Here is a 239,239-nt window from a genome sequence, read left to right as displayed (position 1 = left end):
TAATTAATATTGTTAAATCATTTTGAGTAAGTAAAAGAAAAAGTGTATTCCTGAATTATATAAGCCTTTTATACATTACGTATATATGATCTCTACGTACATGAAAAAATTCATAATTCAGATATTTTTATTGAATATAAGTCTGACAGACAGAGAGACCATCACACTCCTCTCTCTCTTCCTTACATTCCCACAAGCTTCCAAACAAAGAGAATTAATGGAAAGTAAGATTTGCAAAGGAATAATTCTCTTCCTCGTCCTCTCTCACTCACAACCCTACACGCATATAGTATAATTAAAAAGTACATATATATGTATAAAATATCTGTAAAAGGAGAAAATGAATAAATATAAATAAACAAAACCCTTATCTTCTTCATGAGAATCATTTCCTCTCCACAAAACCATGCCTTCTCTAAGCTCTCTTCTCACTTTTCCAACAATCCCTCCATATATGGGCTCATGCTGAGATCATATGGCCAATATGGTTCCTCTTGATTCCTCACCCCTTATAGGCGTTTTCAGCTACGGCGGTTGCAGCGGTGGCCGAGGCGGTTTCACGGAGGCAGAGATGATCAGAGAAGCAACAATAAACAATCAAGATTCTAGTGGAGAAACATGCTCCGTCTCCGATCCAATAGCATACATCTCCTCCCCTCAGGGCAACAAAGACAATGGATCCGCATCAAAGAACGACGTTGTTTCTTGTATTAACATAGAAGATAACAAAGATAAATCTTGGCTCCGCTTAGGTATAGGCCCTGAGGAGAACACCAACAACACGGCGTCGTATAAGCTCCAACGTTGTTGTAGCAAAAACGCACGTGGGAGAGAAAACTCGTTAGAGCTCAGTTTGTTCTCCTCAACCTCAACCGCGGCAGGAGCGTTTAGTAGTAGTGTAGAAGACCACCCGCAGTCGCAGCAACCGCAGCAGCCTCCATATTGTCATGATCAATTGCTAACGATGCCCGGAGCGTCGTTGGTTTACAATCATCAATTAACTCGGCCACAAACGTTGATCAACGCCGCGTTTTCGTTTCCATCTTCAACGCCATGGATACCTCAATATACGGCGCCATGTAGACCATCATCATTAGGAATGATGAGTGAGCGTAACGTTATTAACAATAACAATGTTACAAGGAGTTGTTGTATGGAAGAGGGAGGAGCTGGACCAAGCTCGGAGTTTAGGGTTCTTGATCCTCCAAGAAGACCACATTCTGGTCTTTGGTTTCTTCTTCAAGCTTCACACTTTCAGTAATTAAGACATCTCTTACCTTTTCTTCATATGTTTATATTAGTCTGTAACAGATGTGCATATGTTTTGATAAAACTGGATTTGTGAACGCAGGGAAAAGGAACCGTTTTTGCCTCAAGTTAATAAACGCTACTTGAGAATCAAGTAAGTCTATTTTTGTCTCATACATTATTTAAATTTGATTTATATATGGAAGTTACTAACGATTACTTACTATTATGTTTTGAATTTGCATGGATAAGAGACGGGAAAATCACAGTTAGATTGCTAATTAAGTACCTTATGATGAAGCTTCAACTGGATAGTGAATCTGAGGTAAATATCTAAACTCCCAATTCTTTTATATATGCTTTTTAATCTTCTAAGTTTTGTCGATATGAAATGAAAATGACAGTAGAACTAAATCCCCAACTTATTAGGTCGCACGTCTGATGTCATGGTGTCGTAATTGCCTTTTCTGTGCACCGACGTAATTTTCATAACTTTGTTCAATAAATGTGAGCTAGAAATATTCAAATTATAGTAACGTAGGTGAGTGAAACCAGTTTCTGAATATTGAGAGCTACAAAACATCCTTAATTTAGTGTTAAAACCTAATATATACTCACGAATAACCTAGGGTTCGGATTTTAACCTCGATTCCTTTGTTGAATCAATCAATTTCAATCTACATATTCATAACTCTGGCTTAATGATTCCTAACAAGTTTTTTCCCCTCAAAAACACTCTCTAGTAATAATTTTGATCACCCAAAAATTAGTATTTATCTTCTTTATAAATAAAATACTCTCGCCGTTTTATAAAGTTACGTACATATTTTTGAGAGAAAAAATTATTTCAAAAAAATCTTTTTTTTTGTATTTTCATGTTTTATTAACTAATTGCAAACTTTAAAAAAATTGGATTTATTAGATTTTTATTGGCTTAAAATTATTGAAAAAATAAAATCACAAAAAATTATGCAAATTTAATGTGTTTTATTAAAATGTGTAAAAAATCTAAAATATGTAATATTTTGAAACATAAGTAATAGTTGTTAGTTAGGTTTTTGATTGAACGTTTATCAAAATACCCACCACCTTAACAATAATAATTAACTTTATAATTGTTATAATATGTACACGTAGGGGAATGGAAAACGAGAGGGGAACTATAACTGGCCCTTTCAGTTTTAGACTATAATATAGTTATATTAATAATAATTTATGATGATATTATTTTTGGAATAAAACAACTCTGAGTCATCAGGCATGCCTCTGCCTTGAGAATAGTAGAAACCACAAAAGAACGGATATCTTAATCCAACCTCAAAAGCTTAATGCGTATTTGCGTGCGTAGATGCTCTGGTTAATCAGAATGTACAATAATCAAGTATATTGCATGTTCCTATGTTGTCTAGATATAGGCTCACAAATATATGTTCATGTGATAAGAAGTCTTTTGCCATACAAGAATCAACTGCATGCGTAGATGTCTGTGTACATTAGTACATACACGGTGTATTCAATCTATCAGGTTTAGAAAAGCGACCTTTTAGACATTGATTAGGTGGTGATCAAACTTGTCGATTTTGTTAATTATCCCGCATAATTAATAGATTAGCGTTTGCTTATTATTATATATAAAAAATTTTGTTCTATATAGCAAAAAGAATGTATAATAAACGGCTAACATTTTCTAGAACACTTGACGTATAAACTAACGTCGAAACATCCGTTTAATGCTTATGTTCTCGTTTTTTTTTATTTGTTTTCTTTCGAGCTTGCATGTCGTCGCAAGAATATATTGATATTTGGTCCAATTACTAAAACTTAGCGAAACCATCACAAGGTGACATATAAAATTCTTACTCAAATAACCATTTGATCATGAAAAACGTGATTTGAAAGCATTGATGCATGCATGGCTAACTTTGTCTTTTCCATCGAGCCAAAAGAATTGTCTTTCCCACTCACAAGCATTACAAATCTTCACTAATTTTAATCTTTATAATTGAATTTTTTTCCTATTCAGTTAATTAGTTGATACTCCATTTAAATGTTAAATCAAAGTCGATTTCAAGCATTTTAAATTGTGATTTATTCTAATCAAAGTGATGATAATAATTTGTATTAATTAAGAAATAGTAACATCTCTCTTCTGCCTTTTCAACACATTCTCTTTGATTACCGCAGAATCTATATGGCAATTGTAGGGTAAATAGACGATTACTTTCAGTTTCGTAAAAATAGTTAAAAAAGTATTACTTCCCACTACTTAATTATATATACACACACATTTAAATTCCCATGCTTCAAAGAAGCGATCAAAAACATAATTTTCTTTTTAACTTTTAAACTAGTTTTGCAATATGAAGATGACCCAATAGAAATATTGCTATTAAAAGTTATAGACAAGATCATCAGGCGAATTTCTACATATTATTTGAGAAGTTACAAATATTTGTAAGAAATTACTGAAGAAAAATTGCTTACGTTTGTTAAAAAATCAATTTCTGCTCACATCACACATCATGATATCAATAATTTAACTCGTATATAAAGTCAAAATCAAGAAATCCATCACAATTATGATTTTAAAGTTTAAAAAATATTAAATTTTAAATATACTACGCGTTTAAAGTTAATGTTTTTTTTTTAAAGTTGTTAATGTTCATCAAATTAGAGAATATTCGTTAAGCCGATTGATAAATCTCCCTCTAGTAGAGTAGTAGTGATACTGTTCAGTGTTCATGACATTTAAATTAGAACTAGATTTTGACCCGCGCTTAAAAGCGCGGGTTATTTTTCAGTTGATAAAAATATATGATATGAATTAGTATTTTAGTTTTGTTATACATTATTATGTTACAAAATTATTATTATGTCAAAAAAATTATTATTATGTAATTATATTTTTAATCGTTTGATTACTTTTTTCAAAAAAAATTATATGGATTGATTAGACTCAGTGCGTCTGTTATTTTATAATAAATTAGTTTCAATTAGATGAGAACAATACTTTTATATAATATTTATATTAAGTTTGGACCCGTCGTCGAACCAGTAAACACGATGACTTGTACATAAGCTGGTTTAGATTTAATGAAAACTCGTTAATTTAAAGCATGCAAACTTCGAAAAAACATGCAATCAAGTGTGACCCGGCATTTGGTTTATATGGTAGGAAAAAATCTAATCTTCAATAATATTTTAAGAGATGAATGAAACTTCTAATATATTAATGTAATAAAAAATAATTTAACGTAAATATATATAATTTTGTTTTACCAAATGATTTGCTAAAGTGTTTTTTTTTATTAAATTTGATTTTGTAAATATTTAGAATTATATAATGTTAGATGACATGATATAATATGTTGTATGATATATGCTTTCATTTTAATAATTGATATCTAAATATTATATATCCATCTTTGAGCATAATATATGATGTATATAACGTTATTGAATAACAACAATAACATTGGATGATAATAAGAAAAATAATTAGAGAAGTGTATCATACAAAATGAGAAATAATAATAGGATTTATTTAAATTATTTATAGTTATTGTAGTTAATGGTAGGATAAAAAATAAAGAGTTTTATATAGATGTTATAAATTTTTTTATAAATTTTTTTAAAAATATTTTCTTTTAATAATATAAATTTTCAATCGCATCTATAATATATTCTTATCAAAAATCATTATAACAATATATTTAGAATATATATATTTAGAATATGTTATTAAACTAAATTAGAGAAATATAAGGTAATTGATTATTGCATAGTTAGAGAAATATAAGGTAATTGACTATTGCATGGTTAGAGAAATATAAGGTGAGACCAAAAAAATAGTTAAGTTTAATGAAAGGGTCCAACAACTTTTCATTGGTAGATTTTTTAAAACTCATTCCCTTTTAATAGTATAGATCAATACCCTTTATACTATAGTAACATATTCACACATATATAAACCAATTTCACGACTGTAGGTTAACAACCGAAAATTTAGATGGCAGTCATGTATTTATTGAGCAAATGACATAGATATCATTACCTACCTTTTCTATTCTTCGAGAGATACCTTCTTCACCAGGAAGGCTATATATTTAGGAATCAATAATCTTTGGTTGATCAGTTTTTTAAAAGTGGAATTGTAGTAAACAAACCCTGTCGTCACGCTTATGCTTTGCTAAGGTCAGCTATTCTCGTCTAATAGCAGATATCTATGTTTTATTTCGTAATAGAATTTTAAAGTGGGCTTAAAGTTACGTGCAAAATGTCGCATCATAATCACAAGTGGTGCACTTGCATACGTTTTGAAATAACTTGATTGTCTCCTCACCAACCAATCACGTTCCTAAAATAGAACATAAAACAACGTATTTCAATAACTAGAAGACTAGATTTGAACGCTTGACATTTCAACAGCAAAATAGAACAAAACTTTATCTGATTACGTAAAGGAACACTTGCATCTTTTTGGATGAATTAAACGTGCATGAAAACGTGATTTTGAGGTGAGAGTATAACGCTAAAATTCATTTCTTGTTGAATTATTATTCTTCCAAAAGTAAACATAATATCCTCGAGTGTAAGATGAATCTAGTGTTGATTTTTTTTTTTTTACGTTCACATTATGGGAAAAGTCATGCTAGGCCCCCGTTATGATTAAAAGTGGCGGGCAGGTTTTACACCGTAGTGTCAGCCTCGGTTAGCCTTCCGGAACTGACCAGATTTTGGTTTGTCTTTCCCCTTTCTTTCTAATCTATAGCGACAATTTTCTGAACTCGAATGAATTTTCTTTTTATAGTGCATTTTTTAATATTCATTACCCGTTGTAGTGTCAGCTGACCAAAATTTAGTTGTTCTTGATGCTTTTGTATGTTTCACTTCGTTTCTTTGGCGTCAAGTCGATGAAAAATGTGATTTTAGGGTAAGGAATACATTACATTAACTACGACAACAAACACCGCCCAAGTTTCTTTAATGTTGTTGACAAAAAAACACATAAAATTCGAAGTTAAGTGGTTATAGTCATAGAGGGGGTAATGTTTTCAACAGCCAGCAGGTTATCAAATCGGTTATAAAATTTTGCAGATCATGTTAATTTGTGATTTTGACTCATTTTGGTTTGTTTTATGTATGCGAATGGAAACAGATAGAGATAAGATGCAGAGGACAACAATTATCGCCGTTGTTGACGATGCAGCATGTAAGAGATACAATATGGAGTCCAAAATCATCATCCTCTCCGTCATTCACCTCGCTTCGGGATTCATCAACTAGTGATCATGTCATGGTTTTGCATTATGGTAGGACTCCTTAATGTTTAATTTATTTAATAGTTTTGCTCTCCATGTAACATTTTTCGATCATACACAATTGTGTACCTATCGAGTTTTCAATATCCATTTTTTTCTTTGGGTTTTCGATCAAATTTTATAATTCACTTTTTCTTTATTCTCAGAGTCAGAGCTTTCTATTAAAGAAAATTTTGAAAAGTAAATGATACTATTTTTTCAAGAATGAGTAGGATTTTCAAATAAACCATTTTTATAAATTGGTTTATAATTTTGAACATTCTTATGCTATAAATATAATATAATACTCATAAGTTATAAACATGTTAGTAAGTTTAATAAAACTTTGAAACATTTTATTATGTTATCTTACGAAGATCTATAATAATATTGGATTTTATATGGTTTGTAAAGGTTTATAAATTTGTATTTTTATAAACAGTCTTATATAAACAAATATGAATCTATATAAGGATGTTTTTAATATAGATAGAAAATAATGGTATTTTTATAGTGGTATTTTGAAATTTTCCTTTTTTAGTTCACAAAGTTTTGTTAGTTTATTTTGTGATTTTTTATTTTTGAATTCAATAAGTTATAAACTGAATCTCATAATCTCATTGGACCACTGACAATAGCTGATTGATAAATCCCTCCTTGCTGCTGATTGTACGGTTCATATAATCCCATCATATAAAAGTGGAGTCAAACGGTCAAAATGTACGAGCCAACCAATTCTCACCCCTGACCAATAAATGTAGACTCGTTGTTACTCCATCTGTTTCAATATAGATGTTCAATATCTACATATATAAAGTAGAGTTACCTCACTCCTGAGGCCTCCACATCAGATTCCAGCTAGGAAAGTCGAGTTCCCTCGCGCTGACACGTGTCCACCCTATTAAACGCACAGTTTCATTTATTTTTTCATCGGATTCCGTTGGGCTTGGCTTCATATTCTGTATGTGCACTTTGCTTTATTAAGCCCATATCGATATAAAGAGAGATGAAGATTTTTTTGTTTTATCGTTTCACGCTCTCTCTTCTCCCCTGTAGGAAATTCTAAGGTTTCTATCGATTCACTGATCCAACAATCAATCTGCGCAGTAGCGAATCTAGAGTTTGGGAGCAATTTATTCATCTTCTTCCTACTGATCCAATCTAGAAATCAATCTGTGGAGGTTCAACTATAATAAGGTTAGCATCCCTACAATCTGAAGCATCCTATCAATCTATTAAAAAAAATCCGATTATATTTGTAACGACTTCGTCGTGTGAATCCACTTACCAACTTTTTTTTGTCCTTGATTATGTTATTGAACTTTTGCGTTGTGTTGAATCATTTAACCAAGTTTTCCAGATTATTTATTTGTTTGTTGATTGTTCTATCTAATTCACATATGTAACCAAGTAGCTAGGATGGGAAACTACAAGAATATCAGTTGAACAGTTACAGGCCATAACTGTGAAAGTTTAAGATTGTAGCGTTAGTACGTGGCAATGTTTTCCTAATAAAAATTTCTTCAGTCTGGCATAGGCTGAAGAAGCTACACACGAGTAAAGGATGAGGAATGCTAGGCAGATGAGTGGAAGTTGGTGGGTCAATTAACTTATCTGCAGTTCTGTGTTGTTTAGGCCTCTTGCTTTAGTAATACTGAACTTGGCTAACTGTGAGTCTGTGACATCTTTTTGTAGAAAGAAGAAGAAAAAGCTCAACAAGCCTAAAAAGAAGATACAGCTGCCTTAGAGTTTGAATAACCAAACACTTTTCCACCCTTCTCATTCTAACCGTCATTCTACCAACAGAAACAAACTTCACGGTGACGGATAGATACAGTACAAGTATTATGGACATCAACAGCAGTTTGCAGAGGTACGGTGTCTTAGTACATCTTCATCATAAAGAGTGAGCAAATTCTTATTACTATTTTTAAAAACTGCAACAAGTTCTACCTAATAAAAAAATGTCTGATTTTGATTTTGTCTGGTTCTGTAAAATAATAATTTGCTGGGCTCTCTTTATTTTAGTTACTACAAACTAACGTGTTGTCAGTATGTTTTCTGAATACAGAGGTATGCAGTTTCAGATGGGAGAGATCGGGAGAGGTCATTTTGGTTGCACTTGCTCTGCTAGCCTAAGTTCAAGAATGAGAGCTCAAGGGTCAGGAGGTTGCTGTTAAAGTCACCCCAAAACCAAAGGTCTGTCTACTTTACAGTTCTCCCAAGTTTTAATCTTAAGGTTTATGCTTCAGTTGGCTTTAGGTTTGCATACTCTTTGATGATTGGTGGGAGAGAAATGCTTCATTGTATTGTCATAAAACTACAACTTTGTGGGGTTGTTGTCTGATTTTAGGTTGTTAGATGTTAGTGTTTCACAATACTGATAGCTTATGGTTGCGGATTTCAGAGAATTAAAAAAAGATATCATTCCTAGATTCTCTTGATGTCCCTCCATAGAATTAAGCATATTGTGATAATTCGGAGTTTATGGTTTTGTTACCATATATTTTTTTTTTAAGAACCAAGAAAGATGATTTTTAGTTTCATTTCTCATGCTTTTAGTAAACAATGCCTTCTGTTTATCCAGGTTTGTTTTGCTGGCGAGTGATGGTTGTATAACATGATAATAGCTATTTCTGAGTCCAAGGAAGAAGAAGCCAGAAGATAAATAGCGGTGCTACCGAAGCAGCCGCAGAAAGCAACTCAAAGGCTGATGAAGAAAAATTATTCACTGTCACAGGGAAGAAAAATCATTCACTGGAGAGCTTCGAAAGTCTCAAGAAGAAGCAGAGCAAGCAAAGGCTGGGACAAGTACAATGGAGACCATTTTATTTGCAACTTGGGAATAAACTAAGGCTGCTAAGGGTTCAGAGAGGTTGAGATTAGCCGCCGTCTGCTTAGCTAGCGTGCTCATGATGCTGAAGAAGAAGCCAATACAATGGTTGCAACCGTTGTTCTAAGACCGAGGAAGCTAGAGAAATAGACAAGGTAACTTGGAGAGGAAGAAGCAAAAAACACTTGCAGAAGAAATTGAGAAGGCTAAAGAAGAAGAGTTAGGCGTAGAACAAGAGTTGAGAAAATGGAAAGAAGAATTTATGGAAGAAGAATAGAAGAGTCAAAGGCGAAGAAATTGAGTCTAATGGAACTGAACAAACCCAATCTCACAAGGAAATCCTAGAAAATGGTCACATAAGTGAGTCTGATGTGAAGAAGTTGATTATGTATGATCTGTTTTATAAATGTATAAGTCTACGTTATAATAGAAGAGTTAAGTCATCTCGGTTTCTGAATTTTAGTTACCACCTGTAACTTACTTTATTAATAACATTTTATTTCAACGGCTGATGTATTAGAACCGAGATTATTAAGGCAACAGTTACCAAAAGAGTAATCTTGAAGTTCGATCTAAAATTAAAATATTGTTTTACAAAAATAACAGTAATAGGTGATGGTATAATAAACTATAATTTTAGGTTGGTAAAAATATTGTATTTCATACATGGAAATAGTTTTATACCAATTTTAGATCAATTTGTTTTTCATAGTATTTGCATGATTTAATAGTCCAAACATTTAAAATTTCCAAAGAAAATATATTATTATTTAGTTTATGTATTTTAGTTGATTCAGAAATCCAAATAATATATACAAATCAAAGTAAATTATACATATGCTAAAATTTAATATACGAATTTAAATTAGTATTTAAAAATCTGATGGTTTTCTTTCGGTTACCTTTAGATTTGAAAATTTATATTTTAACCAAAAAAATATAGAAATCTATTCAAATCCATTATGAAATCAAATTTATTAATAAATATGTATGATTGAATAACACATGTTTTGAATTATAATTTTTAAATCATGCCACCGGTAAAACATGATTTCAATATATATTTTACAATTATATAACTAATAATAATATATTTAATTTGGATTTCCAAAACTATTAAAATACACTAACCAATAACATTAGAAACAAAATTATATATTCAAATTATCTTATGAAACTGAGAAAATAACATTACAAAATATTTGGACACTTAATGATCTCATATATTAAAATGACGTGGTCACATGTATCGCGACACAATATTTTAGTCAAAATGTTTCTTATTTTCAGATAATAATCATTCGCATATTCTGTTGGAAAGCACTATATATTAATAAAAATTCAAATAGTATATTCTTTTTACTAATCCATAATTGTTATTAAAAATACAATGCAACTATTAAAATCTAAATTTAAATAAAATTGTTTTATATGGTATATGTTATTAAAAATACAATACAAATATATCTTTCGTATGTTTTTGTAATCATTTGTATTTTATTATAAATATTTAAACTTCAATCACAAAATTTCAATGGGAATTTAGCAGTTTAAAATTTATAAACACTTTTAAAGTTAATAACATAACAAAAATGGAAAAAACTAAAACAAGTTAAAAACCCCTAAGATTTTAAATAAATAATATAAATAATCAATATTAATAGCTTCTCACTTACACAATATTAATAACTTCTCAATCACAACTTTACTCTTACATCTCAATCACAACTTACACAATATTAATAACTTCTCACTTATATATATATATATATACAAATAATCAACTATAATAAATATAAAATGCACCACATAAGTTATTATATGTAATGTCACCCCCAAAAAAAAGAAATATAACTAATTATCAACATAGCATGGTTTATTTAGTCTTCAAAAAAAACATGTACAAAATTTAACTAATATTTCTATTTTTAATTAATAAAAATTTTCATTAAATACTTATTCTAACAATTTAAATTATTTTCAAATATTCATCCCGCCCGTAGGGCGGGCCAGCCCTAGTAGATGATATTTTAGGTGATTATTTTCGTTTTACAATAGATGATGTTTTTACATATCTAGGTAACTTTAACTTTATCAAAAACTATGTAGCTAATTTTATTTTTATAATTTTTGTTTATAATTAAATAAATTAATTTTAAATTATATTTTAATGTTGTTTTGTTTAGAAAAAAATAAATTTTTAATATGTGTGCAAAGAACCAAAACTTTATCTATTATGAAACTTTATCTAAAAATAAATAAATTTTTAATATGTTGTTTAGATTCACCAACCAATAGAAAATTTTCATTTTAAATCTAGTATCTTTTAATTAAGGAAACTAAATAACTTGGCAAATTATATTATATTTTCAAAATAAAATTTAAAAATAAATAAAAATAATATATAAAAAACGAATTCAAAAAATTAATAATGTTGTCAACAAAACACTAAACCCTAAACTCTAATATTAAACCCTAAACTCTAATACTAAATCCTAAACTCAAATCCTAAACCCTAAACCCTTGGGTAAACCCTAAATCATTGGGTAAACCCTAAACCCTTAGAAAAACACTAAACATGTTGTCAACAAAACACTAAACCCTAAACTCTAATCCTAAACCCTAAACCCTAAACCCCTTGGGAAAACCCTAAACCCTTGGGTAAACCATAAACCCTTAGGTAAACCTTAAACCCTTGGAAAAACACTAAACATTTGGATAAATTCTAAATTATAAATCTTAAACACTAAACTCTAAATCTTAAAAATAAATATTTTTTTTTAAATAATCTTTTTTAGAACTATTGTTATTTTTATTTATTTAATCTTTTATTTTTATTTTAAAAGCATAATATAATTTGGCAAGTTATTTTGTTTCCTTAATTAAAAGATACTAGATCTAAAATGACAACTTTCTATTGGTTGGTAAACCTAAAGGTTCACTCTAGGGGGTGAACCCAAGAAAAAGTCTTATGAAACAGAGGGAGTATTACTTCAGGTTTCTATTTGGTCTACATATCATGATGAATAATATATTTTTTAAGTTACCAAAAAATAAAATATATAATATCATAAAAATCTTGTATTTTAAGGGCATTAGAAAATAGTCAATTTTAAAAAAATAGAAAATAATTATTATATACATCACTAATGGATAGCAAATATCAAATTCTAGAAGAACCAAACCATAACATAAAGATAAAAAAAAATCAGAATTTATCAACATAATAGCAAAAATCCAAAATATTAGATCCGGATTTGAACGCATATTATTATTATGTTATCGGAAATTGCACTCTATAACCATAAATTTTTTTTGCTAAGTAACCAAAATATTTTTTTTTCTCTCTCTTTCCTTTTTTCCTCTTTGTATTTCTCTCTATCTTTGCTCTAAGTAACTAATTTTCTCTTTTCTTTTGGTTATCTATCTTATTAAAACTCAAGTACAAAATGAGATTGTTTGGTAATGTGGATAGTAGTTAAAAAAATTGTACTGTTTGAAAACATGGATAATAGTAAGTTAGAAAAAAAATAATGGGCTTATGCTACTAAAAAAATTGAAAGTCTATTACATTATATTAAAAACTAATAGGTATATGTTACTTGATATATATATTCAAATCAAAATAATAACTTAAAATTGATTTATATCAAAAATTCATTCAAAAATATACATATATTCAAATTTTGATTTTTACTAACATATTTTCCAATAACTATTATAAAAATGTTTTCAATATATTTAATAAAAATACAATACAAAGCCTAATTTCAAACACCAACTTAAATTATGGTTTTTATATTTCACATTTAATTTTAAAATATAATATATATGATTATTTATATGATTATACATATAAAATATTATTAATTATAAGAAAACTTATTTGATGGTACATATAAAATATGATTAATTATATGATAACACATATTTTGTAACCTATGATAACATATATATATATATATATATATATATATATATATATTAGTGATTATGGGTGGGCGTGTTCGGGTTCGTTTTCGGGTCTTTTTGGGATTTCGTGTTCAGTTCAGATCTTTGAGGATTTGGTTCTGATTTAGATAACCAATTTAAATAGGTTTGGTTTAAATATTTGGATAGAGAATTAATAATTATTTAAGTATTTTTGGAGTTTTGAATATTTTTTAACTATTTAAGATATTTACGTTTAATTAGTTGTATATATTTTCAAGCATTTATGTGAACTTAAAAGTATCATATATATTCTAGACGTTTTTATATATATTAAAAATAATTCGGTTCAGATCGGATTAGGTTTCAATTCTTCAAATACCAAAATTTTGAATAATTCGGATATTTAATCAATTCTGGTTCGGATTTAGTACTACTTATTTGGATTGGGATCAGATCGGTTTGATTCTTCGAATTTGAGTTTTTTGCCCAACCCTAAATAATGACATAAAAAGCAAATAGCATCATACATCATTTTTTTTTAAATACACCCGCACGGGTGTGCGGATTAAAATCTAGTTACCTATTACACAAATAAGCCTTTATATTATTCATGATGGGTTTCATTTGTTTGACCAGAAAAGAATTGAGGAAAGAATCTAATATTAATTCATTTTTTTTCTCTCTCTTTCCTTTTTTCCTCTTTGTATTTCTCTCTATCTTTGCTCTAAATAACTAATTTTCTCTTTTCTTTTGGTTATTACCTATTACACAAATAAGCCTTTATATTATTCATGATGGGTTTCATTTGTTTGACCAGAAAAGAAGTGGGAGATGGAATTTTAAGGAGTTAAAGAATTTAAAGATTCTATTGTTATTGGTAACATGATTCTTAGATTCCTAAAAAGTCTTGTGTTATTGCTTTGGTGATTTTATAATTCCATATAAATCTTTTGTTATTCAAAAAGTTGAGTATTTTCTGATTTGTTAATTCTATTAAATTATGGTGTTATTGGAACAAAGATTCATTACATTTTAACTCATTACTCATAACTTTCAAAATACTATAGTTAACTCATGTATTCTTAAAGTTGAGATGACAAAATCAATATCTCTTTTATCATACGTGATTGTTTATATGTGAGGCACCACCACGTTTTGTTTTTCCTATTGAATAACAATCATGTTTCTCAATGACCAAAACGTGGCATGAATAAACAATCATACCAACAAACCTCAACCACGTTTTATTTATAACTCAATCATATCATTTTAATGTGACTTGTTTCTCTAAAATGATAAATCCAGAAAATAACACCATCACAAATGAAAAAATAAGTTATAAATCATTGAGAAACGTAGAAGTAACCATTAACGCTGACTTCCAGCTTCTACAGCGTCATTCCACATACTTAAAGCTATTGAGTCTCTCCAGTTGTTAGCATATTCTCTTTGTTGAGATTCGAGAGCACCCACATGTATAACTTCTTCAAAGTTTGCTTGGTCATTGTTTGGAGTGATCACTTCCTCTGGAAAAGCATCAGACCGACAATGCTTCCGTAGAAAGTTATGTAATCCAGCACAAGCTAAAACCAATTCTGCTTGTGTTGTAAAAGGAAAAGGAGGCGCCGACTTAAAAATCAAAAAACGAGATTTGAAAATACCGAAGATTCGCTCAATCACGTTTCTCAAAGATGCATGCCGCAAATTGAACAACTCGTTTTGGTTTTTAGGATCACGGCCTTCACCTTTAAATTCTTGTAAATGATAGCGAGTACGTCTGAATGGAGCTAAAAACTTTTGACGATTTGCAAATCCACAGTCTACCAGATAAAATTTTCCTGATATTCAATTTGTAAATAAATTAAAATTCTGTACATATATAAATTGTGTACTACAACTTAAGTACATACCTTCTGGAACGATTAATCTGCTACCATGTCTTGTCAAAGCATTACTTAAAATTTTTGAATCATGAGCTGATCCTTCCCATCCACTAAGAACATACATGAACTCCAAATCAAAGTTGCAAGCAGCAAGGACATTTTGTGATATAAATCCTTTGCGATTACGATAGCTTGGAACATCAGAAGTTGGTATCATTGCAAAAATATGTGTACCATCAATAGCTCCAATACAGTCCTATAAAGATGAAAATAGTGATTTTCAAAGAAATAATTGAACAAAAAAACTGAGCGTAACTTAGTTAAATTTTATATTTACAAAACTACTAATAAAATAAGCAAGACACTAACAATAAAGTTACTTAGGGGGATGTGGGTTACCGACACAACAATAAAATAAGCTACGTGCTATAACAACAGCATGACATTTTGTATTGCTAAAAGCAACAAAAAATATTTAAAAACCCATCATATATATTAAACGAAAACCAGTTTAGTATCTATAAATAATAAAAAAGCAGTCTAGAATGATTGTAAAGAAATAACAAAACAGTCTAAAACAGAGATAATAAAACAGAGATCAATCGTAGTTGACATTGCTTTGGATCCAACCATAGCGTTCTTCTATGGACATATCAGTGAAGACATCTTTCATTCCTAAGGAGTAGATAAGGGTCACCGCTTTAAATTTGATACGATCATCCAAATTAGGAACCTCTTTCATAGCATCCCAAACACTATTTTTCTTCTTTTCAGCTTCTCTTTTCTCAACTTCTTTTTGTTGTCTTTCTTCTCTCTGCTGTATGAAAGTGAGGATCTTACTGGTCATCATTACCATAGCATCACTTTGATCAGTGTTTATCTCAACTGAACTGCTAGATGCGTCGGTTCGAGATCGTTTTCTCGAGACAAGTTTTTCCACACGCCTTTTAACAACATTTTCTGGGGATGGTTGCTGAACATAAACATCATCACTGATGTCCTCAAAATTCAAGTTTTCTTGTGCTTGACTGTCACCAACCGTGAAGACGCGAGCATCCGTGGTATCACCCAAGCCAATTGAAGAACTACCATTAGCAGTTGCACAATCAAATATGATTTTCAAATCATCAAACTGTTCACTAGAGTCATAGCGTAAGAACTTGTGATTAGGATGACCCTACAAAAAAAAATTATACTTAAAATACAATAAAAATAATTTTTAAAAATACAGTACTTTAAGAACTTACGTAAACCTATAGCAGTAAGTGATCCTTGTTCACGTAAACTATATCATGTGCATATATATTATTTAACTCATAAACTGAATTTTATCTAACAAAAACTTTGCAATTCAGGAACATATCTAATAAAAATGATGCAAAATAAAGACATACCTTTAAATAGTCATTCCATACTTCGTTAGAAGCCACAAATCTTTTCATGATAGGATCCCATCCAAAGCCTGAACTGTTGTTTAAAAGATCAACATAACATTGATATTGACCCTTCAAGAACTTGATTCTGCTTTGGTAATGCTTGTGGGTTTTTTGGCATCCAAGTCTTTCATTCAAGACTGGTAGTATTTTATGTTCCACCGTTGCTTTGTTCATTATACCGTTACTGTCCCGCCATCCACGTTGAATCCCCTCCACAAGTAATTCTATCAAAACCTTGGTTTCCTCTGAATTCCATAGGCTATACTGATTTTTTTCTTTATCACCCATTGCAATCTTATGTGGAGTTAATCATTTTTTTTTTTTTTTTCACAGAATATAATTTTATTAATGATCAAAGTAATCGTTTGACATAGGATCCCTTATAGATTCGGGAACATAGCTGTAATAATGATAGGATAATCGGTATGGTATAACTTGTTTTGCAAGTATGTCTGCACAAAGATTAGAATTTCTGTTTGTCCAACAGAACTTGATCTCCTCAAACTTTGCTGGCCATCTCCAGATATCGCGAATCCAGTTCGTCACATCTATGTTTGTAGACTCTCCATTGGCCAGTTTCATAACATTAATGTTATCTCCTTCAAATATAACATGTTTGTATCCTTTGCTCCAGCAATTCATCATTGCAAGTAGTAAGGCTTGTAGTTCTCCTTCCAAGGCTGTTGTTGGTTGTTGATTTGAGGCATGAGCCGCTCCTTTGAATCTTCCCATATCATCCCTAATTATCCATCCCGCTTTTGTCTCTCTTTGAATGTTGTTAAAGGCTCCATCGTAGTTGCATTTCACAAACCCGGTTGGCGGTTTAGTCCATTTGTTCCGTTGGTGTTCCATATCTCTTCTCAGCCCTTGTCTATCCTCATCCTTATCTACAGATTGGTAGGCTTCCAACCATTCTTTTGTATCAAAATAGGCTGATTGCAAGGTTGTACGCCAGTGTATTGATGTTTGTTGGAAGATCATCTTGTTTCTGCATTTCCATATTCTCCAAAGAATCCACCAAGGAAGATGTCGGAGATGGTCCGGGAGATTTGGGATTTTTTGTAGAAGTGCCATGAGCTTATCTTCTAATGTAGATTGTGCCTGATAGAAGATGTTGTGTGGCAAACCTGATGCCCTCCAGATGCGTTGTGCATAGAAACATTCAAAAAACAAATGTTCAGTTGTTTCTTCTTGTTGACAATGGGGACATTTGACTGAGGTAGTCACGTGTCGACGTTGTAAGTTACTCCCCAATGGTAAGGAGCTTGTAACCATTTTCCATAGGAAATGTTGAAGTTTTGGGGCCGTTGGCAGCTTCCATATCATATTTTTAAGAATGATACTTCCCGGAGGTGGTTCTATTGGTAGATCTTGAGGATCATGTGTAGCCAACCAGTAACCCGACTTGACTGAGTATTCCCCCGACTTATTATAATGCCAGACTAGAGGGTCTGTATCCGCATAGGCGCATAGTTTCATCGATAAGATTTCTTCTGCATCAGCTTCAACTATTGTATGTCTTATGAGCTCCTCATTCCATCCCGTTTGGTTTTGCTTCATGAGCTCTGAGACCTTAGTCATTGGGTTACTCTGATCTTTAGGTATAGGGGATCGTGGTGGCGAAGTAGGAAGCCATGGATCTGCCCATAGAGATACAGATTCACCATTGCCAATGATAAAACGCAAACCTCTTTTGAGTAAGGCTTGACCGTGCAATAAAGAATTCCATATATAGGAACTTTGCTTCTTTGTGCCTGCTTTGAGGATGTTGGAATTAGGGAAGTACTTCCCTTTGAGAACTCGTGCCATCAAGCTATTAGGTTTGATAAGTATTCTCCAGACTTGTTTCGCAAGTAATGCATCATTGAATTTTTCGAAATCACGGAATCCCATTCCTCCTTCTTTTTTTGGTAGACTCATTCTTTGCCAGGCAAACCAGTGCATTCCTTTTGAACCATCACTTTTACCCCACCAGAACTGAGCCAGAGTGTTATTAATATCATCACAAACCTTCTTTGGCATTTTGAAGACATTCATCGGATATACTGGCGTTGCTGAAGCTATAGATTTTGTGAGGACGTCTTTGCCTCCTGAGGATAAGAAACGATGATGCCAACCATTAGTCTTTGCTTTAACAGTCGCTACTACATACTCTAGGTTCTCTGTCTTCTTTCTTCCAAACTGTTCAGGAATGCCCAGATATTTACCGCCTCCTCCCTCATTGTGTATTCCGAGTATATTTCTCATTTGTGTCTTAACCTGATCCTTGACTCGACTTCCAAAAGTAATAGAAGACTTGCTTAGATTAACAGCTTGTCCAGATATTCTTTCATACTGACTCAGTATCCTTTTGATGGCACGTCCATTTTTCGGATTGGCTAGGGTGAAGAATAAGGAGTCATCAGCAAATAGTAGATGGTTGACTGCGGTGCTTTGAGTGCTTATCTTCATACCTTGTATTTTCCTATCAGCTGCCGCTTTAGTCATCAAGTGAGAGAGAACATTTGCACATAGGATGAATAGGTATGGCGATAGAGGGTCTCCCTGCCGAATCCCTCTACCTGGTTGAATGTAGCCTCTTGGTGACCCATTGATCAAAACTGAAAAGGAGACAGTCTTCACACAGATCATGATGAGGTTTATCCATTTTTCACAGAACCCCATTCGCCTCATGGTTTCCTCCAAAAAATTCCATTCTAAGCGGTCATATGCCTTTGTGATATCAGTCTTTAAGGCCATATAAGATTTTGATTGTCTCTTACTGACCTTAAGCGCATGGTAAGCCTCGTGTGCTATGATGACGTTGTCTGAGATGATACGTCCTGGCGTGAATGCAGTTTGGTTCTCAGAAATAATCCCAGGGAGGTGGGCTTTGAGACGCTTAACCAAAATCTTTGAGATGATTTTATAACTCACATTGCATAGAGCAATAGGTCTGAACTCAGTCATCTTGGTAGCTGGTCTCACTTTTGGGATGAGGCAAATATTGGTGTGGTTGTGGTTTTGATCAAGGAACTCGCCTTCAAAGAATTGCATAACGTCTTCTACAATGCTCGGTCCAATATCTTCCCAAAAGGTATGATAAAAAGCGCCAGTAAAACCATCAGGCCCAGGAGCCTTATGAGCACCAATGGCATAGGTAGCTTCCTTGATCTCTTCTATAGTAACTGGTCTTGTGAGATCTGCATTAATCTCTGGAGTAACACTAGCAGTAAAGCCATGGAAAGCGTCCTCAAAATCCATGGGTGTCATCTGTTGGGAACTGAATTGAGCTTTAAAAAATTCTTCAGCAGTGTGGGCAATCTCTCTGTCACCGTGGATAGTGTTTCCGTTTGTATCCGTAAGAACACTTATTCTGTTTCTGATTCTCCTTGATTTTGTGACAGAATGAAAGAACTTCGTATTGCGGTCTCCTGCTCGAAGCCATGGGTTTCTACTTTTTCTTTTCCAGTAGTTTTCTTCATCATAGTAGGCTTGTTGTAGCTCTGTATGGAGTTGTTTTTTCACAGGAACAGGATGTCCATCCGTGCAAGCTATGTCTAATTGATGACGTAGAGTAGATATCCTCTCTTTAGCATTAAAGCAATGCATGCGCTTCCATCTGGATATATGAGATCTACTCTTCTGAAGTTTATGGGCAAGGCTGATGTTCCCATTTCTATCATATTGTTTCCACTGAGTTGTAACTGATTGTTTGAAACCTTCTTGTTGGCGAAGTCTGTCATCATACATAAATTTGTGCCTCCGGTCTTCGCTATGACCATCAAAAAAAGAAATCAATGGTCTATGATCTGATTCACCCAGTTCGAGAAAATGTGTTTCTGCAGAAGGAAATTGTTGGTGCCAGTCCATATTTCCCATAGCTCGATCCAGACAGCAGGACACGTTGTGAATTCCTCTCTTCCCCGTCCAAGAAAATCTGTTGCCTACTGGTTTAAGGTCAGTGAAGTTACAAACCCGAATCATTTGTCTGAATTCGTTGAAACTGATGTCTGATCGCGCATTGCCTCCTACCTTCTCATTGTGATTTAGAATTTCGTTGAAATCACCCGTTATAAACCAACGTCCTTGTCTGTTTACTGCTATGCGTTCCAGTCTTTCCCATAACAGGTGTCTGTGTTGACGTTCAGGGTATCCATAGACAAAAGACAAGTAGAAACTGATTCCATTAAAGATAACTTTACAATCAATAAGATGAGCAGACTGATACAACACTGTTACATCTACTTCTTGCTTCCAAAAGATGGATAGACCACCACTTAAGCCTATAGGAGGAACAGATACATAGTTAGGGAATTCGAGATCGCAGCTTAAGTCTCTGATGTAGTTGTCTTGTTGCTTTGTTTCTGACAGGCAGATGATGTCCAAGAGATACTTGTGATGTATCTCTTTTAGGCGTCGAACCGTCGAGTCTTTACCTATCCCTCGACAGTTCCAAGCGGCTACTCTCATGGAGGCAATTGTGGTTCCAGGCCCACCGCGCCTCTCCACATGTTGGATGGACCTTCACTCGTTCCAGCCCCTTTCATCTCCTCTGGTACAATCTTCTTCTTTCTCTTATCGCCATCCTGATTGCTCTGTTCCCCTCTTATCTCTTCAGAAAACTTCATTTTGTTGTCTGTAGTTTCACTCATCCAGATTTTGCGTTTGAGAGCTTGACTACCATCATGCCTTGGAACAAATGGTTTGCTTGCATACATCTCTTCCATGTTCAAATCACCAGAGTACATAGTACCCATAGATTCACCAGACCAGAATTCATCTTCCTTCTCAACCGTTTCTTCTACTTGCTGTTCAGGCATCTCTGCTTCCTGCATCACTGGCTCTTCTGGATTGTCATCCTGAGCGCCCATGTTTGCACCTTCATCATTGATCTCCTCAATGTAAACTCCCATATCATGGTGGGGTTGATCATCTTGTTCTTGGTTGTTGTCATCATCATTATCTTCATCAGGATCCTCTTCTGGGCCTCCGTTTTGGATCAAGCACCGGCCAGAGTCGTGAGTCATCATACCACATGTCTCACAGAAACCACGAAGTCTTTTGTAGTGTAGTTTGAGTAAGGTGTTGATTCCAGGAGTGAATTGGAAGTTACGCTGGAAGTGCAGAGGGCTGTTGATGTTCCAGTTCAACCGGATGCGCACAAACTCCATTCTTCCCCCCACTTCTTCATTATAGTCAATTTGGATGTATTCACCAAGGGCCCTTGCAATGTGAATGATGACTTCACGGTTCATAAATTGGAAGGGTATGCCCCTGACTTGAATCCAGAAAGGGATCTTGTTCAAGAGATTCATATCCATCAGGGGAGACCACTGCTGAAGAGTGATCATTCTGTCAGCATAGGCCCAAGGTCCGCGTCTAATGACTGTCTCCATTGCTTCCTCCGATGGGAATACAAATTGGAAACATCTTCCCTCCATTGTTCGCCCACGAACAAGTTCTTCTAGTCCCCAACTTCTTGGCATTGCTGCGATGATGGCACGAATGTTTTGACGTCTCGGCATGGTAGGGCGTCCCACAAGAATGAAACGGTTTTCTTCCGCTGCTTGTTGAACCACCGCATGAGGAAGAACAAATGGCGCCACTTCACTACCAAGATCAATATCTTGCATAGCACGCCTAATATTGTCTGTCATTTTGTTTAGAGTATCGTAGATTCTTAAGGGGAATAACAAGATTTTTGCAATGAAAGATATGAGGAAGTATATCCAAACTCTTGTTTGAAAACTTCTTTTATAGTATCTTGTTTGCGTAGAGGTTAAGCCATCACATCGGACTCCAACCGATATGGAGAAACAGGGGAACGTGGCCGAAAAGACAGGATCAATTCCCACATTACCATCAAATTAAAATTCATCATCCACGAAGATCGTGGTGAGAAAACACCAAATCTGCAACCGTTTTTTGATCGCTCGTAAATCGCCAATAACCGTTTTTTCTCTCAACATTTTTTTTCTCTATGTGGAGTTAATCATTATTAGTAAAAACATACACATAAAAATATTTATCACAAACAAACAGTAAACATCAAATCTTATGCTTCTAGTCTAAACAAATAAAATACTGAAACCAAACGTAACTTGAAAGCAATACAAATAACAAGCAAACCATTTTATACAACTTATATATATGAAAAACAGAGAAATGGATCTTAAAAAGAGAGATAGAAAAAGGGAGAACCAAAAACTTGTATTACCTTGACAGCTCTCTACGATAGACAAGAAGCAAAGAACAATTATGAACGTTCTTTTTCATTATATAGAATTCAACATACCATATTTGCATATATTATATGGAAATTAGATAAATATTAGTAGAAAAAGTTAACATAAATCCCAATAAATCATCACCAATCAAGCCAAAAGAATATATGGATTCTACAAATATGAGAAGACATATTCTTAGAATCAATAAAAATCTTTACAGAATTAAAATTCTATTGATTTTTGAAATCAGTGTGAATAAGCTTCCCACTAACCCCCTAAATCTGATTTAGATAGATAATTTTGCATTTTCTAATGTTTGAATCTTTATCCCGGTGTAAAAACATCAATAAACCATTAGTTAAATCGCTAAACTAAAAAATATTTTACAGATTTATTCATATAATTCTAGCCTTGACTTAGAGTAAAATGATTCAACATCCACTTGATTTTTAAAACTCCGTTCTAAAAATATCATTAATCCAAGTGCCTAGAGCATGATTATCGGCATCTTTTAAGCGTCTCTTAGTTGCTGACTAGGATAAAAGATAAATGAAAAATGGAAATTACCTTAGAGCATCTCCAATGTAAAACTCCATTTTTTCCTTCAAAATGGAGTAAAAGTGAAAATGAAGTAAAATTGCTCCAACCCTATTCCATTTTCCACTCCATAATGGAGTGATGAACAAACAAAAAAGAGATTACTCTATTTATAGAGTAAATTTTATTATGGGATGAGATATGGAGTTGGGTTGGAGCATTCTTTACTTCATATTCACTTTTACCCCATTTTAGAGGAAAAAATGGAATAGGGATGGAGATGCGCTTAAGGGACGTCGCTTAATCAAGCACAAGAACATACGTATCTTGTGGACACGCGTCAAGTTGATATCGTTTTGGGAGGAGAATACGAAGGGAGAAAAAATTCATTTTTCTTTGACGACAAAAACTCGAGATTTTTTCTCGACGGAGTGGAGACAATCGTAGGTGATCTCCTCGACTACGAAGCAGAGCGGCGGTGGCCTCCTCTCCGACGACAAAATCATAAGGTGCTGCTTAGTCGAATCTAATCGGCGGTTCCTGTCCTCGACGAAGCAATAAAATAAGCGAAAGGTAAAGCTCTGAATTTTTTTGGTTTTTGTTTGAATCCTCAATTGGCTGAGCCCAATCGAAAGGTTTATGATTGTGCTCTTCTTAATTGGTTTAGTAGCTTCTCGTTAGGTGATTTGGTGATTGTTTAGAGTGAAGAAATGGAGAAGGATCAAGAGACTGGTTTGGTGAACCCTCCGTCTAAACATGTAGACTTGTCTTTCTCTTTGCGATAAACATATGATCCGAGTGAATATCCCAAAAGGGGGATTGACACAACAGCTCAGCTTTCGTTTTTGGTCCAATCGTTGTTACAACTTTTCTTACACCTCTCTCTTTCTCACTCACTCCTCCTATAAGACTCCGTCATCACAAAGGTAATCAGAAAACTCTGTTCTTCGATACCAATGATAATAATAACAGAGGTGATTGATTCTCCTCTGTTCCTTTTCGCCTTTTGGAGCTGTGGATTTCCTTGATTCTTTAACCAGTGTTTGATATGCTTAATTTTGATCCATTTACTCTGTTTAATCATTTTGTGTGGATGTTTCTGTTACTTTGAAATTGCAGAGATGGGTTCTGCGAGCAAAGAGTATGAGTTTTTGATGTAGCGGAAGCCTTATAAGATAGAACTATAGGTCCGTTGATTCTTAGAATACCCGGAAAACTAGGATAATCACAAAGATTTTATTTAGTCTAAGAATGCCTAAGATCAATGTCTTCTTAAATTCGTTGAGATCACCTATGATCTAGCCGAAAACAAGGAATAAAGAGAAATCTCTTAACTTTTTATTAATCAAATCATAAACTGAATACAAACTTAAGCCTAGACGGCTATATATAAGAAATCATAAAACCCTAAAATATTAAAGATAATTATCCAAATAATAAATAAAACACTAAATAATTAAGATATTTATTTTAAATATCTATCTACATCATTCTCTCCGGGTTGGAAAAGATTCGTCCTCGAATCTTGATCGTAGTCTTCGAATTCAAAACGTTTTCCAAGAAAAACTCTTCCTCGAATCTTCAATAGCATGTTTTGCACGATTTTTGCACTGATCTGTTTGTAACTTGAATCTTCACAAATCCGTTTTCGCACAAAATTTGCACCTGACAGATAATTAAGAATCTGCAGAAAATCTTCACCAATACGATTTTGTCCTAACTTTGCACGCGAAATTTCAATGGAACCCTCTTTGAAAATAAAGTCAATATGAAGGACATCGTCTTCATATATATCATAGATTGGATCACCATAGATCTCTCGATAGATCTCATGGTTCTCTTCTCTCACAACAAAAGGACTTTCGTCCAGGATAGAATAGATGCTTATACTCACCATGACATCCAGAATCGTTCTTCGATTGAAAAACCAAAGAGACGCAGCTCTGATACCAACTGATGTAGCGGAAGCCTTATAAGATAGAACTATAGGTCCGTTGATTCTTAGAATACCCGGAAAACTAGGATAATCACAAAGATCTTATTTAGTCTAAGAATGCCTAAGATCAATGTCTTCTTAAATTCGTTGAGATCACCTATGATCTAGCCGAAAACAAGGAATAAAGAGAAATCTCTTAACTTTTTATTAATCAAATCATAAACTGAATACAAACTTAAGCCTAGACGGCTATATATAAGAAATCATAAAACCCTAAAATATTAAAGATAATTATCCAAATAATAAATAAAACACTAAATAATTAAGATATTTATTCTAAATATCTATCTACATCAGTTTTTGAGTGAGATTGGGTTAAGCTCTCACAACCTTGGAAACTACGTTGGTGGCAAATGGCTAGGCAATGGTCCTGTTGTTTCTACTCTGAACCCTGCTAACAATCAGGTTCTTGTTTGATGCTAATACTTTCTAAAGTTGATTCCTTTAATCTTGTTTTTGATGATGTTGTGCATCTTAGATTAGGGGAAGAATCACTCTTTCTTTTTCTTGTCGCCATTTTTCCTCTTTTCCGTTGTTTTTGTTATTCGATACAGTACTTTTAGTGGAAAAAGGTCTTGAGATTTGTTTGGATCATGAAGTTTTCATGTTTTGCCATTCCTCCCTCTTTAATCAATTTTACCCCTCGATGGTACCTTTCTCAACTACGATGCCGTTGAATACAAGTTTCGACTGATACAATGATACAAGTTTTATTGTTGTATTTGACTTCTTAAGAACTTTTAAATAAGAAACTTGCAATAAACCACACAAATATACCTATCTTTTAACTAAGTCTCTTAAACTCACTTTTTCAACTAAAAATATTAAAAAAAGATTAAGAACCCTTGAATGAGTATTTGGGATAAAGATGCTCTCAGGGAATGGATAACAAAAAATAATATAATAGTGGGTGGGTCTCGTAGTGGGATTTGCACAAGGCATCGATTTGACATGTCAAATTTTTGGATATCCAAGATGGTGCATCAACAAGTAAGTTTGGATTTGATTTGATTTTTTTTTCTTTTCGGTTTTATGCTTTCCCATGTTTTTTCTCCTCAAAACAAAACAAAATTGGTAGTATATACTAATCCGAAAATAACAAAAGTAGGATAAATCTAAAACCTCTAAGAATGAAGAACATTGAAAAAGATTATTAATGAACTCTACTAAACCAACACATTCAGGACAGTCTCTGTTGTTGCCAATAACGCAAATCCATGTCTATAAATGAGTCTCTGTGCTTAATGTGATGAATTACCTAATCCTTTTTCTTAATGGAGAAGATAACGGAGTCAACCAACTGATTCAACGTTTTGATGGGCTTTAAAGGCCCATTAATTTAATTTTGAGCCCATATCTTCTCTCCCAAAGGAATCTCATTCAGATCCAATTGCCTCTGACTGAGATTGATTCCCATCTTCCTTCTTCTTCTTCTTCTCCGACTCGCAAATGTCTTGAATAAGCTTTTACAACCAATGGCGTATGGTTCATTCGCTATCTCATCGAAAGCTCTAGTCTTTTGCCGTCCTTGCTATGGCTCCATCAGAGATCTCCCTTTCTCCCTCCGCACGCCTACAGTTTCGTCTCCTTCTCTTCTCTTCCCTTCTTTGATTCTCATTGGCTAAACCTCTAGTGGGAACTTTTACAGATTGGGCGTTGCGGATGCGTAGGAGCAATCGCGGCACCTAGGAACCTGGTGAAGCCACGCAAGGAAGAGAGCAGCGGTAAGGATATTAAGGGAGGAAGGAAGAGTAAGGATAAAACGACGCCGTGGAAGAAGTTAGATGCTAATGAGTTTGGTATTCAGAGGTCCATGATCCCTGAGTCTACACGCATGGTTCTCAACAAGCTCAGGAAGAAAGGTAACTTTTTACTTCTTCTCAGCCTTTGAGTTAGGCTTCTTATCAGCTTTAGCTTGAAAGAGAACCAAGTTAATCATGTTTTCTGTTGAGTTGTGTCTGAAAGCTTGTGTCTTTGTAGCTGTTAGTCTAATGTGAACCCTCTCAAGCTCTTGAGATTGCTTTATACAGTTTTAAGTTAATGTATGTGGAACATTGGCTCTAGTGTTGTTTCTTCATAGAACTCGCCAAAATCGTTACTTTTTTTTGTTTGTCTGAATTGATGTTCCAGGGTTTCAAGTATACCTAGTGGGAGGTTGTGTTCGGGATCTTATACTAGATAGAATCCCCAAGGATTTTGATGTCATCACTTCTGCCGAACTCAAGGAGGTTTAATTGGAACTACACACATTAGCTTTGTTATCCTTTTTGTATCTTTTCGACTAAGATCTTGTGAATCATCCTTGTGTGTGTACAGGTACGGCAAGTATTCCCCCGATGCCAAATCGTTGGAAGACGGTTTCCCATCTGTCATGTGTATGTCGACGATATCATCATAGAGGTTTGTTCAATGTTTTCACTCCTTCACATGAATCTATGTCCTAACTACTTATCATTTGAGGGTTTAAAATATGAAGAACACTTTCTTTTAATCTGTGAACTTAGTAGGGTTGTTCAATGTAATAGGTGTCGAGTTTTAGTACTTCAGCAAGGACTGGCAAAGCGCCAAACAAGAACTTTAGAAAGCCTGTGGGCTGCAATGAGCGTGACTATATCCGTTGGAAGAATTGCTTACAGCGTGATTTTACTGTCAATGGGTAAAGCACTACTACCACTATCTGTATTTCGCATTTATCTGTGGATTAAAATGCATTAACGTTCATATGTTGGATCTTTCAGGTTGATGTTTGATCCACTGGAGAATGTAGTGTATGACTATATAGGAGGAGTTGAAGATATAAAGAATTCTAAAGTAGGCAAGCTAATCATTCCTTATAGAAACCAATTGACACGGCCCTAACCAGTCTAGTTATTCTGTAGGTGAGGACAGTATCTGCAGCAAAGCTTTCATTTATCGAGGATAAAGGTCAGTTTTTAGATGCAATGGTGGTAGTATGACGTATGTTTGTTTGCAAAAGGCTTCAAAAAATGGTAACGGTGTTCACTTTACAGCTCGCATTTTACGTGCAATTAGGATTGCAGCGAGGTTGGGATTCAGCTTGACTAAAGACGTTGCTGTTTCTGTGAAAGAGCTTTCTTCTTCATTGCTGAGACTTGACCCTGTATATCTCTCTTTCTTTTCTCTTGTTCGCCCTTCTTCTTGTGAGGTTTGGACTGAACATCTTCTCTCGTCTTCTGCAGTCAAGGGTTCAGATGGAAATCAATTATATGCTGGCCTATGGGTCTGCAGAAGCTTCTTTAAGGTTGTTATGGAGATTTGGTCTCATGGAGATTCTTCTACCTATCCAGGTAGGCCTGTGGGTTCCGTTAGTTTGGGTTATTTGGTTTGGGTAGTTCAGTTTTCGGTTCAGTTCAACATAAATCTTATCAAATTAAACTTGAAATAAAGTCGGTTCGGTACTCGTTTAGTTTGGTTTTTGAAAATTCTACCAAAGTTTTGATTTTGGTTTAATTTTGTTGAAATTTCGTTTAAATTGGGTTACTTAGGTTAGTTTAGTTAGAAATTTGGTTAGTTCGGTTCGAGTTTTTGGTATGGTTTGGGTATCATTTTTTTTTAATTTAGTAACTGATCGCCGAACTGAACCAAAAACCGAACTTTATTAAGAAACTTACCGAGTCGAACATAACCAAACTAACCAAAATTTTGGTTCGGTTTGGCGAGAGTTCGGTTCGGTTCAATATTCGAGGCCTATATCCAGGTTTGGTGAAGAATCTTCTCTAGTAGCAGTGTGGTGTTGTGCATATCTATACTATTAAAAGAGAAACATTCTGAAAAAATCTACTTATAAAAGGTTGTTGGACCCTTTCATTAGATTAACATTTTTTTGGTATTCCCTTATTTATCTCTAACAATAAGTAACTCAATATTCAATAACATTATATACCATATCATTCACCTATTTTTACTCCTTCTATGGGTTAATCATATAATTTACAATATTTTTAAACGAGAATATGCTTGCGAATTCACACTATCATTAAAATTATTGAAGATTTTGTCATTCATAATTGGTAAGCCCTATTCTCATCTACACAAATCTTACGTGTAGATGACAAATCAAATAGTTTTTTAAGTTTTGCGTATTATTATAAAATACATGAGTTAATGGCATGATTTTCGGTTTTTTAAAAAAATATTATCAAAATTTTCTAAGTTTTTATCGGGTCAACCTGTGTCGGTTCACGGGTTAATGGCATGATTTTCGGTTTTATCAGATTTTTAATTAATAGGTTTTCCTTAAATCTGGATTTTGTGGAAACATATCAGTTGGTATAATCATGATAGAATTTGCATGAAGAATATAAGCCGGTCCATATTATATACGGCCACCAGTTTACTGGTCCAATTGCAGGTCCGAATCAAATATGAAAACAATGCTTATATCTTAATTCGTCAATAAACTACATATGTATTTCACTAAAAGGAGTTAAATCATTTTCAAAAATAAAATGTTTTTCGTACCATTTCAATGTTTCACGATTGGTTTCAGTTTTTTGGTTCTAAAGATATAGGATTTGCTCGATTATTTATGAAAGTCAGTTTAATGTAGGTTTCGTTTTTTTTCTTCAGTTTGCTACAGTTTAGTTCGCGGTTTCGGATAAATGTTCACAAATCTATACACTATATATATTATGTAGAAATTTATTTAAATATATATTTAATTTTGAAAACAAACCCAGCGCGGGTTAAAATCTAGTTGAGTATTGATTCTAAATCGGTTAAACTATTCGCAGGCATCTTATTTTGTTTCCCAAGGATTCAAAAGACGTGATGGAAGGTCCAACATGCTTCTGGTACTTAGCTCTTCTTTCTAGTATTAGTTAACACTAGAGACTGGAATAAAAGACTCCATAGGGCTAACAGATTTAAAGCCTCTTACTTGCAGTCTATGTTTCGAAATCTTGACCGACTTGTAGCACCTGATCGACCATGCGCCGAGCTACTCTGGTTAGAAACCTCTCCTTTGGTACATCTCTTTTAGTAAATGGATTTACCAAGTTAACAATAATGGGAAATAATAATAACCTCAGGATTGGGATCTTAGCGTTTCACAAAGCATTGGTCGACCAGCCTCGGGATCCCACGGTAGTAGCTTCCTACTGTCTTGCCATCTACAGCGACATATCTTTATCCGAAGCCATGGAGATTGCAAAGAGCAACACAAAACAGCACAACTCAAACTTCCAAGAACTGTCCGCTCAAGACAAAGACATTGCTGGCAGCAAACTATCGCAGCAGGTCATGAGCTTAGCAGAGTCTGTAAAATCAGCTGCGAAAAAGATGCATGATCGAGACTACTTAGCTAACGCGATGAGCAAATACCCGCAAGCACCAAGCTCTGATATGGTAACACACATTGTGATCACACTGCTGCTGCTGCTGCATCTACTAGAAATGTTCTGATTGGGGTTGTTTTTTCAGGTGTTCATGTCGAGACCATTGTTGGAGAGAGTGCAGAGAATGTTTGGAAGTGTGAGAAGGAAGGGAGATGGAGAGAGAGGTGTGCCAAGTTTAGACCGCAGGATAAACTACAAGTCTCTTGCTATTGGGGACTTTCACGAGACGCGTCGTGTTTTCGCTAGGATTGTCTTTGATACCGTTTACCCTCCAAAGATTTGAGCCGAGATTTTTTCTTCATTTCACATTCAATTTTCAGATTAGTATCAACTATTTTTTTGGGAAAAAATAGATGAGGTTCTAAATTTTTTTATTTATTGTTAACTAAATCCAAAGTTTCAAAAATTAATTGAATATCTGTGGTATGTAAAACCCAAAGAAAATTACAAAAACTGCAAATATTTTTTAGTTGATGCCATGGAGACAAAATTTCATATTGTTTATGAAAATACAAGCTTTGCTAGGTCGTGTTATTATTATATTTTTCAGAATTATAAACTAGCTTATTTTTTGGCAGGTTTCTTAGTGACATTTATTTGTAAAAATCATTCTCTTTGTTAGTTCTTTAATTTCTGAAATCATTAATTTTATAAACTTAGTCAAATCTTTTGACCCTTTAGTCTTTTACACAAATATTAAAAAAACAATTAATTTTATACCTTTCCAAAACAAAAATAACATTTACTATCTATCTAATTATAGTTCAACGAATTTAAAAACAAACTGTAGAATATATATAGCTCATCTATTAAGAAAACTAAAAAGCTGAGAGAATAGTAATCTTTCTTCCGTTCGATTTTCTAATTATTTACTTCATGATTATTTGCCTACATGGAGACTCGTAAGATATAACAACTCTCTGATGTTTAAGCTTAACTTTAATTTCGAGGCGATTATGAGTTATATGATTTTTTCTTCCTTGTTTTACTTGTGAGCACTAGTTCATGGAATTTCTTGTAAAGTAATATTTGAATACTTATCTGAATATTTATTGTTAAAGATTATGCATGATGTGTTTATTTTATATAACCCATTCAAAAGTGGGTTAGCTTCCATATAATTTGTGAAGAATTTATACAATACGAAAATATTTAGTGACAAAAACTTAAATGGCAAATCTGTTTATGTTCTGACGTAGACAGTACAAATATCGTAGTCCATCGTAAGCAAATCTATACAGCGTCACAAGTCGAACCTAGCCGTTTTGCAAAATTCCAAACCATATAATGTCACTACTAGTTTCATCTCATCGATCAGATCTAAATATTGATATTCTCGAAATGTACTTTGTGATATGGTTGTTGCAAATCCAAAATTTGGTAGCGTGGCCTTCCTGTCTTCTGAATCTTTGATTACTTAAAAGTCGAGTATTTTATTTTTCATTCTTTATTTTATTTTGTCCGTATATTAAAGTAATATTATGCCGAAAAGGTTAGATGTACATGAAATATGTAGATCTTACTGAATCTCTATGAATGGCAGATTGTGAGATATTTCTAAAGTGATTGCTTTAGAATATTCACAGATAGAAGATCGAAAAATATAAGAGTTTCACTAACTTTGTTAATAAACAAATGAAAAAGCCGCACCAGCGTATGCAAACGCACCACTTCTCTTCCTTTCGTTCATTTTAACATATCTACAGTCTACTGAAGTCTGAAACTGTGAAAAGCTTACATTATCATGTTATTTTTTTTTAATTTCTGAGGATGCTTATGTGCTGTAAATGATTCTCCTCATCTCATGCATCATGGAATGATAGCAAGAAAAATAGCTAAGGCTAAGTAGAATAATAATATTATTGGTAAGTAAGAATATTAAAATAAAATAAACCTAACTATTTTTTTTAAATGATCTTGTAGACAGACACTCTAGAAGATATTTGTGTTATATTTAAAATCATTCTCCAAATCTAGAAATAGTTTTGTCGATATTTAAATCATTTTCTATATATAACAGATGGAATCCAAATATGTTAATCATTTAAATGCAAATCTAAAGATCTATCATATTTTATTTTATTTTATCATCTGGAAATGTTGAGCCATATAGAGGTAGAAAAGCTGAAGCAACCATGAATGTGTTAGCCATCTGCAATTTCAGCATGCGATTCATATACGCTTATGTTGGAGTTCCCGGGAGAGCACATGACACGAAGGTGCTGACATATTGTGCTACTGAAGAAGCTTCTTTTCCTCACCCACCAGCTGGAAAGTACTACTTGGTCGACTCAGGTTATCCAACAAGAGATGGTTACTTAGGTCCTCATCGCAGAACCAGATACCATTTGGATCAGTTTAATAGAGGAGGTCCACCATCAAACACTAGGGAACTGTTTAACCGCAAGCATTCTGGTTTGAGATCAATCATTGAGAGGACTTTTGGTGTGTGGAAAGCTAAATGGAGGATTATGGACAGAAAACATCCCAAGTATGAGCTGAAGAAATGGATAAAGATTGTGACAGCCACAATGGCCCTCCACAACTTCATTCGGGATTCACAGCATGAAGATATCGACTTTTTGCATTGGGAAGGAGTGGAATCATATGAACAACATGGTGATGAACAACATGATGAGCATGTTCAATACATACCAGCAGGTGATAGAGTGATGGAGAGTGTACGTGACTCTATTACTCTAGAGATGGCAAGAGGAACTAGACTTCCACATTAGCATTAAACAGGTTTGCGTCTATCCAATCCTTTTAATGGCAATAGGTAGAAGTAGACCTCACCCTTGGCGAGCTTAGTGGGTTCACTTATGATTAATGCGTTTGTATCCTTGCTTAGAATGTTTAGGAATGACTTAATAGGACCTTGTAATGATATAGAGCGATCATTGATGAGATATTGGCATCAATCTTATTATAATGTTTAGTAGGTTCTTCTTGTTTAGTGGTTTAGTGGGTTCTTCTTGTTTAGTGGTTTTGTAGTGTTGTTGTTGCTGGAATAGTATTGAGCTTTCTTATAAGCTGAAAATGCATTTTTTTTGAATTTTTGTGTCCCATTGTTGATTGACCAAAACCTCTTTATATGGCAGGTTTGATACCTGATCGTATTGCTTGGAGTGTGGGAGTTCTTGCTTGGAATAAACGTATTGCTTGGAGTGTGGGAGTTACTTGGATCGCAAGCCATCTTTTAAATTTCAATTTTATAAAATTTGAGTTTGTACTTTGTGTTTCTACTTTGAATTGTTTAGAAGTTTATTCAAATTCGAGTTTTATTAGAAGCTATAAATTTTAATGCAATTTTAAATAAATGAATGAATATATGAATTTTAAATAAATGGAATGAAATTTATAAATTTATATGAAATAAAATTTTATAAATGTCAAAATGATAATATTAAAGTAATTTTAGTGTAAATATATTTTAGATTAAATAATATTAATTAATACAGTTAAAATTAATATCAAACATATGATTAAATCTAAACAAGGGTATATTTGTAATTTGTTTATCAAACTCATTTGAATGGAAATAAAAAAAAAGAAACAAACAACAAATCCATTCAAATGGTTCATTTAAATGACTCATCTAGATGAAAAAACAAACAACCCTTAAAATGTGGATGAATCATTTGGATGGATCACTTGGATGGATCAGCTGAATGGAGATTACAAATGGAGAAACAAACAGCACCTTATATGATTTTTTCTTCCTTGTTTTACTTGTGAGCACTAGTTCATGGAATTTCTTGTAAAGTAATATTTGAATACTTATCTGAATATTTATTGTTAAAGATTATGCATGATGTGTTTATTTTATATAACCCATTCAAAAGTGGGTTAGCTTCCATATAATTTGTGAAGAATTTATACAATACGAAAATATTTAGTGACAAAAACTTAAATGGCAAATCTGTTTATGTTCTGACGTAGACAGTACAAATATCGTAGTCCATCGTAAGCAAATCTATACAGCGTCACAAGTCGAACCTAGCCGTTTTGCAAAATTCCAAACCATATAATGTCACTACTAGTTTCATCTCATCGATCAGATCTAAATATTGATATTCTCGAAATGTACTTTGTGATATGGTTGTTGCAAATCCAAAATTTGGTAGCGTGGCCTTCCTGTCTTCTGAATCTTTGATTACTTAAAAGTCGAGTATTTTATTTTTCATTCTTTATTTTATTTTGTCCGTATATTAAAGTAATATTATGCCGAAAAGGTTAGATGTACATGAAATATGTAGATCTTACTGAATCTCTATGAATGGCAGATTGTGAGATATTTCTAAAGTGATTGCTTTAGAATATTCACAGATAGAAGATCGAAAAATATAAGAGTTTCACTAACTTTGTTAATAAACAAATGAAAAAGCCGCACCAGCGTATGCAAACGCACCACTTCTCTTCCTTTCGTTCATTTTAACATATCTACAGTCTAGTGAAGTCTGAAACTGTGAAAAGCTTACATTATCATGTTATTTTTTTTTAATTTCTGAGGATGCTTATGTGCTGTAAATGATTCTCCTCATCTCATGCATCATGGAATGATAGCAAGAAAAATAGCTAAGGCTAAGTAGAATAATAATATTATTGGTAAGTAAGAATATTAAAATAAAATAAACCTAACTATTTTTTTTAAATGATCTTGTAGACAGACACTCTAGAAGATATTTGTGTTATATTTAAAATCATTCTCCAAATCTAGAAATAGTTTTGTCGATATTTAAATCATTTTCTATATATAACAGATGGAATCCAAATATGTTAATCATTTAAATGCAAATCTAAAGATCTATCATATTTTATTTTGCAAATAAGACTAAATTTCCTATCAGATGATTATTTTCAACCCATTAACTAGTCTAAAAAATCTTATTTGGCTTTCAGTTAAGCATATATATATTTTTAATGTAAGTTATCCTTCTTTCTATATTTAAACCTAATTGCATTTTAGCAAATTAGCTTTTCCAATAACTTTATTTTGCCAAGTAACCTAATTTCTAGTCAATCTTTAGCAGATTGAAAAGTTTAAACCTAACTATTCCTACTTTAATTAAAAGAACAAAATAAATAAACAATCATTAATGATAGGGAATGATAAGCAAATGAGAGAAGGTGGAAGATGACGTTAACTTGGGATTGGCGCGAAATAAGAAAAAGCTTGAAAAAGAGAGACAAAGTCTTTATGATTGGACGAAGAAACCAAAGCCTATCTTCTTCTATCACCAACGAACCTTCACCCTCTCTGTCGGTTCCTCTTCTTTTTCATTTATTACTACTTTAATAATCTGCACAATAGAAACTCCCCACTCTTTGTTTTCTTGAAAGTTCTTATCTTTCTCAAAGAACCCTGCTCAAACCGCTTGAAGATTTTATTCTTCAGGAGGGTTTTAACGACGTTCATTATCCACTGTATGTTTTCTTTTTCTATTTTGGAGTAGCATTTGTCATGTAGTAGTTCTTGGATTAATCTACTTGTGTTGCTACTCACATTTCATGGTTTATCCATGATGATCGCTTAAGAATTGTCTTTAGAAACCCACTTGCAGTTGCTGAATCTGGTCGGGAAAAGGAACTTTTAAGACAAAACTGCCTGAACACATAGACCATACTCCATAGTGACTGGTTTGATTTAATATCGAAAGTTGAGACATTGAGTATGCTTTCTCATAATCAATATAGTGCTTCCTTTTCTTTCCTTTCTGGGATTTACTTTCTTGCTAAGGAATATATACCCAAAGTAGATGTTTTACAGTTTTAAAAGCAGACAACTTGGATATGGTTGAGTTATCTGGCCATGTGTTTGAGATTCTCTTTATCTTTCTTCTCAATGGTTATGTATAATTTTATACTTTTCATGTGGTGCAGCCAATAGATGCTTTCATGTCATTTTTGGATATTTACACTCAGCTATCTTCATAACTTGTCTCCTAAGTCATGTTTTTCCCTGTGTGGATTAGATAGCATCCCTCTCCATGGATGTTTTAGAGAGAAGGATTTCATCCTGCTATGCCAAACCTCCATGGATATTCAAAGGAAGGCAAGAATTTTGTTTTCTTTTTTCTTTTGTAGCTTTTCAAGAACGTCTCAAGCTGTTCTTCTCCTTCTTGTATATGCTTTGCTGAATTTTCTGCTTGCTTTGGTTTCAGTGCCTTATACCAGATTCATCTTGTGAAGGCTGCGACTGCTCGAGCATTCATCCCTAAGGAGCTTCGATTAGTTGAAGCTTTTGGGTATAGACAAGCTTCTTATTACAGGCTTGTTTCTATTTTAAATTTTGTCTTCCTCAAAACAATTATTGTTCTTTTGGAATTTTCAGATACACTCTTGGTGGGTTTTTCCTCGCTAGCTACGATGATAGCCCAGCTGGTGTCTTCGATGAGGTCTCTTCTTGCTCCTAATTTACTAAAAATTATCGCTCCACAACATTCTTTGATCGTTCCTCTTACTTTTGTCTGTCGCTTTTTTCACAGCTTGTGGTGATTGCAGGAACTGTATGGAACCCTCCTACATCATGCGCGTATATTCATTCCCCCTTGCTTACGCTAATATAAATTATATATCATTCTTTAGTAAAGGAAAGTTTGACTCTCAAGTGACCAATTTGGAGAATATTATGTTAATTAGATGTACATACTTATCAAATGTAGTGATGATTACATCTTTCTTATATCCGTTTAGATGGGCCGCGAGGGTGCTTGTAAACAGTGATGAGGCGTGTCATCACGGACGCAAGGTAGATGGGTCTACTTTGTCTCTAATGTTGAGAGATTGAATGATAATGATGCATTATTATTATATAACATGGTGGTGTTGCAGGAAGTAGGACTACCAAGCCAAGTTGCAAGATTTTCAAAAGTTAGTGCCTCATCTTTGGTCTCATCAGTGATTTTTAGATTTTGAGAATTATTGATTATGCTCTCATTAAGTTTCTTCTTTTAAACTATCAAATGAGGAAAAAACAAAATTAATCTTGTATGCATAAAGTGGAGACAACTAGAAAAAACATTCTTCCCAAACTCTTGGAGAAGTAACTTTTGTGGTTGTGAATAGAAAATAACAGCAGTTCCAAAGGGGAAAAGGGAGAGAACTTTTGGTTTCTTGGACACATTTAGGCTAGGAACTTCTCTGTCTCACCCTGAAGATATGGTGGAGGTTAAGGTTAGTGAAGTTGATAGTGCTGCTTCTGCTGATATCTGCAGTATCAAATTTAGATCAGATGGTGAGTTCTTTGCTTCTTGGTCTGACTTAAGCCTATGTGTATTATAATCTGAGAAAAATTGTGTCATTTTTTTTGATATCTGACTATGGTCTTGAACTGGCAACCTCAGAAATGGAGAAAAAACTCGGAAACTGGATGGGACCAGCAATTAAAATGTCACTACCGAGTTTTAGGTAAGAATTTGGTTCTTGGGATTGCTTTCGTTGGAGACTTGGCTAATAAACTCATCAAGAATGTCATATAATGACAGTGGAAATACAAAGTACTTTCCGAACCTGCTCAAATACTCTTGCCATCTCCAGTGCAGGTGATGTTTCTGCTTTGACCTAAAGCCAATCCCTTGATAGAATACACATTTATTGAAAAGAGTATATTTACAGGGTGAGGCCGGTGAGACCTGCGGTAGTATCACATCCTTTGGACAATGAGACAGATTCAGAAGAGAATCACACATCACAAGAGTTGCATGAAAATGAAAGGCGGTTAAGTGTAGCTGTAATGCTATCAAAACCAATCATAGCCCTTGAATTTAAAGACTTAACAATGCAAGTAGAAGCTCCTGTCGTAGTTTAACACAACACTCAACTTCCAAGAACATACACTTCCTTCCTACCACAAGGTTCACATCTTTTACAACAACAAAAATAAAACAAATCTTTCCGCTTTTTTTTTCTTGGCTTTTTTTCGCCGATTAAATAAACCATATTCTTAGGTTAAACCATTTGCCAAAATCTTTACAAAAGCGATCACGGTTAGTATCAGAACTCTTCAGGAAGAGGATGACCGTCCAAGAACGCTTTGAAAAGCACTAGTGATCTATGAGGCTGTGAGAATGGGACCTCATGTGAAGCTCCTCGCACAGTTGCAAATGACAAGACATTTCCATAGACTTGAGTCCAGCCACCAACCTGAAACAACAAACCAAATGTGTTAATTTTTTTTTGTTAATAAATCTCTTCTTTACCATTAGGGAGTGATGTTTGTGTACCTGTTGTCCTGCAAACCAGACTCGATAAGGCACACTTGTTCTCAGTCCCAATCGTTTGGCCAATCTGTTCACTAAGGTTCTACTTCCTGTCAACGGGATCACTGAATCTTGATCTCCACTGTACACAAGAACAGGAACTCCAGCTTGAACAAGGCTCCCTACGATGTTAATGGTCGGTATTTCCACATCAAGCAATTGGTAATCAAGAACACTGTATTCATCATGAGGAAACAAAAACATAAGTTGTTTGATTAAAACTATTAACATCAATAAGCAATCATCTGAAAATTATTAAGAGAAGAAAGTGAATACTACTAACTTGCTGCAAACTGTCCATTCGCGTACTCCTACGAGTCTAGCATGAAGAGCTTCCTGCACATCTCTTCGGTTTAGATACTTCACCGTCTCATCTTCCACACATACATCCACAGATTCTCCCACTTGCTGTTCAATAACAAATCAACAAAGTTCATAAACACATGTTTTATATTTATGTTTGTGGGGTTGTGACTTGTGACTCACGTTAGGGCTTACGACTTTGGATTGAGATAGCACAGAGGGAATGCAGACGTCGAGAGTGACATCATACTTGTCGACAAAACGGCTAGTCTCAGTGCTAACTTGACTCATCACTTTAGAGCAGATACTAGACATTGACCCTCTATAGTACTCACTCACATAGCGTGAGTAATTACAGTAAGAAGTGAACATTTTGTAAGTTGAGTCCGAGATCAAGCCGTGAGACCAGAAGTACTCAGCCCGGGAATTGAAGTCAGTTGAAAACTCCAGAACCGGATTGCCAATCTACAAAACAAACAGGAAAAAAAAACACATTGTAATAGATATGATAAGTGGAGGATGAAATGGTGTCTTAAAGCTTACAGCAATTCCTCTGAGATTGAACAGATGGTGCTTCTGGTTGTACTGAATCATAAGCTCAGCTAGTTGGGGAACATAATGGCCTACATTTTCATGGAAACTGAAACTTTTAAAGAAAAGAAGTATGTACAGTGAAGAGATTGAAATGGCTGAAATTAAACAAGTTGTTACCCGCATAACTTTCGCCAGTGATGAAGAGACTTCGATTGAGATAGTGAGGGAACTTGAGGAACCATCTTTGCAAGAACACAAGGTTGTCTCTTGCTGAAGTGGATAAAAAGAGAAAAGAGAGAAAGAACTTTTGAGATGTGAAGACAAACAGAAAGAAACAAGAAGAAGAAGAGAACAAATAATATTCAGATATGAAATGCAAATAAGGTTGAATTCTTTTGTTCTTTTTGTCAGTCTTGAGACAGAGCAAGAACACAAAAGCTGAAATTTTATTCTTTGAGAAAAAAACATAACTATATTGTTAGTTTTCATTTCATGTAAAAAGGAGAACAAAACGGGGAAATGGCATTCACAGGTCACTGCATCGTCATCATTATCACAAGATTTGTAATCTTTAAATTAAAAACAAAAATAATTTAAATCCTTTTATCTATTATAAAAACTGTCTTGTTGATGGTGGTTAGAACTTTTTGTTTTTTTTTTGGTTCAGAAAAAGGAAAAAGACACAAAAGTATGGTGTACCTTTCTTTATGCAAAGTCTAAATCAAATAGATTCAGCACAGTTTCTCTAAAGAATTTTGGCTTGCAGTGTAAGAATAATCATTTCTTTTCAGGACAAGAACTAGGAATTTGACAAATAATTAAGAAAGCAAAGAAAGAGATTAACCAGTGATTTTATCATTCACACTCTCATACTGAGTTGAATATGAGAATCCAACTCCAACAGGTGTCTCTAGATACAACATATTTGCCTCTGCAACCACCAATAAAAATCAAGAAAATCAAGAAGTGTTCAAAAGTTGAAATGTGGAATTAAAAGGCTTTAGTTACCTTGGTTCCAGCTATGTTGATTCTTGACCAAAACAGGTCCTTTTGGTCTAAATGGTCCGTTCTCTGAGAATGCACCAACACCCAAAGATGAACATCCAGGTCCTGCCATTCAAACCCACATTTGTTCTCTGCTTTTAAAATAAAATAAATAAAAAACATATGCAAGGGTCAAAAATGAAAACGAACCTCCATTGAGCCAGAGAACCAGAGGCTTATTAATGGGATCGGTTTCAGCTTCGGCCAAGTAGTAAAACAGAGCCCTCTGTTTCTTTTCGTCGACGGTGACATAACCAGAGTACTGCTGGAATCCGACCCGGGGTTGACCGGGTAGACGCGTGATCCGGTCGGAGTGAGACAGAACACTGGAGAAGCTCAGAAACAGGACTATGGATATTGTAAAGCATTGGAGAGGGGGAGACATGATGTGTCTTGATGTCACTTCTTCTTCTTTGGTGTGTTGTGGTTGTTGCCGAGAAGAAAGGAAGAGGAGACAAGTGATGACTTTGGAGTCTTTGTTTTCTCACTTGCTTCTTGGCATTTATATCAAGTGCTGCAGTCCACATGTATTTTTGCTTTTTATTTTGATCCCTGGAGATCCCGAACTTTCTAGACCAAAATACTAATTTCACGAAATCTTATATTCGGATACATTCATAGACGATTAAATTCATTTAAAATACGACTAGATGGCCAATACTACTCGAACCAAGAGCAGAAACTTCAGCTGCAGCCTCTTTATCGGATGTATTTATACATATAACTTTTTATTAATTGACAAAGCCTGATTTTTTTTTCAAAACTATAAAGATCAATTATATCTATTTATAAAATAAAAATTGGATAAGAACTTGTTTTAGTCGAAATTATTTAATAATTATGACCATCATTTTAATTGTTCCACATCTATTATGGTCTCCATTCCATTATAATTTTCTTTATTTCGGTATAATATGCATACTTTGCACTAACTACAATTATTTGTTTTTATTAGTTCATATTTGTTGATTTCAAAATTCAAATTTGAATAATAACAAAAAGATAACATACCGAAAATCCACATACTTGTTTCAATTATCGCAGAACCAATCCCTTATAAATATCACTGTGGACCACGGCACTTGAGATGGTTACAGCTACACTATAAAAGATTGAGAAGAACATGAGTCTGGTCCAGGCGTCCAGCTATAATTTAAATTTTAGCTAGGCATGGTAGAGAAGGAAATAATAAGGTAAAAAATTCGAAGAATTACAACGACAAGTAGGGGTGGGCGTTCGGGTACCCGTTCGGGTTCGGGTCGGGTATTTCGGATTTTCGGGTATTTCGGTATAGAGGTCTAGAACCCGTTCGGGTATTTCTGTACTTCGGGTCGGGTTCGGGTATTTTTAGTTCGGATTCGGTTATTTCGGATCGGGTTCGGATATTTAGATTTTGAAAAAAAATATTAAAATTTTCATTTCTCAAGTTTATTGTATTTAAAAATATAACTTTTAGTTAACTAATTTTTTATTTTTAATAGATTGAATGGTTAATAGATTTGGACATAACATTTTAAAACTAAAAAGGCACTAATTTAGTTATTTTTTTTTTTAATTTTGGATATAACTTTTTGTTAATTTTTGAAATAAAAAACTTGACATGCATTTTAAGTGAGTAGCAAATCATTTTTTTCGAAATTGTATGTATATCATATGAACTTAAATTATGTGTAGTATCAATATAAATATTTTATATAAAATGAGAGATATAAAGTAGAAACATAAGGTTAATTATACATATGTTCGGTTATCTTCGGATATCCATTCGGGTTCAGGTATTATCCGTTCGGGTTCGGATATCCAATCTCTCCTTATTCAATACCCGTTCGGGTATTTTGCTACTTTGGTTCGGATTTCGGTTCGGTTTTTTTGGATCGGGTTCGGGTGCCACTTCGGATATCGGGTAAAGTGCCCACCCCTAACGACAAGAGTGGTTTGGTATGTAATATGTATGCGTGTAAATGAACTTTTAACAATGGCATGGCACTCGCATAGACCATTGCATGCAATTATGCGTTTCAGCAATTTTATAACTTTTTAGGGTTACTTTTTCAGCATATAGAATTTTTAAACTATACTGTATTATTTTTGTATCTTTCGTTTTTATTTTGGCCCCTATAAAGTACATTACTCTGAAATTTGAGTGTGTAGATGATGTTCTTCGCAACAGTTGCATAGTAATCGACTTTTAGAAAATGAAACCTATGTCATATTTCACTAAGTTGTCTTAAAATCATGTATATTTGTTGAAACAAAAATAGGTGAATCAAGCGGATCTACTCATTGTTAATCTGAATGCGTGGTCAGTAGCACTCATATTGGCATGGCTCGTAAGAGAGATTGGTAATTTTCTAGACAAAGTTTGTATTTCTTTAGTCATTGTATATTTCTTGTATAAATTACATGTGTTCAATTGGTTATATAATTACTGCCAAAGCTAGATTAAAAAGTATGTTATTATATAATCAAGTCTATCGATATCAGACTGGATAAACAGATGCGAACAAAAGGGCTTTGATTAGAGCCAATTTGATGCTTCACGCCAATCTTTCTCCATCTTCCCAAGACCAAATCATTTCTCCTTTTTATTTTATTTTATTAAATTATTTTCTCGTCATTCCACCACGCACCAGTGTCCAATCTTTTCCATATTCCGACCTTTTTTATTCGAAAAAGACTTATCCTTTTTTTGTCAAGAAAAAGACTTATCCTTTCTTCCGACGTGTTTTTAAAATATCACCTTAAAAGTAGTAAGTTCTATTAATTCTATTTTTGTTTTTTTTTCGGGAATGTGTATAGAATGATGTATTATGCTTTTAGGAGCTTTAAGTTTAAGCCAAGTCCTTTTAACCTTTTTTCTTATTCTTCGTAGAAACTTTTTGATGTATTTTTTACCCAGTTATATATATTCGAGGAAAAGCTAAATACCTTTCTGATAAAAATAAAAAATATTAATAAACATACAATATATATAATATATAATATACCTTTGTGGGCATTCAACAAAACTTCCAAAAATATATAAGACGATATAGTTCAAATTACAAACAAATCTTTTTAATGACAAAACAGACCAAATCAACAAAACGAACCAGATATATATATATATATATATATTTTTTTTTTTTCGAACCAGATATATTATTAACTTGTTAAGAAAGATACGATTTAACAAGGATCTTGTATTTGAATAGATACCATGTCAAATATTCTTTTGAAGAATGTTCAATATGCTCTATAGGATGATAGTCAAAGGAGATATAATTGCTGATTGACACACGTAACTACGTAAGACTTATTTATATGAACGCAGCGATCGCGGAGAGGGATAGAGAGAGGCAGAGAGCTTACTTTGTTGATAATGCATGAGATGATAATGGGGCCAAGGTAACAGTGTCCCCCCCACCCCCTCACTTGAAAATGTCGCCGTAAATTACTCCTACCATTCCTCATATCTACTCCCCATATCATTTGCAAAATTGATAACGAATCTTAATAATTATGAAACCTAACATAACTTCCTAATCACGTCCATTCGTTGTTTGCGTTGCAAATTTTATTGCTAAAGCAGCATTTTTACAAACTATTAATTTGTTGCGATAATTCATATGTATTCGATTAGAGTTTTTTTTGTTCCACGCTGATATGAATATAAACTACGAGGTCATTCGCATGTGGTAACGTGGAGGACTGAAACTATTGTCTCATGACGTAAATAGTAAAGACTCCAGATTTTATCACAGCTTTCTCAATTGTGATGGGTTGGTAAAGCGAAATGACTCGTTCGTCTATATAATTAATCAGGTTATCGAATGTTAAAAAGATCGGTATCATATTCTGGTGGAATCTGAGTCTCAACTGTTGCATGTGTCTCTGGTCTTTAACGTATAATCATTTTTGACGGACTAAAAGCTTATGCTTCTTTCTGAGAAAATATGCATTTGTTTTAAATAAATTCTGTGTTACTATTTTCTAAAGTCATTTATTGAAACCATATGAAAATATGTCACCTTAATAACTAACATGATCATCTATTTAACTAACTTAAGAAGAAAAGGAAATTTGATCGCGATGATCAAACTTTGGATTGTGCGAATATTTTATCAGTAAATAAATAAGGTCATTTTGTTGGGAACTGAAAATATAAAAAGAAAAGAAATAAAACGAAGGAGACAGACTCCATTTGGTCTGAACCTGAAAAACAACTTTTGTCTTTATGGGTTGGCTAAAGGAGTGGGAATGGCCCATCCCCACCCTCTCACGTCTTGTCTCTTATTTCCTTGTTTTCTCATTACCTTCTTAATTTATTGGTTTTCCATCATAATTACATAGGGAAACACCAACTAAACCCCAAGGCTTTCTTTGTATCTTTTTCTCTCTCTGTCTTTTTGCCTTGATTCACTTTAGGTCCAAATTCTGAGTCTTCATCGTAATTTGTATTTGAAACATATGCTCCAAACCAAGCAATAGCATGAGTTATGATCCATATTTAATATGATTACTAAAGAAAAGCAGTCCAAACAATTTTTTTTGTTGTGTATATGCACCAGATGGTTTTACACTAGGAGTGAATATAAAGGATATTCATATACTAATTCTTTTGTGTGGTATTTATACTTTGGGCAACACCTTTCAAATATATATGTATATAGTCCTTCAGTAGTTGGATATCCACTGTTTCAATGTTATGTATGCTCCTTTAAATTTTTGAAAGAAATTATAAACAATTTTTAAATAACTAAAATTTAATAAAAGTGAACATTAACATTAATATTTAAATTTATATCAACCATAATGGATCAATGGTAACGATTTTATTGATTAAAAATTATATATAATATAAATTTAAAGTGGATAGATGAAGTACAACCTGAGAAATTGGATATTTTGGCCGGAGAAAAATCTTTGATGGAAGAAGATATGGAGTATCCTTATGATGTTCTTATGGAAAAAAGTCCTTCTGATGTTAAGAACTTGTTTTCAAGTGTTGTTCTAGAACTTGATTCTTAAAACATAGTAAAAAAGCAACATGATTCACAACACTTGAACAACCAATTGGGATATTCAGGAGCATAGACTTAAACTCCCTTCATATATTTATACATAAGAAATCGAGTTCGATTTGGATCCAAAAAACATGTAATTTGGAAAACAATATCAAACTATATTGTATATAGTGTTGATTTTAAAGCAAATATAACTCATCTATTTACATATTTTATTTAAATTTCTAATTTTAAATTTTAAGTTACTAAAATTTACATAATTTTACTTTTGGTTATTTAATATCAAAACCTCCAACTAAGTTTGTTAGTGTAAATATCTCTAAACTAAAGATTTATTGGTACAATTGGTTTTCTTTTACCGGTACTGTAGATAGAGCGTTTTATTCGATAAGAGCTTCTCCAAAAAGAATATCTGTTTTGAAGTTTGCAAAACTGTATATTTGAAGTTTTAAGGTATTCTTCTACAAAATCAAAACTTCAAAATTACTTGTATTGTGCACTATAGTTATTATATTTGTCATAATTAATGTAAATCCATATAAGAATTATAAATGAAAAGCACATATATAAAAATATTACAACAATATTAATTAATAAAATCTTACACTAAAATATTTATAAAATATTACAGAAATATTAATTCATAAAATATTACACTAAAATATGTATAAATATTATTTTTAAAATTTCATATGTAAACCTTGAATCTACAAAAACAAATTTAAAATATTTATGAGATATAAAAATTTAAGGATTAAAACGATAAGTGAGAAAATACTAAATAGTTATATATGTGATGTGTAATAAATTGTAAGGACCAAAGTACAAATAAAAGATGAAACTTCAAATTTGAAATTTTAATTAGTAAAACTTCAAAAATGAAGTTTCACTCCTCAAAACTCTAAATTTGAAGTTTTGAAGTTTTTTTTTTGAGAACAAAAAACTCTATATTTAAAGTTATAGAGTGTCTTTTGGAGATACTCTCTATTTTATAGTTTGCAAAACTCTAAATTTGAAGTTTTAAGGTATTCTTCTCCAAAAACAAAACTCAAACCTAACTTCAAAATTATTTTTATTTTACACTATGGTCCTTATATTTGTTATAATTATTATAAATCCATATTTTTTTATAAATAACTAGCACATATATATAAACATTAAGGTAATATTAATTAAGAAAATATTACACTAAATATATAAAATTATAAATAAAAATACATAATTAAAAATATTAAATTACAAGTAAAATACCACATTATCCCATAAATTATTTCTGTAATGCTGCATCTTCGGTTGCACAAAATTTTTTTGAATATTATAGAGATTTGGAGGTTCCGGAGAAAATTTACCAGACAATTAGTGATGTAGTAATATTTAAATTTGTGTTATAAATATTTCTTCACTATCTTTTAAAATATAATTTTTAATTAAGTTTCTTTTGTGATACTCTTGTTTTCAGTAAAATATTACAGTAATATTAATTCATAAAATCTTACACTAAAATATTTATAAATCTTATTTTAAAAAACAGATTTAAAATATATGAGATATAAAAATTTTAATGATTAAAACGATAAGCGAAAAAATGCTTAATAATTATATATGTGATTTATAATTAATTATAATGACCAAAATGCAAATAAAAAGATGAAACTTCAAATATGCTCTTCAGAACTCTAAATTTGAAGTTTTGAAGTTTTTTTTGGGAAAACAAAAAACTCTATATCTAAAGTTAGCTTGGAAGGGGGTTTTACGTTAATTACAGTTCGTTTAGAGTTTTTAATGTTACATACTTTGGAGGTTTTTATCCGTTAAAAATCCCTTATATTAAAGAAACTGCTGGTTTATTTTTTACCTTTACGTATTGGTGAAAGTGCATATGTATATGTATGTATAATAGAAAAGCTAGATAGAGCCTGAAGTAAGAGGAAAAGAAAGGTAAAGGGTTAGGTCAAAAGGAAAGGCTGTGAGTTTTAAATGTAATATTATCAACGGTAACAAATGTGCGTGTGTGTATGTGTTTGTCTTCTTCTTTCTTTGTAAGGTTTTGGCATTGAACGCAAAACTAAATTATTTGTGGTGGTAGGAATGGTTAATCGAAAGTGAGAACATGCCTATACCTAGCTCTCCCTCTTTTCCTCTCATCTAAATTTTCACCTTTTGTCTCCACCTTAGTAACTATTATTCTTATCTATAATCTTCTACAAAATAAACCATCTTTTCTAGTTGTTTCACTAAAATATATCTTGACCTTTTTGCATACTACAAATTATAAAATTTGTTCCTGAGCTTAAAAATGCATCACAAAAAGAAAAACTTATCTGTAAACCCTTTGGTCAAAAAAGAGAGAAAAATATAGAGGTTCGATTTAAATTTACACATTAGTTCAATCTTCCTGTACATTTAATCCGAAAAGTAGAATGTCTATGACCTAACCTAAGTGAAGATTTTTGGTGGTGGGAGTGGGAAACACACTTCATTGAACCTTTTGTAACACTATTTAAATTTGTGGTCTGTTAGAAGAATAATGGACTTCAGTTTTAATCTTAGTTTCATTTAGGATGTATATATGGATTCTCTTTGTTTTTGGGTCAAGCTTCCAAAGAAGAAAGTGACAAACAACAGAGGACGTATAACTAGACACTGTATATACTGAATCTCAACAGTATAGACTTTGGAGGGTTGTGGACAAAAAGGAAATAGTACTCATGGATAGAACAGAGCATAATTTTACTAGTGACAAGGGAGTGACACTAACGCTTCTTTTTGGACTCTTCTGCAACATTTTGGGAGAGGGGAGGGGGGGGAGAGATTAGTATCTACTATATATCAACAAAACCAGTAATGGTCCAAATGGCTTGTCTTTTCTTTATGATGAATATATTTTATTCAATTTAGAGACATTAATCAAGCCATTCAAACAAACTTAGACCTCTGTACTGGAAACATGGCAAACTCTTGCACAGTACAAAAGGAGATTGTCATTGACATTGTCAAACAAAAAAGTTTATTCCATGTATGTTGCAAAAGGGTTTTGATCATTATCAAGTATAAAAAAATGATGTAATTGTATGGTTTCATCCACATGAATCCATATTACCATTTTTTTGTAAACATCTCTTAAATGGGTTTTATGATATGTCAAATGATCATTTTTCCACATTGTCCAATACCTGTAACAACACAATCATTAACTTAACCAGTTAAATCTAAAGCAAGAGAGGTTATATGGAGATTAAGTGTTTATATTAACTTAACCAGTTTGAGATGTCAAAAAAAGGCCAACCGAAACAACATGTTCAATTACTTCTAGTCAACCAAATTATAGTTCTTTTACATGCACCCTAATTGTAGACGACTATTTTATCTGCCTGTTAGGCTCTAACGACAATTTAATTTTATGATTTTAATAAAAAGAGAAAATCGTATCAATTTACTTCCTCTGTTCCCGAAAGTAAGATTTTCTAGAGTATGCACGCTTATTAAGAATTTAATAAATGTTTATAATTTAATTTATTTTTACTTTATTATATACTTTCTAATAATTTTCCACCAATGAAATTTAATCAATTCAAATATTCTCAATTAATGTTATTCAAAAGTATAAAAAAATACTTTAACAATATAGAAAATCTATTTTTGTGGAACAAGAAAAAAAAATCTAAAATTTACTTTCGGAAACGGAGGGAGTACTATTTTCCTATATTTCCATGATGTAGCGCATTGGCAAACGACTGAAAAGAAAACTTATGCCACATTTCTTTTTAACTCGGGAGGTTGTTTTATCATCTTTATTATGGCTATCATGCCCAAGAACAAAAGAGGAGAATTACAAAGACGAGCCTAACAAGCCCAACCAAACATTAAAAACAAAGCAAATTACAAGGGTAGTCCAACAGGAAGGCTCAGCCGGAGGAAATCGTAGAGAAGAACCAGCTAATGATCCAGGTCGGCACCACGTGTTCGGACGAAAACGTAGAGGAAATACGAGATGAGAGAGCAAATCATCGCCTCCCAACACCGACTGGAAAGGTGTCGTCAAGTCTACGCGGCAGCCACTGGGAACACACCGGGACATGATGTACTGTGTAAACCCAAATAGCAACGAGGCAAGCAGAAAATTGGGGCAAGAAACGCCATTGCTTCATGTATGAAAGAGATTCAGCCGCATGCAATCGATCAAAATCATCATATATTCCTAATCAACAGCGGATCATCTTAAATGATACTCCCTCCATTTTATTTTGAGTGTCGTTTTAGATTTATGCACACAGATTAAAAACACATTTAATTTTATACATTTTCAGTATAAAAACATCATTACCAATATACCTAACCATATTTCAATCAATTGAAGAATAAACTAGAAATTAAAGTTCATAAATTTTGTCTTGAAATTCTGAAACACACTTATTTTGTAATAATTTTTTTTCTCTACAATGACAACTGATTTGAAACGGAGAGAGTATATAGCTAAGACCAAAGATGAACCAATCCTAATAATAGAAAGGAAAAGACAAATCTGATTCGAAGATCAAAACTCGACTAAATCTAGAACATAAATATAGAGGCGAAGATCGAAAAAACATAGGAGAAGAAACATAAAACAAAACTAGGGTAACTCGGAGAGCAGTAGGCCGTCAACACCGGAAGAAAAGGTGTGACGCCAGCGCTAAGAGCAAACCGACATCGCCGGCGAGAAAAGTGAGTCGCTAGAGCCAAGTACCAGCCATCGGTGCTCAAGAGCCATCGCAAAGTCAAATAATAGACTTGAATTTCAGACTTTGGTTATCACCAGAAACGAGATCGACGAGAAAAGCGAATCTCTCTCTCTAAAAAGTTTTAAGAGAGAAGAGAGAGAAAACCCTGCTCCTTTTAATATTTATTCTGGCGTTCTAACCGATTTATTAGTAATACATGTATCAAATCTAAAGTGTGCATCAAATGAAATTAGTCTTATTTTTCTTAACAAAATTCAATCATTTATCTTTATGGGGATTGCACTTTAAGATATAGCTTCAGTTTCTAGATGGTTCAGAAAATTACGCATGTTGTACTAATTTATATTGAAAAAAGCAGTTTGAAACTCAATATTTGTATTCACACGTTATGCTAAAACTACAGCCTTAAGATTGGAATGATATGGAACTAATTATCTGTATATCTGCATGTCTGGAATGATGTATAACTATTGACTGTAACTATCTCTTAGCGTGGATTTGTATATTTTAGAACAAAAAAAAACAAAATTTGCGTGGCGTTATGAATAATCATTTTTAAATTTCAAATGAAAATGCACAGTGACCTCGACAGTGTTATTTTGATATATCGAATCATCTGTGGTTTGTGTTTGTTCGACATTGGCTGCGTAGTTACGCATGGCTCGTCTTTTCAACATACACTCTTGAGCTAATCACTATGATTATAAAATGAGTTGAATAATATAACACTGGGCTATACCCTTTTCGCGGTCCTATTTCCTCTCCTCATTTCACGACTACATGTGCCCTCATAGAGACACTTGCTTTTGCATTTTACTTTATGTTAATCTGAGCGATAAAAGGCCTCTAAAGACCAAATCCAAGCAAATCCCTGAACAAATGACCAAACAACAATTTAGTTAATAGTATCTAGTTTCTGTTCACTCCCTCTATGAGTTTACCAAAAAACAAACATTTCTTTACACAAAACTAGTCTTATTCACTTTGGGATTGGTGATGTGCTTATTACTATGTCGAGCTATTCCTTATACTATAAATTAAATAAACATAATCTCTTCAATTACAAGCAATGTATACTACTTTGTTAATGTGCTACGTACACCATTAATTCAAGTTGCCTACTCAAAACTGTAGAACTTTCTCTTGAATTTATTAAGGGAAAATTAGAAATATAGGACATTTTGAACTTTGATTTGTCACAATAAGATTTTGTCTAAGTTTTTTGTCTTATTAAGATTTTAATTAATGTTAATACGATTATGCCCTTAGATTATTGAAATTTTAATTTAATTAAAATATAGAATGTTTATTAATTAGATTTATTTATAATTGTTTTTACATTAGAGATGGAAAGAAAAATCAAAAGCATTATCAGTTACGTAATTGTGTCTGTTTCATTTTTTCTTCTTCCACAATTCAAGGCACGACATTTTTTTACAAATACCTTTATGAGGTTTCTGTTCTCATCTTCTTCTTTATCTTCTCAGATTATTGTCTCCATCTTTACTTGATATCCTTCTTAGCCTCTTTGATTTCACATTGTGTCATGTGAAGATGGTTTATAGCATCTTCGATTTTATTTCGTATTTGATTTGTTGGGTGATTTTCTTTTGTTCTTGATTAGATCCTTTGTTAAAGGCGGCCATTAAATCGGAGTCACCAAAATTATTCACGTTTTTAAGTTTTGAAAGCTTGAAACTGGAAGATACATGCTAAATCTACAAATTTAAACCATACCCAACCAAAAAAATACAAAAATAATGGACGAAATCAATCAAAAAAAGCATGGCGGCTCTGTAAAAATATCTCTGTAACCCTAAAAACTGTCGAGGAAGATGATGACTTATTTACAGTTATGCCATTAATGAAAATAAACACTAAAAAGAGCAAAATGCGATTCTTGGGGATCAAACCTGACAACCGGACAACATAAACCTACCCAATTCCCACTAGGCCGCTTCAATAAATGATGTTCTCTATACAAATCACTATGTAGTATAAACAATTTTCTGAAAATTGAAAAACAGTGTTTAAAATTAATCCCCGATTAATCGGTATTTAGTAAAGATATTTAAAAAAGTATGGTACTTCCATATTTTTGGTTTAGACTAAATTTATTAAAGATATTAATAAAATATTCTTTGAAGATTTATGATATATTTAGTTTAGATTCAGGAAACATCTTCAACTGAATATGGAAGTTTCCATATTTTCTGGATTTACCTAGAATATGTATACTACCTACGCAGAACAAAATATAGTAGGCGAGAAACATATTCTTCTTTAAGGCATCATATAAGGTAAAAGGCAGAACAAGTTATGTCACGTAATATAACCGACCTATATCATTGAGTTGTGGCTATATATCGTTATCAAACTGTAAGTAGACCGAACACATCTTTCTTGATTATAACGTAATCAATTATATTTGTGCTAGATTATACAAGAAATGTTAGTTTACAGTATATACCCTAGATATATCTATGTTTAAAACTTAGAATCGGACATATAAACTAGGTAGATTACAAAAATGAGTTTTCTAACTGTACCTAGAAGAGAAAATAAAATATGATTCCAATTTTTTTTAAAAAAAGTTTAAACATATATATTGTCATACTTATGTGTCCAACACTTTTTATTTTTTTTTACATTTTTAAAATTCAATTTACTATTTTTCTCATTAAAGAAGGGTAAAACATGTCCAAAATTGCCAAAAGTATGAGAAGTCTTATTGTGACAAACAAAAGTTTAAAGTGTCTCATTTTTCCAATTTTCCCATTTATTAAACAACCAACTAATGCCTGAGCTTTTATAGATACACGACATACATCTTTTCCAAAAATAATTGGACATCATTTATTAGAGAAGTACAAAAAAAAACTTACCTATTTTTAAGTGTTATATTATATTTTTTACTTTTTTCACTTTTTAAACTATTTCATTAACTATATACTAGACTTTGATCCGCGCGCCCGCACGGATGTATTTTTTCAAAGTTTCTATTTATTTTTCATATCAATAATATAAGGGCTGGACAAAATACCCGTATCTGAAGTATCGAACCAATCCCGATCCAAAAAAGTAGTACCAAATCCGAACCAAAATTGATTAAATATCCGAATTATTCAAATTTTGGTTTTTGGAGAACCGAAACCGAATCCGATCCAAACCAAAGTATTTCGGGTACCCGAATGTATCCGAAATAGATTTATATACTGATATATATTAATTATTTTTAGATTTAATGTAGATAAAAACATCTAGAATATATATGATACTTTTAAGCTGATTTAAATACTTGAAAATATATACAAATAATCAATAATAAATATCTAAAATAGTAAAAGTATACCTAAAACACCAAAAATACTTAAAATAATTATTGATTCGCTATCCAAATATTTGAACTAAACTAATTTATATGTTAAGTTTAGGTATTTTGACATATGTTATTCGAATTTATATTTAATATATTATTTTGCTTATAGTTTTTATGAAATTTAAAGTATATAATGAATTTTAAAATTTTAAAAGTAATTTAAATGGGTTATCTTAACTCGAACCGAATCCGCAAGAATCTGAAGCGAACCCGAACTGAAATTTAGAAATATTTGAATGGGGCTGAAATCTTTGACTCCGGAAACCCGAAACTCAAACAGACCTGAACCGAACCCGATTAGGTACCAGATAGATAGTTTCTCACAATATATTGGGCGCCCAATTTTTCTTAAAAATATAAGTCAATTATTATTTTTCTTAATATAATGTTATCCATGTTTTCAAACAAACTTTTTTTTTAAACTGCAATCCATGTTTCCAAACAATTTTTTTATAAAAATTGCTATCTATGTTTCCAAACAAATCTAATTTATATTTCCCGAGATATTATTGGGATTGTAATATCTTTTTTTTGTTATATTGTTTTCGCTATTTTAGTGTTTGTCTGTGTGGGTAGACGTGAGAAGCAAGCATCGTTAAGGTTAGTAAAACCAGATGGTTTAGAAGATAAATGGGCCACGGAATTTTTTAAATTTGGTTAAAGGCTTATGTTCGAGAACTACTTATTAAAAGGACTTTAATTATACATGTTTCCAAACATTTTTCACTAAACATACTATCCATATTGCCAAACAATCTCAATGTGTACTTCAACTTTAATAACATAGATACCATAATAATTCTTCATCATTTATTTTACTTGTTTAGAATTTAACATGTATGAGTGAAATTGTTCCATTATCGACAAAAATTCAAACCAGTTAACACATAATTTGTTTTGTTTACATAATCAATTAAGCATGGACATTCAAGTACACGTTTGGATACATATCAGTTTTTCGGATATCGGCTTTTTGGATTTTAAAATTAAATCTCTGTTCGGGCATTATATAAGTTTCCAGACGGAACTCGAGTCGGAATTTTCTAAGTCCGGATAGGTTTGTACAGAGCCGGTCCTGGCATAATAGAGACTAAAAGCAAAATATAAAAATGTGGCCGATATCAAGAAAATTCGAACACGGATTGTCCGCAAGAAATTCATTACCTCCTAAATGATCCACTAGACTATAAAGACATTTTATAATTTTGTGTTCGATATTTGACTTATTTAAACACGGCAGAAAGTATGGGTTTCATTCGCTTGGCCCACGGACCGGCTCTCGGTTTGTAGAAATCTAAAAATATCTAAATAACATATATCTATGTGTTTAAAGATTCATTAAATAATTTATAAAAAGTAAAACTAACCCTGCATGTCCTTTCATTAAATAATTTATAAAATGTAAAAACCAATTTTGCGTAGACGCAGGTAGGCCTGGGCGTATTATACTGAACCCGAAGCCCACACCCTAGTCCGAACCGAACTCGTGGGTCCGGATCGGTAACGGATCCGTTAAAAATACCGAATGGGTTTTAAGGCCCAACATTTTGGACTACGGATCGGGACCGGTTGTAAACCGATATCCATAGTAGGTAACCGTTTAAACCGAGCATTTATAACATGTCGCGTATATACATACATTCATAATACACTTACACATATATTGAGAATCTCTTCGGTTCCTGGACTTGTTTACGGCGAGTGCGACGAACCCTAGTTACGAAAAAGCAACCTCGATTCTTGATTTTCATCATTAAGCCGCTCAAACTGGCTACTATAAATCACCTCTCCTCTCCATCTCATGCTTCATCAGACCATTCGAGGATCAAATCAGAGGTATTGTCTCTCCCTTTCTTCGACTCTTGTTCTTCTTTGTTACGAGTAGGCTAGTTACGAGCTTATGTGATTGAACTTAGTGGAGTTAAATTAGTTTAGGATACGGTTTGGTTTGTGGAACTGATTCTGTTTGAACAAAGTTTAGTGTGATTGATTTTGTTGTAACAAAGTTTAGAACTCAGACTGATTTTTTGTCTGTTTCATTAATTTTATTTTGCAGATGGACTCAACATCAACTCTTGGCCGAGAAAGCAGTAACAAAGATGATGAAGGAGAAACTCAAACACCGACTAGTGGGGGCAAGAGGAAAGAAACTCCGCCAACTAGTGGAGCATCATCTCAACCGATCAAAGTGAAGCGTCTCCTCCCGACAAGATCAGATGTTTGGGAACATTACACAAGAACTCCAGAAGATCGAGATAGGTGTATATGCAATCACTGCCAGAACTCATTCTCGTGTCTCACCTCCTCAGGAACATCAAATCTGAAGAAACATCTTGAAGTATGCAAGAACCATCATGCTTGGTTAGCTGGACAGAAAAATAAGCAGCCCGTTATTGATGATGAGGGGAAACTTAAGAAGGCAAAGGTGACTGAAGCTCAGTTTAGAGAAGCTACCAATCAAATGCTGGTGATAGGGCAATTGCCTTTATCATTTGTTGAGAGTGCAGCATGGAAACATTTCGTAGAGAAGGTAAATTCCCTGCTTCTCTAATCTGTATGTTTTTTTTTCTGTTATCATTTGTTGTAACTAATATAATATGTTTCATGTTTGTAGACAACCTTGTTCACTCCTCTTTCAAGAAGAACCGCACGTAAAGACATTGTGAAGATGTATGTGGCAAGGAAAGAAGCACTCAAGAAATGGTTCATATCTAGCCAGCAACGAGTATCTCTGACTACAGATATTTGGGTTTCCCAAACAACAGGTTAGCTATGATCTTTTAATCACTACGACATGTTATTTGTTATCTGAAACTGACATATTATTTTTTGTAAATTTTATTTAGGTGCGAGTTATATGGTTGTGACAGTGCACTTCATTGATTCTTCTTGGCGTTTGAAGAAGCTGATCATAGGATTCAAACATATCATGGATCACAAAGGTCAGACTATATCAACTGTTCTTCTCGACTGTTTGTCTGAATGGGGAATAGATAAGGTTTTCTGCGTAACAGTAGATAACGCTACTGCCAATAGTTCTGCTTTGAGGAAGTTTCAGACTACTTATGCTATGGGTTCAGATGAGGCTTTTGTTTTAGATGGAGAGTTTTTACACATGCGTTGTAGTGCTCATATCATTAACTTGATAGTTAGAGATGGAATGGCTGAAATAGATCAGAATGTAGTGGCTATCCGTAATGCGATCTCCTACGTTAGATCACACACTAACAGATTGAGGTCTTTTGAGCTGAAAGTTGATTCCGGTAAGATTACAAGAGGAAGCTTGCCATTGGATGTGAAGACAAGGTGGAATTCAACCTATCTAATGTTGACAACAGCTCAGAAGTTCAAGGTGGCTTTCGATAGGATGGAGACAGAAGACAAGCTCTACAATGATCACTTCTATGAGCTTGATAATGGAGTCAAAAGGACAGGACCTCCTCAGCCAAGGGATTGGAATGCGGTTGATAAGCTGTGTCGGTTTCTCATGATTTTCTACAACTCGACGTTGGTGGTTTCAGCTTCAACTTCACTCAACTCGCATAAGTGCTATGGTGAGATAGTGACTATCGCGACCAATCTCAGAAGTCTCTCTACCAGCCATGATCCTGATTTGAAGTCAAAGGCAACAGAGATGCTGAAGAAGTTTGAAAAATACTGGGATGGTGTGAAGAACATTAACAAGATGTTAATTGTGGCTACTGTGTTCGATCCAAGCAATAAGTTGGAGCTTGCAAAGATGTGTTTTGAGGAGTTATATGGGCTGAATAGCGTTGAGTATAATGACATGTTGGAGTCGTTGATCACTCTGTTGAGAAGTTTGTACAAGGAGTACAGTGCAAGACATGGAGGCGGTTTACATCCAAATGATCAGGCATCTCAGTCATCCGAGCAAGTTCAGACTCAGAGTAGGAACCAGAGTATTGAGAGGATGGAGCTTGTTGATGATTATGTGGGTTACAAGAGGATGGATGTTAGGTACAAGCAGAAATTAAGCGAAATGGGAGTTAGAGAAAAGAAGGATGAGTTGGAAACTTACCTCAGAGAATCTGTGGAAACCCCTGATCTGATGCTTGGAGTGGAGTACGATGTACTCTCATGGTGGAGAAAGAACACGTCTAAGTTCCCTATCTTGTCTGAGATTGCCCGAGATGTGTTAGCCTTACAGGTTTCTTCAGTTGCTTCGGAGAGTGCATTTAGCACTAGTGGAAGGCTTCTTGAACCACATAGGAGTTGTCTTACACATTACATGGTTGAGGTTCTAATGTGTACTGAGCAGTGGCTGAAGCAAGACATCAAGATGGAGTCAAAAGTACTTTCAAATGCGCAGATACTTGCTGATCTTGAAGACATGGACAAGCTTGAAAGAGGTAATATCAAGAATTTCTATCTTTAATTCTTGTACTACTTTGACTGTGTAATAATGGTTTTTACTCTCTTTTCAGAGTTTGGGGACAACACAATTCCAGAAGATGACTATGCCATGGCGTGAACGTGAAGCATGAGAAGAGAAGTTCATGAAGCATGAGAGGAGAAGTTCATGGCTTTCATCCGTTGAAGAATCTTGTTTTAGTTTGCTATATGTTTCTTGTTTTAAGTTTGCTTTCTGTTTCTTATTGAACTTATGCTATCTATTTTCAGTTTGGTGTGTTTCAAGTTGAACTTATGTTATGCTATGATAGCTTTGCTATCCATTTTGCTTTCAATGAAAAAATTTCGGATATGTATGGGTTTTATCGGTTATCTTTGGTTATATATAGTTTATTTCGGTTCTTTGGTTATTTTTTTTAGGTTATCTTTGGTTAAAATCCGAAACCGAACCGATTTTAATACGGTTTCGGGTTTAAGCGGATTTTGAATTATAAAACGGTACCGATCCGAACCCGGTTAGTTCCGAACCGGTCCCGTACAAAAATTCTACAATAACCGAATGGGACTTATATGCTAAGATCCGAAAAACCGAAAAACCGATTAGACCGAACCGAACCCGAATGGGGGACTGAATATGGAAGTTTCCATATTTTCTGGATTTACCTAGAATATGTATACTACCTACGCAGAACAAAATATAGTAGGCGAGAAACATATTCTTCTTTAAGGCATCATATAAGGTAAAAGGCAGAACAAGTTATGTCACGTAATATAACCGACCTATATCATTGAGTTGTGGCTATATATCGTTATCAAACTGTAAGTAGACCGAACACATCTTTCTTGATTATAACGTAATCAATTATATTTGTGCTAGATTATACAAGAAATGTTAGTTTACAGTATATACCCTAGATATATCTATGTTTAAAACTTAGAATCGGACATATAAACTAGGTAGATTACAAAAATGAGTTTTCTAACTGTACCTAGAAGAGAAAATAAAATATGATTCCAATTTTTTTTTTAAAAAGTTTAAACATATATATTGTCATACTTATGTGTCCAACACTTTTTATATTTTTTTACATTTTTAAAATTCAATTTACTATTTTTCTCATTAAAGAAGGGTAAAACATGTCCAAAATTGCCAAAAGTATGAGAAGTCTTATTGTGACAAACAAAAGTTCAAAGTGTCTCATTTTTTCAATTTTCCCATTTATTAAACAACCAACTAATGCCTGAGCTTTTATAGATACACGACATACATCTTTTCCAAAAATAATTGGACATCATTTATTAGAGAAGTACAAAAAAAAACTTACCTATTTTTAAGTGTTATATTATATTTTTTACTTTTTTCACTTTTTAAACTATTTCATTAACTATATACTAGACTTTGATCCGCGCGCCCGCACGGATGTATTTTTTCAAAGTTTCTATTTATTTTTCATATCAATAATATAAGGGCTGGACAAAATACCCGTATCTGAAGTATCGAACCAATCCCGATCCAAAAAAGTAGTACCAAATCCGAACCAAAATTGATTAAATATCCGAATTATTCAAATTTTGGTTTTTGGAGAACCGAAACCGAATCCGATCCAAACCAAAGTATTTCGGGTACCCGAATGTATCCGAAATAGATTTATATACTGATATATATTAATTATTTTTAGATTTAATGTAGATAAAAACATCTAGAATATATATGATACTTTTAAGCTGATTTAAATACTTGAAAATATATACAAATAATCAATAATAAATATCTAAAATAGTAAAAGTATACCTAAAACACCAAAAATACTTAAAATAATTATTGATTCGCTATCCAAATATTTGAACTAAACTAATTTATATGTTAAGTTTAGGTATTCTGACATATGTTATTCGAATTTATATTTAATATATTATTTTGTTTATAGTTTTTACGAAATTTAAAGTATATAATAAATTTTAAAAATTTAAAAGTAATTTAAATGGGTTATCTTAACTCGAACCGAATCCGCAAGAATCTGAAGCGAACCCGAACTGAAATTTAGAAATATTTGAATGGGGCTGAAATCTTTGACTCCGGAAACCCGAAACTCAAACAGACCTGAACCGAACCCGATTAGGTACCAGATAGATAGTTTCTCACAATATATTGGGCGCCCAATTTTTCTTAAAAATATAAGTCAATTATTATTTTTCTTAATATAATGTTATCCATGTTTTCAAACAAACTTTTTTTTTTAAACTGCAATCCATGTTTCCAAACAATTTTTTTATAAAAATTGCTATCTATGTTTCCAAACAAATCTAATTTATATTTCCCGAGATATTATTGGGATTGTAATATCTTTTTTTTGTTATATTGTTTTCGCTATTTTAGTGTTTGTCTGTGTGGGTAGACGTGAGAAGCAAGCATCGTTAAGGTTAGTAAAACCAGATGGTTTAGAAGATAAATGGGCCACGAAATTTTTTAAATTTGGTTAAAGGCTTATGTTCGAGAACTACTTATTAAAAGGACTTTAATTATACATGTTTCCAAACATTTTTCACTAAACATACTATCCATATTGCCAAACAATCTCAATGTGTACTTCAACTTTAATAACATAGATACCATAATAATTCTTCATCATTTATTTTACTTGTTTAAAATTTAACATGTATGAGTGAAATTGTTCCATTATCGACAAAAATTCAAACCAGTTAACACATAATTTGTTTTGTTTACATAATCAATTAAGCATGGACATTCAAGTACACGTTTGGATACATATCAGTTTTTCGGATATCGGCTTTTTGGATTTTAAAATTAAATCTCTGTTCGGGCATTATATAAGTTTCCAGACGGAACTCGAGTCGGAATTTTCTAAGTCCGGATAGGTTTGTACAGAGCCGGTCCTGGCATAATAGAGACTAAAAGCAAAATATAAAAATGTGGCCGATATCAAGAAAATTCGAACACGGATTGTCCGCAAGAAATTCATTACCTCCTAAATGATCCACTAGACTATAAAGACATTTTATAATTTTGTGTTCGATATTTGACTTATTTAAACACGGCCGGAAGTATGGGTTTCATTCGCTTGGCCCACGGATCGGCTCTCGGTTTGTAGGAATCTAAAAATATCTAAATAACATATATCTATGTGTTTAAAGATTCATTAAATAATTTATAAAAAGTAAAACTAACCCTGCATGTCCTTTCATTAAATAATTTATAAAATGTAAAAACCAATTTTGCGTAGACGCAGGGATCAATCTCTAAATATCAATTTAAAATAATAAGTTGGACCTCAAGATCCAAGGTATTTCTTTCCATAAGTACATACTTAGAAATTAGGATAATTAAACCTATATAAGTACAAACAAACTACAGAAAATTATTCTGTTCAAGCTGCCAATTTTATTTAAAGTTTCGTTGAGTATATATAACAAAAACTTGTGTTGAGTCAATTATATAAGGACTGATAATATTTTAAGAATTCCAGGGACGTATTCAATTTAACAAGTCATTAGCATTGCCAAACATAGTTTCGTTTTTTTAATTGCCAAATATAGTTGAACACTATATATGAAGCCTGCGAACGTCTTTGTCTTGTTAGTTAAATTCGCATTTTGTTTCATCACGGATCCTAAGAAATTACTTATTTAGATTTTATTTGAGCACCAGAAAACAAATAATTTAAACATCTAATAAATTAGTATGACTTAAGAATAGTTTTTAATTCACACATAATTATGAGTGTTGTTCCCTGATTCTTCCTACATTAAAAGATATGAAAATTTCTACTATTACCCTTATGCATATATAATAAGTTTATTTCCTTAAATAATATGTTAAACAATAGGATTAATTTTTAAACTCTTCAGAAATTTATATTGTAAATACAATACTCATTTGTATGGAACAAAATGTAAATGTTAAATTTCAATATTTATTATGAAACAGAAGTAGTATGTACTATTCTCCAAGTTTAAAATAAATGTCGGTTTGTTTTAAATCATATATTGTTTGTGTTTTGAAAAAAGAACATGATTTAAGAAAACCATGCAAAATTTAGGTCTTTAATCCATAATTTCTCCATCTGAAATAAAAATAGAATAATTCTCTAGGATAGACCTAAAAAAGTTTTTGTCACAAATATAGACCTTAAAAATAAAAATGAACAAAATAGATTTAAATGTTTTATCAAAAGAAGCAAATATACACTTATATCCCTAGGGTTAATTAATTTAGACATTAGGGTTTAGAGTTAAGGGGTGGGGTTTAGGGTTTAAGGTTTAGGGTTTAGGGTTTAGAGTTTAGGGTTTGGAGTTGAGGAGTGGGGGTTTTGAGGATAGTATTTCAAATTTAAAAAATTAAAAATTAAATTTTTCAAAATAAAAATGCTATTTTGATCATTGTAGTTTTTGAAGTCTATTTTTGTGACAAAAACTTACAAAAATATATTTGAGAGAATTGCCCATAAAAATATATAGTCTCTTGCATTACCAGGCCACTACTTTTGGTTTGTTTTATGTTTTAAATTGGTCTTTTAAGTAATATTTTCTTTTCATCTTTATGATTTTAGTCTATAAACTAACTAAACAAAATTCCATAGCATATTAAAAATAAATATAATTATACTATATATTTTTATTTTACCTATAAAAATTAAACGGATGAAATAACAATCTTCAGAATAGCAAAACAAAGTATAATTCTTTGTGTTTATATTTGATTTGATGGTAACCATCTCAAACTGAAATCACAAAAAAGTAGATATGGTTCTAAAATTTCATGTGACCACTAGCATCTAGAAATCAATACTATAATATAGCAACATTTAGCTATTATTAGTCCTTTTTATCATTTCCTCCTTTTGGGGTATTGCACGTCCATTTGTTGATTAATGTTGAAGGAAAGTGGGAGGGTACTTTTTGGATGATAAGGATGCAACATATAATTCTCTTTTGTTTTTGTGAATTTCTAAATATATATTTGTTTCTTGAAGGGAAACAAAGTATAATTTAAAGATGCAGAAAATCTATTTTTTTTTCAAAATTTCTATTGTGAAGATTTAGTTTAAAGATTTAGTCAAAAAAAAAGTTATATTGTAATATTTTATATACAGAGCTCTCGTCATTTCATAAACTCACCAACTCTTGTAATTCGTATACAAATTCCCAAGTAAATACAATGTCTAATCTTTAGTACGTCTTGGTAACATCTGTTAGTATTGTTACAGGCTAATACATATGGTTTGTGTTCATAAGTCTTAGAAAGAATACACATTACCTTGCGAAAGATGTTGGTGATATACTTCAGGTGTTCAGAAGTCTTAGAAAGAATACACATTAGCTTGCGAAAGATGTTGGTGATATACTTCAGCTGTGGTTCGCCATTCTCTTTTTTTTTTTTTGGACGACCGCCATTCTCTTCTTTAACTGTTGAAACCACCTTTTAAAAAAAACAACTCTAGGGCTTTTGGTCTCTTTAAATCAATGTTAGCGGTTATATCTTGACTAAACTCAAGTGAAGACTATTCATGAATTGGGTAATATGAAATCAAGAGTTCACTTTGATTTCAAGTTTGTTAATGGGACTGAAGTGGTCCTTTCTGCAAGTGATAATTTAGAGTCAAACCCACATTATTTAAAGATTATCATGCAAATGAAACATAGACGTAGGTTTTTCTTTTTAACAATACATAGGCGTAGACTTAAACTAGTGTCATCAGAAGATTGTCGATGGTGTTAAGTTTAGTAATCAACAAGGCAATTAATTTAAAACGTGTAAACAATTAGTTATAGACTTTGTACATGTTTCAAGATCACTGTGATTGATTCTCATATAATGTCAATTTTCCTATTTGCTTGGTTATACATGTTTATGGATTTCAGAGACGAATTGGGACACATAATCCTTTGCTCCTATAATATTATTTTCCTACTTTTTGTTTTTTTTTTCTTTTCATTTACATAACTTACATAAGATGGAAATTGAAAAACTATTTTGGGACAAAAATATGTAATTTTGTTTAACTTAATTTAATTTTTATCTAGGCATAACTCAAGATTTGAAGAAAACCACTCTAAACATAGCTAAGAGCAGGATATTTAGATGGTGTTTTACTTGACTTAAAAAAAAAAATTCAATTTATATGTCTTCAATTTCTCCTTGAATAAATTCTAACGAGTAGATTTTGTTTAGACCCAAGACTATTTTTGAACTCGGGGTAACTCATAATCAATAATCACAAGTCAAAACAAATTCGATGATATTCTTGTAACTGGATTTCATACTTAAATTTGATTCATTAAACTTCGACTGCTAAGTATATTTGTAAAAGCATATATCAATCTAATTTTCATTTTTGTTATTGCCCATTAGTCTGGAAATTTATTTAACTCATTTTTCTCTTCAGGTTTTGTCGCGTACCCGGAGTAATTAATTCACGTCGTCATGCCCGATTTGATATCAATTTAATTACGTTATCCCCAATTCCCCAGCCATGAGAAGTAGTTGTGTTGTGCGAATTGGTTTGAACTTTGAAGTAGTCTACCCAAAGAGCAATAACTGCAATGCTCGTAACTTTGACTTTTTTTGTCCTATTGCGGTTTTGATTGTTTTTTTGCCATGTTTAAATACATTATTATTATTATTGAGAAAAAAAATCATTATTGCTCTCTCACTTTCCAGCATATAAACTAAAGCTATACAAGTTTTTGACAGAAAGATATATTTCCTCTGTTTCAAAATATGTATATTTAAAATTTTCGCACTTATTAAAAAACATATAAGATTTTAGTACCAATACATTAATTTTTGTAACTAATTATTTCTTACAATTTTTAACCAATAGAACTTTAATAAACACATTATACTTTTTGAAGTTTACAATTAATTTATACATTGAAAATATAAAAATTTATGTTATTGAAACGAACTTTTTTTTTAAACATGGATCTTTTTGAAACGGAACGAGTATAAAATGTATAACAAGTATATTTAAAGCAAATATTATTTTTTGGTTTTAAAGAATTTTCTATTAGTGTCTTGAGTTTATTTTTACTTTCTAATCTAAGTATATATATCCTAATTTTTTTGTCTTAAATAAAATATTAACCTTTTGCTTACAAAATCATTGATTAATTTGCATTTGATAGATCTAACCTGCAGTGTACAAGATCATTGGATAAAATATAATCTACAACATCCAGGACCTTGTTATTCTTGGAATTTACAATTATTCTCCGAAAATTGATCAAAAACCAGCAACTACAACATTTCTTCACACTCTAGTTTTTTTTTGTAAATACATTCTCTAGTTTTTTTGGTCAACCAGTCTGGAGAATATAAACGTTAACTTCAGTTTGCAAGGAGGTTTGTCTTTTGTCATAACCGTACGTACTAAGTAAAATATTTCCACCAATAGTACTATATGTTAGAACTACGTATTGAAACCCAAGTCTTATTTTAACTACAGCTATTTAGCTCAGCTTTCGAACTGATGATATACCCTTTTTTTTTGGTATGACTGATGATATACTTTGTGCGTGTGTATAGATGACTTTCGCTACAGCCAACGTTTGATCCTTGAACTTCTACCGTTTCCAATGGAAGTGCTTAGAATCCCGTTGACGTATATCCGAATAAATACCTTTCCTGTTAACAAATTCGTTTTACCGGAACAACGAATCCGGTAAAGGTTTATGTATGAAAGTCTTTTATAAAAAGAAAAAATATCTGTTTCAAAAGTAGTTTATGGTGGTTTCACGAATTGGACGACGACATAATATTCAAAAGGACAAGTTCAAAAAAAAAAAAATTCAAAAGGTTTGCGAAACTACCACTTTTCATATAAACTAAAAAGAACAAAAAAACTACTAATTTCAAAGTAGCGATTCATATCCTATGAGTTCCCCTAAATTGACATGATAAAAGAAAAAGGTGTTACGTTTCAGGAATATTATTAGAAAAACAAAGAATAAATAAATATTTAACAAAAAAAAGAGAGTTTTAATCAACAAAAACATCAAGAGTTTTCTCATTTTGCCAACAATTTCAAGAGTTTTATTACTTCAGGAAAATAAAATAGTAAGGTTAACAAATATTTAATAGCTGATGGTTCGCTCTAATATCTTGGTCATTTTCTGCATCTCTCCAAAACTTTGTGGACGATCTATATATTTGTGGAAAGAAATATTCCAACTTTAACTAGTGTCGCTCTTTCATATGTGTACACCTCTATAGATCAAAGTATTTTAAGTGAAATTTACAAAAAAAAAACTGTAATGTGATGAACACAACCAACATGATTATTTATAAATTCCATGAATTTCTAACTTAAAATAATTGAAAATGAATAAATTACCTCATCTATATACATATATTTCTCAACATTCATCAAATTTTCAATTTAGCAATTTCTTAACTCCCCCCTCGAATAAATGTGTAAGTCATATATCGTAAAGACCATGCTGTGAATTAAAGATCCACGATGTATTCTTTTGAGAGAACAATAAAAAAATTATCATAATGAAACTTTTGAAAACATATAACTTAATATGTTAGCAAAAAACATATAAGTATATAAGTTAATAAATAATTGATCTACACTAGCACAAAATGGCTGTTAATGGTTGATACTTGATACACATTATAAAAAGTAAAACCCGTTGCCAGTAGATAACATCAATTCATAAAATTAAATGAGAAGTGGTAGAGTATATGCTATACATTGTAGATTTAATAAAGAAAGCAATATAAAAGAAAGCCTAAATCAAAGGAATTGACGGAACATGCCTAAATGTATGACATAGCGTATTTGAATGAAATTTGTTCAAGAGAAATTTATCATCTTCTCCAACATTTCCCAAGCATATTCTTTCTGTTCACATCTGTTTCCTCGTCACCATAACACGTATTCATTAACTTAATCCATGGCTTCCATGTTATTTATATTTGTCTTAATTGAATTAGGTTGATGCATGTTATTTTATGCTGTAATTTTCATCATAAATTGTTAAGTAGTCAATTGATCAATTTATAATTTATGTCTATAAACGTAACGATCTCTCATATGCACTTGGATCTGCATCACCAAGATGATAAATTTATCATATAGTATATCCAAGAGATTTAACATCCTTCTCTCTCTTAATCTTGATTGCAATAAGTCAAACTTGAGATTAGTTTAATTACAATGTGGAGTCCAATTATCGCACATAAAGAGGTCTCCTAATTAATTTATGAGCATATATATGCATATGAAATTTAAAGAAAGAGTTGTGTAATTCATAGCAATGCATGTTATTGCATGCTCCTACGTGTTAAAAATAACTTGTAAGTGAATTGTTAAACAAAATTCATAGCCATACTTAAGAATAATCTGTTTACTGAAGCTTATATATATGCATGTGAGTTTATAAAGGGATCAACAAGTTCCTAAATAAAATCTAAGAGCCAATAATAGCATTAGTTGAGTTTAGTAAAGACTAAGTGAGTATATCTTTTGGCAGACATATGCAAATCTTGTGAATATCGTTGGATTAATAATATTCAACGGATCATAAAGAAAGAGCTTGATTGGTGGACTAAACAACATATAAACAAATGTGATAATAGTAAAAAACATACAAAATAATAGGAAAGCCTGCACAGGTAATATTGACCAACAGCTTCATTCTAACTAGACAAGCCCATGTGTGTTGTAGGACCGCCAAATATATTTTCCAATAAAACTTTCATCATGTCCTAATTTATTATATAACCATTTCCTCTTCCTTCTCCTCATATCACTAAACCAACCTTCAAGAACAGAGAAGAAGCGATTTCCATCAATAACAAAAAATAAATATATAAAAACTCTTTCTTCATTTTTTTTCTTTGAACTCTCATTGCAACACAAACATAAGATTTGTTTGTGTCTGCTTTCAGAAAAAAAAAAAGAAAGAAAGAATGATACCAAGTTACGACCCAAATGATACCGAAGCTGGTCTCAAGCTTCTAGAGGATCTAACCACAAATGCAGAAGTAATTCAAGAACAAGTTCTCCACCAAATACTCTCTCAAAACTGTGAAACTCAATATCTCCAAGCATTTCTTGATGGAGAATCCGACAAGAATCAACAAAGTTTCAAGAACAAAGTGCCTGTTGTAAATTACGATGACATAAAGCCTTTCATTCAACGAATCGCAGATGGAGAATCCTCTGACATCGTCTCCTCTCAACCCATCACAGAGCTCCTCACTAGGTGGATATTATTAATATGTATATATATATTCAAATTCGACCATATATTACAAATAAATATTTTCGTTACATTTTGTATATTTTTTTTGGCTATATATTGGATGCAGCTCGGGGACTTCTGCGGGAAAGCCGAAGTTGATGCCTTCCACAGCTGAGGAACTTGAACGGAAGACAATTTTCTACAGCATGCTTGTGCCTGTCATGAACAAGTAATAAATGAAGTTACTATTATTTTATCTTTTTGGCGTCAAAAGGAAAGACTGAGTATTTATATGTCAATTTACATAATTTGTTTTTTTAGAAAATACATCATACGAAAGTAAAAACTTTTATGATATCGTATATTTTTTTTTCAAAACATCATTTTAATCTGGCTTAACTATAGTAAATAATCCACCTTTTCACTAACCCGAGGAAAAATAATCATTTTTATCTTCTTTAGTCACGCTAATGAAACAGTAACGGTAAACACTTTGTTAATGTATTTTGTTACATATATAATTGCAGATATGTGAATGGGCTAGATGAAGGTAAAGGAATGTATCTTCTATTCATAAAACCAGAGATCAAGACTCCTTCAGGTCTAATGGCTCGTCCTGTGTTGACTAGTTACTACAAAAGTCAACATTTCAGAAACAGACCATTCAACAAGTACAACGTCTACACTAGCCCTGACCAGACGATTCTTTGTCAAGACAGCAAACAGAGCATGTACTGTCAGCTTCTCTGCGGCTTGGTCCAACGATCTCATGTCCTAAGAGTTGGAGCTGTCTTTGCCTCTGCCTTTCTTCGAGCGGTCAAGTTCTTGGAAGATCATTACAAGGAGCTTTGCGCCGACATTAGAACCGGTACAGTAACTAGCTGGATCACTGAACCAGCATGCAGAGACTCGGTTTTGTCGGTCCTTCAAGGACCTAATCAAGAACTGGCTGATGAAATTGAGTCAGAGTGTGCTGAGAAGTCGTGGGAGGGAATCTTGAGGAGGCTATGGCCTAAGGCTAAGTATGTTGAGGTGATTGTGACGGGTTCAATGGCTCAATACATTCCAACACTCGAGTTTTATAGCGGTGGTTTACCGTTGGTTTCAACCATGTATGCTTCCTCTGAGTGTTACTTTGGTATCAACCTTAACCCGTTGTGTGATCCTTCGGATGTTTCGTATACGCTTCTTCCTAACATGGCCTATTTCGAGTTCTTGCCCGTCGATGACAAATCTCACGAAGAGATTCACTTTGCATCGCATTCTAACACCGATGATGATGATGATGCTCTCAAGGAAGATCTTATTGTCGATCTTGTTAATGTTGAAGTTGGCCGATACTACGAGATTGTCATTACTACATTCACAGGTTAGTTTCTCTACACGACATAATCTCAGTACATTATTCTCCTAATATTTTGAAAAAATTTAGGGTATAAATATTTTAGGTTAATCTTTTTTTTTTTTTTGATAATTAGAGAGCCATACTATTATGTAAGATATTTTTAAAAAATTAAGGGACAAGCGGATGTTTTATCTAACAGTGGTCCTGAAATTTTTGGTCTAATATTAGAAAGCTTGTTACACAAGTAACCTAATGGGTCTGTTTTCTTGATAGGTTTATACAGATACAGAGTAGGAGATATTCTTAAAGTGACCGGTTTCCATAACAAAGCGCCTCAGTTCCGTTTTGTGCAGAGAAGAAACGTTGTATTAAGCATCGATACCGACAAAACTAGCGAGGGAGATCTACTAAACGCGGTGACACAAGCTAAACTCAACCATCTTCAAAAACCTTCATGCCCCTTGCTCACGGAGTACACTAGCTATGCGGATACGTCCTCGATCCCAGGGCATTACGTTCTCTTCTGGGAGCTAAAGCCACGTCATAACAACGAGCCACCAGAGCTAGAGAACAAGACAATGGAGTTATGTTGCTCTGAGGTTGAGGATTATTTGGATTACGTATACAGGAGATGCAGGAACAAAGATAAATCGATAGGGCCATTGGAGATAAGGGTTGTGAGTTTGGGGACTTTTGATTTGTTGATGGATTTTTGTGTCTCGCAAGGATCTTCAGTGAATCAGTACAAGACTCCAAGATGTGTTAAACCTGGAGGAGCTCTTGAGATTCTTGATTCCAGAGTTATTGGGAGGTTCTTCAGTCAAAGAGTTCCTCAATGGCAACCACTTGGTTTAGATTCGTAGCTTTTTTTTCAATTTTACTTACTTTTTCATATACAACTAAAGTCTTGATTTAAAGATTTTAAGTAAGATCCTCATTTATTAAGTTGCTAATTGATGTTTGTTTATTAAATGTTGTTGCTCTTTTGTCTCTTTTGTAACAAACTTTTAGTAAAGTCCTCTCATTTTGTGAATGGTGTATACTTGTTGTTTCTCTTTTCTATTATTTTATTATCCCTCCCTCTCTCTTTTTGTTTAATGAAGTTTTTAAAATAAAATTTTGTTTAATGAAGTTTTTAAAATAAAAATATGTGTATTGATTTATAAGAATATACTACAGTACTTTTTTTCGTACCAAACCCTTTACATAAAGTCTCATCTTTGGGGAGAAAGGATTCTCATTTTTTTTTTCTTCATCAATCTTTCATAAATTTATGATTACAAGTCGACAACATAGTCATTAGACCTAGAAAAACTATATGTGATTGTGCTATAAAATGTTTGATGTTACAAGACAGTTTGTTTAGATTACAAAGATAATAAATAAAAATGAAAAATCTGGACAATGTAAAATAAATTAACAATAGTCGTCACAGAAATTCACATTCCACTGAACGTAAATGAACAACATATAAAAATGAAATAGTATTTTAAATTAAAGATAAAACTTTCGTAATTCTCTTTAGCAATATTTTTACTTGGGTATATATAAAGATGAAATCATAATCCGGAGAGACTGGATAGAGAGGTGTAGAGTGACGTATGGATGCACATGAAGATGGTGATGGTTTAATTTGCCAGCCAACACACAGCTACATCATTGAGATCCACATTTCTTTCTTACATATATTTTTTGTTCACAATCTCAACTCTCTCTCGTCAACGGTTTTACCTTCTTTTGCCCTTTCTAAATCTTGAAAATAAGTTATATAAAGCATCATTGGTACTTGTACAGATAATACGTTTTGAAGTTGAATAAAACAGCAAAAAAAAAGAATTTTGTTAAAATAAACAACTGACCCACGTTGATTTGTTCGGAATAGTGGTTATACTAGTTTTATATGTAAGAAGACTTCATGACTAAAATTCTTTCATGTTGACATTTAACAATATTCGGGTACGTTTTTAGCACACAGTAGGCTAAACGTTATTAGTAAACCATGTGCTTCAATGTAAACTGCAGAAGAATATTCTAACAACAATAAAAGATGTATCGTCTTATAAAATCAGTATCACATAAAGTATATAATATGAAAGACAAATTCTTTATTCGAACAATTCACAATCATTAGTCTATTATTTTCAAATTATAATATTTCAGTGAAATAATTAAATATGCAAACTATATGACTACTTGGTAGGACTACTAGTTTAATATATTAAATTCCAAATTCCAATGGCTGATTGAATGTTGCTGCCGAATATATTATGTATTGCCGGAGAACTTAAGAGCTTTAATTTTTTTTTCATTTTAGATGAAACACAACATTTCAAATTTACAGATGAAACATAAAATTTGCGTAAAAAAGATTTGCCAAAAAAGCTGAGTTTAAAATACAACAATCGGTCTTGTTCATGATAGATTATGTATAATAAGTATGATTAGGGCAATGAGTGAGAGGAGATCCAAGGAATAAGAGTCGTGTCAACTGTCAAGTCACACAAGGAGTAGAAATAGTCTTCTTTTTTCTTTTGATCAAACGGAGTAAAAATAGTCTACACGTCGCCGTATAGGTACAAAAGGTTGTTTGTAAACCAGTATTCTTCTTTTCAAGATGCGCTGGAATACTTGGCCACGGCCGAGGACACGTTTATCACATGTGATATTAAAGAGGATTGTTTCACCCTCGTTCCACTACAACATTTTGAGTTTAACAATTTTACTATAAGTTTTGACCAAAAAAAAAAAAAAATTTTACTATAAGAAAAAAACATTAACAATTTTACTAATAACCTTGTACCTATTCGGTGAGATGTAGAATTTTGTAAAATTATGTGGCCTGAGACAGCTCCCACAATCAAATCCCACTAGTTGATATTGGCGTATTCATCACAATCGGCGTTTAACAGATTGCTTATTCAACGCCGATTTCATATGTATGTCAAATAATATACAAGTTTGGTTTTTCTTTATCGAATATGTATGTCAAACAGAACTTAAAGCTCTTCTGCATGTAGCCATTTCGTCGTTGAGATAGCCAATATAACACCAAAACTAACACATAAACACCACATCACTAGTTATTCATCTAATATATACTTTATACAAAATAATAGTAAAAGCTCTTAACAATGTCTTTAGTAAAAGCTCTTAACAATGGTCTAAAAGAGAAATAACATACAAATTTAATCTAATTATAATATATAAATTTGAACTGGATCAGTTACTTTAACTAAAAACTAAACATGTGATCTGTATCCAATTTTTGTTTGTACTATCCGTATACATATACAGGTTTTTGAAACCGATAATATGGCTTAGAGAACAACCTATCATTCCAAGATTCATCATAAGAATCGAAATGATGAATGTATTAAAAGAATGGTTAATATCGGATGTGAGTAACCTACATGGCTTGTATCTAACGGATGTGTTCTGGTGAGCAAATGGGTAAAAGAGACAGATGAACGACCCAAAGTTTTAAAGCAAAAGAAAAAAGGGAACACACTTTACTGTTCACTTAAGAGAACACGATGAGTTTCCTCGCAACTGTCCTGTCATGTTGCTTTCCGTATCGTATCGCCTTCCAGCAAAAAACACTGTCGTTTTCCTCTAGCTACCAACACAGACCCTTCCAACCCCCATCTAATCGTGCTTGTTAACTACTGTATGTTTTCCATGTAAGTCTGAAAATATAGGGAAATTTGAGCCAATAACCAAAAAAAAAACTATATTTCACAAATTAACCATATCAATCCTTCTCTCCTATTTTCTCTTCCTATCTCTCTCTACCCTCTTACTACAAATCTAATATTTTTCCCAATATATTCATTCATCAAATTAACCCAAATATATATACATGTATTGTCAACTTAATGGGCTGATTCAAAATAATGCATGCATATATAAATCTATCCACAATAGTTTCGATTAGACACAAAGAAAGTAAAACTAGTTTGTGAGATAGCAACCTTATACAGCTTGTACTCCTAGTCTCCTAACGAGACCTAGACGTTGTGCATCTACAGTTGTCTATTCCAAAATTAGTTCATCAATGTTTACATCCACATTCGTAAGTCGTTTATAGAAAGAAAAAAACAAACATCTATAGAAACGAACATTATGGAACACTTATTTTTAGTAGACAATAAATTAGGTATATGTCACACCACATACCAAGGTTTACTAGGTTTGGGTATAGCTCTATTAGATTTCATTTCATACAAAATTTAGTTAGAGAAGCTAATGTATATGAGGTTGTCTGGTTGTTAATAGTGGTTGTTATATGAATGTATATGCAAAAGAAAATAAAATGTTAACAATTATGCTATCTCTGCTCTATCACAAAGATTAAAATATTGGAAATTTGTTTCAGAATGATATAATTTTTTTTCTGTGAAGCTTTGTATATTTGATAATAATAAATTTTAAATTTAAAAAAAAATGAATTTATTGAATTATTAATAATAAAAAATTATAAACCTCAGTGTTATCTTATCGTTTGAAGAAGCAAAGAAAGAAAAAAGTTTTTTTTTTTTGAACAGAGTGTGTGGTCAATGTAAATAAAGAGGTTAGAAGAAGGCCACGAGTACAAGAGGGAACAAAGGTAAATAAGGAATTAAAACGTTAGGGGGAGACTTCAGAAAAGAAGAGACAAAAACAAAGAGAGACCCACAAAAAGAAAGACACGATTAGAGAGGTGCAGCATTTGACACAACTCCTTCTTTTCTCGTCCGCACGCAATTTGGGTCTCGTCCTCATATTTTTGTGGTGGGCTCTCTCTTTTAAACACTTGCTCCCTCCCACAGTTTTGGTCTGATTCGCTTCATCTATCTCTCTCCTTTTTTAAAGAAAACAAATCCAAAATCGATAAGACTTTATATAATATAGAGTCATTACTGGTCTTCGTTTATTTCACTCTGGTTAATTTGTTTGTGAAAGTAGAAAAGGTCGTAGTATCGTATGCGTTGTACATAGCTGTATAATAGTCACATTTTGTCAGACTTAGGAATGTACACACTTTGGTCCAACTTAGACATGATGCATTTTGGGATAATTTCTAGTCATTATTCCGAATAAATGCAAAAACGCTTAGAAGATTACGACAGAAAGTAACAAGACTGTGTGAGAGAGAGTGTGTGTGACCACATTATAGTAGTCTTGAGTGTGGACCATACTAGTTTAACACCCCACTCGTGTGTCCTGTCTTTCAATTGCTTGTCTCGATTCAGTTTCAACGACAAAACCTTTGTTTCCTTCCCTAATTTCACGCTATATGTATAGGCTATAGCTAAACTTAACATCTCTTTCTTTCGCATTTTCTTTTCTCTAATCAGGAAAACCGCAAAAACAGGGCAATCATTGTAGGCCATCATCAAAGTGCATTAATACATGTCTGATCTATCAAAGTAAGAGACCTAGTTTTACCCAAAAAATGTAAGAGACCTATATTCATTTTATTGCAGAATCTTGCGGCTTAATTAAGATAACTCTCGGCCTTGGTCCTCTTCCTCCAAAGCATGGCCATCTAACTAAAGCAGTGAAAATGCAACTCACAAGTAAGGATATGTCGGCTGAAAGCCCATGAATGGAGAATCTGATGCAGTTCTAGACTGATGGCCAGGTTGGACCATGTTATGGTTTGTAAAATCAGGATAGGACTCTGTTTCTATGATTTTTTAATTGAAAAGATAGCTAGATCAGTTGGATGATACATGTGAAATGTGTTTCTTATAAATTATTGAGAATTTCTCAAATGATACTCTCTCCATTTTTTTGTTTAGTTAATTGGTGAGAGACTTTATGACAAATTTAGCAAAAAAAAAAAAGAGAGACTTTATGAGAAAATACATTTCGTTCTTTGTAATTTTAGAGAAAGCCACAGGCCGATGAGTGTCCGGGCGACAGGAACCATACTACATCCTCAAAATCAAGGCTAAAGAAGGACCGGACTAATCAGGGCCGGATCAAAAATTAGTGGGTCAGGTTGGCCGGCCCATTACAATAGAACCATGGGCAGATTAACAATATCTCAACAACGAAAGAACCAAGGGCTTATCTTAGTTGCTGAATCAAGGCCGAATAAAGAGTTCGATTGTGTTAGAAACATCACTACAACAACTTCATTATTTCAAATGTAAAGCTTTGTACATTCTAAAAACAAATCTAAAATTTAAATTTGAAAATTTTTGAACAATAAAACCTCAAATATAAAGTTTTCACTGTTCAAAATTTTATGTATGAGATTTTTACTTTTTTTTTCAAGTCCTTACACTTATATTTTACAAATAATTTTAAAATTTCATGTTATTTCAATCTTTACAATTTTTTATCTCATAAAATAATAAATAAATTTTATAATTTTACTATCATATATAAAGTTAAAATATTAAAATAATACTAACATTTATGTAAATTTGATTTATTTTTTTCAAAATCTCTAAACATAATTCTTATAAATTTGGTTTAACAGAAGAAATTCACTGATGTTAGTAAATTCTTTATATGATTTTTTCGTGTTCAAATTGAATAATTTAATAGAGAAGATTATAAATGATATTTTAGTATAGATTTATATTTTTATAAAATAGTATGCTTTTAACTAATTTTATTCAATAGTAAATACTAAAGTGTTAAAGTATAAATTTTTTAAGGTTGTTTACCAAAAAAAAATGAATTTTTTACAGGAATAGTATAAAACTTTGTTTCGGAAAAAAAACGCCATCAAACCTTAAATCTGAAGTTGAACCGTAAAATAAATTATTTTTGGAGATGGTCTTAGGATTATCAGATTTTCAAAGCATTTTTTTACTGTCAATATTCATGTTCGATAAAGATGCACAAATTGTTTTCATTTTTTTTTCTTTTTTGTAAAAGGGCTTATACTGTTTTCATGTTCATGTTAAAAATCTGGTTTCATGTTCATGGCTCTTCCGGAAGATGAGAAGAAGGCTGTAGTTACAAAACTCGAGCAAGAAAGTTCTGGTTAAGATTGAACGATTACAGACTGTTTTAAGTACGTGAAGAACATGTAAGTATCAATGATGTACCCGTAGGTTATATATATAAACCAATGAGGAGAGACGCTGGCATAAACAGTTTATACATCTTTTTTTTTCTATCTCTCATCTTCTGGAAGAGCCCGAGCCATGAACATGGAAACAGATTTATCCCCAATATCATCCTTCACAAGCCAACAAACCAGACCACATGATTAGTGATGTAACATTATGATACTTGAAGGAGATTAGCAAAGACCTCTTTTTAAAGCTTGTATTTTTTTTTTAACACATCTTTTTAAAGCTTGTATATTAGAATTTTTAGTGAATAACAGTTGTACCTTTATAGGCTGAGTGAATTGTCTTCCAGAAAATACTACAAAGAATGCCATCCATGTTCCTAGAAACACCAGTTTCGCCTCATCATTCATCAGACCAATCTGCAAATTCATCACTCATTACTTAGCCTCATTATCAAGATTCAAGGATGTGATACTAATGTACAGGAAGATATTGTACCAAATGCCTGAGAAGTATTGAGGGTATGATGAACGTAAGAAGGCCAGCTTCTAGCTTACCATAACAGAGCCCTGCAGACAAAAAAAAATGAAGAAAATTAGTATGGCTACAAATATGAAACCTGATTATTTCACTTAACCATGAATTCTCTGGTAAAAAGGCTGCAGAAGAAGCAGCTACAAAGGAAGCAGCAGCAGTTACTAGTCCTGATCTGTTCAAAATAACCTAACGAGAATGAGACTTAACTTCAAATTCTATCTTTTCACCAAGAACAACATAAATCTAATCAAAACTCTATCTTACCTGAGTTACATGAACAGATTTGTCTTAAAGGATTCAAATTGCATGTTATAATCATCCAATATCTTAACTTTTGAGAAATCCAAGAAATGAAATTTTAAGTATAAGGAGCTGTTCGTTTCATCATCTATCATCTCCATCCAAATGATTCATTTACATGCTACCCAAATGATGCATCCAGATAATATTGGCATTGTTCATTTTTTCTTCCAGTTGGATCATCTAGATGAATCATCTAAATAGACTTATGTTAGTTTCTTTATCTCTATTTCCATTTAGATGAGTTTAGAAAATAAATTACTAATATATCTTTGTTTTGATTTAATCATATTTTATTTTTTGTTTCACTATATTAGTTTTTATTAATTATTTAAAATATAATTATTTAAAAATATATTTTTGGTGGGAAATATAATTTTACGGTTTTAGCAAAAAATACGTATTCACAACTTAATTCCAGAAATAAGAATTAGCGATTTTAGAAGAAAAAAAAGTTATTTTGTGGTGTTGTTGGAAAAATGAATTTTGTAGTTTTGGCAAGAAAATGTGGTTTTGTGGTTTTAGCGTGAAAACATGCTTTGTAGTTTTTTACACGACAACATGTTTTGTGGTTTTAATGGGATAAATACATTTTTGCGATTTTGACGGGAAAGTGCGGTTTTAGCGAGAAAATGTGTCTTTGTAGTTTTAACGAAAAAAAAACAGTTTCGCGATTTTGGCGGGAAAATGCGTTTTTATGGTTTTAGGTGGAAAATGTTGTTTTGTGATTTTGGCCGGAAAATGCATTTTTGGTTCTGACGAAAAATGCATTATGTGATAGGAAAATGTGTTTTTGTGGTTTTGTCATTTTTCGTGAGCGTCAAAAAAATAATATTAAATTTAGATTTGTAATTTGTAAATTATATCATAAGTATAATAGACATTATACCATAAGTATAATAGACATTATACCATTTTGACTGAATTATCTCCTTCCAAATGGTTCAATTTGGTTTAGTTGGCTGATTTTAAAAATTAAGTCTAAATTTATGATGCTCATTCAGATAAGCAATTCAGATGACTTGTAACTTGAAGTTTAAACAAACAACAATCCTATTTTCATCTAGATAAATCGTATGGATTGTGAAACGAACATTGACCTTGAGTAGAACTCGTATGAAAGAGACGTACCTCTTTCGGATCGGACTGCTCACGCAAACACCTTTCTAAACTGTTCCGTCGACAGAACCTCCTTGAGAGCTGTCGCTTACTGCCCTGATACAAAGCCAACGATGATTTGTTGAGGTTAGCCGGCGGTGAGATGAGTGTCATCAATAACATAACTCACGTCTGTCGCAATCAGAGGTCTCAAACAATGCGGCATTCAATCATTACTAGCTGGAATGCTTCAGATCTGTCTTTGTTTGTCTATCATCACAAGACATCTAAAAATGCCCAATATGAAAAATTTAATTATTTTCTACCCTTGATTAATATACGTTAATTGTATGTTAGAATTTAACCTGATATATAACATTGATTTTATCATAAATATTTAAAATATATAATTTACATTTAGCGTTATATATTGTGTAATTATATAATCTTATTGTTTATGACAAAAACAATAATCTTATTGTTTAAGTTTTTTATTCGACATTGTTAATATATAGTGATTAGTTTTATACAATTATTTTATTATTAAGAATAGATGTTAAAGGTTAGGTATATATTATTATACTTTGTATATAATCATTTTAGATAATCATAGTAGACTAAAAGTTTGACATAGGTTAATAATTTTATTTTGTTAAAAATTCACATAGTTTACTAATTTTAGCTAAAGTTAACACTGAATGCTAAGTATTATTTAAATAAAAATGTTTTTCAAAATAAAATAGGTTAATTTATTAATTCAGTAAAATTTTGTCATATTTAACTGGTATAGTATTTGTATTTTAATATAATATAGAATATAACTAAAAGTTAGAAAAACATCATGTCACTGTTTTTATAAGAAATATTTAATTAATAATACTTTATAAAATATTATATTACGAATTAGCAAATTAATTAATGCTTTGTTTTGTAAAAATATATTTAAAACTTATAGTAAGCTTTTGTTAGATTTTTTCTTAACAAATTTTATTATAACTGAATTAAATTTTATTTTTATATTTAAATCAATTTATTATTAATATCCTTATTGATCATTAAGTTTTTTTAGAAATGTTATATATTTGATTAGTTAGTTAAAATAATATAACATGTCATAATAATTAATTAATTAAATGATCTTAGTATGATATGTCAATAGCATAACCAAGGGAGGACGGCACAGTGGTCTTGAGGGAGCTTTGGCCCCAATACGGGTCCGGATTCGAATTTCGCTGGCCATCGTCGATTAAAATAGGGTGAAAAAGACGGCTCTCCAGGATGCCTTCTGTGGAAGTGTACTTAGGCGCTAGTCGGGTTCTCTCCGGGGTCATCGGATTATCTGGATTACAAAAAAAAATGTCAATAGCAGATAAAATAGCTAGTCTATTTTAATAGAATAGATATTTTTTTTATCAAATTCAAAAATGTTAAAATGATTCAAAAATAGAGAAAAACTTTTAAAATAATTTAATTTCTGTATAAATAATAAATAAATTAGTCATATTAAGTTTACTCTATAACTTTTTTGAATCTAACATATAAAACACAAAAAAATAAATATCCAAATTTTATATATCTACCTTTAAAAAAGTGAAAGATGAGAATAATGAAATGAAAAACCTGCAAAAAGAAGATAAAATAGTAGAAAAAACATGAGAAAAAATGTGAAATTAATAGAAAGTTTGATATCATCAAGTTAAAGAGATTAGAGAGAGGTTTTAGAGTTTTAGAGTGAGAAACATTACATTTTTGTTGCAGCCACTTGAATGATTAATTTGTTTTTGTTTCGGCAGACTTTTCTAACATAAAATGCACTAGAATACTTCCAAAAAAACTTCTAAACCTTATATTTACTATTCATCCTAAAAGAAGTCTTTTAATACATCATATGTTTTTTTAAAACAATACATCATATTAAGTCTTTTTATAAGGTTTTCTTAACCCGAAAATCAAATAACTAACTAAATAGCAATAATTATTTCACTAAACATAAGATCAACTTATAAAGTGTTTAATATATACAAAATTAAACATATATATGTCAAATTTAATTTTCTTAAAAAAATAAGATTCTAAAGTCTAACCCTAAAATACAAACAATACAACAACATATGCTATCCAACCCTAAACAAAAGACAATTATGAGTTACAACATATTTTCACCTTGCTATATTGAAAACAATTTAATTTTATTATATATAAATTACATTATTTAGAAATGTTTATAATTATAAGATTTTGATTTATTTTCCATAAAAATATTTTTATAAATTTTAAAATTATTTTAAGATTAAATACCTAAGAAGAATTATCTTCTCATAGAAGATTTCACTAACCCGAGAAGACTTCGTAGGTTATAATTGTAAAAGTGATTAAATGTTTTTGTTTGGTCATAAAGAGATGTTTGTAATTTTACTCTCTTTTTGGGTAATAGTTTATTGAACTTAGGGTACATTTTTGCATTTTAAGTTAAATTTTTGGTCATTTTTGGCAACTCCTCCAGTTAAATATCACTTTTCAAAATCTTTTTCAATTAATAACACTACAACATTTGAATTTAGTTTATAGTGATTATTGTTTAGGGTTTAATTTTATGGGCAAGGTTGCATTTATAAAAATCTATAAATGATTCTTAAACTTTATAAATGATTTATGAGGATTACTTTAGTTTTTTTATCGCAAATTTAAAATATTTATGAAAATGTCTATCCTTTAAAGATAAATTTGAAAAGTGTTATCAAACTTGTGATAAAATTAGAATTTTTTTTTATTAAATATCAATATATATAGATATTGCTAACTTTCAAAAAAATCTTTCAAAAAATTAAAAAAAACTCACAATCAAAAATCAAATATTTTTTAATAAAAATGTTTCTTTAATTTTAGTAACAAGAATTTAAAATTCATCTAATATTTTAGATGAAAAATAGTTGCATAATTTTTTCAAAGTCAAAATGAAAATATTCAAAATTTTACAAAAGATAAAATAATAGATGATAAAAAAAATTTGAAATTCAACACGAAAAAAAAAAATTGTGTTGAAAAAAATTTAAAGCGATGTAATATTTTAAAATATTAAGGGAAAATCAAAAGCAATGTAATATTTTAAAATATTAAGGGAGAATTCTTATTTTACCATAAATTTTATAGCACTTTTCAAATTTAAATGAAAATTAATTCTCCTAAATCATTTATAAATATTTAATAATTATTATCAAAGTTTATAAAACTAACTTAAATACTAAACTCTAAACAATAATAACTAAACTAAAATGTTAGGAAATTTCTAATTGAAAGCATTTTTAAAAGTGGTAATCAATTTGTGGTATTTCAAACAATTTCTATAAATGAATTATTTATTTAGCATAAGTTTGATATCGCTTTTCAAATTTTCTTTTAAATAAATTTACATAAATATCCTTATATTATGATAGAAAGACTAAATTAGTCATTCTAAATAGAAGTTTTTAATTTCTCCTAACTAATAAATCAAATCTGAAATATGTTGCGTCCTAAACTCGTCAAAATCCCAGACAGATGGTCATATATTTTCTTCTTTCTAAAGAAATTACTAGTTTGAATAAAGTGGATTCAACCTTTTGATAACCATATTTGAGTGCTTTAATTAATGAATAAATTTTATATAACTCGCTATATGTAACTTCACAAAACTTTTACGGTAAACTGTTTAAAATATATTTTTTGCTAAAGGGTTTTTATAGACTGTTTAAACTATTGTACGTGTATAACGTTCATGATTTAAAATATATTAGAAATAATTTTCGTTGAGATTGATTACTTCCCAATAAATACAAGCATGTGTACAGTGGTTGTTACTCACATGTACTCACATGCTTTTTTTTTTGGTGAGAATATGGGAGGATCACTCCCAATTTTTATTAAAAAAGAAAAATTAAACTTCAGTCAACAATTCGAATTTGTCGTGGCCGTGGAGGTCCAACAACATCTTCATGCAATAAAGCAACAAGATCAAGCGGGGCAAATTCAAAACTATGAAAACCAAAAGGAAGAGAGAAAGCAAGGTTAGCTAGACCATCAGCTACACGATTTGCTTCTCGAAACACATGCACGATCCGGACCAGCCAGTCCCTTGTCAAGAAGCCATGGCACAGACGTACCAGGAAGGACAGCGGATGGGTGTCCCCAATCCCTGTCGTGAGAAACTCCACCACCATCTTCGAATCTACTTCTACCTCCAGCCTCCGAACCCCTCTATCCCAAGCAACCACTAAGCCATAGTACACACCCCAAAGTTCCGCCACCGGTGCCGTGCATCTTCCTATGTTTAGTGCGAAACCTCCATACCACTCCCCTTCACCATTCCGTATTACTCCACCTGCAGCAGCCGGTCCTGGATTCCCTTGGGAGGCTCCATCTGTATTCAGCTTCATCCACCCAATCCTCGGCAGCGTCCATCCTACCAATACTTCACCCATATTCCTCTCACTCGAATGTGTGTTCTCTACTTCATACGCCAATATTACCTCTTTGGCTAGCTCCCGGAGAAATTTTACTCTATCTCTCCACAACCTTGTGTCACCAAACACATTCCCACACCTCCACTTCCACCCCCACCACACAGTCAACGCAAAGATCGTAGCCCACGGGATGCCCCCATCTACACTCTTATCATCCAAGTTTTTATATAACCATTCGAACAACTGCATTGAGAAAAACGCATCCCTTCTCCTCATCGGCACAAATCTCTCCCATATGCCTTTCACCGCAGGGCAATCCCGGAGCACGTGCATTATAGTTTCTATCCCTCCTCTGCAGACTTGACACATATCAGTTCCACTTAAGTGTCGTCTATGTCGCTCAGTATTCGTCATAATTGCTTGGTTTCCTACTAGCCAGAGAAACATACGAACTCTCTCAGATGCTACCACTCTCCACATGCATCGAAAGAAAGATCCCATATACTGCCTTGGTGTCTCATCGCTTGTTAACATTGCATATGCAGACTTTACAGTGAACTTTCCGTTTGGTGTGTGGCCCCATGACAGACGATCCTTTGCTCTAGTGACCGTATCCACCACAACTGCCATAAGCTCCAGTCTCTTCTCCTCTGTAACAAAAGGGACAACTCTGCTAAAATCCCAACCTCCACCTTCCCACCACATATCTCGGACAGTTATATTCTCATAACCCTCTGGCAGTTCAGCGATCACTTCCATCATAAGTGGCTTATCGGATATCCATCTATCCGTCCAGAACCTTATGTTCCTCCCATCACCAACAATCCATCGATTGCCTACAGTTACCACCTCTCTTATGCCCATTGCAACGCTATTCCACGTCGAAGATCCAGACTTTCTCCCTCGCATCCAAGACCTGTCATGTATATCACCTACAGCATATTTGCTGCGTAACACACGAGCCCATAGGCTCTCATTATCCTGCATCAATCGCCATCCCACCTTCGCTATGAGAGCCTTATTCATATCTCTCGAAACTCTGATTCCCAAACCGCCATCAACCTTCGGTCTGCAAATCTTTTCCCAGGAGATTAGATGTTGTCCACCTCCCCACACAAAACTTCTCGCTAAGGCATCCAGCTTCTCCAGAGTGCACACTGGCAAACTTATTGTACTCATCGAGTGAACTGGGATTGAGGATAATACCGACTTTGTCAACGTTACTCTTCCTGCGAGACTCAAAGTTTGTTTCTTCCATCCTGATAGCCTCGATGCCACTTTCTCCAGTACCTCCCCAAAGGTCTCCTTATTGATTCTCTTCTGTAAAATTGGCATCCCCAAGTATTTACCCAGATCTCTTGTCGCTGCAATGCCACTCTCCCTGCTTATCCTCTCTCCCCGTTGCCTGGAAACATTCTTAGAGAAGAAGATTTTCGATTTCTGGAGACTTACTTTCTGACCTGACGCCTTGCAGAATTTTTCCAACACTTTCCTTATCACTCTAATCTGTGTCACTGATGCCTCCGCAAACAAGATTAAGTCATCAGCAAAACAAATATGAGATAACTGTGGACCTCCTCTCGACAATCTTATCGGTTTCCAACGTTTATCTTCCACAGCTTTCTCAATCAACTGGCATAACCTCTCCATACACAGCACAAACAAGTACGGAGACAAAGGATCTCCTTGTCGCAGACCTCTCGATGGTTTAAAGGGCTCTGTTTTCTCTCCATTCCACAATATACACATTGACGGACCAGCAACACATTCCATGATCCTCACAACCCAACTATCAGACAGGCCTGCCGCTCTTAATGTATCTTCAAGAAAGTCCCATCTCAATCGATCATAAGCTTTCTCCAAGTCAAGTTTCAACAGCATCCAACCCTTACGTCCCTGTTTTTTCTTCATCGAGTGAACAGCTTCCTGTACTACCACAATGTTATCTGCGCTTAATCTCCCCGGAATGAAGCTCGACTGCGCAGGACCAATTAGCTTGCTCATAATTCCCTTCAATCTCCCTACCATGGCTTTGGTGATAACTTTGAATAATACATTACAAAGACTTATCGGACGAAACTGAGTAATCAACTCCGGTTTCATTACTTTCGGAATTAAGACCACTAGGGCATCATTCGTATTCTCCGGTAGCGTCCCTGTTTCAAAGAAGCGAAGAACAAATTTCGTCACAGAGGAACCTACTATCTCCCAGCTCCTTTGGTAAAAAACGGGTTGGAACCCATCTGGACCAGGCGCTTTGAAACTTCCCATGTCTCTTACTGCTTTCTCTACTTCTTCCGCTGAAAACGGTTTATTAAGAATGTTGTAATCATGTCCTGTGAGCCTGACAAACATCCTCTCCTCTAGCAATGGTGTGTCTATGTCCACATCCTCTAACGAGTATAGTTTCTTGAAATAGTCAACTGCTAGCTTCTCCAGCTCTTGTGCATTTGATACCCATATAATATCATCCTTTTTCAGCATCTCAACTCTATTCCTCGTCCTTCTAATAATTGTGGACGTGTGAAAGAACTTGGTATTTCTATCACCATGCACCCACCACTTTTCCCGTGATTTTTGGAACCACAACACTTCTTCTTGCTCAAGAACTGTCTCCAATTCCTTTAGTAATACTCCCTCCTGAGCTAGTATGTCCTCCGAGTGTTCATGTTCTAGTCTGTCCTGTATCTCCTTAATCTCCCTCACTAGCGTTTCCTTTTTTCTTTGGATGTTACCAAAGACTTCTTTATTCCACTTCCTGAGTTTTACTTCCAGTCTCTTCAAAGCTTCTCTCGTATCGATATCTCTGTCCCATGACGCTGACAAAAGATCACGAAACTCGTCATGCTGTAACCATGCAGCTTCAAACCGAAAAGGACGGCGACACGGGTTCCCCTTTATCTCCGGCGTGAGCTGAAGGTACAATGGAGCATGATCCGATGCTAAAAAAGGTAAGTGCATCACCCTTGCCTCCTGCCATCGAAGCCGAGCTTGCGCACAGCATAACACTCTATCAAGCCTCTTTGCTACAAATGTACTCTCCGTCTTTCCTCTCCTCCACGTGAACTGGTTTCCATGAAAACCCATATCAATAAGTAACCTATCATTTATCCAGTCCCCAAACCTTAAAGAATCCTCGGACAATCTCCCATTTCCACCACTCCTCTCGTCTAGCCTTACAATTGTGTTGAAGTCTCCTCCAATAAAGACAGGACCCACCAAATTTTGTAAAACTTCTTCCAATGCAGCCCACAGACCACTTCGACGACTCGGTGTAGGAGCTGCATACACCACGATTAGATTAATCACCTCTTCCCCATTCCTTATTCTAGCGTGAATGAACTGATCCGACGACTTAATCACCTCGACGTCTCCTATCCCTTCCCTCCAAAGCAACCACAAACCTCCACTCTGACCACAAGCATCTACCCGAAATGAGTTCCCGAATCCCAATCCTCGACAAATACGGCTCGCCGCTTCTCCACCAGCATGGGTTTCGAAAACAGCAAGCATATCTGTCTTGAATTTTTTCACCAAATAACGGACTGACCTTCGAAATTGGGGTTTATTTGCCCCCCGGCAATTCCAGAGAATGCACTTCATCAGATCTTTATAATCTATACGTAGAATCACCGGGGCGACATGTTATGCCACCGCTACTACCGGACCGTCTCCCCTCTGGTCCACAATAGTCTTCTCGCCCTCCACCTTCGAGGTGTCTGTCTCTTCCAATTGCTCATGATATTGCCTCTGCTCACACATATCATTAGAATTTTCCTCATTACTATCGGACTTCCCGTCTCCGACGAAGGCACCACCAAGACGCCCAATATTCTTTTCCTCTACTCGCAGTCTCTTCCCTCTCACAGACAGACCACTTTCACCGCTAATTGGACCAAAGACCAAACCCCGCATAGGTCCAACATTCTTCTGTTTAGTCTTTAGTACATTTGGGCCTCTCGTGTTCCTTATCTTCTTCTCCATATGGCCCAAACGGGCTGATTGGTTATTCTCTTTGTTTCCGTTGTTACCAAAAGAAAACTCCTTCTCCATTGTTTTCTTCAACTCTCCGGCCCTTACGTTAGTATTATTCTCATTCTCTTTATTCTCTTCCCTCCTCTCACTTTCCTCCACTTGATCCTCCACTTCTCCCTCCACATGCAAACCTCCAAATCTATTTGATACTCTTATCTCCTCCGGTACACTTTGTTTCTGCACTCCTCGTGTCTGACTACCCGAGGAATTCTTGCTTCCCACCACCTCACTACCTTCATTACTCCTAAGTAGAGCTTTTTGCCCTTGTCGTATCTGTCTTACTGGGGTAAACTCTGCCTCCATTCCCACAACTTCATTCGTCTTTTGTGGCATGGTCACTTGGGGGATCACGTTGGTGGGGGCTTCCACCAATACTTTGCGTGGACATGTGTAGGCCAAGTGTCCGTACATGCCACATGACGAGCAGATGGTAGAGATTCCTTCATACGATACACAGTATCTCTCCCCATTTATCATCACTGTGCCTTTCAGTGGCTTGTTAAGATTTACCTCCACACATATTCTTGCGAACTTAGCCCTTTCAACTTTTAATGTGGTCAAGTCTACCTTGATTGGTCTCCCTAGTCCCTTTGCAATCCCCATCAAGATCGTCTTGTGGTAGAAATTCACTGGAAGATGTGCCAACCGAACCCAAACTGGTGTAGTTACAATCTCATCTCTCAAAGGATCAAAGTCTGGGGACCATGCTTGTACCATAAGGTAGCTTCCATATGCCCTCCATGGACCTCCGGATAGCGCATTCATGTACTCTTCCTCCAACTCAAAACGTACCATGAAAAAGTTTCTCGGGAGATCCATCACGTGCATTGATCCCGCCGGTTTCCACATCTCTCTCAATCTTTTTGATATGTTCAGTAGTGGAACACTCCGTCCCAAAACCTTCACAATCATACATCTTTTCCACAGGCTATTCATAGCAGTCAAGACATCCTTTCCAATTGTTATTACCGGCTCACCATCTTCACCATCTGGAAATTCCAGTGTTAGGTTCGATTCTACAAAAGACTCATCCACGATTTCCTCCGGTACAGGCATCCCCCCTCCGTTACTTCCCACAACTTTCCTCACCCACGATCCTGGAGCATCCGGCGGATCTCCAGGGGGCCTCCCCTGTTCTCCAATGTCCTCCATGTTCGCATCCTGAGTTGCATCGCCCAAAACCCTAAAATCGCCATGAGCCCTAGCCGCCATCATCTTTTTGCACCACATGTACTCACATGCTGGAATCAAGTGATACAATGTTAAATAATTGCATTAAGTCATTTCTTTCACATTTTGTTGATACTAATAGTTTATTACTCCAAATTATTTGAATGCAAAGCAACCTTAAATACTGCATGTATTAAGGAAACATATGAATTATGTTACATGGAATTAGGATCGAAATCTGATACGTGGAAACAGAAATATTAGAAAAACGCAACAATGAGAACTTAAAAATATTTAGAAATTAGAAACGTATATATATATATAATAAACACCAAAATTAATATATAAAATACTGTAAACATTAATATCATGTACATAATTCTATAGTGTAACTCACAAAATTTGTATAATTACATAGAACAATATAATAATATATGTAAATCATGTATTTATTTATATTGCTTTGAAACTGACAAATAAAGCACAAAAATTACTCAATTAATGTACAACAATTGAATAATACAAACGACATGAAACAAAACGAATAAGTGAAAAAACATAATACATTTACATCATTATTTAGAGACGAGCAATGCACCTCCAACAGCCATTCCATGTAAAATAGCTTATGAAATGGTCTCTTCTATTATTTAGCCAAAATATCTTAATGACTACAATCATGTATTAATTAAAGAAAAAAACATATACATGTGTTGTCGACACTTAATATTAGCTATTCAGTTTTCTGTTTTGTTTCTGTTTGTTCTTTGGTTCTAGAGGTTTAATATCTGTTCGAATATTTAGAAAATTTAGTTTGAGTAACAAGTTGGAAATCAAATAATATTCTACGTAATTTTGGATCCCATTTGGTTCGGTTTCAATTTTTAGGTTAACTCCAATTAAAAAATAAGAAAACTCAGGATTTTTAAATTACATATCAGATTTTTTCGGATTTTTCGATTAAAATTTAGATTATTCAAATAATTTAAATTTTGGATAAAATGTATTCTGGTAATTCAGTTTTAGGGTATTTTCTTTTATAAATATTATTTTAAATGATTTGCTTATTTTAAAATTAAATATAGTTTAAATTTATAAGCATATAAACTATATTATAAAATTTGGATATTCGGTTCTCAGTTCAGTTTTGGTTTTTCGGTTCTAGAGATGTAAAATCCTTCGTGCAACTAATTTGATCAAAACCTGAACCGGATTTTTTGGCTCGGTTCGTTGGTTCCAGATAAATGTGAGCAGACCTAATTAAAATAATTGAAACTTTATTTTACATCACAAACTAATTAACATGCTTCATAAACATCCATGCATAACTTGATACTTACTTAACATACAACTCAATGAATAGTTGACTGAATCATTATACCCTTTCATTACGCTAATTAAATCGGTGTGTGAAAGAGAAAATTAATTGGTAAGACCGTGACAAGTGTTTTTTAATTAGTGATTAACATTTGTATCTCATCCAATTAAAATTAACTATAGTAAACAATTTTATGTTTATATATCAATTCATTATTTTTACTTTATAAATAGAAGTTTGATTCATTTCATTTAACTACAAAAACATCATTTAACTATAATTATTTTTAGTTATTCTCTAAAACTTTTATTTATATCTTTAAAAATCTTTCTTTTTTGTGAAATGGATCCTAACAATTATCTTTTCAGTATCCAAAAAATACAGCTAATTACCTTTTCCCCTATTCAAATCTCAACAGTTACATATTTCAAAATTAATATTTCAATCAACTCCAAAGTAAAATTTACCAAATTTCTGTATACCATCATTCCTTGGAAACTACCGTCCAGTATTGTATTTAAAATAGTCAAGAATATATAATAAAACAACTAAATCTTATTTAAAATATGTAATTTTAATTAATTAAATTTCAGTTGAAAATTACTAATAACATGTAGTTATTAAATAAAAATATAAAATAAAAATTGTGGAATAAAGTGTTAAATTTTATCTAATAAAACTATTTTTCAAAACTAAAATTTAAATGAGTATTGAATTGTTAAGTGAAAAAAAAGGATATTAATTATTAAATAAATTAACCAATGTAGATCGTTTAAAGAGATTAGCTGATGATTGGAGTGCTTCGTAACTTTAGCAACCTCCACTCGAGGCTTTCTTGATCCAAGATATTGGTTATAAAAGGACCAACCTTAACATGAAATTGAGCGACACTTCTAATATTGCGAGGGAGAAGAAGAGAGCAAAAATGAGCTTTAATAGGAATTTGTTAAATATCACAATAATCCTTTGTGTATGTTTCAGTTGGGATTGTAGCGAGGGAGCTCGAGCGAAACAGAGGAAAGAGATTGATTCTCATACTATCCAACTTAACTCTCTCTTCCCTTCACCATCATCACCCTATGTTCTTTCTGCAAGAGGTAATATTCCCTTAGCCAATTCAATTCACGGTGATTCATTGTGTTTTAGTGTTATACATAAGATAGATGCACATTGCATACTACAAACACACATATATATATATATATATATATACACAGTATTAATTTGCCCTTTTATATACTTATATTATTGATTTCATTATGTAATGATGATATGGATGCATACTTTAGTTGTTTACTATCAATTAAGTTACAATTAATTCCAGATTTCTGCAAATATGTCATTAATATTACTATAACGTGATTAGGAATGAAGCGATAGTTTAGATGTGTAGGAATGAAAAACATGTATAACAAAAAAACATATATGACTGTAATTAATATTTTGTTATTACAAAAAGTATTTATTTTTTTGGAGAATCGGTATGCATTTTTTGTTGTTTCTAACGTGAGCTTATCTTCCCACTCAGCGTCTAACACAAAGTCCTCACTGCACGTGACACATAGGCACGGCACGTGCTCGCGTTTAACAAGAGGCAAATCCACGAGTCCAGACCATGCGGAGATCCTGAGACTCGACCAAGCGCGCGTAAACTCAATTCACTCGAAACTGTCGAAGAAGCTCCTCACAGATGGAGTGAGGCAAAGCCAGACAACGAATCTACCGGCTAAACACGGAAGCATCTATGGATCTGGAAACTAAAATATACTATATTTCATTTAGAATAGTATGGCAATGATAGTTACTATAATTGATGAATGGGAAAAGGAGGAAAATGGAGAGGTGAGGAACAGGAGGGGAGGAGGAGGAAGGAGGAAAGATAGAAGTATGGAGGAAAGGAAGGAGGAATGGAGAGAGAGACCGGGGAAGAGAGGGGAGGTGGGAAAGAGTAGGAGGGAGTGTAAGAGTAAAAGCGACAGAAAAAAACTATACTATTTTGATGAATAGATTAGTATACTATAATGTAATGTTTATTCAAATACTGTATGAAAGCTATATAAATTGTCAATACAAACATGTATGTGAATCTCCATTAACTTAGAGCATTCATTCAACACAATAGCATAAGAGGCGAAGGAGATACAATTTGTCAAAGAGAAAAAGGAGAATTATAACATAATATACTGTGATTATAAAATAAAATAAAATAAAATATATTACACAAAATTTATTTTCAATCCATCATCTGATTCTTGATCAAGCAAAAAAATAAATAAACGGTGGTTCCAATGTAAGTGAAGCATACTATACTGTACTTGAAAATTAGTATGGAATACATGATATAAGATACTGTTCTTCTTCCCCAGTTCAATCCATCGCATTGTTCTTCATATTCTTAAAGATATTGATTCACATATTTGTTTCACGGTAACCGAAATTGTTGCTTGATCCCCTGATTCTATTCAATCATAACAAATTTACCGAGATTCAGCTGGTTCCTCGGTAGTCATGCCGTCAAGTGATTCTCTTATTTCTACGAACACTCTGTAATTGTCGCTCTCTGATGTACCTCTTTTCTGTTCTCCAGCTGTTGCTCAAAATCTTTTTTTCTATTAGTTTCATGAAGCAAAACACAAAGATACATTTTTTTTTCACGCGCAGTTAAGGCCATTATTGTCCAATTTCATAATAATATGTATTATACAGTAGCCTAAACGTTGTTATGTGTATATTCTTAATTTTTGATATGTTATGGACATGACCCCTAATTCCCCTTAAAAATATAACTCGTACATCCTCACATTTTCTTTTATAAATCAAAAAATGATGATAAGTATAAAAAAAATATTTTATGTACTAAATTTATCATGTTAGATTTTTGTTTGTACAAACATTTATCATATTGAATTTATGTTTTATGATTGTTTAATTTGACAAAAATATAATAAATAATAAAAGTTAGGATTAGACAGTTTTTAGTTGCACTAAAATATAACTAAGTACTTTTATCTACATTAGCGGCTTAAAAAGAAATCAGTTTTTAGAGATCTGGTTCCGTGAAATCAATCCCACCAATTCTGACCGTCGCAACAAAAGAGATATTAGCAAAGCAATACCACTGAAACGCCTAATTCCAATAAACGACAAAGACCTCACTCTCAAGGAAACAAAAATAAATGATAATACCGTCACTCCAAACGTAACCGAAAACTACTAAAGGCTACAACATAAAGGACGCGAGAGAGCAGTCCCAAACCAAGGAGTTAAAAGCACCAGCCTAAACTTGACTGGAGAAAGGATAAGATGATCTCTTGCTTAGCCTTCGTCCCAAGGTAATCAAAGACCTAACGAAGCTACAAGTTCAATGCATTCATCCTACACCAACTGCTAGAAATAGGAACCCTTAAAACCCAAGCATCGAAGGGAGACACTTCAAAGAAACCGCCTAACCAAAATCACAAGAGAACCAGAACCATGACAGTAACGAACCACGCCATACACAAACAAGAAAAAAACAGTGGGAAGAAACACAACCAGGGTAACAGAAGAGACAACTCCCTTCCAAAAGTTTCATAATGAAACACACCCAATAAGGATTCTGAGCAAACCAAGAAAAGAAATGCAGTTCTAAAGTATTGCCATACCAAGCACTTAAGACCCAACACAACAGGCAAACACCGATGAGAAGCCTGAAACATAACCGACAAAAATCAGCACAACCTGTAGATCCAAACCTTATCGGAAAAACCATAACAGAGACCAACAAAAATCGAAGTCCCATCAGATCTGCTGCCTCCCACAACCACCGGCGTCAATAGAGAGGCACCATCAGCCTGCAAAAGCTATGACATCGAGTAAGAATGAGCTCACGAGATGAAGAAGAAGCACCAAGGAGATTCCTAAGAGCAAAACAGAGAGCAAGGGAGCCCACCCCAGCACCGGCTAAAAGCCATAGCCACTGGAGAGGCGTTGATCTACAGTCGCGCAGAGAGAGTTGGGAGAAAACTAGGTTTTGTGATTTCTATTGTCATTTATCAATGCAAGATAAAGATACACAAAATGTTTATGGTAGCGTCTCTCCCCACTAGTATACATCACCTACGGGTACATGATATTTACATGTTCTTGAAGATACTTAAAACATTTTGTATAATCATTCAGAGTCTTAACCAGAATTATCTTGCTCGAGTTTTGCAACTACAGCCTTCTTCTCATCTTCCGGAAGAGCCATGAACATGAAAACAGATTTATCCCCAATATCATCCTTCAACAACCAACAAACCAGACCACATATGATTAGTGATAAAGCATTCTGATACTTGAAGGAGATTAGCAAGAACTCTTTTTGAAGCTTCCATATTTGAATTTGTAGTGAACAACAGTGGTACCTTTATAGGCTGAGTGAATTTTCTTCCAGCAAATACTACAAAGAGTGCCATCCATGTTCCTAGCAACACCAGTTTCGCCTCATCATTCATCAGGCCACTCTGCAAATTCATCACCCATTACTTAGTCTCAGAACATGGTCTAACCAAGATTCAAGGATGTGATACTAAGGTAGCTGAAACAGGAAGATACTTTACCAAATGACCGAGAAGTACTGAGGGTATGATGAACGTAAGAAGACCAGCTTCTAGCTTACCGTAGCAGAGCCCTGCAAAAAAAAAAAAAATCAAGAACATTAGTATGAGTACAAATATGAAACCTGATACATCCACCATTATCATCGAACTACCTTCTTTGAAAACGAGCCCAGTGAGGGAAGCGAAAAGAGGACCAACAAACCAAACAGCAGTTGGATGATCAACGACATACTGAACCAAGCTATCGCTATCTGGTCTAGCAAGGGCAGCATAAGCGGCTAAAGAACCAACAACACCAAGTGCCCATAAAGCCTGAAGGGTCCTCTTGATCTCCGTTACATATATATGAATCAGAAACAGAGATAGCCCTAAACCACCAGCACCAACAAGGTAGAACAAGTCCTGGTTTTGCTTGATTATTTCACTTAACCATGAGTTCTCCGGTAAAAAGGCGGCAGAAGAAGCGGCTACAAAGGAAGCAGCAGCAGTTACCAGTCCTGATCTGTACAAAATAACCTGAAGAGAAAGAGATACTTGATAGGCTTAACTTCAAAGTTCAAGAAGCAAAAATTTTCAACATAAAGCTAATAAAAACTCTATCTTTCTAAGTTACATGAACAAATTAGACTTACAACTGTGATACTTGCATGTTCCAATATATTAACTTTTAAGGAACCCAATTGAAGTATAACTCGTATGGAAGAGACGCACCTCTTTGACATCAGACTGCTCAACGGTCCAGGGACCATAAACGCCTTTGTACACGGTTCCATCTACGGAACCTCCTTGAGAGCTGCCGCTTACTGCCCTGATACTAAGCCTTCCCTTTCTCAACCTCACTCTCCCCGTTAGACCCGACGACGATTTGTTGACATTTGCCGGCGGTGTGATGAGTGTCGTCGATAATAAACGCGAGGCCATAGTCGTGAATTGATTAAAGAAGAGACGGAACAGAACTCACGTCTGTCTTGGCAAGTGGGCAGATTCATCAGATGCCTCAAAACGATGCCGTTTTGTCAGTGACGTGGCTCAGTTGTTCTGCACCGCGAAGTGTCTCTGTGGTTAATAATTGTTTCATCGAGACTTAGAACCGAACCAAACCGAATTTTTGGTTTTTGAAATTTTAAAAAATAATTCCAAAATTTACCAAATTATATGTTGCTTCGGTTATCGGTTAATTTCGGCTTTTACTTTTATTTCTGAAAATAACCATTTTTTTTTGCTTTAAAATCGGATATTTTAGATAATTTTGATAATTTTGGTTAATTAAGTTAATTTAGTTTGGTTATTATATATATACTAGTATTATCTCCCGTGCTTAGCACGGACGTTATTTTATGTGAATATATTTTAAATATATATATATATAATGTATTTATAAAATTTATAATGAAAAAGAGGTTAATATTACTTTCTTTCTTTGAATTATCACACCAAGTAATAAACAATTTTCAGCAGATTGAAATTGATTTAGTTCAAAAAAGAAATTGATTTCTTTTCAAAAAAAAAAGAAATTGATTTAGTCCATAGTGAGTATGTTATTGACATATATTTTTTAAAGTTTATTACAGTTTTCTTTTTTGACCATATGAGTTTTCCAATTTCTAAAGATGACTTTATATGTAGACCATAGTGAGTAAACGTAATTTGGGAAGAGAAAATTATCTTTACACATCCGTAACCTTACTGGGCTGTGCTCGGCCCTGCATACTAATCATCCTGTGCGTCTGTGTAGTCTTGCTTATCTGCATGAAGCAATTGAGCCAAAAGTAGTTCACATAGACAGCAAGTCAAGCAACATACTGATCAGCGACGAATTCAATGCCATGTTTAAATGTTTAAGTAGAAGCAGAAAAGTAGCATAAAGATGACTTTATATGTAGAATACTACAGCCTATATAAGGTATTATACAGAAAGAATTCAGTGCCATGTTTATGCAGAAACTTAAATTATGTTTATTAGAAGAGAAAATTATTTTAAAAAGGAAATTTAACATCATGAATTATAATTTGAGCATTGAAGAATTTGGCTCTTTTTAGTTTCACTAACCTTAAAAAAATAGTTTTTTTCATCAACAAAAAATAGTTTAACTAACCTTGATTTCTAACTTTCATTTGCCAAAAATTTCCACCAAATCATAAATTTGTATTCTTCGGTCTCTTTTCTCAATACACTATATGGATCAAATAACTTTAGTTTTAATATTTAGTTATTTCCACTTTTGTTTTAAAATAATATTTTGTTATCTTCGTTAATGACAAAGCTTTGATTTTCTATTCTTTTATTGAAGAAATAAGTTATGAAAAACTCAAAAGGCTATTTCTTATCTAGAATATACAAAAACAAAAATTTAATAGATTATTGATTGAGAATAGAAGGAAATTGAATCTAAATTAAGAGTAATCATAAACCTGTATGGATTTTATTTTGCAGGAGTCAAAAATCTCATTCCAAAAAAACGAAGAATACGAAGCGATAAATATAAAATTATCTTGCTATCTTGTCTAAGTTGTCTTTTACCTTGGCTGGTTTTTCATCTCAAGCATCCCTCTTTCTGTGTCTGTATATGTGTTTTCTTCGTCCTTTTTAGTCTGTAATTTTGACTTTTGCCTTTAAAAAATGAAGCTATGGAGAAGAAGAATGAGAAAACGTAAGAGAGAAGAGATCAAACAAAAAGTAAAATTAATTGATGAAATATGGAAGATACAACAGTTTTGAATCATGATCATTACTCTTGAACGTGGTGTTGATGGTTTTTCTGAACGTGGTGTAACTGGTGTTGATAATCTGATTTTTTTAAGGGATTTAGTTATCGGATGTTGAGAAAAATTGGAATCGCAAATTAATTTTGAATTGACATTATTATTTTTTTCAAAACATATTCCATGTGTCAGAATTTAATTGGTGAAATGACTTGTGCTTTAGTATATAGAGGATATATATTTTTAAAACCCCAACCAAACTTAAAACCAAACAAATTTTCAAAATTCTACTGAACTAAACTGAACTCAAGACCATAACCGAACCGAAAGCCGAAAGTTTCGGTTTAGTTCGGTTGGCCTTGATCAGTTCGGACAAAAACCGCAGGGCTAGTTTCATCTACGAAACTATACTGTGATAGATTGACAACGTGTAAACTGTAAACAAAAAGTGTTTATTTTAGTTTTTACGGTTACATACATACAAAAAGCAAACTGCTACATTTCTCCTTGGAGATGGTACAACAGTAACCACAATCACAACTTCTGTATGAAGTGAGATAACGGTAAAGAGTAAAGGTTCAAGACCTCATTCAATCTCTATCTGTTGAGGAGATTCTACTTCATTGGAGGCCATTCCATCTGCATCAACTACTTCCTCTTCTGTAATACCTGAGGCTTCAACTGTTCGCGTCACCCATTCTTTAAGCGGTTCTTCGTTCAGATCAAGTCTTAGTAATCCAGCAAACATCCCACCCACAAATGCAATTGGCTCCTAAACACATCAATAAACAAACCACATTGCTAGATGCATCAATATCATGCCAAGGATTAGGCCATGAAAGTAAGCCTCCATTATTCATCTAGAACACACACACAATCAAGATTTGGTATACAATTTGCTTATTGCTATTTGGAATAACCCATCACGTAGTTGGTGTATACTAACCTGCAGCTCAAATCGAATGAAAGTCACTAGCTTTAAGTGGGATAAGAGTACCTTGAGAGCCTCCGAGAGAATTGGTTCTTGAGGGAGATTGAAACAGCATGGTTTTGCAGCAAGGGTTCTACTTCTACAAACCGGAGAAAATTGAGGACGAACCGAAATTTCAGTGCTTTTGATTCGAGCAGTGAACTAAATCAATACGAAAAAAAAACAATTGTGACCAACAACAAGAGAGCGTTGTTTATAGATTGGAAAGAAAAATCGGATTATAAGCTTCGGAAGAAGAAGAGCGAAGACGGACCTGGTGAAGCTGAGAAGCGAGCACGAGCGAGGACGGGGAAAAAGAAGAAATTAAGACAAAACCCATTGCTTTGTTTTTCTTCCTCGCGTTAGAAAATATCAAATCTGAAGCAAAAGAATAGCTTAGATTACCAGCCTCTGCATATTATCTACAAAATGCAGAAGCAAAATTGCAAAGGGCAATTCTCCTAAATATATCATTTTCAAATTTTGGTCACAAAAATAGGTCATAAAAAAAATGACTAAAATGTTACAGTTAATAGTTAAAAGGATCATAATATCCTAGATATATATAAAAAATTATTTTATAGTTTTAGATTATATGTTTTCAAATTCGAACTTTTTTTATAAATTTTTCTTGTTTTTCTTATTTCTATTTTTTTATTTTTTTTTTTGTAATTCGAAAATACTTTTTGAAAATATTTTTAAAATTTTTATTTTCAAATTTTTAATATATTTTTTTTTTATAAAATTTTAAACTTCAACCTCAAATCCCTACCCTTAACTCTAAACCTTAAAGTTTGGATTCGTTAACCTTAGGGGTATAAATATATATTTACCACTTTTATAAAATATTTTGGTCATTTTGATCCTTAGAATCTATATTTGTGACAATAAAAATTTTAGTGCTATCCTAGGATATTTCTCAAATGCAAATCCCACAATTTTTATTTTTTCAGAAGGATTCTAACTTTTAAAAATGACTAAACCATGTTATGTATATTTTTATTCCTTTTCTTTTATTAATAAAATTGTATTTTATCAAAATAAATTTATTTATTTATACAGAGATAAAAATTAAAAATTTATATCGCCAGAAAATATATTTATATACCCTTTTAGTTAGGATATATTATTTAATTATTTGTAGATTTATATAAAATTTTGTAAATTTGTCTTTAGTCGATTAAATACTAATATTTATATATATGTACACATATATATTTGAGAAATTGCAACAAATACCACATTTATAGTACCACTTTCATGTTTATACTAACTAATTTTACCTTCATTTTTAATATATGCCTAAGGTTAACTAATCTAGATTTAGAGTTTAGAGTTAAAGGATGTGAAATGGTTTTTGGAATGTGAAAATTCATGCCACACCAACAGAAATAACATATATTTAAATAATATGGCTACATAAACACACCAAAGAACATAATTCAGATCCAAAAATGATCACATTTATTTAATAAAACTAAATATGTGCACAAATATTTTGCCATAACTTAAACTATCATATATTTATATGACTAAAACATGTATTTATATGACCACCATCGTACAACGTAGTGGGACTTTATTGCAATAAAATAGAAGTGATAATAATCACGCGATAATAATCACGCGATAATAGAATCAGGAAGGCTGGAGGAAGCTGAAATCATGCTTGATGAAGATAACTAAATCAAATCACCAATCTAAAGAGACACACTAAATGCCCATAAAAAGTAAATAGCTGAATTAATACAAGATCTATAGTCTTATGAATCAGTTATTTAAATCAGTTATTTTATTACTTTAGTTAAAGATCTATTGTCTTATGAATTAATACAAAAAATATAAAATTATACACTATTTTAAATATATATTTTTTAGAAATCCATTACATTTTTTGAAATTTCAAAATTTAGAAAAAAACTGTTTGATCAAATTATTAACATAGTTCATTTGGTTTTCCAAAATATTGACTGACATATATAGATTAAAACAAACATGTATATATAAAGAATAATAGTTATTGTTAGGTTTTAATGCTGCTTACCTAACTTAAAGTAATTTTTTAAATGATAGATTAGCTATCTTTCCATCGTTTCAATTTATAATTTGAGAAGAAAAAAAGATTGTGCTATTAAATAAAAATATATATGTTTACGGTGTTAAACATAATCAACTACTGTTTTAAATAAATAATTCAATATATAACTATTAAAATTAAAGTAGACAAATATTTAAAAGTAAAATAATTACATTTTTCATGATTTTTTAACGGTGAAATAAATATATGATTTTTAAAAAGAAAAATAAAATAAATAATAAAAATGTAATGTTTTATTATTTTTAATTGAAAATAAAAGAAATAAAGATATAAGATTCATGTTTCTCCACTATATTCAAAAAACACATAAAAACAAATAAGATGGTATCAGATACTTTAGTCAACACTTATAGCTCAGACAAAAACATTGACAGCTATGACGGAAACTCTTTAGATACAAACCTTTATGTAACCTTAGCCTACTATATTTTGCAGCGGACCCACTTAGGATAAATCAATGTTTGGATAATGATAATCTAGAGGCTCATTACATTGAGGGGTTAAATCAGTACTTCTTCCAACACAAATCTATCAAAGGACTCAACCATCTTCGTCTTCGCCAATCCGCATATAGTAACAATGATAATAGTACATTTCTTTATGGTAAATTAACATTTGTGCAGATGCATTTTTGAAGAGGAAAAATAATTTTTGGATAACCACGTGTTAGTGGTTCAGTGGTTAAACTCAACATGGAAGTTATGGGTTCGAGTGTCGCTGGGAGGTGATTATCTTGAGGGACCTTCGAGCCCAATACAGAGAAGCCTGCTAATGTGTGGCCACTGGTGGAATTTACATGGGATGATCATCAGCCCTCCTGAATGCCTCTGCGGGCTTCCCCGACTAAGTTCCGGTGGACGGTCATTGGCGCTAGTCGATTCCTCTCGAGGCTCCGGATACCAGGATCATAAAAAAAAAATTGGATAAGCTATCATGGGAAAATAATCAATCCAAGTCCGATCAATGCTAGAGCATGATTAAGAATTCATTTACTAGATTCATTAAATGAAGCCTCTAACAAATTGCCATATCATTGACATATATAAAGTATGCAAATATTGTTAATAGTTTAAGAGGAGAAAACAATTTATTATCTTCCTTCAAACAAGATAATCACAAAACAAACACAAGTATTTACATGTTTCATTTTCAGACATCAACTTTACTGTATGTTTAAATTTCAACTGAATTTACTTTGTTACGACTATCAGCTTTTTACACTACTTTTATTGAATCAATCAGTCACAACCACTTATGCTATTCCACACTGACATAAGCAATTACAAAATAAAATAATACATTACTGTCGCTAACCATTATCAAATGGATCAGAAAAAAATATCATTCTCTTTCTACATATATTCATCTTCAAAAATTTTAAACATTTTATTTACTAAAACTAAATAAATTGTAAATTCATTTAATAATAAAACAGACGAACCCGGCGCGTAGCGTCGAAAAACTACTAGTAGAGATATAAATTTAAACTTTGGGAAAAATGAACAGTTTACATTGCGTTGTATTCACTGACGGAGTCGGCACAATTTGTTACAGGGGTCAGTTGTTAAAATAATTATATGATACTACGAAGGAAAATATTAAAAAGGGTCAATGAGTCGAATTTGTGACATGGGGGTCAAAGTAAAAGATTTTAACTAATTGCTCCTGAAAGAAACAGTGAATAAAAGCTAAATTCATTTTTTTTTGTTAAAGTCATAAGTAAAGGTGGACACTTTATCCGATACCCGAAACCGCACCCGAACCCGACCTTGAACTAAAATCTGAACTGAAGTAGCAAAACATCCGAAGCTATAATCCCCTATATATTAAAGACAAGCATTAAAGCATTTTAACTATAACAAATGTCATCACTAAAATATTTTTTAAAGTCTCGAGAGAAATATGTTATTTTACTAAACATGTAATCCCTCGTATCGTAATACATGAAGTTTTGGCTTAATGCACAATTTTTTTTAAAAAAAATTATTTTCTTTAAAAACTAAATTTAAAAATCATTCAACCAGTTGAAGAATTGACTGCAAAACTCTTATTGGTTACACAATTTTCAATAAAGTTAAAAATAATATAAAATATCAAAACATCATTATTATGAAACGGAAGGGGTATTATATACTTAAACTAACCATAAAATTAATTAACAATATACATTTATTATTTTTTCTTCTTTCCTTAAATAAAAAGGTACAGAATTACCAAAATTGAATAAAATGTATATTTGACAATTAAAGATTTTAATAATAAATATTTGAAAACAATTTACATATCTTCCATTATTTTTAATGTTATATTATTAAAATAAATTAAACAATCATATTAACCATATAAAATGACTATAAATAATGAAAATTGTTAAAAGTCTCACTGAAAATTTTATGATCTATATTTTTAAAAATTTGTTATAATAAAATACAAATGATCATCAAACCATATGATTAAAAATCACATTTAATAGATATTCAGATTAACATATATTGGGCTTATAAATGATATAATTATGGTTGAATGATATAATAGATATAAATTTCATTCCGCGCATGCGCACGGATAATCAACTAATCACCTAATATAAACATAATATAACACCTTTTCGTTCTCATTTTCCTTTTATTCTTCTTCTCTTTATTCTTCTACTCTTCTTTTCCATTCTCAGTCTTTTCCTTTTCTTTTCTTCTTTTTTTCGTTTTTTTTTTTTCTTCATTTCTCTCATTTATTTTCGTTTACCTCTTCCTCCTTTTTTCTCTTTTAACCTTCTCCAATTATTTTTCTTTCATTCATCTTTTTGTTTACATTTTGATCTTTATAATTAGTTACACATCACATTTATGATTCTTAAGTATTTTCTCATTTATCGTTATAATCGTTAAAAAATTTAAATATCATAAATATTTCAAAATTATTTTTATAGATTCATATTTTACACATAAAATTAATAAAAAATTTAAAATAAGATTTATAATATTATAATACTATATTTATTATATTTTAAGACTAGAGTTACAAAAGAAACTTAATGAAAGAAACTTAATAAAAGAAACTTTCAAATAAGATACATGAAGACATAATTATTACACAAATTTAAATATTACAACAACACTAATAGTCTGGTAAATTAGCTCCGAAACCTCCAAATTTCTAAAATATTGTCCAAACAAATTTTGTGTAACCGAAGATGGAGCATTACGAAAATAATTTTATGATATATTGTGGTATCTTGCTTGTAGTTTTATATTTAATTATGTATTTCAATTTATAGTTTTATATGTTTAATGTAAGATTTTATTAATATATATTCACATAATTTTTTTTATATATGTGCTAGTTATTTATAACAGTTTCTGTAGATTTATATCGGAGGGATTATTAATTATAACAATATAAGGACCATAGTGTAAAATACAAATAATTTTAAAGTTAACTTTGAAGTAGAGTTTGCAAACTTTAAAATAGAGAGTCTTTTTAGAGATGCTCTAGTATATCTTACACTTTTTTAAAAAAATTTATATGTTGGATCACAATATAAATCAACCTTTAATCATTTAAATAAAGTCCTACTTAGCAAAGATTTAGATTTAATGTATTACTAAAAATGTACCCTTACAATAACTAATGTTTCTTTGCTTTATAACATTATTAGTTACTTTGCCGATTAATGGATTTTTTATGACTTATGTCTGGTCAAATTGTTCAGTATCCGGTTCACTTGTCCAAGTTGTTAAGCTATGAATATTCCTAAAATCATACGTCAATACTAATCTCGTTTATACTATAATCTCGAATCAATTAACCAATCTATAACCTTTTTATTGAAATTGATCCAAGTAAAAAATTGATTTTAATTATTTTTACCTTCAAACTATATTTTTTTACATCAACGATCAGGGGACTCCAAAAACCAATCTACTATATAATATTCCTTCCATTTCATTTAGTTATCATTTTATAATTTACTACAAAATACGTGTTGTTCTAGAATTTCATTGAAACTTTTATTAACTTAATATGATATATGATTCTTTATATTCTTCTATTTATTTTTCTGTTGGTTGAAATATGATTAGATGTATCATTAAAAATATTTTTGTTTAGAAAATATACAAAATTAGATGTTTTCTTAATTTATGTTTACAAATCTAAAATAACAATTAAAATGAAACAGGTTGTCAAGAAAAAAAATTAAAATGAAACAAAGAGAATATAATACAATGATTTTAAGTAGCTAGTACCAATGAGATTATTCATAATTAGTCTAATGGAAAACTGGTTATAAATGTAGGCTAAGAAAGCATGAGAAATCGACACATCAGCAAATGATAGGTTGTAAAAAAATATAAAAGCTAGGATAGTTTTAAAATTTGATTATCCTTTAATAAGTAAGAGAGGCTATATAGTATGCTGTAAATATAAATGAATATGAATATATGTCTATATAGTAGTGTGCTATTTAGTATGCTGTAAACCCTTGTCCAAAGAATATTAAGAAACTATAAATTAGAACAGAAAATTTTATTCAGCTGTATCAATGAATTAATGAATATGCTTGTATAGCCAACTCTATGATAAATTAGAACAGTTCATAAATTATATTACTAACACATATTTTGTGTTATTTCTAAAGACCAAGTTACACATTTGAACATTTAACAATTTTTTACGTTTGTATTTGACTGGTTTATGGCAGAAGTGAGGGTTTTCTTGTGTGTTCTTTATGATTCTTCATAGTGGTTGAAATGATTATATGGTCCGTAAATGAATTATTCAATAGCAGAGATATAAATATTCTAGTAATTTAAAGACATTAACTTAATGAGGCTGAGAGTGTCTGTAAGAGCCACACATCAGCTGGTTTGGTTGTAATTAACATACAAAAGCAAGATTTTTTTTTTACAATGTTCCTTAATTAATAAAAAAGGATTTTTTAATAGTAAGACAATCCCTTATATATTATTGTTATTTCATTAACAAACGTGATTAATATACGCGGGATTGATACAAAACTTTATTGTTAGTTCTAATAACATACATACATTAATATATAAGGGGTTAATAAATTTTCCTAGAGATTAAAATGTTGGTTTAATATTTTTGTAGACTCATTGTAAACCTGCCACATAAGCAGTGTAAAGTCTTAAGGTGATGACAACTCAACAAGATTAAAATGAAATTAATAAAAAATAGAAACTTATCATTTTAATGTGTTCATAAATAATATATAGGGAATTAGAATATATTTTTTCTATTTAATTGATTACAATATTTTTTCATGGTGAGATCTCGGAAAGTACACATAGTCATCAATGTAGTCAGCTTTGCATTTGTTAACTTTCATTCACTTTCCTCTGACAATCTTCACATATTTATGTCATAATGCTTATTTTAGATTTTTAAATCATAGTCATCAATGTTTCAATATAGTGCATATTTTAGATTTTTAACTTATTAATAAAATATCACATAAATGTATATTTTTTGTGATTATCTTTTTCCCATAATTCTAAACCAATAAGAATCCAATAAGTGCAATTAAGGTTTTTAAAACTTTTAATTAATTATTGTTATTTGATAAAAATAAGCATTGAAAATATAAAAAAAATGAATCTTTTTGAAATAAATATTTTTTCTAAAATATGTAACTTTATGAAATAGAAGGAGTATATAAATATAGACTTTAAAACATTCAAAACACAATCACTAAAAATCAAAGAATTCTCTTACAGCTTCTAATTCACAAATTATTAGTAGTCTGTTTTGTTGTGGTACTGATTATGGCAAAACTATCATGTTCTTATTTCCTCATACTCATGTTTGTGTTCTCAGGTAATTTTTTCTTTCAACTTTCAAACAATAATATATAATTGAATCATTTCGATTACATAAAATATATAACTGTGTGTATGTATGGGCTTTTCATATCATAATATGATTTTTTCACCTTCTTAATGTCTTTAGTGGTTCTAGTAGCTGAAGGAGAAGATGATGAAAACTGTATTGTATTTATGGATCCAAAAAATCCATGTAATATTGTTGATTGTCGTCAAAACTGCTATGAGGGATACAATGGAGTTGGAAAATGTGTTAAAGATGTTAAAGCTGGTGGAGATACTTGTCTTTGTACTTATAATTGGAATTGTTGAAGGTAAAATTTAATTAATATTGTTGTATAATTTTTTAAAAAATCTTAATATATATTAACAAAATGCTGGGAAGTTCTTCAACCATTTTTCTGATTGAATAGTTAAATTTGGACTATATCACAAGGTATCAAGAAATATTTCCTTTAGGTACCTGATTTTCTCATAGCTGTATGTATATATATATATTTAAGTTGTGATTGATTAAAAAGAAGTCACTTATGTAACTTTTTATGATGTGTCGCTCATACAAGAATTTTCATTAAAATTGTCTTAGTTTGATTGGCTAATGCTTTTTTTATTTTTTTTATCTATTTGATAAAAAGTAACTAGATGGTTTTCAGCGAATTTGCAGATACAAAAATTTTAAAAATTTAATATAATGTAATAGTATTTATGTTTTTGGCATGCTATAATATTTGCTATAATATTTTTTTTGTTATTAAAAATTGAATGTTTGGCATATATTTTTAAAATATTTTTAAAATATTTAATTTATTTTGACTATTTGATTGTTTCTTACAAGTATAGGAATGATATTTTGTAATGTTTAATTAGAGTTTTCTATCAACAAACATATATAGGCGGTTAAGATTTTTTTCATTAAAAACGAGAATTTCATTATAACATTCGCGTCGATAACATATATAGTTTAATAGGTTTGTAAATCAAATTTTTTGTATAATTGTTTTTATAAAAACATGAATTCATGTGACGAATAAATCCACGATTACAACTAAAATAAAACCACAAAAATTATTAAGAAGGAACATAACTATATATATTTTTGAGCTCCGGTGGTAGGGTGGTAATGAAAAGGACTTGGAACGCCAATGCGTTTTAGGTTCGATCGACATGTTGCGTGAAACTAAATCACATTACTCTTGAACATCCACATGGATATCAGCCCTTACTTTCCGCCCATTTGAATACCAGGAGAAAGATTTATCCATGGGTTACAGCTTCCGTTAGAGATTAGTGTAGACCCTTCCATAGGTTCGGAATACCCTCAAGGTAATAAAAATGTATAGTTTAGCTTTGTGATGATAATTTTATTTTAAGAAAAGTGTATGAGTTTGTTTTTATTTTATTTATAATGTAAACTGATATAAGAATTTTTAACTATAGAAATTTAAATGTATTTTTTAACAATAATCTTAGTCATTTCTTAAAGAATTATTTAAGATAAAATTTTATTCGATTAGAATTTCCATAATAAGAAACCTTCATATATATATATATATTGAATTTTACTTTGTATTTAAAATGTTATAATATGGCTCTAAATTTTGAATATTCAAAAAATGAAAAAATATTGAAGGCTTCCTTTTTAATTGAATGTTTCAAATTAATGTTTTTATTATTGAATGTGTTTGACAAAAAAAATTGTCATAAATTTAAAGATATATTTTTATTCATAATATTGTTTCGGTTTTTCGGAAACTGATATAAGTTTGTTTATAGTTATTTTCCCATTGATTCTGATTTTATAACATCGTTATATTTTTTGTAACGTAAACTGATAAGAAGTTCCAGTTATATAAAATTTGAATGTAATTGTTCGCAAGAATATTAGTCATTTCTTAAAAAAAATGATTTAAGATAAATTAGTGTCCGATTTTATTTTCTATAATCAGAAATATTCAAGTATATTACACTTTTGAATGTTCAAAAAAATGGAAAATATTTGAAAGCTTCTTTTTAAATTGGTAACAAATATATCATAAATTTAAAAACATATTTTTATTTATAATATTTTTGTTTGTTTGACAACTGATTTAAATTGGTTTATAATTATTTTCCTTCTAAATAAAATTAGAGAAATCTTTTTCATCTTTGATGTATTGAAAACAGTTTTTCAAATGATGATATTGTGAAGAAAATAATATTTTACGATTGATTCTGATTTTATAACCTCTTATAAATTAATTTATACATTTATGAAATAACTTACAAAAGGTTTATAAATTTTAACTCTTATAAATAATTTCACATAAATTTAAAATTATTATAAATAGTTTCATAAATCCTACTAAATGGTTTTATAAATTAAGAAAAGAAGTTAATAGCTCTTATAAATAATTTATAAACTTTCGCAATGATTAAAGACTTCGTGGAATAGTTTTATTATAACTTAATGCTGGTTTAAATTTTAAAACATTTACAAACATGTTAATTTTCATAAATAGTTTCATAAGCTTCTCTGAATGATATATTATTCCTTATAAATGGTTTTATAAATCTTTACAATTATTTTGTAAACTCTTATTAATTATAAAATACACACTATTGATGATTTAAAAAAATGGGTTTTTTGCAAAATTGACTCAAAACTCAAAGTCAACCACAAAACTAACTTATGTTTTTTTTACATTTATTTTGTCCTATTCACCCCAGAAGTTCAGATTATTCACGAAAATACTATTAAATTATTATTTTTTTCGAAAATGACTTTTTTACTCTCTCAAGCTCATCATCTTCAAGTATTTACAAGATTGTCATTGTCATGAATATACCAACCACCATGAACAATCAATTTGAAGTTTTTAATGCACCTCAAATTGATTTACACTTCTTCTTTCTCAAATTGATTTACACTTCTTTTTTCTCAATTCTTATGAACTAAAAACAACATTTCTTTCACTTTCTCTTCATATTCATCCAAAATAACTCAAGATTTTGATTATAAAATTTTTATGGTTCATAGAGCCATTGAAGCTTACGATTCTTGGTGGGTCACTTTTGTTTGAGATTTTGGATGCTTGGAGAAGACTTATGTGTGCTAAACAAGTTATCTCACTAGTTGAAACTATGAAATCAGTTTTTTTTTTCAGATATGTTCGCCCAGTCGAATTCTGGGTAAGTCTTCTGGCTGTAGACGACTTACAAGGAAGTCTTCTCGTCAATGCAGAGGTTAGTTTTGCAATTAACTTTTAAATGTGTTCTTAGAGACGACTTACATTGAAGTCGTCCATATTTGTTTGTAAAAAAAAATTGAGACGACTTCCATGTAAGTCGTCTAGGGTAAACATATTAGTTTTGCATTTGACCGGATTGTGTCAGAAATTTGATTTTTCCTGGACGACTTACCCATAAGTCGTCCCGTAGAAAATTAAAAAAATCAATATTTTGTTATATCTAAACGACTTTCATTGAAAAATAAAACATAAAAATTTATTTTTGTCTGCTAGACGACTTACACGAAAGTCGTCCATGATTTTATTCCGAAATTCTGGTCAAACCTTGTTTATCTTGGAATGAATCCGCTAAAAATGGTAATGGTCTCAGGCAAAATCCCGTACACAAAACTACAAAGCGCATGAACAACGTATCCGGTCACGCGCTTGTGCGGGGGCTATGCCCCTAGTAATGATAAGTCCATGATTGAATCTTTGTCCATGATTATACACTCGTTTAGTTCAAAAAAATATCAGGGTTTATATTTTTATCATGCGAGGACTTAGCCAAATTTAAAACAGAACGTTCTCATCATTTTAAAAATCAATTTTTTAAACAGAACAGTGACGACAATGATTAACTACATTAGATTTTACGATCAACTGAACCTTAAACGTAACTAAATTTAACGATTGTGTTTCGTTTAGTTTTGGCACGTTTGTAAATTGTAATAACCCAAAACCAAACTTGATTTTATGCACAAATCTATGCATATATTTATGTAAGTCGTTTATATGTACTAAGGTTATATATTATTGTTGACGTTCAGCAACACTCAACAACTCTTCTATGTTGTAAAATCGATCGTACGTATAAACGAAATAATAATAAACAATAATATCATACCGTACGATGCATCTGTAGTTTACTTTCTTTCGTAGACAAAGAGCATGTTCAAGTTCATGCTACTTATCATAAAAGCATTGGGAATAGTCATATGTAAACACAACAAAATAAAATCAAGAAAACAAGAACAAATAGTTTTCTATAGCAAAGTTTCTATAATATTTGTACAGATTGCTTCCTTTTTAGTCCTCGTGGAATCATGTAAATAATTAAAATATAGAATAGATCATGATGAAAATATATGAAAATAATCATTTGAATCCGAGAGATTGCAATCATGAGTATTGTAAAGCATGTGATTAGCCCATCATTAGATCAAGTGGCACATACATTCATAAGGCAACTCGATCTATTACTTGAAAAGCAAATGAACCAAAAAAAAGTTAAGTTCACATATAGTTAATTTACAACAACAAAAAAGTTCACGTATAGTTCTGTTATTAAAAAGAAGAAGAAAGTGAAAGTTAGCATATGTTCAAAAAATAAGTGAAGATCGCATATATTCAATTTGGTAAATGGCAAAGTAGTCCAATTATAGCAATTGAAAGGAAAAATTAATATTTTACTTTCGATTAATAACTTGCGTTATTATTATTTTACCAAAAAAAAAACTTGCGTTATTATTTCATGTGGATGTTTGATTTATAAAATTAATAACTATCTATTAGAAGTTAGAACTAAGCTCTAACTTCTATTTTAATCAGTTAGATGATACGATATATGTTAAGCACGTTTCACTCAATTAATAAGCAGGTAAAAATATATAACTCAAAAAACTCAGCCAGAAAACAACTAAAAAAAATCAGTTTTGTTGTTTTTTTTTTTGCTTAACATCAGTTTACGTTGTTGACCATCGCTTGTATGCATGGTGGAATTGAGTTTAGTTCAGTTTAATGGTTATATGATTTTACGTGTGTAGATGTACCACATGTATGATAAGAAAACAGTCATAGTGCAAGTGGCAATGACCTGCATGTCGAACTGAGATCCCATAGTTACACCGAAACAACAGTGGAGAAAGATAAATCGATTTCGATGGCGAACCAAACAGGATGAAAGAACAAAAACGACTTAGGATGATAAGTAAACGAACTTTCTGACCATGAGTTGATTGGGGAAAAGTACTATTATCAAAGTCCATAATTGAAAACCAAAAATATGGTACAACTGCAAGTGATCATAAGTAGCCACAAAGAATCTCACGTTCCCAAAAATAATAGCATGCGTAAAGGTAAAAGAAAAGAAAGAGTATTAAAAAGATTAGTTCTAAAAAAAAAGAAGATTAGAAAACATAGAGAAAAAGAAATCTCCATTGCAGATTGTCTCGTAATCTTACATGATTTACATGGGCCAATCCTAAAAGGCACAAACTCATTCCACTTTCAATCATATTATTAGATGGTGATGATCATCTCATTTTGCACATTTTCATGCATGTGACCCACTTTTTGTATCTTAAAAATTTCCCCAAAGAGACCTTTAGAATAAACGAGAAAGTCCACATAGTGAAGGTTACCTCATCTATTTAAACATACACATTTCCATTGTTCTACATAACAAAATTCATCACTACAAATCATCTCATAGTCTCCCTTCATTTCACATTCTGAGTGTAAGCAGAAGTATACTAATAAAAAATGGATTTCAATGGTGATGCAGCGGACAACTAGGTTGAACGGTCGATCTAAGAATTTAGGGTTCTTCGAGACCTGTTCTTGGATCAATCAAGAGTTTCTTTCGATAGCTTCTTGAGACCAACTTCCTGAATAAGATGAATTTAATCGAATCTTGTTCAAGGCAACTCAAAATAGATGAACTGAATCAAATCTCTTTTAAGGTAATAAGCAAAAGCTCTATTATTAATTATCAAAGTCTCCCTACAACTTTAGGCTTCAATGCCTATTTATAATAAATCCTTAATCTAAAAAACCCTAATCTTAATTAAAATAGGAAAACCATTAAAATATAGAAAATATAAATAAAAGGTAATTATCTAAATTAATATAACTAATAAAATATATAACAAGATATTTGGAAATATTCCAAATACTTATCTGCATCATTCTCTCCGGGTTGGAAAAGATTCGTCCTCGAATCTTGAATAGGTTTTTCGTGGCTGAAATCTTCCAATATTTATCTTCAAATCCGAAATTTTCATAAAACCGAATCTTCTGACTTTCCCCAAAATTTGCACGTAACTCGTCCTGTACGGGATTTGCACGGATCTTGTCTCGCCCGAATTTTGCACGAATCTCGTCTTGCCCGATTTTTGCACAGACGAAATTTGCAAAAAAATCTTCACTGAAAACGAAATCGACAACGCGGACATCATCTTCATAGACATCGTAGATCGGATCACCATAGATCTCTCGATAGATCTCATAGTTTTCTTCTCTCTCAACAAAGGGACTTTCGTCCTGGATAGGATAGATGTTCGCACTCACCATGACATCCAGAATCGTTCTTCGATTAAGAAACCAAAGAGACGCAGCTCTGATACCACCTGATGCAGCGGACAACTAGGTTGAACGGTCGATCTAAGAATTTAGGGTTCTTCGAGACCTGTTCTTGGATCAATCAAGAGTTTCTTTCGATAGCTTCTTGAGACCAACTTCCTGAATAAGATGAATTTAATCGAATCTTGTTCAAGGCAACTCAAAATAGATGAACTGAATCAAATCTCTTTTAAGGTAATAAGCAAAAGCTCTATTATTAATTATCAAAGTCTCCCTACAACTTTAGGCTTCAATGCCTATTTATAATAAATCCTTAATCTAAAAAATCCTAATCTTAATTAAAATAGGAAAACCATTAAAATATAGAAAATATAAATAAAAGGTAATTATCTAAATTAATATAACTAATAAAATAAATAACAAGATATTTGGAAATATTCCAAATACTTATCTGCATCAAATGGTAATTCAAATGTCTGTTCTTCCTCTAGATCAAAAAAGACTAATAGGCAAAAGCAGCAACAATCACAGCCGCAACCACAACAACATAATGAAGAAATCAAGTATGTAGGAGTGAGGCGGAGGCCGTGGGGAAGATATGCAGCTGAAATAAGAAACCCTACTACAAAAGAGAGGTATTGGCTAGGTACTTTTGATACGGCCGAGGAGGCTGCATTGGCCTATGATAGAGCTGCACGGTCCATAAGAGGCTTGACTGCTAAGACCAACTTTGTCTATTCCGATATGCCTCGTGGCTCCTCAGTAACTTCCTTCATCTCTCCTGATGAATCCCAACGTTTCATTTCCGAGTTATTCAACCATTCTTTTCAACCAGAAGCTCCTAACAATATCACCACCAACAATCTCTATTCATCGACCAACACCGAAAACCAAAACTCTAATGAGTTCTCATACAATGGGTGGCCACATGAGTCCGAATGTGATTATCAATCTATAAACACTAATGATGAGCATTGTGATCATGAGCTTCCACCTCTTCCTCCAAGTACTTGTTTTGGAGCTGAACTTACTTATCCAGAGACCGATAGCTATTGGAATGTGGCGAATACTAGTATGGATTATTTCTTTGAACTTGATGCCTTTGTGGATCAAAACAGTCTTGTTGAGAGTGGAACTGAAGGGTTTGACTCTTCATCCACCACATTCTTCTACCAATAATAGCGAGATGTCCAAGTTTGCGACTTTCGTCGTTGGTATTTAATATCCTTTTGTTTTTTACAATCATTTTGCTTCTATTATGGACTGGACTGAAATATATCAAGTCTCTCTCTCTCTCTCAAAATTCGACTGTTTTTTTTTGTTATTGTGGCTTATCAAATGCAAGATTCTCTTCATCGCTTGTTAGTTATTGTAAGTTTGTGACTGCGAGGAAAATTGCATTATTGCTTCAAAGTATCTTTCTGTTTCGGTCTATAACTTTATTTAACTGGTGGCAGTGATAATAAAGAGTAAAGAGCGTAGTTCCAATCTGTATATTTTCTTTTTAGTTCCAATCTATATATTATACACATTTCGAACTTGCAATCTTTGAGAAATATTTTGTGGAGAACATGCACTTACTAACCTTAACTTTCAACTTTAATGATTACATCACACCTTTATGACTTGATGGTTTTGCGATTTAGAACTACGCTTCATGGAATCAGTAGTTTACTTTCATCAGTTATCGATATCACCTAACTTTATCTGAAAACACATTTCTATTTATATTTGGCCGTTTGGTATGCGATTGCAGAGCCGTGCGAAGGTTTATTGATGCCATAATAAGCCAATTTTTTTTTTGGTCAAGCGAAATATGTTTACAGTTTTTTTTTTTACAATATTGTTTTGCACTTAAATAATAATAGATAAAGAGAAACTACTTCTAATAATTTTTTAATAGGGATTTTGATTGATGGACAATATGTTTTCTATCAAATATAAAAAATTAGCATTAAGACAGAAAAAAGTTTGAGGTGCAATATAATTAATTAACTAGATTTTGACCCGCACATTCGTGCGGATATTTTTCATCTTATGAATGTATACTTTTGATTTATTATAAACATTTTAAGTATATAATTTTAATTTTAGTGTTATATATTGTGAATATAAACCTATTACTGTAGTAAATTGTATACATGGTAGCATCCATCATATTATTTTAGTAAATTTTATTGATATAGAATATTTTTTGGATGTTATGATATTAATTTTTTTTGTTATTAAATTAAGACTTCAAAATATTAGATTACTTTAATTTTTATAACATAGTTTGTTTTTCCGTGTAACATTTCAAGAAGTTATTCTTTATTATCTATGATTATACCTTTTGAAAAATTTAAAACATTATCATTTTAAGTTTGCATACTTATTTTTTTAAATTTTATATTTTGTCAAAATTGTTTAGAAAATTATACAACTATATTTGAGGTGGGAGATTATATGATTTTTGAAATTGTTTTGTTATTAAATAAATACATTATTTTATATAAATAATTTTAATTTCGGTAAGATTTTTATACATCTCTCAGAATATGTTTATAATTAATATAAATATTAAATTTATAATTAAAATTTGATTTGTCATTAAAATTTTGAATGAATAATTAAAATTCTATAGTTTTCTAATAACATATTTTTAAATAGTATATGAACTAAAGGTTAGTTATAAACTATTATATTTTTGTATATTATTATTTTTTAAACAATATATTGTTGAGAGTTTCAAAATAAAAAAATAAGTTGTTGTAGATATAATAGTTTAACCTATGTTAATGAATTTATGTTTATAAATTTATTTTTCTAAAAAATATAATATAGTTTACGAATTTAAATACATTTTGATGATGAGTGATAATTTATTTAAATGAAAATATTTTAAAAATAAAATAGATAAATTTACCCATATTTAATTCATAAAGTACTTCTATTTTAATATAATATATAATATAACTAAAAATATATAAAATAGTATAGAATTTTATTTTCTTGTTTTATAATAAATTTTTAATTAACATTGAATTATAAAGTTATATTAGTATTTACGAAATTAATTAAGTGTTATTTTATAAAAATATTTAGAAAGTTGGTAAGATTTTGTTAGATTCTTTTTCAACATAATTTGTTATATTTAAAAATAAATTTATATTTATATTTGTTTTATTATTAATGTAAATAATGAAATATGTTATTTTTTTAGAGGATCCTAGTATGACTTGTTAAAAGTAGATAGAAAATAGAACTTTGTTTTAATAGATTAGATATCCAAGGAACCAAACACATTTCTATGTCCAAACACGTGCTATTCTAAAGGAAGTCCAAAAATAAATGAGAACTTGTAAATGGTAGATAAAAAATAGGACTCTATTTTAATAGATTAGATTTTAGAATTTAAGCTGTGAATATAGCAAAAGGTTTCTAATAATATCAATAATAGTCTATGTTAAAGTGATTATAGTTCAAGAAAGTGTTTTTACTAATATGTCAAACTAAATAACATTTTTGTTATATGTCCTATATAAAAGTTCAACAAAAATTTGTCCTAAGTCAATGTTTCATTTTTTTTGTTAGTAGTCACGGCTCTGTGCCATTGCTATTTCACTAGGACTACTACTAATAGTTCCTAAAACCTATAGGTTCTCCGGCCACTAATAAGTTGCCAGCTCATATCCAATTTTTTTGGGAAAAAAAGAAGGTAAAATATAATTAGAAATAATATCAAGTGAAAAAGAAAAGAAAACTAAAAAAAGGAAACAAAAAAAAAACAGAACACACAGCTTGTAAACCTATTTTGTGACCAAGGAGAGAGCCACGTAGAAGAAGAAGAGGACCAAAGAAAAGTAGCAGAGAAGAAGCTACAAAGTCGTTAACATAATTGATCATATAGTTGTTAGATTTTCTTTAATCACGTCAAATTCTCAAAAACTAATGAATTTGGCAAAGATGTTTTTGATTTCATCTCTACTGGATACGTCTTTGGATCCGTAGGCTACGTTTCTGTGGTTTGTATATTCTTCCTTGCCTCTTCTCTAGTATTTATCCTTGTTTGGTTATAGAATTTTATATTATTTTGATGTTAGAGTCACATAGAAGAAGAAGAGGAGCAAAGAAGAGTAGCAAAGAAGAAGGAAGGTTGAAGCGCAAGAAACGAACAAACAAGAAGAAGTGACCAATGAGAGAGTCACGTAGAAGAAGATAGTCAATGTGAGAGAAGATGCCACTTGACATTGATTACAAACCAAAGAGAAGTTGAGGACACCTATGTTGTAGTTGTTAGGTGCATGTGTAGTACTTAGTGAGAAACTACTATAAGTATGTATATGTGGTGTTGTAAGAAAGATAAATCCAATTCTCATAATAATAAGAGTTGGAGTAAGTAAAAATGTAGACATACAAAGTTATCTCTCTTCTCTCTCTACAAGAACAAACCAAACGTGAGAGAGTAAAGAGAGTGTGTGCTAGCTTGTGTCATGATTGAAACACAAGCAAAACTGAGACAAAAAGAGAACAAAAACAGAGTAAGAGCAAGAGTGAGCTGGCTGTGAGGTGAGGCCAAGCCAGAAGTTCAACAATTTCAACATGACGGCCCAGAGCCTACATGGTACCTACCACCTTCTTGTATGTTATTGTTTTATCAAAGAAGTCTTCTAATCTAATCAATAAAATTGTCATTATAGGACTGTTAAACATGTTGGAGGTGCGATGAGAGGTGCATGAGCTGATGCTGATCAAGTCTCTGTTATGGTTAGAACTATGATTGAAATTAAAGTCAGCAAGAACGCTTTCCGTATGTTCTATGCGCTTGGGTACAAACTAGACCACGAGCTTCTCAAAGTTGGATTTGCATTTCATTTCCAAAGGACCGCACACATAAGTGACCACATGTACACATTACGAATTCAACTCCTTTAATGATGCATTTTCTTATTATATAATTTGGAATATGCAGAGTTTGAAACCTTAACCAAATTTTGATTTATCAAACTTGAATCACCTTAGACTTGTAAAATAGATCGATCCCGACCACCAAGAATAGTTTTTTTGACCACTTAATTGATTATTCTCCATTCCTTCTCAAACTTTCTGTCAAACCAATGGCAAGAACATTCTTATATATAAATTGTTAGGGTTAGTTGACCAAAAAAAAGAAATAGATTGTTAGGGTTACAAGTACATTGGACGGAGGTTTATTCAAAATTGGGTTTGAAAGCAAGGATTAGGAGACTCGAAAATCACTAACACAGCTTCGTCTCTTCTATGTAATCTATCTTCTCTGTAACCGATTAACCCTAAGAATGATCTACCACGGCGTTAAACAACTTTGATGTTTGCCACCTCAATTATGTTAGAAAATCTAACAACTATATGGTTAATTATGTTAACGACTTTGTAGCTTCTTCTTCTTCTTAGTCACAAAACAAGGTTTACAAGCCGTAGTGTTCTGTTTTTTTTTGTTTTCTTATTGTTTTTCAGTTGATAATATTATTTCTAATTATTTTTTACCTTTCTATTTTTTTCAAATACTGAATATGAATTGGCAACTTATTAATACTTATTAATGGCCGGTGACCTATAGGTGAACCTATACCCAAGAATTAGTCTTTCACAAGATGACGCACCTTTTTTCAGGTACTGCGCTAGTTAATGAAATGGTACGTATACAGAGCCGGCTCTCGGCCCAAGCAGGTGAAGCATGTGCTTCCGGCCACCAACATAATAAATATTTTAGCGTCCACTTTTTCCTGAAAACTTTCTGTGGTGTAGTGGTCAAATGTGCTCTTCTTCTCTAAGGTAAGGCTGGGTTCGAGGCCCCTTGTGTTAATTTTTTTTCCAGCCATTTTTATTTATTTTGGGCTTGTGGCCCAAAAATGTCTAGGACCGGTTCTGCATGTATAGGTGCATGTTTCTAAATAACTAAACTAAATATCGATACTGTTCTCATTTATACAGAGATTTAGTTTATACTTATGATGAATTACCAAAGAAAGGCCTTCATTTTTCATAAAAAATGGCCATACTATAAGGGAAAAATTGTTTTTCTAGACCAAAAAATAGGTACATTGTCCCATTAAACAAATCTCAAATTTTTACAATTTTGGTCTATAATGCCATTTCCTATTTATAAAAATAAACTAAATAAATAGTTTTATAAACAAAAAAAATGAAAAATAGGAACTTCATTGTAAATACCTATACCAATGTAGAAGTTTTTTTTTGGGTTCTAAAAATGTTTATATGAATTTGTTTTTTCTAATTTGTTTTATCTTTAACATTTTCTTAATATATAATCGTTAGTTTTAATTATATTTTAAAAATTAAACTAAGGGTATAGTAGGATTTTCATGAAATATTAGATTAATGGGACAAGATTAGATTGGTATTAACCCATAAGGACAAATGTATGTGTTTTTTTGTCTAAAAACAATTTTTTCTACTATAAGTCTTAATTTTCATATGTAAGCATTTTTACTCTATATACATTGGTTAGCTAGCTATTGATGGAAAGCTTGTTCGACTTATTAATAACAAAATGTGTTTGCCGGCCAACAAAAAAAATCTAAACTACAAAAAAACAAATCTAAAAATTACAACTTTTTTTTAATATTAGCTTAAAATTACAACATTTTGATCACTAGAGTTAGATCGCGCAGGTTTTTCTCCATTAATTTCATGTGCATTGTTTTTTCCCTCTTATATATATACTGTATATATATAAGGAATTGAGAAACATAAATATAAAAATATAAATATAAAACTATTGGACGTATATTGTACTGATTAAACTATTATACTTTTTTTTTACTAAATAACAATATTTTTCATATATTTCTAACTCGTTTCATTACATTTTAGTGTTTTATAATTAAATTTGAATGATATATTTTTCTTGGTTTTCACTAGTCAAAATTTATCAACTCTTTTTATAAACAAAAAATAATGTATACCATTTTATTAATCCGTAAAATACTATAACACGTAGAATATTGTACATGTTTGACCAAGCGTGGCATCACAATCTCCCATCCTTGTGATAATATCAATCTTTATTTCCCAAGAGTCAATACACTGCCTATCTACATGAGATGTCACCTTGAAAAGCGTCTTCAATCTGTAGCGAAAGCTCTCGTGTATGAACCAAAACTAGATGATTCGTAATTTCTTCTTGGCGGCGTTTTAGAGCCAAAATTTCACGGTGAGATTTGATGAGGAAGACAAATTTCTTCGGGACGACAGAATCGAATTCCGTCGTCAATTCTACAAAAAAAGGTCATTTTATACTCAAAATGTTCAATTCATATCTGACTTATATGACCGTGCAAAAACATACATGTACTTTCGAAAATTTCAAATAATATACGTATTATTTATTTTTTTGGCGAAATCATACATTAGACACCACATCAGCTGTCACATCATCTAATTTTTGTTAACTTGATTGCTACATCAACTAATTTTACTAATGAGGATACCACGTGTACAAATTTTTTATTAAAATAAAATAAATCAAAATAATTGTTTTAGAAATATCTCTTTTTAGAAAGTGTAAATGTTTATAAATTTTTATTGTTTAAAAAAAAACTTAACTAAATAATATAATTTTAATCTTATATAAGAGATATTTCATTATAATATTTTGATCCTATCAATTACTCTTATGTTAATCTTGGTTTTGGTATTTTCATGCATTTTGTTGGTTTAAAGTAGTAAAATGGTTAAAAGAGATGGAGATTTTTCTTTTTGAAAATAAAAGGGAAATTACCAAAAATACAAGATTTCTAATACCACTTTTCATGTTTACATTAACTAATCTAGACTTATTGTTGAGAGTTGGGGAGAGGGTGGAATATGGTTTTTGGAATGTAAAGTTTATGATTCAAATAAATATATAAATAAATAGTTTAAAAAAATTGAATTTTAACAAGAAAATTCGAAACAAAAATCAAAAAGAAAATATTTATAAAAAAAATCAAATTTGAAAAAGTATAAATAAAAAATACAAAAAGAAATTATTTATTTAAATAATTATTTATTATATATAGAGAACAAAGGTGTAAGAATTTTTTGCCTCTTCATGAAGAAGATGTTTTTGAAAATGTCTATTTTTTTTTTTGAAAATGTTTTTTTAGTAAAAATTAACATGTATAATGGTACAAACAATGTGGTAAACATGAAATTTCCAAAAAAAAAAAAAGATGGTGATTGACCTGCGTGCCTTACTTCATTACGTTGAATGTTTAATATGTAGTTATATCTTCATAGTATTATAAATTCTTCTCATGTTTTCTCAAAAAATGAGACGAAAAAAAAAGAAAAAGAAAAAATGATTAAGGCCATAAAATAACATATTGTGATGTTTTAAATTTATAATTTATGTATTAATAAATATCAGTAAAATAATCATTTTCGTATGTGCTAACAACTAACATAATCAAGCTAGAAAATGAGAAAATTATAAATCATGTGCATTTTATACTGATATTTTGCAACCTGCACGATTTTAGTTTTGTCCCGTCAATTTGCTGTAAGCACCTACGTAGATAGAGAAATTGACATGTTGGTTTTCATAGTTTATGTCCATGGTCAATAATTGTCTTTGCTTTTATATATATATCAAAGAATAATAGGCAAATGAAAGTTCGAAGACAGTTTTTTTTTAATATCATAAGAGTATCTCCAAAAGTAACTTTGTTTTTTTCGTAGATGATTTTTTTTTTAAATTGAAATTTTAATCTTTTTTTCCCAAAAGATGAATTTAAAATGTAATTTTAATAGGTTTGCAGTTTTAGAGTCCTTATTATTATAAAATATAATCCCTGTTATTATAAAATTTAATAAAAACTAAAAAGTGTAAAAATAGACCATAAAATAGAAATATTATAAATAATATTTATTAATAAAATATTTCATTATAATATAAAATAAAATAAAATACATATATATATATATACATATATATATATATATTTATTACGATATTTCCATACTGTTTCCATAAAAGATCAACTAATTCATTGCAAAGTGATAAATTTCAAATAAAATAAAGAATTATTTATTGTAAAATGTTGTTTTGTATAATAATTTTCTTCAGTATTATAAATATATTTTGTATAAGATACACGATTATAAGGACTATATGGATAACTATAAAAGTTAAAAATATTATTTTACAATATAAATAATTGAAATATAACTTCAAAAATGAAGGTTGAACTATAGAACTTTAAATATGAAATTTTATTTTATAATTGTTTTTAATTATATAAAAATTCATATTTGAAATTATGGAATTACTTTTGAAATGCCCTAATTTGTTGTTAGGTTCCTAATTTTCAATAGAGTTTGAAATTTTTTAAAGGAATGTGATCTAAAATATAACCTTTCGTACCAGCTAATTTGAATATTGGAAAACCAACTATTTGCATTATTATTAGCCTAGTAACACTGTAATTTATAAAATAGTTAACAAACAAACTGTAAAATGGTCAAACTCTGAGAAAGGTTACTTGGAATAAAGAAAGTATCTAGCTAGAGAAAAGTTCCTCAGTAACGTTTCAGTATCACTTTACAACAAACTTTATGATTTGCAATGAATAAAGAAGATTACCCAACGAAATATTACGTATGTATGGGTGTTATATTAATGAGCTTTTTTAGAAAATAATGGAGATCATAATTTTAGAAAAGAAAAAGAAGAAAAGTCTCCATGAAGATAGGCAGGATCATGGAGTTAGAGCTGGGTTGCGGGTCAAACCCGCCCCGCTGATCCGCCAACCCGCGGGTAAACTGATTTTTTTTATTCAAAAAATTTGATCCGCTTGACCCGCAAGAAGAAAATATGAAATCCGCACCCGCCCCGCTAAAATCCGCGGGTGATCCGCTAGACCCGCGGATAATATTAATAATATTAAAAATTATTAATTTAAATATTTTTTATTAAAATAACAATAAAATTTAATATTTTAAATATTTTTTTATTAAAAATAACAATAAAATTTAATATTTTAAATATTTTTTATCAAAAATAATAAATATTAATCTATTTATAATTAAAATTAAATTATTTTTTAAAAATTTTCTATTTAAAAATAATATTTAAAAAAAAAAATCTTTTTTTTTTAGTTTTTGCGGGTTGGCGGATACCCGCGCTGAATTTTGGCTGACCCGCACCCGCTCCGCATAAAAATCACTTAATCCGCACCCGCACCCGCGAACCAAAATTTTCAAATCACTCGACCCGCACCCGCCCCGCAACGGATCAAATAGGACGGGGCCCGCGGATAATGATTCATATTCCCAGCACTACATGGAGTCAATGCATCTCAATCCTCCCCCATCTCTTCTTCTTCACACATTCTAGAATATAATCGGTCGTATTATCTTATTCATTTCTTGATATATTGTTTTAATCAGTAAACCTAATGAATAATACTATTTGAATATGTTAGAGATGGAGTTGCTCAAAGAGATGTTATCGTTGCAAACTTGAAGGCTACATAACATTTCACTATTATATTATTATTAGTTAAGAGAAAAGAGAGTCTTTGGGTGACTTTCTTTGACTCCTCTTTTGTCTCTTTTTCACACTTTTTCTTCATGAAATCAGAAAACGAGACTGACACAAAACTCATCGTGCTTCTCTATGCATCTCATCCTTTTCCCCATATATTTCTCATTCAAAGGTTGATCACAATAGTAACTATGACCACGCTTTTTTCCTGTTTCCTTAAGTTTCTCCATTTCTCTTCGTATTGTATAGATTTGATCTTATGGATTACGTAAGATATAACTATTTCAGATTTCCATTATTGGGAGTAGCCTCCATGACATTCTGTATATTCCAAGGTCTAATTCGGTCTCAAATCTTTCTAAAAATTTGTTTCTATGTAAACTGAGAAGAAAAATATTTTACACATAATTTTTGTTAACATAATCAAATTATGTGTGCCAAAAGCCACCAAGTTCCAAATAAAAATAGTGATTCTTCTGTTTCTAAGGAATTTTTTTCCAAAAAACCGTATAAAAACGATTGTTTTACAAAACAGAATGTAAACTTATTAAAAAATTATACCTTCTGTTAATATTTGCAAAACAGCAAAAATTCAATAAACCAAGTTGCCAAAATAGAAAGAAAAAGAAAACTCCTTCTTTTACTGTCTGACAAAACAGAATTCAGAAAGTTTATCCATTGGACATTCAAACTTGATTATTTGAATGGCTCTTCAACATTTGTGAAAAAAAAACAAAAAAAAATCTTATAAATATTTTGGCATAAATCTAATACAAAAAACAAAAAACTATAAAAGACTTCTTAAAATATTTGGCCTTCAATGGCAATTAGTAGTTACAAACAGATTGTTTAGAATCCTATTTTTTGGCAACATGGTTTAGATATTGTTAGTTGATTCAATTATCACAAGAAAACTGCACAATTCAACAAATTTGGAAACAATTTATATGTTGGTTAATAATTTTTCTCAGATTCTTTACATAATTTCAAACAATTTTTTTCTATGTATCAACACACAATCTGCTAATTCCTCTAATTAAAAAAAAAACTAAGCTAATTTTCTAAGAATAGCTTTCTTGGTTTTGGACTTGAATTTGTATTGAAGCTTACGCTTCGCACATGAATTATCAGTTTGAGAAGAATCTTTGCATGATCTCTTCTTCATAACAGGAAACTTCCTTCTCTTCTTCTTCTTCATCTCCACCGTCCCTTTCATCGCCTTCGCCTCTGTTATCGTCTCTAGCTTTGGCTTCCATTTCCTCAGACTAACCAACTGAACATAATCTTTCTTCAGTTTCACCGTCGTACAAACTCTCCCTTCTCCTTCCTCTTCCGCTTCCTTTTCTTGTTCTCTGTTTTTTCTACCTTCCATCATCAACTCCGACATGAACTCTTCAGACACACGAATCCTCAGCTTCTCCCCTGTTCCTCCCTTTTGTATAAGAAACGGCTGCTGCTGCTGCTGCTGCTGAGTCCCGGCCGATTTTCTGACCGACCCGACTCCGTTTTGAGAAGATTTCAAGGCGGCGATGGTGAGGAACGAGAGGGTGTTCATGAAGAAATCAGACGGGAGGAGAAAGTAGTTGAGCCCGAGCTTGAGCGTGTCGGTTTCAGACAGGACAGGTGTCCTCTGTCCGATGTAGAGCGAGTCTGATCTGCAGATTTTGTGCTTTGGAAAGTCTCTTGTGAGCTCCGAGACCACCACTGGACGGTCGTAGACTTCTAAAGAGCCGTCGGATCTTACGAGCTTGATCTTTCGTTGGTTCTTTTCTCCTTCGCCGCGGTCGCTGATGGATCGGCTCGGTCGGGGGTGGAGACAGAGCCAACCCGATGGAGCTCTGTGTAGCTTTACGAGTAGACTCGCCAGCTTCGCGATATTATCATGGCCCATTTAGTAATGAACTGGTGTTTAGTTTTTTTTTTGTGAACAAGAAAACGAGAACTCTTCCCTTCTCTGTTGCGAGGAAAAGGTCGTGAAGAGCGTTGGTGCGGAGGAGAGAGAGAGAGAGAGAGAAAGAATCTTTGTAGTTTCAGTGTGAACAAATGAGACGAAGTTTTGCTTTGTATATTTATACACTCTTTTACATTGTGAGACTTACGCTTATACAGATAATATTTGCATACAAAAAGATTAAAATATATAATATAGATACTATACAAGCTTCTTTCAAATTATTTAGTTTATAAAACATGTTATTCTTATATATTTCATTTTCAACTTTCCCTATTTAATATATTTTCATCTCAATGTTATTTTTATTTTTTAGGTATTTTCAATTCACTTTAAACACTTACTAAAAACGTTTCTTATTTCAAAAATCTTCATAGAGGGAAAAAAAATTATAATAAGGATTTAATATATAGCCAGCTTGGTATACAAATATGTTAGATAATTGGACATGTGCTTACGTACGTACCATTATGTTTCCTTCTTTGTTAAAAAAAAAAAATCCAAGTTGTAATAATTAGATATAAGTTATGTTTGGTCCAAGTTGTAGTGTTAAATGTGATTAAGAAGCGATTAGTTTAATGATTTAATCTGAGTCTATGACCATGTTGAACATGAGTGACGGCATCATGTAAAACTCTATGATACAATACAATTATATAAAATGAATTGGGTGAGAAAGAAGACTTAGACCGGTGGAAGAGCAAGTAACGACTGTTCTTTTTAGACATTTCAATCTTGGTTTTAAGGTGTACTTCAACTTTAATGGATTATGGATTATATGAAATTATGATATTCTTCTTAAGTATCTTATAGTCACACATTTCAGAAAACTATACAATAGTCATTTAATCAACTTCTTAACTTATGGTACCGGTTCTCGACCCTAATCCCTACTTTGCTACTTAGTTGAGAAATGAATATCGATGGATTTATAAGATACTAATTCTTATTTTTGCCTGTTCAAATAGTGTTTGAGATATTATTATAAGAAAAATTGTATACTGATGTCATATTTAGAGAAGATCATTTATATCCGCAAAACTGATTATTAATGATATTGACTAACTGGTATCATTCTTAAAAAGGCATATGAAACTATTCAAGAAACAAAGGTATATGATAGATCATCGTGCTACATATCCAAATACTCTGCGAATAAGTATATCATAATTTTCTTCAGAAAATATAAAGTTACACAACATGCTATCTCTTTCTTGACCATATTTCAAAATTCGTATAACGTCTAAGTTGCAACTCGCAAGTGAAGTAGCTACCTCTCGTTTGGGTCTAACTTTGACCCACCAATCGGTGCACGTAACCACGTTGCCTTACTTTGACTCGCTTCTTCCTTCCTTTATTTAGTTTTGAATTGTCACTCCCGCCTTCCTTTTCTATCCTTTTCGCCCTCTTTTTGTTTTGCATGCTTTCCTCATTTTGCCTTTTATTTCGAAATTCATGATAAACTTTTGTAAGAGTAATAGTAATATAACTATACACTTTGGTTAGCGTTAGTCAAATATATATATATATCGGATATCAGTTCTTTTATAGAAATTTTACATATTTGGGCACTTTCAATTTATAGTGATCCCGCAAAAAGTAGACCACTTTCACTTTTTCCTTAGTCATATTATAGTTTCTCAATAAACTATCAACTAATAAAAAGTAGATTGCTCAAGTTTGTACATGTACTAAACATCCATCTAGTCCAAATGGTAAATATGTCATGCAAATTTTAGACAACAATTTTTCCAAAAAAAATTTAGACAACAAATAGTGTTTTGAAAAACTATTTCGATTAAAAATAATGTATTTGAAGAATTCAATATCAGTTGTTAAACATATTTTGTCAATAAGTTGTAATAATCATGTTATATTGAATGTTTATTATAGATATAATCTAATATTTTGGAACTGATATTAAAATATTTTCGCATCAAACTAATACTTACAAATTTGAGTATTTACCTTTTACACATGACACAGAAATAGTATGATACATTCAATGATTTATGACAATGGTATTTGAAATCCGATATCTTAAATATTTCATACTTTGTCCATTCTAAAAAATGTATGTTTTAGAATTTTTTACGTATATTAAAAAATATAAAGTTAATATATGCATTAATTATTTTTGTATTTATTTTTCATAATTTTTAATCAATCAAAATTTAGTAAACACAATTATATCTTCAAAATTTACAATTTACCATTTTTACATATATTGAATATGTTTTTTTTATTTAAGACATGGATCATTGTAAAACAGATGAATTATCAACACTTCAATCGAGAATTAGACAGAGATGGAGATAACAAAAGTCGGACACACATGGAAGAAATGTGTGTCAACTGACACATGTTACATTATAAAAGAAATTTAGACTGGAAGTTTGAACCAATAATTTACTCAATTTCATTAGGTAAAAGTTATCATGTCCGATTGTTTTATCCCCATTTCAAGTACCAGTAAATGCTGTTCTCTAATGTTTTTTTTACTCTTTCTTTTATAAGTGACTAATTCAAAAAAATTATAAAACTCCTCAAAAAAAATCCTGAGTCTGCCACTGGATATAACCCATCAAATATCTAGATATTGCAAAACTGACTATGTTCATTCAATTAATAGAACAGTCCAAATGCTAAGCCTTAAAGGTTGGTAGGGATTAGTCTTAGATTATATATATGCTAAACAACTTTAATAAGAAATCAAGACAACGTACGTAGTTTGTTGGTGAGCGAAGAATAAGACGACAAGTAGCTATGGCTTTAAGTTTAAATCTTGATTACCATTTGCTAACTTTTCAAAAGTTGGTCGCTTCTTAAGAATGTACTACAATTTAAAATAGGATCTTTTATATATATTGGATACACCTAACACAAGTTAACAAACCTTGCACAACCCCACCATTTAGGTTTGATTTCATGTAGTCAATATCACTAAACTCCAAATCTCGTACCGAACGACATGTTGATTATAACTCTCAATACACTAAACCTCTATGATGAGAGTTTTCAATGAAACTCTTAAATGATTCATCAAAATTGTAGAAACAGTCAAGTGAGGTTTATATATCTTGACGAATCTTGAAGCACATATACTCTTGACTTGAGCGAAGATTCTCCACCGTTCAAGCGAACAACAAGCTTGCGACGATTATCATAACAAGACGAAGCCCAAAGTTTGGCCCAATAACAAAGATCGACCAGACCCAGCTAAGAACAATGTCCATCTGTTTTGCTCATCAACATGAGGTTATCTTGCTATTTGGCATTTTAGTGAACGGTGACATAACCGTATGATCTTCCTTAGTTCAATTGTAAACTTGTGTAAATATATTGTGTTGTAACATCGTATGCTTAACATCTTGTAGACACTAAAAAGTTGGTGTGCAACATACTTGTGAATCATATTGTGGTAGTAGTTGTATTGTGTTATATGTTATGAATCATATTTTCATTTATATACAATACACCACATAGGAATACATAATTCACACAAAAGCATCGCAATACAACGTCAATGTTTAAGCAATCACTACAATGATATACGTTTTACAAAATATTGTTATTGGAAGTATTTCCCTTGCCTTTCATTAACGTATTTACAATGTTTAAATACACAAAGTGGTTTCGTTAGTTACACTTTACAAGGGATATCTATCTAATAAGTTAGGCTTCTCCAAGAATATAGGTTGAACCGTTGGCATATTCTTTCACCCTCCCTTAGTCTAATCGTCGGGTGCACGAATGGATAGACTGGACTTGAATTCCTCAAACAGAGAAGATGGCAAGCCTTTCGTAAAAATGTCTGCATACTGAGCTGATGAGGGGACATGAAGAACTCTTATTTGGCCCATTGCAACTTTTTCACGTACGAAGTGAATGTCTATTTCGACGTGTTTTGTTCGTTGATGTTTGACTGGATTGTTGGACAAGTAAGTGGCGCTGACGTTGTCACAATACACCAATGTAGCTGAGGTTATAGGTATCTTGAGTTCGAGCATTAGATTCCGTATCCAACAGGTTTCAGCAACAACATTGGCAACTCCTTTGTACTCAGCTTCTGAACTGGATCGAGAGACTGTTGGTTGTCGTTTTGAGGACCAGGAGATGAGATTGTCACCCATGAATACGCAGTAGCCTGATGTCGATCTGCGAGTGTCCGGGCAGCCAGCCCAGTCGGCATCTGTGTACGCCGTTAACGCTGTTGAGGATGATTTGTGTAGGCGGAGGCCGTGGCTAAGGGTTCCTTGGAGGTAATGCAGTACACGTTTCATAGCGATCAGATGAGGCTGCCTGGGGTCGTGCATGTAAAGGCAGAGCTGATGCACGGCGTATTGGATGTTCGGACGCATAAGCGTTAAGTACTGAAGAGCACCAGCTATGCTTCTGTACTGAGTGGGGTCGTCGACCTTAGCACCATCCTCAGCGGAGAGCTTGGATTTGAGGTCAACCGGTGTGGAGATAGGCTTGCAGTCCTTCATGTTTGCGCGAAGTAGAAGGTCCTTGGCGTAAGAGGACTGGCTCAAAAATAACCCTTTGGAGTCGTATGTGGCTTGGATTCCAAGGAAGTAGGAAAGTTTGCCATCATCCGACATCTCAAACTCCTGTTTAAGCAGGTTGCTCAAGGTTTGTCGCAGTTGTGGAGTGGAAGCTGTCAGTAATATGTCATCGACATATAGGAGGAGATAAGCGCGATCATTGCCTTTGTTGTAGACGTAAAGAGAGGTGTCGCTGAAGCTCTTGACAAAACCCTGTTTCTCAACGAAAGTAGAGAACCGTGCATTCCACGCACGAGGTGCTTGTTTGAGTCCGTAAAGAGCTTTATCTAGCTTCTAGACGTGATGAGGGTTTGAAGGATCTGCCATTCCAGGAGGTTGATGCATAAAGACCCTCTCCTCGAGCTTTCCATGGAGGAAGGCGTTCTTGACATCGAGGTGGTGGACCTCCCAGTTGTTAGCCAAAGCCAGGTGCAGAACCGCTCGGATTGTGACTGGTTTCACCACGGGACTGAATGTTTCATCATAATCCAGACCCTGTTGCTGTGACTTCCCATTAGCAACCAACCGAGCTTTGTGGCGTCGTGGCATCCCGTCCGGACCTGTCTTATGCTTGTAAAGCCACATTGAACGAATAATGTTAGTATCAGGGGGTCTAGGTACAAGCGTAAACGTCTTATTCTTAACCATAGCACCGTACTCATCACCCATTGCTGGGTTCCAGTTAGGATCAGACAAAGCTTGTAAATGACTTTTGGGAAGAGGTGAGACAGTTGAAACATTGAGGGAAAGAGGAGCTTTTTGTTTGCGAGTACCATCTCTGCTTCTCGTTGTCATAGGATGACGCGAAGAATTGATATTAGCAGGAGGTTGAGCAACGGTGGGGAGTGGTAAAGGCGGTGAAGAAGCCGTGCTTGGTGGAGATAGCATCGGCGTGAGAGGAGATTGTAAGATATCCTTGAACATAGGTGAAGGTTCTGTTTCAAGGAATTGATAAAAACCTGCCGAGTTTGACTGTGTGTCTCAGCAGCGGGAAAGATCGTTTCGTCAAAGACCACATGACGAGAGATGATGATTTTTCTGGTCTTTAAGTCAAGGCATCGATAACCTCTTTGATTGGTGGGATAGCCAAGAAAAAGAGAAGGTTTGGATCGGGGCGCAAGTTTGTGAAGGTTGGAGTGGTTTATATTTGGATAGCAAAGGCAGCCAAAAGTACGAAGGTGGTCATATGTGGGCTTTTTGTTGAATAGTTTTTGAAATGGGATTTGGTTATCGATGGAAGTTGAGGGTAAGATATTTAGAAGGTGGATAGTGGTGTGAAGAGCTTCCACACAGTAGATAGGTGAAAGGCGAGCTTGAAATAAAAGGGTACGAATGGTGTTGTTGATGGTTCGGATCATGTGTTCTGATCGTCCGTTTTGTTGAGACGTATGTGGACATGAGAACCTTACATCAACACCATTTGAGGAGAAGTAGTTGAGGAACTGATTGTTGTTGTACTCCCCACCATTGTCGCATTGAAAAGAACGAATTGTGCTTTTGAACTGTGTTTTCACAAAAGAAGTGAAGTGAGTGAATTTTGAGAAAACCTCAGATTTGCGTCGTAATAGATATACCCAAACAAAATGAGAGAAGTGGTCTAAGAAAAGGACATAATATTTGATACCACTTATGCTGGGTACTGGAGAGGTCCAGACATCTGAGTGGATTAGTTCAAAAGCAGAAGAAACAATTCGTTTACTCTCATAAAAAGGAAGTTTTAAGTGTTTACCCAATTGGCAAGCTTCACAACAAGATGGAAGCTGCCCTTTATTACAAGAGAAAGCATTAGAAGAAATTAAAGAGCTAAGAGAGGCATTATGAACGTGCCCCAATCTTTTATGCCATAGAGTGGGAGAAGCAACAACAAAAGCAGAAGGACAGGTCGCCGGTTTATTGTGATGAGAAGCGATGGAGTAAAGTTCCCCCGTGCTGTTACTGCGGTGCAGTGTCATCTTGGTGTTGAGATCCTTAATAGAAAATCCAAAAGGGTCGAATTCGACCGAACACCAATTTTCATTAGTAAACCGACGAACAGAGATAAGATTTTTAATAATGTTAGGAGCAACAAGAACGTTTGATAAAGAGAAAGCATGAGAAGGAGTTAAAATAGATGTAGAACCAGTTTTAGTGATAGGTATGGAAGAACCGTTACCAACAATGACTGAATTTCCGGTGCTATGTTTAAGAACAGAGTTTAGTATACCTGACGAGGAAGCCAAATGAGCTGTGGCCCCCGAGTCCATGTACCAATTTGCCGCACCGGGATCCGCGATTGTCATCGTCGAATGCGTGAGCAAAGTCTGTTGTGGGCTGTAGCATATTCTCAACAACATTGGCTTGTGCAGGACGTTGTGGTGCTGCGCCAAGGATTCCACGAGGATTAGGTTGCTGCCAAGGTGGTGAGTATTGAGGCCATTGCATCATCGGTCCTGGAACGTATGGTTGCTGCCATGCTGAATTCCAGTTGGGAGCCCAGTTGTTGTACCAAGGACGTTGGTTGTTGAAACCACCTCGACCTCTACCTCGATAGCCTTGCTTGCGGTTGTTGTTGTTCTTACGTGGCTGCGGTTTGTCTGTGTTGATCGTGAGGACTGTGGAAGATGATGATGTGTCGTTGGTGACTGGCGTTTTGTTGTTGCGCTTGAGTCTGGTCTCCTCGTTCAGAAGCATCGACCTCGCAGATTCAAACGATGGGAATGGATCTTTGTGCTTGATGACATTTATAATATTGTCATACTTCTCGTTCAAGCCGTTGAGGAGATACATGACGAGTGTTCGGTCTGGTACTGCAGCGTCGAGGTTGGCTAGGAGATCCGAGAGTGACTTGAGTTTTTGAGAGTACTCATGAACGGAGAGGTCTCCAATTTCCGTTGTTCTCAGATCGTGATCAAGCTGTAGCGCACAGGCCTCCTTGTTGTCTCTGAATTGGTTTTCGATGCGGAGCCAGATGTCCCGCGCAGTGCCGCCAGGTTTGAATGTGCTGCGAAACAGAGGCTCAGCGAGTGTGCCGTACATCCAGAGCTTGACAAGTCCATCGCGCTTCTTCCAGGGAGAGTCATCGTCGTTCGCCGGTTCACTGGTTCCGTCAACGTGACCCAAGACGTCAAATGCGAGACAGTGTGTGAGAAATAATTCTCTCCACGCGTCATAGTTATGATCCTCATAGTCCAAGATCAAAGGAATGTGAGTTTTAATGTTGTTGATACCGAAAGCCCTCTCAACGACATTGTTTGCAGCCATTGAAGGAGAGAGAAGAGACAGAGTGAAGACAGAGAGAGAGAGAGAAACGTAGAAGCGGAGGAGAGGTGAAGAAAAGTTTATGAAGAGAAGGTTATATCAGATCTCAGGAACTTTGAGGCTTCTGATACCATGTTATTGGAAGTATTTCCCTTGCCTTTCATTAACGTACTTACAATGTTTAAATACACAAAGTGGTTTCGTTAGTTACACTTTACAAAGGATATCTATCTAATAAGTTAGGCTTCTCCAAGAATATAGGTTGAACCGTTGGCATATTCTTTCAAATATTAGCGGTCTATGATTGATCTATCGCATTAAACAATTTTTAGAACATTGTCATGACTTTAATGAGCTCACATTCTATATCTCGAGAGAGACGTCACAGATCTGTCTCAGGAGACAAAATGCCATCGCAAGAAGAAAACAAATAAACAACTAAATGAGCATTCCCTCAGAATCGAAGAACTTATCAACATTGATTATTTCAGACAAGGCTGAAACTTGATATAGAGATTTTCTCGAATCATCATTGGGTACCCTCGAAACAAAAACAAAACGGGAGAGATCAAAACCAACGAAAAGCAAAAAAAAAAAAAAAGACGAATCTGGTTCCCTCAGAAAAATGATTTGTTCTTCTACATTGATGTATTCAGACAAGGCTGAAACTATATATAAAGGTTATTCGATCATCTGGGAATTTTATCGCCCTAAATTGCAAAACCGGAAAAAAAAATAAAAACGAAAATATGAGTATGGATCAAATCTGGATACCCCAAATCTGAAAAACGTAACTTATAGTTAACGAAGGATCTGCTTTTGAAGCGACGAATTTATAGAAGCCCTAGTCTCGGTTCTGGAAATTATACATAAATAACACAAAAGTCCTGGTACTTAAATTCTTCAAACATTTAACCTGAATACTTATCATATTTACAATAAGGGTCCTATTACAAAGAGTTTATAACACAAATAGGCATTTTGTATGTTTTTATTACACATGAGAGCAGTTTATGCTACTAGCACATTTTTTGGTGGTTGATTACTCCTTTGTCCTCTCAAAAGCGAAACCAAAAATGGATGTTTTGGTAATAGACCAAATTGTTCTGGTTAGTTTAGTTTATGGGCTTGAATTTCAAAAATACTAGACTCTGATTGGTGGACACAAGAAGAAGTGTGGTTTGGTTAATAAAATTAATTGGTACCTGTAAAAAAGGTAAAATTGTAACATTTTCACTTTTCCAACCCTAGACCTAATTTACCAATAACTTTTATTATCCTGACGACGAACAACGGCGAGAAGAGGACGGAGTACGTGGCTGAGGACGGAAGATAAAACAGTGGTTATAAGAGATATCGACGACGACGGCAAGGGGAAGTGGGTGGGAAAGCGATAGCCGATTGTTAGTTTTTCTTCTCCCAAAATTGTCGCTTTATTTGGATTAAAAGAAATCGTGACTTGAAATTGATAATTGTGTATGCTGAAGGCTTGTTTTGCACCAATTTGAGGCATGAATCCAAATTTCTGGTGGGATACCCAATAGCCCTTCAGTTTTGGGCGTTTGAAACCATCCTAGCTTTGCTTGAGCGTTTAGGTGGGGATGATGAGTAGAAGGTTTTAAGTTATGTTGGTGAGAAGCTCCCACAACATACTGGGTTGGTTCTGTATAGATGTATATGTGGACTTGTAAACGAATGTGCGTTTGGTTGTACATGTGGACATGTGAATGAATGTGCGTTTGGCTGTACATATAGACACGTATTCCGTGGTGTCTAGCAATTTTCTTTGATTATGTGTACTCAGAAAATTGGTTGTGTAAACTATCTGAGTTGTACATGTGTACACGTATGAAGCTATACATATTCTCAAGCTTCAAATCGTTGTGGACGGTTTTATTCTTATGGTAGGGTTTTTGGAATATGAAATTTAGGATTCTAATAAATATATAAATAAATACTTAAAAGTATTTAAAAAAAATTCAAAAATCGTTTCAAATATAATTTTTGATTTTCAAAAATAAATTTTGAAAAAAAAAAGAAAAAAGTTTCGAAAAGAAAAAAATCAAAAAAAAATTATAAAAAGTTCGAATTTGAAAAAGTATAATTCGAAAACATAAAAAAAAAATCTATTTTTTATTTTTTATTTATTTAAATAACTATTTATTATATATAGATAAAAAAGGTATAAGAGTCTTTTGCCATTTAATAAAGAATGTTTTTTTGAAAATGTCTTTTTAGTAGTGGTAAAGATGAAAAGTGGTATCATAAAAGTGGTAAACATAAAATTTTCCCAATAATCTTCTAAGGTCATCTTCAACAAGACAACAAAACACCAAATTTAGTGTAATTTCATGGGAAATTGCCACAAATACCACATTCATAGTATTATTTTTATGTTTACACTAACCACTTTTAATAAAGGGTTAAAGACATTTATACTTCTACGGTTAACTAATTTAGACTTAAGGTTTATAGTTGAGGGCTGGGATATGATTTTTGGAATGTGAAATTTAGGATTCTAATAAATATATAAATAAATACTTAAAAAGTTTAATTTTTTTTTAAGAAAATAGTTTTAATTTTTAGATTTTATTTTTTTGCTGACAATATTTAATTTTAAATTTTAATTCAATTATATGTAAAAATAAGGATAAAATAAATATTTTTATTTAAATTTATAGTTAATAATATATATGTATGTATTTAAAATTATAATCTTGGAAATATTTTAATCTATTTGTTTTTGTTAAAATAAATTAAAACAAATTCTATAAAGTTAAGAAAATTTTTTTGTTAGGTATATAACTATAAAAATGCAAAACAAGTAATATTTGGGAAATTGCCAAAAAAACACATTCATAGTACCAATTTTTTATGTTTACACTAACCACTTTTATCCTCACTTTTAATGAAGGATAAAAGATATTTATAACCCTAGGGTTAACTAATCTAGACTTCAGGTTTAGAGTTGAGAGGTGGGGTAAGATTTTTAGAATGTGAAATTTAAGATTCTAATAAATATATAAATAAATACTTTAAAAAATATAAAATTTTTTTTAAATATAGTTTCAAATAATTTCCGATTTAAAAAAAAAAATTGAAAAAAAAAACGGAATAATATACTTCAATTACTATCAAACTTGTAATTAAACTTAAATATACTATATAATTTATATTTTAAATTTATTTTCAAATAATTAAAGTATTAAATATTAAATTTTTATTTAAAAATAAATTATTAAATGACCATTATTATTTATCACTGACAAATAATAAAAATATAAATAATAATCTAAATGTGATAAAATAATTATTTATCAATCATAAACGATAAAGATATAAAAAATTTAAAACTGAAATATCAAATAATATATATTATTACTTTTATTGTAAAATTTTGGTGTCATTGTTAGAGCTGACAGAAAATATTTGACACCAAAACACCAAATTTGGTGTAGTTTTCACATCAAATTTGGTGTCATTATTGGAGATGCTATAAGATTATAGAATACTAAGACTTTTGATTTCCAAATTATTTAAAATAAAAAGATTATTTTTAATAGTTATGATTATTCTTAAAAATTATAAAATTATAAAAATAATATATAATTTTCATATAATGGTTATACTCGCAACCACCTAGTATTTTGTAAAAGATGGAGGAATCCTGTGATTTTCAAGGGTATTACTGATGATGGTGAGCTTGTTTCTGCACCATCTATATTGTCAGGATCGTATTGTATTATATATTTCAATCCTGAGGAGAAATAGTATTAGAGAAGCCTTGTTTGAAGGAGTCAAGGGTGAGACGCCGTTGTGGACTTGCTCCGTCAAGGAGTCTTCTTCCTTTGTAGAACCACCACCTTTGTAGCCCATTGCTCTCCAGTTTTACTTTGTTCTTTGTTTCTCCTTTCAATGACAGTTAGTTTTTTCAATTAAATTATTACTCTTTTCTTGTGTTCCATTAACTGTGCACCTCAGTGTTACTTTTTTTTGTGATTCATTCAGTTCTTGCCTGTGCAGTTACTTAGATTTACTCTCAAGCCACAAGAATCACTTATAACTGAAACAGATCTTTATTTCTTAACATGATCAAGAGTCAGACAGTGATCAGAAAAGCTGTAAAATCAACTACGTACATTGCTTATTTTTTTGTCTTCTTGTGTTGTCTTTTTTCTTAACGATTAGTTTAGCTAAAATTGGATGTATATATCTCCCTACAGAGATCGCTGCAAGTCGATCGTTCTACATTTATTGTTGTAAGCCTCAATGTTTCTTATTTGTTTATTTATTTATTTGTTTCTTTAGGTTTTAGTTTTTTTTCTTCATAGGGAAACCGTTTTGCTAAATTGATTGTCGCCCGTAGAGTAATCGTTCTTAACATTTTTTCCCTTTAATTTCTTTTGTTAAGTAAAGAGGAAAAAAGGGTTCAATTTCTTTTGTATCATAATTATTTTAGGCCCTTAAATAAATTAGAGAGTTTTTAAGGGGTTCAATTTCTTTTGTATCATAATTATTTTAGGTCTGTTTTCGGTTTTTCCAAGTCGGTCTATTACATCGTACGGCCTACAAACTTTTATCTATACTGAAACCCTAAGTAGAAACGATTCAAGTCAAAAGGAAAATATAATTTGCAAGAAAGAATGATTAACAAGATAAGACTACGAGAGCGACCCAGAGAGGACAGATCACAACCAAGCAATATTCCTAATGATCTAACCATGGAGATACTCTCAAGACTTCCTGTGAATTCAATCGTGAGATTTGGATGTGTCTCGAAGCGATGGTCCTCTTTAACCAGACTTCCCAATTTTAACAACTTGTTCATGTCTTCAAGGAAGCCGCGTCTCCTCCTGGTCACCTTCTCAACAGGGTTGAAGCAATATGGTATATTGTTTCCTCAACACCAGAATCCTGACGGTTCTTATCCTCCGTTCTACAGTTTTCAAATTAAGAACATTAATCATCCGACCTATGCTCGATCCGAGAGTGTTCAGGGATTGATTTTACTACCCGGTTTCCAAATTTGGAACCCGACCGTGAGGCAATTTTCATCCTTACCACCACCCAATGAACACAACCCGAATCAAAATTGTAAGTGTTATTTAGGATACGATCCGTTGGAGGGTAAACACAAAGTTCTCTGCATTGTACATTCCGAGGAGGTATGGGTTCTTACATTGGGAGCTCAAGAATCATGGAGGATACCAACCAAAGGTATCCCTAAGCATTATCCGGAAGCATATGGGCCATGCATCAATGGAGTTTTGTATTACAAAGCTCATCTTTTTGATTATGATTGGCAAGAAATAATAATGAGCTTTGATGTTAAATCTGAAAGTTTCAGTCCGATAAAGTATCCCAAGGCTCTTTCTCGTTTGGAGTTTGATATGTTACCTTATGAGGGAAGGGTAGCCTTGGTTAATTATAAAAATAACTTGAGTAAAGTTGATCTCTACATTTTGAAGGATGCAGATGGACAAGAATGGACACATCAAAGCTTTAATAACATGATTTGTGAAAGCACATTGAGATCTCCTGTGGTTTTCAAGGGTATTACTGATGATGGTGAGCTTGTTTTTGCACCATATTTGTTGTCAGAATCGTACTGTATTCTGTATTTCGATCCTAGTAGAAATAGTACTAGGGAAGCCTTGTTTGAAGGAGTTAAGGGTGAGATTAGACGCTGTTGTGGAATTGCCACCCGCAATATTTACATTATGGATGTTTTCCCAAATCACATCCAGAGTGTCGTGTATTTGTAAAGCAGGGCACTCTCTTGCTCAATGCTATTCATATATTTTCTTGTGTTCCTTTTCATTGACAATTATTTTTTATGAAAATTATATTATTGGCTTGTGTGTTTTCTTGTGATTTTTGTTTTGATTATTCCTTCATTCCCACTAAACTACCCTACTAAAAGGAGCCAAACTCTTAGTTTTGAGAAGAAAAAAAAGACCTCACTAGGGATGACAAAAAAAAAGACCTCACTAGGAAACACATGGAAATAAATCATATATGAACGACAGAACCATGTGGAATTCTGTTTTTAAGCATCACAAGTTTATTTGTAAATCCTACAATATTGGGAGCTGAAGAATCATGAAGAGTAATAATCAAAGATAGTCTTAGGCATTGCTAGTGTTCATTATGAGCTTTGATGCCCGACTGAAGGCTAGCCTTAGTTGTTACTTGTTACTAGGTGTCTCTTTGATGATGTTGATCTCTATATTTTGAAAGATGCAGATGGAAACGAATGGAATTCATGTACCTTGTAAGTTGTAAGTTGTAAGTTGGTTTCTCTAAAGAGAATCTTGCGTTACTCTGAATCCACTGCCTCACCAATTTCTTTTGTGAAATATATTTTATTTTTAAAAATCTATATATTTTAAAACTTATAGATATATACTTTTTTTTATTTAAGTTGTTTCATAAAATATGAAAAAATAAAAATAATGTTTTTATATATAATTATATATTAAAGGAAAAAGGACATAAAGTTAAAAACTTAATTAGAAATTTATCAAGCAGAAAGGAAATAGAAATAATCTTAGTAATGTCAATTATGTGTAATTTACAATTCTTTAAGGTTATGTTTGTAATTATGTTCGATTTAGTTTACAATTCTTTAAGGTTATGGTATCTTTATCGGTTTTCCCAAGTCGGATATCGTATATCGTGCGGGCCTATAAGGAATAACACTAAAACATATACATTGAACCCTAAGTAGAAACGATTCAAGTCATTGAAAAGAATGAGGGTTTTCAGGAAAAAAGTATCGTTGAGATGGATTAACAAGAGAAGACGAGAGAGATCATCCAGACATGACAAATCGCAAACAAAACATATCCCTCTTGATCTAACCATGGAGATACTCTCAAGACTTCCTGTGAAATCAATCGTGAGATTTGGTTGTGTCTCGAAGCTATGGTCTACTTTAACCAGACATCAGAGTTTTATCAACTTGTTCGCATCTCGGTCATCTTCAGGGCAACCACGTCTTCTGGTCACCTTCTCAACATGTTATAAGAAATATGGTATATCGTTTCCTCAACACCAAAATCCTGACGGCTCTTATCCTCCCTTCTACAGTTTCCAAATTAAAAACACTAGTTATATGAGATATGTTCGATCCAAGAGCGTTGAGGGATTGATTTTACTACCCGGATTCAAAATTTGGAACCCAACCTTGAGGCAGTTTTTAGCCTTACCACATCCCAGTGAACATCCGAGTCAAGATTGTGAGTGTTATTTAGGATACGATCCTTTGGAGGGTAAACACAAAGTTCTCTGCATAGTAGATAAAGAATATTCCGAGGAGTTGCAAGTTCTTACATTGGGAGCTCAAGAATCATGGAGAGTAATAACCAAAGGTATCCCTATGCATTTCCCAACTGGAGGACTTGGGCGATGTTTCAATGGAATTCTGTATTATGAAGCTCGTCTTCTTGGTGATGGTAAAAATATAATAATGAGCTTTGATGTCAAATCTGAAAGTTTTAGTCCGATAAAATATCCGGAGGGTCCTTCTCATTTGATGCTTGATATAATACAGGGAAGGCTAGCCATGGTTGCATTTTGTTCTTTCTCAAATATTGTTGATCTCTACATTTTGAAGGATGAAGATGGACACGAATGGACGCATCAACGCTTTCTTAACATATTTGGTAAAAGCAAACTATGGCTGGAACCTGTATATTTCAAGGGTATTACTGATGATGGTGAACTTGTTTTTGCACCAAATACATTTCCAGAGCCGTATTATATTATATATTTCGATCCGAAGAAAAATAGTACTAGAGAAGCTTTATTTCAAGGAGTTAAAGGTGAGATTAGACGCCGTCTTGGACCTTATATCTACTATTACAATAGGGTTGATTTCCCAAATCACATCGAGAGTCTCTCGTCTTTGTAAAAGCAGCACTCTCACTCGCTCAATGCTCTTCCTATATTTCCTTTGGTTCCCTTTCATTGACAATTATTTTTTAATGAAAACTATATGATTAGCTTATGTATTTATGATATTTGTTTGATCATTCTTTCATTCTCACTAATGTGCTCTGCTAAAAATAACCAAACTCTTAGTTTTGAAAATTAGAAAAAGACCTCACTAGGAAACACATGGAAAATATAATCACATGAGAAAGACATAACCATGTGGAATTCTGTTTTTTCAACATCACAAGTTTATTTGTAGATCTTACATTGGGAGATCAAGAATCATGGAGAGTAATAACCAAAGATATCCTTGGGCATTGCCAGACTGAAGCAATGGGCAATGCTTCAGGGGAATTCTGTATAGCTCGTGTTCTTTGTGATGATCATTGTATCATCGTGAGGTTTGATGTCAAATCTGAAAACTTCAATGCTCCGATAAAGTTTCCAGATAATTTAACTAATTTTGTTTCTCATACGATAATCGTCTTATGAGGGAAGGCTGCTAGGTGTCCTTTTGATGATATTGATCTCTATATTTGAAAGATGTTGATATGCGCTTTCTTCATATACCTTGTAAGAGGGGATGGGGGACTGGTGCTGGTGAGCCAATAGACGCGCCATAAAGTGTGTTCTGAATTGTTTTAGGTTCTATATTTCGATCAAGGGTACTAGAGAGGCTCTTGCCTTTCTACAGCCACCATCTTCGTAGCCCAATGCTCTTCAGTGTTACTTTGTTCTTTGTTTCCCCTTTCAATTACAGTTAGTTTATCTTCTGTTAAATAATGTGATTATCTAATGTTTTTTAACTTTTTATTGTGTTCCATTGTGTACCTCAGTGTTACTTTGTTCTTTGTGTATCACTCAGTTCATGTCCGTGCACTTACTTAGATTTTCTCTCAAACTATTTATCACTCTTCTTTTGCGTTAGGGTACTGACTCTTACGGCAAAATTTAAGGAAGATCACTAGGGTGACAAACCACATTAACCTCGTTAAGCAAGCATCAATGATGGTTCCTACTAAACTGAATATTTGGTTGAGAACCATATGACTTCATAGACTCCGCTGATTCCTAAATAAACAGAATAACACATTCTAGCACATTTTTTAGACAACAAACAAGAATCACGTATGTTATGTGCCCGTCTCAACTAAAAAATGGGCCATGTACTATAGAAGAATTTGAGACTTATTTTCTCATACAAAAATAGCTTCTAAAATATTGATTCCTAATCTAAGCTAAAAAAGCCCAAAAATTGCAACGGGTCCTGTGCAAATGTGCCTCCAGCATATGCTTAGGATCGGGCCTACTTATATATGAGTAAAACTGAAAAGGATATTTGTTTCCACGCAAGATTCAAAAGTCATACAGCTATCAGAACATTAATTCAACTACAATAAAAACTCAAAAAATTAATACTCGAAAAATTAATAAATACTATCAATTAATAAATTTTTCTAGTTTCAAGTTGGACAGATTCAAAATATGATACAAATTATATTATAATAAGATAATATTTATTTAGTAAAATATATGGTCACATTAAAATTATAAATTAAAAAAAAAATATATATATATATAAATAAAAAGGGGAAATTTTTATGTTTACCACTTTCATGAAAGGAAAAATTTCATGTTTACCACTTTCATGGTACCACTTTCATATTTGCCACCACTAAAGGGATATTTTCAAAGTACATTCTTCATTAAGTGGCAAAAGACACTTATACCCTTGTTATATATATAATAAATTATTATTTAAATAAATAAATAAATAAATAATATTTTTTATGTTTTCTAATTATACTTTTTCAAATTCGAACTTTTTATAATTCTTTTTTGAATTTTTTTTTGATTTTTTTTAAATTTTCTTTCTGAAAATTGAAAATTATGTTTGAAACTATTTTTTAAAATTTTTAAGTATTTATTTATATATTTATTAAAATCATAAATTTCATATTTCAAAAAACATATCACACCTCTTAACTCTAAACCTAAGTCTAGATTAGTTAATCCTATGGGTATAAGTATCTTCTACCCTTCATTAAAACTGGAGGTAAAAGTAATTAGTGTAGACATAAAAATGGTATTATGAATGTGGTATTTGTGGTAATTTTCCATGAATGAAGAACATTAATAATTAATTTATGGTTAGTTTGATAAAAAAAACTTATTATATATTTAGATGGACCAATCTATTTCCTTAGAAATTTTTAAAAATCATTGTGGTGATGACACATGGAAACCTCAAATGTTGTAATGTTCCTCTTTTAATATACAAAAGATATATAAAAATAATAATACGCGTAGACTTCACCATATACGATAGACCATGAACCAAAATAGTTCTAGTACTTTATAACAAATGGAAATTATGTTCCATTAAAAATAAAAAATTAAGTTCTATATTTTTAAAACTAGGAGTTTTGTCGCGGACATAATAATTTTACAAATAATTATAGAGGAAATTTTATGTTTACCATTTTCATGAAACAATCACTTTTCATCTTTACCACCACAAATAATTATTGTTTTTTTTAAATGGTAAACATAAATTTATAGTTGAACGACTACTTTTCATATTTACCACCAGAATCCTGATAAGGGGTCTTATCCTCCGTTCAACAGTTTTCGTATCACAGAACCTTACTTTTTGAGGAGCTGTGTATGTAAGAGCGTTGAGGGATTGATTTTAATATTAGGCCCTGACGGATTAGTAATTTGGAATCCTACGTCTCAACGGTTTTCAACCATACCACATCCCAGTGAAAAATACGCTGGGACGATCAACCAAAATTGTTATGTGTTATTTAGGATACGATCCGTTGGAGGGTACGTAAACACAAAGTTCTCTGCAAAGAATTTAACGAATATTCCGAGGAGGTGCGAGTTCTTACATTGGGAGAATAATAACCACTGGTATCCCTATGGCAATGCATTCATCAATTGCAGGACGTGGGCGATGCTTCAGTGGAGTTCTGTATTATGAAGCTCGTTTTCTTGGTGATCATCATGAAATCATAATGAGTTTTGATATCAACTCTGAAAGTTTCAAACCGATAAAATATCCGGAGGCTCTTTCTCGTTTGGTGTTTGATATGACACCTTGTGAGGGAAGGCTAGTCTTTGTTACTCACAGGGCCGGGCTTAAATAGAAACCCATCAAGCATGTACTTGGACCCGACGAAAATATATAAGGTTTAGGGCCATTATTAAACATAAAGAGCATGTAGTTCTAATGGTAACATGGTTCTAAGTGTACAATTGGAACTGAGTTCGATTCCCCTAGGGCCGATATTTTTTTTTGCTTGTGTACCAATATTTTTCAGGCCCGGCCCTGGTTACTCATAGCGTTGGCTTAAGTAATGTTGATCTCTACATTTTGAAGGATGCAGATGGGCACGAATGGACGCATCAACGCTTTCTTCACATACGTTGTAAACGCAAATGGAGAAACTTTTTGAGTTTCCAGGGTACTACTGATGATGTGGGCGAGATTAGAAAATGTTTTGGAATTGCTAAGTCTTTGTACGTTAAAGATTTTTTCCCAAATCACATAGAGAGTTTCGTGTCTTTTTAAAGCAGTAGTGCATTCACTAGCTCAATGTTCTTCCTATTTTCTTTTGTTATGTTCCCTTTCATTGACAATTATTTATTATGAAACAATACGATTCTTGTGGTGAGTGCCCATAGAATTTTCAAATATCTGCTCTTCTGCCTTTACTAATATTGGAAGGGAAGTCATAGCGCGCAAAAATTCTTGTAAAGGTACTTAAGAGTATAGATACTTTGAATCTGGATCGAGTTCTAATTCTTCATGATTCATTATGTTTGTGCTTTTGTTCAAAATTGTAAAACAAAAAACTCCTAAAAGTGAATAGTCTTTAGTGATGATATATTGCTTGCCAGTCCCATGAACCGGCGCTTATCAGTTTTTGTAAGCATTCTCAATACAGCAGCTCAAACAATCAACAAAAACAGCATTGATGGTCAAAAGAGTGAACTTGTGGTTAACCATGAAATATGAGAAGATAGCTACGAAAGCTAACTGTGATACGAAACTAGGAGATAAGCTATATGCATGCATGTAGTTATCAAAGCCAGATAGAATTCCTATCTGAATAACCACCATAATTAAAACACAGGTGTTGGAGATTGTACTCAATCGTCTAGAAACGCACCTTCACAAAAACGATCATCCACACTTAGAGATCTTCACCATAAATCATCACCGTAGATCGCCTTAGACAACATCTTCTCTTCAGAAGAGATCCCTTCTAGATGACCTCAAATCCTGATAAAGAGACCACGTTTAGATCTCCAAACCATTTAGACACTAAATACGCTATTTCTTGTCTAATGCGAAATGTTAGGAATTTTCGATCGTTTGATTGCTTAACTAAATAACACATAGAATTTGATCACCGAAGTCTCGAACCGGTACATCTCGGGTGAGAACCGTCTCCTACAACTTCCACTATCAATCAAAGGGGTTTACACAAACGCTCTAAGCGCTCTCCTCGTATAAAACATGACACCAACAAAGAAATTTTATCCCTTAGAGACATGACTCGAACGATGTTTCTTTTCCTTGGTTTCTTCTGCTCTTGATCTCTCTCTCTTAATTTCTCTTCTGTTCTTGTGTTTAGGGTTTCTTTCGGATGATCTCTTGAAACAGGTTGGCGTCTTCTTATATAGTCACACGTAACAGACCTTATGCAGAATTTTCTTTTCACGTAATACATAAGTGAATGCGACCAGTATTGGGCCAGCTAGGAATTACCATTCTGTCTGAATAGGCTATTCTATTTGTACAGATATGGAATAGGGGCGCATTCAATTCGTCTTTGTTTATTAGAGTTTAGTCCAAGTTTTTTTGTTTCATCGCGGGGTAGAGCAGTTTGGTAGCTCGCAAGGCTCATAACCTTGAGGTCAGGTCACGGATTTAAATCATGTCTCCGCAACATTTTTTTTTTCAAGGTGTATTCTCGCTTCCATTGTTACTTATGTGCCGGACCTGCCGGTTAAGGTAAAGAGAAGAAGAGAGGAAAAGAGATAATTGGAAAGTAGAGAACCAAATCATGTTGCCACCATGGTTGAAGTAAACGCATTATGATAGGACCCCTACAGTTTCATATGGCAGTTTATGATCACAAGAGCCCTAGCCATTCTTGTCTTCTTGATTCTTCGAAACAATGGTTCTGGTTTCTGTGAGTAATGAAGCTTTATGTATGTAACATGTTACACATGATGTACAAAAGCATTTTTTAAAAATAAATTCAACATTTTTTTCAAAAAACGAAAAGAAGCTTTATGTAATTGATTTATTTTACATATCAAATATTTTTTACATTTACACTTACTTGTACAACTATTGGTTTAATCATACACAATAAAAACGTAAACGACCTTCAAGCAACAGCGGAGACACTAACTGGAAGTGGAGGCAGTTCTGTCTCCTGCAACTGAGTCTTATTGATAATTCTCTTACCGGATTTAAACTCGCCGTAGAAGTAAGAAACGAAGCCCCACAAAGAGAGAAGGAGAGCAACACCTTTCTCTACCTGAAACTTCTCTCGGAAACACACGACGGCCAAAACTTCCGTCACCGGAAGAAGAGCACTTATGAGAACACCAGAAGCTAGAGAAGACGCACAGAACACAACCCCTATGGCTCCTAAGAACAACCCTTGATATACTATCCCTGTCATCAAAATCAACATGTAGTAAAACGCAGATCCTCCTCCTACCTTGAACTCTCTTGCTTCTATTGGTATAACCTACCGAACATATATATCAAAAAAGTGTTGCACAATGATTAATTTGCAGGACCGGATTTGAGATTTAGGGACCATAACATTTGTAGGTTAATCTTAATTAAATAATTAGATAATTTGAGGACACTGCAACTATGTATATTTATTATTAAAAATTTGGGGTCAAGACAGAATGTTTCATTCGGATATTTATACTATAAAGATCAGATTCTTTGTTTACCTTGAAGTCGCCTTCTACAAGCATCCCAACGATACAGAAGCAAGAAGCAGCGATGCACATGACCAACTGCATCTCTAACACAAGTGTGAAAGTGATTTGTTGTCGAACTTTCTTGTAAGTAAGCTCAACGAACGGTAATATAAAAGCGTAAAGAACAGCTGCAGTGAGAGTCACCAAGAACCCAACCACATACTCCTTGTGGCTCACGTCAGCCGACCTCTCTCCGTCGCCGCCACGTAAGGCCAGGATTCCCGTGCCGGCCGTTAACAAAACGACGGCGTTTATAGAAAAAGGAGTGAACGTTTGCTTGACCATGAAGAAAGAGAAGATAGCATTGAACCCTAACTGTGTCCCGACGATGAGTGATGTTGTGGAAACTGGCAGATAAGCTAATCCATATGCGAAACAGTAGTTGTCAAGTCCTATGAGCAACCCTATGACGATAGAGGCCATGAACATTGGAGTTTCCATGAGGACAATCTCTGTTTTTTCTATATTTTCAGAGTTATTGCGGTTTCTGCGGCGGAGGAAGGAGAGAACGAGAGGGATGAAGATGACTGGGCATCCTGCGGTTGAGATAAAGCTCATGAACCATATTCGTTCTCCGCCGTTGTTGTAGTAGAGACGAGTTAGCAAAGGACCTCCACATGTTCCTATAGCCAAGATCATGCAGATTAAGACAAGCAGACTGTTCTTCATCTTCTTGCTAGCTTTTCTTGTCTCAAAAGCAAACGGTCAAAGAGACAGCAATTACATGCGTCTTTTATGTGTTTTGTTTGTTGTTAGGTTAGAATTGGGTGAAGCATTGTTACGTAGCAGCTTCAAAACGCTGTATGCATGGTCCTTACATCGTGATAAAAACGAGACGTGTTCAACACGTTTTGATGTACACACATTAAGTATGACAAAACAAAGATTTTGACAACACTGAAAACTAAATTAGGATATGGTCTCTCAGACAATTTTTAACTTTCTTCGAAAAAAATTGAAACTATGATTTATTATCAAAGTACAAAATGTCCGTGTATATATTATATACATTAAAAATTGATTTTTGAATCCTTATAATCAATAGAGAAACAACAAAATGAAGGAATATTACTGTGGTAAAATTTGAATGTGTAGTTGGTGATGAGAGTGCTTTGTTTTCTTTCTTTCAGTCTTTAGGTGAATCTGGTCATAGTACAGGCAGATTAGCTTTCCTGTTACCTCTTGGACTAGACCGTCTGCCTCTTCCACGCCTTCTAGGCGATCTCGTGCCGCCCGCTCTCCCACTTGGGACTTTTCTAGGCAAGTCGCTGCTGATTAAAACAGGTGTAGCAGGCAGTGGAGCCGGCGGTGGTGGCGGAGGAGAAAGATTAGGCACTGGAGGTTTTCGCCTTGCGATTCTCTCTTGTTCTGCTCGATGATATCTCTGCATTTTGATTGTTTGATAAAGTCAGGATTATCTTTATTACTTTAGCTTAAGTGCTAAGTCAGCCTGAAAAAAGAAGAGATCAATAACCTGAACTACAAAGTTGCGTCTCTCGCAGTCAAGGAACATGCTTACTGTCCAGTTTGCTTTTGCTGCAATCTTGTCTCTTACAGTTGAGAAACTGATTTGATCTCTGGAAGTGAATCGGTCTACTTCGTTGAACCAAAGACAAGTGAAGAGGTTGCTGATGGGGACATGCTCTCTTAAAATGACACACCCCTCAGGCACATCTGTATAGCCCCGACCACAAAATTGTGTATAGATTAAACTTTTTGATGCTTTTAAGCAGATTCTTAGAGGAAAAAATGAGCCACAGAGACGTACCGCTTGTGATTGGGAGCTTTGCAACCGAGTAAGGGGTTAACCCTTCATTCTTGTAGAACTCCACCTGAAAGTCGATAGAGGCGTTGTCATATTTACCAGCAGCTTTATTTGCTTCAGCCTCCACGAAGACATCAAACCGTCTATAATGTCTAGAAATTGCAAAAGTAGCATTTTTTCTCCACAAGAACCTGATGGAAAAGAGAGGTCAGTCTCAGATTGCTGGGGTCTAGATATGGAATCACTAAAGCTACGGTCTTCTAAACTAAAAGAGTGAACTTATTTGAAACAACTGCAACTGAACATGTAAAAGTTAATGAAACTGGACTATTAAGCACAGCTAGCATTTGTATAAACTAGCAAATTTCTACCGTAAGTAGTCAATTATATGAACAGAGGAGCATTTGTTATTCGTAACAGCAGGAAGCTGAATAGCCAGCCACAAACACAATATACAGCATATCACTAGAGATATTCTGGGATTGGTCTCAAAAGATAAAAATATGATAGGGCTTACCTTTCAAGAATTTGATGTGGATCAACGACAAGCTCAAGTTTTCCATCAATCCATAAAGAATAGCGAGCATTTGGAAACAGCCTATGGACAAGAAGCTTCGGCACCTACAAAGAGACCAAGGTATCAGCTTGTAAGTCGCTTTTATGATCTCTCTCTCTCTTATCTTTCGTCCATCAAAGGATAAGAGATGTGTATAATTTACCTTTCCATTGCGCCTTCCATCTAAATAAGGGAGATTATGCACAACAACAACTCTCCATATCCCTACTTTCTTGTTGCCGTTAAGGCCTCGTTCTCTCTTCAAAATTGATTCAGTTCCTTCATCAACAAACATGTAGAAGCAAACTGTTTCCTCCGAATATTTACTGATATTTTTGGGGGCCTTTACATCATCAAACGCATCTGGAAAGGAGAAAGATCCTTCATCAGAAACACACAAAAATTGGCAACACGAAATAAGATAAGTATCGTGAGAAGACAGTTTACCAAATACAGCAGAAGCAACAACAATCCCACGGCACTGCTGCATTTCAAGAAGATCAGCCTCATCAATGTCAAAACCTGTATTTCGACCAGGTTGAGGTCCTTTGACAAACCTGATTAGACAGATCATCCATGAAGATGAGACATAACAAAAACAGAAAACCGGAATAAAAAAAAAAAGAGCAGGAAGATAACTTACCCACAATGTACGGTCATTGTTTCTTTGATGTCAAAAGAATGATTCCTATGTTTCAAAGTAGGATAACCACCAAAATCTGAGCCTCCAAACTCTGTCTCTCTGTTAAGTGGGTCTTCATGTATATACGTTAAGTTCTTAAGAAGAGGGGAAAATGAGGGAGCATTCGGCATCAAGGCAACTGCCTCTTCTACTGGAAGGTAACATACCGGGCATGCTGAAAACAAAACCAAAGAGAACAAATCAAAACAGTCTCTAGCATCGTAAAATCACAGAAAAGAAGACTTACGGCGAGGTCCAGTTCTTTTTCTGTCGGCAGGTGGGGGAGGTAAGGTGAAAGTGTGACAAGGATGTCCTTGAGGAAGCGTATAGCCAAGAAAATGTATAGGAGGAGGAGGGGAGAGTATGACATGTGTGCCTAGAGTAGATATATTCCGAATGTTGACGTTTTGATCTTCGTTTGTTGGTAACAAGATAGAATGATTTACAACGGAAGTGCCATTGAAATGAAGACTAGGAGGAACTTGAACTTCCTGACCATCTTCACCTGATTACAATAACCATAAATCAAAATCCACCAGAGCTCTAAGAAGCATTACAATTCTAAACCAAAACACCACACATTGGGTACAAAGCATACTCCTATTGTCTAAGACCAATTTAGAAACTAAATGGACAAAACTCAAAAAGGAGTTACCTTTGCCGGCGTAAAGGACGCGGAGGAAGACGACGGCGGAGATTAAGAAGAGGAGCAGCATGCCCACCTTCTTACGACCAGCGAATTTGCAGATCCAATGTACAAAGCCTTCCCTCTCCTTGTGCATCTTAGATGGTTTGGTACGATTCGTCGTGGTCGTGTGGATAGGCAAAACGACGGCGTAGAGACCCGTCTTGTCCAAGGAACCGTAGCTACTGGATCGAACCCCCAATCCAGTCATCTCTTCCTTACCTCATTCTCTCAAATCTTCCCAAACACGAAACCACTCAATAACTCAATAAAAAGCTCAGCTTTAACTCTGAAATTGCAATCTGATCTACACCAAAAAGTCCAGCTCAGACAGATTCGAATCCAACTGTGCGACGATGCGAAGGCGACACGGATCAATGAGAGTTTCGGAGGAATATATCAAAAATTGGTAAGGGTTTGTGATTGGTGGATGGGGGTTTTGATTCCTTTTATGTTTTTCAAAATCAGGATGGGAATCTCCGAGCAAAAACACACACACAAACAAAACAAAAATATGGAATTTGATTAAAAATTAAGTATTTTATTTTATCAAAATGCATGTTTTAATAAACGTCAAAAATATATATTTTTATATTTTATATTATTTTATTAACTAATAATGACTAATTGTAATTTCTTATAAAAAATTGGTTTAGATTTTTCACACATTTTAATAAAACACGTGCATAATTTTTTGTGATTATTTTTTTCCATAATTTTAATCCAATAAAAATTCAATAAGTACAATTAAATTTTTTAAAATTTGTAATTAGTTAATAAAACATGCATTGAAAATGAAAAAAAAATAGATTTTTGAAACAAAATTTTTCTTTAAAATATGTAATTTTATAAAACGGATGGAGTATATAACTACAAAATTTGTATTTAATATTAAAAATTTAATTTAATATGTTTGATTAATATGTAAAAAATCTAAAACATTTATTATTTGAAATAGAAAGAATATAAAGTATTTAAAATTTTGGGTATTGTTATGATTGTCCAAACACTCATGTAAGCGTTATTACAGAGTTGTGACAACTAAGTTTTTAAATAAAGTTTGAAATATTTATTTAAACACTCACTACTCAGCAGCAGCCATCCATGAATCCTGTCATTATTAGTGTCATCTGTCGAACTAAATTATTAGTTGAATTTGTTGTTGCTTTTTTTGTTTCCAGTACATAGTTTTGCTCTCAAATTTATTACACATGATACCATCGGCCAAAAGCTATAGTCTTGTATATATATTCTTTGTAATATCAGCCAGAAAATGATATGTTTTCTCTGTTTTATAACAAGTGTTGTTTGAATCTTTTATATACCAATTAAAAACAAATCTCATTTTATCTTGTTTTGTATAAAAACAGAATTAGCCACAAATACTTCAACCAATTAAAACATGTACTGCATTGCATAATACAAACGGTTACAAACAGTAAATAACATTAAAATTTTGAAATAAATTTTGAAATATTACTTAATTTAAAGGAAAAAAAATTCTTAAAATCACTTTAAGTGAAACGAGGAGTACCTTTTTAGGTTTTCTTTCTTTTTAAATGTTTACAATAGGTATGTTGGTTGGAGAACCACCGCTTCCGATGCATATCCCATGTTTAGTATCCTTGGAATGATTTATAGTGGGATATAAGGAGATTGTCTGAGTGTTGGTCTGCGGATGAAACCAGATTTTTTAATCCCAATTATTTTTAGATTGAGAATTCGGCCAAAAAAAACCTCAACTTTACACGAATTGCCAAAACAAACATGAACTTTGGGGCTCGCCAAAAAAACACCAAACTTTCATTGACTTTAAAATTAATTAACAATGTTTTCGCTGACTTGCCAATTTAGCACGCCGTCAACAAATTTAACAGAAATATTTGACGTCGTTTATTGTTGACGTTAAGTGAAACGACGTCGTTTTCAAATGAGATGAAACGACGTCGTTTTACACGATTTGAAATTAAAAATATGTAAACCCCTGGATTCGAACCCAGGTTGGTTGGCCAAATGAGAAGGTATTTTACCACTGGGCTACTGGCACTTTCAATGTACTTACTAACATGTTTACTTTTATTTGGTACATATTAAATATAAAAAATTCTCTATAAACTTAATAAGATCTTTAAAATTCCAAAAAAATTAAAAAAATAAAGAAGATTTTTATAAAATTAATTTTGAAATTAAAATTGAAAATAAATTTTATTTTTCTTTTTAAAAAATAAAAATTCTTCCAAAATTTTCTAAAAAATTAAAACGAACTTTAAATTCCAAAAAATTGAAAAAAATAAAGAAATTTTTTATAACATAAATTTTGAAATTAAAATTAAAATTAAATTTTATTTTTCTTTAAAAAAAATAAAAAAAATACTTTTCTTTAAAAAAAATAAAAAAATCTTCCAAAAATTTCATAAAATTAATTTTGAATTAAAATTAAATATTTTTTTTTCTTTAAAAAATCAAAAAAATTCCAAAATTTTCATTTTTAAAAAAAAAATCCAAATTTTTAAAAATTATAATAAAATGCAAAAAATTAAAGTTAGAATTATCAACTTTTTATGTGTGTATAATTAATTTCAACTTTTAGCAAATGTATTAAAAAAATTGAAAATTTTGGAAGGTTTGTTATTTTTGAAAAGAAAAAATAAAATTTTATTTTTAATTTTAATTTCAAAATTTATGTTATAAAAAATTTCTTTATTTTTTTCAATTTTTTGGAATTTAAAGTTCGTTTTAATTTTTTAGAAAATTTTGGAAGAATTTTTATTTTTTAAAAAGAAAAATAAAATTTATTTTCAATTTTAATTTCAAAATTAATTTTATAAAAATCTTCTTTATTTTTTTAATTTTTTTGGAATTTTAAAGATCTTATTAAGTTTATAGAGAATTTTTTATATTTAATATGTACCAAATAAAAGTAAACATGTTAGTAAGTACATTGAAAGTGCCAGTAGCCCAGTGGTAAAATACCTTCCCATTTGACCAACCAACCTGGGTTCGACTCCAGGGGTTTACATATTTTTAATTTCAAATCGTGTAAAACGACGTCGTTTCATCTCATTTGAAAACGACGTCGTTTCACTTAACGTCAACAATAAACGACGTCAAATATTTCTGTTAAATTTGTTGACGGCGTGCTAAATTGGCAAGTCAGCGAAAACATTGTTAATTAATTCTAAAGTCAATGAAAGTTTGGTGTTTTTTTGGCCAGCCCCAAAGTTCATGTTTGTTTTGGCAATTCGTGTAAAATTGAGGTTTTTTTTGGCCGAATTCCCTTTTTAGATTTATAGATTGATCGACCTCATGCCGGTTGGATTAGTGAATAGTGATGTAATCAATCAAAAGTCAACTAAACCAATAATATTTGTGGAAACATCCTCTGGCTTATTAGTTAAGATTTAAATGTTTACATTAGGTTTAAGGTTTTGATTTCTAAAAGATGCAATTTTTGAACCCTTTAACAAAAAATGGTGTAATTTCTTGAAGATATAAAATGTAAGGTTATCGAAATTTTCAAAATGCTATGGACAGATTTATTCACTGTGGTCATTTGCGGAGAAAAAATATCCATCTAAAATATCTTAAATTGTCTGTCGATCCGGATATTACGAAAAGAGCTATTGTAATATTATGCGTAAAGTTCTTACATATAGTTTATAATAATAATAATAGTAATAACAATAATAATAATAATAATAATAATAATAATAATAATAATAATAATAATAATAAGTATATGATGATATACCTTTATGAAAAATTTCATAGGATAGTTATTTTAAATTATTTTTACAAAATAGTCTTTAAAGAGAAAAATGACTAAAATAAATTTTATTAAAAGGTAAAAATACATTTATACTTTATGGTTAACTAATCTAAACTTATAGTTTAGAGTTAAGGGATGGAGTTTCCAGTATATTGTTTTAAATTAAAAAAAATAAAATTAAAAATTAAAAAATAAAATTTTAAAATTAAAAAGGATTTTTTTGGTCTTTTTTTTGAAGACTACTTTTGTAATAAAAACTTAAAAATTGTTATTTGAGAACCCTATACTTTTTTTTTTGAAGATTACCCATCGTTGTTGGATTTCATGAACCGTGCAAGCGAACGCACCCAAAAACATAGCTACAGTGGAAAAACTTTTGGATGTTAAGATCATGAGCCATGAGGGGGACATTTCACCCTAATAGTTGGGAAAAATTAATTCAAATATGATTTTCTTTAGAAAATATATAAACAGAGTCAAATAAAAAAAACTCAACCATAATTATAGGAAATATTTGAAATAACAAAATATTTTGATTTTTTTAAAACGTTGGATATATTATGATATTACAAACTCTAAGAAATATTACAAACGATTCTACAGTCGATTATTCTACATGCAGATTTACGCCTGACTGCATCATCTGAACCACTTTGTCGGATCTATGCATTTTGCTGCAATATCTCTTGTAAGCTGTTTCTCTATTAATTCGCATAATTTTGCATTTTGTAAGAACTGAAACTCGGACTTCAAGGTGTATAAGTATTATAGAACTCTTGGTTAAAACCAACGGACCTTCCACCATAATAATTATAGGAAATAATTTAAATAACAAAATGTTGACAATTTTTTTTTTTGAAATAACAGAATATTTTGATTTTTAAAAAAACTTAAATCATAGCAAAAGTTTAAAAAAAAAAGAAAGATTAAAGTCAACAACACATAAACCAAAATCATACCGGAAGGAACCATTTCGGTTAAACATGATCGGGTTCTAACTTCCTTCTAATTCTCTCGTCTCTTTCCTTGGAAATAAACCAGAGATGGAGAAGAAGCAGAGATCAGAGATATCGTCAACGGAAGCTGTTCTTCTCGGAGCTCTAGCTCCAGGCGTCAATGTCAGTACTTCCTTCTTACCACCCCCTTTTGTGTAGATGCTCTGTTTCTTTTTGGTTTGGTTTCTAAAACCCTAGTTGGGATCGGATCTGTTATACAGGCTCCAACATGGAACGCTCTGAGATTCGCGTTTCTTCTGCTTGGTCTCTGTCTCACTTTCATGCTCTCCATAGCTTTCACCAGTGGCCAATCCATGTTGCTTTTTCACGTCGGCTTCCTCATTGTAATCGCATCTTCTCTCTTTGTCCTCCTCAATTGGTATGTTACTTCCCCCTTTCTCTGAATTGGTGTTATCAAGTTGATGATCTGTGTGTGGATAGCTTAAGGTGTTCTGTTTCATGGGGTCTAAATGAGTACTTATGCATCTTGGTCTTTGTGGAATTGAGTTTGGGGGGTCATATAAGGGTTCTCAGTTCTCTAGTTTTGTATGTGCTTTGAAAAGATATCATCTTTTGTGTTGTTTTGTTGTTCTCTGAGGGTTTATGAGATTCTAGAGGTGGATGTTGTGGAAAAGGTGGGAGTCTTTCACCATCTTGAAGACCTGATAAAAAACCTTCTGCAGGTTTCTTGCTCAGACAGGGTTAGTACCAGTTGAGACACAGATGCAGGAGTTGAACTTGACACCTACTACTGATAAAAGCAATTGATCATCCACGCGCTGTGCTTTTAGTTACTCAGACGCAGACACAAAGTAACTGAACATTCTATAGCAAAGCAAATACGAGGATTATATTTTGGTATTCTTTGTTTTATTTTCTTTTCTTTTCTTTGGCTTGATTGAGGATGCAGAAGCACAAACAGCTAGGGAACTACACCAGAACTTCATCTTGATCAGGGTTTGATTTATCAATTGTCCAACATTAGCTCCTTTCTTATTTGTAATTCCCGGAACTAAGTTTATTAAGATGATTGTTATTGACGGTGATTCCTCTCATATTTATCCTTGTTTATATTGGATTCAGGGGCAATCTAACTCAAATTCGTCCCTCATGTTGAAACAAAAAAACTTACAAAACTTTTGAAGTTTACTTTGTTTGTTTATCTACAACCAAACTTTTTCTTGATATGTTTGTTACAACTCGAGAAAACATTCTCTTGCAAAATTGAGCAACAAATACAAGGAAACAAGACGATAACTATAGGTAGTTTACAACTTGCCAAACTGGGACAGTTTCCTTTACTCACTTGTGCATCTCTAGTTGTTCATGTATGCAGGAGAAGGTTCTCTTAACCTCTGACCGTTCTCCTTGAGCTCTTTCTCTCTCAAGTACCGAAGAAACGGTCCAGGGTCATCACTGAAGCCGTAAGCCTCCTTTGTGCTTTGTTGACCGTTGCACAACTTTTGTCCTCTAGGTTCATGGGCTTCTTCCATGTGGAGCTGAGGATAAAACATTGAGTTTTCTGAAGACACCATTGATTGATCATTTGGTGTCCCGTACCTAGCTAAGAGACTGAACTTGGGTGATCCATGAGCCAGGAAGTTTCTCAAATTGTTTGTCCCCTGAGCCTCGTAAGAATAGGCTGGTCTAAGATTCTGACTTTCTCTGTATCTACGTAACCATTCAGAAGAAGAAATACCAACACGGGGCGGGTTTGTGTATGACTTCATGAAACCAGGGGGTTCCATATATCTTGTCTGGTCTGCTTTGTTCACATTAACACCATTGTGAAACCAAGAAGCGTCTTCAGGCAGTAATGGAGCAGACGGAGTAGGAGGTGAATAAGAAGAAGCAGGATGCTCTGTAGTGCTACTAACTGAGAGACTATCAAAGGATGTCACAGGACCTGTTTCATCAATAGGGCTCAAACCATTCGGTTTGCTTTTCTCTTTACTCTTGTCAACTACCCAAGCGCTCAGTGATGGAGGTCTTTCTGAGACTATCTCTTCTTCTAGATGCTGATCTGTATTCTTAAGACCTTGCGTGAAGCTGAAGCTTCCAGAGTTAGTATCCTGTGGGCTATGGCTCGCAATGAGTGATGAGGTACGTCTTAGGCTTTCATCAGATGAAGTTATTGTTTGGTTTTCTGAAGTTGTGTTATCAGAGCTGAGTGGCTTCGTTGCAATGCTAGAAGAAGAGATTGGAGCAGATTGACACCTTACGAGCGGCTTGAGAAGAATGACTTCTTCCTCTTCTGCAGGCACAGCTCTTTCATTCCCACAACCACAAGGGATGATCTCAACCTTTCCTATAGTAACACGTTTTCTGTAAAAGAGCTCTTCTTTGCGTTGTCTTTCACCTGAAGCTGTGTAGAAACGAGCCCCTTGCTTGTCAAAGAATAACCACTTCTGCTTACTTGTGATCTCAATAGCGGAATTGATAATCCGTTGAAGACGAAGTTCTTTGCCTCTCTCAAAACTCTCTCTTAGTTCCATATGACTTGTGAAATCTAGAAGTAAATGCACAGGAGCCAGAGGAGCCAAGGACCTTAGTTCATGATCCTCCCAAAAAGCTACCATCACCTTAGCAGAACAGTTTTGTCCTTTCACCTTTAAGCGGTTCAAGAAATCAACAAGTTTGCTAAAGAAGTAAGATATCGCAATCTCGCTCTTCTCATCAAGCCTGCATTCTTCTTCCTTGTGAAGTAGAAACGGTAAGTAGTCAAGAAATACAAGTAGAGCAGGTAGGAGAGGGCAAGAATCCAAGGGACTAGTCTTCAAACACCTCTCAACAACTCGCCCCATGACGATGAACACCATTGTTAATGCTAAGTTTGTAAGCTTTGCTTCCTCTTTCACGTTGTCTGGTGCATTAAACTCGGCTAAGTTGTGGAAGATGAAGACGAAAACCGCAACAAGTTGGATGATTCTATAAGGTCCCTTTCTCGCGGGGTCCATAACTTGATAAGACTCCAACATGGCTTCTAGGTTTCTATCATCCACTGCAAATGCTGCATCCAATTCTCTTATAGTTGATGCAAATGTGCAACCAAACTCATCCAAACTGAAACAAACCATACAGAACTAAGAGAAGAACAGCTTGGGTCATCAAGATCTTGAGTTGAAAGAAAAGAACAGACCTGGATTTAAGGAAGAAGAAGCTAATTGTTCTAACAACCAGTGTCCATAAATCACTTCCAGTCTTTAATCCTCCTTTTGCTTTCACAGTGACATTTCTCTCTGATGGGTTTAAGAAGTTAAACTCTGCATCAGTAGATAGAGACTGCAAATGAGAAGACCTGTTCTGCAGTAGTTAAAACAAGCATTTTGAGCAACACAAGGCATACACAGTCTAACTGCAACTAGTAGGGAGAGAGAGTATGAGTGAATCAATCACCTTCTCAAACAACAAAAGAAGATTGTTAGAAGCACCAGGAAAAGGTTCTTTCACAGCTAAGCTTCTCACACAGTGGTACAGAGCCAAGAACTCATCACCAACATAAGTGGCCAATACAGCTAGCTACACAATATCAAGAAAAATCACTTACAAAATGGCTAATAAACAAAAGAAAAAGAGTTAAGTTACCTGGTTATGAGGATTGCCACTATCAGGCCAAGACTTTGCAGCTTCAAGATAGTAAGTAGCTGAAGTTGACCAATCACAATGTCCATGTGTTTTCAGATACTGTTCTCTATACCTTTCTAGATCTCCAAGACAGATATAGAAACGATGGCATAAGAATCTGCTTTTGCCTCCAGATTCCTCAGAGAGCCCCTTGTAGTAATATCCTCTGACTTTAGAAATCAGATTCCTGTAAAACTCTGCAGCTCTCAACAGAAACAGCTTGAATGCTTTCATATGAGTGTTTGACTTGGAAGGATCATCTGCTTTGAGGCCTTTGCGAAACTCGTCGATGTGTTTATAGTGAAGCTTCCAGAGACAGAACTCTACTTCTTGAAGCTCTTCTTGCTGGAGATTGGTTTTGAAGATTTGCTCGTAGGTCGAACCTGCTTTTGTGTATAGCTCTGAAACATCTGGATGCAGTATACCCTTTGTGTGGATTAATGTCCATAGCTGCTTCTCAATGTTGTTCACCTGAGAAAGAGATCATTAGTAAGATTCTTTCAAGCTAAAAAAAAAAGCATCAAGATGGTTTTTTACTTTACCTCTACAAGAAAATTACTTTTGGATGCTTCCATCTTCTTTGGAATTAGACAAAGATCTTATAGGTGTGTTTGACAAGTGACAAGAGAGCACAAAAGCATCCTGAGAAAGAATGAAAACTAACAAAGATTAAGAATCAGACACTGTGTTTGGTCTGCAAGAAAACAATTTTAAATCAACAACGTCAACTGGGTAAGCTCAAAGTCACAAGCTTTGAGAGAGTTTAATGAAACCCAGAAGATGAAATCTTTAAAAGAGTTACAAGTGACAAAAGCATCAAAGAGAAAAGAACACACATCAGATGGAGCTTAAAGAGACATCAACATCACAAAAGCAGAGTAGAAAAGAGAGGGGAAGAAGAAAATCGGAGGAGAGAATGAATCTTTTAGATGGAAAACGATGACACTAAGAAGAAGAGGTTACCAGAAGAAACTTGGACGTACGGACGTTTAGACAGGAACAGCTAAAGGCAGAAGGAGCCAAGCTTAGTGTATATCACATGGAAGAGAGAGAGAGAAGATAAGTCAGTTGTGAAACGGACAAAGTAGAAAGGTAGCTGATGATGATAATGATGATGCTGCTGAATTGATGATGATGATGATGATGATGATGAGGATGATGGAGATGCAAAGGTGGATACATATCTAATCCATTAGTCCACTTCTTCTTCTAAGTGCCCCCAACATTTTGATTTTGTTTTCTTTGAATGATTTTCTTAACCATGCTAATTAATTTTCAATTGATTAGGTTAACAGGAGTTACGGAGCAAATCAAATTCACACACTTTTGTAGATTCCTTGACGTTAAAGCCAAACTTTCTTTATATTTTTAATACTATGGTATCATTCATGACTTTAGCTAAGATGAGTCATGAGACTCGATCTAGAGGATAAGCGATTAAGGTTAAAAAAATGGGACCACCAAATATTTTAGACCATCAATTTTTATTTTGTTATGATAATATTAATAATTATTATACATTTTCTTAAGACCACCAAAAATTATTTATCACAATATTATTGTTTTTTTTTTATTAACTTGAAGTATCCCAGACTCATGGAGAGGTCCAGACGTTTCGTCATATTTTATAAGACGTTTTAGTTAAAAGTACAAAAAGGAAGTATATTAATTATATATTAACAGTGGAAACATTTTCCAACTTCTATGCATAACGTTTTATAAATTAAGACAAAAATCTTAAACATCTTATATTATACGATAAAGTATAATTAGTTATTTATAAGCATTACTAAAAGTATTATTTAATATTTTGAATTAATAAATATGAAAATCATATACATTTTTAGTCGAAAGCTTCTGCTAATCACTATATTCTTCTTCTTTTTTTAGTATCTTACAAGCTTACTATGGACGACGTATAGTGAGGTTCGACAATGAAACACCTGCGGACCTTGGCATGGGCATTAACCCAAATGTGGTTAACAACTGTTTTTGTTTTGTGAGACTGCAGTCTTGATATCATTACGAATGGGTGAAATTATTTTCCGCCCAGCCTAAATAATTGTTAATAAATGATAATAAATCATTTTATTTATCAGATATATTTCTAAAAATAAGATAAGAACAAAACAAAATATTTTGACAGATCCCATGTAACAGAGACGTCCAACATATAAATCAATAAATTGTCTTATTATGATTTAATAACCAAAGTAATTAAATGATTTTTATTGTACAAAACAGTTGTCTTATTCCTATTTTGAAAAATACTATAATTTTTTTATCCTTGCACCTTTCAAAATACATAATTAAGACTCCGAATTCCTTTCTCTTTTATCTTTTGTGAAATTGTATCTTCTTTTTTTTTTCCATCTGATTATTATTATAAAAGGGAACAAAGTCCAAATGGGCAAAGCCCAACATAAAGAACGAAAGGCCTAAACAAACGGGCCAGCTTTACAAAACTTTATGGGTCAACAGCCCAATAGAGGCAAAAACTGTCGAGAAGGAAAACGCCACGAGCCACCACGTGTCTGATCGACACACGATTCGAGAACACGCGTCAAGACCGGAGCCATCTCCTTCCCCGGAGAGGTTACGTCGGAGATCCGCCATCAGCAGAGACAATTCGGTGAAGAACCACCCATGCAGAGAAGCATCACATAAACAAAACGCAACCGAATCATCGATTCAGAAAAGATATCACCGTCTTCAATCGATCCATCTGATTCCGATGAAGAGGTAGATCGAGAGTCGGTGGGAGAGAGAAGAACTTGAATCGACAATCAAACTGAGCCGGCGAAAACAGCGCTAACGGAGCCACCGAATCCCGAAGACAGAAGCCGGCGAAGCGTGTGCTAAGGAAGCCACCGCTTCCCAGAAGCAAAAGACGGACGATCATCGAAGGATGTAACGCCGGAGGCAAAGCCGGTCGGAAAAACCGAAACTGGAAACCCAAAAACAAAAACTATCAGACTCTCTCATCCTCTTAACAAACCTAGAAACTTCCTGAAAGATTTTTTTTTTTTTTTGGTAAGAAGATTAGAGGAGAGAGAGCCTCCTGGTCCTTAACCTAAATCCCATACAATAATATTTTTGTTGATAGACAAAAACTTGTCTCATCGTAGATAATTTGCTTCACCATTCTTTTTGGATTTTAAGCCGATTCACTTTTATCTTTTTCTAGTTCGGTTTCAAATTATGTTGAAACTCTGGACTTTCATTGTGTGTACTCGTGATTTCAAATTCTTATTGTGGATACTATAGCTTTCTTGATATTTACACAAGGAATCGTGGAAATAAAATAAGATGACATTGATATAGATGTTCTTATAAATTACTATACAATATTATGCAATAATAAACTGAAAAATTCTTCACTGAATATACTCTCGATCAATCTCATATACTACTTTGTATATAGTATGTCTCATATTATAGATTAATGGATTGTGTAAATTGCATGTATTTTTCTGGTCAGATATTCACGACTAGTTGTATATTTTTGTTTATTGTTATACTGATGTATGATAAGCTAAACTATTAAAGATTAAGGATAAAAGTCCACGAAATCTTCACCTAAATCTCATATTAGAAAATTTAATAAACCAGAGGATAGATTACAATATTTTTCACTAGATATAATCTCAAAAATGACGCGTCTCGTTTGTTATAGTATGGACCCCTTCGTATTAAAAACAAAGACAAACTGTGCACGCAATTGAATGGAAATGTACCAGCACAACTTCTCTTCGTGATTTTGATTAAATAAATAAAGAGAGGAAATATCTTTGATGATTGATGTCGATCTATGAAGATAGATACATTTCCTTTATTTTTTATTAAGTTTTGTGAAAAGGTTATTTGTTGGGTTTTATATTCAGAAGCACCCCATGAAGGTGTCTACGTACATCCTACAAAGTAAGTAAGCCTTCGTAAACTGTAAGAGACATTTTCAATGTTCCCTTTTTTATTATTAATCTGGGGTATCCCAAATTTATAGAAGGACATATACTAATTTTCAAAAGAAGGTGAAATCCACAAGATAAATGATTTATCTGGATATTCAAATAAAATCTAAAATATGGCTTATTTCTGTATCTTCATAACTCTGTTAGATTAGTCATTTAGCTTTTCATTCAATTTCATATATTGTTTGCCGAAAAACATGCGGATACGTCCACCTTACACAGATGTCTTAATCTCATCTGGCTCGTAGACTAGAAATCCAGAACTGTGGCCAAGTGGCAAGAGATTGTACGTTGCAGGAGTTGAAAACTCGATTTGCCTTGTAATACTTTTTTTTTGAACTTACCTTGTCATACTTTGTAGCAGATTTTTTTGGTTCAAAATTAATTCAAAATTAGTATACAAATAAACAAAATTAAAAATTAATATACAAATAAACAAAATTGACTTTTATATAAATTGACCAATTTTTCGTTGATAAAAAATAACAGAGTTTGAGCTGTCAATTAAACTTCGTTTGCATGTTTATTAATTTTTTTTAGCTTTTTACGTTTAAAATAATAAATACTAATTGATAAAAAAATCAAATTTGGTTGAGGAGGGAATCAAACACAGGTTAGAGCATTTACTAATCTGAATCTCAACCACTATGCCAAGCATCGTGACTCGTTGTTTTTATTCTCCATGGTGTTCTATTTATTGTAATTATGTGTTTTAGAAAAAAACCTAATGAATATTTCATTCTCATTATATTTATTAATATTTACAAGTTATATGTCCAACATAATAAAATAAAATTACAAAATATTCAGATTAATAATTTTTTCAAAATTTTCATATAATTCATAATATATAATACATACATAATGTATAAATATTTATGTTTTTTTAGAAAAAAACTAATGTATAAATATTTCTGTGTTTTAGAGAAAAAAACTAATGTATAAATATTTTTTCACAAAACCGAAAACTCAGAAATGTGGAAGGAAATCAGATTCAACGTGAAACATGTAAATGAGGGAAGAAGAAGCGTATTTGAGTGTTCAACAGTGTGTTTATAAGATGTCGGGTGGGATCTTTGCATTGGTGACGTAATTTGATCTGACCCGTATGTCCATATATATGAATATCATTGATAAAGATAACCAAATAATTAATATTATCATCACAATTTTTTTCTGAAAATGAATAAATATTTTTTCACAAATTTCATATAATTTATAATATATAATACATAATGTTGCGGAGATTTCTCGTGTTTAGAGATGCTAATTTTAATAAATACACTGCAACTAGATTAAGACATGCGCCTTGCGCGGAATAAACATTATATATAAAAATTATTTTATGTATTATATATTTTTACATATTATGAAATAATAAATATATATTGAATAATTAAAATTAAGTAACTATTACATATATAATTAAATTGGTACGAACGTATAAATCAATTTTACTAATCCAAACAATTTTTTAAAAAAAATTTGATAGGATATGTAATTAAATTTAAATGATATTAACATATATATTATATTTTTAATATTAATGTCTATTAAATGATGATTTCTACTCATATGTTTTTTTGATTATGCGTATCTTTAATAGCTAAAAATTTAAATTACTGATAACAAAATTTTCATTGTGGGATTAATAATTTTAGTAATTTATAATTTAAAAAAATTTATCAATGTTAGTTCAAAACTTTTATCAAAAAAAATTATTCAAAGTAAATTTTGAAACTAAAATATTTATTTATTCAATATGGTTTATAGTTTAATTTAGAATGATATATATACATATATATTTTAAATCTTAATGATTAATTAAATTAGACTTTTACTTATATGATTTTGTAATCATTTGTATTTTTTCATAACAAAATTTTGAAACCATGGATCCCAAAATTTGAATGTGAGACTTTTAACAGTCTTAGTAATTTATATTCATTTTTTAAAATTCAAAATATAATATATACAGAAAAATCTAAAATTTTATAATATGGTTATTGTGATTTTTTAATTATTTTAGTAGTTTAAAATTAAACAAATTTGATAGAAGATACAATATTTTTTTATCAGATCTTTATTATTAAAAATCATTGTTATATATACTTTAGCCACATTAGGTAATTCTGTAATTTTTATTTAAGAAAATAAAAAATGACATTAATAATGAATTTATGGTTAGTTTAATAAAAAACTTATTATATAATTAGATGAACCAACCTATTTCTCTAATAATTTTAAGAATCATCCTAGTGATGACATGTGGCTACAAAAAGAAGTTGTAATGTTTCACAAATAATATATAGGGGATATATAATATGAATATTTTGTAATTTTATTTTATTATTGTTTGACACATATCTTGTAATTTATTAATAAATATAATGAAAATGAAATATTCATTAGTTTTTTTTTCTAAACGCACAAGAACATTCATAAGTATAAATAGAACATCATAGAGAACATAAAAATGAGTCGGGCTACAAGAAAAGTTGTGAATAGCCGCAAACTAGCTACGGAAATTTTGTGGCCATAGATTTAAAGCTGCAAAAGCCACAAAATTGCCACACTCCAAAATTTGTGGCTATTTCGTAGCAAAATAACAACAAAAAAAAACACGTTGTAGCTTTTTGTAGAAAATTAGACGTAATTAGCCACATAATATTGTGGAAAAATAAAAGCTGCGATTAGCCACAAAATGATCGTGGAAAAATACAACCACAATGTAATTTGTGGCTGTTTGAAGAAATTATAAACCCTAAACATACCTTAGACTATAAACTTTTAATTTTTAATCAAAAATTCTAAAATTAAAACCAAAAGCTCTTAAATATAAACATCAAAAAATATATATATAATCCCCAAATTTTAAAGTTTTTAACTATAATCGTTATTATAATATACTCAAAAACATAAATCTAACACTTTAAAAAATTATAGTTTACCAAATATAATTGTTTCTAACCATGACCTCAAACCTTAAACATGAACCAAATAAAACCTTATACATCAAATTCCAAACTATATCATAAACTATAACCCCTAAACCTAACTCCAATAATCCCTATACCTCAAATTTCAAACCAAAATCATACACTAAACTCTTTACCCTATACACGAACTTCAAAACTTATATCTAAACTCACTTCTATGTCTCAAACCTGAAAACCTAAATCATAGATTCCAAACCTTAAACCCAATCCTTATATACCTCAAATTCTAGATCCTAAATAATAAGCACAAAAAGTTAAATATATAATTTCGTAAACTCTAAAGCTTAACACATAGATTCAAAACTCCAATACAAAATCTAAAACTTTAAACTTATAATACTTGATAAAAAGTTTCACTTGTATGAGAAATATTCAATTATTTCCATCTGAATACTATACATTCAATTATGTAAAATATATAAATATAGTTATGTGTAGGAACCTTATTTTACTACCATAGGACAACTGATATTTGTAAAGAATAATAAGAACAAAAAATAAAATTACAATACTAAAATACAAAAATAAAGAAGAATTGCAGAGTCGAGATAGTTAATTGAAGAATTACGCCCCGTAGTGTGACGGTTTCATGGCGCTCAGATTCCGAGGATACAACTGCAGCATTGTTTCTGTTTACCATCACCGAAAAACAGAATCTATCGACCCTGTTTCTGTGATGTACTCTCAGACTCAAAATAAAAAAAATACTAACATAACTATTCTGAATGAGAGAATCTTTTTGATGTTGATCAACGTATTGTCTTTCTACATTGCCATGAGGCTTTATATAGAAAAGTTGAGTACCACAAAACATTAAGTTTAGATTTTTCTTTACAAAACCAAAAAACGTATATGCATGGTTATGGAGTATTAAGTGTCATCAATAATCATAATGAAGAATGATTCTTCTCACTATTGACCGTAACTTGCAAAGATAATATTAGTGTCTTTGACCAAATCAATGCTAATATTTATTTTGCTATGGGTAAACATTTTTATATTTAACCAAATATAAAAGATAACCATGAAAATGATTTAAACCATAAGTTATTAGACATAAGTCTATCTTAACATATTTAAATCCAAATTCAAACCCAATATCCAATGTGTACATTTAAGTCACACATTTTAGAACTCCATTTCTCATTCAAATTAAACTTCATTTTTAACATATAAATACATTATTCATAATGTTCAAAAAATAATTCCAACAATGATAGGTAATAGCAGTCATATTAATCATATAAGTGGGAAAACTTTAGTGTTTGGCAGTTTATCATTTGGTATAGCTTAACATCCCAAACCTGGTTGTCTAATCAGTCAAGTTGTGGTTTCCTCACGTGACATCAAAGAAGTTGGGCTTAATTGACAGGAGGTGTACTTGGTTCTGTTTTAGTTGTTAGAACAAATATACTTTGGCGCTAATCTTACATCATGCTTTCATTTGATTTTCTAACACATGCTTGCATTTTTCAGCTGGTGATGAAAACAAAGACTGTCCATTTAGGATTCAGTTGGTTGCTTCTCACTGCTCAGAATCTTGACAAGGTTAGGCAATTTTATATCTTGAACAATGACTTGCATGATTGAGCTTATTGCCACTTGCCAGAATGTTGATAGCAACAGCCCGAAACCATTTAGTTGAAAGAAACGCAATGCTTAAGAAAACACATATACGCAACTGTTGTTCACAAATCTTGTCATTGTAACTTTTTATGGCTTTGAGGATTTGTCTTTACTCAAACTATCACTTGTTTTGCTGACCCACTTTTGTGGTCTAATATGTATTTGCGAATAGCATGACTCGTGATCTATCTAATCGTTTTAGTTTCTGGATGTGCAATGCAAAACTCGTGTATAACTCTCCTAGATAGAAGAACAGTTTCTGAGAGCAATTTTTATGGAAGGAACAGCTTGTACAAAGTATCCCCGTCTCTGTTTTTCTTCTGTAACTACTTGTCTTCCTGTCAAAGGTAATCTTTTCATTTCTTATTTCTCATGGAATGCAAACATATATACATATGCAAAGAATAACTTAACTATAGCCACTTTTAAAGGATACTATGAATGAGAGGCAGAGAACGTCGTGTGACTCGAAGCAGTGAGACAGTGGTTGCGTCACGTATCTCTTCAACTTGATCTTCCCTCTTCTCAGCCGTGATAGCCCTTCTCGAAGCAGTAAGAAATTGCTTGAGAAGAATCAAAAGTCTTTTCTCGAGAAGCAGCCGCCTCCATTTAGAGCTAACCCCCACGCCTTCTGCCTTGTTGAGCCAGAGCAAATCAGTAGGTTTAGTTTCTTTTTTTTTTAATTAGGGATAGATTAGTGAACTGGTTTAAATTTGTAAACATATTTTTTTGTAAACCATATTTTAATTTGTGAATCATGTCTAATTTGTAAATGAATCTCATTTTGTAAATCAATATTTATTTTGAAATATTTTTTTCTATATTAATTTTTATTTTTAATAATTAAATTAAAATTAATTGTATTATATTATAAAATAATTAATTTATATTTAAACATATTTGTGGACGAACCTATGATTTAGTTTGTGGCTAAGATAGCTACAAATACATTTTATGACTATTTGTGGATATTAGCCACAAAATATCATTGTAGCTAAATCGTGGCATAGCAACCATAAAATCATAGTTAACAAATTTTTGTGTGGCTGGTTGTAGCTATCCGTTAAATAGCCACAAATTTTAGTAATAGTCACAACTAATTTTCTAGCTATAATGAACTTTTCTTGTAGTACCGTTGGACTTTGTCGATGTAGGAATTCGATGTAGGAATATGATGGTTTCCCCCATTCCTCAAAACATTTCATGATTACATATGTAAATCTACGTTAAACACCTTGCATCGTCTTACACTGTCGTTCAAGTGTGGTGTATTTTGTATTTAATGTCACTCAAATTTATAGTTATACTACTTTATGGCATCATCTTGTATTCTTGTAAGTCTCCAGACATATATATCCATATTAAGTTAAAAAAAAAACGGCTTAGATTAAGTTTCAATACATTGTTTTGAAATATCATTGACGAAAAAATGTTTTAATCTATGAAAGCCAATGAACAAAATTGACAAACATAAAATCAATTATCCATTATATTCAATGTAATAACAAAGGAATCTAAAAATTAAAATGGACGAATTAGATTCATACAAATAAATGAAGTTGTTAGAGATGAATTCATGAAGATTTGATTACAATTTTACATGCATGAGAAGCTTGAAAAATGACCAGGAGTATTGCATCGGACAGAAAAAAAAATCCTATTATCAGTACACCTTCTGGAACCAAGATTCAATAGATATACGCGTTATGCATCTCGGTCTTAAGCCTTTCGAAATTGGTTACAAAACTGATGATAAACGTTTACAAGCTAATTTGAGCATATGATCAATATAACATAATAGAATAAGTTAGCCGATCAAAGAGGAGAGCCAAATATAAACATAACAAATATAGATCTAACCACCGAGCGGAAATAATGGGCAAAATTAGACCTGAAAAAGAGGTTAAAACCCTAATTTCAAAGTAACATAATTAATGACCACAAAAATAATTAAAAACACTACTCTATCTGTCTAACCCTTTTTTATCCTCAACAGAACCAATCGTTCATTTGTTCTTCTGCACAATCTCTCACATTTCTATTTCTCCCTCTCTTTTCACAAGGGAAGGGTGTAGAAGAAACCAAAAAAAAAAAACTTAAGCAAAAGAGTAATAATATAACTCAAAAAAACCAAACAAAAAAATAATACATAATGGGTGGTGTCAAGTTGTTATTCATCTTTGGTCTATTGATCTTAGCTATGGTAGCTAAATCCGTCAAAGCAACCTACCCATTAACTAAATCTTGCATCAATGGGCAAGGTTGCATCGGAGATGATGATGAACTTGAATCTCTAATGGATTCAGAGACAAACCGTCGTCAACTCGCTAGAGGACGTCGTTACATTGGCTATGACGCTCTCAAAAAGAACAATGTGCCTTGCAATAGACGTGGCCGATCTTACTACGATTGCAAGAAGAGGAGAAGGAACAATCCTTACAGGCGTGGATGCAGTGCAATCACGCATTGCTATAGGTACGCTAAGTGAGAACGAAATGATAGAGAGAGAGAATGCTATTATTCAACAACGTTCAACCTTTATCCTTCATTCTTGATCGATAATGATTTTTCTTTCTTTACGTACCCCATGTTATACGTATGATTCTTTTTATGTTTTTGAATTTAATCATCATCATGATGCATATAAGCTTTTGATTCGTTGATATATCGCCTATTTCCTTTGTTGTTGTCCTTTCATTTTGTTTCGTTCATATATTAAGTTCCGTTTGTCTATTATATACATCATGATATTTTGGTATTTATACAATTAAGCATTTGTTTTTAAACTAGGCCTTAATTGGACCTCTGTTCTTCTTTTATTTATCCATTTGTAATTTAAATGATACAAGCCACAAGAGTTGTCAAGCTTGAATGGGTCGATTGTCGCCACAAAGGGTTGCGGAAATATCCCTTTGATAAGACCAGAAGCCTGCGCCTATGTGAATCCACACAAAGACAGAGACCTACACTTGTATCCTAGAATGAATCCACAAACTAAGGAGACAAGCAAACGGACAAGAAATCTAAAGGAATCCACCTAAAGACTAATTGAACAAAACAAAGATAAACTTTGTAAACTGAATAATACTTTATTAATTTCGTGCAAGGGTGCTTTACAAATGAGACTTAGCTCAGTTTAAATAGAAAAGAACACAAATGCCTAAAAGAATAACTTGGAAAGAAATAATAAGTGAAAACTAGCCGTTGGACTAAGTTGGTGCAGAATCTTCCCCCAACGGCTCTCCAACGGCTCTCTAACGTCTATAATATTTCCTCGGAATTCATCGGTTTTTTCCGAGGAATACTAGTTTCCTCGGTATTCCGTCGGAATATTCCGACGAGATGAATTTTCCTCGGAATTCCGTCGGAATATTCCGAGGAAATTCCGAGGAAGCCAAATTTTGTGTTTCCTCGGAATTGCCTCGGAAATTCCTCGGTATATTCCGAGGAATTCATTTTCCGTCGGAACGTCCGTCAGAATACCGCTGTTTTCTTGTAGTGTTGTATCTTGTGAGTTTGGGCAGAAAGAAATGCATCCTTGGGATCTCCTTTGATGTCTGGATAGTCTCTAACTCGTGCCTGAACAGAAGGGGAAAGAGCAGTTGGTTTTCAATAACTCCAAGTGTGAATGCATCCATGTAAGGTAAGTTGACAAATAAGGGATTCATCTTGATCCCGTGGCTGCTGGTGCATGGTAGAAACTATCCAACTGCTCTTAGATATAATGAATAATCTCCTGGTTTCCAGACGTGAGTTTGAGTTGCACACTCCTTAAGCAAAGAATTACTTTCCTTAATTAGAACCAGTTCGGATGCAGTGTAGATAGTCTGACTTGTAACGGGAATATCTCCTAAACCATAACTCCTTTTGGTATGAAACCAATTCGCTGCGTGCTCTGCTTGAGTTGAGAATCTATAGCAACTGGTTTCACGGTTAAATTCCTCATGGTTGCAAAGATATCCTTCTTTGAGTGAACCTATGTTGCTGCTAGCTCCAATGTAGCTTGTATGGTTGATCTCATGAGTTGGTGGTCCAGCTACTGACTTGAGGTCCTCATCATTATCTCCATACAAAAGCGCCAAAGCTTATTTTAGGGATCAAATTCTATCGGTCTAGTATATGGAAAACTAATTTCTTATTATCAACAAAATGTGGTAGATAACTTTTGGTTTATGAGAAACCATATGAGGGCTTCATGCTTAAGTTTCTGAATGGAGAGCATGTATTTTGGGTTCAATTCTGAGGATCTCAATATCAAGGTTGTTTTGGATAGACAAAAAACCAAAACTAAACGGCACCTTTCATTTTGTGAGAAAGATTATCGGCTTCAGTTTAATATCTTAAACTGAACCTCCTCAAATTTACTATTGATTTTGTTAGTAGATTGTTTAGGAGTATTTTTTTTTCTTTCATAAAAATAACACATACTCAATTAAGACTATGTGAACCAAACTGGTAGCTCTAAATCCATGTTGACGATAACGAACAGTTGTTTCCGAGCACTGCGTGCAAAACTATCCGTTTTAGTATTTTGCGTTTGTGGAACATATATGACTTCGTTGTAAACGAAACTCTCCTTCAGGATTTTAATATCTTCCAAAGATGTTGCAGATCATCTTCTGGTTCTGAAACCATTTCTGGTTCTGAAACCATCTTCTGGTTCTGAAACCATCTTCACCAACTAAGAACAATCTGTCGCAAACGTCACATGAAACTGTCGTAGATTTCTCATGTTTCCATTGTCCAAATGAGCGCTTTTATTTCCAAATGTAGGAGTGACATGCAGGCTCTCGTATTCCTTGCCCATATTAGGCCTTCAAATTCCGATAGGGCACTATACCATCCTTGTCCCGAATAAATGTCATGTTCTTTTCATGATCCATCGGAAAACACCCATCCCAGTTTAGGAGTATAAAATATATAAATATTTAGTTATATGCATCCTACTATATAAAAGAAGCTAAATCCTAGCCTCCTAAGCCTTGCCACATGAACAAAATAATCAGAACCAACCATTATGCCATGTCATTCTGGACTGGACTTAAAAAAAAAAAACCAACCATTAAAATATGCGAAGAGTCACGGTTTAACCCGGTTCAACTCCAGTTACATCATAATAAAACAATGCATGCATTGATTGTTGATTATTAGTCTTCTAGTATTTATAGATCTCTCAAAGCGTATAACGTTAGAAGTGATAAAAGTAAGAAAGAGAAAGACAAAAGTGAGAAAAATGTGTAAATCAATTATGTGAAAGGTACTCTAAAAGTATAGGTAAGGGAATTATGGCTCAAAAAATCCGATCAAATCATGAAAATGAATTACGTTCTGACTGTAAAGCATTTTTACTTTTTAGAGTAAAAAATTAAAGTGGAAAACTTTTTACTCCGGGTTACTTTACAAATTTATTTGTTTCCTCTAGTTACTATATAGATGGAGTAAAAAGTATAGAAACATTACTCTCTTTTCATTTTTATTTTTCTTTTTTTTCACCTATTTATTTTGTTCTCATTTACTCTAAAATAATTAAATAACCAATCACACTCAAAAATCAAAGGAGAAGAAATTATTAATCAAAAATTCCTTACTACTTAATCTAATAGTGTCTCTTTTATAGGCGGCTAAATCCCACTATTCCTCTTCCAGTTTACTCTTTCAATTGTATTCTCCATTTTTCTAAAGAGAAATAAAAACCATCTTTTCACTTCTTTTCTATGGTTACCATTTCCTCATCAAAATTCAAATTCTTGGTAAAAGAAAGTTAGACGAACTTTGTTTATCTATAAGGCCAATCTCTTTATCACTTGTTTACTAAACAAAATGAAAATACACATATAATTGCTTGAAGGAAGAAGTATTTGATTGGACGAAGGTTGTCGGGTATGTGGTTCCAAGTTTGGATCCAGTGGTTACTTGTCGGGTCGGAGTTGTGGGTGGTTTGTTGCTCTCAGTGGTGCAGCTCATACTGTTCTTGTGGCATCTCGGAAATGGAATTAGATTCGTTGAAGCATCTCTCTATCTTGGTGAATCCTCCGCTGAGATGATAGAGAGAGAAAAGGAGAGAGTGTGTTTGCTAATAAGCTTCTGTTTTGGTTCAGCAAGAAAAAATGTTTGGTCGACTGTGGGCACTATTGACTCATTGAGTCTCTTTTCATTGTATTTAAAATATTACCCTTAGTTTGACTAATCAATTAGTTTTAAGTTTAGGGACAAATGTTCCATATCGAAAGTTGGAAGCGATCCTAAATAATATATAAGATGGATATGTCAATCCACTTATAACCAATTGGTTTTAGATTGGAAGTTCATCTAGGTTAACATGGTATCAGAGCCCAATCCAAACAATCCAACCCGATTCATTATTGATCCGGCCCGAAGTCGGCCATCGATCCCTACTCAAACATACAGAAATTAATGCTCAGAGAGCCATCATCTCGAAGGAGCATATTAGAGACAAAAGACTCACATCGAAAGTTGGAATGGATCATAAGTAATATATAAGATAGATAGACCAATGTAGTTATCATCAATTAGTTTTAAGTTGCAAACTTATCTAGCTTAACATTAAGTAATTTAAAATATCACCAATACATTAAAATTTGGATATCTGTTTAGCCGCTCTCTTTAAAAAAAATTGTATTACATTACTGAGTTATAAAATTGGTGGACTTGTGTCGTAGCTTTTTCATGTTATGTTTTGTAGAGCAATTTTTCTACACTTGTTTGGGACTCATCATTTTGCTATGGTTTTAATCTAGTAACTAGATTCTGAAGGGTGGGTATATTTTTGTTTTCATTTGTTTGAGAAATTTAATTTTTATATTTGTATTACTTTTTTAATCATAGTTTTGTTTAATATTAATTTAATTTAATTTAATTTTTGGTAACTATATTAAAAATGTCAAGTTGCATAATTATACACTTAGGTCATATGTATTTCAGAAATTATTTTAAAAATTTATTATTAAAGTTTGGCAACATATTATATGTTCTTATTAGTTAGCTAACATAATTAGTCAAGAATAATCGTATCCAAAAAACCCGACTCGGAATCGACTCAAAAATCAAAGTCTCATAATCAATTAGGTTTGGCCTATATACTCGAATGGTTCTTAAAGTGTTATATCCGAAAACAAATATCAAATCCAACCCACACTGAAAGCCAAACAAATTTTTTGAAAAATGTTTGAAAAAATATTTTTTGATATATTTTGTTATATATATATATATATATATATATATGTAAATGGGTTGATAATGTCTTCACTAACTCTAAGTAAAATTATATTTAATAAATATTTTTAATCGAATAACCTATTTAAACCATGTTAAAATAAAACCCGTAGAATATATTTTTATAAGTAATACTTCCATAATAATATCATGTTCCTAATTTAATAGAATAGGTAGGTTAAATAATTAAATTTTCCTATAAACAACTGTTTTTATTTATTATTTATCTTAATTGATTCATGAATTTTTATTGTTGGACAAACCTATATCAACAGGTCATTTTCCTAATTTAATAGAATAGGTAGGTTAAATAATTTAATTTTCCTATAAGCAGCTATTTATATTTATTATTTATCTTAATTGACATAAATTTTTATTGTTGGACAAACCTATATCAACATGTCATGTTCCTAATTTAATAGATTAGATAGATATTTATATAAAAAATTAATATTTAGAGTAGATGAATATTTATATAAACAGATGAATATTTTGAATAAAGATTACAATTTTTTAAAGTTTGAAAATGTATTTGAAATTTTAATTTCATTTTCAAATAAGTTTAATTTATTTTTAAGTAAATTTGGGAAAATAGCTTTTAGAAAAGGTGAAAAACAAAATTATTGAAAAATATATGAAAAAAGTATTTTTAATATATTCAGTTATTATATTTATAATTGGAAGTACAATGAGTAATTAACATATCATTTTAGAAAGATGTATCAATAATGTAACTGCATACATAAATTAATTATATAGAGTACATGTTATATTAATCAAATAAAAGGGGGGAAATTACATGTTTACCACTTTTATTGTACAACTTTTCGTTTTTACCACCACTAAAGAGATATTTTTAAAAATACCTTCTTCATTAAGTGACAAAAAACTTTTGTGTCCTTGTTATTTATATATATAATAAATCATTATTTTAATAAAAAATTATAAAATAAAATAAAAAAATAAAAAAAAGAATAAAAAAATTAAAAAATAAAATTAAAAAAGCTAAATTTTTCTTTATGTTTTCGAATTATACTTTTTCAAATTCGAACTTTTTTATAAATCTGTTTTTGAAATTGTTTTTCCCAAATTTTTTTTATTTTTTGTCAAATTTCTTTTTAAAAAAAAAAATTATGTTTGAAACTATTTTTAAAAATGTTTTATATATATTTTTAAGTATTTATTTATATATTTATTAGAATCCTAAATTTCACATTCCAAAAACCCTACTCCACCCCTCAACTTTAAACCCTAAATCTATATTAGTTAACTTTAAGGGTATAATTGTCTTTTACCCTTCATTAAAAGTGAGGGTAAAAGTGGTTAGTGTAAACATGAAAAGTGGTACTATAAATGTGCTATTTGTGGCAATTTCCCAATAAAGGGTTCTAATTTCCGGAGAAAGCGATTTATTAAACAATTATGCAGGCTACAGAGGAAAGGCTTATAAGAGATCTTCAACATGGTGCAAGTGATCTTCGTAGGACGGCTCAGGTGATGCAGTTAGGCGTAAATCCTTATAAGGCAGATAGTATTGTCGGTTGTCGGATCGTCTATGTACTTTTTCTCATAATTAATAAATCAGCGTTAAAAAAAGATTGAAATTCTCAGAAAAAGGTTTAGATTGTTAAATACATACATAAATAATTTGGGTGGAATACTTACACAGAAAACGTTACCGAATAACATGTAACAGTTTTCAATCACAATTTTGGTATAATAGAGTAATATTATAGTTAACAATCTACATTTGTTTAAAAAAAAAAGAATAATTGTTGTGTATATATCCCCTATATATTATTTGAGAAGCATTGCAACATTTTTTGTAGCTATGTGTCATCACTAGAATGATTCTAAGAATCTTTAGAGAAATAGGTTGGTCCATCTAAATATATAATAAGCTTTTTATTAAACCACAATAAATACATTATAAATGTGCTTTATTATTTCCTTAAATAAGATTACGGAATTGTCCAATGTGGCTAAAATATATATGACAATTAATGATTTTGAATAATAAAGATTTGATAAAAATAAGTGTGTATTATAATTATATTTGTTTAATTTTAAGCTATTAAAATAAATTAAACAATCATAGTAACCATATAATAAAAATTAAAAAAAATTATTTATATATTATATTTTGAATTTTTAAAAACGAGTATAAAAAACTAAAACTGTTAAAAGTTTCACATTCAAATTTTGTGATCTATGATTTAAAACTTTTGTTATAACATGATACAAATAATTAAAAAATAATATAAGTTAAAAGTCTCGTTTAATAAATATCAAAAATAAAAGATATATAAATATATGTATCATTTTAAATTAAACTATATGCCATATAAAAATACATAAATATCTTAATTTTGAAATTTACTTTGAACATTTTTTTGATAAAGATTTTGAAAAAATATTGACAACTTAATTTCTTAAAATATTATAAATTACTTAAACCATTAATTCCACAGTGAAAATTTTGTTATCACTAATTTAGAATTTTTGTTATAACAGATATAAATGATAAAAAACAAATATGAGCAAAAAGCATCATCTAATAAATATTAATATTAAAATATATCATATATATGTTACTATCATTTAAATTTAATTATATATCATATCAAATAGAAAAAATATTTTTTTGATTTATAAAATTTATTTATTTGTTCGCACCAATTTAATTATATAAGTAGTAGATAATGACTTTTTAATTATTCAATATATATTTATTATTTCATAATATGTTATAAACATATAATATATAAAATAATTTATATATATAATGTTCATCCCGCGCAAGGCGCGGATCTTAACCTAGTATATCCGTATTATGTATACGCAAAGCAGCCATATGGGAAAGAAGTGGTGAGAGCCGAGAATTGTGGACAGAAGGTTACAAATATATATTGATACATAAAAATTATTTACTGTTATTTAATTTGATACAATTATATAAAAAGAATAATAAAAGGCCCCTTAAATAAAGGAAATAAATTGTTGGAAATAACCTTTATCAATAGGTTATGTTGATGTTTTGATGGAAGAGATAGATGATACATGTAGCAACTAAATCCTAACAACGATATAATTTTTCCAAAGAACATTCAATTTTTTTCGTAGAAAAATGTTAAACTAACCAATTATATTTTACATGACAGGTACTGCGTGTGTAGCCTGAGTGTGTGACCTTTTGGTCAATATCCTTTTTTTATTATTTGAGGAGCATTGATTAAAAATAATTTTGGCTTCATGTGTTTATTACATGAGTATCATTTCCTAGTTGTCATCACCACATACATTTTCACCTTTTTAAAAAAAAAAACTTTTTATCAACTAGAATAATTACAAACAAATGCCACTGGTCAAACATTATACTATAAGATTTTCGGATTTCAAAAAAAAAAATCAGATTATGTCTGTGGTCAGTCTGTTACGCTTGATTACATTCAGATTTCCAAAAAAACGGGGATTTAACTAAGGCAGCATATTAACTCCTTCCAAAGAAAGACTTTATGATTTGTTCGAAAATTTGGAAGTGGTTCTTTTAAATAAGGTAACAAAATATACGAATGTAAACTGGAATGATTTGAATGAAAATTTGGAAATGGTTCTTTTAAATAAGGGAACTTTATGATTTGCTTGAATTGGTTATTTTAACCTGTACGAATGTTCATATCATAATCTTTACGAATGTTTATATATTTTTCTTACTATGACTTTAACTGACATTATTCTACATATTAAAAGTTATAATACTTAAAAAATCTCTTGGCTCCGTGCTGGGCGCGGATTATCACCTAGTAATAAGTATTCCCCGAAGTGATCGTAAGGTAAACTAAGTGTCCGACTAGAAAGCACTTCCAACGAAATTTTTTTAGCGATAATATTTTTACTTTCTGTTCAACTGATATGTTTGCCAATCAGGTAAAATTAATTTCCATTTCGCTTACGCTCACCACTGTTTAACTTGGGTGGTATATAGTATACTTTATTATCTCGCTGTTTCTGAAGTGGAAAGTAAGTTGCACCTGATTTTTTTTTTCTTTTTATTTTATTTTGTTATTTTTCGTCCTAGTTACTCCACTTTTTTTTCTAGTTACTCTAAAATCTATCAGTCGCACCCTAAATTAATCTAATATCTACGTGTCGAGATATATATCGACAACGAAATCTTATCATAGAAATAATCTAATCATTGGACTGACTAAGAAAAATGCATCTATGAAAAACAGTCCAAAGTCTCTGCTATTTTATGGAGAAATCATTGGGTTCAAATCATTGGGCTTTATAAAATTAATATTAAACTCCATTATTTAATTTATTATGATTTCTTGTGTAAGTTAAGAAATCCAGGCCGTTAGTGCGGACTGATTTGGGCCATGTATTGATTTAAAAACAAGGACACAAAACATGGATTACCTTGAACCTGAATCTAACGGTCTAACCAAGTAACCAGAGCAATTACAACCCAGCTAACTTCTTTAAAAGAGCCACATGTCGACCACGCGAGAAGCTCAAGCTATGAGCTATTGAAACCCTTTGAAAACCTTAGTTAGAAGCTTTTGGTTTCCAACAATCTGAGTCAACTTTGGTTCAGCTTAGTTGTGCTGAATATTATCAGTTGGATTATAAATTATTAAATCTATTATGGCTTTGAAAACAAGAACACAAAACATGGATTACCTTGAACCTGAATCTACTCGACAATAGTAATATAAGTAAATTTTAACATGCTATCAAATGTTTTAAAATCGTTATTATCACATATGCATTATTTAAAATCTTACAATCGATTTATAAGCCATTAAACTAAACAATAAATTCTTGTACAATATTTTTTTCAATTTTACAACTGATTTATAAAGTTTTATAAATATTTTAATACATTTACAAATGATTTATAAGGCTTAACAATGATTTTACAAACTCTTATAATTTATGATACTTCTTGAGATGAAATAATACATTGTTATTTGTGATATTACGAAAATATGAAGTAAATAAATAAAGCTTTATAAAGGAGGAAACACATAAAATTTACTTATATTACTATTGCCAAATATCAAATAAATTAAAAAATTTAAGTTATATTAAATTGTAAGTAGTGTTGAAGATAATCAATTAGTTTAGAAATTCGACATTCCTGCTTAAAGTATGGCGTCGACCTTTTTTTTTTCTTTACCTGATATCTGGACTTCAAATCATACTTTTTTCTGCTTACGAAAAAAAATGCAGGAGTCATATCTTTCATCTAAAATATCATGACGGATAGTGATAAACGTTAACAAAATTGAAGTTGAGGATTTTCTTTTATCAAATTTTTAGTTGAAGATTTGTCTACGATCCATATTTTTTCCTTACCCCAAAAGGAATAACCACTTAGAATGAAAAAATATATTAGATTTGTAGATTGTATGGATACGATACTTATCGTGTATCTTGATGAATTAAGCTGAAGGGTTCAGTTACTTTTTGTTGTCACAAAGAGGTTCAGTTGCTAAAAACTGTGATAATAACAAAAAGGGTTCTGTTGGCAGAGATTCATAGAGCAACCGCATCGGTGCTTCTATCTATAGAAGAGTCTCTTGACTAGAAAAAAATATTAAACAATTAAACAGTAGGAAAGAGGAACATTGAAAAAAAGAATTCTCTAACTGAAAGTGTTTTCTATTGTTTCAAAGGAATTATGAAGCCACATGTCTTCTTCTAATTCACATGTTTTTATTTTACACTAAATTTAATTATTCAACCAAATGATTAATATAGTAATATGAAAGACTCAATGTTGAAAAAGTGACCTCTAATGATGCTCTTAGTGATGTCGGTATTGATCAAACAAGGAACATCCTAGATTCCTAATAAAACTGAAAATGTGAAATAAAAGTTTGACCAATTTTTTTTTTGAACAAACGAGTCGATCAACTAAAACTATTTCTTAGCATTTTCAATTTAAACATTGTCCTTTTTAAACTTTCAGATGTGATGAGAAATTATGTCAGACACGTGGCCGACAATTCCACAGCAGATTTTTCTCCGAATCCAAGAAACCGACTGGAAAGCAGAAACTAGAAACCCTATTCGATGATTCCCTTTCTTTATCGACATTATCACTTTCTTTGTAATCATAATTTTTGTCTGCAGCGTAATTATATTTTATCATTTTAATTTGATCAAATAATAGGAAATAGATACAAGTTGAAAATCTTATATTCCCTATTTCAAAATACATGAAATTTTAAAATCTTAAAAAGATCATTAAAATATAAATTAAAAGTTGTTCAACAAATCACAAAATAGATTACAAAATATCATTGGTTACACAGTTTTTGATAAACTGAAAAAGTACATTAATATATGAAAACATTATCTATTTTGAAACATCAAAAACTCATTAAAACATCATCTATTTTGAAACGGAAAGAGTAAAAATTAACTTGCATGTAGATTTATTGTACAATAAATTATGCCTTCGTCTATGTATAGTATAGGTTTCGAAATACACATGGATTCACTTTGTTTTGTTCAATTTCAATTATCATTAAATGATATATATCATCCCATTTCAGTGATCTTGAACATTTTATTTTGTTTCACTGAATGTCTCATTAAATGATATCATCCCATTTCAGCGATCTCTCAGCCTTCGATAAAACCGATGATCTTCTTAAAGCTGACGATTTTTATTCAAACGAAACCCAAACGACGTCTCTTAAGGACACATTCATAAAAACACAAGCATTTAGCTTAAAACTATAGCTAACATTACAATTCGAACGCATAAAGACATAACTCTCTGTCTCCCTCGAACTCTTTTGAGCATGATATAATCAAGAAAGTAACAAAGCATCATCATCATCTTTATTTGGGGCAGACCGGGTCGAACGCAAACGGTCCAACGTTAAAGATACCGTAGATGAGCTGATTAATGACCACCGCAGATTTCCCCTTCCTTTTCTCCGGCTTGAGTACGGCACCGACATCTCCACCGAATAGCTTTGACACTTTATTGCATTTGTAGTCCTTTGATTTCACAAGATACACACGACATCCTCTGAAACCGTAGTTTGTCACCGTCTTCGGGCCCAACAACAAGAAGTATCCGTTCTTGTCCGTCTTGGTCTCCGCGACTATGTTCTTCTTGCTCTTACACAGTAGTCTCACAAGAGCACCTAAAGAAATAATTAAAAGATAATATCGTTAGATGCGTTTTTGGACTAATGGAACTAGTTAGGTGCTTTTTAACTACTTTCTTTGGTCTTCACGAAATTTCTGGGACAGACAATAAAAACAGTGACTGATGAGTGCAGAAGTAAATACTTTGGAAACCATATTATAGTTTTCGTACCGGTGGTCCCACTTATGATGTGTTGAAATTTGAATTATTTTTAGAAGTTTGCGTCATGATTTGATATCAAGTACGTATTGTCTTACAAATATACGTGTACAGTATTAAATAAATGCGCATGCAGACCAGCACGTTGAGACGTTGAGTTGTTTCAGATACGATGAATTTAGTGTGTGTTTATTTGTGTATGTGTAAAATAAAGAACCTATGTGAAAAATACTACTCCCTCTGTTTTATTTTAATTATCGTTCTAGATTTAAGACTAATGATTTTGTATATTTCCGAAACAAAAAAACACAATTAACTATAAACCTAACCATATTTAAACTAATAAAATATAAAATGGAAAATCTAATAAATTTTACATTGGAACTTTAGAACGACACTTATTTTAAAACGAAAATTTTTCTCTGCAACAACAATTAAATCGAAACTGAAGGAGTAGCAATAATTAACTACTCCATTTGTTTCTAATTGTAAGTAGTTTTACTTAAAAGTACAAATATTTAAAAATTGTTGTTTAAAAAAAACATTTAATCAATTAATCAATTAATTCAACCAATTATGAAAAAATTAACATTATTTTATTGGTAGCATAATATCCAATAAATAAAAAAATGCATTCAAATATGTAAACTAGTTATATTGTCAAACAAATTTTTTTTGCTAAAACTACTTTCAATCGAAAACAGATGGAGTAAGAATTTCTAACCTAGTTTACAAAAAAAAAAAAAAAAAAGAATTTCTAACCTTCAACGGGTTTGGCGCCAATGAGTGAATCGAAAGAAGCGTACTGGCAGCTTTTGCAGAAGACCGTACCCTGAACCGCGATTAGGCTTCTGTTGAATTTTGGCGGGTAAACCGGTGGCTTCACCGGTGGCTTAGCTGGAGGGGATACTGGTGGTTTGGCTGGAGGAGAGACCGGAGGCTTAGCCGGGGCTTTGGTCGGGGGCTTAACAGGGGCTTTGGTCGGAGGGTAAACCGGGGGCTTAACCGGAGGTTTGGCCGGTGGTGAAACTGGTGGCTTTATTGGAGGTTTGGCCGGTGGTGAAACTGGTGGCTTAACCGGAGGTTTGACTGGGGGCTTAACTGGAGCTTTGGTCGGAGGGTAAACCGGAGGTTTAACAGGAGGTTTTGCTGGTGGGGAAACTGGTGGCTTAACCGGAGGTTTAGTTGGGGGCTTAACCGGGGATTTGGTTGGGGGGTAAACTGGAGGCTTAACCGGAGGTTTAGAAGGTGGAGAAACCGGCGGCTTGACAGGGGCTTTTGCCGGTGGGTGAGGGTGAGGGTGGTGGTGATGGGGAGGATGTGGGTGGTGGTGGCCGTGGTGGTAAGGAGATGGAGCAGGAGCAGAGGAAGGCGTTTGGTTCACATGGTTCACTTCTTCAGTGAAAGCACAGGAAGTGAAGAACCATATTGCAAGGAGACTCGACAATATACTCTTACCCAAGAACCCCATGTTTCTTTCGTATTTAGCTTTGTGATACAAGTTAAGAGGAGGAAATGTTGTATTTATAGGACAAGTCTCAGTGTCGTGAAATAATTCAGTTTTCTAATTAATAAATGAAATTCTATCGAAATCAATTATACTACTGCAATTTTAGTTATATCATACTCATTAAGAGAATATCTTTTAGATTTTTGACACAAAATCATCTTGCAGTTTTAATTATAATTTTTTTTTATGATTAACTATTTTCTACAACTTTTAGCCAATCACAATTTAATAAATATAATTATTTTTAAAGAGCTTACAAATTGTCATTATTATTTAATAAAAATTGAATTAAAATGTAAAATATATTTTTTTGAAGCAAATTTTGTTTTAAAACATGGATCCTTTTTTAACCAAAAGAGTATTTGTTCATTTTTTGTTAGTTTGCCACTATATTTGTTACTAATTTATTACCATCTAGAGAAATCAAAGCTCTTTGATGTTATAAAGAAGTTGACACTGACTAATTCTTAATTCATACGTTTTTCTATAGAACAGTTTATAATTAATTCTAATTTTTTTCCATTAGATGCAATATATACACACAAAAATTCAGTCTAAAGCTACCCTCTTAAGCTACACTCTTTTTCGTTTCCCCTAAACATCCTACACAGCTCATCTACAATTAACTACTGATGCTCATAACACATTTGAGAACTATGTAATACAAAAGTCCTTCATTCCCCAGCAAGCTATACTATATTCAAATTTGAATCTATCATAATTGATGATAACAGTTTTTCTCTAAACAGCTAAACAAATTACGCTGGACTCTTTTTTTTGCCGGTTGTCTGTATTGTTTTTGTTTTTTTTTTCTATGTCCAATATAATTTAGTTTCAAACGTCTAATCGATTCACGAATAGAATAGGTAAATTAAATTGTTACCGTTGAGGAAAACAAAATTTTGTCACGTTACATGTTCGTGTTACCTGCAAAAGTATGGGAAACATGATAGACTCGAATGATATTGGTGGAACCCCTATCAATAATTGTTATTTTCAAGTTAAACCTATCTTTGGATACTTTGGTCTAACGTCTCCGACTCTCGTTATAGATACAACATAATTATAGCCATAATTGTTAAAGATGTTTAAATTGGATAACTTGAATATGTATCATCACATTTACAAAGTCGACTAATCATAATTGTTGTTGGCATGATTCTCTTTGCTTTTTATAGATAATGTAGAAATATGCCTGAAAAATAAATATGATCGTGAACTCATCACGTTTTCCTCCAAGATTTATGGCTACTTTGGTGTTCGGCTGTTCGGTCTTTGGGCTTATATTTTGTTTTTATGTACGTAACAGTATACTCCATTTGTGATGAAGATATACTAATAAAAGGTTATACCGGCTCTACATTATTTTTCCATCTGAATTTGATTTATAAAACTGAGAAACATACAAGGGCGGAATCCAAACCTCTACATAAAATTATGTTTTTTTTAATATACGAATTATCTATTTTTGTATGTGCTAACTATTTGGAATTTTTTCCATTGCTTTTCAATGCTCAGTTTAAAAGATTAAGAAAATAATATCAAATACTATAATGATTAGAAAAACATTATTACCCATACACCTAACTACATTTCAACCAAATAGAAAAATAAATTAAAAAATATTATTAGTTTTTCATTGAAACTCTAAAACAAATTGAAAATCCCCACTTGTTCTTCTGTTTTTCTAATCCTTATTATTCCCTTATCTTTTAAACTGAGCATCGAAGAGCTATGAAACATATGAAATAATATTTAACTTTAGTCAACTGGATTTTATTACTAGAAGTTTCAAGGCTATATTAATTTGATCCAGATCTATACTTTTAAGAGAAAGTATTTTGGAACTGAGTCCCTACCGATTGATGAAACAAGCTCACGTGAAATTCTGCAATCAATCCGTCGGAGCAAAGCCAGGAGCGTATCCTGGAGAGCATTATCGATTGTATTAAATATTTTGTTTTTTGTTTTATTTTAAACCAAAATAATGTTTGCATATTTTTTATAGAAGTTGGTTAGATATCATAGAATTTCAATATATTAAGATCCAAATTCAGGATTATCAGTTCAGTATAACTATTATTCGAATTCCCTAATGTCCTTTTAAATCCAGTTAAGTTTCAACAGTAAAAGAATTTGACAAATTATTAATTTGTTAAATTGATTTTTAAATAAAATATTAATGAATCACAATAAAATATACCCCATCCGCTTTAAAAGGATCTATTTTTTAGAAAAAAAATGTTTTGAAAGATAAGTTTAATGAAACATAATAATAATTTTTTGAGAAAGGGCTTGCTGAAACGCAATATTAAATACGTTTGTGGACTGAATTCGTATGAAGTTCCATGTTTGTGAAGTTAAATTACGTGGACTGAATATGTGTTTCAGTCGGGCTAAGGGTAAAATCATAGGTTACGTTTTTCTCATGTATTGAAAAAACGAAGGAGACCCCAACCACGCACAACATAGAATACATAGCATTGCCTTGACTGAAGGGAGAGGAAGCAAAGTTGCCTAATGCTTCTTGTGATCTTTGTAAAATCTGTCTAAAATGAAAATGGTAATAAACTTAACATTTTTACCAAAAAAAAAAAAAAAACTTCCTTCCTAATGATACAATGCAAAATCGACGGTCGATTATTATGGATGTTTTTCGTCTATGTGAAAGGAATTTTATTGTGGACGGGTGGAATCTTCTATATATATGACGTACGGTTTCTTCATTTCTAGTGTGCTGCCACCTAGGATTTCAGATCAGAAAATCTATGCACCAGAGGGCGACACGTGTCTAGTTTCTTATACTATGCGTTTCATTTAACCTTTAAATAATGGGCTTCGGTCATTTGTAAAGGTATTTCTTTTCCGTTCAGTTCTTTGATGGATCATTATTGGACTTTTGGTAATCTTATTCAAATTGGCTTTAGTAAATAAGGCTTTGTGTATTGATTAAATGAAAGTATGAAACCCACATGTACGTCTCTCTTCTCCAAAACTCCGTTGCCGCCGCATAACATCTCATGTTCTTCCACGCATCCGACTGTATCATGGAGAACCACTAAGGACCCGTTTGTTTCTTCGTCTGGATGAATTATTTGGGTGAAAATGAAAGTTTTGTTTGTTTAGACACTAAAAGTGCAACTCATTCAAATGGATCATTCGAATGACATTTAGAAATTTAAGATTAATTTTAAAGTTTTGAACCAATTTGGATCATTTGAATGGAAATAGTTCATTCAAAATGATATAATATCTATTATGTCCATAACATAATTCACAAATTACAAACCTAAACATAATATCATTTTTGTCTCATACGAAAATTAACAAAACTACAAAAACATGTTTTTCCACGAAAACCTAAAACTATTTTTTTACGCCAAAACCCCAAAAACGCATTTTCCTGTCAAAATTGCAAAAATGTGTTTTTTCGCAAAAACAGAAAACGTGTTTTCATGCCAAAAATCACAAAAAACATGTTTTCACGTCAACACCCCAAAACACATTTTTCCGCTAAAACACAAAAACACGTTTTCCCGCCAAAATTGCAAAAACGTATTTTCCCGCCAAACCAAAAAAACGTGTTTCCCGGCTAAAATCAAAAATCTCGTTTTCCCGCCAAAACCGAAAAATCTCGTTTTCCCGACAAAGCCGAAAAATCTTGTTTTCCCGCGAAAACCGCAAAAAAAAACACAAAAACGCGTTTCCCGCCAAAAACGTGTTTCTCCGCCAAAACCGCAAAAACACGTTTTCCCGCCAAAAACGTGTTTTCGTGCCAAAACTGTAAAAGAGTGTTTTCCCACCAAAATTACAAAACGCATTTCCCGCCAAAACTGCAAAAACGTGTTTTTTTCCGTCAAAACCGCAAAAATGCGTTTTTCCGCCAAAACTGTAAAAATGCGGTTTTCCGCCAAAACCGCAAAAACATGTTTTCCCGCCAAAGCCGCAAAAACGCGTTTTCCCGCCAATAACGAAAGATCTCGTTTTCTCGCCAAAACCGAAAAAATTTGTTTTTCCGTGAAAATCGCAAAAACGTGTTTCCTCCAAAACCGCAAAAAGTGCGTTATCCACCAAAACCGTAATAATGCGTTGTTCCGCCAAAACCGAAAAAACGTGTTTTCCCGCCAAAGCCGCAAAAACGCGTTTTCCCGCCAATAACGAAAGATCTCGTTTTCTCGCCAAAACCAAAAAAATTCATTTTTCCGTGAAAATCGCAAAAACGTGTTTCCTCCAAAACCGCAAAAAGCGCGTTTTCCCGCCAAAAACGTCTCTTTCCGCCAAAACCGCAAAAACATGTTTTCTCGCCAAAACCAAAAATTTGTATTTTCCCGCCAAAACCAAGTTTCTCGTTTTCCCGCCAGAACCAAAAATCTTGTTTTCCCGCCAAAACCGAAAAATGTGTTTTCTCGCTAAAACCAAAAAAACTTTTTTTTTTCGTCCAAACCGCAAAAAAAAAACTCGTTAATTTTGAAATAATTTTAATGTAAATATATTAAACTAAATAATTAAATGTAATATAGTTAAAATTAATATCAAACATATGATTAAAACAATACAAGGGTATTTTGGTAATTTGTTTACTAAACTCATTTGAATGGAAATGAAAACAAAGAAACAAACATAAGATTCATTTAGATGATTCATCTAGATGAATTATCTGGATGGATTAACAAACAATCAGAAAAATCTGAATGGATCATACAAATGAATCATTTGGATGGAGATGACAAATGGTGAAACAAACAGCCCCTAACTCAGGCCAGACTCAGTTGGAGGACGCCGTGTGTGACTAATCGGTTTGAACTCTTTTAACCGGTAAACAAAATCATGTGGCTAATCGATTGGAGTCGTTTCACTGGCAACGAAATCCAGCACCGTTACATAAGTCGACCACATTCAAGCATCACCATTAAGGCTCAGATTAACACCAATCCTCCACTCTTCCCACGATGTCTGATTAAATGCATGCCCTCATCAATGCATCGTGTGAATCCAACCTATAAATATGTGAGTTTCCTTCCGTAAAATTCACCAGTTTTTCCTCTTAGGTTTCTGAGAGATTTAACTTATTTCAGTTTATGCACATGGTCATTGTTTCTGGAAGAGTTGTTTTAAGCTTTTAGTTTTAAGTTTTATTTTTTTCTTTTCTTACACTAAAACCAAAATTTGTTATGATAGCTTTTGTTATCGATTCATGTTTCTGCTTTGATATCCGTTTAATCTATAACGGGATTTAGTGTTATTTCTAATTATTCATCTTGCTTTCAGTTACTGTTATACCTTCGCATGTTTAGTGTTTCAGTGTGATAAGTGTAGATCTTGGGAATTGATTTATGGTGGATGATGAGTACGTTTATATAGATCTCTTTGGCCAGGCTTGGAAGTGATTTTATCATTGAGTAATGTTTTGGGCTCTTGGTTTTTCAAAATCGTATAATGCAGTGGTCAAGTTTGTGCGGTGGTGAACGAGAAAGAAAAAGTTGTAGAAAAAACGATGCATCATCTCACCCTGGAGATCATTGGGGGTTGGGAAGAAGACACTTTATGAAGCCAAAGTATGGGTGAAGCCAGGGTTGAACCTCAAGACGCAGGAGTTCAAGTCCGCCAATGAAGATTCTCCTACCATTACTCCCTCCTATCTTGGCTGAAAATAATGTATGACTACAAACGTTATATATATATGTTTGCAAGACATTGATTAATCTTAAGAAGACTTTTTTTTTGTTCAACCATCTTAAGAAAACTTCAAACCTGAAAATTTGGTTTTTGTGGACAGATGAACATGAATATAGATGGAGATAAGTTCCATGAAATGATCATTTCTATATGGAAAACTTGCTTTGTTTCTCACATTGGCGTTGTTGGTTTTCTCAGGGCTTTGTTTGATCCAATGGAAGGATTAGAATCCGTTTACGCGCAAGATATCTATGGAGTGACCCGAGAGAGCAAAATCATGGAGCATCAAGGATCAGATTTGATATGGGGATGAAATAAGCTTATGGCTAAGAACTCTGCTCTTCTTCTCACCAACTCATTTGTGCACGAATTTGAGTCATTGGTGAAATTCAACATGTTGGTGACAAAGCTACTTCGATCGATCTTTCATCGCTCAATTGTTTGTTATCAGCAACGACAAACAGCAACAACAATATCGACAGAAGACTGAAAACAGAGAGATCATGACAGAGCAATAACAAAACCCAAGTCTTTGAAGAGAAACAGAGACAATACAGGAAGTCACGTCCTTATTGTTCACCATCCTCAGTATGATTCTGAGAATGGAAGTCTCAAGCTCATATACTATGAGAATCAATGGAAGACTAAGAAACCAAGAACAGAGAAAGAAAGAGTTGATTCTTCAAACATCAGTTTCCAACATTCAACTTCTTTGATTGCACAGATGAAAGAGATAATATACACTCCATCGATGGAGATAATGGGCCAGATGCACTTTATGTAGACCATTATAACTTTTTACGTTTCATTTTGGGATCCAATAATTTATTTGGAACTGTTAGTGTTTGCTTTTTCTAAGGGTGTAACCGGTAAACATATATGGAATTTGTGGAATTTAAAATAAATGGAATGGTAGGAATGGAATACAGCAAAAAATGGAATTGAATTCATTCCATTTTTTCATGATCAAATTTGTTATGGAATGATTCTCTTTGTATTTTCTCTATTTATTTTTGGAATTGATGGAATGAGTATTACATTCCATTCATGTCAAATGGTAAATTTTTTTATAAAATTAATGGAATAGACCATTCCACATCATTTCATTCCAAATATTTACAATCCAGTTGCATTATAAGTCTATTAACTTTGGTTTGAACCGTCTTTTTAATTAACTCAAGTCATTCTCAACGATTTACACATTTTAACATCGGCATCCAAGCTAATGTACTGATATTCAAATGTTAGAGCATCGTTACAATGATAATTTGGGTGTTGTCAATAATTTCAAAAACATATGATTTAACATGCTTTTTAATGTTTCATCTCAGGAAAAAAATAGCATCTTCAGATGCAAGCCGAGCATCTCTAAACCCAGCAAGGTCAAAAAATTTAGTGAGGCACTAAAAATTTATTCTACACATAAAATTAGATGTGCGTTTTGTCAACATGCAACCACAAATACTCTCAGAGTACCTACTAGAAACTATACTATAATTGGTCACATTATCAAAATACAATTGCGTAAAGGTCACCGTTACATCATCACTCTCTTCACTACAATCCATAACATTACAAATTAAACCGTGCGCACTAATAATTTAAATTTTTGTACAATTAGACCGTCGGCATGCCAGAACAGTTAGAACAAACAATTTAAAATACAGGTGCCCACTAACTACAACACAGCTAACACACACCTCCAGACCAGGCATATCAATACCCAGGACCTCCCTTTCCTTGAAGCAACCCGTAGTTAGAACAATCCGAAGATTCCATCTTACCATAATAATTAATTAACAATATCACACACCTCCCACTCACAGGAATTACAAACACGACTAACCTGCAGAAGTAAACACAGATCAACACTGATGTCAAAGGGATACATACACTCAACATAAAATTATAATAATAATTTTCCTATATTTATATGGATTTGTTTATCATTAATTAACTATTAATAATACAAATTTGAAATCTTGAAACTTAATCCTCCATTCAGATATTAAGCCTTTTTTCTTCCTAAATCTTTTCGTGTGTGTTTATGTCTTCTTTGTTTAAGTTTAAGTTATGCATACGTTTTATCAAAAAAAAAAAAAGGTTATGCATACGTTGCTTTACCTTATGTAGTTAGTTCTATTTTTATTTTAATCAGTCCTCAAAATCAACCAAATCTACTACGAACATTGCGTCATCTCTTCTCCATGCATCTAATCTGTATAATATTTGAAAAAATGTTATGTTTTCATTTTTAGAATAAGATTTGTAATTCATAAAAATTTCAAAAGACAAAAACCACATCTAAGAAATATAAAATAACCAATTATCTAAGAAAAATTTCCTAGAATAGCGCTTTTTAAGTTTTTGTCACAAAAATACTGCTCAATGAAGAAAATAAATGACCAAAATAAGTTTTATTAAATGATAAAAATATATTTTTACCCTATGATTAACTAATCTAGACTTAGGGTTTAGAGTTACGGGGTAAGGTTTTGGAGATATTGTTTCAAATTTTTAAAAATTAAAAATAAATATTACAAATTAAAAATAAATATTACAAATTTTAAAATAAAATGGGGTTATTTTGGTCATTTTTTTAAGTATACTTTTGTGACAAAAACTTAAAAATGTCTAGTTGAGAGAATTTTCCATTATCTAACCCACAAAAATGTGAGCTTAGCAATACTTGACATCACCAAATAAATAAACAAATAAAAAATGCAAAAATAAATATTACTCATTAGCCAACAATTCAATGTAACCAACATCTTGAAAAATAAACTGATCAGTAACCTATTCCCTCATATTATTATTGCACCCTAAAACTAAGCAAAAAAGCGCCACAAAAACATAAATAGGAAAAAACGACAACAATTGTTACGAAATCTATAACTGACATTGAAGAAAATTTACTATATTACTCCTTCCGTTCTTTAATGATAGATTTTTTAGAAAAAAATTTGTTTCAGAAAGATGTATTTTTTGTGTTTTCTATAAAAAAATTGTAAACTTCAAGAAAATTAATTGACTTTATTGAATTATTATTGATTAAAAATTATTAAAAATTACAGAAAACAATATATTTATTATAGTAATTTAGTGTGTTTTCTTAATATGTGTGAAAATACTAAAAAATATATTTTTATGGAAGGGAGGGAGTATTATACGTTCACCATAAACTTCCTACATGTTCACACCATATTTACCTCAAAATCAGGAAAAATTCACAACAAAAATTACATTCTTCGATATATTCAATAACCCACGAAATAATATAAAATACATGCATTGACAAATTCCATTTTGTACAATCAACTTTACAATATGTTTTTAGTTCAACTTCATTTACTCTGTTACAACTATCAGTTATTAGTTCTATTTATACTCATTCGGTCAGCCAAAACCACTTTTACTATCCAAACAAATATAAAAATAATACAAGTCAACAACCTAACATCCAAAGAACACATAATCTCATGTATGGCAACAATTGGCAGCGCAATAAAAATGTACAATATATAATAATATATAGACCACGCGACAATCATATCATGCGCGTAGCGCAGGCCGATCCTAATATATTATATTAAGTGTTGTGTTTTCGAGCTCGGAGGGATTACGACCTTGATACCTCATAGCAATAAAAAAATGCTTTTAAACTATTGCTATGGCTACTTATCTGGGCTCTGTTTTAGGTTCTTAGACTCATACTCCAGAGTTAAAAGTCTGTTAAGTAGTACAGTCTATTTATAGGACCAAAAGGGCTGGGCTTAGATACTGTATATCGGTTAGGGTTTGGATCAAAGTTTTAGACGTGCTTATCTAATTAATCAGAAAATCACTTTTTAATTATATATACACGGTTTTGACAAATTTATTATTTACAAAATAATTTTTTTCGATCCGAACTTTCACGTAAAAGTTAGAGCGGTTAACTTTAATGAACAACTAAATTATTTATTTGTTAGATAATTGATTATAAATTAATACAGTTAAAATTGTTGAAATATAGAAACATATTTTTTAAAATAAAAAATAATTCTTACATATACTTTGTTACTATCCAATTTTTTCATAAATAAAAATATAAATTAAGATATAAATAGATGCATAATTAAATGTTTAATTGAATGTAGTGTATACAAATATTTTTCAATATATTATAATACATGAGAATTTCTAAAAAGATTTAAAGCAATTGCGAAAAAATCAAAATATTTATAATACATGAGAGTTTCTAAGAATTTAATACAGTAACGAACTTTTCAAAATATGTATAATACATGATTGCAAAATTTTTAAAACAATAATAAGAATATATATTTTGATAAACAACTTATTCATATATAAATAATGTGATGTTTTTTTTAAACTATCTGAGAGCATAAACAATAACTTATAATGATGGTCTATAAATTAATAATGATATTAATAAATAATTTTATAATGATTATGCATGCATGCGCGGACGAATCACCTAGTAACTAAATACATAGTTACATTGTTATAAATGTTGCAAATGGAAATATTTATCTATTACTTAGTCGATCAGCTATTGCTGATTTCTTTTTGAACAATACTTAGGCTCACTCCCATGGTGAATAGTAGGCCTGGGCATTTTACCCGGACCCGAAAATGTGGACCGGAACCGACCCGAAAAACCCGGTTCGGGTGACACCATATTACCCTATTGGGTCTTGAGACTACGGACCCGCGGGTAGAGTACCCTACCCGAACCGTACCCTATATCCGATAGGGTTAATTTTAGACCCGAATCAATTCCCTAAACCAAACCTAAACCAAACCTAAACCAGCCTACATCTATCTAAACCAGCCTACATCTATCTCTTCTCTTCCCGGCTTCCCCGATGCAGCAACACCTCCTCCTACATCGTTCCACTCCCCTAAAAAAAATTGAATCGAAGAGTCGCTACTTTATTGATCTATCAACATATAAATCCGAAATCAACAAACATTATCAAACTGGAATCTCATCATAATCAAGTTCTCCTTCGAAACCCCCTAACCCTACCCACTTCTTCATCAGCGACAGCATTGTCTACAAATCAAAGCAGGGTAAGTCTCGATTTTGTTTATGGCTTTTGTTTTAATCCGAGTTTGGTTCTTGTTTATGGTATCGATTCTTGTTGATTAAACCCAAGCTTGATTCTTGTTTATAGTTTTTTAAACTGTATTTATCTCTTCTGTTTCTGTTCCTCTGATCTTGATCTTCAATGTTTGATTAAACCTCAATGTTTGATTAAACTCAATGTTTATTTCTCTTGACTCTTGTAGTCTTGTGTTCTGTAACTTCTGTTTATTATTAGAACATGTCGTTGTTGTTGTTACATAATCCGAGTTTGATTTTTGTTTTGTCTATAATGCAGATGGCATCTTGTGGTGATGATCCACCAGTAGATATATCAGAAGATGAAATTGAGACTCCACTCTCTCGTAACAAAGGAAAACGAAAGAAAACCGAAAACTGCAGTGGCTCAAGGTCAGAAAAGAAGAGGACGTCAAAGGTTTGGGAACACTTTACTAGAAAGAGAGAAGACAATGATAGAGCCATCTGCAACTATTGTGGGAAAGAGATGGCATGTGCAACAAGATCAGGAACAACAAGCTTGAAGAAACATGTGAATCTTGCGTGCAAGGCTTACCAAGCATGGTTAGCTGTGAACAAAGATAATACTCAAGATGCTTTAGATGTCGAAGAAGATGGTAACGTCAGAGTGTGCAGAGTATCTGAATCTGTCTTCAGACACGAGACAAATGAGATGATGGTTGTGGGAGAGTTGCCTTTATCTTGGGTGGAGAGCGTAGCTTGGAGGAACTTCTGCAACAAGACTAAGTTGTACGTGCCTCATTCTAGAAGAACAGCAACCCGAGATATTGTTGAGACCTTTGTGCAAAAGAAAGAGGCAATGAAGAAGATTCTGAAGGAGAACAATCAACGGCTGTCACTGACGACTGATATTTGGAATGCTCCTCATACCGGTGCCAGCTACATGGTCATTACGGCACATTTTGTAGACAGCTCGTGGCATTTGAGGAAACTCATCATTGGATTCAAGAATGTGTATGATCACAAAGGATCAACAATATCTAAGGTACTTCTTGGATATAATTTTTTTTAGCTGAATCTATCTCTTGCTCATTGGATTTAATTGTTTTAGCTGAATTTATCTCTTGCTCAATGGATTTAACTGAGTTTTTTAACTGAATTTATCTCTTGCTCATTGGATTTAACTGAATTTTTTAAACTGAATTTATCGCTTGTTTCTGTTTTTTATTAAGTTGATAACGTCCATGTTGTTGTTATGTAACCCGATTTTGATTCTTGTTTTTTTTTTCTGGATTATAAGGTACTTCTTGATTGCTTAGAGGAATGGGATATCAAAAGGGTGTATGGCATAACTGTAGATAATGCCACAGCTAATACTTCTGCATTGAGAAAGTTTTCTGAAGCTTTTATTGAGAAAAATGGCGCTGATGCATTGGTTCTAGATGGAAAGTTTCTGCATTTTAGGTGTGCTACTCACATTCTCAATCTGATTGTTAAAGAGGGTTTGCTGGAGATAGAGAGCAGTGTCAATGCCATTCGTAATGCCATTTATTTTGTGAGGTCTTCAACTCAGAGGCAGATTTCTTTTGAGCGACATGTAGAGTCAGGAAGACTTCAGAGAGGAAGCTTACCTTTGGATGTGAAAACTAGGTGGAATGCGACCAATTTGATGCTAGAGCAAGCATTAAAGTTCAAGGTGGCTTTTGAGAAGATGGAAGCTGAGGACAAGCCCTACAACGACTACTTCAATGAGATTGTGGATGGACAAAAGCAAGTTGGACCACCAAGTAAAGAGGATTGGGAAGCTGTTGATAGGTTAGTCCAGTTCTTAATTATTTTCTACCAGGCTACTTTGACTCTGTCTGCAACAATTCATGTTACTGCGCATAAGTTGTATCATGCGATCGTCACAGTAACAAGGAACATTAGTGCTTTAAGCACTGCTCCTGGTCCTGATGAGATTTTAAGGTCTAAGGCAGCAAACATGTTAGTGAAGCTTGGCAAGTATTGGAATCCATTTGGAACAAATCCTGAGAAGATGAATAAGCTTGTCATTGTTGCAGAGTATGATGTACTCTCTTTCTGGAGGGTTAATAGTGGAAAGTATCCGGTTCTGTCAACGTTAGCTAAGGATGTACTTGCAATGCAAGTGAGTTCAGTTGCATCTGAATCTGCCTTCAGCACCAGTGGACGAATTTTAGACCCAAGCAGAAGCTGTTTGACGCATTTTATGATTGAAGTACTAATGTGCACGGAGCAGTGGCTCAAATGCGAGATTAGACTCAAAGAAAAAGGAATCAAAGGAAAGGAACAAATGCTTAAGCTGATAGAGGAGCAAGATGATCTTATGAGAGGTATAATTCTGGTTTTTAAACTCTTTAATTCGTATGGCATTATGTTTTGTATTTTGGTATTGACTTGTTGCATTGATCTTTTTGTTACAGAATTTGAACCTGTGTTTCAAGGTTGAATGTTGCTGGTAGAAGAGTCAAAAGTTCGAGACTGAGACTATTGAATGTTGTTGGTTTGTTGTTGTTGTTTTTGTTTTTGAATTTGCACTCATCATGTTTAAAACTTCTTATGGTAAAACTTTATATTGTCATTCTGCTACTAAGTTGTGGTATTGTTATGAATTTGTTGTTTTTAATGAAGTATGAAGTTTGAAAATTGTCATAGAAAGATTAGAATCATTAATCTTATTGCTCGTTTTAAACTTTTTTACATAACAATTCATTTCAGGTTTTTACAGAAATATAGGGTAAAGCTCAGGTATATAGGGTATTATGGACCCGAATATTACAAACCCAAACCGAGAATGAAGAAAACCGACCCGTAAACCATTAAAAATACCCGAAAATCCTTAAAAGACCCGAAAACCCGAGAACCGACCCGAAAAGTTGTATGACCCGAAAATACTTGGGTATTACCGGTTCCTATATCCTTTACCCGAACCGATCCGAAACCGAAATTTTCAAATTATCCTATCGGGTCCTAAACTCTAAGACCTGAAGGACCCGGACCCGAGACGACCCGACCCGAACCCGACCCGAGGACCCGAATGCCCAGGCCTAGTGAATAGTTAAATTCACCTAACCAACCAAATTGTCATGCACGATTAATTAAAAAAAAAAGTGGCTGAGAAAAATAACACCAACGTTAAAGCCGTCTGCAAAACCCGAAACTTTAAAAATCAAAAATCTAAACCCTAAACCTAAAACCTAAACTTTAAACCCCAAATCCTAAACCCAAAACTCTAAATCCTAAACTCTAAATCCAAAACTCTTAACCCTAAACTCTAAACCCAAAATCTTAAACCCTAAACCCAAAAACCTAACCCTAAATCCTAAATCCTAAACCCTAAACCCAAAAAACACAACTCTAAATTAAACCCTAAATCCATCACTTGATCAGGGTTCGAATTTATAGTTTAGAGTTTTGGGTTTAGGGTTTAGGATTTATGGTTTAGAGTTTAAGGTTTAGGATTGATGGTTTAGGATTTATGGTTTAGAGCTTTGGGTTTAGAGTTCAAGATTTTGGGTTTAGAGTTTAGTATTTAGTATTTAGGGTTTATGGTTTAAAGTTTTTTTAGGTTTAGGAATTAGAGTTTAAGATTTAAGGTTTAAGGTTTAGATTTTAGATTTCGGGTTTTGTAGACGGTGTTAATGTCAGTGCTGATTTTTTCAGCCATTTTTTTTTAAAAAATTATTGTCTTTTTAATTAATTTTACATGGCACTTTGGTTGATTATAAAAAGTGAGGTAAATTTAACCATTCATCTTAGGGATGAACCCAAATATTGTTTTTTTTTTAATTCCTGAATTATATTTTCGTCTATTATCTCTTATGCTTTATAAAACCCAAATGAAACTTATATATGTAACTAATATTATTTTTCATAAATAATAGATTGACAAAAATACTTTATCAATAGATAGATATGAATATGATGAGCGATAATCTTTTCTTTTTAAATTTTTTATACCACTTCTATATAGCTATATCAACTTCAATCGCATCACCATACGAAGTCGTTAAAGCTCATGAGATCATTGGAGGAACCACCATACTGAGGATTGGTCATGTAATCCGCAGGTGGCAATGAGGTGGCTTGATGATGCTGATGAAGATCGATTGGGAGGTCCATACGATTGTTTGGGTTGGGATAGTGATCATTTAGATTTCCGATGAGCATTGCAATAGAATCTTCGTCTTCATCTTTTGGTATGAAATCAAACGCAATATCTTCGTAGAAGTTCATGTCGTTGGCTTCCATCGACTCATCTTCTCTTCCTTCATTTGGTTTGTCTGCGTGCTTTCTTATGGAGAAGTACTGCAGTAAGACCAAACAAACAAAACATGCATATATAAGACCATGATTAACTCCAGTCTTTTAACTGGGGTTCTTAATTTTGGATAAGAGACGATTCTTAACTTTTTTTAGATTTTAACTAAGAATAGCTAAGAACCGTCTCTTAAATAAGAGATAAAAAAACTGTTTCTTAATCAAAAAATATATAAAAAAATGTCAAATCATGAGTTAAGAATCCCGGCTAAAAAACCGAGGTTAATCATGCTTTAAGGTGTCTTAGCAATTGGCTGAATTTATAAATGATTAACAACTGAAAAAGTTAGGAGATTTAAATATTATAAATATTAGATTATTTAATATCCAAAGGAAAATTAAATAACCTATGAAAAACTGTAGAGTAGTAAATAAGTTCCATGTTTTTGAACCAAAACACTACTCCTACTCAGTTAAATGCCAATATGTCATTTACAGGTTTCTAATTACAAAACAATTTGTCTTAGTTATAAAATTCAAGTACGTATGAACTAAATTTTGCACATTATATTATTATGCTAATAAAAAGTATTTTGTGAGGATAACTAGAAAATAGTATACTAAATATTTTTATTAAATTTGAACTTTGTCGAAAATAATGGAGAAATAAATTATCTTCAAAATTGAAAAAATTTAGATAAATAAAAATAATATTTTTCTAAAAGAAATTATTTCTGATATGAAATCAAATCCTAAAAACAGTTTGTTAATTTGGAAGAGTTTATGTAGGCTTTTTTTTTGTCAACAAAGAGTTTATGTAGTCAAACCAAACAAATTGGCTGATAAAAAGAACAACTTTTCTAGAGAAAAACATATTACATCACTCCCTACTTAGCAAAATAGTAGAATAAAAATATGAGTAAATAGAAGAAGCATTTTATTAAACATAAAATTTAAATTAATACTAGTCACCCTCATATATTTCACATCTTTTTTTGAAAGAATATATCATGTCTTTAATTTTCAGTTTAGCAAAAAAAAGAAAAGAATAAAGAATCGATTTTCAGTAGTATATTAAAACTAAGGTTTGAAATTCTTATAGTACCTTCCTTATACGGACAGCTATCATCGACAGAAAAGGTCAAAAAGGCAATAAGTTTTTGTCTAGATGCTTAACAAACACAATTTAATGGCTCACTTTTTAAATTTCCAATTTCGGACTGCTAATCAATCATTATTAGTTTATTTTAGAGTTTTGTCTTTTTTAAAATAAAACAAGAAAAGAGAGTTAATAAGAGAGCTCACGAGATTCTTGCTTTCGTCCTCGTAGATTGTTAAAAAATCTCCAATCTCAACTCTTTTTTCAGTCACAAATTGTCCTTTAATTTTTAAGACAAAAGGAAAAACGTATTATAATAAAATAGTTTAAATAAGTAGTATACTTTAAAAAGAATATAGTAGCTCCTTAATTACCTGTGTTTTCAAGGACATACATTCTGCTCTTGTTATTGGACCAGAACCTATGTTCACAGTGATACAAGCTTTTTTAAGTATGACATTAAATTGACATTGATAAAAATTCTAACTTGAAATCATCAAAAAGTGAGCTTAAAAGATTGTTATAACCCATTGGTAAAATAAAACGATTAATAAATTGCTTTTGTGAATATAATTGAGTTCATATAAGAGATGAAAACGAGACTTAACTTGTATTTGAAAGACCAATTCTGCATAGAGTCCGCATCTCTCATGTCTACTATCATTCCTTCTTTAGTAGATAGCTCCGGAAGATTCCCTTCAGCTTCTCTCTGCGTTCCAAAGCCATGACTTATTTAAGGGATTATTTAATGACTTTTCTTATCGAAAAATGACTTTCTTACTGTTTTAATTAAGACAGATAACAGACAATTATAATTTGTTTCAGTCAGTATCAAGTAAATATCGTTGAACCTCTTTTCCAAATTGTTTTTTTTTGTTTCTTGATACTTTCCCATAATGATTTCGAGGTATACCATTTAAGAGTCAATTAATTAGGAAAGGCAAATAGACGACTTTATTTTTCTTCAGCATCATTTTGGAATAAATTCATATAAACAGTTTCACTTTATCTAGTAGTAGAATAAAATTGATTATTTCTCATGTTCTATCACTCATGTCTTTTCCTTATTGGTTACAAAAAGGAAACTATATTGAATCTATTTAGATTTTTTCACTCCAAAACTTGAAGAATTTGTTAATCCTTCAAACTCCAGATATCTTTAAATAAATCAGCTTAGTTAGAATTTACAAACAATCCATATTCTTCCTAAACTAAAAATCTATAAAAATGTCATAAAAATTCGTACTTGAACAAACACAAATACTATAAACAACTTTACTACATTCTACATTTTGTTGTCATGTTTCACATTCCCCTTGTTTTCCGTGTTGTTTTTAGAGACTGAACTTGTAATTGGTTAAACCACGAAATCGCTAAATATACTACTACTATATTTTAAAAATGGAATGAAATGTTAGAAAAAATCTCAGTGAAATTTCTTAATGAGAGTTTGTGGCCGCAATGACTTATGTACTTTTGTTCCACAAACCTTCTTTGAAAAAGGGGCCAGCCAAATCCTGAAACCATATTACTTTTCTAAAACTTTTCCATGGAATTGAGGTTTCAAATTTCGTAGTTACGTGATTGATAACTATTTCATATTAAAGTTAACTATTTCATATTAATGTTTTACCTATAAAATTTATTTTATCTTTACACCTTAACGAAAACGATGGATAAAAGAATTGTAAGAATTTACACACCTTTGGTAGAACGATCCTCCCAAGTGATCCAACATCGCTGTTCTTCAAGTGTTTCACCAACAAAACCCTAAGCTTCTACAGTCAACCACAAAATCCAAAACGTTTGATCAAGTTTTATATATATATAAAATCGAAAATATCTAATATTTGGAACAAACCTTGTTATCGAATGAGGGATATCGATAGAGATCTTTCCTTGCTGCTATCTCGGCATTATTTTTCATGGTAAGAACCACTTGTCTCCTTGAACCAACCAGCTCATTCGAACTAGAGTTAGGGCTAGAATTGTTTCTTGATCTTATCATCGCTTTCTTTCTGTTGATCCTGGCCATCTTAGCCGTGTGTGGATCAAGAAATCCACCTCTTGCTTGTCCGAAACCGGGATTACAAACCAGAGAACCGAACTCACTTCCGGTTTGTGTAACCGGGATCTGAGGATTCATAGCCGCCGTCTGATCCACAGGACATGCAACATATGAGTAGGGTTGCAACGAGTGAGGCTGCGCCTGATGATGATGATCATAAGTAGGGAACGTTGATAAGCGTGAGCGATTGTTGTTAAGATCCATTGAGAGTTCTTGGACAAAGTTTGCGTTAGAAGAGGAAAAGGGCAAGAAGTTATCCATTTTGCCCGGAGAGAGAAAGAGTTATGAATGGAAGAGAGGGTCGTTGGGGAGAGTGAAGAAGAGACACTTGCTGGAAAACACACAAAAAGAAAACGAGTAAAAATGTTGCAGATGGTTCGATGCTGCACCTTATAGGGATAACCATCTCACCACTCATACAAGGAGAGAGAGGAAGAGAGTATGTGTGTGTGGCGCCAGATTGGTGTTTGAATGTATATAATGATTTTTATGGCACAGAAGACCACGAGAAGGTCATTGGCTGTGTTTTTATGAGAGAGAGAGAGAGAGTACTGAATGCTCTTTACTACTCCCTCCCGATTTGAATATATGATGTTTTAGTTTTTTCCCTTGTATACAAATGTATAGGGGATGATTGGTAAGTGCTGTAGCTTTATATTTTTTGCTGTAGAATTTAATCTGTAGATTTATTTGCTGTAGCTTTCCTTGCTGTAGATTTCTAAAGCACTATTTTTTTGCTCTGGAAATAAAGCTCTCTACAGCCATATTTTGATTTTGCAGAGATTATTTTGCTGTGAGCTTTTTAAGGAAAGCAAAGCTCGATTGGTTGAGATATATAGCTGTAGACTAAATTTTGGCTGTCCAGAGCATCTACAGCCCCAACCAATCATCCCCATAATGTTCTACTTTTCATTAATGCATTTTGTTTTTAAAATAAAATATAAATCAAAATGTAAAAAATATAAGTGGTTGAATTTTATTGGGATTCAAATAAATCTTTAAACTAACTAAAAGCAAAACCCAAAAGTATTTGATAAAAGTAAGTATTTAATTTCTCTTAATATGTGTGCACAACCTTAAACATCATATATTCAAATCTGGAGGGAGTATTTTTTTGGAGTTACTTCACTATCGTCCTTACATATACTGTAATATCCTATTGAGTATTGACCACAACTAAATTAATACTAGGGAAAATTTGGATAAATGCACTTCAATAAAATATAATTTGAAAAATGCACTTTTGTTTAACCTTTCTGAAAAATACACTTATCTATATATAAATTTACCAAATTGCCCAATCTTAATATTTATCAATTCCTATTAAACAATTTTTTATAAAATTATTTTAAAAGAAAATCGTTAGAGAATAGGGAATATCTTTTTAATATACTACACAATATATTTCCCATATATTTTTAATATATCTTAAGTTTATTTTTTTATTTTGAAAAAAAATTAAAGAACGCAAGACTAGTCTCGTCTTCTCGTCTTCTTCTCATATCCATTCAATTTCTGAATTTTTTTTCCTTTCTCTCTAGTTTTACAGATTCTTCCTCTCAGCTCAAGAGATTTGTTGATTCATCAATCAGATTTCAATTTCTAATTCTGCTTACACGGTGATTTTTCAACCATCGAGAAAGTGCTGTGATGCTCAAATCTTCTCTCACGCCTAAAGTTGAAAAGAAGCTCAATAGAAGGTGTGATTTGGCGTCTACTTTTGATGTTCAGTCAATAAATCAACATGAGTTTCAGGTTACTGATGGGTCAAGAAATTACTTGGTTGATCTTCAACAAATGACTTGCACATGTAATGTGTTTAATGTTGACAAGATCCCTTGTAAGCATGCTGCTAAGGCTGCAACAAGTCGAGGCTTTAACCCTGGGTTATTGATGCATCAATACTACTCAAAGGCAAACATGTGTGCTGCATATTCAGAGAGTATAAGACCCATAGATGAGTTGCTGTAAGCAAGCGAAATACCTCCACATGTTGTGGCTTATAAATGCTTTCCTCCAGATGTTAAAAGAGGTGCTGAAAGACCTGTGAAAAGAAGATATGAATGCTTTGGAGAACAAGCAACAGCTCAAAAAAAAAGCACGAAAACAAGCTTGCTCAAGATGTCATCGTTCAGGACACAATCGTGTCAGTTGCGACTTTGGAATTTGAAGTTTGTTCTGTTCTAGACGTTTGTTCTAGATTTTTTTTTTGCAATGTTTGGTTTTGGTTACTCTAGGTTTTGGTAATTGTTTTGGTTTTATTTTGTAATAAGGTTGATTATTTTCACAACATTTGTTATGTTTTCCATTTGTTCTACACCTTTTGAAGAACTCTGCTTCTGTTCAAGTTCGACGCAAGTGTCGTTTATGCGGTAGATGGACTCTGAAATTGCAGACCACAAAATTTGTAAATGCTCGTTCTAGTTCCATACTATTATCTGATTGATCCCATGAGAGAACTCTTTAGCTCCTACTTTTTGTTTTGTATTTCTTTAGCTCCTACTTTGTCCAAGACCGTTTGTCTCTGCAACACTTGTTACCCTTTAAAGAAGTTAAAAACATAGATTTGGTAGAAACTAGACAGTAGTAGTCAAAAAGACAGCATGGTGGTGTAGTTAAACTATAACCTAAGAGATTGTTACACTTATAACTGAAACTCCCCGCCATAGAGAAGATAAACGCATAACCCCTGGCTCATTAACGAGAGTGGTGTGGAGTCTTTTGTTAAAGACGACTACACGGGAGAGGCCGCATGTTGGAAGAAACAGAGCAAGGCTACTCGGCACAAGAAGGATATGCTTACCTATGAGTGAAAGGAGGCATTATCCGGTTGTAGAGACAACCGAAGAAGACGTGGAGAAGATTCACGCACAAAAACACAAGACTTCAAGGAGGTGTGAAAACAATCATGTGAATATTGGAGTTTATAAATGTTGTAACAATCAGGGACTACAATGTCATGTTGACACAGGATAAGTCCTGCAATATTTAGTATTGTTACTATTGTGACTAGTACTAGTCTCTCAACTGCAAAAACCTCATAAACGTGGAACTTGTGTGTTAGGTGACTAGGAAGTAACTGAGGAGCAATGGCGGAATGATAAGATAAAAGAACTTGAATTTTGAATGATGAGACTGCTCATTTGTTAATGTATTTTTCCTACTTAACCTGTTCCATCAGAAGATATCATCAATTGCTACTTTCGACAAAGGCAGCTCGCCCTCCTTTTCCATCTCCATTCCCGGTTCAAACTCTGTCAATTTAACACCCGCAAGTTTCATCCTCCCATCATGATACTATGTCAAACCAACGAACACAAAATTTCAATATAACTAAATAAAAGATAGTAGGAGACAAATGTGATTTGCTTTTTCTTTTAACAACGTGACTTGTTTATATAAGTTGAAGAAAAAAAATAAAAGGAAATTTGTATAAATTTCATGATAAAGTCAAAACAAATCATAATTCACATATTTATCTTTGTTTTTATAAATAATAAAATAACATGTTTATCTTAAACAAAATTATTTTGATATTATTTTATTAATTTCGAATTTATATATTAATTTCGAATTAATATCTTAATTATTGAAATATCTTGGGTAAAAAAGTCAATTCATAATTAAAGAAGTGTAGTTTTCAAAAAATTAAATTAGAAAATGCAATTTTTAAATTTCAAATCCTATATAGGGTATTTTGCAAATTATCCCTACATACTACCTTATTAAACATAGAAGTAATATGAATTCAAACATTGAAAAGCAAATATTTTTAGTTTTAGAAATCGTATATCAAAATTTGGGGGAGACTGAATTCAGTGGCATTCGTATTTTAATTTTTAATTAGTTAGTCATTACAATTTTTCTCCTTTTATTTATATTTTTGAATTGTATTTATTCGTTTACATAATATACTAAATTATTTGAATTAAAAATTTGAAAAGAAAAAATCAATAGAGTTTTAGAAAGGATAAATATTTGACCCAGTATTAATTTTTGAATATTTTTAACTAACCGTAATTCATATTTTGCAGAAACTCAATTAATGCCATTAATGTTTATATTTTGTCGCTTTTTCCATATCATTAAAATAACGCTTTGTTAGAGCCAAAATAATCAACAACTATATTTTAAAACAATAGTTTTATTTAGCATTTAAATTTTGCATAATAACAAAATTATTATAAGTATATCAAATTAAACATTTTTTTGTGAGAGGTTGTTGCGAATGGCGATAACATTTCTGTGGAGGTGATCCCGCTCGTCAAAAACTTGAAGTAGTATGCAAGCTTCTACTATCTCTGGTAGTTATTGATTATTTTCCTTTAAATTCTTTTTTTTTTCAAACAAACATATTTTTTTTACATAGAGATTTTTTTTTTAATCTAGGCACGCACATTTGATTCTGATATGTGTTCAGTTCGATTAGTTCAGATTTCATATTATTCAGTTTTTCACTTCTAGTAGTCAAATAGGAACCACAAAGAAATTGATTCTGATCAGTTCAGATTAGTAGGGGTGTGGCTTTTAAGAAAACCCCAATATTATCAATTCTGACTCGATTTGGTTCCTTTGTATTCAAAGTTTAAAAAAAAAATAAAACTGATTCGGTTTTAGAAATGGTATATCAAAATTTGGGGAGACTGAATTCAGTGGCATTCGTATTTTAATTTTTAATTAGTTAGTCATTACAATTTTTCTCCTTTTATTTATATTTTTGAATTGTATTTATTCGTTTACATAATATACTAAATTATTTGAATTAAAAATTTGAAAAGAAAAAATCAATAGAGTTTTAGAAAGGATAAATATTTGACCCAGTATTAATTTTTGAATATTTTTAACTAACCGTAATTCATATTTTGCAGAAACTCAATTAATGCCATTAATGTTTATATTTTGTCGCTTTTTCCATATAATTAAAATAACGCTTTGTTAGAGCCAAAATAATCAACAACTATATTTTAAAACAATAGTTTTATTTAGCATTTAAATTTTGCATAATAACAAAATTATTATAAGTATATCAAATTAAACATTTTTTTGTGAGAGGTTGTTGCGAATGGCGATAACATTTCTGTGGAGGTGATCCCGCTCGTCAAAAACTTGAAGTAGTATGCAAGCTTCTACTATCTCTGGTAGTTATTGATTATTTTCCTTTAAATTCTTTTTTTTTTCAAACAAACATATTTTTTTTACATAGAGATTTTTTTTTTAATCTAGGCACGCACATTTGATTCTGATATGTGTTCAGTTCGATTAGTTCAGATTTCATATTATTCAGTTTTTCACTTCTAGTAGTCAAATAGGAACCACAAAGAAATTGATTCTGATCAGTTCAGATTAGTAGGGGTGTGGCTTTTAAGAAAACCCCAATATTATCAATTCTGACTCGATTTGGTTCCTTTGTATTCAAAGTTTAAAAAAAAAATAAAACTGATTCGGTTTTAGAAATGGTATATCAAAATTTGGGGAGACTGAATTCAGTGGCATTCGTATTTTAATTTTTAATTAGTTAGTCATTACAATTTTTCTCCTTTTATTTATATTTTTGAATTGTATTTATTCGTTTACATAATATACTAAATTATTTGAATTAAAAATTTGAAAAGAAAAAATCAATAGAGTTTTAGAAAGGATAAATATTTGACCCAGTATTAATTTTTGAATATTTTTAACTAACCGTAATTCATATTTTGCAGAAACTCAATTAATGCCATTAATGTTTATATTTTGTCGCTTTTTCCATATCATTAAAATAACGCTTTGTTAGAGCCAAAATAATCAACAACTATATTTTAAAACAATAGTTTTATTTAGCATTTAAATTTTGCATAATAACAAAATTATTATAAGTATATCAAATTAAACATTTTTTTTGTGAGAGGTTGTTGCGAATGGCGATAACATTTCTGTGGAGGTGATCCCGCTCGTCAAAAACTTGAAGTAGTATGCAATCTTCTACTATCTCTGGTAGTTATTGATTATTTTCCTTTAAATTCTTTTTTTTTTCAAACAAACATATTTTTTTTACATAGAGATTTTTTTTTTAATCTAGGCACGCACATTTGATTCTGATATGTGTTCAGTTCGATTAGTTCAGATTTCAGATTATTCAGTTTTTCACTTCTAGTAGTCAAATAGGAACCACAAAGAAATTGATTCTGATCAGTTCAGATTAGTAGGGGTGTGGCTTTTAAGAAAACCCCAATATTATCAATTCTGACTCGATTTGGTTCCTTTGTATTCAAAGTTTAAAAAAAAAAAACTGATTCGGTATTTTTTGGGTATGTATATCCAAATTACAAAAAGTACGCATAAAACCTAAAAAGTACTTTTTTTATCCGAACAAAATTTAAAATCATACATGACCAAATAAATATACGAAATACAAAAATCTTTAATTCAATAACCTTTCATGGTTCAAAAACAAAACATTCAACAATAAGCAAATATAACAAGTTCAAAAAAGTATTGATAAGACATAATCAACTGATTACTGAACATACACTCCCAAACCAGTTTTAGAAATTCTATTGTCTCTCAAATTCTAAATAATAAGTAAAATCAAGATAGTTAATCATATATATGAAAGTGTAAATAGTTAAAATTAATTTCCAAATCAGTAAAATCTACAATTTAACATGATCTAACAATATCATTAAAAATGGAGATGATTTTGGGAGAGAGGGAGACAATTTTGATAGAGAATGGCAACAAAGGAGAGTTTCGTGCTTTTAGAGAGAGAGAGAAGAGAGAGAGAGAGAGAGAGAGAGAGAGAGAGAGAGAGAGAGAGAGAGAGAGAGAGAGAGAGAGAGAGAGTAGAATGGGGAACACGAATGGGGAAGACAAAGTGTTTGGAATCAGGTATTAAAATTTTTCGTCAGAAAAATCTGTCTGGAATCCGTCTTGGCTTTTCAATGAAGTATCATGATTCGATTTGAAACCACAAACTGTTGGGAATCCATAAAAAATTCCTGATGTATTGTGGTCTTTGTGTCATAAAAGATAACATCTATAATATTATTATAAGTCAATTTTATGTGTCGCTTTCGTATTAATTTTTAGAATAGTTAATTACAATTATCCTTAATGAATTAAAAATATTCTGGACAATACCATTACTAAGATTTTTATTTTATTTTTTTGTTTCCTTTTGCACTTATAATATTTGAAATAATAAGAAATAATAACTTCCCTTATTATTTGTTTCTTTAATAACATAAATTTATATTTTTTAAAAATATTTCCTAAGAAAAATATGTCAATATATAATTATATTCAAATAAAATAGTTAACATTTTTTTACTATATCTATTATATCAAATAATTAGAAATGATGCAAAGTTATGATAAATAATAGAAGTAGATCATATATTGATCTTTGATCACTGATCCAATCATATATTTTTTATGTTATAGCTAACTTTAAACTAAATAACAAATTGAACGATTAAAATTAAACTTGGGGATAATTATTAGTTAATCCAAACTAAACTTGGGTAAAAACTGATAACACTTTAGTTTATTTTTCATACTGTTCTCAAACACTATATAAGAAAATATAAAACAATTAAGAAAACATATTTTACAAAACTAAAAAATAATCTGGACACAATTCATTTTAACAAAATTAATCTGATTTTATCTATTTACAACTCAAACCAGTTCTAATTTAACTCTGAAGAATAGCTGCAACTTGATGTACACCAAAAATAAATAAGTGAACCGTTCATATTTTTATATAAAATTGCACGAATAAATAAAACACCATATTATTATTTTTAATATTTTTATTTATTTTTCGTATACATAAAATTATAAAATGAGATAAATTTTATAAGCAATAAAGAAAATTCAATTAATTATTACCATTTGGTTAATTCATAAGTATTTATATCTTTGCATTAGTATGGGATGCAGTACTTGTATGAAATCTTGAACTCGTCATTCTTTTTGTGTGTACTTTGTATTTAAGGTTTTTAATTTTAAAATCATTTCCAGAACAATCAGAAAATAAGCATTTTTCTCATGCCAAAATGTATTTTTTTCGTTTCCATATTCATTGCTTATGTCATCTAAAATGTGGTGATATACGGAAAATGTGGAAGCTAGTCCTGAAAATGTAAAAACTACACGTAATAAAAAATTGGAAGCTAGTTTACCCCGTTTAATATAATCTTCAGATGACAAAAAAAAAGTGGAAGCTAGTAAGTACTGTTTTTTCCCTCAAAAGTGAAATTCAATAAAGCTCACGCAAGCTGAAGTCAAAGTCTAGATACTCCAAAAACATAGCATAAACAAAACTCGAAAAACAGCATAAGAACTTTACTTAAAACAGAGCACATGTTCAGTCTAAATCATACAATAACAGAATCACGTTTTTTTGTTTGATATACATATCGACTGATCCGGTCAGTTCCGGAAAAAATACAGTTAGTGTTAAAGAGTAAACTGATTACTATACTGTCTGGTCCGAGTTTGGAATGATTTCCGACTAATGCCAAGTGATGGACCGATCATCTGTTTTTTATACATGATTGTATTGTTAAGCTTTCTAGGCAAATAGTTCTAAACAATGAGAACTAACAAAACAAATGTAGAAAAAGGATACACAAGTAGGGATTCAAAATAAACTAACATATCTATTTTTTGTATGGATAACTAAATTTTTCTCATATAAAAGCTCCTTAAAGCATCCGTAACGGTGATTTTTCACCAATCCTTAGCACATAAACCTAGATTAATCAGAATAAAATAGTATTAAGTAAGGTAAGTTTCGTAAGGACTGGAACGTAGATAAGGGGTTTAAGGACTTAGTCCTTAGAGACGTGGCCGCGTCTGATTGGTGCCGTCTTGTATCTATTCCGGATTGAAAAAAAAAATCATTTGCGACACGAAAGAGGAAAAAAAGCTCTCGGGTGGATATGTCTTATAGTACCGACATGCCTTCAAATCTCAGTAATATGCTTGGCATTTGGAATCATGTTCGCGATAGGCGTATACATGAACAATTGAAAAATGATTTAATTGAAAACATTTGGAACAAATTTGGTGATGAAGACTAATAATTATTGTATCTTTATATTTAATCATGTAATAAATAAAATTTTAGATTTAACATGTTTTAAAATTTAATATTTTTTATTCTTAAGGACTCCAAATTGGAGAACACCATTGGACATACAATTTTGATTAGAGTCCTTAATTATTCTAAAAAAAAGTAGTTTAATAATGATAAGGACTCTAATGGTGGTAACACCATTGGAGATGCTTTTAATTGCATTTGGAATAGTTGAATTTTAAGGAAGATAATCTTCATATTAATCCATAAGCACCACTCTCATTTTAATACTCCAGTAGGAGTCACCGAGACAAGACAACTCTTTATATTGTTCTATTGATAATAACAGATTCGAAGAGATTACTACTGTTCAATAGAATGTCTTGTTGCCTTTCAAAGTAACCATAGTTTGCAGCAAGCACCCATCACCGGTAAGACCCATCGGCCATCCGCAGTAGATTTGTCAATTAACTTTTCTAAACGGTTCAATTGAACCAAATTTTTTTGTCTTACCAAATCCATTGGAATAAACATACAAAGGAACAATAAAAACTTTGTCAGATTTAAATTAATTGACAATAAAAAAACAAATTACATGAAGTAAAGCAAAACAAAGAAACAAAAAAGCAAAACGAATCAAACGAGCCGATGTCGGAGCTATAGAAGCCTCCAGTCATTGGCTTGAAACTATTAAAAATCTCTCTCTCTCTCTCTCTCTCTCTCTCTCTCTCTCTCTCTCTCTCTCTCTCTCTCTCTCTCTCTCTCTCTCTCTCTTGACAGCTAGGGTTTTAGAACCGATCATCTGTTACGATCCACCATGTTAACTACCTGGACCAAAGCCCAAGTCCACATTAGCTAAATAATGATAACTTAGTTTCCAGAAAGAATCAATTCAGGATCAACGTGGATACACGTTGAGCCCCAAGAGATTACCACTATAATACTACCAGGTGGATACACGCTGAGCCCCAAGAGATTACCACTAGAATACCACCACTTGGTTCGTTGAACTGAGTTTTGTGAACTGAATTGAGTTAGGGTGAATGCAACTATGGTGACTGAACTTTCCTTCTCAAGGAATTCATTCATCCAACAGGGCATTCTTATGCCATATACGAATTTATAAGATTATATCCTAAACTACACTTTGGGTTCCTGAAAAGAAATATCTTACCCAACTTGGGCTTCTATGAGAGTAAATCACACCCGCAGTATGTCCCATGAAAACTTGCTAGTCTAAGTGCTTGTGCAACGCTTTGATAATTTCCAAAAATATTATTGAGTTTCAAGCTTCTCATACTATCCAAGAAGCCTTCCCAACTTTTGATTTTCCAATCGAAACAAGACATTATCTGAGAAAAGGATAGATGGCTATGGCAGAGTACCAAGCTTCTATTGTCGCCAACAACCCATGATGCACACTATATATCTTTGTACAATCGTGTGCAATCCTCAACACCTGATCCATAATTACAAAGATGGAGATGCAACAACCATTAACCGGGGCAGACACATTCCAAATAGCCCATACTTCTCAACATAGGACTTTCAGATGAGATCGATCGTAAAATCATGATATTTTGTGCAATCGCGTGATAATTGAATTTTGATCCGTAGATTATCTGCAAAAAAATTGATAAAAAGTCCATGTGTCCAAACAGTACAATGTTTTAGAATAATAGTCTCCAACTCTTGTACGAAAATCATTTCTGAGAACATGACATGAAGAAACTGGTAACGAACTCGTGCCCACTTTACAAAGACACCTCACTAAACTCCAGGCCTGGACCAAATCTGTGCTCATATATATATGTCTCGGTTGTAATATACACGGAACCATGAGTTGTAAGGCTTGTAGCCAAAATGCTAGAGAACAAAATTATCAATATGACATAAGAATATGAGCAGTATTTTATATGAATAAAATATCTACAATATTTGTCCGCTTTGTCGGTCTAAGTATACTAATTGTATCCACTGACGACGTTTGTGCGAGTTTATTTCATATTCATGAATCTCCCAGTTGACATTAGCCAAAGGACATTTTCCGTTAGGACAATCCAAGTAATGCACATGTATATTCGTCCCATATCTATCGTGATAACAACATATTTATAATATTATACATAGACATGCATCCAAAAGAACCGTAATAACATAACTCATACGTGAATAACCAAAGTTATAGCAACACAAAACACCATTCCTCCCGCTGCTTGTATACCCAATGAAAGCCATACCAACGAAGAAAAGTGAAACAAAAAAAATCTAAAACTTGAAAACTATTGAGTTCTCCGGCCCCATGAGAAACTCAAATTAACCCAAATATACCCTCCTAATCCCAGTGAAAAGAAACACCAACCCATGTGGTGGACCTCAGAATTACATAGATGAAAAGAAAAGATGATAGAAGTCAGGACCATATTATGTACATACAAGTATAATTTACCTTGGGTGAACTTAACAGTCAACCATAGTAAACCTTGAACCAATCTTGAGCCCCTTTTGTTTTTCTTGAACAACGCGAATGAAAATGATGGAGATGGTGAGATGAAGAGGATCCGAGGGAGATTTATAGTGGCCAAGAACAACATTGCCCTTGATTTTATCTCTCTGATCCAAGCTTCTTCTCTCATCTCAAAACAGAAAAGAAAAAGTGATGAAGATGAAACCCTAGCTAGTTATAACCAATAAGTTTTGGTTTATATCAAGGAGGTAAGGGAGGATCCAACGATATTATTTGTTGGATCAAGCCATGCTCCACTGGAAACACTTGCATTATTCCAGATGTTGTGGTAGTTTGAAGGATCTAAGGATGATGATGACATGAACCCATTCATGTCCCCGGAGATCTCAACAAGCTTTCCTTCTTTGTTCACATCTTCATTGTTACCTCCAACATGCAGATCTTGAAGTGATGCTAGGGTTTGGAGATGGGACTGTCCCATCATCTCACCATTATTGTTCATGGGCTTGTGTGCATGCTGGAGAAGAGTAGATGAAGAGGAAGATACAGACGACCCAAATAGACTCGAGGGAAGAAATGGTTTGTTTGTTGTAGAGCTGTTGATGAAGCTACCATTAATGGTTTGGTCATGACTCATATGATGTGGAAGCCCTAATCCAAGACCATTAAAACCAGATGAGGGAAACTCACCCTCTAAACCACTTGAAGTCTTTGGAGGATCACTGAAACGGCTTGGAAACATTGGAAGACTATTACAACTGCTCACATGATCTGATAAACCATAGAACAAGGGATGATGATTCATGGAAGGGAAATGGGAGATCTGATGATGAGGATTATTAGGGGATGAAGAAGTAGTCGTCGAGGCCGTGGAAGCTGCGGTTGTGGTTGCTGGCCTTTTCACACGTTTGTTCTTCCGGTAGCTACCGCCTACGGGAACGTTACGGAGGGTCCCACCTCGTGTCCAATACCTTTTGCAAGCCTTGCAAAAGTGCCGCGGCTGAGAGAGGCTGTAGTTGTTGTAGTAACAGAACTTTGTGTTCGATGAATCGCAACGAGGGCATTTAAGTTGCGGTTGAGGTGGTTGCTGCTGATGAGACGGAGAAACGATCATGTTCTTGCTCTGCATACTTGCCTGAGAAGAGAGGAAGAGAGAATTTTTTGTTTTTAGATTGTGTGGTTTAACTAAAGGCAAGAGAACAAAGAGAGGACAAAAGGATATTATTCGGATCCAAAAGCTAAGAAACAAAAGATAAATGGGTCAATATTATTTAGAGAGAGAGAGAGAGAGAGAGAGAGAGAGAGAGAGAGAGAGAGAGAGAGAGAGAGAGAGAGAGAGAGAGAGAGAGACCGGTGGATTTGTATTAGGAGACTGGATGATAGGCATCTTCTTCTTTTGGTCACAATTGCCAAACATATCTTTCTTGATTAAGCTCTTTTTATCTTGTAGTCTTTCTTTGTTTCTTCACTTCTTTAAAAGAGAATCCTTTTGAAACCAGCAGTGTAGAGACAAAGTTCTGTTGGCTAGTGAAGCTATATTACTTACTGTTTTAACTTTCAAAGACTGCAGCACAAAGATTCTTGGCAGATGTTTTTTAAGCTCCGTATTTTATATTTTATTTGTAATATTGTTATTTGTGTCACTATTCATTAACTTATGTATATATAGATGTCACTAGGGTTTTCTCTATCTAGTTGTACTTAACATATAGCTACTGGATGTTAATTAAGATTAGATGTTCAAGATGCCTCTGTACTAGAAATGGTCCTTACACTGGCTTAGTTTTACTAAACTATATAATTAGATATCAAGAATTTAAACATCATTTTCTGTAAAAAAAAAAGATCAGTTTCCTTAATTTTAATTAAAAATCATATTTTCTTAACGCAGAAATAGAAAACAAAAAAATCTGCGATTATTTGTTTAGAAAATTTTGCTCCCAATTACTACCTAATAATTTGAAGAAAAAAAACTGGTTAGAAAAATCTACTTCCATCGTCTGAAATATATCAATCCCTTGGAGAGGAAAACATCCATCCAATTATTTTGAATCAATCGTATCTGAAATTTCAAGACATTGTTAAAAAATTGCTAAATGAAATAGTATACCAACTTTATCTGCCAACTTCGGGTCCTCCCTAATCTGTATTCAAAAATCGTCTACAGATATCTTATGGTCTCGACCATTATATGTACAACTTGTCATCGCATGTTTGCTGTATTGTTGTACTGCCTTTTTTCTTGAGTTGTCACTATTATGATTTAACACGCATATATAAATATATAATGATGTTCAAATCAGTAAAACAACACGTACGAATTGGCGGAAACGTTCATAGTTTGGTGGAGCTTATTTATTTAGTATTGGATCCCAAAACCGATGATATATAACAGAAAAAGAAAAAAACTGAACACAAAATTTATAATGGATCATCTTTACTGTGAGAGTTAAGTCCATTTTCAATCGCTGCAGATTTCACTATAATCGATTTTTGGAATCTACAAGTTTTTTCTTCTCTTTTACAGAAAGAAACAGTCAAAGTGTGTAGGCAAATGAATGCATGTCTAAACTACTCGAAATACCTATAATGTACACTTAAAATTAAATAATAATTAGCAAATCCGTATTTCTGCTTTACCATTTTAACTAGGATAAAAATATCCGTCTTGACTACTTTTACGTTATAAATGTTATATATAACATTACATCAAATATAATTTGTTATATAAAATATTTTAATTTGTAATTTTTTTTAATTAAAACGTGAATTTTATACTGAAAAAGACTAAATTGGATTAACTAACCGGACTATAATTTTGATAAAAGTACATTATAACTTCATAATGGACTTTGATCAAGTTTATTATTAAGTCAACCTAAATTGTAAACACATTATGGCTTCGAATGTTACGAACCGCCCCGTCCCGCACCGCAGTTAATAGTAACAAAAATCTTTACATATACCATATATTTATACGTTTTTATAACTGTTAAAACCGCACCGCAGTTAAACTGCTTGTCCCGCACCGCTCAAACCGCAGTTACCATTTGGAGCCTACTTGCTTTTTTCAAGGTAAAGATTTACGGAAAATAAGTACAATCAATTCCCAAATAAAAATCAAAGATTTGAATTGCACATCACGAATCAGACAATAAATTATATGGTTTTATAAGGTCAAAATATATTTAAAATTATAGAAACTTAAATTTGCATAGCGCTAATTTGCTAAAATTTTGTTGTACATCACGAAACTTAAATTTACGGAGGCCTGCCCATATCACTTTCTTTGCAGTATAGTTTTAACCGTTTATCATATTATTGTCCCGTTAAACTATAAGATATGTATAGAGTTTCAGATAAATATGACATATATATATATGCAGAATTTGTCTGTTCAAAATTTTGAAACATCAGAAACATCACGTACCTTGATGGTATAGTGACACATCAGAGGAAGCATGTCCTTCTGAAAAATATTGAAAATTGTTTCTTAGTTCTAATTGAATTTTGTTTAGGTATAGCTAAGCAACAGATTTGTTATTAAGCAAATGTCATAGATTCTTCTAAATACAAAACTTTTTCTTTTTTTTTTGCAATTGATGATGTTGGTTAATGTTGATATTAGAAACTTGAAAGAAAATGATGAGAGGTCACGTTTTAGTTATTTCCATTTAGGTAATACTTCAAATGGTATTATTGTATAAAATTATAATATGTATTAGAGTGATACCAATGTCAATTTATGTAATATGTCTAGTAATTATAGGATCATTTTAATGATGAGTTGAGAAGAGATGTGGTGATGACACATCAGTTAAATGGCAAACTTGTGAATAGACTACAAAATTAAAGTTGCTCTATTAAAATGTTTGTCTATTAATAAGTAAGAGATTTCCTGTAATCGAACCTGAATTACTTTTATTAAACTAAATTTCTTATCTAAATACTCCCCAATTTCATTTTCTTGTAATAGAATCCGAATTACTTTTAATAAACTAAATTTCTTATCTAGTTTGTCCATGATTAAATTCACACTTAATAGATCTATATGTTTATGTTGGCTCAATTGGCTTTGCAATTTTGGTGATGGTACACAATAAGCTTACACATCTGAGATAGCCGAGCTAGCACTTTAGTCTGAATCACCATAAATTTGTTTTTGTCCATGAAATGATTATATTAATCTAGAGACCGAAACAGTTTAAATGAGTACAACCGGATATAAATTCAACGGTAACCTGACAAACAAGAACTATAACAATGAAAAGAGAGATATATGTGTTTAAAGAGTGAAAGGCCCCAAAGAGATGCTTCACTTGATACCTAAAAACTATTGTTCGAAAGAACAACTGATGATAGTTGAAAACGACGTTGACTCACCAATATGAAGACGTTGGAGATCGATATGAGATTCTCTCTGATGATGGATAGGACCTCTTTCTCTCGATGTTGCCTATGGTTCTTGAGCTTCTCACCATAAATCAATAACAAGGAAAAAGAATCCAATTAGCTTTTTTAACCCCTAAGATACATTTCATCTTAAGGAAGTATATGGAATAATATATAATGTTCACACAAAATTAAAATGTGTTGCTAAAAATAAAATAAAATGTCTAATTATTTTACAAGTAAATACTTTTTACTTTTCTTTATGGATAGTGATTCAACCACAATAACAACAGCATATGACCATTTATATGTACTAATCATGAAAAGTAATTATATGAATATTATCCAATTTATTTTATCCATCTTATTAAAATAGAATCATCATATGAAAATAAAGTTGCATTTATGTGATACTACTAGGTGGACATGACACTAATATAATTCTTTGATTGATGTTTAAATTCATATGATTCTTGATGATCGACTTCATGATCTTAAGTTAACATATCATATATGTATGCAATAAATCATTCATGCATGTTGATATGTAGTATTCAGACTGTCATATATAATTTGGTAGAAAATAAAATATAGAAGCACTATCATTAAAATGACATTGAAATCATTAGATTAAGTGTTTGACATAACTTAAATAAAGATAAATTCAACATAACATTGACTCCGTTTTAGTTTGACTAGAGATTTACTTAAATGTCACTAATTTTTGAAACCTGACTAGAGATTTCATTATAGATCATTTGGTTATTATTTTACAAATTAAAAATTCCAATACAATATGTCATTACACATGATATCATTTTATGATTAAATGATATTTTGAATAATTATTTATTTTCTTGTTTACTATAACAAAATTTTAGAAAACCTTTAAATTGTTATTATTTAAATAACTATTTAAATTCTTAGTTACTATTAAAAATATCACAAATCTTATTTCAGTTTTATTTTTTAAAACGAAAAAAATAATTCTATAATATTAACATTATAAAATAGGTGCAAAAATAATTTTATTTAGTTTTGAAAACTAATTAATATAAATGTAATATCCAAACTAACTAAGCGTATTCCAATTTTAAACTTTATAAGTTTAGATTATGAATATTTTTATCACTTTAATCATAATGATATACAAATAAAAATAAAAATTTTATTTTTAGATTAAATTTTGTAAATAATATAGTTATGCACTTATAAATCGCGAATGAAAATCTTATTAAATTTAGACGTTGGATCAACTGTATCAGTATTTTTCTTTCGTCCTTTATTTGTTGTTTTCATCTCTTCTCATCTTTTTGTACTTATTTTTTATAGGCGAATATCACATCAAATAATTATGTAAAATTGTGAAAAGCTAGACGATGGTAACCCCATATATGCAATGCAATGAATCAAAGAAAACTGATATAATCGAGTACAACTGAACACAACAATGAAACCCAAAAAAACTGAATACAACAAATATAATCAAATAAAAGTTAGTTTGACAAGTACAATCAAATATAACCACAACTACATATTATAGCTAATAAAATCAAATATAAATAGTTTGGCTTATATAAACCAAAATACAACTGAAATTATAATTATCCTAACTAGTATGCTATATACATATTAAACTGGTTAAACTAGTACAAATAATAAAAAGTTGTACAATTATTTATAAATTACCGTTATATACCATTAAAGATATATTTATGCAATTAAAATATGAATAGTGTTGTGAAAACGGTGTGTGCATCAATTTAATAAAATATAACTTTTAACACTGATCGAATTGTCAATTATATCATCATATAATTTATATTTCTATTACATATGATTATTAACTACATGCAAAAAAATAATTTATTGATGAACAATATCACCAATAACAATTTCAAGACATAGTTCTTTGTAACACTTGGACTGACAGAAATTTTGTATGTATGACATTTTCGACGAATAAAATTTTTTGGTAGCACACGACCACAATGAAAAATCTACTAGTAAGACTTTAAAATTTTTTGATAAATTGTTCAACTTATAATTTGAAAAATGTGCATCTTCTGAGAATTGAATCTCAAGTATGGTATTAAAAAAAGGTATGGTATAAAAGCATGAAAAAATAGTTGAAAAAAAGAACAAATATTTGACCATGTTTTCCTTAAATATTTGCACGAACCAAAGCAAATGGTATATATTTACTGTTTATGGAAATGTTGTCTTGTGCCAAGCCCTAATTTTATCTAGAGAATTTGTACTCCCTACACACCACTTTTCCCCTATTTGCACTCCATACCCTATATCCCTCCAATTTTCTTCCCCCCAACATTACCATTTTCCCCCCATTCAATGATATCCCACCTTTGTTAGTATATTTAGCTAATTTACTCTTTTATCTAAACAAGACGGGTCAACTAGACAATCTAGACTTCTAATCGATTAACTTACATAAAATTAAAGTATATATATTGAAAATGCAAGAAGAAAAAGATAGAGACAATAAAGGAGAATGTAACAGGTGAATCTTTCAGAGAGATCGAGGAACAGCACATATCACGGTAAGTGACATTCCTTTGCATAATGTGGAATTGGAGTGAATCCCTAGACCCACATCACCTTAGTAATCCCACTTCCAACTCTTCTTTATTAGTATAATTTTATGCACATTCCAACAACCATATTATATACGCATATATCATCCAAACTCACTTTAGTTTATACGCGTCGGTTTGAATATTATATGATACTCTCCCCCTATAATAGTACTAGTTGCACCTTTTGACATGTTAGTAATAATTCAATAGACTGCTTATAATATTTTAGTAAGGTGGAGAATGTTAGAGATAATTGATACATTCAATGATATAACAATATGTAAGTTGGAGAAGATATACTTAACATTAAAAAAAACGTTGGAGAACATATAGAGATAAATATAGTTTAAAAAAATCAAAATGTGTAAGTTTCCACACTCAAAGGGAGATATCATACAAGTTTTTTTGATACATATTAATTCACGTCGGTTTGGGTGACTACGATATTAATGGAAACAATCATGCAGAATTTTCTGAAATTGCCACTATGTCCAAACATAATTGCCACAATTGAGACTTTAAGCGTAGTAGATCAAATTATCACATCATTACTAAGTCATGAATAGCATGAGAAAATAAAATACAGAACCTTTAAGAATTAAATAAGTGGGGTAAGATTAGAGTGACAAGGAAACAAATGAGAAGAAGGGTTTCGAGAAATGAAAGCTCCAAGAGGAAAGGGACAAAAGAGAGCATCAGTGCATGTGATGTTCCATCTCACTCACTGCCAACTCCAAATGGGTTCACATTTCCAATCTTACTTTATTCTCCCTCGTCTCTTTCCTTACATTATCTTTGCTTCACTTCACTTTTTCTCTAATAAAATACAAACAGAATTAGATTTTAGGTATATGCATCAAAACAAAATCTATAATGAACCACGTTGTGGTAGTTTATGGTTTCCACTGCCCGAGAAGTTATCCTATTGCTCTAGACCATGGAACAATTCTTCTTCACGGCAAAATTGTTAATTCTACATGTAGTTATGCAGATATGGATCCATTGATTAAATCCCATTTGAATATTTAGAAAGAGTGTTCATCTGTAGACTGTATCTCCATTTGAAAATTAGTCTTGACCCTTTCGTTAATCCGTAATATTCCCAAGTTAATGATAAAAAAGAAAACGAAATCATAAGACATCTTATTACATGTTTGCAGTTATTAACTGCATTTAATCAATGCTCAAAAATTCAAAATTCAATCAATATATCATATGCCAGAACCAAGTACTAAAAGTATACACGAAAGAACAATTGTTAATAACCACATCGTAGTGATCTCGGTCTAGGTCAAGGATTGATTTTCTTTAGTGCAAAATTGTTAATTCTACATGCGGGTAAACGACGTTGGTCTCAAACTCGTACATAGAACAATTGGGCTTACTTTAATGGTAAATATAAACAATTATTCTACATTGAAACTAAATAAAATTATGGGTTCAAATGATACATATATAATGATCCATGCAAAAATGTAAATAGTAAAATACAGATATGTAGAAAATAGATTTTGAAATTTATGTTAATTGAAATAATTACAGTTTAAGATTGAGTAATCTTATTTCTTTTGGATAGTTTGAGAACCAAATAATTCATGCATACAAAATTTGAAGGGAAAATTGGAAAAAAAGGACACTTTTATCTTAAGTTTGTCCCAATAAGACTTGTAGATGATTATTTAAATAAATAAGATTTATATTCTCTTTAATACCATTATACCCTTCAATTAACCAAATTAATTTTAATATTGCGTAATTGATTTAAGTTTTTATAAAAGAAAAAAAAAGTAAAAACAGAAAAAAAAATCCAAAGAGGTAAAAAACGCAAGTCGTTTTCCCTAATTCCTTTTTCTCAACACAAAAAAAAATACATATTTAAGTATGATCAACAACATATATTTTGTCAATATGGTGGAGTGTTATGGCTGTCGTGGAGGCATCATGTAAGCTATGTTGTTCTCACTGCTGCTTGAACCACCCATTCTCTGCGGATCCATTGATGGGTAATAAGGTTTGTCCTGGTTAGGTGGTGCTGGGTGCATATAATATTGCTGCTGCATTGGTGGAGTTAGTAAGACACTCTGAGCCACACTGCCTTGTTGGTACTTCCAGCCATACTGACCATGTTTTGGGATGTGAGATCTTCCCCATGTGAGTTTTAGCCTCTGACTGTTAATGACTAGCCTGTTGGAGAGTTCAACAGTGAATAACTGAACTCGACATTAACAACATTATGGTCCATCCCATAATCTTCATACACCATCATCTTAAGCTTCTCCAATGAAGTAGTAGTTTCTAATGTTACCATTTGACCCCGCTTTTCTTTGTCTACCACGAAAGTCCACTCTTCACTGCAACTAGACATCCATTCACTATATTTAACATAAATTAGAATCATGTTGTATTGATAGAGAAAAGAGATGATTATGTCGATGAAGAAGAGAGAAATACAATGAACGAAGAGAAAAGATCATGGAAGAAGGAGAAAAACGTGGGAGAAAATATTCTATGAGATAATTAGGGAAGATTTAGTTTAGATTTATGAAACATCTTTAACCGAATATGGAAGCTTCCATATTTTCCGGATTTCCCTAGAATATATATCCTAGCTTACGCTGAACACAGTAGAGTATATGAGAAACATATTCTTCTTTAAGCGCCACATAAGGTAAAAGGCAGAACATGTTATGGCACAAAATATAGATAAGGTATATCACTACGTTGTGGCTATATGTCGTTATCAAGCTGTATGTATACTAAAGACATCTTTCTTGATTATAACATTTCGAAATATAGCTGTGTTAGAATATATAAGAAATGCTAATTTACGTTGTATACCCAGGATACATATGGGTTCAAATGATACATATATGTAAATAGTGTCCATGTTGACACTTTTATCTTAAGTTTGTCCCAATAAGATTTGTAGATGATTATTTAAATAAATAAGATTTATATTCTCTTTAATACCATTATACCTTTCAATTAACCAAATTAATTTTAATATTGCGTAATTGATTTAAGTTTTTATTGCGTAATTGATTTAAGTTTTTATTCAATACCTACAAATCAACAAACTCATTAAAACAGAACCGATAGGCGATGAGCAAGGCGATTTAGGGTTTCATGTTTTCTCGAAGATGGGATCCGGGGATTACCAACGGTGAATGGATCGAAGGGATTCTTGGTCAAATCAAGGTTCGGACAGATACGGGAAGACGATTTTCATCACACCATCGATGTATGATAATGGAATTCCGAGTGGATATCTCGGAGGAGATCTGGAAGATTGGGTTTGTTGGGGAACAAAATTCGATTTCAATCATCTTTAAGATGAAATCGATTGCATTTAAAGGTATTACCTTTCATTCCCTCCAACTGAGTATCTTTCTGGATGGAGAGGAGATGCAAGGGACCGTCAAACCCGAACTCTGGAAACCTGCAGAGTTAATTTTTATGGATCAAGTCTTACTAGTATCTAGCAAGCAGTGGGTGGGGGTTTTTATTTTCAAAATAAGCTCCATGAGTTTTTGTTTGTCTTTGGGACTTATGGGTCTTGAGGGTTTTGCCCCGTTTATGGTCTTCTTTACGTGTTTGCAATGGAATGATATAGTTTCTTTGGCTTTGTGGTGTTGTGATTCTTCTTGGTTCCTTAAGGCCTACGGTATACTCCTTAAGCTTAGCATTGGTAAGGACTCTGTAGTTTGGGTTCGATTGGGAATGGGTACTATGACTGTTGATGGATCTTGGACGTCTCTAGAGTGTATGTGGGTCTTTTTTATGTTAGCCTGGTTAGTTGAGGTTAGCTGCTTTAATAGGAGATCGGCTAGGGCTATTGGATCACTTTGGAGATTCACTCGATGGTATCATGCATGCATTGTTGGTTTTTGGTGCAGGTGCTATTACGGTTTGCTGGGGGAGAGTAGGAAAGTCTCATCTTGGGTGGGAGCAGGGGGCGTAGATACACAAGCTCTGTCGATGTGGAGAGACAAGATCGAGTTTAGGTTCTCGTTTATAAAGGTTTTTATATGGGAGATGCAAGGGAGGATGGCAAGGGATATGAATTGTGTCTCTTTAAACACATTCATTTACCTGATGGGATGGCAGTGTTGGAGAGAATACTCCCATGACGGTTGGAATGTGGTAAGTAGGTTGCTTGGGTTTGAAGGTATTACCGTATCGGAGAAAGGTTTCAACCGAGTGTGGTGTTTTGTGTTTTTAACGGAGTGTGGTTTTTGTAAGTTGTATTATTGGTGGCAATTCTGTTTATTATGGGAAACAAGAGTTTTTTTAAATATTGTGTGGGATCATATTTTGGTTATATGGATTCAGAGAAGGCTACTTAATTTTTTAAATGAGACCTCTTTTATTCGTAAACGTTGGAAGGTCAGGGATTACCTAACAATTTTTTTAGTATATAAACGTTCTGGGCAACTGGAATATTTGAGGAAATGGTCGGGGATGATAAATACAAGGAAAATCACAAGGATGAATGGATTTTGGAGTATGGTTGGAAAGGGAAACAATGAGACTAAGAATTTCATTAAATTAGAAGTCTCTAGTCTCACGGAGCAACCAGATTTTCTTTTTTAATGAGAGTTCTAAGTTGGAATTACAGAGGAGTGGGAAGTAAGTGGACCATCAGGTATCTTAGGGAAATATGGCATAAGCATAAACCGGATTTTTTATTTTTATCTGAAACAAAACAAGATTCTCTGCTAAGGTATCTAACAGGTTTTTTACGGATCCTTTCATGCATCATAATGTTAAGTATCTTGTCTGGTGGTATCAGTGGGAATGAAAGGAAGAAGGGGCTTCACAGGATTGTTTTCATGGTGATAATATTGCCGACGGATAATAAGATGTTGGTAATAGAGCGGTTTGTACAAATGCTAGTTTTGCTGGTTCTGTTGGATAAAGTGACGTTTGTATTGGAGAGTTATTATCAGAATGGCGAGGAATGGCTTGGTTGGGGGACATGTAAAAGAAAACATATTAGTTTGTGCTGGTTTGGAAGTGTGAATATTTTTCGTTTGCAAGTTCAAAGTAATATTAGGGCATTAGTTTTTAATTGTCGATTCTTTTGGTTGTTTGGGAGATTATGGTTTTCGGGTTGTAGAATTCATCTAGCCGGTTTAACAACGATGCAAATGCCACAGGTTTGGTTTCGTGAGCGGTGGAAACAGTACTTTATTAAATACTCTCGGAGTGTGTTCTTCGGTAAAGGTGTGACGGATTTATTTATGGGTACTGCATGTGTTTTAATCATCAGGAGGTGGTTTTCATGGAATTCTGGACTGGATGGGTTTTTGGGTGGCATTGGACCTGAATCTTCTCGCTCGTATGAGCAATACAAACGTTTTTATTTATGAAAATATTAAGTTGGAATTGCAGAGGACTTGGAAGTCATTGGACCATAAGTTATCTTAAGGAAATACATCATAAACATAAACCAGACTTTTTATTTCTTTCTGAGACTAAACAGGAGTTTGAATTTGTTCAAAAATTTCAATCTCATTATGGGTATGATAATCTGGTCACGGTGGATCCGAACGGGAGGAGTGGTGGTTTAGTTCTCTTTTATAACAACGAGTACCAAGTAAAGATCCTATATTCTAGTAATCGAATGATTGATGTTGAAGCGGTGACTAAGGGGAAACAAGTCTTTCTTACTTTTGTTTATGGAGATCCGGTTCAACAGCTTAGAGAACAAGTATGGGAAAGATTAACTCGGTATGGGCTAGCACGATCGGAACCTTGGTTTATTATTGGGGATCTAAATGAAATTACTGGGAATCATGAAAAGGATGGGGGGGCTTTACGCAATGCAGCTTCTTTTATTCCCTTTAATAATATGATTAGAAATAGTGGTTTGCTTGAATTTCCGGCCCGAGGTAATAAAATGTCATGGCAAGGACGAAGGGGTAAAGGGAAAGGAGCATTTACGGTTAGATGTCGTCTGGATAGAGCCTTGGCTAACGAGGAATGGCATACACTTTTCCCATATTCTTATACAGAATATTTGAGAATGGTGGGATCGGATCATAGACCAGTGGTAGCTTTTTTGGACGATAAGGTCCCAGGACGGAAAAGAGGACAATTCAGGTTTGACAAGCGGTGGATTGGCCAAGAAGGACTCATGGAATCAATTGTATCGGGATGGACAGAAAATCAGGAAGGCATTTCTGGTGATTTTACGACAAAGATCAATAATTGTCGTCATGAAATATCAACATGGCGGAAGAATAATCAACCATATGGGAAGGACAAAATTCTTAATCTTCAAAATGCGTTGGAAGAAGTACAAACTGATAACAATAGGTCACAAGAGGAAATTATTGAGATTTCCAGGAAATTACAAGAGGCATATAGGGATGAAGAGGAATATTGGCACCAGAAGAGTAGGAATATGTGGTATTCATCTGGGGACCTAAATACTAAGTTTTATCATGCTTTGACAAAGCAACGACGGATCCGAAACAAAATAGTGGGTCTCCATGATGAAGAAGGTAATTGGATCTCAGAAGAAAATGGTGTTGAGAAAGTGGCAGTGGATTATTTTACTGGCTTGTTTAGTTCATCCAACCCACGGGAGTTTGATAGTTTCTTGGAGGAAATAGGTCCTTCAATTTCCCCCCAGATGAATCAATTGTTATTACGAAGAGCTACGGAGGAAGAAGTTAGACAAGCACTATTCATGATGCATCCAGAGAAAGCGCCTGGCCCAGATGGAATGACGGCCCTCTTTTTCCAACATTCCTGGAGCGTTGTTAAGAAGGATGTGGTTGATTTGGTTAATAATTTTTTGGTCTCAGGAGATATGGATTCACGTTTAAACATAACAAACATCTGTATGATCCCAAAAGTCGAGAGACCTACCAGGATGGCGGAACTAAGACCGATAAGCCTATGTAACGTTGGTTATAAGATCATTTCGAAAGTTTTGTGTCAGAGATTGAAGATTTGTCTTCCCCATTTAATTTCGGAGACGCAATCGGCTTTTGTGGCAGGAAGATTAATATCGGACAATATTCTTATTGCGCAGGAAATGTTTCATGGGTTGCGAACCAACAAATCCTGTCAAAATAAGTTTATGGCAATTAAAACGGATATGAGTAAGGCATATGATCGGATAGAGTGGAGTTTTATTGAGGCCTTACTTACTAAAATGGGATTTGACCCGCATTGGGTTAAATTAATGCAAGAATGTATATCTTCAGTTCAATATAGAGTTTTACTCAATGGGCAGCCCCGAGGTCTCATTATCCCTAAGCGGGGTTTACGGCAGGGAGATCCATTATCTCCTTATTTATTTATTATGTGCACAGAGGCTCTAATTATGAATATCAAAAAGGCAGAGCGGATGAAACAATTAACCGGTATGAAGGTAGCCCGAGCGTGTCCAGCTGTTTCTCATCTGCTATTTGCGGATGATAGTTTGTTCTTTTGCAAGGCCAATAAAGAAGAGTGTCATACTATTCTTAGGATACTAAAGGATTATGAGGCTGTGTCAGGACAACAAATTAATTTTCAAAAATCTTCAATTCAATTTGGACATAAGATTGAGGAATCAAGCCGTCAGGAATTGCGAGATATTTTGGGGATTCAGAATTTAGGAGGAATGGGTTCCTATTTGGGATTGCCGGAAAGCTTAGGAGGATCCAAGGTTCAGGTGTTTGGTTTTGTACAAGATCGGTTGAATAATAGGGTGAATGGTTGGACTTTTAGATTTTTCACCAAAGGGGGAAAAGAGGTGATTATTAAATCAGTCATAACGGCCCTACCAAACCATGTAATGTCGGTGTATCGATTACCGAAAGCCACAGTGAAGAAATTAACGAGTGCGGTTGCTCAGTTTTGGTGGAGTCCAGGAGGAAGTACACGTGGTATGCATTGGAAATCATGGGATAAATTGTGTGAACACAAGGATAACGGTGGATTAGGGTTCAAAGATTTAAATGATTTTAATACGGCAATGCTTGGAAAGCAATTGTGGAGACTGATCGAGAAGCCAAATTCTCTTTTCTCTCGAGTCTTCAAAGGACGGTATTATAGGAATGCTTCACCCCTGGAACCGATTCGCTCATATTCTCCGTCGTATGGCTGGAGGAGTATCACCTCTGCTAGATCTCTGGTTTGTAAAGGACTAATTAAAAGGGTGGGTACAGGATCATCTATCTCAGTATGGAACGATCCCTGGATCCCATCCACTCGCCCGAGACCAGCTAATAAAAATTTTCACAATAGTTACCCGGATCTTACAGTGGATTCCCTTATTCATCAGGAATCTCGCACTTGGAATTTACAGGCACTTAGGACTTTGGTGGAGCCAGATGATGCAAAGTTGATTGAAGGTATTCCTCTGAGTAGAAATCAGATGGAAGATAGAAATGGTTGGCATTTCACTAATAATGGAAAATATTCGGTACAATCAGGGTATCAAGTAGAAAGGATTTATCCTGACAAGGAAAAACCACCAGATTATTATGGTCCCAATGTGGACATACTTAAGGCTTTTTGTTGGAAAGTTAAGTGCCCTCCAAAGTTACGGCATTTTATATGGCAGTTGATAACAGGTTGTATAGCAGTGACAAAGAATTTAAAATCAAGAGGAATACAAGGAGATACTGTTTGTGCACGGTGTGGAAATCCAGAGGAATCAGTTAATCATGTTTTCTTTGAATGTCCTCCGGCACGACAAGTGTGGGCACTATCAAAGATCCCATCAAACCCAAATATTTTTCCAACTGGTTCCCTTTTTACTAATATGGATCATTTATTTTGGAGAGTTAATCCGAAAATGGAGGATCATCAGTTTGCATGGATACTATGGTATATTTGGAAGGGCAGGAATAATAAGGTTTTCAGTAATATTGATGTTGAGCCGAGAGAGACGTTAAAATTAGCAGAATTAGAGTCAAGACTTTGGAATGAAGCGCAGAATATCAACAATCCAAGGGTCGCTCCTGAAGTTCAAGGCAGATTGCCCTTAGTGACCACAGGTAGATGGTGTTTTACGGATGGTTCTTGGAAGGATAAAGATGGTTTTTCAGGCCAAGGTTGGCTCAGTACACTTCCAGGGTTTGAGAGACTGTTAGGGGCAAGGAATGTAAGGGCAAGTTTATCACCTCTTCATGCGGAGATAGAGGCACTGATTTGGGCAATGGAATGTATGAAAAATTTACGACAGTATCAGGTTACTTTCGCAACGGATTGTTCTCAACTGGTGAAGATGGTTTCGGAACCAGAGGAATGGCCAGCATTTGAGAGTTACCTGGAGGATATCAAGCTTTTGAGAAGAAGTTTCACCAATTCAGAAGTTATTCATGTATCGAGGACGGACAATAAAATGGCGGACCGCTTGGCACGCAGTGCTAGGATACAACCGTCGTTCGTCATACATATGGATACAGAGTCACCACCTTGGTTTACGGAGTCTTTATGAGTCTGTAAATTTTCTTGCTGTCAAAAAAAAAAAAAAAAAAGATTTAAGTTTTTATAAAAGAAAAAAAAAAGTAAAAACAGAAAAAAAAATCCAAAGAGGTAAAAAACGCAAGTCGTTTTCCCTAATTTCTTTTTCTCAACACAAAAAAAAAATACATATTTAAGTATGATCAACAACATATATTTTGTCAATATGGTGGAGTGTTATGGCTGTCGTGGAGGCATCATGTAAGCTATGTTGTTCTCACTGCTGCTTGAACCACCCATTCTCTGCGGATCCATTGATGGGTAATAAAGTTTGTCCTGGTTAGGTGGTGCTGGGTGCATATAATATTGCTGCTGCATTGGTGGAGTTAGTAAGACACTCTGAGCCACACTGCCTTGTTGGTACTTCCAGCCATACTGACCATGTTTTGGGATGTGAGATCTTCCCCATGTGAGTTTTAGCCTCTGACCGTTAATGACTAGCCTGTTGGAGAGTTCAACAATGAATAACTGAACTCGACATTAACAACATTATGGTCCACCCCATAATCCTCATATACCATCATCTTAAGCTTCTCCAATGAAGTAGTAGTTTCTAATGTTACCATTCGACCCCGCTTTTCTTTGTCTACCACGAAAGTCCACTCTTCACTGCAACTAGACATCCATTCACCAGATTTAACATAAATTAGAATCATGTTGTATTGATAGAGAAAAGAGATGATTATGTCGATGAAGAAGAGAGAAATACAAAGAACGAAGAGAAAAGATCATGGGAGAAGGAGAAAAACGTGGGAGAAAATATTCTATGAGATAATTAGGGAAGATTTAGTTTAGATTTATGAAACATCTTTAACCGAATATGGAAGCTTTCATATTTTCCGGATTTCCCTAGAATATATATCCTAGCTTACGCTGAACACAGTAGAGTATATGAGAAACATATTCTTCTTTAAGCGCCACATAAGGTAAAAGGCAGAACATGTTATGGCACAAAATATAGATAAGGTATATCACTGCGTTGTGGCTATATGTCGTTATCAAGCTGTATGTATACTAAAGACATCTTTCTTGATTAGAATATATAAGAAAGGCTAATTTACGTTGTATACCCAGGATATATCTATGTATAAAACTTAGTATCCGATTTCTAGACTAAGTAGATGACCAGAATGAGTATTCTAACTGTAGCTAGAAGATAAAATAAAATATAATTCCACTTAAAAAAAACTTTTAAACATATATATTGTCATACTTATGTTTCCAATAGTTTTCATATTTTAAAATTTTTAAAATTCAGTTTACTATTTTTTCTATAAAAGAAAGGTAAACTATGTCTAGAATTACCCAAAAAATCCTAGTTTGACAAATAAAAATTCAAAGTGTCCTATTTATTCAATTTTCCCAAATTTGAAACCCAAGCCGGGTGTTTTGTTCTACTGCCTTTAGTGTGCATTGGACTAAATTTGGTCTATATAACCAGAAAACAAATAAGATTTTCTAACACATCGAGTTACCAAAACAATTACAACCTTATAGCTATGGTGAACCATATAACAGTTGCATAAATTGTACTAAGAGTATAGGAACAGCAAGAAGCACTATTCAAGTTCAAGAAGAATAAAAACTAGCATGAAACTTTATTTTGTTTATTTTGTTTTGCAAGCTCAAGACAAACGTACGACCTGATATACTTTCCTAGTACTATTTTTTTTCACTATATCACCAAAAATATATTCTTAAATATAAATTACCAACACATACGGAACATCTACTTTTTCAGATAAGTATGTACTAGATGATTCTCCCGTGCTCATGCATGGATATTAATATTTAAAAATTAATTAAATGTAGTAATTGATTTATGTCATATTTTAAATTATTTTTTAGTTGCATTTGATTATTTTAAATAATATTATCTTATTATTTTAATTATTTTAATATCTATTATGTTGTTTAGTTATGTTTTGAGGGGAAAATTATTTATTTTATCAAGCTTATTTTTTGGATTATTCTTTATTATAAGATGAATTTATATATATTATATTAATTTTTATAGTTATTTCTTTAAAATATAGTTTCTTTTTAAAACAAGAATAAATAAATAAAGGAAAAATACAAAACTTCAGTTACAAAAAAATCATCCAAAAGAAATATTTATAATGTGGGGTAAACTTGAAATCAAATTATTTTTAAAATATATATAAAATATATCCACATTTATATTGCTTATAGTTTTTAAAATATCATGCTTATATTTTTTTGTGAAATGAAATTATTTATAAAATATATCCACGTTTTACAATTTTATAAATATTTTTTTATATATATATGATTTAGAAACCAATATAAAAAGGGAATAACAAGTAAAAAAAGTACAAATTAATTTGGGCAATGGAATGTCTGCGAAATTTAATGCAGTTTCAGGTTACGTTTGCAACGGATTGTTCTCAACTGGTGAAGATGGTTTCAGAACTAGAGGAATGACCAGCATTTGAAAGCTACCTGGAAGATATTAAGCTTTTGCAACAAAGTTTTGTCAACTCAGAAATCGTTCATGTTCCTAGGATGGAGAACAAAAGGGCGGATAGCTTGGCACGTAATGTTCGGCAACAACCATCTTTTGTCGTGCACATAGATGCAGATTTACCACCTTGGTTTACAGAGTCACGTAGACTCTGTAAATGTTTGCTGTCAAAAAAGAGAAAAAAAAAGTAAAAAAAAATATTGACTAAAAAAAATCAAATAGGTTTAGAAAGATTTATAGAAATTTTCCTTTGTTGTTATTTTTTGGAAAATAAAATAAAATTTATTAATAAAAACTAAAAATAGAAATATTGATAATGACAAGTACATAATACTTTTAATTTTTGTTTTACAACAAAAGTCAAAACGAAACTAAGCAGATTTTTGATCCAAAAGACATCTAAAGGGAACTGAATCAACATAAACCATAGCAGAATAGGGGCGAAACCACTCAGTAGAGAAAGGGTGCACATGCACCCATAATTTTTATAAAAAATTAATGTAATTGTTAAGGAATTTTAAATATGCACCCACTATAATTCATGATAGTGCATCCACTAAAATTTACATTAAGCCCAAATGAAAAAACTAAACATAATTTACCCCATCAAAAATTAAAATTATCTTTAAAGTCTAATAGTATTCTCTATTTTGTGTTGTTAAAATCCTAACAGTTCGCTCAAAAAATTAATCTTTTAATCTTTTATTCTTAAACACACAAGTGCAACCATCAAATCAAATTGACAAGTTTTATTCTCTTGTCTACCATACAAAACTGGTAACTAGTTTAATAATCTCTATGTTAATGCTTTGAGTTGTTCTAAACAATATTTACGAGTAGTAATTATTTAGATAGCATCTAAGATTTTGATTCAGTAGTTCCAAAAGTCATAGAAGTGGCTTTACTCTTGACTACAGTTGATGGTTTTGCAGGTTTTACAAGTTTGTAATTTATTTACGTTTCATTAATCATGTTTTTGATAGATTGCATGTTTAAACTATGTTACGTTTTCAGTTTTAATTAGATTTATCTTGACAATGAAAAAATAGTTTATTATCTAATAATTTTTATTTTTGGTGTATAGGTTTTTTAAGTTGATTTTAATTTTACCAGTTGCAACGATAAGTATTAAAATATATTTCTCTACAATGAAAATAGTGAAAACAATTTTACGAAATCGAATGAAATGTTATTTTTAAATGATTATTTTATTTTTTATTAAAAAAATATTTTTTAATATATATCTAAAATATTTTGTTTAGTGTTTTGTTTAATATTTTATTTAATGTTTGTGCATCCATTATAAAAGCATTTATGGCTTCGTCCCTTTAGCAGAAGGTAGATTTCTAGTAAATTGTGTTAGTTTGTCCGCCATAATATTCAATAATTTAAATTTTGTTAAGATATCAGCATAATTAATTATCTTGAGAATCAACGTGAGCGCGACACGTATAAACTGATTTTTATAATATAGAGCTTGAAGAGTCTACGTTACACATACATACTCTAGTGCATATGCGACTAGTATGTGTTAGTGTATAGTATGTGTTAGTATATACTAGTACTATTTATTTACAACGATGCATGTGGGGAGGCAGAGTGAAAACAAAAGGGAAAAGCAAAAGCATTAGCATAGGGAAACTCACGAATTTTGTAGAACTTCAAGGGGATTTTCTCTTCTCCCCTAACGTTCCCTTCTATATTTAAGTTAATTACTGCAAAATATGAAGTCTTTATTTAACTTTTTGTCATATGGTTAATTTTTTAATGCCCCGAACTCATTCTATTTTCTCGAAGTCTATGTTACTTTGTCTTCCTCTAGATTGCTCTTTTCCTTATAAACTTTAGCCAAAAGAGGAAAATATTTAATATTTACATTTTTTTCATATTTATATTTAATATTTATTTTGTTGTTTTCTTCGACACTGTTCTCACAGTTTGATTGGCAGTTGATTTTCTATTCCATTGCATCACAATCGATATTAAAGTAGCATATTCAGTTATAATACCAAAACAAGAAAAGGAATGTTTGGTTTTGTTTATATCCAAGATTTTGCGAATACAAAGACAAAGAAAAGGATGATGTTGTACATAGTTTTAAATGGTTGTAAGATTGAAGAAAGAAGGATACTATTTTTAATATATAAGAAAGGAAGGAAGCTTTTTATTTACTTTTAGACAATCACAACAACAAAAAAATCCTTTTTTTGTCAAAAAAAAATCCCTTAAAAAAGCAAACAAACAAAATATGTAAAATGGTAAATAAAAATTAAAAAATGCGTTGTTTTGGCACTTAAATGAAACATCTATACAAAAATAATTGGTAATGGTCAACTAGTAAGGAAAAAAGACAACATGTTTCAAAGTTTGATCCATCTGTTTCGAGAATTAAATCAAATTAATTGTTTTTTTTTTTATCAAACAATCAAATTAATTGTTCCAAAACGGAAAGAAGCTTTTAATTTACTTTCTGACAATCACAAAAATGAATCCCTTTAAAAAGCAAACAAACAAAATATGTAGAAAACAAAATATGTAGAATGGTAAATATAAATTAAACAATATTTTATTTCAGCACTTAAAATAAAAGGAAATTGCACTGGATAGCAAAAAAAGAGATGTAAATTAGATAGGTGGTAAAGGCACTGTACATTTTGAAGTAATACCAAAGTGTCTCTGTTACTATAAGAAAAGTAAATTAAACAACATGTTAGACGTCAGATGAACAGACGGTTGCACAGAAAAAAATAATATTAATGCAAAGAATTTAAAGAGACTGTTGCACAGGGAGATAAAATGATAATAATGCAAAGAATCGAGAATGTTCAAATACTCTTTCTCTTTCCAGCAAAAATCCAAAGAGATTTAATACAATTCATATCTCAATATATTGTCTCTCTGTAAAAGTAAATCTCATTTCTTAGTTCTATCTGCAAAATATGTCTGCAAATCTCATTATTCGACCCATCCCGGATCACCAAAACAAATCTATGTAAGAATCATCGTTTTATAACTAACAATAATAAACTATTCCAGTAACATATATTTGTAACCGGTTATTTCCGTCTTCTGAATGCAATTTTAGGTTTCGGCCGCTATTTTTCATGAAAAAAAATTCTTCCGTACCAAGGAGTAGTCGGCTGGGTGAAAACAACCATCAATTCACTTCACTAGCACGTGAAGATATTGAAGTAAGGATTCAATAATGTTGGGAACCACCTTAATTTAGTATTGAGTTGCTAATAATAAAATCCGAGAAAAAAGGTTATCCGCCAATCATTACAGCTTCCTAATTAATATAGGAGTTTCTATGTATCTTGTCTTCGTTAATAGGGTTATTTTAACATCCAAATTTTATTATTTGACAGGGAACGGATGCACTCTCCCATCATGATAAATCTAACCTTCCTCCAGGTGCACCTCTTCTTCATACCAACAACCAAGCGACTTCAAGATCCCGTCAGTCTTGTCCCGTAAGTATAGTGTAGTTATTATTTAATAACTAGTGAAACTATAACCATAACATATATACATATTGTAATTAAAGGTTTCGAAGGGCCCGAAAAATAATTATGAACACTCCGGTTTCATTATCTTATTACTTCAAGTATCTCAAATAATTATTAACACTGTATCCGGATTGTAAAATATCTTACAAGTGTATAAAATATTTGGCGTTTATAAAATATCTTAGTTGGGTATAAAAATATCTTCCTTTTAATCACATTTGCGCCACACTTTTTGAAAAATATGTTACAACTCATCGCTTTTTAATTATTGAACATATATCCGGTTTCAATATCTAAGTACTTCAAGTATCTCAAATGTAACCGGTTTAGTTCATAGATTACGCTTCCTCTTCACTTGTAATAAAAATCAATTTTGTTCCTCAACCCCAGTAGCAGGTCATTAAATACGTCTCAGTTCGAAGACATAATTGGCAAATCAGCACAAAAATTACTTGGTTCTGCAAATAATTAAAAAAATGCATAGATCTGCAATTATCACACACATTTTGTATATTCACCTAAATAGCCCTAAAATAAAATCTATACAAAAATAATTGGTAGTGGTTAACTGATAACAAGAGAAAAGAACAAGTTTCAAGTTTGATCTATCTGGTTCAAAAATTAAATTAAATTAATTGTTCAAAAAGAAAAGAAGGAAGATTTTTATTTACTTCCAGACAATCAAAAAAATGGATCCCTTTAAAAGCAAACAAACAAAATATGTCGAATGATAAATATAAATTAAACAATGTTTTATTTTGGTACTTTAAAGAAAAATCTATACAAAAATAATTGGTAGTGGCCAACTGGTAACAAGAGAAGACAACACGTTTCAAGTTTGATCCATCTGTTTCAAAAATTAAATCAAGTTAATTGCTCGTAGACATCCACATGAATATGAACTTTTATTTTCGTCACATTTGAATATTAAAAAAAGAATTTATCCATAAACTACACATTTCCTCAAAAATCAGTCTGGATTCTTTCATATATCTGAGATACATCATATTAATAAAAAAATAATAATTAAAAAGATGATTGATAACGAATTACGTTAAAGAAAAAGTGAAACAGATTCAAAAAAGAGTTGCGACCAAAACAAAAAATACACATTTTATTTCACCTTGTTTTTTTTCACCGTCCATCGCTATCAACCTATCAAATCGCTGCTCATTATAAAATGATGTAACTTCGTTTCAATTATTATTGTGATCAAAGCGAAATCTCTAAAGATGTGAAAGGGCCGGCCCTGGGTTAAAGCTCGTAAAGCAAATACTTTAGGCGACATGGATTATTAACAACGGACACCAAATGCTAGTAGGTCTCATTAGTGTAGTAATTTGTGTACTTCCCTTCTTATCCTATTGATTGTTGATTCGATTCTTACTTCTTCTACTTTTATTTTCCTTCTCTTCATTTTCTTCTTTTTGATAATGATGACAAGAATTTTACTTTATTCTTTTTATCAATATACGATCATTTTTATGAAGAATCTTATTGTTTTTCGTAACTATTGTAGTTACTTTTATTTATTGAATATAAAGTATAAAATAAATATTAAATTAGCTCTTAAGGCTATTTATTTCTGAAATATTTGTAACGTCTTCCATTGATTGTTGTTCCATCTCCCAATTTTCCATGTAAGTTTTATTTTCAAATTTTTTTTTGTGATTATTGTAATTTGTTTTAAGAATTTATAAAAAAAAAGTAACGATAAAATTTTCTAAAATTTAAACAAACATAAAGCTATTATGAATTAGGTTCTAGTTCTGATTTTTTTTAGAAATATCATAACTTTTTACAAGTTGAACAGATGATTGCTATCTACAAAGGATTTTTTACTGTATATTGTTAGTACTTCCAACCTTAGTTTCTGTATTTAAAAACAAAAGTTTATAGAAAATTAGTTTGTCCGAGTATGTACACAATAAAATGAGTTATCAATGATATCACGAAAATATTAAAGGGTTACAATGATATTTTGCATGGTTCTAATTGCATATCGAAAATGCGAAAAGATCTAAGTGGGGCAGATTTTTTTTATGCGCTTTAGGAACCATTCAGATCCGGACCGCCACTGTGTGAAACAAACTGCTTTTTGTAACTTGAGATTCACCACTCAAGATCAAAGGGGTATAGTATATATGCAGACATCTACCAGGAACTTAATAAACTAGAAGCTGAGAAATCGGAGAATGATTTAACATATAAAGCCGGCACCTTAAAATTCTATTAGAGACAGGTTTTATTTAACAAATATATAGCTCATCAGCAAAGTTCAGCTATTTTTGTCTTACAATTATTTTGCAGTTTGAGATAGTGAGCTTTACATCACAATAGTGGTAAGACCAAGTTACCTTATGATCAAACGGTTAGTTAACAACTCGATTTCCATGAAACAAGGCATGACACGTAAACTTGAGATGCAAGAGTAGCTGGATCGAGTTGAACAATGTAAAAGACAAGACAAGCACATCATTTGAGAAACAACATTAAGAATTCACTAAAAAAATTAGATATACTTTTTGAAATTGTATTATCTATTTGACCTTATCTTCTGTATTTATCATATTCATTATCGATCTAATCCAGTTCTAAAAAAAAACTAGCTTACTAAAGATCTGTTCATACAATTTCTTTATGTTGTATCGATAAATCTTACTGTTTTGAGTTTACTATAAAATTTTGATTGCAGATATTAGTTCCTCGATCCATCATTTCAAAACACTGCTAAAAACATACTCTCTCCGTTTCACAAAGATAGACTTTTTAGTATTTTTACATATATTAAGAAAACACATTAAACTATCATAATAAATGTATTGTTTTCTGTAATTTTTAATTTTCAATAACTTTTAACCAATAGTAATACAATAAAGTCAATTAATTTTCTTGAAATTTACAATTTTTTCATAGAAAACACAAAAAATACATATTTCTGAAACAAATTTTTTTCTAAAAAATCTATCATTAAAGAACGGAGGAAGTATCATTTATAACGTGGGAAACCGTCCATCGTGTCAACCTGGCTTTAATATCAGTTTAGGAATTCAGATTAGAGATGCAAGAGATCAACATCTGGGCTCAATCGATTCTGATGAAGCTCGACAAATGATATTGGGGTTCCTCTGGCGTTTGCTACGTTGACATTTGAGTTATATATTCTTCATTTAGGTTATCAAGAATGTAATAGAGCAAATTAGCTCAATATACTAAAAAAAATGGGATACCATAGAATGGGGGGAAGAAAATTGGAGGGAAATAAGGTATAGAGTGCAAATAGGGTAGATGTTGTGTGTAGGAAGTACAAATTCTCTAATATAAACATTGAGATCCACATGATCTAGATGTTTTCTCCCGGCAACGCTAATAAATGATTTAGAACGTATTCTTTTTTTTTTTTGAATTATAGAGTTTCTCCAAAGGCTTCCTAAGCCCAAGAGACTAATCTGTGTCTTCGGCGATGCCCAAATTTTAATTTCCTGGTGGCCGGGATTCGAACTCGTGA

General features: G+C 32.3%; 22 protein-coding genes, 1 long non-coding RNA gene and 1 pseudogene across 38 annotated transcripts; 11 read left to right on the top strand and 13 right to left on the bottom strand.

The window, feature by feature from the left end:
• The first annotated feature begins 363 nt into the window (after nucleotides 1-363).
• Nucleotides 364-9,886, top strand: LOC106367295 (protein LAX PANICLE 2-like). Of its 8 annotated transcripts, XM_022692633.2 has the most exons (10): nucleotides 365-1,257; nucleotides 1,352-1,402; nucleotides 1,501-1,573; nucleotides 6,407-6,560; nucleotides 7,187-7,509; nucleotides 7,605-7,745; nucleotides 8,076-8,144; nucleotides 8,244-8,421; nucleotides 8,620-8,747; nucleotides 9,136-9,886. In XM_022692633.2, exons 1-5 carry the CDS (start codon nucleotides 476-478, stop codon nucleotides 7,192-7,194), a joined length of 1,068 nt encoding a protein of 355 aa, XP_022548354.1. In that variant the 5' UTR covers nucleotides 365-475; the 3' UTR covers nucleotides 7,195-7,509; nucleotides 7,605-7,745; nucleotides 8,076-8,144; nucleotides 8,244-8,421; nucleotides 8,620-8,747; nucleotides 9,136-9,886. The 8 variants fall into 8 exon arrangements, with proteins under 8 accessions (XP_048596081.1, XP_048596080.1, XP_048596082.1 ...); XM_048740124.1 differs by lacking the exon at nucleotides 7,187-7,509 and having other exon boundaries at nucleotides 364-1,257; nucleotides 7,963-8,144; XM_048740121.1 differs by lacking the exon at nucleotides 7,187-7,509 and having other exon boundaries at nucleotides 366-1,257.
• A 4,646-nt stretch (nucleotides 9,887-14,532) lies between these two features.
• Nucleotides 14,533-16,921, bottom strand: LOC106363203 (uncharacterized protein At2g29880-like). Its single transcript, XM_048740120.1, has 2 exons — nucleotides 16,592-16,921; nucleotides 14,533-16,374 (listed from the first exon to the last, which is right to left on the bottom strand). The coding sequence occupies exons 1-2, from the start codon at nucleotides 16,919-16,921 to the stop codon at nucleotides 15,796-15,798; spliced, it is 909 nt and encodes a 302-aa protein (XP_048596077.1). The 3' UTR covers nucleotides 14,533-15,795.
• Nucleotides 16,922-21,229: 4,308 nt separating this feature from the next.
• LOC106363202 lies at nucleotides 21,230-22,272 on the bottom strand. The gene is made up of 2 exons (XM_048740492.1): nucleotides 21,332-22,272; nucleotides 21,230-21,251 (listed from the first exon to the last, which is right to left on the bottom strand). Exons 1-2 carry the CDS (start codon nucleotides 22,270-22,272, stop codon nucleotides 21,230-21,232), a joined length of 963 nt encoding a protein of 320 aa, XP_048596449.1.
• A 4,473-nt stretch (nucleotides 22,273-26,745) lies between these two features.
• LOC106367292 (poly(A) polymerase I) lies at nucleotides 26,746-31,211 on the top strand. The gene is made up of 13 exons (XM_048740119.1): nucleotides 26,746-26,952; nucleotides 27,024-27,237; nucleotides 27,506-27,603; nucleotides 27,692-27,775; nucleotides 27,901-28,031; nucleotides 28,114-28,186; nucleotides 28,255-28,300; nucleotides 28,387-28,496; nucleotides 28,576-28,683; nucleotides 30,130-30,189; nucleotides 30,282-30,343; nucleotides 30,427-30,742; nucleotides 30,818-31,211. The coding sequence occupies exons 1-13, from the start codon at nucleotides 26,851-26,853 to the stop codon at nucleotides 31,013-31,015; spliced, it is 1,602 nt and encodes a 533-aa protein (XP_048596076.1). The 5' UTR covers nucleotides 26,746-26,850; the 3' UTR covers nucleotides 31,016-31,211.
• Nucleotides 31,212-35,981: 4,770 nt separating this feature from the next.
• On the top strand, nucleotides 35,982-38,890 carry LOC106367291 (protein NEOXANTHIN-DEFICIENT 1-like). Its single transcript, XM_013807031.3, has 11 exons — nucleotides 35,982-36,159; nucleotides 36,708-36,787; nucleotides 36,897-36,980; nucleotides 37,067-37,130; nucleotides 37,221-37,267; nucleotides 37,429-37,483; nucleotides 37,567-37,605; nucleotides 37,801-37,969; nucleotides 38,079-38,142; nucleotides 38,220-38,276; nucleotides 38,350-38,890. Exons 2-11 carry the CDS (start codon nucleotides 36,723-36,725, stop codon nucleotides 38,540-38,542), a joined length of 837 nt encoding a protein of 278 aa, XP_013662485.1. The 5' UTR covers nucleotides 35,982-36,159; nucleotides 36,708-36,722; the 3' UTR covers nucleotides 38,543-38,890.
• On the bottom strand, nucleotides 38,469-41,386 carry LOC106367290 (serine carboxypeptidase-like 45). Its single transcript, XM_013807030.3, has 9 exons — nucleotides 41,025-41,386; nucleotides 40,839-40,940; nucleotides 40,675-40,761; nucleotides 40,008-40,100; nucleotides 39,840-39,919; nucleotides 39,480-39,761; nucleotides 39,277-39,401; nucleotides 38,958-39,168; nucleotides 38,469-38,877 (listed from the first exon to the last, which is right to left on the bottom strand). The coding sequence occupies exons 1-9, from the start codon at nucleotides 41,257-41,259 to the stop codon at nucleotides 38,728-38,730; spliced, it is 1,365 nt and encodes a 454-aa protein (XP_013662484.2). The 5' UTR covers nucleotides 41,260-41,386; the 3' UTR covers nucleotides 38,469-38,727.
• Nucleotides 41,387-66,874: 25,488 nt separating this feature from the next.
• On the top strand, nucleotides 66,875-75,718 carry LOC106417819 (indole-3-acetic acid-amido synthetase GH3.17). Its single transcript, XM_013858561.3, has 4 exons — nucleotides 66,875-68,587; nucleotides 68,694-68,795; nucleotides 69,094-69,935; nucleotides 70,185-75,718. Exons 1-4 carry the CDS (start codon nucleotides 68,292-68,294, stop codon nucleotides 70,772-70,774), a joined length of 1,830 nt encoding a protein of 609 aa, XP_013714015.1. The 5' UTR covers nucleotides 66,875-68,291; the 3' UTR covers nucleotides 70,775-75,718.
• An 11,231-nt stretch (nucleotides 75,719-86,949) lies between these two features.
• On the bottom strand, nucleotides 86,950-88,551 carry LOC106359378. Its single transcript, XM_013799092.1, has one exon. It carries the CDS (start codon nucleotides 88,549-88,551, stop codon nucleotides 86,950-86,952), a length of 1,602 nt encoding a protein of 533 aa, XP_013654546.1.
• A 4,813-nt stretch (nucleotides 88,552-93,364) lies between these two features.
• Nucleotides 93,365-95,412, bottom strand: LOC111200961. 5 transcript variants are annotated; one of them, XR_007316316.1, is made up of 7 exons: nucleotides 95,122-95,398; nucleotides 94,563-94,926; nucleotides 94,411-94,481; nucleotides 94,216-94,314; nucleotides 93,998-94,091; nucleotides 93,588-93,669; nucleotides 93,365-93,516 (listed from the first exon to the last, which is right to left on the bottom strand). XR_007316316.1 is itself a non-coding variant. In XM_022692626.2 (6 exons), the coding sequence occupies exons 1-6, from the start codon at nucleotides 95,329-95,331 to the stop codon at nucleotides 93,656-93,658; spliced, it is 852 nt and encodes a 283-aa protein (XP_022548347.1). In that variant the 5' UTR covers nucleotides 95,332-95,398; the 3' UTR covers nucleotides 93,365-93,655. The 5 variants fall into 5 exon arrangements, 3 of the variants coding, with proteins under 3 accessions (XP_022548347.1, XP_048596075.1, XP_022548346.1); XR_007316317.1 differs by having other exon boundaries at nucleotides 93,588-93,660; XM_022692626.2 differs by having other exon boundaries at nucleotides 93,365-93,669.
• A 2,137-nt stretch (nucleotides 95,413-97,549) lies between these two features.
• LOC106417683 (UPF0426 protein At1g28150, chloroplastic) lies at nucleotides 97,550-98,528 on the bottom strand. The gene is made up of 3 exons (XM_013858460.3): nucleotides 98,358-98,528; nucleotides 98,111-98,245; nucleotides 97,550-97,885 (listed from the first exon to the last, which is right to left on the bottom strand). Exons 1-3 carry the CDS (start codon nucleotides 98,421-98,423, stop codon nucleotides 97,700-97,702), a joined length of 387 nt encoding a protein of 128 aa, XP_013713914.1. The 5' UTR covers nucleotides 98,424-98,528; the 3' UTR covers nucleotides 97,550-97,699.
• Nucleotides 98,529-113,010: 14,482 nt separating this feature from the next.
• On the top strand, nucleotides 113,011-115,493 carry LOC106417309 (ethylene-responsive transcription factor ERF087-like; the record flags this gene model as incomplete). The annotated part of the gene is made up of 1 exon (XM_048740491.1): nucleotides 113,011-115,493. A coding segment is annotated over one exon (759 nt), but the record flags the coding sequence as incomplete, so codon positions are not given.
• Nucleotides 115,494-115,586: 93 nt separating this feature from the next.
• Nucleotides 115,587-119,812, top strand: LOC111200529. The gene is made up of 3 exons (XR_002654180.2): nucleotides 115,587-116,594; nucleotides 116,673-117,193; nucleotides 117,270-119,812. It is a non-coding gene; the product is annotated as an uncharacterized LOC111200529 (long non-coding RNA).
• Nucleotides 119,813-124,031: 4,219 nt separating this feature from the next.
• On the bottom strand, nucleotides 124,032-125,167 carry BNAA09G27480D. Its single transcript, XM_013857615.3, has one exon. The coding sequence runs from the start codon at nucleotides 124,989-124,991 to the stop codon at nucleotides 124,149-124,151; it is 843 nt and encodes a 280-aa protein (XP_013713069.1). The 5' UTR covers nucleotides 124,992-125,167; the 3' UTR covers nucleotides 124,032-124,148.
• A 10,760-nt stretch (nucleotides 125,168-135,927) lies between these two features.
• LOC106417910 (F-box protein At5g18160) lies at nucleotides 135,928-138,692 on the top strand. The gene has a single exon (XM_013858626.3). The coding sequence runs from the start codon at nucleotides 137,479-137,481 to the stop codon at nucleotides 138,598-138,600; it is 1,122 nt and encodes a 373-aa protein (XP_013714080.1). The 5' UTR covers nucleotides 135,928-137,478; the 3' UTR covers nucleotides 138,601-138,692.
• A 202-nt stretch (nucleotides 138,693-138,894) lies between these two features.
• On the top strand, nucleotides 138,895-144,126 carry LOC106417306 (putative F-box protein At1g50870). The gene has a single exon (XM_048740117.1). The coding sequence runs from the start codon at nucleotides 139,590-139,592 to the stop codon at nucleotides 140,748-140,750; it is 1,161 nt and encodes a 386-aa protein (XP_048596074.1). The 5' UTR covers nucleotides 138,895-139,589; the 3' UTR covers nucleotides 140,751-144,126.
• LOC111200693 lies at nucleotides 142,791-145,953 on the top strand (annotated as a pseudogene).
• Nucleotides 145,954-146,070: 117 nt separating this feature from the next.
• Nucleotides 146,071-147,582, bottom strand: LOC106418066 (purine permease 1). The gene is made up of 2 exons (XM_013858745.3): nucleotides 146,771-147,582; nucleotides 146,071-146,553 (listed from the first exon to the last, which is right to left on the bottom strand). The coding sequence occupies exons 1-2, from the start codon at nucleotides 147,467-147,469 to the stop codon at nucleotides 146,185-146,187; spliced, it is 1,068 nt and encodes a 355-aa protein (XP_013714199.2). The 5' UTR covers nucleotides 147,470-147,582; the 3' UTR covers nucleotides 146,071-146,184.
• A 158-nt stretch (nucleotides 147,583-147,740) lies between these two features.
• BNAA09G27430D (probable hexosyltransferase MUCI70) lies at nucleotides 147,741-150,996 on the bottom strand. Its single transcript, XM_013857231.3, has 9 exons — nucleotides 150,459-150,996; nucleotides 150,051-150,308; nucleotides 149,765-149,978; nucleotides 149,569-149,678; nucleotides 149,285-149,484; nucleotides 149,083-149,186; nucleotides 148,569-148,756; nucleotides 148,275-148,474; nucleotides 147,741-148,184 (listed from the first exon to the last, which is right to left on the bottom strand). Exons 1-9 carry the CDS (start codon nucleotides 150,697-150,699, stop codon nucleotides 147,948-147,950), a joined length of 1,752 nt encoding a protein of 583 aa, XP_013712685.1. The 5' UTR covers nucleotides 150,700-150,996; the 3' UTR covers nucleotides 147,741-147,947.
• A 4,192-nt stretch (nucleotides 150,997-155,188) lies between these two features.
• BNAA09G27420D lies at nucleotides 155,189-156,307 on the top strand. 3 transcript variants are annotated; one of them, XM_013859296.3, is made up of 4 exons: nucleotides 155,189-155,375; nucleotides 155,474-155,631; nucleotides 155,936-156,064; nucleotides 156,163-156,307. In XM_013859296.3, the coding sequence occupies exons 1-3, from the start codon at nucleotides 155,301-155,303 to the stop codon at nucleotides 156,018-156,020; spliced, it is 318 nt and encodes a 105-aa protein (XP_013714750.1). In that variant the 5' UTR covers nucleotides 155,189-155,300; the 3' UTR covers nucleotides 156,021-156,064; nucleotides 156,163-156,307. The 3 variants fall into 3 exon arrangements, with proteins under 3 accessions (XP_013714750.1, XP_013714749.1, XP_013714748.1); XM_013859295.3 differs by having other exon boundaries at nucleotides 156,156-156,307; XM_013859294.3 differs by having other exon boundaries at nucleotides 155,936-156,307.
• Nucleotides 156,308-156,343: 36 nt separating this feature from the next.
• LOC106418568 (nonsense-mediated mRNA decay factor SMG7-like) lies at nucleotides 156,344-160,114 on the bottom strand. 3 transcript variants are annotated; one of them, XM_013859292.3, is made up of 6 exons: nucleotides 159,840-160,114; nucleotides 159,419-159,535; nucleotides 158,838-159,347; nucleotides 158,649-158,771; nucleotides 158,392-158,555; nucleotides 156,344-158,315 (listed from the first exon to the last, which is right to left on the bottom strand). In XM_013859292.3, the coding sequence occupies exons 2-6, from the start codon at nucleotides 159,449-159,451 to the stop codon at nucleotides 156,569-156,571; spliced, it is 2,577 nt and encodes an 858-aa protein (XP_013714746.1). In that variant the 5' UTR covers nucleotides 159,452-159,535; nucleotides 159,840-160,114; the 3' UTR covers nucleotides 156,344-156,568. The 3 variants fall into 3 exon arrangements, with proteins under 3 accessions (XP_013714746.1, XP_013714745.1, XP_013714747.1); XM_013859291.3 differs by having other exon boundaries at nucleotides 159,419-159,518; XM_013859293.3 differs by lacking the exon at nucleotides 159,840-160,114 and adding an exon at nucleotides 159,713-159,788 and having other exon boundaries at nucleotides 159,419-159,518.
• A 9,363-nt stretch (nucleotides 160,115-169,477) lies between these two features.
• On the top strand, nucleotides 169,478-170,258 carry LOC106417955 (protein RALF-like 4). Its single transcript, XM_013858661.2, has one exon. The coding sequence runs from the start codon at nucleotides 169,625-169,627 to the stop codon at nucleotides 169,958-169,960; it is 336 nt and encodes a 111-aa protein (XP_013714115.1). The 5' UTR covers nucleotides 169,478-169,624; the 3' UTR covers nucleotides 169,961-170,258.
• Nucleotides 170,259-181,369: 11,111 nt separating this feature from the next.
• On the bottom strand, nucleotides 181,370-183,554 carry LOC106416588 (non-classical arabinogalactan protein 31). Its single transcript, XM_013857515.3, has 2 exons — nucleotides 182,804-183,554; nucleotides 181,370-181,877 (listed from the first exon to the last, which is right to left on the bottom strand). Exons 1-2 carry the CDS (start codon nucleotides 183,510-183,512, stop codon nucleotides 181,567-181,569), a joined length of 1,020 nt encoding a protein of 339 aa, XP_013712969.1. The 5' UTR covers nucleotides 183,513-183,554; the 3' UTR covers nucleotides 181,370-181,566.
• Nucleotides 183,555-194,443: 10,889 nt separating this feature from the next.
• On the bottom strand, nucleotides 194,444-202,980 carry LOC106418025 (B3 domain-containing transcription factor LEC2-like). The gene is made up of 6 exons (XM_013858713.3): nucleotides 201,540-202,980; nucleotides 201,382-201,456; nucleotides 200,287-200,387; nucleotides 200,053-200,099; nucleotides 199,885-199,958; nucleotides 194,444-198,627 (listed from the first exon to the last, which is right to left on the bottom strand). Exons 1-6 carry the CDS (start codon nucleotides 202,005-202,007, stop codon nucleotides 198,313-198,315), a joined length of 1,080 nt encoding a protein of 359 aa, XP_013714167.2. The 5' UTR covers nucleotides 202,008-202,980; the 3' UTR covers nucleotides 194,444-198,312.
• A 9,923-nt stretch (nucleotides 202,981-212,903) lies between these two features.
• LOC106416359 (dof zinc finger protein DOF1.4-like) lies at nucleotides 212,904-214,640 on the bottom strand. The gene has a single exon (XM_048740115.1). The coding sequence runs from the start codon at nucleotides 214,404-214,406 to the stop codon at nucleotides 213,513-213,515; it is 894 nt and encodes a 297-aa protein (XP_048596072.1). The 5' UTR covers nucleotides 214,407-214,640; the 3' UTR covers nucleotides 212,904-213,512.
• Nucleotides 214,641-239,239: the final 24,599 nt, after the last annotated feature.

The sequence above is a fragment of the Brassica napus genome, chromosome A9, assembly GCF_020379485.1.
Source record: "Brassica napus cultivar Da-Ae chromosome A9, Da-Ae, whole genome shotgun sequence".
Lineage (NCBI taxonomy): Eukaryota > Viridiplantae > Streptophyta > Magnoliopsida > Brassicales > Brassicaceae > Brassica > Brassica napus.
The sequence above is the reverse complement of the archived record's forward strand: the minus strand, read 5'-3'. Positions and strand labels throughout refer to the sequence as shown.

Bases quoted from the DNA above. Each gene is read 5' to 3' on its own strand.
- LOC106418568 (XM_013859292.3), bottom strand. From the start codon at position 159,451: ATGGAAGCATCCAAAAGTAATTTTCTTGTAGAG. The intron at 158,772-158,837 runs GTAACTTAACTC...GATATTGTGTAG, and splicing joins GTGGCAATCCTCATAACCAG to CTAGCTGTATTGGCCACTTA. The intron at 158,316-158,391 runs GTCTGTTCTTTT...GGTTTGTTTCAG, and splicing joins TTCTTCTTCCTTAAATCCAG to TTTGGATGAGTTTGGTTGCA.
- LOC106417819 (XM_013858561.3), top strand. From the start codon at position 68,292: ATGATACCAAGTTACGACCCAAATGATACCGAAGCTGGTCTCAAGCTT. The intron at 68,588-68,693 runs GTGGATATTATT...TATTGGATGCAG, and splicing joins ATCACAGAGCTCCTCACTAG to CTCGGGGACTTCTGCGGGAA. The intron at 69,936-70,184 runs GTTAGTTTCTCT...TTTTCTTGATAG, and splicing joins TGTCATTACTACATTCACAG to GTTTATACAGATACAGAGTA.
- LOC106418025 (XM_013858713.3), bottom strand. From the start codon at position 202,007: ATGGATAACTTCTTGCCCTTTTCCTCTTCTAACGCAAACTTTGTCCAA. The intron at 200,100-200,286 runs GTTAAGTCTCGT...CTGTGAACATAG, and splicing joins AATTGGTCTTTCAAATACAA to GTTCTGGTCCAATAACAAGA. The intron at 198,628-199,884 runs GTGAGCTCTCTT...GTCTTACTGCAG, and splicing joins AGGACGAAAGCAAGAATCTC to TACTTCTCCATAAGAAAGCA.
- LOC106417306 (XM_048740117.1), top strand. From the start codon at position 139,590: ATGAGGGTTTTCAGGAAAAAAGTATCGTTGAGATGGATTAACAAGAGA.
- BNAA09G27430D (XM_013857231.3), bottom strand. From the start codon at position 150,699: ATGACTGGATTGGGGGTTCGATCCAGTAGCTACGGTTCCTTGGACAAG. The intron at 149,679-149,764 runs GTAAGTTATCTT...CTGTCTAATCAG, and splicing joins ACAATGACCGTACATTGTGG to GTTTGTCAAAGGACCTCAAC. The intron at 148,185-148,274 runs GTTATTGATCTC...ATCAAAATGCAG, and splicing joins GACGCAACTTTGTAGTTCAG to AGATATCATCGAGCAGAACA.
- LOC106416359 (XM_048740115.1), bottom strand. From the start codon at position 214,406: ATGCAGAGCAAGAACATGATCGTTTCTCCGTCTCATCAGCAGCAACCA.
- LOC106367290 (XM_013807030.3), bottom strand. From the start codon at position 41,259: ATGTCTCCCCCTCTCCAATGCTTTACAATATCCATAGTCCTGTTTCTG. The intron at 40,762-40,838 runs GTAACTAAAGCC...TGGTGGTTGCAG, and splicing joins TCAACATAGCTGGAACCAAG to AGGCAAATATGTTGTATCTA. The intron at 38,878-38,957 runs GTACACAAACAT...TTGTTGTTTCAG, and splicing joins TCTGGTTTGCAGGACAACAG to GTTGGTGGCTGGACTCAAGT.
- LOC106367291 (XM_013807031.3), top strand. From the start codon at position 36,723: ATGGATGTTTTAGAGAGAAGGATTTCATCCTGCTATGCCAAACCTCCA. The intron at 37,970-38,078 runs GTGAGTTCTTTG...TGGCAACCTCAG, and splicing joins TATCAAATTTAGATCAGATG to AAATGGAGAAAAAACTCGGA. The intron at 38,277-38,349 runs GTGATGTTTCTG...GTATATTTACAG, and splicing joins TCTTGCCATCTCCAGTGCAG to GGTGAGGCCGGTGAGACCTG.
- LOC106417683 (XM_013858460.3), bottom strand. From the start codon at position 98,423: ATGGGTTTTGTCTTAATTTCTTCTTTTTCCCCGTCCTCGCTCGTGCTC. The intron at 98,246-98,357 runs GTCCGTCTTCGC...GTATTGATTTAG, and splicing joins TCGCTTCTCAGCTTCACCAG to TTCACTGCTCGAATCAAAAG. The intron at 97,886-98,110 runs GTACTCTTATCC...TGATGTGTTTAG, and splicing joins TTCTCTCGGAGGCTCTCAAG to GAGCCAATTGCATTTGTGGG.
- LOC111200961 (XM_022692626.2), bottom strand. From the start codon at position 95,331: ATGGCCTCGCGTTTATTATCGACGACACTCATCACACCGCCGGCAAAT. The intron at 94,927-95,121 runs GTGCGTCTCTTC...CTTTCTCTTCAG, and splicing joins AGCAGTCTGATGTCAAAGAG to GTTATTTTGTACAGATCAGG. The intron at 94,482-94,562 runs GTAGTTCGATGA...TTTTTTTTGCAG, and splicing joins TGGGCTCGTTTTCAAAGAAG to GGCTCTGCTACGGTAAGCTA.
- LOC106367295 (XM_048740123.1), top strand. From the start codon at position 476: ATGGCCAATATGGTTCCTCTTGATTCCTCACCCCTTATAGGCGTTTTC. The intron at 1,574-6,406 runs GTAAATATCTAA...GAATGGAAACAG, and splicing joins AACTGGATAGTGAATCTGAG to ATAGAGATAAGATGCAGAGG. The intron at 6,561-7,604 runs GTAGGACTCCTT...TCTCCCCTGTAG, and splicing joins TGTCATGGTTTTGCATTATG to GAAATTCTAAGGTTTCTATC.
- BNAA09G27480D (XM_013857615.3), bottom strand. From the start codon at position 124,991: ATGGGCCATGATAATATCGCGAAGCTGGCGAGTCTACTCGTAAAGCTA.
- LOC106416588 (XM_013857515.3), bottom strand. From the start codon at position 183,512: ATGGGGTTCTTGGGTAAGAGTATATTGTCGAGTCTCCTTGCAATATGG. The intron at 181,878-182,803 runs GTTAGAAATTCT...TTATTTCTTTAG, and splicing joins TGGCGCCAAACCCGTTGAAG to GTGCTCTTGTGAGACTACTG.
- LOC106359378 (XM_013799092.1), bottom strand. From the start codon at position 88,551: ATGGCGGCTAGGGCTCATGGCGATTTTAGGGTTTTGGGCGATGCAACT.
- LOC106417910 (XM_013858626.3), top strand. From the start codon at position 137,479: ATGATTAACAAGATAAGACTACGAGAGCGACCCAGAGAGGACAGATCA.
- LOC106418066 (XM_013858745.3), bottom strand. From the start codon at position 147,469: ATGAAGAACAGTCTGCTTGTCTTAATCTGCATGATCTTGGCTATAGGA. The intron at 146,554-146,770 runs GTAAACAAAGAA...TATGTTCGGTAG, and splicing joins TTGTAGAAGGCGACTTCAAG to GTTATACCAATAGAAGCAAG.
- LOC106367292 (XM_048740119.1), top strand. From the start codon at position 26,851: ATGGCGTATGGTTCATTCGCTATCTCATCGAAAGCTCTAGTCTTTTGC. The intron at 27,604-27,691 runs GTTTAATTGGAA...GTGTGTGTACAG, and splicing joins CTTCTGCCGAACTCAAGGAG to GTACGGCAAGTATTCCCCCG. The intron at 28,497-28,575 runs GTATATCTCTCT...CGTCTTCTGCAG, and splicing joins CATTGCTGAGACTTGACCCT to TCAAGGGTTCAGATGGAAAT.
- LOC106363202 (XM_048740492.1), bottom strand. From the start codon at position 22,272: ATGACAGACAATATTAGGCGTGCTATGCAAGATATTGATCTTGGTAGT. The intron at 21,252-21,331 runs GTATGCAAGCAA...GTGAAACTACAG, and splicing joins GATTTGAACATGGAAGAGAT to ACAACAAAATGAAGTTTTCT.
- LOC106417955 (XM_013858661.2), top strand. From the start codon at position 169,625: ATGGGTGGTGTCAAGTTGTTATTCATCTTTGGTCTATTGATCTTAGCT.
- LOC106363203 (XM_048740120.1), bottom strand. From the start codon at position 16,921: ATGGGTGATAAAGAAAAAAATCAGTATAGCCTATGGAATTCAGAGGAA. The intron at 16,375-16,591 runs GTATGTCTTTAT...TTTTTTTTGTAG, and splicing joins TATGGAATGACTATTTAAAG to GGTCATCCTAATCACAAGTT.
- BNAA09G27420D (XM_013859296.3), top strand. From the start codon at position 155,301: ATGGAGAAGAAGCAGAGATCAGAGATATCGTCAACGGAAGCTGTTCTT. The intron at 155,376-155,473 runs GTCAGTACTTCC...TCTGTTATACAG, and splicing joins CTCTAGCTCCAGGCGTCAAT to GCTCCAACATGGAACGCTCT. The intron at 155,632-155,935 runs GTATGTTACTTC...AACCTTCTGCAG, and splicing joins CTCTTTGTCCTCCTCAATTG to GTTTCTTGCTCAGACAGGGT.